General features: G+C 41.0%; 4 protein-coding genes across 11 annotated transcripts in view; 2 read left to right on the top strand and 2 right to left on the bottom strand.

Moving 5' to 3' along the window:
- The window catches only part of PRKCA (protein kinase C alpha), a 145,752-nt gene extending 62,664 nt beyond the window's left edge, over positions 1-83,088 (bottom strand). For all 4 annotated transcript variants that reach the window (XR_003529567.1, XM_027654672.1, XM_027654673.1 and 1 more), the window contains exons 1-3: positions 82,879-83,088; positions 79,521-79,552; positions 25,978-26,060 (exon numbers count right to left, since the gene is read on the bottom strand). Coding sequence is in view for 3 of the 4 variants with exons in the window: in XM_027654672.1 (XP_027510473.1) it covers positions 25,978-26,060; positions 79,521-79,552; positions 82,879-83,051 (288 nt within the window). In the remaining variant the exon portion in view is untranslated. The remainder of the gene's footprint in view (positions 1-25,977; positions 26,061-79,520; positions 79,553-82,878) is intronic.
- A 14,729-nt stretch (positions 83,089-97,817) lies between these two features.
- Positions 97,818-105,035, top strand: APOH (apolipoprotein H). 2 transcript variants are annotated; one of them, XM_027654429.1, is made up of 8 exons: positions 97,818-97,951; positions 99,006-99,182; positions 100,131-100,227; positions 101,564-101,640; positions 102,231-102,419; positions 102,979-103,158; positions 103,663-103,860; positions 104,653-105,035. In XM_027654429.1, exons 1-8 carry the CDS (start codon positions 97,888-97,890, stop codon positions 104,721-104,723), a joined length of 1,053 nt encoding a protein of 350 aa, XP_027510230.1. In that variant the 5' UTR covers positions 97,818-97,887; the 3' UTR covers positions 104,724-105,035. The 2 variants fall into 2 exon arrangements, with proteins under 2 accessions (XP_027510230.1, XP_027510231.1); XM_027654430.1 differs by lacking the exon at positions 99,006-99,182 and having other exon boundaries at positions 97,827-97,951.
- Positions 105,036-106,781: 1,746 nt separating this feature from the next.
- LOC113952317 (collagen alpha-1(I) chain-like) lies at positions 106,782-109,603 on the bottom strand. The gene is made up of 3 exons (XM_027654228.1): positions 109,554-109,603; positions 108,789-109,118; positions 106,782-107,338 (listed from the first exon to the last, which is right to left on the bottom strand). The coding sequence occupies exons 1-3, from the start codon at positions 109,601-109,603 to the stop codon at positions 107,197-107,199; spliced, it is 522 nt and encodes a 173-aa protein (XP_027510029.1). The 3' UTR covers positions 106,782-107,196.
- CEP112 (centrosomal protein 112) lies at positions 108,915-263,463 on the top strand. 4 transcript variants are annotated; one of them, XM_027654424.1, is made up of 27 exons: positions 108,915-109,026; positions 109,736-109,934; positions 110,890-111,080; positions 111,780-111,910; positions 117,424-117,514; positions 119,786-119,860; positions 125,649-125,696; positions 125,839-125,913; positions 137,284-137,370; positions 139,245-139,344; positions 140,489-140,607; positions 141,634-141,777; positions 144,014-144,168; positions 144,500-144,629; positions 145,127-145,219; positions 146,018-146,077; positions 149,036-149,115; positions 162,399-162,534; positions 165,762-165,869; positions 177,235-177,417; positions 203,855-204,085; positions 219,380-219,442; positions 223,087-223,236; positions 246,238-246,327; positions 259,619-259,720; positions 262,547-262,636; positions 263,022-263,463. In XM_027654424.1, exons 2-27 carry the CDS (start codon positions 109,835-109,837, stop codon positions 263,049-263,051), a joined length of 2,862 nt encoding a protein of 953 aa, XP_027510225.1. In that variant the 5' UTR covers positions 108,915-109,026; positions 109,736-109,834; the 3' UTR covers positions 263,052-263,463. The 4 variants fall into 4 exon arrangements, with proteins under 4 accessions (XP_027510225.1, XP_027510226.1, XP_027510229.1 ...); XM_027654425.1 differs by lacking the exon at positions 262,547-262,636 and adding an exon at positions 262,106-262,166; XM_027654428.1 differs by lacking the exon at positions 165,762-165,869.
- Positions 263,464-288,358: the final 24,895 nt, after the last annotated feature.

Raw genomic sequence — 288,358 nt, 5'->3', positions numbered from 1 at the left:
CATGACCAGGATGCAAAATCACACACGGACTCTTTCCAGGAATCCTACCTCCAGGCAGGATTTGGAGTGTCAGTTTTTGTTTGGAATGACTCAAAGGAATAATCTGGACAAAGAATTCATTCATTCATTCATTCAATCCACTGACATCTGCAGGATGGGAAACCCTAACACAGTGGTAGGTGTTCAAAGCACATGTGGCGTTTATTCAACTCCCCAACAGCAGTGTGAGGGAGTGGTGGGATAAGAAAATGAAGACTAAGGAAAAATACAGGTAATAAAACCTGTGTATATTAGTCTTTAAGGCTGTACAACAAGGATGCAAGGGAGGAGAGAAGAGATGGGCTCTAATCCATGCCGGATTTCAGAGATAAGGGAGGGAAGGAGCCCCGAGCCCCTGCACACACTGGTGTGCAAACACTGCTGTGCTCCTGGCAGACCTGCACCAGCACCTCTGGAAGCAGCTGCACTACAGCAAGGTCAAAATACAGCCCATTCCTGCCCGGGTTCAGGGGTAGGAATGACATTCAGAATTGAAGACTGACTCTGAAGTGCTGTAGAAGAAAAGCCTTTCATGATAACAAGTGACAACCCAGCTAAAAATAACAACAAAAATCTCTTTTCCTGTTGCTGTTACTACGACCACTTCTATTCCTTATTGCTCTGAAAAGAGTTAAGAGGGTTCACAAACAGAAAAAAATTGTATTTAATTAAAACTAACAAATTTCAATCAACTGTTTCTTCTCTACACTTGTATAGAAAGAGGACAACGGTTCAAAAATGATTCAAAGGCCAATTTTTCAGTCCCCTCCTGGAATTCACGGTAAATTATTATTTTTAATTAAAAGAAACAGGTGGTCATTGAATAAACTGCTTTTGATTGCTGCCTTTTGTTCCTGTTCTTCTTGTATAGAATAGAACTGATTGAGTTGGCAAAGGGAGAAAGAAGATCTGTATGACTGTACTCCCAGGGATTTGTAATTTCCTAATTACTAGAAAGACAGATAAATTCGGAAGGGACTTGGTGTTTACTGGTTGTTTTTTCTTCATTCTTTTTTAATGAAGAAACTGCAGGATAATTACGCAAAGTGCATAAACAAAAGATCCTGTTAGAAAATGATTCACGAGCAGGAGAAACGGAGAAAGATTTTGTTTCAGACACAACTTAACATCACATTACCATGTGGAAATAATTTCAGTAAAGACAAAGTCCAGGGATCTGGATTCAAAAAAAGGGCTAGAGAGACACAGCTGCATATGGCTTGCTTAAAAACCCTAATTTATTAGGTTTAGTATTTTGTCATTTGTTAATTAATTTGTTGAAGATGCACTTTTCAACACAGAGCATCCTTTACACCTTGAATGCCTATTAAAATACATTGTTTAAACAGATCAGCTGGAAAAAGCAATTTTAACAAATTCCTGCTGTATAGGAGAGTATTGATATTGAGAGGTACAATATGGTGAATTGTTCAGGATTCCAGTTACATTGTAGTTTCTGTGCTTCCCAAAGGAGCTGCAATGTGGGTTGGGTGCAGTGCATCATTAATGTAATAAAGGATTTAACACCAACAGGTAATGTTGTCTGTTGCCACTGTGTGACAGCATGTTGCAAGAGAATTATTTTACATTAATATAACAATAATTTCTCATCAGTTCCTAAATATTTAAATATATTTCTGTACAATACCTCCTCATCAGTTCTTAAATATTTCAAAATATTTCATTACTGGCCAACTTGCTCATGCTAGAGATGATATTACTTATTTTTCCCCCATTACCCTCAGCTGGAGCTCATAATATCCTTTCTTTCAGTCACTGAAAGGGAAAATGGAATGAGAAAGGCTGAAAAGCAACTTCACCTGAAATGCCCCATTTCCCTGTAAGAGCAGCGACCCCGAGGGCAGAGGTATCAGGTCAAGCAATCCAACATCTGCTGTCATTTGAGCACTGTTCATACAGGGAAGTGGTACATATTTATCCAAGAATAAGGAGGAAACGGGAATGGCTCCAGACACCCCTTCAGAAGCAATTACAGCCCAAAGTCGAGTTCACTGTTGGCACTTCAAGGCTTCAAAAAGCATCTTTGTGACCCCAAACTTGTGAGTGCTGACAGAAGCTAAAACCCAACGAACTCAAGCTCTTCTCTGTAAAGCCAAACCTGCCCTCAGTTAATTCTGTCTAAGGTGGTTTGAACAAAGGTCTCGACAACATATGAAGTGATAGATTTGAGCACAGAACCATGAGTTGATTTGCCAAAAAAATCCCCGAGCGAAGGAGCAGCGGCGCTACGAGCGCGGAGAAGGGAGGCAGTTTGCTGAGCTGCTGCTCTTCCTCTGAGCTAATTCAATATGCAAGGCCCTGAATAATAACTGGTTTACATTTCCCACACCTCCGTTTTCCCCTCTAAAATGGTGAGGAACCCACCAATTTATAAAGGCACACCTTACTTGTTCTCACTAAACCCTTCTGCACCTATTTAGGCAGCACCTTCTCTTCTTCCCACCTCCCACAGCAGCAGCTGCACGCTCCAGCACACTTCCCAGGAAAGACACTTCTATGTCTGGATGTATTGCTACCAAATAGGAACATGCAATATCCATATATACAGCAGCATATGGTTCAAAATCTGCAGCCAACCCCACTAACTGCTGTACAGATTTGTTTGTGGAAGCAGAGCCCTGAGGGAGGGTGTTCCCTGCACAGCAGAAAGGAAATCCAAGGAGAGGTTGGTCTGTCCCAAGGAATTACACAGAATCATGGAATATCCTATGACACACACCCCAGAGCTCTGCTTCTCTCCTTTACCTTTAGTTCAAGTTAAAAACTGGCACGTATATCCTTGTGTTTTTGGACACACTTCACTGGAATCCTGCACTGATACCTGTAAATCACACCCAAGCTAACAAACGCATTTAAAAATTTTCCCGTCCATTACAAAATGACTCATTTGTTTATTCTGGTATAATGGCAAAACTGTGCTGAACTGAGCAGAAAATCACCGATTTTTGAAAACTCTGAGGAATTTTTGCTTCAAAATCAGTCAGAATTTCACAGCTCAGCCGCTCCCTCGCACAAGAACCTGTGGGCTGTCCTGCTGCTCCCCATTTGACAAACTTTATTAGAGACAGACAAGAATTTGCAACACCCAAGCAAATTGCCTTTAAAGTTACTCACTGAATAATTCATTATTGCCTGATATTTTATACATTGGTTAAGCACCAAGAAAAAGGCAGGAAGGAGGGTAAAATATGCATAATTTAAACCGACTGTCTCATTTCTGTTCTTCTTCTCAGCTCTGTCATTTCAGAAGTACCAACATTAGTACCTATAAACCAGGCAGATATTTCACAAAACAGGCAGAAGTTTGCTCTCCAGAGACAAAAAAATCCCATGGAATGATTGCACATATGAATGATATAAATGACTGCAGGATTTCCTTCAAATATATTTATCTCCAAATCCACACCTCGGTGTGAAAAACGCTGCTCTCAATAAATCATAGCCAGGATCCCACCATGGAGGATACTCAGGCACAGAGTCCTTGAATGATCTTTTACATTGTATAACCACTGAAACACTACTTATTTCTGCATTGAACAGATGTTTTTTCCATATGTCTAAATAACCCTTCTTCAGAAAAGTAACTCAAGCACATCAGATTTTGCAGACCAAGGAATATAGGCATCAGACTTGTTAGTATTTATAGGACATTTGGTATCTTTTCTACAGCAAATTCAGTATCTTCTCTCTGGAAAAAGTTCCTATTCCTACTCCTCTGAGTAAAATATAAATAGGCAGCTAAGAGGGGATGTGCAAGATGCTCTGACATTAGGTTTTGTACTCGAGTCCTGACCTTACAATGGCAGAGATCCCAGACAAGCTGTCTAGTCCATAACATTTTTCCATGGCGTTGTAGCAGTTGCTATTTATTAGCTGGTTAAAAACTCAGAAAACAATACTGAAACTTGAAGAGAAAGTTAACAGCACCCAATAAACCCCTGAGAGAATGACAGGCTTTTAGCAGAGCCTCCTGATTTGCCAGCTTTTGGCAGCTCTGTTTGTGTTTTAAACCCCAAACCCGATGCTACTATCAGGGAGAAAAGTGTTTCGCTGTTCCCACAGCTGAGAGCACACTCAGATTAAAAATAAGAACTGACACAAATCTGCTGTCCCTTGGGCAGAATGTGACCCTTTTGAGGTTTTCTAATCAAAAATGTGAACGCAATAAGGACTGTTGTAATCACACCAGGGCTGGAAGCCCTGGAAGAAGGATTTCCTCACGGCTGCTGTTGCCGCGTTGCTCCGGAGGCTGAATGAGCCTCAGCTGCTTCACAGCATCAGGGAAGGTCCTCACAGCATTTAGCAATGAATAATAAAATCGATGAATATTTAATGTCTGGCAATTAACTGTGCACTGTTCAAAGGAGGAAAAAGGAAATACAGAAAGGCTTCACCGAACCATTTAGTGACAGTGCAACATCCTCCTCCAGCCTCGAGACCAACCCACAGACAGAAGTTCCAGTAATAAGCCTTTTTCCATCTCCTTCTTTAATGAGAGTGTTTTTCTCGAGGCTGTTGACGGCAGAGGAGCTTCCCAGATTCCACTGAAGGCTGTGGCTTTGGAAGGATGCCTGCACAGAAGCCCTTTGCTGGCAGAGTGCTTCCAACAAAGGGAAAGCAAGTTTAGACTCTGACTTTTTATTTGTCAGGAATCACTTGTGGGTGAGAACAAACCTCAGCACTGAACACCTACACCAGGGCACCATGAACCTCTATAAATACTTGGAATTGGGAACATGAACCAAGGCCAAACTTTCCAACAACTCTGATTGAAACAGTTCTTGAGTTTACAGGTCAAGGAAGACCCTTCAGGGCACATTCTTCTTCCTCCTCTCTGGCATGAGAGGTCCCAACCAGTGGAAATAAATGGTGTCCTAAATGCTGCTGTGCACGCCATCCATCCCTGATAAAGTTCATCCTCCTGAGCGCTACCAGTTCTATTTTACATGGAAAATAGTGCAACAGGCAAAAAAAAGAGTGAAAAAGAAATAAAAAGCTTTAAATTTAATAAAAAGAGTAAAAAATATGTAGCTTTTTTTTTTTTTTTTTTTTTTTTTTTTTTTTTTTTTACATTTTCTTAACAAAGGGGAAAAGTTGTGCCATTTTGGTTCTCTCCTGGTTTTTGAGTTTTTTTAATTTAAGATTCAGTCACCAAACACTCCCTGGGAGTCCCTGCAATGACAACTGTAATTACAACTGTAATTAATTTGCCAACACGAGGTAAGTCAGGCTGGGCACTTGTCTGCTCATTGCATCATGTACCTCTTAGTGTCAGTCTTTAGCTGGGAGCTCTGCAGGCTGATATTTCCATGGAGGAAAGAAAAAACTGGAAAGACCTTCTGTTGTATTCCTAAAAGGTATTACTGAGCAACATTCATCAGGATTACAGAGCAGCATTCTGGAAAATTGCTTGCATGTATAGCAGCAGAACAAGTGCATTTTTCCTCATCTGCAAGTGATGTAATTTTTTAAAAGAAGAAGAAGAAAAGAAACTGCTCTTCCTCTCTAATCCCAATATACAGATTAACAGAGGCTTTCTCCTAGCACTGCCTGCTAAGCCTTTGAAAGGCTGCATCCAAAACAATTATTAAAATTAATCCCAGGTAAAAATGGAGTTGCACAATATTAATCTTGCTGAAAAAAAAAATCTGACGTGATAAACATGTAGAAGACTGACACGAGGAGCAAAGGACAGAAAAAACCCCAATCTTTGCAAACCAGTTTTGCTAGAACTGGTCAGGTGATGGGGTCACATGAGCATTCCTGCTGTCACTCAGATGTCCATCTTTCCTTCTGCAGTGGCCACCTTGGCAACATTTTGGACATTGACAGCCTACCAGGAAGAAACTGGAATAAAGTCAAGATGTTTCTTCAGTTGAAGGTAAATCTAAATATAAAAACCCAGGAGAAAAATCCTTCCATAATTGACTACCCCGTGTGCACAACATGGAAAAACTGAAATGCAGGGCAAATATCTATGAATTGGCAGCCAGAAACTACATTGTGCCTTCAAGAGTCCTTAAGAAGATTCACTTCATCACAGAAAAGGTCTCCTCATCATTAAATGAAAAAAACTCAAGGAAACAATAACACATGCCCTCCAGATGAACTTTCACATTTCAAAGAAAACAAACGGTCCCAGAAAATACTTTTACAATGTACATAATCTGAGTTATTAGATGGCAACATAATGCAATTAGCATGACGTGGCTTAATGCTCACATAAATCCTTCTGTTACAGTTGATATTGAGAATTTCATACTGAGGAAAAAATACATTTCCCGCATTGTTCCTCACTGGGCCTTTGGCTTTTGATAAAAAAATACATTAACGGATGAATTTCAGGTTTGCACTGAAGGCTTTATCTGTTCAAAAAAAAAATAGCCATGTCCTGCATCAAGCAGGCAGAGTGTTTTTCTTCCTATTATCCCATGGATTGCATGCCTTGCACAACAGAGTTACCGTTATGGTGCAAAATGTCCTGTAGTCCCTCTGATCCAAGACTAACATTGAGTATCTCTTGATAAGAGAGGCATGTGGTAAATCATTCCTTCAGGAAGTAGAGAGGACAGAACATGCCAAGATGTAGGACTGAGCCTCCTGTGACTGCCACAATCCTGATCAGATCCAAGGCACGTCCATCAAATTCATGGAGTGGTTGTAACAACAGAAAAAATTTTAAAAAATTACAAAAATAAAATATCTTATTTTTCCCCCTTGCTACAGTGAACATCTTAACCTCTTTCCTATAGTCTGCACATTTCTGTTCAGTCAAGATCACACCTGAGTGCTAATGCCAGTCAGATTTTAGTTGGAACTCCCTACCTTGGCCTTTATGGGATTTATGACCAGCTCTAGTGCCTTGAAACAGTCATAAGGATGATGACAAAGCACTTGTCTGCTCCAGCAGACTCAGCCCTTGCAAGTGCTGCAGGAATTTGACCATTTTTGAAGCCAAAACTGGTCGCTGACTTTGCACCTCCCACCCTTCGGATTAATTCCAGACAAATAAATAATGTGGGACAGAACCTACAGAAGGGCAAAGCTCAGTTCAGCCCTCAGGCACAAATCAGTGTTTTACATACACAGATCCTGCCTCATGAATGACACTTGCTCTGCCTGCACTGCAGTGCTGGAGCTGCTCAGGATGAACTGTTTAACCATTTCCTGCAAATCAGCTGTTGGGAAAGGAAAGGCCACACTTTGGAGATCTGATTCAAAGGAGTTACCTGAGAATGTGTAACATGCCTTCGTTACAAGAAAATGATAGAAACACAAGTCTCAAAGGAGATCAGGTCCATGAAAGGAAAAGTTCCTTCTAATTTATCTGGTGCCAGGAACACCAACAACAACCCCCACGGTGCCTTTCATCGTTCCTGCTGTCACTGGGAGCAGCACCAACCCCCTGTGCCCTGGGGACGAGGCAAAAGGCTCTGATCCACTTTAACATGGGCTTATTCTGACAGGCAATCAAAGCAAAATCCAATTCAACTCCCAAGCCAGGAAGACTTTTCCTGCACTTTTTGCCCATTCCTTTATTGCTGTGCCTTAAGGCTCTCCCCCAGTGTTCACAGGATTGCAACAGGGTCCCATTTAGCATTAACCAACCTGCCCTGGGTTACTGGGAGCAAGGTGACAGAATTCCAAACCACAGGAAACCCCAGAGCTGACTGTGACTCACTGAACCTGGCACAGAAATCTGTAAAAATTTAAGAAACAATGAATTGAAACCTGGAAACAACATCAGTCCGAGTTCAAACAAAAATTTAGTTTCACAGTAAGTTAGAAAAGGTAAATTAAACTTGAAGTAATAATGATGTGCTAAATATTTAGAAAATAATATTATCTTTCCTAAACATGTTTTTAAAAGCAGTCAAAACAAATGTGTCTCTGGGAGCCACTGATACTTTTAGCCCCAAATTCACCCAATTGTTTTAAATTCATTCACTTGCCCACAGTTCCTGCCATTATCCGTGTGCCTGGCTCGTCAATCACAGGATCAGAGATTGGCACCTCTCTACTTACATTCATCACTTCTCTACATTTTCCTTCAGCACTTTGCATCATTAATTTATCAAGTCTCATTCCATTCAACACCCACGGCCCCTTTAAGTGTGACAGAGCATGGTCTTGTTCTCCTGTTTTCATTTCTTACATATTTCATGTCAGGCAAAACAAATAAGGCTACTCTGCAACAGGAATGCAACATTCAGGGGAAAGCTCCTATCAGACATTAATAAAAGTTCAAGTACCTGAAGTATAAATACAGCATTATTATTTATGGTTATTATTTATAATGTGGCAGCACCTGAAACCATTGCAGCATTTTCCTTATATGGGCACATTCTCATCCCTGTTTTATATGATCTGTTGGTAAAAATCTATTAAAGCATTTCGACATGTTTTATTACCACAGGAATTTCGTTTTTATCCAAAAGTTCTTTTGAAATAAGAGTAGATTTTGAGCCTGTCATGCAGCAAAATAATTTGTCCTACAGGAAGCAGCACAAGGGAGTTCAGCACAACCCAGTTAACTTATTAGTCAGTGCCAGACACAGTGGAAACCTTTCCCAGAGTCATCTGGGCAGTCTCAAAGGTCACAGCAAACCTGCTTTTTGACAGGCCACGTCACATTCCCAGGGCAGAACCTACACTGGCACACCCAGGGGTTTTTCTGGAAGATTTTGCAATTAATCACTGTTCTAGAAGCTCAAAAATAAATCAAAAAAGCTCAAAATAAAGCTCTCCCACCTTCTTTTTTTTAAAATCCATAACAAAACAATTTCATTTGGAAGGCACTGAACTATTGTCCAGAGATTTTTACATTGTGGAACTGTCCCCTATCAGTGAACCAGGACCTGTCTATGACTAAGAGAAAAAGAATTACAACAGGTTGGATTAAATATGACATTTATCTGTGCAACTACCACCACTGAGCCACTTATTTCACAGACTAAATACAGATATCACAAGTCAGATTTTCTCCTCTCTCCTTATTACTTTTTGTAGGACACTGCATTATATACAAGAAAAAAATATCTGAAATCTCATCCAACCAATCCCTGCCTAAAGAACAATTCCCAAGCACTCCATAAGTAAAATTCAAGCAGTTCTTATGATGGAGAAATATTAACTTAAAGTCCCAGAGCTGAGAATTGTTTTTTCATATTATATTTGACATGGTTACTCCATCTCCAGGCAGGGTTTCAGCTGGATCTCACTGTCTGTGCTCCTGATCTATGGATGGGGACAGAGGTGAATAAAGCACAGATTTAAAACTGCACATGGGACTTTAGCCAATCATTTTTCCTTTAACTACCAGCTGCTCTGTCAATATATATACTATTAAGGTATGACTTCTGCTCCAGATGCAATTCAACCTTCTTATTGACCTGAACATTTATATTTTTTCAATCTGGCAGTGAGCAGGAGGTTTCAACCCCAACACTCACTCAGCAGCACAGGTATGCTCTGGTGTCTTCTAAAATATGGAACTTTGTGGGACTTCTTTTAACAGGATCATATAGAATATATTTGAAGGCCTAAATTAGGAAGAGTTTAAAAAACAGGGGTTTTTTTTCTCCTCTCAAAAAATTATATATCTTTAATTTAACACAATTAAATAATAGTTTATTTTCAGCCTGCCTCAAGTCTGTACTAAGAAACTATATTAAACCCAACAGAATAACATTTTCATGTCTGTCTAATCAGAGACACTGTGAATCAGGCAAATACTTCTTTAAATCAAAGTTTTCTCTGTTAAATAAAGAAATGTTGAATGCACAGATTGAAATAATGCCCAAAATATGAATGCTGAATGCTTCTAAACTAAGATTACACATTTAAAAACCTCCTCTCCAGGGAATAATGTATACAATTATAACTGACTTTACATAAACTGCAGGTTAAAAAATGAACAATGGCAAAAGCTGAGGATGAAAAACACTACAGGGAAGTATTAATTAGTCTGGTGCTAATGAAAAAGAAACAGAAATCCTTACCCTAAAGCTTTCTATAAACCTTGATAAACCACATATTTGTGTTCAAATATTACCAGTTCACCCCCCATCCCCAGAGCATCATGAAATGGAGAGTTTAAAATAAGGAGTCAACCCAAGAAAATGGCAATTTGTTTTGGAAACTGCAGGATCAAATGGCAGCACTGATTGGAGAGGGAACTCCTCAGTTCAAAGAGGGGCAGATCTGCCTGGAGACACCAAACGTGATGTGATTGTTTGGGGGGAAAATATGACAGAGGAACAAAGAACAGAAGTAAGAGACAGGAAAATTAAGCAGAAAATCGGAGATGTCACAACAAGGGGCACAGAAGGAAGGTTATTAAGCTCTTTACATTGTGCTACAGGATATAGACAACACATCCAGGGAATGTGGGCTTGGATCAGGCTCCCAAAGACCAACATCACATGAGGCAATGACCACTCCCAGTGCCCACCAAGCCAATAGCAAATCCAACACATCCTCAGTCAGCAAACCAATGTTCCCTGGATCCATCACCCCAGGCAGGGGACATCTCCTCTGCTCCCATGGGAAACCCTCCATTCCCACCCCAGCAAAGCATGTCCTTTCCAAACCAAACCATTCCATGACCTGTCTGAGAACACCGGATCAGGCTGGAGCAGAGAACACGTTATAAAAACCACCAACAACCCCCTGATCCCTGAAAACTAAGCTCTAACCAGCAGAAGAAGGAACTTTTCTGTCAATAAACGGGTGCCACACGAATCTGGAATCAGTGTGCTGACAATGAGACCCTCCCTTTGTTGGGACTTTATGATTCCTGAAGCAGACATCTGCTCCCAGATCCCTGGGGTTTTCAATTATTTTTAAACTCTGAACAAAGAACACTTAGTACCACATACTTCCAGTTTCACAGCTGGGTTATTTTAAGGAGGCAAGAAACTCATTGGAATATAACTTTTTTTTTTTTTATTTTGAAATATTTTAGCTTGAAGCTATTAATCTGTCCTTTGAGAATTCAGGAGTTCTTAGAACACTCATTTCAAATATTCAATATCTTTCAGAGTTACAATCTTCTCACACGGTCTTAAAATAAATGCCCGAAAAATCTCACTTTAATAACCCAAATGGAGCCCTTGTAAAGGAAGGGATTGAGTTTCTTCTTGATTAGAAAACTTGCCCTCCCAATCTCCAAATGGAAAATGTTATGCACGTAACCATTTCCTGAAGATGAGAAGCAAAGACCTTTTATTTTCACGGTGCTCTGTGAGGGCAAAGAGAGCTACAGAGAGCTGTGCAAGTGGGGGAATAGGATGGATTTGAGGTCAGGAGACTGGGAATTGTCTCCAGGTCACTGTAGGTCAAAACAGGACTCATTTGAGTGCAAGCTCAGTAAAACCTGGGCTAATATTAAAAGGCTGCTTTTGCATTTCCTAATGTTTCATCACTGACTTGATGATTGTTTCTAAGTTCTTAATGAATTCAAACTCAATTTATGCACAGTGACATTAAGCTTTAGTAAATGTCCATCTTATATATTTATAATGGAATTAAGTTTTCCTCTTTATTACAGAATTTTGTAGCTAAGTCTCAAATTTTAAGTTGCTTAACAGATGCTCCCTCAGCCTTCACTGAATCACCCAAATAACCCAAACAAAAATTACTGATTTTCTTCTCTGTTGTTCCCTTCGCAAACAAAAAGAATTTTTCGTTTCTGCAGAATAATTCAATTTCTTCAAAAAGGTCATTAAAATAAGTTTTAAAGAAATTGTGGAATACTATTGTACAGTCTCAGCATCTCAGGATATAATCACGGAGGATATTCTGGATCCAGCAAGTTCATACAAGGTCAGGGCTGTGAATATCCCAAAGGAAAACCCAAAGGAAAGCAGGACAGTCACAAAGCCTCAACCATGCTCTTAAAGAGATGTTTGCTTCAGAATGACAGTTATTTAAGTCTGATGAACAGTCATTTACAACAAATCCATCTGAAGAATATAAAATTTCATGGTCTTTTCTACTTTTACCTCGCTCTCCTGCATGAACTATGAATATTATTATGAGAATCTCAGGAAATTCTTTCCTGTTGACAAGACCTGTAGCACGTTGCAGTTCTCACTCTTCCAAGGAGAGATGAAAAGGGACTCTGAAGGCCACTGAAAAATCTAAAAGATTTGCCAGACAAAATGATTTTATCATCTGAAGGAAAGGTGGTCAACTGCTCAAAACTTCTGCCAGCCAGTTAATGAAGATACTTTGGCAGCATCTTCTGCAGAGAGCACTTCCAGCAAGAAATGAAACACCATCTGCAGGCACAGAGAAGGGAAAAATGGTGGGTTTGTATTAAAAATGAGTTCCTGATCTGTCATTCAGGATGAGATGAGAATTGGGGCTCAGGAGGGTGAGGTTAAATGATTGTGTTAAAAACCTAATTAAAGAGAGCAAACAAACCCTGAAGTGGACTTCAGGAAAATATCCATGCCCAGTCAAGGGAAATCCTTTTAATCACAGCAGAAGAATCAAAAATCCTAGTTCAACTTACACAGAGAAGAAAAGAACTCTTACATCTCACTGTCAATGCCAGAGAAGGCAGGACATGACTTCCAAACCTGTCAGAAGTCCCCAGGCTTTACTGGTTTTATCTTCTTCTGTCTAATCAAGAAGAGATGCCCAGAAATGTCTCAAACAGGTCTAAAACTTAAGACACCACCTAAAGCCCAGATGTAATGGAACAATTCAGCCCTGTGAATTGTCATTAGGAAAGTTACCTGGGAAATACTTAAGTGCTTCCAGGTTTTTCACACCATTTTAAGCATTAAGGATGGAGCATTTGCAAGTCATGATACATCTGCAACACACCTGATGGCCAAGAAAAATATCCTGTCTGTAGGGAGAGCACCCTTGCTTATTGTTTGCAGGCAGGTGGTCCTTTCACACCTGATACAAGAGACCCCCCACCTGCCCAAAGAGCTCTGAGGACAAACTTCTGAGCATCAGAAAAACAGCAGCAGCAGAGAAGATGATGTCCATCATCTTTAAATTGGGTAAACCACGTCAAAGTGACACCCAGGGATGGGAGAAGGGTTGGGGTAGAAACTCTGGGGGAGCCCCATGGAAAGGGAGGAAGGGAAAGCACAGCTGTGGAAGAAGAACATTAACACTACTTAGGAAAAAAAAACACAAACCAGGAAAACCTCAAAGCAAAGACCTAAAAGAGTAAAAGCTGAGTATAAATTGCCCATTAAAGAATTGTGTCCACCACTGCTCGTACCACGGTTTGGTTGCTCCTTTCCACCTGAGGGACCTTCACGGGGGTTCTACCATTTTCTTCAGATTGAAATTTTATTTTAAATGGAAAGATGGACATTTTTATTTCATTTCCACAAATGCTGGCATTTTTTTCCCTAACTTTTTTCAAGCAGCCAGCAAGTGCTGTCTCAGGAGGTAACTAGCTAAATCTTGAAGGGACTGTACAGACTAATAACGTGCTTTGGAGAGTACTAAGGAGGTCAATCTGTCCAATTCAGTTTAATTGAACTAGACACAGATGATATATGATTTCGTTTAATTAGGCTGTAGATAAAGAACATCTCAACATAAGGCATGCCAGTCAAGGAGAAATCATTAAATAGAAGCACAGACTTGAAAATGCACAAAGCCAAAACCTTTGCTGCATAACTGAGAAATTGGGGCAATATCTCTTTCTACCAAATGATCAAAAGATCAGTCCCATCAGGAAGAATAAGGAAAAACTTCACAAGCTGGTATATGCATGATAAGTAAATTGGGAAAATTGAAAAATACATTCTGAGAAAAATTTATTTATTACAAAAGTAATGCTGGTTCTTTCATTACAGAGACATAATACAATAAGGCACAGTAATCTATCACAAACTATAGTTACAATTAAATAGATTATTCTACCCATCCATTAGGGAGATCTAATTAGGGAGTATCATTAGCAAGGACATAATTCATTTTTTTCCTTTGTTTTTCAACTACTAGCTATTCGTTTTCTCCCTTTATTGACAGACTTCACCTTTAAGTCATCATCTTTTAAGTCAGAACAGCATTAACAGACTTTTTAAAACTGACTATACTCAGATGATTTTGCACTAGGTTGAGAATATTGGAGAAATTAATTTCAAGCATTTTTTCCCTACTCTACTTTTTTATATTGTTATTCCAGTAAGTTTTTGGAACATAAATACTGGCCTTATTTACACCTCCATCTCTTAACCACAATGAATAAAATATATATAAAAGCTGCAAAGCTTATAAAAAAAAGATGGGGTGACTGTGTAACTCTGTATTTCAGGCAAAATAGATGGTGATTATGGGCACATTTCCTGCAGCAGATCCCAGCAGTCACCCACAGTTCTGCCACAGACATCACCTGCAGTAGAAATTTCTCCTTATCGTGGCTATTTGAGCTTCCTAAATCCCAAGGACTGCAGGAGCACACCCCAAACTGCAGCATCATCTCCTATTCCATTTCCTACTAAATGAACTATGAATTTTTTATCTGAATTTACAGGCACCATTCACCAGCCTTTCTGCAGCAGTTTGTGCCATCACCACCACAGCCAAAGCCATTTTCTGCCCGGATATTTGGAGGAGATGCCCTGAGCATTTCTGTACAATCCACATTTCCCTGAGTGCTCTGCACGGAATAGGTGCAGCACAGTGTATTTTGCATCTTTCTTGTTTTTATTGCAGTTGTAAATCTTACATACTCTTTATTCTTGTGTTAAAGAAACAGTTTAAATACCAAATTTGTAAATCAAGCACAGTTCATTAAGCACTGAAGACTCCCACTGACTTAGATGCAAATTTTGTACTAATGTTGGAAATGCCTGGAAACCCACTGTTTCCAAGACCTTTTCCTGAATTTCTCTTTGCTGTCCGGATTTCCAAGGCAGTACTTTGCATTCAGCCCATTTTACAAAAACCTTCCAGACTGTTCAGTTCAGAGCAGCTCACATTTATACTGAGCTTTCCCTTGACAAACAAGTGTTTTCTTAAAACTGGGATGCTCAGCCACATAAATTGCAGTCCTGAGGTTTTTTTCCACCCAGGTATTAGTGGACCTGTGATGCTTTTTAAACACGTATGTACCATAAATACATTTAGATATATGGTGAAGTTTATGCACAAATAGACATGCAACTGCATGAGAGAAAGCCTCTGTGCAGACAGCACATATCTTACATTTTAAACAGCACAGAACACCCTCCCACACTCCCACATGAGGTGTTTGTGATTTATTAACCTAATTTTCAAAAGCACCAAGTGCCTACTTGCAGCTCTTGTTGACTCTGCTGGGGAACACAAGCACTAAATGGAAAATGAACAATATCTGTGTGTTCATGTCTCTGGGTGTATGGATGAGGAATTCCATACCCCCTTTAGGGTAGGGCAAATTTTGCCAAAAGGCCTTAATTAAAAAAAATAAATCTCATCTTCATGGGTGACAGTGTCAGAAGACTAAAAAAAAATCGCTGCTCATGAGGAGGAACTTGATTTTTAGATGTGATCCTCTTGAACCCCACCTTCAGGAAATGTTTCATTTTTGAAATTCTCCATCGATTAAGATGCATTGGTCTTTTATTGCTGTGACTAATAACCCAAATTCTTGGAGTGTATCCCAACAGTATTGGCAAAACAGTCAGTAATGAACCTGAGTAAATGGACTCTGTGACAAGAGCAGAGAGACTGGAAAATAAAATGCAGTGCAATGACAGCAAAAGTGGGAAAAAAATTCAAATGGCACTGTTTTCCTCATTTATTTTAGAACTACTTGAAAATTAACTTTTATTAGAGTAGCCATTTCTGGACTATTATGTCACTAAAGTGACTTGATTTGGATATAGAACCTCCTTGAGAAGGTGCCTGGAGTAGTTCAGGTCTATGTTCAGTCTCCTCATTTGACCCCAGGGGTTTATTGTTGCCAAATACAAAGCACTAGGAAACACTTTGATTTGATTTGAGCTTGTAAGACCAGTAAACAGCTGTACCTTCTCGCAGAAGAGCAAAGGATTAGTCTGGAATGGGAGACCAGAACATTTTCTACCCCTCTATTCTCTATTTAAATGTGCTTCCAGCAACTTTCAAAAAGAAAAGCAAGGATGTGTGCTTCTATTTCTCTTAATTTTACCTCTGTGTGGCAGTTTCTAATCAAGGCATGTTAAATATAAACTCATTTGTGTTTGACCCAAGTCTTTCATATTATCCATGGCAAATCCCCTTTGTGCAGGAATATTGAACAAAGTCTGTTGATTGCAGAGTTCTTTTTATTTTCGTGAATGGTCCAATCACGCTCTTGGCACACAAAGAGACAAGTAGCAGATGTTAAACAAGACTCTGAGGGATTATACATTTCTCCTAAAAGTTACAGGACTGCTTTCATTTCTTCTGGTTTGGTTTTTTTTTTTTTTTCTTTTACTGTCCTTCTATATTTTATGCTTCTGCTTCTCCCAAAGCATTTTCCTTCCTCCTGCACCCTTTCAGAGCCAGAGCCATTTGGGAGCTCCTGGCAGATCAGCAGAGGATGCCAAGAGTCCACACCAGAGGATTTCAACTCCTATTGCAGCTGATAATAACAAACCAGAGCATTGCCTTCACTAAATTTCAAAATTCAGAACTAAATTTCACTCAGTAGAACAAGATTAACATGATGAGTCCTTCAGCACCAACAAGGTCCAACCTAAATAGCTACTGTAATAACCAGGTTTCAAAAAACTCAAAGTTTTGGACTTTTTCTTTCTAAAAAAAAGAAAGAAAAGTAGCCAGAGCTATGCAGACACTTCTTATAACTATTTTTACAGAGGCTTTTATCTCCTTTCGGGTCATTCTCTGCTGGTCTGATGCTCCTGTTGCCATAGGAACAGACCCGAAGGTGCTTTGTTACAGATTACAATGGTTCCCCCAACACAGACATTTCTTTCCTGCCTCAGTTCAGCAGGTACCCTTCTCATGGGGACAAAGGGGAAGCTGAATAAATCAATCTCTAACTCTTCTATCTGTTAAGTTCTCATTACCAGAATACATGATATGATTTTACTTTTACTTTAGAAGCTCAGTCAGTGATCACTGGTACTTTAAGGACTGAGTTTCATTAACTACCCAGGCCATGCTACAGTTAATTGATTTGCAAGGGAACAGCAAAACTCAAATTATGGAAGGAAACATGATTGTCATAGTGTTACTTCAACAGAAGCATCAGGATTTTGTTTTTCACCACTGGTTTAAAATCTCTTTGCACCAGGTTTCATTAGGCTGATATAAAAATCAATTATAAAACGAGAGAATATTTTGTGCCAAGGACAACACCTAATTCATGTTCCCTGAGACCACTGGTTACTTGAAGGCAAATCCTATCTTTTCCAAAGGCCGAAGAAAAATCTGTGAACTATTTGGATATCTTCAGACTTTAACCCCAATAATGGACAGTGAAAATAAACGAAGAGCAGAGCCAAGAATGAAACAAAACTCTTCCAGGACCAGACAAATGGAGCTCAAATGGCCAAGGATGGCAGCTGCTCCCTTCCCAGTCAGGATGTGGTTCCACCTCCACTTCTTGCTTTTCCTCTCTCTCTTTCATCACTCTGTTCCAGGGTCAAAAAAACCTGGATGAAAGAAACTTGCTCTCTCCTCTAAGTACAAGTTGTTCTTTTCTCCCCACCCCCTGAGGTGTTCCTTGGAGTTGTGGGATTTATATCAAAAACCTGAGGCTACACCAGTTTAACTCAGCAGTGATGGGAAAACTTGTCCTGGCACCTCAAGGACAGAGCCCCCAGGAATTCAGGGATAGGTGCATCTCTGGTGACACACCAGAATTATTTGTGGCATATGGAATTTACAGAGCTTTGCAAATTAGCCCACGCCTTTTATTCCAAATTAAGATCTCATCTAATTTTGGCCTCAGAACCGCCACCTCAACAAACAGACAGTGCTAAAAACAACCAGCATCCTGCAAGGTTCTCTCAGTGGTCGGTGACTGTTGGTATCTCTTCCAGCTAATAAGTTCAGTGTGCCATAATCACTTTTTAATTTTAAAAGCCACGTGATTGTGGGGGTGGAGCCTGATAGAAATGTCCATGGTACATTTTGCACGTGGTATCTCATGTAACAAAGCAGATTATTAGTAATTCTTAAGCATTCTCCCCCCTCCAAACCTCAATATCATGTCATCACATTTACACACAGATTATAAAGATTGACACAAGGGATTTTTGCCAAGGGTAAATATAAGCTGACAAGGAAATAATTGAATTCAACTTAAACTGCCCAACTCAATATACTCCTAACAACTGGAAAGTAAAGGCTGTTGGAACAATGTCAGCTTCAATTTGGGGAATCAGGAAGAGTTTTGGTGGTGAAATCAGCACCCAGAAGTTGCTGCAGCCATTGGAGTTACTGCCACTAAAACTGGATCCCTATGGAAAGATTTCTTTTTACTGCTGGGAATAACTTTGCTGAGAGTTCTCCTTTTATAGTACCACTGCCTAATTGTTCTGCAGTGCTAACTTATGAAAATCACAGATATTTTTAGGTTCATCATTTATATACATCTCCTAACTCTCAGCAGAACTCTGCTCAGTGATTAACTCTTACCAGGATCACCTATGTTTCAGTGTATATTGTAGAGCAAATGCCTAGAAAATAAAAATATAAAGTCTAACTTTTATGTTATTCTGCATTTGTGCTGTTCTGGATTGGGAAAATAAAAAATAGATTATTTATAAGAAAAAGATTTGAAAAGCTGTGAACTTTCAAAGCTCAGAAACTACAACAAAACACCAGTTAAAACTCCACACCTGGTGCCTCAGGTACCAAGCCCATGAACTGAAAAACTCAAGGGCTGAACAAGAGTCCCATGCTGTGTGTGGGCAGCCACCCACCACGGGTTTCCTACCTGTGGGTGTGCAAGGAGAGCATTCACTCAGCTCCTTTCAAGACTGCAGTGAAAATTTTTCCATGCACCTTCTGCAGATGGACAGAGAGCCATTTGGAGACTGCATTACAGGGCAAAGGGAAAGGGTGGGAATTACAAGTACTTATAAAAGTTCATGAACCTACTCCTCCATAATTTAATTCTGTTTTTACTGAGGTTCATTCACCGTAGCTAAAAGCCATTTCAGCTGCAATAAAAAGGAATCTGTGCTTTAATTTAGGAATAGGAGGTACAAATGTTCTCCCAGGAGATGATAAATGCAAACACATTCCAGTACAAGAGCTGCTTTCAAGTAACCCGTGAAGCTGCTTCCAGCTCCTTAAAAGAAGGCATTTGGGGGAGCAGTGCCATGAAGAGCCCTGTGCAGGCAGGGAAGAGCAGTCCAAGCATCCCTGGAGGAATGGGGGGATCAGGAAACAAGCTGGGCATGGGCACTGAGCATCCATGGCAGGTGAGGAGCTCATTCCCAAGCACTGGCAGTGCCTGGCAACCAGGCAGGAACAGAAGGTGGAGAGGGTGACATATGGTGACCACGAGCATGAAACCTTTATTTCTCTGTAAACTTGCTGCACTGACCGTGATCTCGTTGATTTTGGCAGCCTAGGACTAACTTTTGGGGAAAGGGGAGCAGTAATATAGTAAGGAATAGCATATTTTGACAAGGGTATGTTTGCATCATAGATGTTTTATAATAAGAATATTACCTACTGCCTCCATCTAATAATGCCTATTGCAAACACAGTCAATGTGATTAATAATTTTCATAATTAGAAAACTCAGACACACAAACACATTGAGTTGATATCTCAATTTGTAAATAGAGAGGGTTTTATATTTTTGTTGTTTGGGGTGTACAATGAAAACTCGAAAATTTATTGCATCAGAGCTGTTTAAGAATCACTTCCAAAAATTCATAGAAGCTTCTTTTCAAGAGAACATTTCTGTTAATCTGGCAAGCAGTGAACTGTATCTTGCCAGTCCTTCCTGCCTTTGTGTATCTTTTGTGATGAAGTGAGAAGGTTTTTATTTTCATTAAAAAGAAAAGATTTCTGGGAAAAGATTGCCTATTATTCAAAATTCAGATTAGCAATTAAAAAAACTCCTAAACCTTACTGGCATATGGTTGGAATTGATGATCCTTAAAGTATTTTCCAACCTAAACGATTCTGTAATATTTTACTAAATTATGTTTGTTGTTGCTCTGTCTCTCATGATGTCCAACATTGACAAGAGTTGCTTTTCATAATAAAAACAACCAAAGGGTTAAAAGCAAATCAGCAAGCCCTGCTGCTGCATTTCATTATCCTTGGGAAAAGACTGCAAAGCTTTCTGATTAAAATCCCTTTTTAACTAGTCCTACAGTAAGTCTTAATACTGTGCTTCCAGTTACTGCCTTTTCTTTCCATGAATTTGGTTTGGGGTTTGCTTTTTTTTTTTTTAAATTCTCTAGACCAATAAAGCAACTTTTTTTTTTCACTCTGAAACCAGCCTCCTACATGTAAACATAATCTGGGAGCAGGATTAAAGGCAAGTGGGGAAAAAAAATTAGGAAAAAAAAAAAAAAGAAAGATTTCAGCATTACCTGGAACTGAACAGAGAAAGAAATCTGGTCAAGGCAACTAAACCCTTCAGGTCAGTCTAATTATATTCATTTATTCCTGCTTAGCACAGAGGTGATCCTTCAAATCGTTTGTCTCCCAGCCATGGCTATAAATGAGAGTGTAATACTGCAGTAAATGTGAGTATCAGCACTGCTCCAAGCCTGAGGCCAAACCCAAGCCCACTGCTGTCACAATGTAGGTTATCATTTACAAATTAACATTTCCCACTGCTCCCCCAGCATCTGAAATTTGGAGGGTCAGTCTTTCTCCTCCCAACCCTAAAACTGCAGAAACCATCAAATGAAAAGCGAGGTGGAGCCTCCCAGGGCTCGTGTCACATCTCCCCCCAGCCCTCAGAGAGCACAGGCAATATCTGCAGCACTGCATGGAGAAACCCCAACACAAAAATCCTAATTTCTTCCTTTGGTAACTCATTGCAGCAGCTCCCCATCACATAGCTAGAAATCTTCACTGTCATGGAGTTAATTCTCCCTTGCCACAAGCTGCCTGTTCAAGACCTGGTTAGAGCTTAAGAGACAAGGAAAATATTCAAAGTCATGTTTTAAAGGCCTTTAACATTTTAGTTCTTTTCCAAATTCTGAATGAAGAGCTGCAGAATTCTGCATAAACCAGCCTGCTGAAAAATGGAATACTAATTTCTAACATATCCTTGCAGGAAAATCCTAATCTTTGTATGGTTGGGGCACTGCTGGCCAGCAGTGAGTTTATGACTCCCTAAAAGACCTGCTCCAGTTTCTCCTGCACCACAACCTTCACCACCAGTTCACATCATTTATTTTGTTCCCCTCTGAATTGTGATTTTTTTTTTAATTTATTCTAATACATTGTAGCTTAATACATGAAAAAACCCTGAAATATTGTACTCTAGAGCTGCATCATCTCAATATCCAACCCACTGATGAAAACACCCAACTGCTGCAGCATCCCACAGAACCTCACAGTTGTTCAAATTTAGACTGAACCTCCCAATGTGCTTAAGATAATAAAGCTCCCAAATAATTTCGGTATCAAGAGGCTTATAGACTTGAAAATCTTTTCCATATCTGTCACCTCTGACATCCATGAGGTCACTTACCCTGCAAATGGGATGAGAGGGCTTTGCTGGTTCATTTTGCGTCAGCACACATCTGGAGCTTCCCAATTCATTCCCTCCCAGGTCCTTAAAATACTAAGAACTCACTAAGCACAGTCAGAGTTCATATCCTTTGACTGAACACTCGCTTGCTCTCATTAAGAATATTTTCACTTTTTAATTTCTATGTATTTTGCTCATAAACCTTCTTTGGATTCTCTATTATTATAACCTGAAAGGTAAATAGTGCTGATCCAGAGGCCACGATCTCTTGAGTTCTTGGGCACACCAAGTCTTATAATCTTGTACTGAAAAGTATAATACAGTCAAACACTATTCTAAATTACTGGTGGTCTTCTGTTTTGTTTTTTAATTATATGTAGCATGGAATTAGAAACATTTTAATATATTACAAGCAATTCAAAGACACCTCCTGGTCACTGCATTCCATTAACAAATATTTAACTCTCCATTTTAAAACATCCTTTTTGAAAGAAACTTGCCTAGTTATTCCTTAACACTAAACATGTCTTAAAGCTTCTTACAGCACCAGTCGACTTTTGAGGCTGCTCTTACGTTTTTTTCACTAATTTACTCAAGTTCTAAAGTATTTCATTGATGGTCTAAAATAGTTTTATGGACACCAAGTGTCTTCCAAAAGCAAGGATCTGAACTGGTGGTGATCCTTCCTGTGACTTCGAAGGACACCAGCAGCAGGAGCTGTTAAATTGTCCTCAGCAGCATCACCACAAAAAAGGAGATGAATAATTTCTATTCCAACCCCAGAGAGCCATTAGATAGCAGGAAAACAACTTCCTGAGCTGCTGTTTTGCTGAGACACCGGAGCTCGCACCCTGCCAAGCATTAAGGAAATGTAACGTTTCTTGATTGTGTGAATTCCTATTTCACTGAAACAGGATATTGTTCCCCAGACACCATCATTTCAATGCTACTCGAGGATGACCACTTTATTCCAAGTATTATTTCCCTTTTGGCACAAACACGGACATTTCAACCTCACATTTCGGTGAGTCTGAAGAAAGCAAAAAGAAGTTCATTTTAAGCTTTCCTCTTTTATGCTCACCTATATTAAAGCATGCAATTTTCAGGTAATAAAAATAATTTATTCCCTCTTTCACAACAACAGAATGCTGTAGGAAGTAAAAATTTTACACAAGGGGACAGTATTTGTACACCACCATTTTTGGCATGATAGAGACCACAGGGCTTTTATACAGCTGAGGAGTCAGTGTATGAAATGTTTGGCATGTAAAAGGGCTGGGAAGGAAGACAAGGTCTGTGGATAGCGGAGTCTGAAATCCCTCCTGTTTCCTGAATGACTGCATTTAAATATTCAGAAATTCAAAAATCATTTTTGTTGCAACCCTTAAACATATTTAAAAAATTTGCTGGAACCGCCAGTGGAGCTTCCACTTCCTGCAGGAGATTGCTGCAGCCAAAAAATGTTACCAAGAGTTTTGAAACCAACTCCACGAGAGAAATCTCTCTGCACACAATTTATTTTTTTAAGCAGTTCAATTCTCTCTTTCAGAAGAGCATTATTTTAAAGATATACTTTGATCTCACCCTTCATCCACAGGAACACACTCAGCTTTCATGGAAATCAGAGGGGAGTTCCTAAAAATTACAGGGGTTTTGCCCTTTGGAGTCTGACAACTAATGAACCTCTGCCCATCCCTGAGGCACATCCCTCAAGAGAAATCCAGAGATGAATCCTTGCTCTCGTGTCCCAGATCACTCAGGCCTCAGCAGGGGTGGCTGGGAACACTCACCTGCAAGAAATGCCTCCCCTGAGGGCTGAAGGCAGTTTTGCTTCTGAGTGGGAAATGTTTTGTATATGGAAATATTTTGTATTCTAACCTGGACTGTCACCCACGGTGGGGCACCCCCCTCCCTGCCAGGCTGCAGGTTCTCCTTATTACAAGGGATGGAGTGCCAGGACAAGGGGAATGGTTTTGAACTGAAGGAGGGCAGGTTTAGATTGGATATTGAGAAGGAATTGGTCCCTGGGAGGGTGGGGAGGCCCTGGCACAGGTTGCCCAGAGAAGCTGTGGCTGCCCCATCCCTGGGAGTGTCCAAGGCCAGGCTGGACGGGGCTTGGAGCAACCTGGGCTAGTGGAAGGTGTTCCTGCCCATGGCAGGAGGGTGGAATTAGGTGATCTTTAAAGTCCCTCCCAACCCAAACCATTCTGTGATTCTATTATTATTAAATAAATTTAACTGACAATAAATTAACTGACAATTATTCCAATGATGTATTTGTAAGGATTGCCTCATTTATATAAAAAGTACAGAGCACAATAATGTAACAATATCTTAATACAAGATAAATATTATTATGTAATTATTACTCTGGAAAATTGATTTTATTAATGAAACTATTACTCTCACAATAAATGGAAAGGTTTCATCATGCAAAGCCAGTGGAGAATTTGAGTACACAAATTAATTGTGCACCTGCATGAAGTAATTTAGGAAAGGATGTTTTAATATTTAAAACTCTGCTAAATATTATGATAAGCTTTATAGCACACTACATTTCAGAACAAAGCTTGCAGTGATTGGGGTAGGAATAAGTTTCTGAATTTTAAAAGGGTTGACATTATAGTCAAACATTTCAGTAAATTAAAGTATAACATTCTCCAATCCTCTTTGTGTAATAGGACCCACTAATGTAGCACAATTTCAATAAAACATATTTATTTTCTGATTGCTTTTAATCTTCAAAGTGTTTTTCAGCTATTGCTTCTGTGTAAATATTGAAAATTATCATTTGGTAACCCAAATACCAAAATAAGGCATTAGACTGATTTATTTAATCACCAAGGCCAAAAACCAAATCACGAAATGCACCAGCAATATTAAAGACTATTAACAACCTGTCACAGAACAGATTCTATAACCATGAAGAGATTCACGATAAAATTAAATGGTCTCACACACAAACACAAATGTGTGTTCTCATTTCTGAACTGTGGGTGAAAACCCTGAAGAACTCATCTTGAAAAAATAAAAACCATCAGGAACTCTTTCAAGAGACAAATCATTCATTAGAGACACAGCAGAGCTACCCATGAGTGTCACCACTAAAACTGTTCATCAACAGCAACTTTAATTAACAACTTAAATCACAACTGAGCACTAAGTTAAAACTAGAACAGGAGAACCTGAGCAAGGTAACTACATTCCTAACTTAAGCACTTTTCTTATGCACCCAAATTTCATCATGTAAAATACTTTAAAATTCAACTTCTAAAAATTCTTCTCAGTCCTTTGACATGTCTCTGTATTTAAATTTAAAAATGAGAGAACTTTTTAAATATCTGAAATTTTCCAAAACCCCTTGTGGTTTCTGCCCATATATTGCTGGCTGCTCTCATGGCTGGAATATTGAAACAATTCATGAGAAGCTCATTAAAACCTAGCAAGACAAGTCTTCTGGTGCATCTCATCAGAGCAGATAATAGCCTACAATCTAGAGCATGAATATAAGAAACAAAACAGAGCCTTTCAGACAAAGAACACTTGGAATGCATTGTTCCCATAAGCAGATGTTAAATTACTTCACTGTAAAGTGGAATTTATAAAACCCAAAGAAATTGTTATTTTTCTGTGAACAAACAAGATGAGTTTATTATTTCAGCAGGTGACACCAAGGTCCTGCACACGTGTCTCCCCACGTAGGCTGAGGTGTTGAAAGGAAGAACTGGTTGTTGACCAAAAATGCAACATGTACAGAAAAGTACTGACAGAGCAGGATGCAATGGGTGTATCCAGACTGCCAGACTGGCTCAAACATGACAATAATTCTTAAAAAAAACTTAGATAAGCCAGCTGGCTCGAGATTAAACTATCATTTAATTGGAGCTGTAGATCCTTGTGTGCAGAGAGACAAGGACCAGAGACAGCTCAGAAGATACACCTTGAGATAAGATGGATACAAAGAAAGCTCAGAAAATGCCTCAGAGCCTTTCCTGGGAATTGTTAACATCAAATACACCCCAGAGAAAGCAAACAAAATCAAATGCTGACTTCATGCCTGGGTAAACACCTCAGGGTTGTCACGTTCCGAGGACACCGTTCCTGGTCACACGTTCATTCTTACTTTTCTTATCAAAAATAGATCTCCACAAATATTTGCCTCAGAACCGTAAAAAAACCACTCAATTACCTGCCATAAAGAACATATTGATGCTGTTTGTCATTTAGTCTCGTGGGTATAACAACATCAAACTGTGTAAAACAATGTATTAAATGCGTGTACTCACATCAGTGTCGGGCCCCTTGTCAGCCCCAGGACAAGAGAAGGTAACGAACTCATGGCACCTCTTATGAACCACAAAACAGCAAACTGGTAAAAAGAAAAAAGAAAGGGAAACCAACAGTTAGAATGGCACAGGTTTGGTAGTGTTGTTTTGGTTTTTTTTAATCTTTTCTAATAAATATAATTACTGAAGAAATAAAACTTCTAGTCAAGTATTTCACCTGTAAGTCAACGAAAGAAAGCAGAGCCTCGTGTTAAGTAAGATACAAGACACCAAGTAAACACTATAATTAAAGAGGAGATAAGCATGCACATTTAAAAAACAAAAGACTCTATACAATGATACATTTTTAATGTTTAAAGCAGCCCACGGGGTTTGAATATAGTGTGGGATGACAATTCTGTGAAGCCACATTTCCTGAATCTAAATCCCTGTCACAGGGACTGTCAATGTGCACTCAGCAAGAGCAGCAGGCAGAATCCAGGAATGTTAAGCTGGAATGAAACCCATCCTTGGGTGTGGGATTTCTTCACCTGAATGCCTTGGTGAAGGTCTCTATCCAATGTCTTTACTAGTTAATTATTTCTGTGAGGAACCAAAGCTCTGAGTGAAGCCTGTTGTAGAGAACAGAGTGTTCTTATATCACAGGATGGCAGGAGATAATGGGAAAAGAAAATGAGTTCCTGATTGCAACATGAATGCCATTTAATATTTATGAATGATCCCAAAGAACTTTTTCTTTCTGAGATAAGAAAAGCTTATTTTAATTTAACTATGCCATGGGACTGAGGCTATAGGTTGTCCCAGACAGGTACCTCCAAACCACATAAAAAGAACAATTTGCTTGAGTGTGCTTACTTTAAGAAGTCAGTATTTCAGCTTTTCACCCTCACCATGGGCTCTTTCTTAATGTTAAGTTTAGTTCAGGTATTTCAAAACTGGTCCACATTTCAACAAAACAGAACAATTGAGATTTGAGACTGAGAAACTCTGGTACTAAACACTGTGGCATCAAGCAGTGAGTCAGGAGAGCAGAATGAAATGATGCAGAAGTAATTCACAGTTTCTTTACAGATAATGCATTCCCTGTATACTTTGAATTTTGTATTTCCAACATCTAAAAATACATTATTTCAAAGGACACTTCTAAAGAATAAAATAGACTTGAATTAACTGACAATTGCAAACACGGAATTTCCTCGACTTGGGAGGAAAACGTAATAAATCATCTCAATTGTTCTGAAGAGCTCACTTCACCAGGCAACTTTAACAGTTCTCCTTCCCACTTAAAATGTCTATGACTTGATTTCACCTAATGAAGAGCTGAGAAAAATGGTTTCAAGTGCCCTGCCTGTCACTGCAGGGTCCAACCACAATTCCACCCTAATGCCAGGCCGGCCTCGTTCACATCCCCGAGTCGCCCGTCCAGCTTTAAAGAACTCTAATCACCCTTCTGTCTCTCTCCAGCTCTTTTCCATCAGTATCCCATGCAGCAATTGTTTCCAACTGTTCTATTTCTGACATGGCATATGTTTATTCTTTGGGCAAAGGCAGTGAAGTGGGCTTTGCTCCACTGATTCCAGATAAGCTCTGCCGACTTGACATGAGCCAGAGTTCTGGCTCAGTGTCTGCTGCCCACTCGGTCGTCTGGTTTGTTAATCAATCTAAATCCCAATGAATCCTACAATTATCATTTTGATGGTTTGTTTCTACCAACTGGAAGATCACTAAGTGGCAATTACCATTAATATTACTTGCAGCTGAAACATGTTTTACTTTCAAATGATGTTTTTGGTTCCAAACCTTCCACTCTCAAAGACAATAGAGTGATTTGTGTTTGCAGGAATAAATCACATGCAGGAAAAATAATCTTGGTATATCCTTCAGAAAACAAAGGAGTTAACTAATTACTTTTGTATGCAGTGATCATACAGTTGCAAAATATAATGTGATAATTTATGCAAAAGTTCTGAGAAATACTATGGGAACATCCAGAAAACTTGTAGAATAGAGCCTGTTGTTCAAATTAGGACCTTAAAGTGGCTACTCCAACTCTGCCTTTATTCAGCAACGTATGTTATGGAAACTCTGCATATTTGGGCAATTCTTTTGGGCAGGATTTATGAAACACCATAGTCACATCTTATCTCTGAGCTGGCAGCATCTCACTGCACGATAAGGAACTCATTCAACCAGAGACAACGTTGACCTTGTTTTAAATTCCATATAAGCATCAAGACAAATACGTAGGAAGAACAGTGCCACTGTTTTCCACAGCCTCATTCCGTGGCTCTGAACTTTAGCTGTTAACTTCCTTGGAAATGAAATGAAATTACAATTCAGCTGCCAAAATAAGTAAACCAGAGAGATTTGTCCTTTTGGACCTTGGGCTGCACCTCAAACCCAGTCACTTCCTAAGGCTTTGATTATCAATGTTCACTACCGAGCTCTTAAAACTGAACTTCTGCTCATCCTAATAATAGACTGATTAACGTGGGCACCCGAACACAGGCTGTACAAACTCTTTTCCCCTTATTTCCCATTTGTAATGGCTTATTTATCTCCAAAGAACTCAGTTCCTTAGTAAGTGATCCGAATGCATCAGCTCTCTCTCATCTTCTGAGAATACTCAAATGAGAACCAAATAGTTTGACATAAAAATAAACAATGGAATAGGCAACTCTCATGGACTCAAAAATCTAAAGGGGAAAGAACAAGGGTGAACTGAAATCCCTTGTTAGCAGCTGTCATTTCCATACATAAAATTTCACATCCAAATTTTCATGTTGAAATCCAGCCATTAGAGTATATTTGAGCAGCAGTTTTTCAAGTTTTCTTTATTTCACAAAGCAACACAGATCTGGAGGTTTCACGTAAAGATTTACTTAGTTCAGATAAGTGCAAACAAAATGTCATCTGCTTAAAATAACGTCATTTTTTTTTAGCAATAGAGATGAAAAATAACCTCTCACTAGTTACTTGTTTTGAAAAGATGTTAAAGAGCTTCACATCACTTTATTGCAGCTGTTAAGAAGTCACATTACGTTCACCATCTTCATGTAATGAAGGTTATATTGCACTGCTTTGCAGAGACTGCCAGGAAATGTGTTTCTTTACATTTTAACATGATCCCAGTCGAAGGGAGCTGGCACAGGCTGTGCAGAGCAGCTCAAGAGCAAAGTGGCATCTTGAGGCTGACAGCTAAAATTAAAAAGAAAATTATTGAGGTCTGTTCATGCTTTGACAGCATGATTTTAATCTGTGAATGTATATACATATATATATATATATATTATATGGATGTGAGCTTCAGTCCTTTGGGCTTGCTGGAGACAAACCCTCTCCCTGCAGCCCAGGGAGGGATGGAGAGAACAAAACAGGCCTTGTGTTGCAAAACCAGACAAACTGCTGGCTCTCTGCTGGCATGTGGCACCCACCAGGCTGCTCCCTGCCCTCCACTCTCCCAGTAGTGCTGCAGAGAGCACAAAATGCTAAATGGACAGCAGGAAAACAAGGAAGAATGTGGGAAGGAGCACTCAGTGCATTCTCAAAGCAAACAAGCAGAAGATGCACGACAGGACTTGTAGGATTGATGGTACATAATGGAGGGCAATTCATGCTATTCAACACTGTTCTGTCCAGGCACAATGCTGAGAAAAACAGGTTGTTATTAATAATATATATGTGTTGTCATCACTTAGAGTTACAAGGCTGCTGTAAATTTCCAGCTGTTTTCTAAATTATGTGATGTGCAAAGGTTATTGTGATATATTGTTGGGTTAGAGTCATCTGCCCAGAAATACTGTTTTGAGTTGCTTTCATGTATGACACGGAGGGATGAGACAGAAATGAGATATTACAATGATAAATAAGAGAAATAGAAGCAATCTCCTCTATTAGATGATCCATAAAGAAGAAAAGCCATTGCTGAGCCCCAGTTACCCACACATCATTTAGCCATGTCTCTGAAGAGTTCCATAACCACAAGCATTCCAAGGAAAAATATCAAGACAAAAGTCATATGCATTTGGGAATTATTAAAAATGGTCAACAGATTTTTTTTTTTTTTAAAAATCACTTGTATACTCCCCCTTTCGGAAGAAAAACAACAGGTTAGATGAGCCTTTCCACTAGACATGAATATCTCTACTACACCACAGTATTCATGTGATCAGTAAGACAAATTAAGGTGCAAACCCAAAGGGTGGAGAGAATATATATTTCTCAGAGTCAAACTGAACAGCCAGTTACCAACTACAGAGAAATAAGTGAGGGTTTTTCTCAAGTCATCTTTGACTCATTTTTGCAACCGTAGAATTATTAAGGTTGGAAAAGATCACCAAGAGAATCAAGTTCAACCTTTGAACAAACACCACCGTTCCCACCAAACCACATCGTGACGTGCTGGTGCTCAAGACTATTCTCCCAACTCAAATGATGAATTTATAAAGTATTAACCACTGTAAAAATTGTGTGGGCTCGATGACCTCAGAGGTCTTTTCCAACCTACTCGATTCTGTGACCTGTGAAGCTGTGGCTCAACTGTCACGCCATTCTTAGCTGCCCAACCACAACAGGTACATGGATTTTGCTACATAATTTGTTTCCAGGTTTCAAGTATTGATCCTTCCAAAGGAAGCAACCAGAGAGGCCTCATTGGCAGCAACAGGGAAACAACTGGCTGTACACTCAATATTTGTTGTTGGGCTTCTGCTTTTGGGTTTTAAAAAAGAATTGATTCAGGACCGGACTGAGGAGCTACCACAGAAGTGTAAGAAGGGCAAAATCCTCTCTGTGTTATTCTCAGAGGACTTTCAGGGCCTCCACGGGAGCTCAGAGCAGGGAGTAATTGTTGTATTGCTGTTTCACATGCTTTGCATTTTCAGAGAGGCCACAGAATTTCCCCCAGGGGCCCATATCACTGCCTGGCTGGTGTTTCCTGCACACCACCGAGCAATGAATGAATGTGTCACATGGCACGTGTTAGTTCATGCTAAGATTAAATATAGCAATCACAATGAACAGAAATAGGGTATTACCTCCTCAAAATAGACTAATCGATGAAATGCCAACTCCATTTGTTATTTAAACAAGCAGTATATTTAAATACATTTACTAGAAATAGATTAAACTCAGCAACAGGGAATATTTCCAGAACAAGAAGAGTAACAATATAAGATATAGGATGTAGCAATACTTGCCTTTCTCCTTTTCTGAACATATTATAACTTGTACAGATATAATGAAAACCCCTTTTCTCTTAAATATAAGCAAGGCTGTAGATTACAACCCAAACACAAGTCAGAAGCAGTGACTGTTACTGCAATCGGGAATCCAGGGGGAATTTTTAAATTCTTAAAACTTACATTACTGTAACTTTTTCAACATGCATAATTTATAACACATCAGCTTGTTTTTCTGCCAGTGTTTCACCCCCTGCAGCAGAAAGTGCTGTCTCAGGGGAGTAGCCAGGCTGACACTCACAACTGCTCCATGCAACCCTTCCACTTGGCATTTACAACACTTTCCTGACTAAACCAGCAAGTCTGTTCCAGGCTCGGGAGGAAACAACCTTAGGAAGGAAAACAACCCTCTCTCCCCATCACCTTAACCCGTTACTAAGCTTCCTAAAGCTCTTGTGTAACAGCAGGTCACACAGCACCTCCCCAGCACTAATCTGGGCACGTTGCTCACCTCAGGGATTGCCTTTATTTTCACTGCAGACTCTGCAAAACTCAAACTCCTTCCTCAAATCTCCCCTGGAATCAAGCTCTAGAGACTACAACAAATCAATATTGATAAATTAGGGCTGATTTCTACTTCTGAGCTCCAAGTCTACTCACCAATAATTGGCCTGCATAATCTCAAGTTCATACATCTGACCTTGACACAGATTTTTTTTTCCTATTTGGTTGAGTTCATTTAGAATAAAAAAGTCAAGTGCAGGACAGAAATGAGACCTTTGCTGTTTATTTTTTTTTTTTAAATATAAGATAAAGTAATAGTTAAGTGCAACACTATCTTATTTGTGGGAAAGGATTATACAGATCGTCTGGACAGTCTTAACTACTCAGGTCATTAACTCCTTTACACTAAGTAGAAAACAGATGGATGTGGTTGGTAAGCTGGCTTTGCAAGATCTACAACAGTGTGCAAATACAGCCTGTGCCTGGCAGGGAAGGAATATACATTTACATTTACCCAAACAACTCTGGCAGACCTGTGGGATAAAAGTATAAATATATACCTGCAGATATATGTAAAACATTTCAAAAAGAGTTTGGATTTAGTAAAATACCTCACATAATATATTCAGATCTGTCTGAATACTATATTCAGATATGTATTATACCAGATTTGTCATTTCTGCCTTCCATTACAGCAAAAAGAAGGTATATGATCCTGTTTATTCTGCTAAAACTGCAGCACAGAGTTTGCCAAATTGAGGAAGCATTCAAAAATATTAAAGTATTTAATGCAATATGAAGTATTCAACTCTGTTTCAATCTACTTGTTAATTATATACTTTTTAAAAGACAGAGATCACCATTTCTGCGTAAAGTCATTTTTATGATTTCACAAAACCATTAATTTGCCTCCTTTGAGGTGTCCCACTTTATAAATGAATAATAACCCAGAAGTCATCTCTCAAAAACTGTGCTGGAATGGCTATTTCGAGAGCTTGTACCAGCAAAAAAGGTGACCCACAATCATAGACTTTTTATATCACTTCTGCAGGTAGAATTCACTTTACTTTAAAAACCTGCTGCTGTTAACACGTTGTACTCCAGCCACAAAACCCCTCTGGGGGCTGCTCTAATCTGCTCTGGAGCTGTGTACAAGCACATCAGCAAGGAACAGCACAGCTCTAACAATTAAAGAACAATAGGAAAGCCCAGCACTGTTGTTTTTTTATTTTTTTTTTTGTGAACAGTTCTTCAGATTCTTTCAACTAATTCAGCAGTGACCCCAATTGCAGAAATGGGATGCCTTAAATAAAGCAGCTGCCTTCAGCTTGATGTATCACCCAGCACAAAATAAAGGGCTGGGAAAGAGAGCAGTAGGAAGCAGCACAGGCTGTTCATATTTTAAAGCTGGATGAAATGACAGGCTACGAAATGAAACCCATCTCCAGAATGCAGCTGCTGGACTGTATTTTGGTTTGTAATACAGCTGGAATTCTGGACCCCAACAGAAAGCAAAGAGCTCTGGGAAAATCCCAGTGAGACACAGTCTGCCACGGTCCCATCATGCAGCACGGAAAAATGATGAGGTCCTCAATGAGTGAATCTCCTTTACACCAAGATAAATTGCACTGGCTTTGCTCTTATGAGCCAAGTCACCACCACACACCAACTCCTTCCAGCTCAGCTCCATCCACTGAGCTCAGGACCAGCTCTGGGAGCTGCCGTGAGCAGAGCTGCCCCTCGCTGCCAACCAAGCTGAAAACTTTATTGTTGGGTCAGTTGATGCCCAACACACTGAAGACAAACGTCTGAAAGACTCGTGTGTTCCCCTAATCCTTCACCTCACATTAAATCACCCACACGGTCAATTTAACGCTACCTGTGCTGCTTCAAAGCAAAGGCTGAACCCACTCGTGGCTCCAAGCATGGAAAACTGATGGAATACAGAGAGCACCCACTAGTATAGCTCTGAGGTTTTACCATCTCTTTAGAAACAACACAGAATATTTTATTACTAATGTTACAGCTTGTTTTTCTCGGTGCTTTATTTCGCAGTTTAATGATACCAAGCTACTGGTGGCCCTAAACCAAAACATTTCCTTGGAGTATGATTTGTAAGGGACACAAATACAGCGAGTGAAATGCCAGCTCTGAGTGCCAAGAGCTGAACATTAAGTATTTTGGTATATTTTGAATTTAAGTCCAGGCTTTCAGTCGTGTTTGAGAAACCTTATAACACACTAAACAAAATTAATGAACCTTACTTGCCAGCAAACAAAATCCACACACTAATTCCATTATTGCCAAAAGAGGGTGTTTATTTTTCTTCAGGACGGGAAGGAGCGAGGCCAGGATGACACTGAACAAGCTGTTTGAAATATGAACAGAGCCATATCCTAAGTGCTAAACTAAAAGAAATAAACTTCCTTTAATACCTGTTTGGACACAATCCTGATTGGAGAATCATGTCAGGGGAGCTGAAAGGTTTCAAAGCTGAGATGATCACCAGGTTACTTCATCTGCACCTTCCCAGTGACCCACTGGGAGATGCAAAGGGTGTAAGGAGGGGATGGGGTTATGTCAGAAGGAAGTCTCAGACAACAGCAGCTCATGTTGTTCTATAGCAACGAGCCTCTCACCCCCTCTTCTCTCCAGGTTTTTGGATGACTCCAACCTCACCAAGAGCCAGCAGCCACTTGCCATTCCTGCCCTGAGGCCTCCAGACCTTCCATTCCAAGAAAACACAGCTTATTTTGGTTTGGTTTGTCAGTAATTATTCTCTGTCTGTCTCAACCTATCAAAAGGGTGGCTTGGATGGCAAAAAACATTTTAAAACAGGTTCAAAAGCTATGGCTGACATTTTTAAAGGATACAGAGGAAAAAGAGAAGGTTCAGCTCCTGTTGCACATGAGGGTTACTAATAAAATCAACTGGGAATTCCTTTGGACATTTCTCTCAAAGGATTCAGGCTGGGTTTCAGTCATACTATTAGATCACAGAAATTGAAGAGGTTTTGCTAATATAAGATTTTTTCCAGTTCCTGTTTCTCTTCATTATTTCCATGTTACCCAACAGATGCCCAATATTTGTTACAAGTCTTATCCAATTACATACATCTTATTAAAGGGTCATCTGCTAGAAACTTCAATATCACTTTCCTACTCTCATCAGTCACTGCAAATATAGTTTCATCCCAAAATATCTGCAAGTTCTCAGGAAGAAAAACAACATACACACAAAAATTAAACTCTACATTAGAACCAATTACAGTTAGAAATTTATTGCCAATGTAAGACAACACAGGAGACAAAATACACATAGAGAAAACAATTACAGAATGAAGAAAATTTACCCTCAGCCAACAGGTGGAAGATTCCTTTTCTACAGTTTGATGGGTACATTATTTACTCATAACAAGCAGATTAATTTCTTAGGTTTGGTAGTTATCAAAATTACATGGTTGACTGAAAGACAGAAGTTACAGTAATTCATTCCAAATAGGAAAAGTGGTATTTATAGGAAATACCTGTGGGCTCAGAGGCAGGCTGTACATACATAGCAAAATATGAAACCATGGAAACAAGTCATTTAATTATGAATGAATTATTTACATTTGTGGTAGAACATTTTTTTTAAAAACTCAAAACAAAGAAGTAGCTGAGAGGGGAGATTTGCAGCAAGAAAATCAGAAGGGCAGCTGTCAGTGAAATTTGTCACTGTGCAAAATCACAGAATCACACAACGGTTTGGGTGGGAAGGGACCCTAAAGATCGTCCATTCCCATCCCCTGCCATGGGCAGGGACACTTTCCACTAGCCCAGGTTGCTCCAAGCCCTGTCCAACCTGGCCTTGGACACTTCCAGGGATGGGGCAGCCACAGTTTCTCTGGGCAACCTGTACCAGGGCCTCAATTCCTTCCTAACATCCAATCTAAACCTGCCCCTCTGCCAGTTTGAAACCATTCCCCCTGGTCCTGGCACTACAAGTTCTTGCAAATATTCTCTCTATGGTTCCTGTAACTTCTAAAGGTACATTTTGAGTGTGAATTCAAAAAACCTGCACTAGCTGTACCCATCAGTTCACTGATCCAGCACCAGCCTTCCCTCCTGAGCTCTGCCAACTCAACTGTTTGCACTCTTGGGGAAGCACATCACGAGCATGCAGAGCTGGCATAGTGATGATTTCTTAAGTCATGCTTAAGTGACCACTTTAACTTGACATATGGCTCATTGCTGTCAAAACCAGAGGCCCTGCCTGCTTCTTTCTATGTCTTAACATTTCTGCTGTTAATTTTTTTTTTTTTTGGCCAGGTTGGGTTTTAGCTGGAGCAGTTCCCCAAGTTAGCTCAAGGCACAGCACGTGAAAGCTCACGTAGCACAAAAATACAACTGCAGGACCACCACAGAGGCCAAGATTTGTACTAAAGAAAGCATCCACGTGATAAAAACCTGCATCAGTGTTGAAACTCAGTCCTTTTTGCATGATTAGGTCAAAGAACTGGGAAGATTTCTTCACTTTGTCCAGGTGGCTGGCAAAGGTTGCAAAACATCTTTCAAGCACAGAAAACACTCCTAGAATTTGATCTTTATCTCAAAATGCTCCCCAAAATTTAGCCTATGTTTTAGTTCTTAGTTCTCAGAAACAATCATGGCTATTCTTGTTATTAATTCATACAAGCTTTACTATGAAAATCTATGAAAATCATATATAAGCATTTTCTGCTGCCTGCTCATGACATATTTGTGCAGTCCTTCCTGGCTCAGTGGAGCAGCAATATAAACAGCATTTCTTAGTTTATGGCAGACAGAATGAGTATTATTCTCATGATAGGGGAAGGTAAACACTATTTCCTATCCCATATATTTACTAAAAGCAATATATTAGTGCAGGTAAAAAATGAGGCGTGACTGTCAGTGATGTATTAGCTGACATTCATTGAGGAGATTGCTTACAATGGGCCAAGAATTTCCAAGCAGCACTAAGGGCCTGGAATTCAGTAAGCCATGATTCAAACCAAAATAACAAAAAAATAACAAAAAGAAGAGATTTCAACTCATTCCTACTCACTATGGAACAGGCATAAAGGGTCTGCAGTCCAAAAGTGAGGCAAATTAATTTCTGTCATTACTGTCTTTCCAGAGTATTTTTATTTCAGTTTTCACCACATGACATTGGCCTTTTACAAAACAGAGCATAAAGGAAAGTGAAAAAATTAAAGCAGTCTGTAATTGAGTATCAAATCTACAACTTGGTAAGGAAAATAAGAACGAAAATCTGAGCTTTAGGGTGACAGCTTTTGAAAGCACCGATTATTAACAGATAAAATAAGAAATTTCTCTATTTTTCATACAAATTAAAAAAATAATAACAACTTTATGAATATTTCTTTAAAATAAACCCACTGAAACCGCTTCCTTTTGAACTTTAAAGTTTTTCTGACCTAAATAATAACTATTTCCCCTCCTTAAATGTTGCCCTTCTTACTCACAGTGCAACAAAGCAATTCAACTTCTTTATATTATGCATTTAACATCAGTAGAAACTATAGCTTTACAAAGTCTCCACTTATGGATACCTGAGATGTCATATTATTTCAAAACTAAAGATTCCTTTGTTGTGCTGTTAAGCCCAAGAAATGATGGGAAAAGATGAAAACATGACAAAACCTCAGGGTTTATTGGAGAGAGGATCCAGAGAGCAAATCTCCTCACTTAAGCCATTTCCTCAGCTCCTGTCTGTGTTTACACATCTCCTCCTTCCCAAGTTGCATAATTCAGACATTCAGTGTCACCCATTGGATGCCCAGGTTTTAAAGGATCAACATTTCTCCTCAGGCCTCAGTTTAGCAACAAATATTATTCCACAGCTGGTTTGGAGCAAGATAAAAAAAAAAAAGCCACTTGTTCCCCTCCAAGATTCGAATTTAAGTCCTTATAATCAGTAGCCTGAATAATACCCTTTTGTACAATGCAGCTCATTCATTACACCTCACCCACACTTAAATGCTGTTTAATATTTCTGATTGTGAATATTCCATTATTTCAGCCAAAAATAGTTTTTATGTTCAACCGTTTTATGCCTCGTAATGCTGCACACTGCAGGGTGCTTGAATCCTTCTCAGGCTGAGTAAAGTAACACAGGAAAACTGTGTGAGAGCAAGTGGTTTACAGAAAGCTGCATGTTCTCTCTGTAAACAATGCAAAACTGTTAGAGATATGGATGGAAAATAACAAATTCCACTAGATTCCAACTGGCATGCAAACAGATGAACGCTACATGAATGATGCTGAAGTGGTATAATAAATGCAGAAGCAATTTCAGACACCACAGTTTGAACAAGTGCATCCCACGTGCAGAATAGTGTCACATACAAACAAACTACTACACAAGAAATCAAACTTCCATTAATACCGGGATGCACTGTGGATTTTCAGTGTGGCTGGAACTTTGCTTTAAAGCTGTCATGATTAATTTGCCAGTATGTTGGTCTTAAATCAGTGGAGAACGTTAAAATGGGACTAAATTGTCTCAGGCAAACGGTCAGGAGAGAGGGAGACTATGCAAGAGGCCACTAAATGCTCCAGTTGGACTCATCCCATAGAAAGTTTCTTTGGAAAATTAGCTTCTTCACTGGTATGTGTAAAAAACATCCCTTCAAATCGGAGGGCAAACCTGTAACACCTAAAGCCTACGGTTTAATTGCAGCAAGAATTCTCCTGTGACAGGGGCTGTCTGTGCTTGACGGGCAGAAAACAAGCTGAAAACAACCTCAACCTGTCAAAGTCTGCTCAAGAAAGGAACCTTAGGCTGGAGTTTCGTATCTGCTCACACAGGCACAAACCAGATCACTGCTGAAAGCAACATTTCTGGTACCTGCCCCATTCCCCAGGTGCTTATTCCTGCCCTGGACCAGATCCTGCTTTTTGCAGGCACTTTGGCCTGAGTGGGCACAAAGGCATTTAGTTATAAAAGCTTTCATTGCTGCTGCTTATACAGTGATGCAGCAAAAAAACCTTCCAGTTACTGCCCAAGAAAGGATTGGTTTGCAGGAAATCATCCAGGGAACTGCAGCTGCAGGGCAAGGACCAGATTCCTTCCAGCTTGGGTTGTGGAAGGGCACCACAGCCTTCCCCAAAGGCTCAGCATCTTCATGACAGAGATCAGACAGGAAAATCCCTGTCTCGGGTTTTGTCCCATTTCCCCAGCCATTCTTTATTTTAACTTTAGATACTTCTTTATTTTATCATTATATACCTCTAAAGCCAAAGACTGGGTTTTAAAATATTAATTGTTAAATTCCAGGCTGCCTGAGCCAGAGCAGAGGTGATTGGTGAGAATCTCCACAGCTGAAAACCCAGCAGAGTTTCATTTGTTCTCAAACTCACTGACTGGATAAAACTCATTATAAACAGATTTATGAAAGTGACTCAGAATTTGGAACAAATTGAAGATGAGTAACAAAAAAAAAATTGAACAGGAAAAATGTGCTCTATTATTTCTTAAATGTGCAGCACTGACAGTGTGCTCTGAGGCTGCTGAGGAGAGAGCCCAGCTCCTCTCTGCCACTGCCTTTGGATTTGCCTCCTTCCCTGCCCTGCCTTCCAGCACAACTGCACCATTTAAAAGGGATTTTTACATTTTCTCCTCGGACATACTCGTGCTAAGCAACAGCTGACACAAGTACTAATAATAGTAATAGCAGGTATTACTGTAATCAGGAATTCATGGTTCATTTCTCTGCTGCATAATGGAACCTCCTTCTTCTCACTGAACTTTCAAGTAAAAGAGAGTTTTTCGAACAATGCCCTTTCGATTGTTTTAAGCTTTTGTAGAAAAGCCACAAAAAATATAAACTTCTCTTTTAAACTACTGCTGTATGGTGTAAATTGATATTTCACACATTTTTTTGTTCCTGAGGGAAAACAAAAGATTGTATTTATGTCTTAAAAACACACAAAGGGCGTTTTTTTTTTTGTTTGGGTTTTACATCCATTCACAGAGACATTAACACAGAAAGGCTATTAACAAGTGCAAGGGGTATCACAAGTTCAATTGTGATAATTAGTCATATTTCAGCTTTAAATTACTCTCTCTTCTAAAGAAAAAAGATTATGGTTTTCCTTCTTGCTCTATTACCCAACTGGCATTTAAGTCAATCTGCTGAAAGTGTATCTGCTTCAATGGAAGCTCAAAATAAGCCATTAAAGGAATATGCAAATCTCTAAGCTTTTTTTTTTTTTAAAATACTTTAATCTAATAAGAACATATTACATTACTAAGAAATTCTGGCTGAATCTGTTATTCATCTCTCCTTTAGTTCTTCCATAATTCCACTTTTGCTGTCATGAATAAGACAAAAACATAAGCTATTTTACTGGCACGATGTTTGTAACAAATGTCAAGCTCTTGTACAGGTTGCAGGAAACGAAGCTTCACCCCAACTCACATTCCTAATGTTTAGTGCAGTAAGGAAAGGCTTCCCACAGAACACAGTCATGGAATGGTTTGGGTTGGAGGCACCTTAAAGCTCATCTCATCCCATCCCCTGCCATGGGCAGGGACACCTTCCACCAACCCAGGTTACTCCAACTGGCCTTGGACACTTCCAGGGATGGGGCAGCCACAGTTTCTCTGGGCAACCTGTGCCAGGGCCTCACCACCCTTTTAATAAAGAATTTCTTCCTCATGTCCCATCTAAATCCAAACATGGCCCACTCCCAACTGTTTGATTTCAGTGCAGATGGGAACCATCCCTGCAGGGACTTCAGAGTCACTCCCTACACTAAAATGCTGCATCAAACAGTTGCTATTCTCCAAACCCTATCAGGAAAGATGGATCACCTTTCAACTCTTCTGTTAAACACAGCTGCATCAGAAAACTCATTTAGTCATGCCGTTAACAGATGTGATAAATCCATGTTGGATATGAGGAATATGGAAGGATATCGATTGGATGAACAGTCTCCTGCAAGAAGCCATTGCCTGCTGGGTTCTGCTGCCTTCAACGAGACAGTGAATCACCAAACCTCACAGAGAGGGGAAAAAAAAGAGGAGGCTGATATGGATTAGTGACAAATAAGGTACTGTGAGTTCAGTAGAATGGTCACTAAAAGAAAAATCACACTTTTCAGGCAAAAAAACCCAGGGGGATCAAAATACTGGCGCTTTACATTGATAACACTTGCAAATTAGTAATTTGATGTAAAACAAATAGAAATAAAAAAATCAAATAGCATAAGTAAGAGCTTAACCTTGCAGCAGTTTATGTTCTGCATTAACTAGTTCATTTTTTTTGGAGTAAGATGCAACCAAAACCTGTCAAACTTCCATTATACTTGTAATGTTTTGACAGCAGCTGGCACACGCTGTTCTGATTTCCAGTGATGCAGATTTTAGCTTGTTTGCAGGAGCTTTTGTACAATACAAATTGGCCTGTCATGCTTTCTGTTGGCCTCTTCATTTCAGGAGCTTACATGTAAGGCTTTGTTGAAGGGTTTTAAAAATGGCCTATGGTAAAAGAAGACAAAAATGAAACCCCGTGCCATCTCTTTAATGTGGAAAATTATTCCTACTTCAGGGTACTTATTCAATTTGATACAAGAATTATTAAAGCCTCAGCATACTCAAAAGGTTTTCAAGCCTTCTCAGTGAATGACCCCTCTCAGGCATATTTGTGCATTGAAATTCTACTTCCAGTAAGGCCAGACACGTTTATCCTTCTGTTAGGGAGGAATTTACAATAAAGCTTGTTCTGCTTTAAGAGGAAAAAGCATTTCTGTTCACGTGATGCCTTCCTGTGCACAGTGCTTCCACTTGTGTGAATAAATCCGTGTTAATGCCCTCCCAGCTCCTCCAAACACCAAGTCAGCAAGCTCTCCTACCTGTCCAGCTAATGGACACTCTGTTAAATCAGAGAGACAGGTTTTCACTTTTGCTGAGCAACACTCGGCTTGGTTTCTCTCCTTGTTTACAGTTGGCTTTTCTCTGTAAATAAAATTGTTATCCTTCCTGAATGGTTCATCAAGTTAGAGCAGGAGGGGGGAGCTGCCTTGGGTTTCACAATCGTTACAGATTTATAAACGAACACCAGGGCGATTTCTCTCATCTTTAGACAATGACAGAGATGGGATTTGTTTGAGTTCATGGCTTTGTGAGCAGTGGAGGGAAGCAGGCACGACTTTTAAAGCCAGTGCTTCACCCACATCCTGATGTAAATTGCTTGCATCATGTGAAAAAGCCCCCTGTTAGATAAGATGGATAATATCTTTCAAAAGCAATTCTTTAGGATGAGATTGAACACATCAGAGCAGAGTCCATTGCTCTCCATAGGCTCCAAACAGATCCAAGACATCTCCAAGTTAAACATTTACAATGTTGGCATTCAAATGGGAAGGGATTCGTCTCATGCTATATGTTGGATAAGGTAAAACAAGGTTTAAATTAACAGGATAATCTGTGTATGCACTGCACCCCAAGCCAGCTGCTGCCTGGCTGAGGCTGCTGATCTGCCTCGTTTTCCCGAGCTCCCTGCAGTGGATCAGAATTCCCTGTGCTGGTGTGACCAACCAAGAACTAATGCACTGCCTTGTGCCTCCTGCTTTCCATTAGCAGGACATTTATGGAAGATTTCTTTCTTAGGGGTTTCAGGTTCAAACCTGTTTGCTCTTTATTGGGAGTGCTGCCCTCCTTCCCAGGCATTTGGTCCTGTGGGCTCCCAAGTCTCGCTCCGAGCACAGAGAGCACAGCAGGGCTCCTTCAGGGCCAAGCTTTGTGTGTGGAAGGAAGGCAAACCAAAGTCCCCTATAAATAGAGCACATTGACTTTCATCCTTCTCAGTTCATGCCTTCCCTTTTTGGACCAGTTTCTGGCCATATTATGCACACTGGAAGAATAGATGCAAATTCCCTGGTGGCTATTAGTGTGTCTAGACTCATTCATTGACCTAGATGATGTCTTAATTGCCTCTTTTCTATCTGATGGGGAAAATATACTCTAACTTTCCCTGGCTGCAAGCTTTATCATTAAGTTTTCTAACTGAAATCACTGGATTTAATGAAAAGCAGTGATACTCCATGTTCTCTGAGACTGAGTTATGTGCAACACTTATCACAGGCTTAAGAGGAGCCACAGGAAGCCTCTGCCCAGCTAAATGTTTCAGAACTTCAGATTTTAGGGCTCTTGGCTACCACACAATGCTACCTATGACTCTTATTACCCTTTTATACAATATACTACGAATAAAAGAAGCTCAATTTACACGTACCTCTTTATCAACATGCAATAATTCCAGATTATAGAAAAGTTTAACAATTTTCAGACGCGTTCAGCTTCACAAATCACCTGTAAATTTACAAATCCACACACCAGCACTGTCTCACCATGCTCTGCGCAGGAATGACAAGATGAAAATAAAACAAGAGCCAGAGGTTGTGGTGTAACTTCTGCTATTACTGTTTTTGAAGGGGGGGAATTAATGTATTTTCTCTTTGTATGGCTCACAAGAGACCCGAGCTGCTGTCCAGATTAGCAATGCAATTTTTGGATTAACTGGGAATCTGTGTTCGTGTGACAGGTCTTGATTTAGAGCAAGGAACCTGTCCCTCAAATGAAGCAACACATTGGGTAGATGCATCATTTCATGATTTTAAGATTAAAGGAGCCTAAGAGGCTTTTGGACTGCATGCTGCATCAAATTTACACTGCTGCATCAGCGAGCTCTAAAGGCCAAAAAAGTATTAGTAGATTTAGCAGATTTAAGCAAGGATGCATTTCACTGATTACTTCCTGCTAATGTAATTTTGTTTTAATCATTTAAACTATTAATACATAATTCCTACCATGACCATAATAGAGGTGAAGTGTACCCTGTCTATCGTGGCTCACTTACTGAATATTTTTTATCCCTGTGGAATTTTCAGTTTGAATAACAGGCTTTTAAACGAAAAGCAATCAGCAGTTCACGATGTCAGCCTCTGATTCCAATCCCTTCTCCCTGTAATGCCCTACAGAAACAGCAATTGAAAACTGCTTTTAAAATTCTCCCAGGTTTCCAGGCTATAAAACAAAACCCGAGGACTTTGCCACGGCAAAATGTGGGCAACACAGGGAAGAAGTGCCCTGTGCCCTCAGGATGGAGGAAGAGCTCACCTCAGCCTGAGGGGCAGAGATTCCCAGCAGGAATCATCCTCCCTCTTTGTGGGAGCAGCGTGACTTTGCTGCCAAAGTTTTCTTTGATCCAGTGATGGCATTTTTAGGACTTTAAGGGCCTGTTCCAGCACACATATATGCAGAAAATGCAACAAAATACATCCCAAGGCTGTATTGAAATAAAAACTTGAAATAAACTACGCTTTGTAAAATGAAATTTTTGTTCCTTTACTTAATTCACTTAATACTCTTTTCCATTCTTTCAACTACTATTTTTGTTCTGCTCAAAACATGACTGTCTTCAGGAACAACATGTTCATTCAAAGTATGAATGTTTCATTCACGGCCTCTGACAGCCTGAAAAAGAATTTTACTGCAGAATATATAGTTGTGTATTTTCCTTCACCCGAGTCCCATCATGAATAATACTCTTTCACACAAATTTAAGTAATTTCCTGGAAAAATATGACTACTACAATCCTCTGCCTCTTCATGTTTGTAATTTTTCCCTTACCATGTTCTCAAAAATGTGTTCATTTTTCCCTTACCACGTTCTCCAGAATGGATACATTCAGGCAGCAAATCCCTCCTTGGTGTGGCTGATCACAGCTCCTTTTATAGCAGGGTATATACAGAAGGATTAGACCACAGGAGGTTCTATATCTCTATTTTAGGGGGGGATTTGCTCATCTGCTGAACAGCATCTCCCTTCCTAAACTGAATCTTCAAACTTTCCAAGGCATCCTTCATTTAGTTCTAATAAAATTCTATCCTAAAGCATTTAAACAGAACAATTATAATGGGAAGCAGGTGAAGAAGTGCATTCCAAAATTATTTTTTTATAAATGAGGTTTTTTCCTGTAAAATATGATTATATGAATGACTAATGTTGTCCCCTTTTTAATGAATCCTCAATATCCACTACAGGTTGAAATGAACATTTTTTCATAAGCCTGGTACCATATTCTTCCCAGCAATAAACTTGTTCTAAATATCACTCTAAAGAAGCTCCATCAAAAATGTGATAAGTTTCACAGCTTACCATAATGTTTCTTAAGTTCAGTAAGAAAAGAAGGACCTACAAAGGGATCAAAATAACTCCAGGATTTTTAAATGTGTTCAGTATCAGGGAGAACAGGCTGAAAGAACTCGGAGATCTGTCTCACGCAGGGAACAGACACCCAGGACAGCTTTTACTGAGGGACATTTCAAGCCTTTTCTTACTTCTGGCCACTAAGTCCTTGCTTTCCAGAGGAAATCAATAAGGCACTTCTAAAATGTAAGTGAACTTTGTGAGGTGAGAGGATGAACCTTCCCTCATCTCTCCAAATTGTGATGCTTTTGGGGAAGAACCCCACACGGTTTAACACCAGTGCAGAGCGGGGGGGGGGGGGGTTGCATTTTAAAACAACAAAGCAGCACTTGAAGGGATGGATTTGAAGCCCTGGATGTTCTTGCTGTGCAGAGCAGACAGATCCCAGGGGAATGCCATTCCCATTATTAGTTCCCTGCAAAATGCCAAGTTGCTGTGACAGGTACAACCACGGAAGACAAATGAAAGCTTCTTGCAGTGGAAGCCCCTGATGTTAGAAATGCCTTGATGCAAACTGCAGGAGTTCAATACAGTTCTGACTCGTTTTCAGAGTTTCAAATTTATCTAAAAAGACAACAAATGCCCTTTTCTATTGTGCATATATAATACTTTAGAGAAGCAACATTCAAGTTTCTGAAATATGGACAGGACAGACAAATTTACTGTTTTTTTTAAAAATAGCTATTGACCAAACCATCCAAGTGATGATCATGTCTAAACTTTAAAATGAACTACTGGTGGAATGCAGCCATTTCCAAGACAGACCTCAAGTACCACAATAGTTCCTGCATTTTCTCTTTAACTTCTGACATTCTGTGCCCTTACTTTGCTGTTCATACAATTTTCTAAACTGATTTGTAATGCATTTTGTCTTTTGAATTACAGCACTTCACTCTTGTGCAGCAATAAAAAGACAATTTCTCTCTGACAGTTGCAGAAAAGCTTGTTGGAGTATGAAGATGTAGTTGTTAAAATTGGAATCAAACTAATGCATGTGTTTCCAAAACGTACAAGACAGTACAAATATTTAAATTTTCGCTGGAAACTTTTTTCCTAGCGAGGATTTAGGAAGTCTAAATATGTATTTTGGTATTAGATTTTCTTAATTCATCAAAAATGTGGACATATGGGGAGATTCAACACTGTAACATGTGCATGGCTCCCAAACTATGTTTAGTCCCATGGTAATTTCCAAATGGTTTTAAAAAAAAAAAAAATCTTAAAGTTTTTGGTCCTTATTGGAAAAGTATATTTAAGAATTCTGGTGTAATTCTGATGGCTTGTTGCTGAGTTGCAGCAGCAAACTTCAAGACTTGCAGTTTTTCAGTTTAGCTTTTCTGAGGAGCCTTGTTTTCTAACTGCATTTAGAGATTAATGTCTGAGTGAAAGGCCCTGGGAAGTTGCTTGGTGACTGCACTGAAAGAGTAAGAAAAGCCCTTCTTGAAGATGAACTGAAAAGGGAAGCAAACACTATTTGTTCACCTCACTGCTGCCTCAGCCTGAATAAAGGGACCTTCAAACTACCCCAGAAATGTTTATTCAACAAATAAATACCTCTTTCTTTCTTTTTTTGGCACAGCCTTTGAAAGACTGAACTAAACAGCAAAACACAGCACTGATGTGTTTGGAAAGTTACACCTATATAAGGTGACTTCTTAGAAAAAGAAATGCTTAAAATTCCTTTTTTGTTAAAAGCTATTTTGCTGTTACCGTTCTAAAGAGAACCCAAGTGTTCTATTTTTGACATGTTTTGACATTTGTCTTTAATATCCTTCCCCTGGCTACATTGGGTTATTGGGGAAATCAAGACAGACAACTGCAGAAAAGAGATCTGAACAACCAAACAGGGAGAAATACAAGTGAAAAAAGAAAATAGTAATAAAAACCAACCCCAAACTATTTGAAGAACATTAACAGTGCTGCTCATGGCCAGCGTAGTGTGGGTTGCTGACCCCAGCTTCAGTTCACAGCCAGGACATGGAAGGAGGACCAGAAAAACCAAGACAATTTCCAGAGGCACTGCTGGACCTGCAAACCCAACTCTTTGTTGTCCCTAACTTCAATTCCATCCATACAAGAAATACTTGGTATGTTTTTAGAAAGCTTTGGACAAAAAATTTCTGAAATAAACTTGACTGGCTCAGACTAAAAATTATTCTTAGCTTCAGATGGACCACAGACCCTTTTTTATTTCGTTCTTAAAATTTAATATTTTTCAGTGCTGATACATTAAAATCACCTTTTTATAGTTTTTAGTTAGAAGTCTTGATTTCAGAGATGAGTTCAAAGAAACAGACAATTCTTACCAATATGCACTAAAACTTGAAAATCCATCCTGAAGCACTAAGAAGGGGTTTCCCCACAAGAATATATTTCAAATGTTTGTGAGGTTTAACCTTTCTTCCTGAATTGCTTTTGTTGTCATGCCATCCTTTGTTTCCAAGGTAGCAGGAGCAAACAGGAATCAGTGCTGAGCCTGCCTTGTCTGTTTTGTGTGGACTCACATTATTCCTCTAACTCCAATCTGTTCTTTTGTGCAAAAACACCAGCACTGAGTTCATATAAAATTAGGATACAGGAGTGTTTTCAAATGGGAAGGGAATTTTTTTTGTCAGTCGTTCCTACATGATAGCTAAAATCAAATTCAATGAATTAGAGAACTGCAAGAGCTGCAGAACCAATGGCTCAACGTTTACAAAGAGTAATACTGTGAAAGTTCCATATGGGAAAACACATTCTTCAGTGTTCAAGTGGTGACAGCCCCAGAAATGCAGCTCAGTGCCTGAATCCCTCTGCATCCCCCAATATTCTGAGACATCTGAATTCTCCTTATTGGCAGAATATCTGCTGGTTCCTGCCAGCTTCGAACAACCAACCCACTATCTGCCCATATGACAAAGAAAACTGGGGCAAACATTCAAATCTGACAGCTTGGTGGAGAAGGGGAGAGGAAATCAATTAAAAGAGAGAGGCAAAAATCTTCTCCTCCTGCTCTTGGGTCACCCAGAAGAGCCAAACCACCCCACGCTGCTCGTGGTGGCACCAGCCCCATTCAGTCACCTGGTACCCAAAAGCAAGGCTGAGAGGTTACTGCAAATAACGCTCCTGCCCCTGCCCAGACAGAGCACTTTAAATAAAAACCAAAATGGTAACACAGCACTAATTTGTCTGCCAACAGTGCTCCATCCTTTGGAGGCTGGAACTTAAAAAATCTTCAGCAGAGATGCAGACAAAGAACTGGGTTGCAGGAACGCGGTAGCTGGGTTTTGGTCTGAGGTCATTTTAGAAGTTGAAATGTTCATCTGTCTTGCAAAAAGCCTTTAAAAACCGTGTATCAAGGTAAAGAACACAGAGATAGCATCAAGTATATATTTTTTTTTTGGTCTTTGCACAGACTGGAAACAATGCAAATCACCACTTCCATTTTGCTGATCAAGGCCGAGACCAAAAAGAAATGGCGCGATCGTGGCAAGGAGGAAGGGGAAAGGGAGGAGAACATCTGCTGATTTCTTCACACCAGATACAGGAAAAAACCTTCTCTAAATTCTGGTCTCCATAAAGAACTACTCCTGTGGTCCATGGCACTGTGTAGGAAGTGTTTTCAGTTCCACTTGTTTAACAAATACAATAGTATTTAATCCCAGCAGTCATATATGGCACAATATAATATGAGCAGCTTCTGGAAATAAAGTTCTTCAGAGTAAGTTTATGAGCAATTGAGTGTCTTCTCCATTCCCAGATCCAATTACAAAGCTGCCTGTCATTACTTTTACAATTCCTTTTCCCTATTTATCTAAGTGGATTTTCTCTCTTCCCTTTTACACACATCTCTAAGGAGACTTTATCTTCATTTTTCCCACAACACTCCCACTTTTGGGAAATTACTATCTTTCCTAAATTTCCACAGTGAACTGTCTCATATTCACTTTCCTTTCAAAGAGGAATTTCAAACAGTTTTGTAATCTCCTTTTTCTCCCTCCCTAATAATTTTCTGAGTATTTTTATTCATGGTTTTCTTGCAGTATTTTTTTTCCTGAACTTAACTGTGAAAACTACTTGACATTCCCCACAAAAATAAATCATTCTAATGATGTAATGCCTTAGAATTTCATCAGATGGAAATGTTATTAAAAATAACTAAATTTTCCACATATATTTAGTATTTATCTAATTTCAGTTTGGATGTGGTCATGAAAAAATGTACAGAGTGAAATGATACCCACAAACTCCCATTTAGTTTGTGTTGCCTCAAGAAACAGAATCAGTCAACACCAGATAAAACCAACCCAACAGGGAGCAGAATATTAATGTCTTTTCCCATTAATATGGACAATCACAACAGTACTCACTTTACTTAATACTAACTAGAAAACATTATGTAAGCCTGTTTAAAATATTCAGATGAAGCTTTGTTAAATTTTTATTTAGAGCTAGAACATATGATCAGCTTAGCATCACCAAACTATCTAATTAGCCATCTGCTTCTTGGAATTTTGGTAAATATGTATTATATCCATCTAACAAAAGAGTATTTTATCAGCCCATGAAGCCTCCTCTAATCCCATTAAAGTGCAGGACCAATGAAGCTTCCTCTGGTCACAGAGCTGATGGGGAATCAGACATCTCAAATAATTTGCAACAGCTCCTTGAAAGCCAGGATGGAATATTAAACATAAACAACTCATAGGCTTTTGCTCAATAAAGAATGTCCACAAGCCAGGGCCTAGAAAATTCATTAACCCTTCTCTCCACTCTGACACTTCATTTCTTTCAATTCTTCTCTCAAGACATGAAAGGCTTAAGCAAAACTTGTCTTTTCAGAAATAACTTGTTGAAAGCGTCAGAGAGCACCAAGAAGTTTATTTTCCCACTTGTCAGGGGTTTGTGGTTGTCTGAGTTACCCCTTTCTAAAGCTGTAGGACCAAGGCTGTGAACAGAACCAAAAATCTTCCCTGTGCTGGCACCACCTCTGCCAACCCTCAGGGCTGACCAGCAACTGAAACAAGTGCAGCTGTTGAACCAGTAAAAGGGAGTAATAAAGCATTCTTTTTAAATTCACTCAAATAATACAATATTCAGCATTTCCTTCACAGCCCCCTCCTTTCCTTTCTGGGATAGCAGGAATTTGAGGAGCAAAGGCTCTTCTCTCAAATCTGAAGTTCCTCCTCCCATTCTGCTGCTTTACTGATCCCTTAACCAGCAAAGGACCATCAGAGCCCAGCTAAACCAGCACAACAATCCTAATGCTATTAAAGCAGACAATCCAATTAAGCCATTTCCAAGTAGTGTTTGTCATTAAAGAGAGCTGGGAGTGAGCAGCAGGCACGGCCACAGCCCAAACCCAGGAATGGGACCTTTCTAGAAATAGTTGTGCCAAGGCTTTTAGCTGGATGTAATAAGAACCAAGAGGATACAGTTTCTGAATATTCTTATCTTTATCCTGGAGTACAGATATTTCTCAGTATTGAAGAACCTTTTTGGGGTTTACACAGTGCAGTTTGGTCACAACCAACACGCAGCAAAAACGTGCTGACAAACACACAGAGAACTTTGCCAAAATTCTACTGACGTGTCTGATGCCAAAGAATATTATCCTCTAATCCATCTCATTCCAATACTAACTTCAATTTTCAGCAGTCATTACTTCTGTAAGTTAGATCACTACAGAATCTACTCTCCTTCTTAAATATTTTTTTGTCTCTGTTTTGTATTTTCTAAAATGAAACCAAAAGGAGCTTCTAATCCGATGGTGGACTGAAAGGTCATCCTTGCAGAGAAAGAGAAACCACTGCACCATGTGATCTTAAAAAAAAATAAAATGATAAAGACAACTTTACATCTAGAGTTGCTTCTATGTAAAAATAAAGGGAAAGGGTGGAACCAGGAGGACACAACACAGGTGCAAAGTCATCTGCTGAGCTACAGAAGAACAACTTTTTCACTACCAATTAATCCTAAAAGTTAGTTGGAACATGCTAAAAGAAAAATCAATCAGGAGAAAGTTTAAGTGTTGGCAGATTGATCGCAGGATAACTAATCCAAACTGCTAGTTTAATTATTATGAAATTCAAATAAATATTAATATTAATAAATTAATAAAAAGGGGTAATTACATCCTTGTGAATATTAAACAAGCCAAAATTTCCTTACACAAACTCCTACTAGACACAAAATGGAATTCCTTCTGCCCAGTATAAGGAGGCAAACAGTTGCTGCTACAATAAATTTTAAAAATGGCTGTTCAATTTTGTGCTATCTTAAGTCAGCTTAATATTTCAGGGCAGTTTGGGCAACATCTATGCATTCCTTGCCAAACAAGATTAAAGATCTGACAAGGACCAGAGAGAGTAATTTCTTTCTCTTAAGGAAACACTCTGTGGTATTCTTATTTAAAAAAAAAAAAAAGAACTCTTAATCACAGATTTTTAATCATCAAGACAAAAGAAAACAAATTCTCTTATGTACCTCCTACCTGGAAAATGTGAACAACATTTTCATTACTTGTAATTTCTACTCATTTCTGCTTTGATGTGTTGCTTCAGGTTCGTGTTTAGGGGATGGAAAAAATGTGCATCCAATTTCATTAAAGAAATAATTTAGCAAATGCAGTTTGTATTGATTATTCAGGACATCAAAAATCCCCACTGACACTGGGCACTACGAAATCAGAGGTGAGTGGGAGCAATGAAACCCTTTAGAAAAAACACAGGAGAGAGGGGAGAAAAGTGAATTTATCGAAATCTTGATACACTTCCAAGAAACAACCACGGCCAAAAAAAAAAAAAATCCCATCTTCTGCTCTAATTGCACCTGCAAATTCTGCTGTTTCTTGGAGATGACTGGCTAAAGTTTTAACCATAAACCTGTATTTTAATGGATCCAAAGGCAGTGTCTCTACTTTGTATTTTGAGCCCACGTACTGAGCCGTGAGTCACCAAGTTGCGAGCAGGGAGCTCCTTTGTCTTCCCAACTCAGGCACTGAGAGGGAAATTGGGATGTTGAAAGCAAGGACTTCTGAAACACAGACTCAAACTCAGAGTGAACAGCAAAGAGATGATGTTTCCCTAACCCACTGTAACAGGCTGCAGAGAAAAGCAGTTTCCACAATACAGGTGTGGCTGCAAAAGCAGCTGGGGTGGGATTTTTAATCAAACAGCAACATCAAATCTGCAGCCTTGCTCAAAATCCCTGTTAGGATGTTTTCTCTTCAACTTCACAAAAAGTGATGATGTAAAAAGAGACACCACCAACGTGCTGCTTCAGGGATCTAGCACAGAAAGGTCATGGGTTAATTAAATCTTCTGCCTAAAATTTTCAGATAATGAAATTCTCAAGATAAACCAGAAATTTGACAGCTTCATGAAAGCTCTGTCATTTTTTTAGCGGTTTGCTTACATTATCTCCTAGAAAATTTTTTCTTTCACATGAAATAATATACTTCTAGTTAGACCCCACTGGTTCATTTTGATTAGAAAAAAGTGACCAAAGGACATCATGGTCTAAACAGCCTGGGAAAATTCAATCACTGGGTCAGCAATAAAAAACCCACAAATTCTGAATTTTCCTTGAGACTAATAATGCAACACAAGCAGGAGGGGCAGTGGGGTGAACATATGGAATATCTAAGCCAAAATTATGGTGTCATATTTAAGCTACAAGGAAAGTCACAGCTCACAGGACACACGAGACACAGGTAGAAGCCACAAGAGTTTACAAGCAAACAAATTACAACTGTCTTTCATCAAAATGGCCATTCTTGATTTCTGTAGTTAGAAAAATCACAGAGAGCTACAAAAAAAAATTTCCTCATTTAACATAACAAAGAAAGAATAAAGAAGTAAAAATATTGCTTTTATAAGAAAAAAATAATGAAAACACAAGGTAAAGCAAACAGAAAGGACATGAGGAGTGTAAAGGAACTTCAAAAATTGTTTATGTAGATGAAGGAACACAGTTAGGAGTAATAAATATTTCTCAACTGGTTTTTTTTTCCCAGGCACATCATCCAGGAAATAATATTGGTTGCTTGCTTGACTGTATATCCGGGTGTGGAGAGGCAATAAAGATCCCAATCGTGCACCCTGAACACATCCTCACACAAATGATTTCCTCAGCACTGGGCCCTGTGTTGTTACACCCACCCAAGGACACAAGCATTGAAATATGGGAATCTTTTCCACACAGAACAGAGGTCCTGCAGCATTTCCAGAACCAACCCCTTCCCTCAGCCCACGGCACCACCAGGCTGGTTTCAGTGAAGGACAAGCAGGAGGATTGGACTGGGGCACTGTCTGGCAGCCAAGTGAGTCACACAGAGGTGTGAACAAGATGCAACGGGGGAAATTCCAACTAAATACTAGGAAAAATATTTTCCCGACCAAGATGGTCAAACGCGGGAGCAGCGATGCTCTGCTGCCCAGGGATGCTGAGGAATCTGTCCCTGGGGTTACTCCAACTCCAACCAGACACAGCTTTGAGCAAACCAACAAAACTTCAAAGCTGACCCGAGCTGGGGGTTGGCCCTGCTTTGAGCAAGGTCCAGACCCAACGACTTCCAGAGGTCCCTTCCACCTCCATTACTCTGGTTTTCTGTTCCATATCACCATTTCATGGAAAAGTGAAAGGTGGGGGTGTGGGGGGGAAACAGTTTACTCTCAAAATACTCTTCTGCTTTAAAGCAGAGTGATGCAAAAGGTCACACTGTTAGATGGGGAAAGAAATGTCATGTTCTACTTTCATCACCGCCCACTGGAACTGCACCATTGGCTGATTTTCACAAAGAATACCAAGAGATAGATAAAAGCTTAATCTTGAGCTTCTGCTGACACTGTTGCCTGTACTACTTGCTTATCTGTTAATTAGAGATGATGGTAATAGCACAACAATACAGCTCAGTTGTAATCTTAGATCATTCACCCTCTCCCTTCCCAGTGTGTATCAGCACTGCCTGTGTTAGTGCATAAAATATCTAAAATGCCAGAAAAAATTAGTGACTGGATGCACTGAAGAGCTCAGAGTGCTGCAGCTGATTTTAGTGCAGTGTCACAGAAATGCTGTGGTGAATTATCTCTGCCAGCATCTGGACTAAGCCAGGAGCTGATAAACCTCTGAGCAGCAAGGTCAGAGCCAGCTCCCAGGGAGCTGCCTGGCTTTGGGCAGCAACACTTCTCAGCCAACACGGGAATGCTGCATTTTGTCCTCGTTACTGGCCCCAGTTTTAACTTCTTAATTTCTGTCCTCAGTGAGAATTTGGTAGCATGTTGCCCATAAGCCATGGGCTTAAACTGCTCTAAACCCATAAGCTGCTATAAAGAGTCACACACTCAGCACTTGCAAGAACTGCCAAAACTTTAAAGGGAAAATAACCTCAGAGCAAAATCCCTCTGTTTCAGTAAACCAAAAAGGTGATTTCTTTGTGAACACTGGCAAAAACAGAGCTATTAGAAGACCAAGGCAATGATGCTGTAACATCATCAACTGTGTGGCAATAGCCAGCAAAAGGATCATTCCTGTTCCACACAGATTTCTGTGCTTTACGACTTTCACACATAAAAAGGGTCATTACATATTATTTTTTGTATTACTGACATTCCAGCCAAGCATGGTATGGCCTGATGTAGTTTTCAAAGGCTGCAAGCAACATAATTGTCTTGTTTGCTTTTGTCCCTGTTCCCATTACCCTCGCCATAACATTTACATTTAAGAGACATTAGGAGATGAAAAATATACAGTTGTAATTTAAACATAAAAAAAAATCTACAAAAGCATTCATAAGGCAGTAAGACTGATGTACCCATAAGGGCACACACCATATTCTTGACAACAGAACTACATAAAAAACAAAGCAATTATTTTCTTTATAAAAAAAAAAAAAGGCTAAAACTGCCTGCAATTAAAACAGTACATGGGAGAGCATCCTCTTGTTTCCAGTTTTTCAGATTTGCTTTTCTTCAAAGCAAGGTCTTAATTATGCTAGAAAAATGTATCAGGGAAAATTAATCTACCAGAGTAGTGTAAATGCTACCATGATTGAGATTGTGATAACTCTGCTACCGAGGAACCTGAGCAAAATACACCTCAGGACATATTAAAATGACTGCAGCAATACCAAATTCACCTTCAAAGAAGCAAGCTCAGGTAGCAGCATATTTGTTTCTGCAGAGGAGGGGAACCTGGTTTAAGTTGTAAAACCCTCTGCAGAGGCTGCACAAAGACTTGGCTGCCAAGCCCTGTCTCACCAGGACTTTATTTGTGGCATTAAACCTTGGGCACTTGCACTGTTTGCAGTCACTGCAGCACACCCCCAAGGCTCAAGGAACTCAGCATGCAATCACTTCCATGTGTTCCTAATTCCCAGCCACCAGGGAATTCCATGTAAGAATGGGACTTTTTGTAAGCCTGCTGTTGGGCACACACCAAATCCATTTGCTGCATCCCAGGCACAGTGTCCTGAAGATTTAAGTTCAGCACCAGGAATTCAGCAGACCATGAAAAGCTGTGCAATGGGAATCTAACCAAAACCAGATGTTCTGCAAGTCAATGAGAAATGAGCTTATTTACAGAGAGAGAGGGTGGTGTCCCTTGAAAGATTTCTCTCAAAGGAAAAAAAAGTGGGATATAAGGGAAAACTGAGAATGAGTTGCATGATCCAATGCACCTTAATGGTAACTTGCCTTCCTGCAATGTCCTGCTGTCATTAAGATGCTCCCATTTGGAGCTTTTTGCTTGGATTCAAGTATTTTAGGTCCTTTCAGTTAAGATCTGTTCCAAGCAATGAAAAAAAACCAGTTACTTCAGATTAAATGCTTTCATTTTATCTCAATGGCTTGAAGAGCCAATGCTATACTTTTTAAATTAAACAAGTATATGGCAGTAATTAAAAAAAAACCCGCTGAGCCCGAAGATTTGGTTTGTGTTTCTCAGAAAAGCCAAACAGCACAAGAGGAATCTCCACCGAGGCTGATTTTAAAGAGGCAACACAAACTTAGACAACTGGAGCATTCCACTTCAATTAGGCAAAGAATAAATCACTGCAGAACACTAAAAACTTCTAAGAACTGTTTTTGGTCACTTCAACTTCCCGGACTAGTTGATGATTAGTAATTATTTCAAGCTCCAAACACAACTGTGATGATGCAACCACAGGCGTAGCTCGAACAAAGAAAAAGAATCCACTCCCTGACCTCTCCATCTCGGGTCACAGTGTTTATCTGCAGTACATTTTCCTATTTTCAACTCAGTCTACTAATTTTTTATCCCAGTTTGTTTTTTTCAGGCAGCCAAAGAAATAATGGAAAAAAAAAAGAAAAAAAGGAAAAGATCAATCAACATGTTTGTATTTTATTACACTGACTTTCAGGTTTGAAACACGAACGGTTCAAAAAGATATCAGTTCTTATTTTCTGTTTAACAGATAATGATTTCTCTCTGCATCACTAATGGGGCCTGAAATTAAAATGGATTTTTAGTTGAACTCCTGCTCATACACTTGTGTCATCATCGATATCAGGCTTGCTCTAGGAACAAGATTTATCTCAGCTATCCATTACATGGAGACAAGCTGCTTATAAAAAGCACCAGGCATATTCCCAGGAGTGCCACAAACAGAGCCAAACATCAGGGTTACATAAAGCTCGAGATTCTCTAGGACTTCACTCATTGGGTTTATAAACCTAAAAATAGGTCAACCTTGGAATCAAACTACTTCAGCTATTGAAAGCGAGGGCTTAGTGCTGTAATTAGGGTTAAACCCCTCTATAGGCTGAGTTTCTCCAAAATACTTGAAGTCCACGGTGAGCACTCGACCCCACTCGTACAAGGCAGAGCCTGAGCTGGGAATCTGTAGCTCTACTACAAATTGCTGCCAAATTCTGCATTAGAGCAGCCACTTTTAGTGCAGGGAGGTAAAATACAATCCCTTGCCCAAAGCAAAACCACACAAGGTGTGCAATTTATAAGCTGAGTCCAGGAAAAAAACTCTGTGTTCAAGTAGTTCATTTATTTCCTGAGAGCTCCCTTTCAGTGCTGGAGAAAATATAGGGAATTTTTTTTTTTTTTTCAAATATCACCTCATCTGAGAATTTAAATCAGCAGTTTTATTATTGCACCTCTAATGCATCCAGTGGATGGATGTCTGCACATCTCTAAATGCAGAGCTCTTAAAAAAAAAAAATATATCTATTCCTTGGAACAAGTCACAGTGGAAATAAGACTAGGGGGAAAAAAGCTCCAACAAACTGTTTAAATCCTATCTATGTTTTTTGCACAAATAAGAGTCTTCAAACAACCACTCTCCTCCCTCCCCCCCGTATCTATAATTTAGCAATGAGAGCACTCCTTTATACCTCAGGGATATGCTCATTTTAGGTCTATTTGGCACATGAAAATGAAAGGGCTGAAAAAAATCAGAAGAAAACATCAAAGCTGAATTAAGGAGCATGCTGTATTCTAATGAATATAAAATGACTTCAAATAGGGACTTTCAACACCTTCTGTACGTGTTTTTTACAAGCTTATGACACATTTATGCCCAAAATTGTCCTACAAATTAAGGAAGGTACTTATCTTGCTTAGAAGCCCTGAAAGCAATCAGTAAGGAGACAAATATATGCAGCTTTTACCTGCCTACAAGACTGTTAAATTCTTTTAATAACCAGTGCAAAAAAAAAAAAAAAATCTATACAGCAAGACAACAATGAAAGAAAAAGTAGAATTACATAAATAAGAAAGGTTTATCATGAAGTAGAACACACATAAAGAGAGTAAACATTCTGAAATCATGCAGATTGTCTGGTATTGTTCCTCATGGCCTGATTTTAAGAATTTAATCCAGGACATACCTCCTCCTTTCTCAAAGGGGTTGATCAGGTTAATGCAAGGATAGTTACCCAGCTGGTAAGAGTATATCCTTTGAAAGCATGTCATAAAATGGAACTGATTTCAGGGGTCAACTATTTCACCAATAGTGTCTAACATTCTCCATCAAACTAAGCAGTTTATCATGGGATTACAAGGAGATTACTGAAATGCATCATATAAAAAAAAAAAAAAAAACAAACCTCCAAAACAGATTTTGACACAGTGACAGCCTGTAAGGAGGTAAAATATACAAAATCTGGTCAAAACCTTAGAGCATTTTCACTCATGCTTGAGCCTTCATTTCATCATCTTTTTATATTTCCACTACTATAGAAACTTCTATACATTGTAATAGTAGGATTTTAATTTCAATTAATTTTTTTCTATCTCATGTTATCAGCACTTACAAGCTCAATATAAACTTATTAGCTGAATACAGCAAAATCCTGCTTAATTAGGAACAGAGGACTGAAAAGAACCTCCGAGGGTAATCGAATCCAGCTCCTTGCTCCTGCTGGCAACCACGACAATATTTTTTGGAAGGTCATACTGAAATCACTTGGTTTCTTGGTGTGCTAATCTCTTCAGAAAGCTATTCCTGGACAACTGTCTTCCAGATGATGAGCAAGTTTCACCCTAAACTTCTCAACAACAAGTATATGCTTATTTGTCCTCAAATTAACACACAATCCCTGTCACCACGTACAAGCACTTCTGAGATAAAAATGTCACTGGCAGCTCTGGAAGTGAAAAGGAAAAAAAAGAACACGATAGAAACAAAAAGCACTGACACAAAGTCAGTGCTGAAATAACAGGATTTTAATTGTACAACAGTTGTCTTCGGTTCTCAGTGGAAATGTAACTTCAGGATCTGTCAACCAGTTCCACCAGTTCGAGCTCAGCAATAACAAAAGCAGGAATGAGCAGGAGGAAAGAAAGCAGGGCCTCCATCAGAAAGGGGATTTATCACTCAGATTGTTGCTGCTGAGAAAGAGCAAAACTTTCACACCTCCTGTGTAAAATAGTCAGAGGCTCATAAGCTCCTCATGAACAAGTTTTTCCTCTTTGTTTCTTTTCAGGATGGCAGAGTGTGTGTGGGGAGGAAAAATCTAGAGCACCTCATCTAAGAGACCTGGGGTTTTGCAACACTGTCAAGGAGACACAGCTCAGAATATCCATAGTTACAGAACCTTTATCCTGCATATGCAGGGAGCACTAGAGATACTGGTTGGAAACCTCTCCATTTGTTTTATTTAGTTAATCAACATTTGCTGGCTGAAGTAACTCTTACTTTGACCATGTAAGTTCCTACATAAATTACCAAATAATGCAAAACAATGGACATAATGGAAACGATTGGAAACACCAGCACCATCCCCTCATTTGAATTCAGGCTTTTTTAACTACCAAAAATGCTGTCACATACTTGAGTGTCACATACTTCAGCTTCTCCAGTCTAAAACTCCCTGTATTAAACACTGGTACTGATTTCTACTCACATTTAACAGTGAAAACTACAAAGATAATAATTAAGTTTTCCCATTTAACACCGTCTCAAGTCTTCTTACATCATATATTTAAAGCTATTAATAGAGGCCCTAAAAATAAGCATCACACAGAACATCCAGGAGAGATACCTAATACTCAACAAAATGCAGGCAAGGGGATGAGCACTGTGGCTATTTTTAGAAGAATAAAATTTTATTTTATACAGGAGCTAAAAGACCAATTAATTTTGTGGGGAAAATGAAAAGGTTGAAAAGAAAGTACAGCAAACATGATAGAGCTGGTTGGCACGTGGGGCTGTACCTGCCCTCCCCTCCCTGGCACGTGCCAGTCAAGGAGGAGAGCACTGGTTTTGGCATCATTCGCTCCAATATTTTGCTACCTTTAAATTGTGGAAGAGAAATTCCAGTTAGAAATAAGTTTCCACATAGGTGTGTCTATATTATAATATTATATAACTGTAAATAATGTTTCAGTGTCTCACTGTCAAAAAAAACCCAAAAAACCAGTCGCTCATCACCAAAATCAAATGCGAAGGAACTCTTCACCTATAAACATTTTAAGGCTTTGATGTTGTTTGAAATTCAAACAAAGGATCAATAAATAAATGTATACACTTCAGAAGATAAGAATCTACAATATTTTGGGGGAAAATGTAGAAGTTCTTCTAAGGTGGTTCAAGTTTGATTACACCAGGACTTCAAATTAATCATACAATCATAGAATGGATTGGGTTGGAAGAGACCTTAAAGATCATCTAGTTCAAACCCCCTGCCATATTTCAGTCTTAAAGGCTACAATTACACAATAATTTCAATATAAGTAAGCTCTGAAAAAATTTAAAAAAAAAAGAGAGATGACAGCACTTAGTTTAACCAATTTAACTTCAAAGACAATGGGTGAGTTTGTACCCTTGATTTGAGCACAGAATAACAACTTCAACTGCAGAATATTCTAAATATTCCTAATAAACCTAAATATAGATTATTACTGAGTGTAAATGAGAATACTGTAGGAAGTTTCTGAAATGTTTTGAGGACAAAGTGAGCTTCAACAAGACATACTTTTTCATTTAACTACCTTGCACCTGAGCTTATGTGAATGACTAAGACAACAGAAAAATAATTCACAGCAGGAACAAACCCTTAGAACTCTTCCACAAACAGAGTGATAACCACAGAGAAATAAAACCCAATTTCCTTCATTCACACCACTGTGTAAGCACATTTCTTTCAGTTTCTTAAAAATTACTCTTTGAGATTGGTTTTTAGTAAGTAAAATCATTTTCCCCAAACATTCTGTATATGGTCAGGCCAAGCAAGGTTCAGTGTGTGTATAGCTGTTGTTACCACCACCATCAAGCTCGTGAAAAGAAATATTTATGTTCTTGAAGTAATCTATTTACAGAAAATTGACAAAAAGGAAAGAAAGGAAAACATTTACACGGGGGAAAAAAAACCAGGCAGGAGTATACAAACAATCGACCATAGAGCCCATAGTTCAGCCAAATATTTAATGATTTCCAACACCTCAGAGTGTTAACAGGAAAAAAAGTGTTTTAAATCATCTTTTTAATTCCTGTTACGATTTCAGAAGTGGAAATGTAATCCTGGCAAATAATCCTGTGAAGTCTCTAACGAGGAGGAAACAGGATGACACACACAGGTAATGCTCCTTCAAAACCACCTGCTCAGAAAAAACATTCCAATCCCAAGGAGAGCTTATCTGGTACCAAGATGAGGCTGGCAGTACCAATAGTCCTCAGTTAATTATTTCTAAAGAGCAATAATTAATTGCTGGGGGAGGTGGAGTGGATTGCTCCACGTCTTCCTATGCAAGATATTCCAAGTCTTGCCACAAACCATGAAGGATTCTTCCCTTGGCAGAAGTGGTCTACAGGGAAACATGAGAAATTCTCCTTAAAAGTTAAAAATGACATGGCCCTAAAGTGTCAGTTCCCAGATGTTTTAAGTACATATGAGAAACAAAATAGCTTGTAGGTATAATGCTCATTTTTCAGATTTTTACCCACTCTTAAAGGAATAAAAGCAAAGTGACTGAGGGCTGGGGGCGACAGTGCTCAAACCACCATAAATAAACAGGGCTAAAAAATTGATATTTTCTAATCCAGGCCTGACAGAGCCCAGGCATGTTCAGAAGCCCCTGGCAGAGCCATCCCCAGAGTGAGGTCCTGGGTAACCCCACAGCTCCTCAGACAGGTTCTACAGCTTGTGGTGCCACAGCCCCGCTGACACCGACACCTGCACGACCTGCTCAGGTCACCCCGGCTCTGTGCCAGCTGCAATTCCCACAGGGAATGTGGTGCTTGCACACGGGGGCCTCTCCCACCCTTGGCTCTCCCCTGCAAAACAGGAAATAATATCACAGCCTTCCATCGGCACGGCCTGGAGGGATCCATAAATCCAGGGGGTTGTTGGTGTCCCATCAATCTCCTGTTGCTGTGAAGTGTTTTGGATCCATCCTGCACATTCCACGAGGAAACTGCCCTTGCTGCTCCCAGGATCCCTGACAGGGATAAACATCCCACACAGCCCTGCCCGGGCACGTTAAACCATGTTCCAGCACACACATGAACTGTGTCAGAGTTTTCCCTACATAATATATCCATATCCTTATAATATACCCATAAATAAAAGGTTTTAATGTCATTACAACACAAGGAAGGGTTATTTTTAGTCCAGACCAGCTGACTGTTGCAGATCAGTGTGATTTGAGAGTAATAAACAAAAATGAATTTGACAGGAAAGTAAGGGAAAAAGCTGGAGGTCGTATAGAATTTTATTATAAATTTATTCCTAATTACAGCATTAAACGGCTGCACTTAACATTTAGAGAATTTAAAAATTGTTTCAGAATAAGCTTCTTGTTTATGCAGAAGTGACTAATGGTGGCAAGGCAAAATAATAGAAGGCAAAAGATCCTCTCCTCTACTAGCTGCATTTTTGATGGAAATCCTACCATACAAGGTTTTAATGAAATTAAGTGGCATAAACTACATTTCATTATTGCTAATAAGAAAATATGAATAACTGAGAAGAACCCACAAATCAGTCTTCCTGAAGACTCAACGAGAACCAGGGGAAAGGCTTCATTTCAGATAAAATCTGAATAGCAAAAAAGTGCTGAAACACAAAACTGCATTTTTTTCAAATTCATGCCAAACAACATCCTGTGGAAGTTTCAGTTTCTTGGAATGAATTCCCCTCTCCAAGTGTAACATCCAAAGTGTTCTGACAACACAGATGACACGGCTGTCGGCACACGCCGGGAACCACTCCTGTTCTACACTCCAGGAACCACTCCTGTCATCCTGGAGGATGCCCAGGCAGGTTCCCAGCTCTCCTGTTCCTGGCACTCACCCTCTGCCAAGGCTCCTCCTGTTCCCTCTTCCCTGCTTCCTGTTCCTCATTTCCTTCTCTGTGTTCCCAGCAATAACTCCCACAATGGTGGAAACTCGGGGCAGGTGAATTCCTGCCCGGCACAAATCCCTTCCCTGAGTGGGAGAGAAGAGAATGAGCCCACACAAGTTCCATGCCAAAAGTTGGAACTATCTGGGCCACAGGGGCAGGGAAGGGCAAGCCAAGGCAGTGCAGGCTGAACTCTCTGCCCTGCTCAAAGCAGCCTGGCAGGGAGGCATTTCCCATCTCCAAGATAAGTTATGTGCTCTCCCTCCAGCTCGAGAGCTGCTAAACTAGAAAGAATCTGGCTCCAACTGGGGTCAAAAGGTGTTCCTGGATGAAAGAAGCCATGTCAGGAAGTGCAAATACTTCCAAGAGTGTTCATAGCTCTGTTATACGCTGCATTTTTAATACATCTCCGTTTCATTCCACCAGCTTCAAATAAGGAAACATCCCAAAGATGGTGAGAGCATGCTGAATTTGTTGCTATCTGCAGAAATTAGTTCCCATAAATAGTTTTCCCAGGCTTTTTAAGATGCAGCTGTACCAAGTTTCCAGCAGAATCAAAATGGTCAAGACATCAATTTACTGCATCGTTGTCACTTCCACAGAGGTTGTGACAATATCCCACCACCACCCTGGGTTTTTCTCTGAAGATGCCTCGTCACACATTTTAATCTTATTATCTGGAAAGATGGAACACCATCTGCAACAAGCTTTTAAAACATTTCTTCTCCACGAACAGAACTCAGCGATGATAACAAGATTCTGTTAGCATGACTGGATAAAATTTTACTGTGTTAATCATGACCCAAAAACAGTACCATGGTTTAGAGGGCGGATTTGAAATTGCAGAAATATAGTATAAATCACACTCCAGCCTCAACATGTGTTTGCCACTTCAGCCCAACACACGCCCTGTCAGCTGCAAACAGGGATTTAACAAAGCCAGGGTAACAGACACCATCAGTACCCTTAATAATTTCCAAAAAATCTCAGACTTGCATGGATTTCCAAAGTTAAATCCCATAATGGACTAAAGCAGATGAAGCAGCGAACTGACCTCCCAACCTAAATACATAAAATCTTTTAACTGTGAAATCAGAACTTAAATTCACACCTGTCAAGTGAGTGATAAAATGACAACGCTGGAGCAGGGACAGGCTCAGGTCTGGCATGGGCAGGGTTATTGTGCTTTACACAGACTCAGTCGGTGCCAGCTGAAGGGATGATCTGAGGAACAGATTACTTGGGAGCAAGCAGCCATTGAGAAAGGCATCCAGTACACCTTTGTTCTCATTTAAACAACCCTTAAGTCAGGGAGCATCCTAGAGAAGGCAGAAGAAGTTTGGATGAGAATACACTTCCCCAGCAGAAAACCAAATGGAAAGAAACAAAACATAAATCATCCTTTAGGTGTAACAGGTCACAAAAATAATTGCACAGTGAAAGCCAATATTAACTGAATCTGCCTTTATGTAATGACCTCCTCTAAAATACTCTGCTTGAAAAACTACAACTTCCCACCAGCAAAAAAAACTTGCACCTTATTTTGCAGAACAAAGAGCAAAGGCAAACATGGGAGAAGCTCTGCTCAAGCAGCACTGCACAGACAGATTATTGTATCACTGCTTGGAATTGCAGGGTTCTGTTCTTATTCTGACTCATCCCTTTAATATTCACACTCCTTAGGACCAGGATCTCGTGAAGCATAAATATGTCTTTGCACAAGACTTTGTACCACAGTGACGAAAACCAAAACAAAACAGCTCCTGCCTCGCATATTTATCTCATTTCCTTGATCCTGTCACAATTTTGTAACCAAAGCACTGTTTTACAGGTGGAGACAACATTAGTCTAACATACAAATGAGACTCAGTGCAATTCAATTTTTAATGTTTTGGAGAGCCTTAAATCAATGACAGAAATGCAGAGTTTTACTGTCTAAAAACAACATTTAGAAAACCAGACACATTTTTCATTCAAATACCATAGGCATGTTATGATCTGCAAGTCCATGTGTGAAGAGACAGCCCAAAATATGCAGACACAGGTTAATTAGCAAAACCAGAACATCTGGACTGCTGATAAATTTCTGCCTCTTAAACATATCAGCAATCTATAAATAAAATGTTGTGTTATCAGAGATCCTGGTAGCTTCTCAAGAGACAGCCTGCAGATTTTTTTTAACCCTAAATTAGAACACCATCTTCATCAAGATGGCTCTTCTCATAAAATTAATCTGGGGACACAGAATTTTAATAACACATTGGTTTAGTGCATTTTTCTAGAGAAAGCCTGGAGCCTCCCATCAACTCAGGATCCATTTTGGAAACAGCAGTTTTGAATCTCAGCAAGCTTTGACATTTTCCATTGTTCAACAGAATTTTTGTGGAAACCGGTCTCACGAAATACCTTAAAAAAAGAAGATCTACAGAGAAAAGTTTCCACATCAACTCTACTTGAAAGCAATTCACATTTAAAATCATTTTAAAACTGACTAATTTTAGAACCATTATGCAGATACTACACCTGTTAAATAATAACCAATGTTCTACCTCTCCTAAAACCAAAGTCCAAAATATGCATGAGCAGAAAGAATTTTTTTTTTCTCCTAATTTCAGCCTGAAATTTTTGAAGGCTTCCACACCAAGAGTGCTGAAGGAAACTGATGTTTTATCCTGTGTTAATGAGTAATCCAGAACTCATTATCTTCCTTCAGGGCTCCCACTCCAAGCGCCACAGCAAGGCTTTGCCAAGTCCCGGTGCCAGAATTGCCACAATGCTGAGAAGGACAGGGAAGGGAGGCCTGTGGTGCTGGTGCAGTGTGAGATGTGAGGAGGGAACAGGCTGGAGCTCTGAGTCAGGGCCACACGACAGGCAGCAGCTCCAGAATTAGGACATGATGGTGTAAAACACAGCAGGACATCGGCTGCTAAGAGCGGAGACGGGGCCTTGAAAAGCATCCTCATGGCAACACGGATTGTGCCATTACAGCAAATGAATAAAATATCAAAGTTGAGCGCTAAGCAAATGTTAAAGGGTGGATTCGTAGCTGAATGCTTCCCTTTGGAATGCAGGGACTAGGACAGGATTCCTGCAAAAAGTAAGGGTGCAACGTACCAAGCGAAGTCGAGGCTGAATCAGGAATTACAAGCGACGAAAAAGTGCAAGTTTCAGCTGCTGTAAAGCCTCACACAAGTTGCTGCCCACCAACCTGCACAGGGGCAGATGCCAACTGATAGAAACCCCAGATTCCAGAATTCATTTATACAGCAGTCAGAGACACAAAACAGTTGGAGAGAAGCCACACGAACCCAACTCTGACTGGGTCTGCTCGGATTTCTGAAAAGAGCTCATTCACATGGGCCACGCTTCGTCCTCCAGCACAGCTGCTCCCAAAGCCACTCCCCGGCCCAGTCATGTTTTTCCCCCTCCTATTTCACAAAAGATTTAAACATATTTCCAACAGATGCGTTTTGTGCTGCAGTAATTTAGTGATATTTCCTGATGACTGGTTAACACAAAAGCTGGAGCTGGTTGATCCAAAGATTGCATCTGTTACCCTGATCTCGCCATCAGGTCAGAATGGATTTCTCACACTGCACAAGGAGTTACCACAGAAGAATAAATTGCTCTGCTTTTAAGCCTCAACCTGGGGATAAAAAAATTTGCTCATGCAACAAGAGCCTGAATTAAAGGTTCTATTTTTTCGAAATGCAGTGTAATAGGGGAAGGAAAAAATCCCCAAAATCGCAACCTGAAAACCAACCTAAGCACTTTCTTATCAATATAACAGATAACACAATGGAAAATACTTCTTGATCACTTTTTTCTCAAGCAAGATCATCCTCTTTCCCATCACCCATTTGATTTTGGTGATCCTATCAGTTCCATTAACTGTGTATAGCTAAACAACCCGAGTGGGAGATCTCATTCACCCTAAAACTCACTAGGAACTACAGACAGAACTCAGTTCAAGGAGCAAGCTTCTCCTACCACAACACACACACCCACCAGAGCCATGACCTGAGCTTTCTGTACACACAGCAGAAAAACTGCATATTAAGTGACAAGGACCTACAGGAGGAGAACTAGTTTGAAGTGTATAATTTTCTGCTCCATTGATAACCACATTCTAAAATAAGAGGGGAGGGGATGAAAATAAATCATCTCCGCATCATTAAGGCTGGCAGAACTCTGTTTGCTGAGAACGAGCAATGTAGGCTTTTCCTTCAGGGTCAGCACTGTGGATCTTGGTAAAATCACACCAATTCTTTCCCACATTTGTGGATTATACACACACAGGGGATGAAGACATTCTCTGAGTTACCTGAGAAGCAGGGGATACATCTTCTCACTAGTGCTTTTTAATTACTGTTACAAGAGATGTTTGCAACGAGAAATTCTTTTTTGCATAGTCCCCAAGTCAGCCACTTTCTCCTCATGAGCTATATGTTGTATCCAGTGAATGTTTCAGGTGGTGTTTCTAGTTCTGTCCTTACTTACAGCCAGAACAAGCGTAATTCAAATTACACCAACTATTTTTGCCACAGGATATTTTGATGTAAAGCTCCAGGAGACATTATCACACTATCACATTGAAATTTCAACATTGAGCTCAAGCAAATAATTTCCACTACAAAAAATACATCTGGAAAGTGAGAGGATAACACGTGCACATATCAGCACATCTCATGTCTCTCCAGGTTACTGAACCTGCTGTATCAAGGGCTGCTTGCTTTACTGAATATTAATGCAGAATTCTGTGTAATATGAGGCTTCAGTTATTCAGAGGATCTCTGCACTGCAAATAAAAATAAGCATTAAAGCCTCTACTATTAACTACAGATTAAGGTCAGATCCCAACAGTTGGTCCATGCAGAACAACTTAATAGATAAACTTTGACTGGCTGTGATACTGATCCATTCATACAAAGCTGCTTGCAAGACCCAGGCTTTAAAATCTTAAGAACATTTATTAGCTCAACATGAATGCAGCCCGTACAAAGAGTACTCCTGCCTGCAGAACCAGTACAAGCTGTCTTCTGGAACTTCTGGGAAGACATCAGTCATGCTCCCTGCTGGCCAGCCTAGTTTTCACTCTCTGCACTTAGAATTTGATGGTTCTAAAATTAACCCTACTGATTTTATCACTGATTTCCTTCTCATTTTGCCATGTTAAATGTCAAGTGATCCAATGTCTGACACTGCCCTTTTAATTGTTACAACAAAAGCTTTAAGACGACACACACACATCCTCTCACCCCTTCAAAGTGAGGCTCAATAAAACATAAGCAACAGTAAGAATTCAAAGGTCAATATTTGCATAAGATGAATAAAAGCCAAGAAAGAGAGAGATTTATTAAAAATTTAATTCTACAGTAAGTTCTACAATTAGTACTCTTTGTAATGTATTGATTTAAATTACAAAATAAGCTTCATGGATACTGTTTAGGACTTCATTAAAATTTACTGAGCATATTTATCAATGCTCTTTACAGAAAGCTTGTTACAAAACCCTGCATAAAGCCAATTAGACCTCCCAAATACATTAATGATCTATGAAGTCCTTCATTCCCTTCATCAGTCTTAAGCTACACATTTACTTAAACAATCAATACTTCAAAGTTACGCTGTGTCCACAAATTCAAGGCCTTGCATCAATGAATTTGTTCACTCCAGACCTTCTCCCACGACATTCCGTCGCTGTCCCTCCCACCAACCCAACCACCCACGTTTTATTGCTCTGCAATCAGGAGTCAAAAGCACTTGAGATGACAGGAGCAATAAAAAGCCTTGAGACTTTATAGGCCCATTATGGTGACGGGGTTGTTTGAAAACGGGGGCTGTAGTTGCTGCCTATGATTGTAAACATGCCCAACTCCACCACCACAGGGCCAGAGAAGCTCAAGGCACAGGTGAGAAAAAAAGGAATCTGAAGTCAAAGACCTACAGAAAGCAGGAAAGTGGTAATAAAGGTTTGTCCTCCCTCTTCCCAAAATACAAATTATCAAATATTTTACAGTGTTCTTATTACATTTGCTATTCTATTTATAAAGAAACCAGGAGCATATTGAGGAAAATTTCAAAGTCAGGTCTATCCACTCCATTGTATCTGTCCCAGGTACTAAAGCAGCCCCAGGCTTCCAAGGAAATCCTGTTTGAGGCACTTTCAGGAGAACTCCTATAACAGACCTTGCCTTCAGCACATTTGTTGTCAAGTATCCAAACCCACAGAAATTATGCAGAAGATCTGCTGCCACGAAATGATGATGCAGCACTGAATAAAATGCAAGCTTTATATAGTTGTAAAACAATGCGTTTATACTCTAAAAAAGAAAGTGACGTCTGGCCTTGTACCAGGTTTGAGAATATACAACATAATTCAGGTTTTGCAAAGGGTTCAAAGAAGCTCAAGCTTAATTAGATGATCAGAACTTTACACAAACTTGACAGCTAAGCTGTTCTTCTTTACATAGCATCGGGGAGCTGACAAGAGTTGGGTTTATGCAGAAATCTTAGAAATAAGCTTTGCTGCCTTGTACACATATGAAAACAAGGGCAGGCAGCAGTTGTACAGATTCCTCAGGCACACCTGGATTCCTAAAGCAGAGCAAAACACTCAGAATTGCTGCTCAGTGGAACAACTGGGGAGAGCCCAGGGAGCAGCAGAATGTAAATCTTGCGAGGCAGAGCCCGCTGTGCAGTTGGCATAACGACTGTAGGATCCATTAGGAAACAGCACAGCTTCTGAGGAGAATGGATATAAAACATACCCACCACTTGCACTTTAAAACCCTCCTCAGTGACTACACAGCTTTTCAGTGTTCCTTTTCACAGGCAAAGCAGGGATGTTGCACATTACAGACACTAATAGCACATTGCAGACACTACAGAATCTATGCTGTTTGTACCAACAGACAGGTCAGATTTAGCCAAGCAAATAACTGGAGTGCCCAGCACAGGAAGGACAGGGACCTGTTGGAGCAGTCCAAGATGACTGGAGGGATGAAGCATCTCTGCTATGAGGAAAGGCTGGGAGAATTGGGATTTTTCAGCCTGGAAGAGAGAAAGCTTCAGGGTGACCTAATTGTGGCCTTCCAGTACTGAAGGAGCCAAAAAGGAAGGTGGAGAGAGACTGTTTAAAAGAGCCTGGAGTGCCAGGATGAGGGGGAATGGCTTCACACTGAAACAGAGCAGGGTTGGATTAGATATTGGGAAGAAATTCTTCCCTGGGAGGGTGGGGAGGCCCTGGCAAAGGTTGCCCAGAGAAGCTGTGGTTGCCCCATCCCTGGAAGTGTCCAAGGCCAGGTTGGAGCAACCTGGGCTAGTGGGAGGTGTCCCTGCCCATGGCAGGGGGTGGGATGAGATGAGCTTTAAGGTCCCTTCCCACTCAGAGTCATTCTGTGAACAAAAAGAAATAAATTACCACAAAAAACCCCACACTTCTTCCCACTGATATACTGGGATAAGAGAGGAATTTTAGTAAGTTTTCATATTTAACAAAACACACAATATTCCCCAGGATCTTCAGGCAGCTGCAACAGCTGGGTGTGTTGGAGATACACTGTATTAGAGACACCACAAAAAATAGTTTAACTAAGCTGCACAACTAGACACTGAGCCTTCACTGTGTTTTAAAGGCTCACACTTGAGGATTCTGAGCAACATCAAAATTAAACTCAAAAAATTATGGTTTTCTCCCTTCTTTCTGTAATCTTACAACATTTGTCTCAGTGGCACATACACAGAGGAGAACTGAAAAATACCCACAGAGGAGTCTTACTTCTTGCTTTCTACTGCACCCACATCAGTTGTATTAACAGAGAAGTTCCATTTTATAAAAATACATCCAACAGATGCACTTTTTAAAAGCTGATGACAAGAAAGGAAGATGTAAAACTGACATACTTGGAATGCTCTCAAATTTAATTCATTTCAAGTAAAAGTTAGCAAACAAGGTAGGGAGCAGTCCAAAACCTGACTAATTTTACAGCACATCACAAATTCAATCAGTTAACCTGCCACGGTGGAAAAACATGAAAAAGACCTTTATATTCACCCTTATAATAAACTCTGTTGCTTAGTCTGTTTCTATTTGTTGTAACAGGTTTATTTTTCAACATTTTATATGAGACAAATGCGTTCAGGGAATTGTTAGGTTGGAATCTACTCCTTTTATACAAATTCTGGAACAGGAGAAAACGGAGCTGCCCAGAACCTGTCAGCACCTTGCAGGATGTCACCCTCAGCACTCAGAAACTTCTCTGTGGATCAAAGCCTGTGTGCCAGAAATGGGGAAAGTAGTTCAGGTGAGAGGGTGTAGAGAACAGGCAGCAGGTAACACCTCAGCCAGGGAATCAGGAGATGCCAAGGAGATGCAGGAGGGTGATGGAGGAGCAGGAAAAATGACACTGCAGAGACACTTCAGCAAAGACAATTAGGAAGGGGATGGTTTTGCACTTTCCTAAGGTTTGTTTTACCTTATCTGCAGGGAAAAGCAATAAAAATGGAGATCGTGATTCCTGACAGAAATGTCTTAAGGGAGGAAGAAACTTAAAATCAATCCAATAAAACACTAATGTACACAACAATTTCCCATAAGATAAGGCTTAATTCTGCCTTCTCTGCCAGAACAGAAAGATTCACCTTTTTTTTAAATATTAAAGGCCAATTTCTTGAGAGCAAGAACACTTTGAAGTGGATTCTGGCTGAGATCCTGGTGAGTAAAAACCAAAATAATAAACCCACACAGACTAGAAGTTGAAAAGAAGAAGATAAACTATTATTCCAATTCATTCTCATACATGAATAATGGTTTGTTTACTAAGGAGCTAAAATACCACACTTAGCACAAATTCCAGAGAAGTTAAAAATGTTCTTAATTTTAAAGGAAAATGAAGAGCCAAGATTCTGTGCTTTGGGAAGAGAGTTACATTGGGAAAAACCTTCACCACCCTTCAAAATGAGAATTTCTGTTTTCAGTCTGTACTTTATAATATGTACTTTTCCCACATTTAACAGTAAAATAAGGAAAGGCAGTAACTGATCCACTTTTTTGAGAAACTAATCTTTTTTTAACATATACTAAGTGGACGCCCTGATGCACAATGTCAGTGGTTTTGAAACCCATGCACAGAGAACCCAATTTTAAACATCTGATTCTTGTGGATTTTTAAGTTTGAAAATGGTTAATTAAATTGCCACCAACATTCAATGATGTCATCACTTTAAGGATCATTTGGAGCAATAAAAACATTGAATTTTCAGAAATATGATCTCCAGAAAGTTTTGCTCCAGAACAAATTGCAGCTTCCAAATGCAATTACAAGTTTCATTTACCTATATGCAAATGTTTGCAATGTATACAGTACTAATAGCTGTATAGAATATTGATAGCTTTATACAATCCTTTTAATTGAAGCTAAAGAACAACAGGGAGCAAGAGCTGCAACTGCAGTTAAAAAATTATGCTTTTTCCTGAATATGGGCTATTTTCTTATCAAAAATTAAAAAGAAAACAACTTGACAATTATTACAGAAGGTAATTAAAGCCTTGAATGTGCCATCCAAGGAATTTGTGTTGATAATTGTCCATTCACTGACACTTCTGACAGTGGAAAACCCTCTATGTGACTGTAAATGAAGGGCAAATGTTTTCAAAACCTTGACTGGTCATCTTACAAAGATAAGTATTAATTAGAGTTTTGCAGCATCATTTTAAAAACTAAAAAGTAGCAAATTAAGAGAGTAATAATATATTTTTTTATTTTTGTGTTTCCAGACAAACTTGATTTTTTTATCTCAAGAAGTGTGTTTCTGCATCAGTCTAAATAAATAATTAATTTGAAAAGGACATTTTGTAAATGACAGGAGACAAAAATAATAATTCCTGTAAACTTCTACATTTATCAGGACATATCCCAGATTTCTAATAAAGCTCATTTGATGAAAAGATTTTAATTAACACAGTAAGATGATCCCAAAATCTAAACGAAGTCACTAGAAGATAACCTGAAAAAAGACCTGTGTGCCTGCAGAACCTCAGAGCCCAAGTTATGTAATTGCAGAAAGGAACCTAAAAAAACCCCTTCATGTAAATCCAATTCTAATTAAGAAATCAGAGTAAGTGACAACGAGATCCACACGTGTTCTGCTGCCTGACTTCCAAGTGATGGTTATGAATCACATTTATGGAAGGCATTATTCACAAATAGCTGCAACTGAAAAATTAACAGCTGATAATCAGCTCCCAAGATCTCCCAAGCTCTGCAAGTCTTCACCAGGCACTGCTGGAAACAGTTAGAATTCCAATGTTCAGCATCTACAAAAATTTAAAAACATTTAAAGGGTAGTTCCTGTTATTAATTATCCACAAGAGAGTCCTTCACTCTTAGACTTTCATGCTTTCTACTGCAGATGTAAAAGCTCAGGAACTGAGCCTAAAATATTTATTAAATAACTTATTATTTCTACCTTTTACCCTAAAGAGAAACAACCCACCAAAGCAAACATAAAAGAAATAATTATCGATGCATCCCAACAGGGAAATCTGTTTTCCTCATCTTTCTGCTGCTTTCTTTCCAACATTTCATTAAATTCTGCTCATGGCATAAGTCACTTAAATCTACAAAAATCTTGTATAAAATTAACACCATATGTGGCTGCATATCAGCACTTGATGTGCAGTATTACACCGAGGCAGAGGGAAAAATAAAGAATATGCCAAACTTTCTCGTGCTCAGGACTCCAAGTAGTTTATCTGTCAGCTCGGGATGAGCTATCACTCCCACATGTTTAATTAGAAGCTGAAGAGCTCCACAGAATTACATCCAGGGCACTGGAACAGTCAGTCTCTTTTAACTGGAACACGCTGCTGGGATATCTGATTCCAGTAAACAACCCAAAAACTTCACATGTTACAAGTGTGGGAAGGGTGAAAGATGGTTTTGCTCTTGAAATGTAATATAAGAAAGTTTTTGCTGCAAGACAAGATTTAATTATGCTGCAGTTTTGATGAGCACAATATCACCAAGGAAGTTTTCTAGAAAAACAGAAGTACAATGGAATATTTCTTTATTTTACTGCCGTGTTCAGTGTTGGGTGAATTATCCAGTTAGTGAATTGTGTATTGAGCACTGAGAATTATAGAAGCTGGAAAAGACCTTCAGGGTCATAGAATGGCTTGGGTTGGAAAGGACCTTAAAGATCTCCTTGATCCAATCCCCTGCCATGGGCAGGGACACCTTCCATGAGATCAGGTTGCTCAGCACCTCATCCAGCCTGGCCTTGAACACTTCCAGGGTTAGGGACTCCACAGCCTCTCTGAAAAACTTGTTCCAGGGCCTCACCACCCTTTTAGTAAAGAACTTTTCCCTAATATTTAATCTAAACCTACCCTCCTTCAGCTCAAAGCTTGTCCTATCACTACACACCCTTGTGATCATTGAGTCCAACCCTTAAAGCTGCCAAGGCCACCACTAAAACGTGTCCCCAAGTGCCACATCTACACCTCCTGAAACCCCTCCAGGGATGGGGACTCATCCCTGTCTATTCAACATATGGAACCTTTGGGTGATTGTAGAACCAGAGAATCCTCACCAACACGTAGCTCTTCCCTCCTCTGACACAGATGTCCTGTGATCCATCCACAGATCCATCCACCACTGATGGATCTGCACTCATTAAATCTCAGGAGTTTCACCTGTCACTGCTGCTCTCAGTAAAAACTCAGAGCATGGGGGATTTTTCAAAGATCTCTCAGAGTTCAGCTGTGGAAATAGGAACAGAATCTCAACTTTCACTGGTATCAGCAACTAATAGGACCATATTTCCCTGTGCTCAGAGACAACACCTCCCCTTCCCAGCACAGGAGACAGAGGCTGAAAGCACAACCTCCACACCTACATTGCCAAGTAATGCTCCAACAGGAACAGATTTGCAGAGGGAAGCAGTGCTATAAACTGGGCACCCAATTTCAGGGGTTTTATGTGGGATGAGCTGCAGCTGATCCATGAACTAACCACTCCTCAGCACCTGGAAGTCATCAAATGTGCTGCTGTAACACAGCTCTGTCCAGCAGCACTCAAAGGAAACCCACTTTCCTTGCTCCAAGATCACCCAACAATGCATGGTGAGAGCAGGGATAACTGGGATAACAGATTTCCAAAGGGCTTTCCTGATCTGAACCAACACTGATGGATCTGCACTCATTAAACCTCAGGAGTTTCACCTGTCACTGCTGCTCTCAGTAAAAACTCAGAGCATGGGGGATTTTTCAAAGATCTCTCAGAGTTCAGCTGCGGAAATAGGAACAGAATCTCAACTTTCACTGGTATCAGCAATTAATAGGACCATGTTTCCTCATAAAATGGGTCAGATGTTGCAAAAATAAGGACAGCCAAAGGAGAAGAACAAACAAATAAAGGCTGACAAGACAAATACACAGCGAGCATCTTCTCTGTCTCTGTGTGCCAAATCATCTGCAGATCATCAAAAATTACTGCCCTTTGAGAAGTGGTCCAGAGACACACAGTCCACAGATCAGGCTGAGGGCAAAAGGCCAACAGAAAGGACACAGCTGGCGAGAGGAATTGTGGAAACTGTCTGTGTGCAGATACAATTTATGCTCCCAGGTGCTGGTTTTTATTTTGTTTGGGTTGTGGGCTTTTTTGGGAGGTGTGTGTGTATCTGTTTGGGTTTTGCTCTGGTGGTTCCACTTTTGAACAGATACCTCCAAGTTATACACAGGAAAATATACTTAAAGCAGCTGCCTTGTTCATGTATCTTTACAAAGTTCCCATTTGAGAAGATTTCATGCTGACTTTTAAGCTGCATAGTCACCATAAACAGTCCCAGACCTCCATGGAATTGATTTCTCCATCTCAGGCTTACAGAGACATTAGTTAATGTAAACTGTAGTATATGACTAATAAACATAAAGAGCACAAAGGAAAACACCCACATTGTTCAAACTGTGGTCTGTAATACCCCATCTTACCACAAAAATGATAATGACACAAGAGAAACAGTTCTGGAAGAGAGAGGGGAACTTGCTTTGTGCCTTGTCCACACTTTGGCAAAAACATTTCCAAGTAAGGAAGAGAGAAATCAGTTTTATAAGAAGCAACACAGCAGTGACAGATTTTTTTTCTTAATTTTTTTTTTGTTGTTGTCGTTAAAAAGGAAAATGAAGATTGTAAAATGGACAAGAAACTGTTGGTAGGGGAAACACAACTATCAGGATGGAAAACCAAGAACTAAGCCTCGATCCACACACAAAAAGGAATTAATTGTGCTGCTTCCACTATAAATGTGTTCTATCACTGCTGAGGATGTACTGCATGTCAACCAGGTCACAGGTGTTCTGAGTTTTCATTTGCTCAAATCTTCAGACCACAGATAGAGCACTGAAAATGAGTTTCTTGGCCACATCTCTACAGAGACTCTTAATATAACATTTTCAATGAAAATACATGTTTTTAAAAAGAGGTGACATCAGTGGGTTCTTTGGTCTTTTTGTTGCAGCAGAGAGGTCAAGAACAAGTGGATGAAAACAAACAATACAGAGGAAATGAATTCTGGCTTGATGTGACAATGTTACATTATCTGTACAGTAAAAACTCATAAAATCCCCCCATTTCCACTTTTATTGAAGGAATCCCTGTCATTGCCTGCCCAGCCCAGACCCAGCAGCATGTTGGGAAACACACCCAGCATGGACCAGGCTATTCCAAAACCCTAGCACAGGGATGAGGGCTAGAATTCAACATTCAGAGGAAAACTGTCTGGAAATAAATGGAGGGAAGACAGGACAAAACAGTGGAAAGAGCAAGAGTTGCACAGATTAGCGAAACATAATGATCTGCTTTAATTGATTTCTCTGATTTTTATTCATGTAAATTAGAAAACTAATGAGAAACTCTTCCTTAGCTCCTTATTATCCTTAAGCCAAATGTATTTCAAAGCTGAACTACAGCAGAATATTGCACTTTGGGGAACCATCTAAAAGAGGGAAAACTTGCTGTTAATAACAACAAATTTTAACCATTTAGGAGAGAATTAACAACAGGCCCTTAATCAGGAACACGAGTTGATCACATTTATGTTACTGTAACTAAAAATATTCTTGCCCTGAGGAATTTGCTGAGCCTTCAGTGCTAAACTTAAAACAACCTCTAAACATACATAAATACATGTTCTACAATATTCATTCTTCGTATCTTAGTGAGTCTCTATTTGTTGTGCTCTGTTCACGAGAAAAACATTTCTTACAAATCAAACAGAAAGAAAAGTATAGGTTACACTGAGTACAACAATCAGCATCAAAAGGATGATGAAGCCAAAATTTCACTTAATTTCTTGCTTAATTTAAAGTCTGTTTTCTTAGAGGAACTTTCATACTGTGGCAGATCGAAAAAGGTTTAAATTATTCTATTTTTCACATTCCTCTTGCAGTATTTCCAGGTGCACATCAGACCAAAGCTCCCAGAGTTACAGACAGCTTGCTGGCCTGCTTGAGAATGTAAGAAAATCAGAGCCCTAACTCCCTGAAATAATCCTGCCACCATGTTTGCACTGCCACAAAGACAATCAACAGCAACCAGCAAGAACAAACCAACAGAATGAGAACTCCTGTTTCAAAAGCACAATATTTTGGAATAGTTCAAGTTTCTATAAATCAACAATAAAACCACAGATATCAAACAGTAAAATGCTTCCTAATAACAGGAGGCAATAAAAATGTCACAAAGGTTGGAAAAGAGCTCCCAGCCCATCGAGTCCAACCTGTGCCCGATGCCCACCTTGTCCCCAGCCCAGAGCACTGAGTGCCACGTCCTGGCATTCCTTGGACACCTCCAGGGATGGGGACTCCACCACCTTCCCTGGGCAGCCCCTTCCAATGCCTAACCACCCTTTCAGTGAGGAAATTCCTCCTGAATCCTATCCCTAGGAGACAGTTAATCCAGCTGAGCTCTTTCAAATTGATTTTCAAATTCACACATGACCAAAGACAGACATTTCCCACTATTTCTCATCCCCAACTCCCTCTCCAAAACACTTCTTTCCAATAATGCAGCAGAGTTCTCCCTCCTGTCCATGAAATAACATCTCACAACTCCTGGCTGTAAACCTGAGCAGCCATTCTGAGAGTGTTTTTGCTGGTCTATACAGCAGCCACATTAAAATAAAACACGCACAGTAAGAAAATCAAACTACTTAGGATGGGGACTGTCTCTTGCTGAGCATTTGTCTGGTAATAATGCAATTGCACCCTGACCCTCTCTGCCACATTCAGGGCATTAAAACCATTGCAAAATTTAATTTATTGTCTTCTGCAAATTCGTAGGGATCCCATAAGAATAAGGAGGTGGAAAAGAGTTTCACCACCCAACCTGAGCCATGAGCCCTCAGCTGGGAGACAGGAGAGAGTCAGCACTGTGCAAACTGCAGGAGTTGAGCTACAGAACTGTACAATTTAAATGCAGCCCCAATTATTTTCTGTACACCAATGGAAACTCCTAATGAACCTCTAAATAATTCCTGAACTAGGAAACACTGAGCTATCCTGAATGGGACTGAGGAAATGCCATTCCACTGGGGACCGAGCACTACAGACCCATCTATGTGGATGTCATGGGTGGCAAAAAACTGGAGGATAGCTACAAAATTGAATATTAACATATGAGGCACAGAGCAAGCTGCATACAAGATCTGTGGCAAAATCCTGGATGTGTGCTTACCTCTGTCAGGCAGGTAAAGCTTTCATTATATGTGTGTGTCTGCAAGTCTCTACTTGCAGAAAGAAAACTATTCATTGCAACATCTTTAAAAGGCACCCGTCTTTCACATCCACTTTCTCAGAGGTTTAATCTCAAGAAGTATCAGCTAACATCAAGTTTCACAAAAATACCACAGACTCTATGATTTCACTAAGTAAAAGCAATATTCAGGATAGTCAAATGTGCTCTAAGGCAACAGCAAATACCCATTAAAAATGCCATGGGAGAGACAAGGGAAAGGCTGGATAATGAGTACACAGTGTGCAGGTGATATGACAGGGAAGGTGGGGAAGAGAGAGGGACAACAAAAAGCCTCATCCTAATTAAGTAAACATATGACAAAGAACAAAACCTGCAAGAGCTGGGTGTGGTTAGTTTATGATTAAATGCTAAATAACGATAAGAATTTGGCAAAAATACAGACTAGGTGAGAGCACAGCACATACACTGCAGCAGCTCTCCATTTCTCAAGGTTAGCAGATTTTATTAAATCAGTGATTTTACACAGGTGGATTTTTTTTTTTGTAATTGAGTATTATATAACACAAAAAATTGCTGCTTGTCCTAATATGTAGTTCAAGCCCAAGGTCCTCCCAAACATGCACTGTATGAAAATGAAAGCCAGGGACTCTGGGTTATGAAAAGAAGCCATATGACTAAAAAGTGATTCCATTTTCCCAAACGCCCACACAGACAAGAGCTTCTGATGTGAAAAATGGTCTCTGCAAAAGCTAAATTGCACAGACTATTCTCATGAAAAGTTAGAATCATGCAGATTACACTACATTTACCACGATGAGATTTAAAAAAAAAAAACCAAACCACCAACTTTTTATGTTACTACAGTATGAACAGTTACTTCACTGTTCAATGTGTATGACAGAAATATCAATAATTATTTAACTGAAAAATTGCCTTGTTTTAGAATTTACACAAAGATGCTTGCTTAGTTTTTCCCAGGCTTGTTTCCCTCTTGCTGCAGGCAATTTTTGGGTACCTTCAAAATGAGCTGCAACAACATGTGTGTGTGAGCAAAGCAGTTGTGGCTTACCTTGGCACTGGAATCCTTGTTTCCCAAATCCCCTGCATAAAGAAGAAAGAAAGAAAAAAAAAAACCATCTTAGTATGTTTAGTTATAATTTCTACCCAAATATCTATAAAAACATAAAAATGGCTTCATATTAAATTACTTCAGGTTTTGCTACGACAGCAACAGATTTTCAAATACACAACACAGACCAGCCCACCCATTTCAAAGCAGAGAACAATAGCTGTCACCAGCTATGTAATTTCAGCTTCTGGCAACAATTTTTTTATTATTATTATTTTACAAGCTATTTTGGATCTACAATTATCATCATCTGTGATTACTGCATAATATTTCAACTCGTTTCACACCACATGTACACTTAACAGCAAGGTAAAATTGTCCAAGTTCCAGCAAAGGCGTATAAAACAAACCACACTTGGTTTTTCATCCCAATTTTTGGATTACATACTGGTGTTGTGTGCCTCAGCCAGACTCCAGTCGTTTGCTGTATGGAAAGCAGGCAGGCTAAAGGTTTTGCTTGCTCCAATGGAAATGAGGAGACAGGCCCATGATTTTCATACTGATTATTTGTCCAGCTTCCTTGCTCCATTTCCGTAAAACCCCACAAATGTGTGTGTAACACTTCACCAATGCCCACTGTATCCAGAGGCCCAACATTTATCACACCTCTGGCAAATCACACTGCTGCTGCCTTTATTTATTTGTTGATCTTTAAGCATTCAACAACCTCTTTCCACAAAAATAACTGTTTTGAGTATCTTCCTTATAAACATTTCCCTGCCTTTCCCCCCCTCTTCTTTGCAGAATGTTTCTCAGCTGGAGCTGCTCACACTCAGAGACAAACAGACAAAAGCCAGGAGCTGTGTGCAATTAACAGCATGGGGTTTAATTATCAGCTTTGTGGAAATGGCTTTAAAAAAAAAAAATATATAGACACGATTTCTCCACTATTTATTTATTTATTTATTTAGTGAAGAGACAAAACATTTACAGCACCGTTACTTTAGGTGGAAGCTGAAATTACACAGCTCAGAGCGTTTCTCTGCACATTTCCATGCACAAGTCTTTAACTGCTGTTGCTACAAGCAAGCCTAAACCAAGAAAACCAGAAGAAATCTCAAATTATTTGTTTACTTGGCAGCACACGTGCCTGTACTGTCACTCTGATGCTGTTATCTCTCGTCTTCACAAAACTCAAAAAAAGCCTGTACTGGAAGCGTGGAAATGCAATTGCAGGAAAGCTGATGGCAGGACTAAGAACATGAAACAGACTTTTGATTTATTTATTTTTTTTTTTATCCTTTTAAACGGACTTATTTGTAAAGAACGTTCCTGCGTTATCTACTGCAGAAGCACAGGCACCCCTCAGTGTTTGAGCTGAATTCGTGCAGAGTTGCAGCCCACCCCAAATCCCGGAGCAGTTACTGTGTATTTTAAGTAAAAGGGCTTTCAAAAAGTATCAATAATGCAGAAACAAAGTAGAGAGGTGAAAATTGCTTCTGAGGATAAGGAGGCACTAAACTATTTTAGTAAGTATCTCATCGAAGGAAAAAAAGCCATTTGCATAGTTCATTCTTTATACCTTAAAACATATGTTAATTGACACAAGTCATCTTGGAAATAGGTGAAGCCGTTTCTGTGGTGTGAGATGGTTATTCAAGAGCGGCCCATCTTCAAATTAGGAAATGAAAGAAGTTTTCGAGCTGTCAGACGCTCTTCTAATGAATCTTAAGAGCTTCCTCAGACTCGCTAAGCAAGATAAGACGACAGCACAACCACCCTTGCCACCTGTCAGGCACAGGATACCCTTTCACTTCCAAATCCACCCTGCCATCCAAGACAGAACTCTGCTTTGTTTTATAATTGCGCTACTTAAGTGCACAGACACAGTTCGACAGTAACCCTGCAGCGGTTTTTCACACCTCCCAATTCACTCTTGTTTAAATTAACTTTGAAGCAGTCTCTGAAGGTCTCTCACTTTTATGATACCGAACTCCGCGATTTTTTTGCAAGTGGAAAAAAAAAAAAATTAAAAAGAAAAAGGCAAACTCAGAAAGTTGACTTGTTTCTTTTGCAGTCTGTCATCTCAGTTTTCCTGCCTTATTCTGCAATTATATTTCAATCAGTCCTGGAGCAATCAGTCTTCGCTTCAGCAGGCAAACAGGAAAACTGATGAAAGAAGGCTAAGGTCTGTGTCCAAGCGAATAGAAACATACGAGATATAGCATAAATACATATGTAAAGAGCAAGAAGCGCGCCGTGGACCAGCCGGGCGCGGACCCCTCTAGATCTTTTACAACTTCGGCCAAAACAAATCGCAGCTCTCGCTTGCAGCTCCCAGACCCGCAGCGCAAACTTCCTCAGCGGAGCAGGGCGGGAGCTCAGCCCCACCTGCGGCGCGGGAGGGGAATCCCGAGCACTTTCTGCACTTCCAACACACCCGGGGCTCCCTCCGCTCCTGCCGGGGCCGGGGAGCGCCGGGGCGGCCCGGCCTGAGCGGAGCTGCCGCCCTGCCCCGGTCGGAACCCAGAGGTGCGGGGTTTTTTTTCCCTACCAGCCAAGCAACGAGGGTGTTGGTAGGGAGTTTTCCTGCCCTCTCCAGCAGGAACCCTTCTCTCACAGAAACCACCCCTCCCTTTTTTTCGCCGCGGACCCGGAGCGGCGGTGTCACGGTGCCTTCCCGGCCTCCGCTGCGGGAGGGCACAGGGCAGGCACCGACCGGGAGTAAAGGCTGGGAGACCCGAGCTGTGCCACCCAACACCCCCCCAGTGTGACACAGCCGCTCCCCGTCCCACCGCGGCGGCTGTGCCGGGATGAGCCCCCACCTCGGGCAGGGGCTCCGCGGGGAGCCCAGCCCAGCCCAGTCGGGACAAGGGGTGAGGAGATACACATCTGGACCATTTGGGGAGCGATGGCCCCCGCGTGGGTTCTTCAGACCCCGCTGGTCTCCGCAACCCCCCCCCCCCCCACCGAGCGCCGTCAAGTTTGGGGGCTCCCCTCGCCCCGAGAGCGCCCAGACTCGGGTCGGGGCCCCCCGAGCGCCGCCGGCGGCAGAGACCCCGCCGGGAGGGGGATGTGACAGCGCCGGGGGCAGCGAGGGGACACGGAGGGGTCACCCCCAGCGGGGTCACCCCCAGAGGGGTCACCTGCGCGGCCCCGGGGGGAGCGGCGGTGCCCCGGAGAAGCGGCGAGTGGGAGGGAGAGGCAGGGAGGGAAGGAGGGAAGGAGGGCGGCTCGCCGGGAGCCGGGCACGGCGCGGGGGCTGCCCGCGGCGGGGAATCCCCTACAGCCGAACGGGCCCGGGCGGAGGGAGCGCTGGGAGGGGGAGGGACACCCGGGCGCCCGCGGGGTCTCTCACCAGATGAAGTCGGTGCAGTGGCTGCAGAAGGTGGGCTGCTTGAAGAACCGCGCGATGAATTTGTGCTCCTTCACCTCGTGCACGTTCTTCTGCCTCAGGGCGCCCTTGCGAGCGAAGCGCCGCGCCGCCTCCGGGTCCGCGCCGGGCTCGGAGCCCGGGAACACGTCGGCCATAGCGCCTCCTCCCCACCCCCCGCCGCCGCCGGGAGTCGCCGCCCCGACGTCCGCCCCGTCCGGCGGCCGCCGAGTCTCTGGCAACGGCGGCGCTGGGCGCTGCCTCCCGCTCCGCGCCTGACGTCGGAGCGGAGGAGGATCCCGAGCCCTCGCCGGCTGCTCCGCCCGCGGCTGAGCGAGCCCCCGGCCGGGGCGGGGCGGGAGCGGGGCCGCCCCCGCCGGGGAGCGCCGGGGGGGCAGCGGGAGAGGCGTCAGCACCTGCCGCCCCTCGTCAGCAGCCCCCGCCCCGCGCGGCGGAGCCGGCTCCTACTCACATGGAAGGGGCGTTCTCTCACACACCGGGTCCTCCTCACACACACCCCGGGTCCTCCTCGCTCACCCTGGGTCCTCCTCACACACACCCCGGGTCCTCCTCGCTCACCCTGGGTCCTCCTCACACACACACCGGGTGTTCTCTCACACACCGGGTCCTCCTCATTCACACTGGGTGCTCCTCACGCACACGCCGGGTGTTCTCTCACGCCGGGTCCTCCTCACTCACACTGGGTGTTCTCTCTCTCACACACCGGGTCCTACTCGCACACCCCGGGTGTTCCCACACTCACTGGCTTCCATTACACACACAAACACACACACACGCACGCACCGGCTCTCCCCGCATGCCCCGACTCCTCTCACACACACCAGATCCCTCCAAAACACACCGGTTTTCTCTCTCTCTCTCTCTCTCTCTCACATCCACCTACACAGGCTTCCCTCACACGCACACACACACAGAAGCTCCCTTCTCACACACACATGCACACACACTCACAGGTTCCCTTAACACACACACACACAAAGGTTCCTCTCACACCCCAGCACACAGACCAGCTCCTCTCACACTCCCTCAGCTCCCTCCATGCACACACAGAGGGCAGTCAGCCCCTTCTCTCTCCCTCACACACAGCAGCTGCCTCCCTTCACACACAAGGCAGATCACACACAGCATTTCTTCAGTATCAGCAATGGAAACCCACACCTTCCCTCCCTGCCAGGCCCTGGCACCCCGGGACAGTGACCCTCCATCACTGCCTCCCTTCACCTGTACTCAGCACAGCTGCTACACCGTGCCATGGGCACCACCATCAGCGTGACAGAGAGCGTGGATAACCTGTACTCAAAGGTGCTACACCATGCCATGGGCACCACCATCACCATGACAGAGAGCACAGATAACCTGCACCCAGCTGCTCCCTGCCGACTGTGCCACACGCGCTTCCTGCACCTACCCCGAGACTCGTTGTTCCTTCACCACAACAAAACAAAGATGCAGCCACACACTTTCCTCCACACTCCTTTCCCCTTCCTGCAACTCACAAACCCAAGAGCAGATGTGAATGCTCTCAGAGGCCACCCCAAGCAGCTGTGCACCACACAGGAGACACAGGATGCCTTACCCCACTGCACTGTGCCATATATCTTTATAGATCAATATAAACATCCTTCCATATTTCACATTTCAATAAAAATAAACTCAACAAAAAGTGTAGAAAACACACACCAAGCCTTTTTCACTAATCAGAGCATCCAATACACACACAACAGACTTTTACCATGGTTTTATGCAATGCACCAACAATAGCATTAAATAATTCTGTTAAATAATAGACCTGTTCATCTTCATTTACTCACATTACACACAAGATGTTCACAAGTCCCTGGACACAGAAACATCTGCCCATGCCATACATCCATTCTCTCATATTGCAATTCATACTTTATCTCCATACATTCAGAAAGACACGACATAAATCATGACTATGTTAACATGAAACCACAATATATATGTTAAACAAAGAAACTAAGTACTAATCATATTGTTTTTAATAAATGCTATTCCCGTGGCTACAAACTTTCACATATGAAAATGCACATAGATGCATATTAAAAGTTCTTCCCCATTGTATCTTACATACTTGTAAGTCTGTCTGTGTAAGCGTGTGTAATATATTTTATTTCACAAGAATGAAAGCCAGCTAATTAACTCAAATTAAGTCTTACTTGCTGATGGGGAAAGTGCCCACGGACATTTACCACAGAACAGAAAGAACTTGTTACATGCTATCTTATTCTTAATTTTAAAACCCCAGTTTCTGGGTGCAGCCTGGTAGAACTGGAATGCCTGGGGCCTTTCACTAAATAACTAACGAGAGGGATAGCCTGACTTTTTTCTAAACTTAGAGAATCACACCAGATGCCCTAGAAACTGTTTCCATATGCCCTTGCTTCATGGATTTTATTTTGCGAGCAGCTACTCCCAAATTTGATCTGAAATTCAATAAAACATAAAAGATTTTTAATTTGGTTTCCACCTATTCTGCACATGTTTCAAAACCCTTCTTCTTCTTCTTCAGGAATAGATTTTTCTTGCCTTAATCAACTTATGCCAAAGCATGAGTAGCACCAAGAAACATTCTGTACTCTCGTTAAGTGTTCTATCAAGAAATACGAAACGTGTTTATTTCTGTTCCTCTCGTGCTGTGTCACAAACAGAGCTACCAAAAACGGAGAGAGTGAACCGGACACGACTTGGATTACATCAGGTTCAGGGCAATCTGGGCATTTCACTGTTCCTTAAAGTCTCACAAAGCTGCTGAATCATTTTGGATTCCAGTTTCTTGCTGTGAGTGACTCTGGACCAGACTGATTCACTGAAACACTGGTGAGTGCCCCAGGCTCTTTGCTCATGTCAGGCCCCAGGGAAGAGCCAAATGACACCAGTCATGACACTACACGATCACATTAGGATCTCTCTGCAGAGAACTATTTCATCTCAAACCCAGCAATTATTTGTACGTTGTGATTATACACATCAGGCAAAGAAAAATCTATTCTGTGTGCAGAGCCATCCCCAGCCAGCCAGGTAAACCCTTACAACCCTTACTGCATAAAATGTACAACTCCTCTTACTGCTGTGTTTTGGATAAACACCACTTACAGTATATATATATATAAATATATATATATATATTTATATTTTCACCTTCAAATGGCAAGATTTGTCACCATGACCAGGATCCAGGATACCCTCAGAGCGATACCAGGAGGAGTTAGCATGTTCCAGCCACAGACACTGTTGGGATATGCTGTTGTAACACCATCATCCTCTTGCTGGGAGGCCTTTAATTGCCTGGACACTCATTTTTCCTCCTCTGCATTCAGGTCCTGTGGGTGATACAGGAACTCATCCTTCCTCTGGAAAGAACTGGAGGAAAGACATCTGCCCCCTCTTCCTGCGTGCACACATTCCCCCCAGCAGCCCATGACTTGCTCTTCTGCCGAGGGTAGTGTTTGCAATTTGGTTCTGATTCAGGCCATCTGGACGAGGAATCAGCATTTTTTTCTGCTTGTGTTCAGGCATATATGTGGTTACTAAATCAGAGCACCAGCTTCTCCAATCTCCTGGCAAGCAGCTTTAGAACTCCTGACTCCAAAGTGCCATTTATGGGGTTTTCTCATACTGAATTTCCTCCTGTGTGACTATTTGGATGATATCCTAGAGAGCTTGTCCCTGATGAAGGTGCCCATTGGATGGTTTGTGAGCTTTTCTTTAAAGAATTTGATTATTGCTGTAACAAGCATAACTTCTCAAGTCCTTTCTATATTTTCATCAATACCATCCCAGGTCTGTAAGTACAAGCATCTGGGTTCATTTTGAAGGAGGTTTCTCATGAAATGCTTTCACTTTTTACTCATCTGCCGGATCAGCATGATACTGCCTGCATCATTTTTTAATCAAAAGGCAATTAAAAAAGTGTCTCCTTCCTAAGGGAGAAGAGTCTGGATCATTCTGTTCCTATTTACAGGCTCTGCACTGCGTCAGATCCACTCAAAAACTGAGCCAAGGAGAACACCTTCATCAACTGCTTCGGCAATTGGGACTATTTTATTATTTCCTGCTTGTGAGGAATATCCAACAAACCGGAATCACTTCCTGCTGGAGGCCTATGAGAGAGTTCACAAACTAATTTCTCCTCGCACTTCAAAGCAAATCACAACTGCTTCCCTTTCTGGAGAGTTATGAGAACAAGTACCTATTTTCTAGAGCCCTTCTAGGAAGGATGACTTGATCATTGCAAAACTGCTGTCTAAAAAATGCTTTGCTTCACCCAGTCTCATCTTCCAAAGGAATTTCCACAGTCAGCTCATGAGGCATCTCTACAAGGAACTACTGGGGGATAATCCCTTGCCATAGTTAAGTCAAAACCTGTTATCCATTTCCACTAATTCATAGTATAACTTAAGAAGCCAGGTTTTCCTAACTTCCTTTTTCTATGGAATATAAATTTTGTTTTTCTCTTTGTCTGAAATCACCAGTTGAGTTTAGTGTTGAGGCTCCCATTCGTAAATTTGTCTTGTTTTGACCAATAACAACTAATTTTGAGATCATGCTCACTACTTACTGTGGTTTTTCCATATTCTACTACACATTCATCAACAAAACTGTTTATTGCTCTTGCCTGGACACTTTGGCAACAATACACCCTTTCCAAAAAACAGAAAAAGGTAAGAATGTGGTAACATAAATAGATATATTTCTGTGAGTATTTGTCTGTCTGTTATCCCAGTTGTGAGAAGGAAGTAGAAATATTTTGTCTCTTTCTATCGACACGGATTTCTGCATCTTTCTGTGTCTTTCTCTAGTTGCACAGCTCTACCTGCACCTTTGTAGTTTCAGTGATTCTCCTCTCAGCCCTTTTCCCCTCAAAGTTACTCAGAGTTCAGGTTGACAAGCACTGGGTCATTAGACAGGTTTTATTATCAAATTATTCCATCTGAGAACTTGTTTACATTTGCCATTACTAACGGGAAAGTCTGAATACATGGATTAAAACACAGGCAAAAAGAACACTAAGTACAAAAAAAAATCCTAAGAGAGATGAAATGTTACAAGGAAAGTATTTCTGAAAAAATCCTGGGGGAAAAAAAAATGGCCTAACATAATAATTAATCATTTCCCAGGGATGAAATTGCAGTTCATCAACATGTCCTAATCAGGAAAATCCTCCTTCCCTTTGTGACCTGTAAATGATGCCATTATTCCAACTTGAGTTTCCTTGAAAGTCGTGCAAAACCCATTCCTCATGCAGATAGCTTGGAGCTGCCTGCACATTATCCTCACAGCAGCTCTCCAAAGACTTGGAAATAAATGGCTGATGATATACAGAACATTGAGTGTAAAACAGTTTTTTTGTGTGTGTTCTCATCAGAATACTGAGTGACAGCCCAGTGCTTCTTTTCTCATCTCTCAGGAGTATGAGGAGCATGGTAAAATATCTCCTAGTTATAGAGCTGAATCAGAGCCTGATGCTGTTACACACCAAAAAGTGATGAGGGTCCTTTGGGATGTTTCCTGGGTTTTATTGCTTTCCAGATTGTACAAACAAAAATCTCTGCCTCAGCTGGAGTATTTGCTGTCATTGTTGTTTTGCAGATTTTGTCCTTCCCACCAGCAATCACTCAGGAAAATTTTGAATATCTCTTCCAAAAAGTAATTCACATTCTTTTGAGTGCACCAGAACAATTCTCTTGTGTAGGCAAATTTTCAGTCTTCAATTGTACACAGAAGAAAAGGCAGAAAGGGAGAGACTTTGAAATACAAACAAAGCGCTCAAACCGTGTGGAAAAAACAAACTGCTCTTGTACCAGCTAAACAAGAGAGCCTCTGTGATTTATTTAGAGAAACATGGCACCCAGGTCTGGAAGGAACAAAGGTGGGTTTTGCCAGGGACAGCTGACCCCTGGAATTCCTTGTCCAGAAGAACCAAACACAAGGGACCAGCGCTGGGGCAGGACACGAGCACGGGCTCGGGGCAGTGAGGTGGCCTGGGAGAGACAGACACTGGATGTCTCAGACCAAATACAGGCCACAGCTGGTTTAGAAAACTCCCTAAATGGAAACTACTCAGAATGTGAGAGATTCTTTGTAGGAAGCATCATCATGCTTGCTTTTCTCACTTCTCCTCACGCGTGCGCTTGTGGTTGCTCTCAGAGACAAATCACTCTGGGTGGGCTTGAAGGACCCTGCCTGAATCACTCCCACTACCTTTTCTATGGCCTTCCTTTTCTTCTTTAATGAAAGAGAAAAATATTTACTGTACCACTGCCAGCTGACAAGAAGTTGCCCTCAAAAACCTACTTTTTTCCAGTGTTTTGCATTCAAATGTGAGCTGTACCTATAGGGGTTAAGTCTGCAGGTCAAGGCCCTCTGTAGGTGATGCCTCTGAGAGTAGAATATGTCCATCAAATATAGGTTAGAAGAACAGGGCTCCTACACTCTCCTGAAACCTTTTCCTGATGCTCTCTTGTGCTTTTCTGCTACTAAACTGCTACAAAGAGTAAATGACTTTATACTGCTGGAAAACATCAGCTTCAGAATATCAGGATGTGAAGCATCAGAGAGCTGCTGACAGAGCAGGATGACACAGTTTCTTTATGGTGGTTATCACTGAATTATAGAATCAATTAGGTTGGAAAAGCCCTCTCAGCCCATCGAGCCCACCCTGTGCCCAATTTCCCCCTTGTCACCCAGCCCAGAGCACCGAGTGCCACGTCCAGTCATTCCTTGGACACCTCCAGGGATGGCGAAATTTCCCACTAATTTCAATGTGAACAGAAAGGTGTGGGATATTTTACTTACCATATTCCCACAAACCTTCAATTGAAAGGGATGATTATTTTGCCAGAGTAGGATTTTGCCTCGTGGAGATGAGGTGCAAATAATTATTCATATCATACTTCAAATCATTATTTCTGACAGCTGAAAATCGTTTATCACAGGCACGAGAAATAGTAACGTTCACGTTGCATTTTGTTTATTCTGGAGAATAAACGTGAGAGAAAAACAAAACATATCAGCTGGAATATCCAGGATATTCACTTCTTCTCCTGTGCCACCATTACACTGTGACATGCAGGGAAAGCAGAATGTCATTTCCAATGGTAAGATCTCCAATTATGCCAGGTCCGTCTGTGCTCTGCACAAGTGTTTACACTTCTGGAAACGCTAATAAATGAAATGACAAGAGTTTGGCTGGACAAACACAGCTTTAAAATGTTTGTTTAATTTAGGAGAACCGAAAAGCGACAACACTGACGCACAAAACGAGCTGACATTAATTTAAAAAAAAAAAAAACAACATTTCAAAACCCCACAGTGACAGTTAACTGAAAAATGAAGTGTGGAAAACCTCTGTGCCACAGAGATGGAACACGAGGAAGGATTGTGTTTGTCAGACTGAACACTCATTCAACTCCCCACTGGAATTTTCATTTAAAAAAAAAAAAAGGAAGAAACTGTCCTTTAACGACAGTGGAGACTATTTTTGGTCTTTTAATACAGTATTGTGGATTAAAGACTGAAAAGATTAGCAGACTAATATATATCATAACAAGGGAACATCTCCTTAGGTTGTGCTAAGTCAGTCTCATGCTGCCGTTCGGGTTCACAAGATATGGTGACCTCAATAGCCCAAAATTCCTGTTTGGATGTAAATGAAATAATTTATCATTTACAGCTTATTTACAGAGTTCAACATGAATGACATTTCAATTAGTTTTCTTCCAGAAAACGTAATTTTAAAAATCGAATATCTCCCCTACGACGCTGCTAAGAAAAAAGAAAAACAACCCAGGGCATTCCAAATGCAAGTGCCAGTGGATTTTCCTCCAGATGTGTCATGCCCGTGAGACAAGATCTGGGCAGCTTGATTTAAAAAGGTTTGGAGCAGTGGTTAAGCCAACTTGTACAGCGGACTAGTATTATTCAACTTGACTACAGGCTGATGCCCATGGAAAAAAAGTGACCTCTCATTACTGACCACATCATTACAGGACATCAGGGAGAAAAATCAGGTTTTTTTTCCCTAGAAATAATAATAATAATAATTTTTAAAAAAAAATCAACAAAATGTGCAGCAAACTTTGTGCTCCCTGTGCATTTTCGACTTGTATCATAAATATTTTGCACTCAGCAAAGTGCTCATGAGCTGTTCTCTCCAAAACATCTGGACATTTTCTCTTTTCAAACTTTAATTGATGAGAATGTCACTGATATCAGTCCTGGCAATGCTGGAAGAATTGCAGTTTTAGTTCATTCTCTTGCCAAAATGCTGGCAGCATCTTTCTGTCTTCCCAGGCAACGAAAAATCTCCCTGTGCAATGAATAAAGGAAAACCAAACTCTGATATTTATTTTTGTCATTTTTTACAGAAAATTACAAAATAAATGCAAAGCTCCAAGGAAAGCCTGGCTAGATGATGGTGATGATGCAGCTTACAACACTAGAATCAGAATTTTTGGAGACACAAACACACGTGGAGCTTTTCAAAGCAGCTGAGTGGCCTTCTGGAAAGCACAAGGCAGAGCTGCATCTTCCAAAGGAACCAGGAGGCCAAAAATTTCCTTTAATAAAGTGAGCACTTTTAAAAGCCTGGCCTTCATTTAGTTGTTCTAAATAGGATTTGAGCCCTTCAGAAAATCTGATTCCAGTTATTGATATCGGCCCTTTCAAAATCTGCTTCCTCTTGGGAAAGCTTCACCCTGGATTTATTGCTGCAGATGAGACGATGCCACAAAGGGAAATTAGTTTATTGATATCTTCCAACTCTCTAATGGTCCCCAACATAAAAGTATCATCCTTTGGGGTACAGCTTGAGTCTGTTAACAGGATCCAGACACAGAATAATGTGATGCCATCAGCGTCAGACGTGGCCTCATCCCCAGGGGTGGATGGGGAACCTTCAACAGCAGCAGGATATTTCTAGAAAAGATTTCTAGCTGAAGACAAACTAATCTTTCCTGTCACATTAGCTCTAAACTCATCCCCTTACATTTAAATATTCATTTAAGAATATTTTTAAGAATATTCATTTAAATGTAATATTCTATTTAATATTCTTAAAAATCAGCTTGTAACAGTGGTCTTCTCTCCAGATCCAGCATTTCATGAAATTTTCAGCTCTGAGACTTAAGTTTTTAGATTTTCAGACTCGTCGGTCAACAGTGAAGTGAGGAATCCCCTCTTTTGGAGTAATTTGCTGAGAATACAAGATTAAAAAATATATATATAAGAAAAAAAAAATCATAAGCAAACATTTGTGTTGATTAATAAAGATCCAGAGGGAAAAAGTCCTAATCTTGTTATTTTGCTATTTGTATATAAACTGATTCAAATCACATATTAAAACACTGATAGAATACCATTAAAAAGCCTCAAATGAAACCAATGACAAGAGTTGGGCTGGATTGGGAAGGTTTTGGGTTGGACCGTAAGTGAGATCAGTATCCACTTCTTGATTACACGGTGCAGGAGCTGAATCACAACGAAGGTAGATTTGTTCATCCAGAACACTCTGGATTTCTGCCCAGAGAGAACTTAACAGATGATATCCATGGGTTAATAGAGATCAGAGGATCTCTCTGGATTGGAGCTGTCGATTCCTTAGGTGATACAAATGGAAGTCTCTGCCGGAGCCAGAGCATCGATCCCGGACAGACACACTTTTCAATGAAGTCTTTAACGTGGATGAACGTGCCAAAGAGCTTCTCCATTGCTGATCCTCTTATCCATCACTTGGGGAGACCAAAGAATGGCAGTAAATAAATCTGGTGGTAGCTGGGCTTTCCCAGAGTGTTGTGGCAATGTGCCAATGGAGGCACAGATGATTTGAGAGCGTCCTCGTTTACCCGGAGAAATCCCTTACTGGGAGGGATGGAGTCATCTGAGGGTGAAGCCTGGCAAGGATTGCCCCTCTGGATCTTGGAGTGGTGAAATGCTAATGGCAGTTTGATGTACTGAAAGTGTAAAGTGCACTCCTGCAGCAGCGAGTTTTCCTTGGAGAACTTGCATCAAACCCTGACCAGGCCTGACCCCTCTCCAGCTTGTAAACAACATGAAAACCGGAGGCAGTGCACACACATACACAAAAAATAATAAAAAAACTAGGTCAGATGCTGCTGTCACAAAAATCTGTGGTGTTTGGCTTCATAGAAAGTGGAAAAAAAATGATGAAGAGAATCTTGAAAACTTTGTTTCGAGCTCGATGGGAGAAGAGAAGCAGTTTGGCTTGAGCGTGGAGAGCACCTTGACCTTGAGGTTTTTTCTCTGGCCTCTCCCTCACGACACCTGCCTGGTTTCTTCCTTGAATGTGTAACTACATCAGCCCTGAGGTAAAAGGCAAAAAGGTGGAACAAGGCAAAAAAAAGGGTGAGAAGGTCCGTGGCTCCACACTGTGCTTTTATGCTGACATCTCAAAAGTCATCCCTCGCAGATCTGTTCGCTGCAGATTCAAACTCTCACAGAGAACAATTTGCCCCCGAGGCTTCAGAATTCAACATTCCCGATGAAGAAATGCCACGCAGGATTTTTTTAGACAGCCTTTAGATAAATTTATCAGAGGAACAGACTGTTTCACAATATTTGGGTCACAGTAGAACTGTGAGAGAGATTCTCTGGGTTTTCTGTGCAGGAAATGAGAAGGCGGAGAGGAGGAAGTAGCTGTAAAATGCTCTCTGGTTTTGTACACTGTGAGTTTAATGTATGTGGAAACTGGAACACCCTCATGCCTCTGTGAGAGGATACAGACCTGCTGTCACCTGGAAAACTTGTTAGTGCCGGCCCTCTAACATCTCAGATTAACACAGAGTGGGGATTTTAATACTTCACAGTGAGTGCTTAAAGTGATTTAAGGACCAGGACTAAACTGATAATTATTTTGCTGACTTCAGAAGAAGAATTTGGAAACATCAGTGGTAACTAGGACTGCAGGTTACCCCTATAATATGCTACTGAGTTGAAATAGTATTTTTAAGAATTATATAGACACTGTTTACTTTTTATGTCCCTGAGACTTCTGTCTCAGGTCAGTGTCTGTTACTGTGTGTTCACTTCCAACATCACAGAATGGTTTGGGTTAGAAGGGACCTTAAAGATCACCTCATTCCACTCCCCTGCCTTGGACAAGGACACCTCCCACTAGACCAGGTAATACAAGAATACAAATAAATAATTTTACATATACACACACATATATACCTTCACTGAGAAGATAATACACTGCAAATGGGTCCTGACTTGTGGCCAACTGAACATTTTGCTAATAATTAATGTATACATCCAAATTCTCTACACATTAAATATTAAATGCAACTGATACAGAGAAAGTCAGGATTGCCTCAGCTTGGCAGCATGAAAGGCAGTGACTGGACTGTGAATTAGCACCTGCTCCTGTGCAGGACCCCAGAGAGCTGTGTGAGCCCTCTGACCTTCACCATGTACTCCAGAGGGAGGGATGGCTGCACACATGACAACCCAGTGACTGACAGGTGAACCAAAAGGAACAGTGGGAAGGAAGCTGGAGTCTGAATATCTGATCCTTGCAGGAAAAGGATGAGAATGCTGGTCCAACAGCAGCCCCAAGGCCAGCTTTCATGTCAGAAAGAGCCACAGCCAGCAGGGGCTGCACAGGGAGGGCTGAATTCAGGCCTCTCCTTTATATTCTACCTCAGTGTCCCCAGTCAACACACTCCTGTCGATTTGAGAAGATTCTGCATCTTTAACTGGTTGTGTTGTGCTTTTTCTGGTTGAAGGACAGGCATAAAAGCTTGAGAATAATGGGTGGTACAGACCCACCACTTGTCTGGCAGGACAGACCCCCAGAAAGTCCATGGCAGGACCAGAGGGACATATCCTAGAATATCAGGAAAACTGCAGCATCAAATAGAGAAACAGAAGAACAGGTTTTAGGAAGGACAGAAGGTCTGGTTCATTAGCTGGGGAGCTGTTACCTTGCACTGACTTTCAGTCTGTCTAGTTCTTGCACACTTTTTCCTCCAGGAGAGATAAATTCCTGTCTGAAAGCCTTTGCCTACCTCCTTATTATCTTGTGGCCTGATTATAATATCTTTCCCTATTGCCCTGACAGCCCCAGTTGACCCAGTGTCAACAAAGAATGCTGCTGCACTGACTGCTTTTCATCATCAGTTTTCTTTTAGCATTCCTCTACTTTTTTTCCTTCTTCTTTTCCCTTTTTACCTTCATTTTTAAGGCCTTTGCTGGTTTATCCTCTTCCTCTCTCTTATTCCTTACTGTACCCACTCTGCTCAGGCAGCAATGCCAGTCTCCATCATTTAATTGCTGCCTTTTCAAATACGATCTCTGCTTTGCTGCCCTTCATATTTTAGCACTGCTTTTGCAAAGGCACTTTGTTCACACCCTCCTGCACATTCTCCCTTTAGGCTGTGGTAGCACAAACCCAGGTAACAATTAGACTGCTGGGATATGGTATGGCTGATATCATCTCAGGGTGTTCCTGCACTGCTTTCTCTGCTTCCAACTACCATTTCTTTCCTTAGAATATAATAGGATCTGGGGTAGAGACCATCAGTCTGCTCTGCATTTATGTGGTCTCTAATAAGACAAAATTCTGCTCCATTATTTGGTTTTCAGGAGCTGTAATATTAAATAGTTCACATGCAGAAGGAGTGGGCTGGATTTGATGGAAAATCAGATGATATAAAATTGAATGCTATCACAAACACAGCAAGAACTAGACTGGTTTGCTCGTGCTGTGCCAAGGTGAATCCATACAATAACAGTCAGGTTTTCATAGAATCACAGAATCTTAGAACAGTTTGGGTGGGAAGGACCTTAAAGATCATCTTCTTCCAACCCCTATCCATGGGCAGGGACACCTTCCACTAGCCCAGGTTGCTCCAAGCCCTGTCCAACCTGGCCTTGGACACTCCCAGGGATGGGGCAGCCACAGCTTCTCTGGGCAACCTGTGCCAGGGCCTCCCCACCCTCACAGGGAAGGATTCTTTCCCAATATCCCATCTAACCCTGCCCTCTGGCAGCTTAAGGCCATTTCCCCTTGTCCTGTCCCTCCATCCCTTGTCCAACATCCCTCTCCAGCTCTCCTGGAGCCCCTTTAGGCACTGGAAGGGGCTCCAAGGTTTCCCTGGAGCCTTCTCTTCTCCAGGTGAACCCCCCCAGCTCTCCCAGCCTGGCTCCAGAGTAGCCCTTTGATCATCTCAGTGGCCTCCTCTGGACTTCTCCAGTTACTGGGAAAGACAAGATTATTTGTAACATACATTCCAATGTTTCTTAATGCAGAGAAAAACCCATTTCCACAAAGAATCCCAATATTGCAGCTACTGCTAAATATTTCGCAGTTTTAAGTTTCGATTTTAAGAGCAGTAAAGTTCTCACGCACAAAACGTATAGGGAAAATAACGTGCAGATAATTTAACCCCTTTTCCCTCTTTTTAGAGTACAGAAAACTTGGGAAGTTCCCTTCCATGGCAGAGCTCGTTGCGCCATCTGCTGCGGGCAGGGGGGAACCGCGTATGGACAACGCCGAAACGTCCCTAATTGTGCCCATTTCGTCCTTTTTAAACACTGGAAAGGATGCAATCTTTCCTAAGGAAGGATTAAACCAGAGGCAATAAAGTTCATTACAGCACTGCAGTGTGTCTTCGAGGGAAAAACTGCTCATGAAAGAAAAGAGGAAGAAGCAGGATGTGACAAATGGAAAAATAATCAGATGTAAATACAGAAAACGAAGTCAATTTTTTTCTGTTGATTTAGCACTGGTACTTTGCCCTTTGGCACTGTGTATTTGGTAAATATTCTGAGCAGGACGTTCACAGCCTTTTCTTTCTGAGGAGAATAGCATGTTCCCACTTGTTTAATGTTGTGGCTAAAATTTGTGTTTTAAATGCAAACAGAGAAATTTCATAAAACAAATATAAATAAACAAACTATCAAAGATCCCAGCAGTAAGAGCTTGACATAACCCAGCTTCTCCTAGAGCTTCAAATGTCCCTCACTCCCCCTCACAGGCTGTGAGTCAGCAGGGGAGGAGGATACTTAGATTAGAAACACCAAACTGTGGAACAATGATTACACAAACGTTATTTTGGTTGCACTTCAGATGCTCCTGCAGTTAAAATCTGCTAAATTAGGAGAACTGCAGTATCAGAACCTCAGCTGACACCTGTGGAGTTCTGACTCCACGACCCCAAACTGCAGCACCGAAGCAAGGTTTAATACCACCCAAAAATACGATTTAATTTTGACCCCCTTGTCACAAATCAGCACAGGCCAGAAGCATAATTTCAACCTTCCTGCACTGCTGGCATTGAGCACTGTCTCTGCTGCTTTTGGTTGTGTGGTAATTGGAAGATATTTATTGATGACAGGAATAGGATCAAACAGGCCCCCGAAGCCTCAAGTTTCAGGCCAGATAATCATCTGGTGTAAACTGGCACGAAGTTGGTACCTACCAATGTCAATGTCACTCCAACACCGATTATTTTGCCTTCAAAATATTTTGTTATAACTCTCGGGAGTCCTTGGTACATAGAAATATAGACACTCAGGTGATAATCACGAGCTTCTTAGCGACAGTTCTATTAATTAATCCAGTATCACATTCCAGATATCCTCATCCTTTAAAGATGGTGAGGAGACAATACTGTTTTTTTCAGCACCACCAATCCCAACGGGAGATGCTCCAAAGAAACACCCAGAGATGCTCCACAGAAGCACCCAGAGAGGAGCAGTTCTGAGCTGAGATCGCCGCTTGAATCCCTGCATTATGCACCAACGCACCATGTGAGGGTTGGTTCAGCCTTTATTACCAGCAACACAAGGAACCCTCTATCTTCTGTTTACTGGGATGGGAATAAACACAGGGAGTTAATATGTAACCATCCTTTTGTGGGTGCCTTGGGGTTTTAAGGGGAGAAACTCCGGCCCGAGGGTCACTCGGGACGTCGGGGACTGGCAGCGATGCACCCCCTGGCACTGCTCGTGGGCATCGTGGCCCTGAGCCACGGGGCTCTTGCAGCAAAAGGTAAGTGTCTTCCACTTCCTAAGGGCAGCCCCATCCTGTAAGTGGGAATGAGGGAAGCTGGAGAAAACAAGAGGATTTTAAAGCCTTTAGATAATTCCGGTCAAGTGTTTTGATCAGGGATTTTCTCTGAAAGCGGTTTCTGCTCTTTTCCCTTTCCTCCCTCTGTCTCTCCCCACAGTGGGGTGAGTTGCTATATACCAATGAATAAAATGAAGGAAAACAGAAGAAGTATTGACAGAAGTGTTGGGTTGTCTGCATTCCAGGGGGGGCACTGCATGTGCCTGGAATTAACCTGCTCCATCCCCCTGCCCAGCTCTCACTCACCTCACTCTCCCTTCCATCCAGCACAGCTTTTGCCTCACTTTTCTCCTCTTTCCCCCACATCAAGGGCTCTGGGGACTGTTTCATGCACCTTCTCCCTCTGTTTGCCATTCCTTTCTCCAGTACAAGCTCTGTGTCCCTGTCCTCTCCCCACAATCCCAGAAGGAGCCTCTCTCCCAGTCCTCTGCAGGCTGCAGCCCCTGTTCCTCCCTCTCTGCTCCCTCCTGTTCTCACCCTCTGGATTTGTTCACGCTGTCAACATGTTAAAGCTGGTTTGGAATCAGAGCTGTCTGATGGAACAAGAGGGTTTGCCCCAGTGAACAGAAAAACCAGAGAAACCAGAGAAAACCAAATTTAATTACAAGAAAAAAACCCCCCAATTTCCAGCTGACCCCACCAAACTAATTTAGATTACAAAGGAAATGCATTAGTTTGCTTGAAAGCCCCTCTTGCCCTCTCCTGTCCAAAGTAATTTGCCATAATTGACTCATTTTACAGACCACCTCCATAAACCTATTTTGAAGGAAAAGGCAGTTTTAGTTAAAAAAGTGACACCAAATCTAACTGCGGGCATTGGTAGAGCTGCTAAGGAGAAGAAGAAGAAGAACATATTTTTTCCTGACTAATAATTATGACAGCCATCAGCTGCCTCACCGAGGCACCCACAGGACAGGAAGATACTATAACTCCAATTTTCTACCCGGTTTCTTGTAAAGTCTCTCCTTTCCTCCAGTGTGTCCCAGGCCTCCAGAAGTGCTGTTTGCCACAATTAACGTGGACAAGCAGGTGTATGAAGTGGGTGAGGAGGTGGAATACACCTGCAGGCCTGGGTTCATGCCCAACAATGGCCAGAGGAAGTACACCTGCCTCCCGACCGGCAAGTGGGCCTTCAACACCCTGCTGTGCCTCCGTGAGTAACCCCCTGCCGTGGTTTGAGACCCCCAAAAATCCGACTCCCAAGGCCAAGCCCCCCTCCCACAACTCACCCCAGCGCGAGAGGGGTTTTCCAGACACAACACAAGACTCAATACGGGGGGAAGGGAATTATATTACAATTATTACACAAATAAATATTATAATACATTATATACACAATCCTAACTATCTCTCCTATGGTAAAGCGGTATTTGCATTGGATCAAATCTCTTTTCCCTCCAATAAAAGTGGGGAAGGGAAGAAGGAAAGATCCTTTCCACGTTCAGGGCAGCAGTGTCTCTCTTTTCAATGCAGCAGTCGTAGTTGGAGTTGTTGAAGTTGGATCTCTCTCCATTACACCCCCCAAATCCTGCTCCCACCCTGGTGCTGGGCACTGGTCTGAAAAGGGGATTTATAGGCCATGGGAGGGATCACATGTATTTAAGCAGATATACCTCCAGCTCCAGTTGTTCTTCCCTTACGTGCTGGGAGTGGGAGGGGAGAAGGGTGGGAATAGGGGAAGGATCTTCCCATCCATGTCCCGTGGCCACCCTGTAATCCTCTGCTCCTGGATGGGGATGGAGGTTGAACCTGGACATGGAGAACCTTCATCTGCCCCAGCCCAGCAGTTCTTGTGCTCTACCATCAGTAACCCCTGCATTTATTGTATCCCTCGCTGTCCAATTTTATCATTTCACTGCATTGAAGTTATATTCCTCAGACAATCAAATGCTAAAAGAATATTCAATCAAAAAAACTTCAAAATTACTATATTTTGATAGAAACAGAACATCCAGACTTATGAAATGCAGTATATGTGAGTAGAGAAATGTGAAAGACACCAGGATGAACCTTTATGATCAACTTGTTCCCATCATAATGAAATCATTATTTCATGCCTCATGAAATAACATTATCCTTTCTTTTTATCTTTAATTAACAGCAAAGAGATGTACCCCTCCTGGACCCTTGGAGAATGGAAAGATTGATTTTGTAGAACTCCAGTATCAGAGTACTATAAATTTTTCATGTGAACCAGGGTAAGCATTCCCTTCCTCATACTGTTAAATAAACAACCTAAATCACTGTATTACATTCTAGTATCACCCACTGCCATATTGCAAGGCAGAGAACTTGGAAAACTGCACATAAAAACTCATCTACACTTCAGAAATTATTTTAAAAAAGCCTATCTAGTGATCCTCTGTTCAGTCTTGGCTGTAACATCCTAGAGCTTTGCTACTCCAAAGCAAAGTCTTGGAAATATGGAAACTATCAAAACAGCAGAGATTTTATGCAAAGATTTATTCTGGAGTGCTTTCCCCTGCTTTTTAAATCCTCTTATTACATCATGAGATGAAATCCTACAGCAGAGAGTGGATAATCTCCAGCAAAGTTGTTGTGCTCTTCGGCTCTGGAGACTGGAAATTGTGTTTCTGTGCCTTTCCAAGCTCAATAAATGAAAACAAGAGGTTAATCCTCACTTGGTCCCTGCAGTAAAGGCACTTTTACTCAAGGCTACTCACTAACTTTAGAAATGAGGATGCATTCAAAGAAAAATAGTTATGGTTAATGCAGGGAAATATTTGAACAGAATTTCATTTTACTTGGGTAATTAATGACTAAACAGTTCTTACCTGGAAGGTGAGACATAGCCTGGAGTTCACTGAAGTGTCAACAGTCTCAACTATCTCCTTCTACAAAACAGGAACAAGATAAGGAATAAATAAATTCAGCTGTGACACCAAATGCAGCAAGGGGACTGGATTGGATGTTGCTAATTATAATTTACTGGTTTTCAGCTGTGTGATATTAAAATGAGAGGCACATGCTGAATATTTCTTTAAAACTCAGAGTAAAGGCTAATAATGTAAGTGCAGAGGAGGGGAGAGAAGCATTTAGTGTGCATATGGAAACTGAAGTGAGTGTCTGGCATTAAAATATAATAATGTAACTTTAGTTCTTAAGAGTGTTGAGTTCTTTGCAATATTTGATCCTAATTGCCATCATTAGCTAGGAAGTCCTCCCAAGAAACCATAACATTTACATTAGCAATCACAGATAAATGTTTGCTACTTACAAATACCCATAGTATTAATCAATTGTAGAAGTTAATACATAAAACAGAACACACAGTTGAAGAAAAGCAAAACATCTTCTTGTATCCAGCCTTCTGCCTGGATCTTTGCAATACTTGAATATTAACAATTTTTCATATTTGAATCCAAAATTCAGGAAGAGCTGGACTAGTGAAGGATTTCAGAGCTGGACTCTTTAAGTCTGTTTATGAGAAATGTTAATTTTTCTTGCAGAGAACAACTTGATTTTTGTCCCTGTTCCTTAAGCTCTCTGATAACCAGGTCTTTTTGTTTCCAGCTACAACCTCGTTGGGTCAAGAACAAGCCAGTGCATGTCAGATGGAAAGTGGACTGGAGTTTTTCCACAGTGTCAACGTACGTGTTTCAATACTAAAGAACTACTCTACTCTTACTCTCATTCCAGAAAGATTCTTTTCCATTGTTCAGAGTAACATTTAGTCTTATTCACAGCTCTTCCACAGTGCAGTGCAAAAAAAAATGGTTAGGAAAAATCCAGCAGAACCCTGGATGTTTGGTTTTAGGTCTGTGGGTTTTAGAGAAATACAGTTTAAAGGTCTGTACAAAAGGCCAGGATCAGGGATGCTATTTACAGCTGGAGGTAAGATGTTTATCCACTCCAATTCCTCCTCCCTGCGTATAAAAAGAGGATATTGTCATGCCTTTGCACTGTTATACAGAGTTTTGCTCTAACTCGTCCTGCATAAAGACTTTACTGAAAGAGCAATAATATTGTCTGAGAAATACAGCAAAAATCATGAATTCCATGCTCTAGGACTCCTGAGACCTTTAATCTGAACTATTTGTTTCGTCAGCTCTGATTCCACGAAGGGCAGCGTGGGTTCATTTAGTTACAAACACGTTGCTCCTCTGATTCCAGGAATAATTTGATCTCCGATTTTCTCTAATCTCTCCCTTTAATTTCCATGAACGCCGTGCTTTTCCAGCGGTGACTTGTCCACCTCCCCCCATCCCGGAATTTGGAGTCCTTTCTTACCGTCGCTCAAAACCTGGAAACCTTTCTCATTTCCTGGACACGATCACCTTCGAATGTGTCCCCCCTATGGCACTTTTTGGGAATGAGACAGCCACCTGCACGGCCAACGGGACCTGGAGCAGCATTCCAGAGTGCAAGGGTAAGGAACACCTGAAAAATATGCCCTAGAATTGTATATTCTATGCAGAACTACATGAACAACCTTAATATTTTATGTTTATTAACAACCGTTATTGCAAACATGCAGCACAATTATTCTGCAATTCAGGCCCATGGATGTGAGGGGGTTGCTCACAGGACGTGGCATTGCCAAAATATTTGCTGCAGGTATAAAGGTTATATAAACAAACCCTGCTAAATGGAGTGCCCAGTGGGGAACCCGAGCCTGGCCTCCAGCATGCAGCCAACATTTTATTCTAAGCTTGGATTCATCAAAGAAACAATCAACCTCACCCTTAGTCCTAAGAACTTGCAGTGAAACTATGCCATGTTTAAGCAGTTTTTTGCTATAACCACAGATTGATGTGTATTTAAAACAAGCAACGTTTGTTTATTTGCAGTGGTTTTCTAAGCTGTGTTTTCCTGTGCAAGGGGCTGAAATGAACCACTGTGGGAGTTTTATGTATTTTTCAGGTATATAATGTGTTTTTTTAGACCTGTGACATGGATAAAGCTTTGGTTTTGGTTTTGTCCCACAGTTGTCACCTGCCCCACTCCAATAGGGATAGAAAATGGATTCATAGAGTTTGCTGTCCGCAGGACGTACCACTACAACGAGAGTGTCAGCTTTGGCTGCCAGCCCACCTATGTGATGGAGGGATCCAAGCATTCCCGGTGTGAAAAGACTGGAAACTGGTCCACAAAACCAATTTGTAGAGGTATGCACACACCTCCTGTTAGAAACCACAGAAAACTGAATTTTCCTGTCAGACTCTGCCTGTTCCTCACTGCTCTGTGCAGGAGCTGCCTTCCAAAGGAAACCACAATCATAATTGCAAGGCCCTGATAATCTAAGACCACTCCCAACACTGAACATTGTATGAATGTAGGTACGAATGGTATGATTATATGTATGATTGATGTATCTGAATTGAATTCAATAATCAGCTACATAACTTTTTTTTGTCTGACTATTTCCTCTCCTCTTCCCATTTAATATCATTAGAAATTTTACTGAGGCTGGATTTCCACTGGAAACTTTTGACCCTTTGCTTCGGGGTCTGCATTTCTTCAGCATTGTAATACCAGCAGAAGTTCTCTAGATATATGTGAGACACATTGTTTTTCATTCCAAAATGGCTCTTGTACAGGAATCTGATGGGATCTACTCCTCCCCTTTTCAAATCCTTACATCTTCCTTATAACTGTTTTTTTTTTTACAGCACCATGTAAGATACCAGTTAAGAAAGCTGTGGTGTTATACAATGGGGAGAAGAAGAGAGTTCAGAATGACCTCAAGGAGGGCATTCTGCACGGGGAAACTGTGTCCTTCTTCTGCAAGAACAAGGAAAAATCCTGTGCCTACACCGTGGATGTGGCGTGTGTGGATGGCAACTTCACCCTCCCTGCCTGTTTCAAAGGTAGGACCGAGGCTGAGCCCAAACCAGCTTCTGGTGTGGAATTACGAGTGCTTTAGTGTGGAGGGCACTGTCACAGTTCATCCTCAAGTCCTCTTTGAGTGGATAATTCCTCTGCCTTGGACTGGAGTTTTGGGTGTTTTGGAGAAGGAAATGATGCACAGCAAGAGTTTGTTTTGTTTTGGATACATCAAAGCCCTGCTTTAATTCCTGTCCTGTTCTAGAAAGTGCTATTTAAAGGTGGTCTAGCCCAAAGAAAAGCATTCTGGGATTTCAGGAATACTTGGATCAGCACCTTCTCTAGGGGTAAAGAGCCTGAGCACTGCTGCAGCCTCGAGAACCTGATTTTTCCCTCCTATTCTGCTGAATTATTCCCACCTTATGCTGATCAGAAACACACTTTGGACCAAGAGTGATAAAAAGCAGCTGATAAAGCTGTGGTGAGGAATTGATGCTGGAGGAACTGCTTCACAGGCACCCAGGCTTTTAGAAGAAATAAACAGCCAACACCAATGTTTGTTAGAACAGGGGATGTTTTGCATTTGTTTTCTCAACATTCCTTGCACAGAATTTGCCTTGTAAGTTTTATTTTCATTTGAAAGTGAAGGGAAAGCACAGACTACACCCCATGAAAACATCTTCCCTCACATTCAGCTTGGCTTCTGATGTATGTAGCTCAGCTTTCACTGAAACATAAATGAAATCAGTGTATTTCTTCAAGATGTTTTACTACCATGCAAAGAGTTGTTTTCAGACGTGCTTCAAGAATTTAACCCAAGTTCTTGTTTCCAACAGAACGTGGCTTTTTTTCAACTCTCGTGAAGAAGGACCCATCAGACATGAAACCATGTGAAGATGAAGCATGAATGAGAGAAATAATACAGTACTAAATTTCTGCCTTCCTGAGACAGAGCCTTTCACATACGAGAGGAAAAGTGCAAACTTCCAGGTGAACTCCAGACTCTGGGAATGCAGTCTCAGCCTTTTCCCTCCCACAATCCCCACCAGCCTCTTCCACAAGTTATGACACATTATTTCAGCCATTAACCTCCATTCTCTCTTCTCTGCCTTCTTCCAAATCCCTGCAATGCTGCTTCTCTTTGATATTTCCAAAATTTATGCAACTGTAAATGACTTCCTCCATAGCAGTCGCTTTACAATAAAGTGATTTTCAGCCACTAGTGTGTTCCTATTTAATATTACCTTATCATCAATTAAATCCTTTAGCTCTGGACTGATTTACACTGAAAGGCCTTAATCATTGGTAATTACCTGGGTTCTGATTCCATTAACACTCCCCTGTGACAGGGAGTGGACCTTTCTGAATAGGCAGAGGGTCATCAGCTTGGGATTTTCCAGAATTTATGTAAGTAGAAAGACTGAGATTTCCAAATTACTTTAGAAGCCAAATATCCAACCACAACTTAAATGTCAATAACATCACATAAAGCATTTTTTTTTAATATTTCAAAAGAAACTCAAAAGTTACTAAGACCATTTCGTTTTTTGAGATTCTAACTTCACCTGAAAATGTTGTTTTAAACAACTGTTAATTTTTACCACTGTTTCAATATTACACAATGTAACTGCTTCATCTTTTATTTTTTTATTTTTTAAGAGAACTGCACACCATTGAGCAACAGCACTGATCTCTGGTCATTAAGTAGCTTTGAAGTAAATTGTACTTTTAATTTGATTTATGATACAGGCAGCTCACTGGTGTGATCCAATCTGACAAGTTTTGTACTTATGTGTGTACTTCCATTCAGAAAAAAGTAATTATGATTTCAACATACTAGAAAGTGATAGATAAATACTTGTTGTGCGCATATAATGAATTGTCATGAGTCATATACATGGTTCCCTCTACAGTATAAAAGCCTTTTCTCTGATTAAAAGCATAAGTAAGTTACACAGCATGCAAGCTACTGCAGAACTTTTAAAAGGACCATTTAACATTAAGATCAAACTACTTTTAAGATGCTACAGCTGCCATTAAACAACTCTGAACATACTCTAATTACCTTTTTTCTTTTTTTTTTTTTGAAGGCTGCATATGAATATTTTAATAGTATGACTGATATAATTTGTCCTTATGCTTCCTACTTTTAAGGAGAGATGGAGGCAGCTATTATTAAGTATTTAATACTTTGTACTCATCAGCAATTTAATTCTCTAATGTAGAGACAGATGAATTCATGCTGGCAACTGGAGTGGGTATAGCCTTGGTACAATGTGAGCTGTGTTTTGGTTCCCAACATGTTAAAGTGGGATCCTTGAATGACAAGGCCAAGATATCCATAATTTCTTCTAACACATCCATGAACCAGCTGGCAGGACCCAATGAGTTTGGAAGTGTTGTGTGGGTCCCTCTCTGGGATCGGGATGTCCGGGACGGTCGCTGAGATACCAAACACAGTTTAATATTAACTCGTGTTTCACGGCAAACCCCGTGAGGTTGGTGTAACATTCACTGCCACCAAAATGCTGTTTGGCCCCGAAATGACTCGTGTTTTGCACAAAAACAGTCGCCTCAGGAAAACTGAGATTTTTTCTGAGCAAATTTTCCCACTTCTACTTTCCCATGCAGCAGGATAATGACTGAGCTCGTCAGCTGGCCCTGCTTCCTCGCTGGGTATGCAGTGCTGGAACACTTGAAAGCATCACCCTTAGGAGCCAATGTTCACATGCTGAATTTATTATCTATTCTCCTGAAGCAAGAAGGGGGAGAAAAAAAAAAATAAATCTGTGACCTGTTAACTCTTTGAAGTAGTAAGGTGTTTGTGAATCACAACTTTTCAGACATGAAAGATTGGCTCAGAAGGTCTGAAAAATAATGTCTTGCAACTCAAAGTGTTCCAGAGGCTGGCAGGAGGCAGTGAAATCTGCCTTTTTCTTCCACACCCCCCCCTTTTTATTTTTTTTGAGGTGTTTGAAAGAATGCCTTAAGCTGTGTTCATGTTACTTGTGGCAACCTGCTGAGACAGTTACAGAGATAAGAGGACATGGTAAAATGAGGTGAAAAAAAAAAATAATGCTGAATGTGTTTTACTTAAATGGTCATATTTTTACAATTCAAATTGGGAGTATTCTGTATCCTGGCTGGGATATCTCTGTGTTCTGTAACAGTGATTTCCTCTGGAAGGTCAGCGCACACCAGTGCTCCTCATGTCCAGGCTGAAGCTTTGGCTGGAGACAAGACCTCAGTAATTTCTTCAATCTTTTATTTTTCTTTCATGTTTTTGGACAGAAGTTATGTAGTTATCAAATCACTGCAGGTAGGCTTCAACCTCTCTGGCCACCCTGCTCTGCATTGGTAAGCAGACCCAGAAACTGGAGCTATTCCTTCAGGAAATTTCTCTTGGAGCAGCGATTCCAATTCCATTGGTTCTGCTCAGCCTCATGTTCTTTTTCACCATATTCCGGCAAATTCAGTTTTTCAAAGTACTTTGTGACGAGCATGACAGGGACATACTCAAATCTGAAGGCAACATGCAGAAAAAAATCAATGAATAACAACATACAAAAAGGGTGGCTTAGAAATTCCACCCCTTTTTGATGGTGAAAACCAGATTTGCAAAGCTGGACAGAAATGCAAACCTCTCCCTGGATTATCTGAGTAATATGCTGATGTGCTGCCCCTGGAGAGAGTCACATTCTTCAGCCCATTCAGCCTTTCATATTCTAGCAACTAATAAAACTCTCCTCTGTCTCCTATGATTTGGACAAATTGGTTTTATACTGACTACGAAATTCCCCTGACAAATCTGGTTATCTGAAGTGATGATTCAAGAGGTGAGAAGTCTGGCAAGTTCAGCCACCTGGTAGTGTCACTGTGCTGCAAGAATCTACTGTGGTTTTAAACCAGATGAAAAGCAGTCCCATCTTCCACGTTATATTAAATGACAAATATTTTAAATTCGGAACTTAAAGGTAATAAATCATCTTTGTAACATGCTCATGAGATTCGACCACAGATGAAATATTCCATCAGTGATTTCTGCAGTGCTTCCATGCAAATGTGGGTTTAAGGCAACCTGAGCAGGCACCGGTGTAGCTGTCAGAGCCATCACCCAACGAGCCCCATCGTGGAGTCACTTCTGCTGAAGATTAGCTGAGAAATCAAAGAAAACAGCCAATTTTCAACCCTACACTTAAGGATTTCTTGTTTGATGTGTGTGTGCATGCGAATCAAGCTTAGGAGAGCTGAAGAGTTTGTTTGTTCAAGATAAAAGCGCTTTAGGCCCTACACAGGCAGTAAGGCCTGTGACAGATTGTTGGGGAAAGAGAAATAAATGAATCAGCCAGAGGTTTTATTTGGGATTGCACATACACACAATCATTGACTGAAGAAGAGATTGAAGAGCTCAAAGGACTGGGAGATTTCTCTGATTCTTTGGGATTCTTCCTTCCTTCTTTTGGATCTTTCTTTTTGTTTTTTTTCTGGCACGGCTACAAAAGAAGTGCAACCCGTGGGTTTTGGGGTAGAGATGTTGCAGAATCACAGAACATCCTGAGCTGGAAGGGACCCCCCCAAGGATCGCAGAAGTCCATCTCCTGGCCCCGCACAGCACCATCCCCAAGAGGTGGATCCTCAGGTGATCCTCACACCTGAGAGGATCATCCAAACCCTCCTGGAGCTCTGGCAGCCTCGGTGCTGTGACCACCGCCCCACAGCGGAGCCTGTTCAGCGCCCGACCACCCTCTGGGGGAAGCACCTTTCCCTGAGATCCAACCTGACCCTTCTCTGACACAGCTCCAGCCGTTCCCTTTGCTCCTGTCCAGACCAGCGCCCGATCGCGTAACGAGCTCAGGCAGCGACCGCGTCCCTGCCGTGCCTCCCCCGCGGCTCCCACGCACTGTAATTAAGCCCAAGCGGTTTTTCCCCGTGAAGGTTTCTGGGCACCAGCAACTCCCTCCAGCCCCTCCACTCCCTCCGGGCCGTGCTCGGGTGTGGCTCCGGGCCGGGCTGTCCGGGCCGTGTCGCCGGTAACCCGCGGAAACGGAAACGCGCGGGGCCCGCGGGGCCGCCGGGAGCGGGGCCGGTTTGAACGTTCGGCCGCCGGCTCAGCCCGGCCGCGCCTGCCCCGAGCGGGGCCGGGACCCGCCGGCTCAGCCCGGCTGTGCCTCCCCCGTTCGGGGGTCCCGGCCCGGCTCTGCCCTCCCGAGGTAAAGGGGCAGCGGCCGGGGAGGTGCCCGAGGGCGGTCCGGGGCAGGGAGGGAAGGAGGGGATGGGGATGATTGGGATGATGGGGACGGGTCTGTGCGGAGGGGAGGGACCGTCAGCGGCTCCGGCGGGCACAGGGACGTGCGGGTTGCAGGTGGAATGCACAAAAACGGTCCCCAGTTCCAGCTGGGAAATGACCCTCGGTTGGTCAGACCTGGTGCTGATAACACCGAGTTCGTGGGGTCAATCCCCATCTATTCACTTAAGAGTGATTCACTTAAGACGCGATGATCCTTTTGGGTCCCTTCCAGCTCCGTGGTTCTGTGACAGTTTGGGGATGGGCGCTTGTCTTTGCAGCGCTGCTTCCTCAAAAACCAGCCCTGACAACGTTTTTGGTTCTGCCGCTTTTAACCATACCTCTGCTTGCTTCTGCTTTCCAGTTTTCCTGCTGGTTTCGCCTTCTTTTTCCCCTCTACCTTAAAAAAACCCCACTCTAATCCTAAGGAGTGCCAGGTTAGGAACGCGGTACCGCACAAACGCCTCGAGGTGCTCTGTACAAATTGTGTGTAATGAATACATTTAGCGTGTGGTTGGAAGTTCAATTTCAAACCTAAACAAACACGTTCTCCTATCTGCTGTTTGCAAACAATCCCTCTTAAGTTTCGTGTTTATTTGTACGCAATAACACATCTAGTTTTGTTTCCCGTGTAGTTTCCAAGCATGTCTTTGCGGGGCCCCGAGGTGAAGACAGGCTGATGTAAAGTGAATTTTTGACCTTTTCTCCTCCAATGTGGTGAATGTTCTTCCAAAATGAGCAGCGAAGACGAAATCTCTGAGAAACTGGATACAGAATTGAATCGCTATATTGTGGCTATGAAGCCTTATGTTCTAAAGCTGCAGGATAGTTCTGGTAAATATGGTAAAATGTGCATTTAAAGGCTAATAACAGAATTCTAGATGACTGATAATTATAATTTTGTATCTATGTACTTTTTTCACTTAGTTTAACCAGAAACTTATTGTCTGCTATGGCATGGTTTTGACACAGGGTTTTTCCTGCTTCTAAAGTTGCAGTTTTTTAGGTACCTGCTGTACTTGTTTGAGTTTATCTGTTTTATCTTTACGATGTGAATATGCTTTTTGCATAACCACATTAGCATTTTTTTGTAAAAATGTAATACAGTAGCAATGAAAAGCTTCTTAAAGGCATTGTTTTTGAGATGGCCCTTACAAATTACAAATATTTTCTAGTTATAAAGGTGTTAAAATTTGGTTAGGAATGTGTGATAGTAGGAACATCAATTAAGAAATGATGTTTTATAAATCTATTTTTTTTTTACAACCAACTGGTTATTATTAAAGGCACAGACCCTACAAAGTAAGACCTTTCTGTGCGAACATTTAACCAAATGAATAATTTCATCATCTGGTAGCAAAACTTGTGTAAATACAGATTTTATTTTTTTTAATTAATGAATATTTATTATATATTTAAAGTATTAATGCTCATGCAGGCTGTAAGTTGTAGTTAATGGCTGCTCTTGCAGTGATTGCAGAATTCCTGGTGATTTATGTCTTCTGTCCCTATTAGGGATTGATTCCCAAACGTGCCATTTCTGGAAGTGATGTAAACATGAATTTATAGAAAATGTTTCTGAAATATGTAAACTTCAACTATTGTTAAAGACTTATAAATAATCTGTTTAACTGTTTTTGTTTGGTTTGGTCATTTGGGTTTGTTTGTTTTGCTTTAAACTTTTGGGTAGAAGGGAAACACCCGTGAAACCAGTGACCAGTGATGGTTTCTTCAGTGTGTTTGATTTGCTCTGAAAATGTAGAATGAGGATGTATATCTGTGTTTTCAGAACGAAGAATATGTGCACTGTGGATTAAAAAACTCTGCAGACCCTCAGGAGCAGGGGTAGGATTAGAGGGAAGGAAGAATCGGAACTTGTATGCAAAACTTTTGCTCCACATGCTGAAACAAGGAGTCCTGGAGGGACCTTTTGCACAAAAACCAGAACAAGGATTGCTGAAAAGTTTGCCTTCCTACATGGTGAGTGTGAGACAAACAAAGATATACCCTCAAGATACATTTGCCTCTTTGATTTGGCACGAATGTGAAAAATGATGTTGGGAAAATCTTTTAATGGGCAAAACCTCTTATGAAACCTCTATCTTGTTCAAAATTCAGATTAGAAGGCTTATAAAAATCAGTGTTCTGAAGAAACAATTTCTGATTCTTTGAAAATATGTAATAAAAAGCCATTGAGGCTTTCTTTTTTGTTTTAATCAACAGTTTTGTGAAAGGAAAAATGTACTAGAAGGTGGTGACTTTAGTAATTAGAGGTGATTATAGGAGGCTGTGTATCTGTGAAAGATAAGATGATTGTTCACACAGATGTTGTTAAGCTTATTGTTTTCTGGAGGCATGAATATAGTGTGTCAATGCTTGGCATCAGCTTCAATGGGGTAACAGTCCTGATTTATGCTAAAATTACCCATACTGAAGGAAGTAAAGTACTGGAAAACATTTACACTGTTGCCTGTTGTATGAATTTCCAGGGGTTGGGAGTGTGGCATCTGCCACTGCCTTCACTGGAAAAAGGATGTTTTTACTGCAGATATTCCTGCAAAGAAATTACACTATTTATAGAAATTATTGTATAGAAATTTATTATATAGAAATTTAACTATGTGAAGAATGTATTGGTGCAAATATATTTTGTTGGTTTTGCTTTTATTCTCATTACAGACAACTTATGTTGAAGAACTAAGTACAGCAGGAGCTGTGAGCAATAGCTCAGGCTGTTTGCCTGAGTGGGTACTGGGAGAACTAGAAAACACTGAAGCTAAAGAGGAATCCTCTGTATCAACAGCACAGGGGTAGGATTTCTGTATTTGCTTTGTTCAGTATTTGATATTTAATAGATTTCTGATTTGATAACTTCTGGATGCTTCAGTTTGTGTGAGTTTGTGATGGACTCATCATCAGTGTTTGTACTTGATAAACAGAAACTCTGGTAATTGCTTCAATGTAATGAAAACTTCTAGACTTTTCCATTCTTACTTTTCTCCATTGGGTCTTCTCTGGCTTTCATCCTCCATGTCCCTCCAAGGTCTATCCTCTTTCCCTTCCTCCTCTTCTCCTCCTCCTTTCAGTTACAGACACTTAACTTGGAAGATCTAAGTTAACACTTGTAGTCTAGGGCCATAATGCTGAAAGGAGCTGTTTTATCAAATAGTTATTAATGGCTATATTTCCTATAGAGATTAGAAGTCTAAACAAGCACACAGATGGTGGATTTAAAGGTTGTTCTATGATTGTTGCTCCCAGTTGTTTTTCTTTTTTTTTAGAGGAAGCAGAATAATGGCTTCCTGTAGATAAGCAAAGTTTGCTGTTCTGTGAGAAAGGAGGAAAAGTTTCATGTGTACAGAGAGATTTGATTTATCTTTTTGTGAGTGTGTTGGTTCACCCTGAACACCTATTTGTCTTGTGTTTCATCAGGGCTTCTTTATGAACTAGCAAGATTTCTTTATATTTCCCTTAAGCATAATAAATCTTGGATTCCAGAAGGTCAGGCTGGCCCAGCTGTACTTGTTAAAATTTAGGAGGCTAAAAATCAAAGCTGCTGCCTGGGGGATACTCTGCCATGTTTCTGAGTGGGGAGGATTGTTTGCAGTGGCTCCATCCTCGTCTGAACAACAACTCTCTGAGTTTGATTTAAAATGTTTTGGTCCATATCAGGGTGCCTACTACAAACACATGAGCTTTGCTGGTGACCAGCACCACCTGTGCTTAAATCCTGCATGTTTGTCATTAGGATAATTGAAAAAATTCAGCCTTGCTCATTTGCAGCTCTGCAGCTGAACCCTGAACATCTGTAGCTGCACCTTGTTCTGGCAATCCATTGGCTCTGGGCAGGTTTGCAGGAGCTCATGAGATTCAGCTGCATCCTTACTTCCAATCAGTTGGGAATAGAGCTACTCCCAGAGCAGGGAAAGGGCTGAAATGGGTCAGGTTATTAAGGCTTGTTCTCCTGTTGGCTTGGAAAAATGTCCCTCCAGTATTGAAGGAGTGCCCAGCTGGTCAGTTGGACACCACTGGAAATCTTCAGCTCTGTTCTGCCCTATTTTTTGGGAATCTTAGGTAAATTTTAGTTCAGTCTACTGTTCTTAAGTATTTACTTTCTGGATTTTCTTTGCAGCACAACTTGATGCTGATTATCAAGATCTATGTTCCTTTTTGTTTTTTGTTGGTTTTTTTTTTTTTGATGTGACTGCGTTTCAGTCATGGATGGAGTGACCTCTTGTTTGCTGGTTTGGAAGTTTAGTTAATGTTTAACCTTTCTGAAATCCTTGGTGAAGGAAGCACTCAGACATAGGCTGTGACTGTTATTCAAGGCTCAGTAGGTGCTGTGCAGGTGGAAGTGAGTGTTTGCTTCTATATGGAGCTTCTGATTTGATTTCATCACGTTACAAATACGTGTGCAGGTTTTATTTCACAAGTTTAGTGCTTTTTTAGTGTGTTCACTCTACATTTTTCATAAGTGGCCATCATTAGCTGTTTTATTGTAGGCACACTGATGTGTTTGCTGTATGTGATGTTTATATGTATATGATGTTTATATCATATTTTTTTCATCATGTTTTTAATTTTTCAGCTGTGATTTGGAGAGATGACAGTTAGACACTCTTGCAAGTTAAATCATGTTGATATTGAGTATCATGAAGCTTTTCCTCTTCTTTCCTTCTTCCTCCTTTTGCATCCAGGAACTATGTGTAATTCTAACAATCACTTAAAAAGCTGCTCTTGGGTCTGATGTATCCCCTTTTCCTGAGGACTGAGGGCTCTTCTGGTTGCTCTGATAGGAGCCTGTGGTTTTGATAAGAGCCTTGTGGTTTAAGAAACAGAGAATGGAAAATTGCCAGCTGAGTTATAATATTCCTGCCTTGGGCTTGGTGATTCAGAGGGTTTTTGGGAAGAGGTGTCCAGATACCCTCAATTAGAAAAAAACTGATTTGACCTTATGAAAACAAGGATTGTATCATGCTTTAGAAATGGTTTTTGAGACCTTGGCTGAATTTGTGTTGACACTGTGCCATGTCAGGATACCTGGCCTGGATGTGGTCAGATTGTCTTGGTCCCTGGGTGTAGCATCATCATGATAAAGGATCACTTTGGGTATTAGAAGCAGTAAAACAATATCAGCACAACTCTGCCCTGTTAGGCCCAATTTAGCATATTCATATCTCTCCAAGGCCGTATTTGTGGCACAAAAATACACCTAATTACTCCTAATTCCTTACCTACTGTCAGCTGGGGTGTTATTTGCATATTCTTCCCTCTGTATCCGACTGGTGCTGGTCCCCATTTGAAGAAAGCTGAGGTACAGTTCCACTACTCCCACCCCTGTATTCTTTGCCATATTTTTTCTCTCTTCCCACTTGGTTCATAGTAGAATATTGGGAATCTGACCCCTTTTCCCTCTCAGTATCTGAACCTAAGATTCAGCTTGGTCTGGCAAAGTTCCTGAAGTTTTGGGTGAGGTAGTGGAGCTTTATTTCATCTACTTTTTAACTTTTATCCTGTGGAAATGAAGCAACACCTGATTTGGTGATCAATATGTGATTCCCAAGGCTCTGGTGAGTTCTCTGGAGATGTGGATTGCATATTATTCTGTGTCAGGAGAAGCAAGTAAATGTGATGGAATAATGTTTCCTTCTGGTTTAAGGAACTCTGGAAGTGAAACTTTGCTGTGCTAATGGGTGCTCAAACCAAGAGCGGGGCTGTGTCTGAGGAAATCTGAATTTGTGTTGGCAAATTTTGATGGTTCTGTAGATTACATAAATTAGTCTTCAGAGCAACGAGAAATGAGTTTTCTTGTGAGTTATGCAAGAAAAATATTGAAGGTAAATGTTTCAGCTGTTGTGTTTTGTAGAAATAGCTTATTTAATACTTATTTACATGTGATTGTGTTAAGACATTACCTATATCCAACATATAGATCCCTGGTTTTTTGTATTTACAGTTTTGAACGAGCTATCAGTGCAGGTAAAGATGGAATATATGAAATATTTCTGGGATGTGCAGTTTGTAGGGAGAGCCAGCAGATGGTGATCGAGTTCCATTGTATTTGTCCCTCTCCTCCGAATGTGCATTGGGAAAACTGGATCCATGGGCATGGAATATGTGTGGCTGGATGAAAATTTTGCATTCCAGGCATGACTCAGTTCTTACAACATTTTCTCAGGGCAAAATAGATAATGTCAGCGAGACATGTTTGAGTAACTACTTGCTGTTATTTATCTCAAGATTCTCCCCTTTCAAAGGCCCAAACAGAGAAGTTCTTTTCATAGTGATTCTTATCTTGCCATACAAATAATTCTGTGTTTGGCAGTTTTGACTTTTCTATATGAAGTTGTTTTTCTGCCTAAACGAAAAGGAGGTAAACAAACCTTACTTGCAAGCTGGGGGGTGGATGAATAAGCCCAAGGCAGCTGGTGCTGGAAAGGTACAGCTTATTTTGAAACATGAGAGGGTTGGTTTGAGGAATGTTGAACAGAAACCTGGTGTTTCTGACCCCACAGGAAAATTCTACTGTATGTTTAGAGATTGTGCCTGAAAAACACTGTTAGAGGTTAGTGTGGAGCTGTGCTGGACCAGGAGGAACCAGTGAGTTTCCCTCACTTTGTTCCTAGTAGGTTATTATTTACTAACCTCTTTTATTAGCAGCAAATTGCTTCCTTCTCCCATGCTCAGTGTTTTGGCTGAAGCAGGAGGTCAAGACTGACCATTCCTCACTCACCTGCCCTGGGAGGAAAAAGAAACAATCCTGTGATTATTTTTTTGGAACCTGCCTTGTGTTGGCAGAAGGCTGGAAAAGGGAGTGAATGGGCAGAATATGCTTGAGAGGAGCAAAATTGTGGTCCACCTGTAACAACTTCAAATTCTGTTTATAGAATCAAGTAAAGCAACTTCCTCTTCAGTCCCTCTTCCAAACAGCAAATACAGAACTAAAATCTATCTAAACCTTTTTTCCCTCCTTTTGTCAAATTGAGAGTATTACAGGTGACTTGGCTTGGTTTGGGTATTTGTTGACATTCCTTAATCTCTGAATGATAAGGGCATGAATTCTGTTTTCTCTCATTTTTAACAATTGGAACATTATTGAATTGTTTAACCTGAGCGTTGCTCAGAAAACAAATCTGATAAAAGTGCAGATTTACCGACAGGCAAAGATTTATCTCCCTTTAATGAAAGGTAATTTTGTGTCAAATGAAATCTCGGGAAGAAATGCGAGAGGCTTTGTGTTATTAAATTTCTTTTGATCCCTTTTACCTCTAAGACTCTGCTTATCTAAACTATTTAGTGCTTTGTAATGGGTTGTTATGCATCCATACATGTTGTTTATATGGGATTTATTGGTGCTGGGAGGGAAGGTTTGCTCCCAGTTGTTGTATTTCTCTGTTCCCTGCTGTTTTGATGAAAGCTGGGCCCCCGTGCTTTGTGAAAACTTTGTGTTTGTCTTCCTAGAAGTGACTCGTTTATATTGTACATCCAACTGTTGTTGTTCTGTTCATAAACACTTAATTCATCTCAGAGTCTCTTTGGCATAACAACCATCTCATTTGCTGCCAGATGGAAAGGAAGGAAGGTGTTTTAATGGTCTGATTTGACTTTAATGTGATATAACCAGTCATGGGAAGGTGAAGGGACTAACAGGAGTTTTTAATTACCTTAATACCTGTGGATTTGACAGTGAAGTTTATGCTGAAGGGTGTTTTGCTGCTGTTTTGGATCTTTTACTGTATCAACCTATCTAATAAATGCCTATATTTTTTATTTTGTTTTCTTTCAGGCTCTTCTTTTCTTTCACTGTTCTGTGGTTGATAAATATCTGTTGACCAGGTGCATCAGGGACAGTTCTCTTCACCTGCTATTCTTAATTTCCTTCTGTTCAAGTATTTTATTTATGACGAAAGCTTTTCCAGAAAATCCCTGTCTAGTACTCCACTATTTCAAAAGCATTCTCCTAGATCAACCTTCCTGGTTAACTTGGATTTATTCTAAAATCCATCATGTGATGTTGGGTCATGTAGTAAAAGAAAAGCAATGGATGCTTTTTAATGTACTGTCCTGTATACAATATTTCTGGGGTTTCTGTTGGCATGGGGTTTTTTTCTGGTGGTGTTTTTTTAATGGAATACTTATGCCTTTTGTTTGCCTTTGACAAGAAATTTTCTCTTTTTCTCTTTTTTTTGATTTATACATCTCGATAATTATTTTCTTGTGTATATTTTAAAAGATTCTGCTGTATGATTAACATCCTTTGTGTGCCACAAATTGCTGAAAATTATTTTTTTTTCTCTCTGCTTACTGTTGTTGTTAATAACAGGGAAACATCCAGTGAGAAGCCATCAGATATATCCAATTCCGAGGTTTATCTTCACAGGACAGGGGAAAATGACCTGGGCATGTCACCATCTGTAAGATCCTTCTCCTTTTTTTCATAGAACTTGCTCTATTTTTCCATGAGTTGGTTTTTATATATCCCTGTAAAGCTGTTATTTCTGGTTGTGTGGGTCATGATCCCCGTGTAAAGGTGCAGACAGCGACTAAAGCTCCCCAAAATCTGTCCTCTGCAGTGCAGGGGGGAGGGAATTCCTTGTGGGATGCTCCCAGTTCATCCCAATTCCTGCCCCTTGTTTAGTGTGTTGGGTGCTTTGTTTTCCCTGGGCTTGGCAAAGTGCCTGCACTGACATCATCTTGTATTATTTTGCAATAATAGATTAAAGAAAGCTGCAGAGATGCCTCTGGCTCTGGTTAGTGATGGTTGACCTCTGCAAGAGTGAATTTTGGACAGTTTTGTTTCATCAGACTTTCCACAAGGAGCATTTGTGGCTGATGAAAGGACATTGAACAGACTTCATGGAAAACCTGTTCAGCCCAAAATATTTAGTGATATTGTGTGTATAATTGCAAGCATTTACACTGAAAATGGCTCCTGACAAATATCCCTTACCAAGAAATGTGCTGTTTCCCTGCATAAATGTGGCTTTTACCACATCTACAACAACTCCCATCCCTTCATGGAACACTGAATTTGCTATATGAACCTGTTGAGGTCTGCCCATAATTCTTTTTTGATGCTATCAGGGGGACAGTTCACAAAGATTGCAGCTGGGAGTGGGCTGTTGCCACCTGAGAAATTCATACAGACTGTTCTTCCCTTCCTTGCTGGGCACAGCCAAGAATTTATGAGGACATGAAGTGCAAGTGAGATAAATTGGGAGTGTTCTGAGGAAATTTGTGTTCTGTTGAGCATCTGGAATAGAGGATTAGCAAGGGGATGGTTTGTCAGGACAGGTTGCAGGTGGTCAGTGGGCAAAAATAGTGTCTCTGCCCTAGGCTCTGGTTGGTGTGAATGTATTTATGTGTGTGTTGATTGTATATATACAAGTATAACTTAAAACCAGAAATGCAATGATTAAAAATAAAACCACATGCTAGATTTACTAAATTTCTTCTTATTGCTTTTGTGTTTATTTTACTTAGAGAAATATTCCTTATGGAACAGTTATTGTTAAGAACATTATTTTTTTTCGCTTGAGACCTGGATTTGGGGCTTAAAGTTGTTTTGTGAGGGGTTTTTTTTGTTGTTTTGGCTTGTTGTCTTTTTGTTGCTGGCTCTGCCACAGCTTCCAGGGCAATGTTAGACAGATCACAGCATTCCACTGTTCTTCAGCTTCATATATTGGATTCTTCTGTGACTACAGCTTTAAAAGGACCTTTAAGTGAAATAATCCTCTCTTGCTTTGCCAGACAGTTTGATAATGTTTGACTGGCTGGGACAAACAATATCTTGTTCTGTTGTCAGGAAACACAGATGTTCTGGCAGAAGTCAGGCCCAGGTAGAGGAACAGGGAGTCTTTTAAGAGACATTAAGAGCTGCCTCAATCAAGTGTGGATGAAATGCAGCCCAAGCTCCACTCACTGAATGATTATGACAAATGAGGAGATTTAAAGGAGAGGTGCTGGCAGGTCCATCCACAAGGCTCTCGTTAACAAAACTTAGTGAGACAGAGAAATTCACACTCCAGTGTTGTTTTTTCTAAATATCTCAGTTAAGCAAAATGTTCTGTACCAGCTTCCCCATGGAATGCAGTCCATAGTTATTGTTATCCTGCAGGAAGAACTTTCTTCTGAAAGACAATTCCTTGTTACTTCCTGGAGCAACAATAACCCCAGTCCTGGTGGGATGCTGGAAATCCTTTATGCAGAGAGAACCCTCAGCCTTGAGCTGGGCAGCAGCTCTGCTTTGATAACTATCCAGTGATAGTTATCCACTGCTGTGCTTTCCTTTAATTTTTAATTTTTTATTTTTTTTCCTTTGGAGGCTGATCAGGTGATCTCTGAATTCTGGATTAGCCCCACAAAGGGGACTGTGGAGAGATGAATCGTTTTTAGAATATGGAGTATTTTGAAATGGAGTATTTTGATTTTTGTTTAGTAAATTCGCCCTGTTTAAAGGAGACCAGAATAAGTAAAGAAGAACATTATAAAGTGAAGACTCTGGCTAATTTATCCTCAGAATTCCTTTCTTCTGGTAACTGAGCTATTTAGATTAAAGCTGTCAGAGGTATTGTACCACTCCTAGGAAATGGGGTGTAGGAATGGCCAAGCCAACGAGGAGCTTTATTTTAAATTATGTATCCACCAGCTCTTCTGATATTTTGTTTGACTTTTTTCTGTTCCAGGATGATCATCACAAGAAAACTGTTTCTTTGGATGACAATAACCTCGAAGCTCGTCTCAACAGTTGGAATCTTGGGGTAAAACAAACTGGGTGCATTCCTTATTTATTAACTCGAAATGGAAACTCCTTATTAATGTCATCTGCATCTCTGAGCTTAGGCTGCAAAACTGGTGTGGGAGTCAGTCTTTTAGAAATGGGTTGGTAAAGTTTGGAATGGGTATTAATGAAAACACGTCATCCTGAGAGGAAAACATTAAAAATGCCTCACTTTTAAGTTGTAGTAAACTTACTATATTTAATAAGGTTACTGATGAATCAGGCAAGTGGTCAAAACCAAGTATCTTACTCTGGTAGAAATTCAGACTGTTTCTTGATGACTTGTCTTTTATAGTGTAATACAAGAACTATTTCTAGCACTTCCAGACTTAGATCAGTGTATTTTTTGGGAGTTGTAGCTTTGTAAAGCAGGGAAAGTGGATCCTCACAAACATTTTCAGGAGCAGCAGCTCCAACTTGCCAAAGCTCCATACAGGTGTCTGAAACCAAGGTGCAAGCAGTCACTTGCAGATTTTGGATATTTGGGCTGCATAAATACCTGGATTATATGAGCAGATAACTGTAATACCTAGAGCTTTTAAAGCTGCTTTAAGGGGGAAAACTTGCTCATGGCCATTTTACAAATTGTTCCAACTGATGCTGACAAAGAATCTCTTTCTATCCAACGTTTTCCTATCAGTGTTGATCTGCCTGCTTGCTTATCTCTGTAATTTTATTTGTGTTTTATTTCTTTCTCTAATTGAAATTCCAGTTTGCAATCATGTTGTGTTGATAATGGATGGTTATTAAAGTGTGATGATCCTCTGCTGATACAGGAGCTCTCTTGGATAACAAATTGGCTACTGTGACACATAAATCAGGTTTTCAAGTCTCCTCTCCAGGGATGGTAATTAAACAAGTCACTCCTGAGAGACTTTGATTGCCTGATAAGAGTTGTTGGGAGTTACCTGACAAAGAGGATTTGAGGTTGTAAAAGAGAGGTCTGTGAGGGGTTGCTGCTCAACAGTGTTTCCCTGCTGTGGATCACGGCCTCCAGTGGCTTCTGAAAGGGTCAGGAAGTTTTAAGTAGAGTGTCACACTTAAAGAAGAATATGTCATTGCTAAAAATGAAATAAAAATCTCACTAAACGACTGCAGCTCCTTGGAATCTGGAAGGTTGGAGTGTCAGATGTGGCTGCTGTTATTTGTGAGCATTTACAATGTCATGGGAGCATCCAGCTCCCCTTTAATTGCCAGGCCCATCTGCAAACTGTTCAGGAAACTTAATTTACAAGTGATCTCACCTCAGATACAGAAGACCCTTGACCCAAAAGAAACAGTTCAGTAGTGGGGGAAGGTAGGAAAGGAAATACAGGATGGCAGGGATTGGAACAAGATGAGCTTTAAGATCTGTTCCAACCCAGACCATTCTGTGATTCAATGGTCTTATTTTATTAACAGCTGTCAATAGACTTCTACATATTTTTGTAAATCTGGTACAGTCATAGCTAAAGGGAAGGTGACCATCTCCTGTTTGTCTCAAAAAATAATTAAATATTGTGAAATATAGGTGTATATATATATGAGTCAGGAAAAAAAGCTTTTTGGATAATGGAATTAAACTACCTTTTTTCCTTTCCTTTTTTTTTTTTTCCCTTGTGTAGTTGAGCTTTTCAGATTGCAGAGGAACATAATTTTTGGATAAAAATTTTGTTTTGTAAAGGAACAACAATGAATTAAATCCCTGCAAATTCTTACCTGCCCTGCCTCTCTCTCTGCCTCTCTCTCTCTTTTTCCCTATTTCATGGTGCTTCTGATGCAGTTGGATTTGTCACTGAATTGTAACCAATTTTCAGGTGTGACAAAGCAAGGCTTTCAAACATCCCAGGAAATTCAGCACATCACTTTAGGTGGAAAGCACACAAAGAGACTGTACCCTGGGGAAACAGCAAAGGGTTTTTTAATCAGGGAGAACATGAGTTTTCATCACTGGAATTCAGCCAGCACAAGAATTTAACTCTTTAGCTTTTAGCAGAAGTGATGTGGGATGTGCAGCACAAAGAACCTGCACATCAGGTCTTGCCCAGAAGGATTTACCATGGGAAATGTTATTGCCTAAGAAGGGTTTAGGAGGACTTGAACCAAAGAAATTCTGCAGTCAGTGGCTTGCATTGTGTTCTCCTCCCTTGGAGAAATGATTTCACACAGGGTTAAAGCAGATGGAAGCGTTGGGAATTCTTGGGTGGCTGCAGCAGCAGAGGAGGCTGTGCCTGCTCCCTGCACTTGGCTCACATCTGCCCTTGTCTTTCCAGTCTAGTTAAGCTCAACCATTTCTGTACAAACCATTTGATTATCTTTTGTTTGGTTTCTCAGTCTGTCTGCTTACTATAAACATACCTACTGTATATGTTGTGGCGTTGGAGGGCAGCAACACTGGAAAAACTTTCCCACAGTGAACTCCAAGTGGTGGTGTGACTTCAAAAAATAAATTCGACTTCCATGCTGACAAACAATCTTCATGTGCTTTAATGTCCTTCCACTAAGACTGCAGAAGCAGCATTAAAGCGAACTTCCCTACAAATTATGATGTTAGATAAGAATGTCCTTACTCAAATTTCCTGAAGCTACTCAGCAGTTATTTCTGTAGGGAACATGCTGGCTGGGTTTGTTAGATTAAAGTAAGAATTTAGGGCAAGGTTCAGTTTAGTTGTTTACCATTTCAAAGTCTTAAGTGTTCTTAACTCTTTCATGTGTGTTTTTGCCATCCTTGTTTTGAAAACAATCACGTTTTGTCTTTGAAGAAGCTGAAGGGGGAATGAGCAGCAAGGCTGCTGATCCAAACGTGGGGGTTTTGTTCCCTGAATCTTTAATATACACAATATACCTTCTGCCTCTGGGACCGAGCTGAAATAAGCTCCAGTTGTGCTTTATTGAACATAACTAGACCTTGATAATCATCTTCCAGAGAATGAAATGGGATTTTGGAGGGGTGGGATGGAACCATGACATTAATGTTGTCATTATTGTGGTATTTACTGAGCATTTGCTGTAAATTTCTGGGCTGTGATTAGTGCACAAATATAAAGCCTGTGTGCTGTTTTCAGCCTGAGAGATGAAATATAGTTGAGGTCCTGAGGATGAATCTTGTAGAAGTACTTAGAGCTCAAAAATGTGCTTTTCCTGCACTACCCTTGCTTTTGGGGGAAACCATTTTATATCAGTTTACTTTTATCAGTGCTTCACTCGTTGCTTGCACAGGTGCCTTTATTGTATACTTCAAAAATGTTTGGGTTTGACCACTTTAAGTGTTGTTACATAAATAGAAATGGAAAATACTACTTTTTTTTTTTCAACTTAGGAAAATAGGAATATTTTCACATGGAGTAGATTCTTTCTGTTAAATGATGGGGATCTGGTCACCCAACACCTTCAGAGCTCTGGTTTAGGAGGACTCAAGTAGGAGAAGGTGACCAAGCCAGTCCTCACCCATGGAAACGTGGTTTCTTGTCTGACTGCCCAGTGGAAGAGGGGAACCCAAAACGTTTTCTACAAAGAAATTCAAAATGCCATTTTTATTAAGAAGTGGTATTTACAAATTAGATTTCAGTTCTACTTCAAATGAAGATGTCTTTCATGATGACGTTTATTTGATTCATACTCTTAAAAAAGGCATGTGATTTACTGTTCTTCTCGTGGCAGTCCTTTAGTTTCATACATATGTATTTTGGCTTGGCTTTGACCTTTTGCTTATTATTTTAAAATTTGCATGTTTCTCATAAATACAGGCTTTTTTTTTTTTTTTTTTTTTTTTTGGGCATTCTTTATTGTGATATTCCCTCTTTAATGTGGTCTAATTTTGAGAACAAGAAGTTTTGCAGAAGACCAGCATGAAAAGAATGAACGTTGAGGCATTAAATGTTTACAGATCAGTTTAAGTGGATATAATCCACAACAAGTAACAAAGTGGGAACATTTAACTTCAAAGCACATATGGCTGCTGTTACAAAATCAAAAAATGCAAGACTGGGGCTGTACAAAGTATTAGAGACACATTTTCCTTCCTTTTCACAAGCAAGTAGGATCTACCTTAGCTTTTTAGATGGGTTTTGAAGGCTGTAAACAGCTTAATGTCATGGTCAGATAAAGGATTTGGATTAATTGTGAATATTTATGATGATTTTTAGCTTTTAAAAAGCAAAAGTAAAGAGTGATGGTACTGTGTGACAGAGAGGGCTTTTAGGAAATAATGAAACCTTTGAAATGTGGCTCTACAGCCTTCTCAGAATTCCTCCAGGTACTGGGGAAGGCTTCCACTGTTCCCTGCTGCTCAGCTTTCTGAGATGCCAAATTGGGGTGTGCTTGAACTTTTGGAGCACCTTCAGCCCTGGGTACCTGCCAGTACCTGGGCTGGGTGGGGAAGTGGCCAAAAGGAGCTGGAAGGAAGAGTGTAATACTCCTAAAACGTAGATAGAAAATACTCTTGCAAGGTACAAACGTGTAGGACACCAAAGTTTTTAGTTTAGAATTTTTGTATTTTTATTTCCATCCCTTTTCATTGTTTTTTCCCCTCCACTGTGGTTAATGCTCCCTGTTGATCTCATTCCTCTGTTCCTCTCCTCACCAATCTCTTCTGTGTCCAAACTTCTTAATTTTTGGGGGCAGTAGGTGCAGGCAGGATTCCTTCATTCCCTGATGGATTCTGTAGGGAAGAAAGTTTAATGTGACTGTAGTAAACTCATTGACAATAAAGACAAATAGATTATCTGTCGAATTACTGGTTTTCTTATATTTTGAGCTATAGGGTTAAAATAAAAGATAATAATTCATTGAAATGGAATTTATGTTAAACATGGATATCTACAACTACTGGGTGAAATATGACAACTCTTACCCATCATATAGAAATCCTACATAACCTTTTAGGACAGGAAATGAATAGCACTGCATCAAATTGAAATTTCAGAGGGATTAAGCCTCTTTTTCACTGATAAATTCAGCACACAAGTTTATTTAATAGCACTGGAGAAAGTGCAAGCATTTGATATATTTGCCATGCCTCGTAGATCAAACATTTAGTGTTTTGGGGGTTTTTTAATGTGTATTGCAATCCCATTCATATTCCAGATCCCACTGCTGCATTTTCCAAGATTATACCCTTGAAAGGTTTATTTGGGCATCTCTGTGATGTGATGTTTGAGCCTCATCTCTGACAGAATGAGGAAGACAGAACTGTGTGATAGAGGAAGTGGGTTGGGAACAATGTTTTGTGTTCAGTTCTTAAAAATAGTGATTAAGAGCTGCTTTAATTATACAGTCATGTTAATGAATTATTTCCTTATGTTTTGTCACTATGACTCACATGTGTGGCAGTTGTTTCGATGCACCCAAGTGTAATTTTTCAAAAACACTAGATTTTAATCAGTATAATCTGTAAACTTATTGTGGCTTTACACTGATTTCAAGGAAAATGTATCAATCAAGTTGGAAATCTTTTGCATAAGCCACGTCTGCAGCTGCCAAAACCTTTTAAAATATGCATTGGAATTGGAATTTTTACAACCACAAAGGTTTGGGGGGGAAAAAAAGTGTGATTTTTTTTAAATTTTTTTTTTTGGTCTGTTTAAATTATAAAACTTGCTGAGTAGGTCATAGCCACCCAAGTGATCTCTTAGGAAGCTTTCCTATTTCTGTAACACTTAAGGCAGGTTGGGATCTGTTCTGTGCTGCTTTTGAGTGATACAGTTGCTGTGTAAGTATAGTTGTGATGCCTCACTGTTTGTAAGACATTGTTGCCACAATGACTTTTTCTCTGACTCATTTTTTTTCAGGTGGAAAACCCAAGATATTTGCGACAAAAACCGATTCCAAGGTCTTTGGTAGGTGCTTAAATTCCTTTTCAGTGTCATAAATCAAACAAACATTCTCCATGTTTTTAATTTCTGGTCAGGGCTGATTTTTACTTGGGAGTTGCTGTTTTTTATCTTATTAAGTTGTTTTAAACTCTTTCTCATTCAATAGGTGACACCTAAAATTGCCCCAGGAAAAAGGCCTTCTCTCGACCACCAGGCACTGCTTCGAGCAAAGGAGAAAGAGGTGAGATTTCAAGGAATCTTTGGGGAGTTTCCTTTGGAAATTGGGCATTAAAAAAGCAGCAAAAATCTCATGGAAGAGAACTTTTGCTGAAGTGTCAGGGCTTTTCATTAACTACTTAATGTAATTCCCAATTAGGGGCTAAAAAAGACTTTTTGAACACACAGGCGGGTCCTTTGAATGAATAGAAAAGTTTGAATTTTAGGAATTTTCCAAACTACCTTTCAGCAGAAGCAGTGAAACCCCTTGATTTAGTGAGATTTTTATTTAGTTTCTATATACCTTTAAAAATCTGCAGACCTTGACCTTATTTCTGTTACGACCTACGTGATTTCTATATTTGCCTCATTGAGCTCCAGTCCTCTTTTATGCATATGGGGTTTTATTTTTACTTCTTTGAAACGTTGTGAATTGGGGAGGTTTCTGTCAAAGCTTGTCTAAGTCTCTCACACTATGTTATTTTGTTATAAATGTATATAAAAGTCAAATTTTGTGCTCATTTTCACCTTTTTCATGGATTAAGGAAGTCGATTGCCCATGATACTTTGTCACAAACTACTCAATTTATTTAAAACATCTTTTCTTTTTTTTGAGGGACAGTGAATTAATGAGCAGGAAAGGAAACTCAACGTGCATTAGGAAAACAATTAATAAAATCCCAAACCCAACCAACCAGTCAGAAACTCAACCCAAATTCAACACTTATGAATTGGGACTGTCCTGAAGTTGCTTTCAAGCCACTTCAGAAGGTGCCTTTAGCAGAGATACAGGGGAGGGTAAATTTGATTTGCTTCCATTGTTAATAAAATAATGGATGTGAAATGATTTCTGTTGCTACCTGGCAGCCTTGTTCGATGCTCAAACAAACAGTTGCACAATCCTTTCACTTTCTCTGCTCTAATATTGCCTGTTCATTTTGCACTGACAATGTTCAAAGCACCAGTGCCTCAGGATGAGGCCAGGTTTCACAAGATGTGAAAACAGCCCAGAAAATAAATAAATTGAAAGCACAATGCTGTCATTTAAACAATATTTTCAAATTAAATAAACAGGAATGCATGCCAAGGAGCTACATAAAATACCCAGTTAATACTTTGCTGGTTCAGTGGAAAAATCCTCTAAACCACACAGTAAAAATCCAGGATTTTTTGCTAATGGTGCTGGTTTGAACTGGAAAGGTTACAGACAGTGTTTCACAATCACCATGTGTGTGCTATTAACTAGAAAACTTAAATGTGTTTTCATCTTATTTTGTTTGTGAAGCTCAATTAAGAATAAAGCCTTTTCATTTATAGGAGGGAGATGCATTAACAGGAAAATAGAGCTGTGCAAAAGAGTTTGGGGAAACCTTTAACTGTTCTCAACCTCTTTGTAGTGCAACAGGAGAACGTAAAATAGGATAACTGGGGTTTTTTTTTTTTTTGCTTTTAACCTTCAGACCTTTGTTCATAAACCATTCCTGCACCTGTTTAGACTCTGTAATGCTGAACACATGGCCCTGTGCAGGGATAACCACATCCCAGCCCTGGGAAAACTGCAACAGCGTCAGGCTTTTAGTCATCTCTTCCCCAAATCCTTCTGACATGGATTAAACCATTTGGGAAATGGTCATTAGTGAAAAATCAGGGGTTCAAATGAGGAGGATGCAACACAAAGGGGACAGATCCGTGTTCAGGACAGCAAAGCACCACAGATGGGGGTGGCTTGTCTTGGTATAAAGGAAAAAATGTCCCTTTGAACTTCAGCTCTGGCCATCCTGAGTGTCACAGAGAGATCCTCAGGGAAGAGGAGGGGAAAGGAAAAGGGTTGATTTGGGATTTTTCAGAAAAGCAGATCCAGTACCACTGCTAAGATACAGAGTTCTGGTGGGCTGAGAAAATAAAATGAACTATGTTATTAAAATACACTGTTTTTCTGATCTTTCCCAAATCACTAGTTTATCTGATGTATCCTTTAAAGAAGTTTTGGTGTTCCTTTAAGGAAGTTCTCTTTCTTAATTTTTATCCATCTTAATTTTTCTTAGCACTTTTTTTTCCTCAATTTCTTTCTGGTTTGCTTTTTGTAAGCAGAGACATTTATTTATCTTATCTCAACAAACGAAACCTAAACATATCTGAGGAATATTGGAAAGAATTTTCACTTTTCATTAGTTTAAACTACAGGTTATAATGAATACCTGGGGTAAATTTGTCCTGAGCTGCATACCACCTCTTAATTAATTTAATTTTTGATAAGCTGGCAAGCTCAATGCTTTGTGCAATAACTCTCTTATGAAGCTTCACCTCTCTGGGTTGACTGGGAACACTGGAGTGTTCCCAATGCTTTTGTTGACTTATCACTGTGCTCCTGTCACTTCTCTGTTTTGATTTTTGGGAATCCATTGATGATGTCTTTAGATGGGTTCTTTTCCAGCCTCTTGTGTGCTAAATTAGTCCAGTCTAAAGGATTTGTGCAACTGGAAAGAGGAGGAATTTTGGGTGAGTTTTCAGGAGAATACAGGGTACCTGCAGGATGACTCCCACGAGTTTTCATGGAGTGAGGAATGAAGGAGAGGGAAAACATGCCCAGGAAAAAGGGGAGATGATCTGTGTGTAAGATAACAGTGCAGAGAATCCCTCCCCCCCCAAAAAAAATTCATCTTCATGGATTAAGAACCAGAAGTAAGATGAAAACTTTTTTTGGGGCTGTATGTATTCAAGAAATCTGATCTTTAAGATGCAACCTTTTCAAAAAGGCTGTTTAGAACCTTTATCTTTGTAATCTCTGGTTTGTTTTTCTCCTTTTATTTTGGGAATGAGCTGTGTGACACCAATTTTATTTATAAAGATCATCAAGATCATCATGGTTTTACAGCACCAAAAGCACTGGGATGGAGTGATCTATTTATGTTAAGATAAAATCTGCACTGATGGTGTTATAGGTTACTCCTGATCTGGCTGAAAGTGCTCTAAATTTAAGGTGTTGAAAGCAATGGATTTACTGGACTTCTCACTTATCTGGCAAGAGATTATAAATTGAAAGGGAGAAAATTGCATAAGGGCTGGGATATAGATTTATATCCAAGAGGGAATGTAGAGGAAAGAATTCAGGGAGGAAAGAAAGTTGTAGGACTTGGGAGGGAGAGTGAATAACACTTGCTGGTGTTATCATGGAAGGAGGTGGAGTTTGAGGAGTAGAAAAGGAACACTTGGAGATAACAGTCCCTGCAGCTGGAAGGAGATGGTGATCAGTGAACATTGTCCTGTTGGTTTTGATTTCCTCCTCTTAATTGCTCAGTTCCATAACAAAGTATTTCAATACATGAAATTCCTGCCAAATTAAAAGCAATTAGTAAAACCAGTATGGAGAGAGTATCCTAAAAGGAGGACTCTTGGAATTAAACCACTGTAAAATTAACATTATTGTGGTTTTAGCTATGTGGTGGGTTTGATATGTTTCCTCATTGAAAACAAATATTTTTGTTCATATCTTCCAGAAATGATAACGAAAGATATCAGTATTGTTGTCTTGGATATTACATTGAATTAAAAGTGTTTGTGTGCTCATTTCTGCGTGTCTCTAGAGCTTCAATTTTGGTAGATGGATGGAGATATATATATATATATATATATATGTATATATATATCCAGGAGAGCTGGATAGAACTAAAGGAACCTCCTTAGGCATGGGATGGGGCTGGTGATCTTGTTGGTGCTTTTTAAGCTCAGAAATATTTAGTAATAACAGGAGGAGAGTAGTGTTGATGAACTTTCTGAAAGCATTTGAGTTGTAAAACCATCTGTAGGTGAGCCCAAAACCTGAATTTTGCCATAAGTGGAGCTTTGTGTGTTGGATTTTTTTTTTTTTAATTATCCCTCTGTTCTACCACTTCTCTTCCTTTCTTCTTCCCCATTTTTTTGTCCTCCTGTTCACCTGGAGCTGTCCAAGTCACTCTTCAGCTCATAAATGTCACACTGATTTCCAAGGGGTAAAAACTGTTAAGGTTTTTAATTCTGGTGAATATTCTTGTTAAAATGTAAGAATGTGTGTTGAATTCTGTTCACACAAGTGTGGCCCATAGGAAGGGGCAAGGAAAGGCAGATAATAAACAACTATTGCTTTCATCTTGGTTTTTCTCTTTTCCATAACTTTTTTTTCTTATGACAACTTGGTTCTGAAAATACTGTTTTACTTCCCCTTCAAAATACTCCAAGCAGTGCTTATTGTGGTGTTGAACATTCTCGGGTTCAACTGAATTTCCTCCTTTTATCCCCAACCCTGGTGTCTGTTTGGAGTGCAATGCCTGATTTATGTGAGGAATCCACTTTTAAACTGATTCTCACCACCGAGTAATCGTTGAGCAGGAATCTGTTAGTTCATGTTTAAAATCACAGCAATCCTGACTCCTGTTAACATCATTCCTGGCTGATTAATGTCCTGTTCCCCAAAAAAAAAACCCCATGTGCAAGTTGTCCGCTGTCTTCCATGTGAGGAAGTCACATCCTGTCTTGCTTTGATAACTCTTCAGAATGTAATGTTATAAAACCCAAACCTTATTTTATTGCCAGACTGGTGTGAGACATCCAGTGTATGTCAGGATGAGACATGTTTTCATAAACTGCCTGGTGATTTATAATTCCTGATACCAACCAGGCTGGTTATGAAGATATATATATGTACATGCACAGTTATTTATTTTTTTTTTTTTTCTTGCAATAGTTTGTGAACTATGTCTTTAATTATTGCACATATGGGCTGGAGACATTGAGAAAGATCAAAGGGGTAGGTTAGCAATTCAAACTAGTGTTTTAACCAGTAGAATGTCCAGATGGTTGCCAAGCAGCTGGGAATTAATCTTTTGCTGCATGATTAATCTCTACCTCAAAGTGTCTCTCCCTTTAAAAAAAAAAAAAAAAAGGAAGAAAGTTCGATTATTTTTTTTTTTTTTTTCCCCACGTGTATAGATCCTGATTTTTAAGGGAGAAAAGACTTTGACTGCAAAAAGTGCTGTACACTGTTATTGCTTAATGTTGGACTGGTGAAAGGAAGGTGGGAGTGCAGGTTTAGTGGCTGATTTAAAAAGTTCAGCAGCTGCTGAAACACAACATTAAAAAAAATAATAAAAAAAAAGGAGTGACACTGGGGAGAAAAAGTCAGTGTTGTTGACTCAGTGTGTTCAGGCTCATTCAGTGGACTCAACATTACACAGAATTATAAGTTTTCAAGTAATATCTACTTTTATATTCAGATTTTACTAAATGCCTTTGAAATCTGTCTGATTTTTTGCATGTTCACGAGGTTCCACCAGGCTCAGGCTTCAGTGCTGGCAACTGCAGATTGTTTGCTGTGTTTCTGAGCTGCCTTTCCTGAAATTGCATCTCATAATTTACTCCTCTGTAGAAGTTTTCACAACTTCTAACCGTATATTGAACTTTTTTTGGTACTTACTGGTGGCAGTGGCTGCTCCTAGTGGCAGATGTGCTTGTTCTGTGTGCAAGTGGGACACTTGCCACTCCAATAAAGCTGTTAAATAATATGATGTGTTGTGGTGCTAATATGCATATTATGCATGTTATGTTTATTAGCTGTGTAAAACATCCTTTGGGATAAAAATACCATTGCCAGATATTACAGTTGTTGGGATACAGAGCATTTCTCCTTATTCTCACTGCCCTCAACTTGGAAATCTGTGCAAAATACATTGTTCTCTCTTGAAAGATCCTAATGACATTTACATATGAATGAGAACAATTGTCCTTTCAATTATTTTTCTGTATCCAGTGAATGTGTATTAATTTCAGTGTCAGTTAAAAAGTCAGGTTTTTCTTGATGGGGAAAGCTGGTAGGATTTGATTTTGGACAAAGCCCTTCATTCTTAGTGTTTATTGAAATGGGATAATAGTATCATGTCAATTTTTTTACTGAAGTGAATATTGAGTTGCTCTTTCAAAGAATACTCTGTAAAAAATATTGCAGCTGGAAGTAGCAGCCGTAGTGTTTTTAAAGAGTAAAGATACAAAGAAGGTTAGATCTGTGGAGGGAATTATAAATGTTTGTTAGGTCAAATAATATAGTCCAGATCATAAACATGGACTTTTGTGGAGGGACCTTTAGGATCTGGGCAAAATGCCATGTTTATAAAGGGGCTTTTTGCATTCTAATTTCTGGCTGTTCCACTTGTTTGATGCCTCTTTTCTTTCAGTCCATCTCTGGTTTATCCTGAGCTCTTGAAACAGAGACTTTACAAGTCATTTATTTCACCTTGGGCATTGCACTGGATAAAAATATTGATGATATTCAGTGCAGAATTTTGGTTAGTGATTCTGTTGGTTAATGATGTGCTGTTTCAAAATGTAGTCATAAATTTATTTATTTTTTTTAAATTGGAAGTGAACAGTATTTTTTCCACATCCTATAAACTCCACAAGCTTTTCAGCAGTTCCATTTGAAAACAGATTAGTTCCAATATGATTAAAATCTACATTTACTGTAGAAATTTCTATTCAAGTAAATTGCTGTGAAGTATTTTTCCTTTTTTTTTTTTTCCACACCAGTGATTTTCTTTTAAAGATTTAGGAGGTTATTCTGGCTCTTAAATAGCTGTAAAATGTGGAAAGTATTAATATACCTCCAAGCTAATCATAAAAATTTTTGAGGCTACAATATGATACAGAAATAACACAATGAGAAGAGACAGCTTGTTAATGATGATGTGAGATACACTGTTCTGAATTACTTTAGTCTGAAGTCAGCATGTCTTTATAATAAATCTTGACTGTTTTGCAAGTACAGTCTCTCCTGCCTTGGCCTTCCTGAATGGTTTAAAACACTGTATAAATTATCAATGTTTATTGTTTTAACCCTGCATTTGAAAATTGAGTAAATGGGGTTCAGTTGAAAGTTGGAGTTGTTTGTTGATATTTTTGTTAAGAAACCTTTTTCTTCTATGAAAATATCAAAGCTTTGTGCTGTGCACTGATTTCTTTCAGCAGCTGCACAGCAGCAAGACAAATAAGTTTTGTCGTGCACTGTAAGATACACAAGTCATTGTTCTACATTGTTAGTTCTTACTTTGAAGTTCTCAGTTATTGTTTACATCCTTCTCCCCCTTCCTTGCTTCCTCCCTCCCTCCCCCATATATTCATAGGCTTGGAAAAAAAAAAATCAAAAAAATCTGGCAAGCAACAAGTCCTGTTTTGTCAAATAGCCAAAAAAAAAGAGAAATCTCTGATGGATGTTAAAGCTCCAAGATGCCACCTCTGGCCTGAGGGTGAGCCCTGTAATGAAGACAAGTGAGCAGTGGGCAGGAGTTCAAAGCTATCTCTGATTAACATTGTTAACCTGCTCATTGAGTTCCTCCTAAATCAGCTATTTAAATATTTCGACAAATTTCCGTAAATGGGGACAAGATGAATGTTTGTGTTCTGTCATGAAAAACGGAGAGATCACCTTCCCTCCCTCCCTCCTCTCCCCCCAAAAAAAAAGATTTATGGCAGCTGCAGGTTAGACTCTATCAGTTGAAGTTTGACAGCTGTTAATTAAATTTTCCTGGCACCCAACCTTTGCTATGAAAACACAGGGCAGCGATGGGGTGAAAAACCATTTTCAGGTGACTGTTGACTGCTTTGGGTGGTGTTTTGTGTTTTTCAAACGAGCAAGAAAGTGTGATGAGGCACATAAAAGCAGTTCTGCTGCTACCACCCTCCCTGGCTTTAAATAACAGGGACAGCACAGATGTTTGACATCAGTATTGTTTACATGGCCTTAGGGTTTAATTGCCTCATACTCTTTGTGAGGAGGATAAACAATGACAGAAATCCAAAGGAATGATGTTCAGGCAACAGCAATGGCTGCGTTTCATACATAGCTGCAAACTTCCCAACTATAGCTAAATATCTATGTTGGTTTTTTTTCCCTCTTGTCTGAATGGTAACGTGCCAGAAATTTCATATTTTTCTGCTGCCTCTTAACTGGTGACTTTTATAAAAACTGATGAACTACATCTAACGACGGAACGGCTTTTCTGAGTTGTTTTTCTCTATTTTCTCTAAAACTTACGAAGGTCTTTCCTGCTGCTGGAGGTTATTTTGTTTCTTAAGATGAATTTAATCAACAGAGGAAAGCTGAAGTGCAGAGGGCACCGTGTGGAAGAGCAGCACACGGAGGCACCAAGTGCAGGAAATCGGGACGCGCGGAGCAGATGAAGTTTGACATTTGGGAGCTGCAAACAGGCTCAGCCTCAGCTTGGTGTGGTTATAATTTTGAAAAGATATACTCCTCCATTGAAATCAGTATTTAATAACGTGCTTCAGCTTCTCAGTGGAAGGGGAGATGTTTCGCTGCCAGTTGTGAGGAGCCCGTTTGCTTCGCCCCGGCCCTCGTGAGCTCAATGGTTAAAATGTGTTTACATGACTTAATTCTTTTTTATCTTACATATGTGGTGAGATTGGAAATGTGCTTCACAGAAAGGGTGGGTCAAAAAGCACATTTGTAAATGAAACCAGTACTCCAAGCTTATCTATAGGGCACTGGTGGTGTCCTCAGGCCTTCTGGCTTTTCCAGCAGGTTTCCACAGAAGAAGATAAGTGTAGGATTTTTAAACCAATTTTTACAGCAAATACTCAAATTAGCACTTCCAGAGGTTGTGATGAACATACATGTGTGTCTTGGAATTATGGAGCTGTATAAAATTTAAATGTTGTGGGAGATTCTTAATTTTATTTTATTTTTTACCAGTTCTTCGTTACAAATACATCTTTCCTCTTAACGCTGGCTGAAAACTGCAAGTGCAAATCAACTACTGAATTTCAAACAGCTTAATATGGGGCTCCTCCCATTTCTTTATATAGTAGGTCTTGAAGGGACAAAATTAGGAAAGTTGTGGATGAAGCAGATGGGGCAGGAAGGTGTCTGCGGTGCTGAAACTGGAGAATTTCATTAAATTTATAGAAGTTGAGGACCTTGAGTGCTTTTGAAGGTATCACTTTTTCAGCTCTCAGCTGATGAGAAGTTGAGATTTTTCAAGCAATTTTATTTTTAATGTTCAGAGGAAAATGAATCTTATTTTGTTATCACAGGGTTTGCATCGTTAAGGACTGACTTCTGTGCCTTGAACACGTTTTTCATGTTTGTTGTTTGATTGCAATTAGCTCTTGCTTTTTGGAAAGTAGTCCCAAAATCTGTGAAAATGGAAGAGCTGGCTGTTCTAGGGGAAGTGGTGTAATAAATTAATGAGCTAAAACTGATGAGAACTGGTGCAAGGTGGTGCTAAGTGGAAGATTAATGACAAATGGGAACCGGCTTCGAGTACAGGGAGTTCTGTTGTCAGCCTGCAGGAGAACAACAGCCTGTGGCTGAGAACAGTCACCAGCACTTGGAAATACATGTGTGTCCGTGTTTAATCCAAATGGAATTTTAGATTTTGATTTATTTTCGTGTTATTTCAACCTACGGAATAATAAAACCAAGGCCAGCTCTCAGCTGATACAAAACCACCGAGGATTAATTTTCATCCATGCCAAGACATTCTCACTTTATTAATGAGTTTTAAGTGTAAAGTGTTTGTGTGGATTTAGTAGCTGTGGGAGGGCAGTAGCTGTGCATCAGTAATTCATAAGCTTTTAATGTAATTCAAGTAGATTGGAGTCTCTTTCATGTTTAGTTTCTAGTATTTGTGTTTTTACAAGGCCTTCATATTTATTTATGGGATGTTCACAAGCTGTCTATCTGGAAGTGGATTACTGTGCTTTTTTTTATTAAATCAACACTTATTCATCACCTGGTACGAAGATTTTCTTCCATAATGTCACTTTGTTGGAGTGATATATGCATATATTTCTTTTCATATATACATATGCGTAGATTTCATGAATAGAACATGCATTTTTATCATGATGCTTATTTTGGGGTGATAAAAGAACTGGTTGACAACTGAGAATATGATTTATTTTCTTTGGATTAATTGTCAATCTAACTTTTTTTCCCCCCATTAATTTGCATAAAGCTGTGTACAAATAGTTGGGAGACAGGTCTCTTTATCTGTGGTGTAATAAGCAGGTTTAGAGTCAAGAAATGGAAAGAAATTGCTGGTCTTCCTTCTCCTCTTTTCAGTTCTTGAGGGGTCTTCTGTGTTTACAGAGCAGCATTTTGCATTTTTGAGTTGACTTGGATTTTTGTAGCTCACGTTTTCTATCGGTGACAGTAGTGATGTTTTCAATTTACAATAAATCTATAACACAAACAAACTATATAGAAGAAATTAATAATTTGCACTGTGTTTAGTGTCTGTCTGTGTAAGATAAAGATTCATGCTGGAATGGCAACTTTTGCTTAGTCAAAGGAATGGAAATAATGTTGGTTCCTGTGGAGTTGTCAGTTGGGAGCATTACAAGGCAGGTTCTTGGCTGAGCTAAATAAAAAGGTGAGAGCTGAAAACAGCTGGATGGTGATGGAAGTCCAGTGTCCAGCTCTGGGGTGGGGGAGCCTCAGCTCCTTGGGCTCTTAAGACATCCAAAAGGACACAAAGTTGGCCAAAAACCACTTTGTTGTCTGCTGGTGGGTGTTGGTACCTCACTCCAGGGGTTTTGGTCCCCCCTTTCTAATGAGGGGCATTGGGGTCTGTCTGGAGAAACTTCTGTGTCCCCTCTGCTTTCTGAACAGCACAAATTATTACTGTAGAAGTGGAACAGCCTGAATCTGAACTCAAGGTGTCACTTTTGGTTTTTAGAAAACATGAGAAATGCCAAATTCCTGTCATACCTGTCCTTGTGAAAACATGCAAGAGACTTAAAAATACTTTAGAGCTGGAAACTTAGACTCTGAGTAAGAATTGTCAATGTATTATTGTGTTGGGTTCAAGCACTACTTTAAACAAACACAACAGGAAATGTATTTTAGCAATCAAGTCCTTACTCCCATTATAAGTCACCTTTGAAAGGAAACGTGTTTATAATGTGAACTCTATGAATAATGGAAAATAAACAAAAACAAACATGCATCTGGGCTGAAGGACGTTCTTTGTATAAATGTAACACCTGCCTGAAGGAAAGCAAGTTTACCAAACCTGATATATTAACAAATATTAAAAGTTTTATTCCTAAGTGTTTATTTAAATTAAGGACGAAAGCTTATTTTAGGCAGTAGCAGTTGTGTTTATTGCCAACTAAAACATCTTACAAATCAATTTTCTAAATAAATATTTTAGGTTGACATCTTTCACAGCACTTTTATCAAATGGATATGAAAATATTGAGAAAGTGAATATAGACTGTTTTCAGCAATTATTTGTTGGTGACTTCCCCTTGCCTTGTTAAAGACATAAATTAAAAGTTATGAAAAGGTCATTAGTGTAGTTCATTCTTTATTTAAATTGCCTATCCTGTTTTGCTTTTAAAGCTGGAAATGAAAGTGAAAATAGCAGAAGGTAAATTTCATGAAGAAAAAGTGAAATTACAGCAGAAGCACGATGCTGATGTTCAAAAGGTAAAAAGTGTTTGTATTTTCTTCCAAAACCAATGTGTTCATAATAGAGAATATGATTATCATCAATAACTAGCAGTTGTTCTTTAACTTCTCAACAATTGCAGTGAATGTTCATTAAAAGCCAGATTGTAGGTAAGTTTGCATAAACTGATAGGAATGTGCAGTGTTCTGTGGTAACATAAACTTAGGAAAGGGAAAACATTGGAAGAAAACAAAGGAAAATACAGGAGACCATTTGTTTGTTTGAACAAGAGAACCTATTTTACCAGGCCAGCAACTTCTGTGGGTTTGTTTGTGATGAAATCACAAACTCGTGATTTTTCTTTCAGAGAGAGAGCACCTGTGTTATAGAAAAATGTGAATAAAGACTTTTTATGGACAAAATGCGAAATAGTAGGAAAATCCACAAGTGTATCAGATATGTTCCTGCTCATACAGTAATAGTTTTTGTTCTCCTGTCTCCATTTTGACAGGGTTTTAGAGCAAAGCCTGGTCATTGAACAGCTCTTTATTTATGTTTTTGTGTTGTTAAACCTGATGTGGCTCTTAATTCTTCAGCACTGACGTGACACCAGATCTGCTTCTTTGGGTTCCATTGGGTTTGTCTTTGTTGTGTTGCACAGCACCACTGTTGGGAAGGTCACGAAAAGGCTGTCACAGACCACGTGGTTGCTTTCAATGCCATGTTTTAAACATGGGGTAAAATTCTGGAAGGTCCCGAGTGCCTCTGGAGTCGCTCTGATCCCGGGGATGTGGCGGGAATTAAACGCTCGGCTTCGGGATCCCGGTGGCTGATCCCGCTGTAAGCTCTGCATTACTCACTGCCTCTGTTTTGTTTCTTAAGGCTGAGTCACAGCCTTGGAGGAAGTTGGTTGACACAACACTGTGACACATCAAAGCCTCCCGAAAGGATGTTAATATTTGGTCAGGTGCATTTTTGGCTCATCTGCTCTCAGAGCCTGCGAGCAGAACCCGGCGAGCGAAGCCAGCAGTAGAAAGGAAACAGCTTTGTGAGAATAAGAAATAGTTGAAATGCTTTCTCATCCCTTGAGTTGTCAACCCTTTCTAACTGATGTTAGAATTCCGTCTTTTGAAGTCGTTTAATCACGTTGGATATTTTAGAAAAGGTTAAACGGCGGCGTATTAATCTTTAAAGACGCAAAACGTTTATTGCAGATGGAGTAATATTGTTTTAAGATGAAAGCTTCTGTTGGATAAGAGATTTGGGGCACCGTTATAAAATTTCTGGGACTTTAATCTTTATCTTAAACGCAAAGTTTAAATTAAAATACTATCTCAAAGTGTGCAAATATTCAAGCTGGTTTTTTCCAAAATCGGCACGTGCAGAAATGGGGGTGCAGTTACCTTCATATACTTCCTCTATTCCAACCCTTTGTTCTTTGGAATCCATGCAAGGAATTGCAATTGGTGAAGCACGGAAGAGTGTAGTCAAGTTTACCAATTTATTTCCATATTTCTTCAACCTGCTGAGAATTTTAGGTGCTTTTAAATAGTATGAGGCAACTTAAATATGAAAAGGGAAACCCACCTTTTCTGTTGCAGTAGTAGCACCATGAAACTTCCACACTCAACCAAGAGCAACACAGATTTGAAAGGAAACAAAAATACCCATCTTAAAACATGAAACTTCCTTTTAATCTACTTCTGCCTACGTTTATCTACAACAGTCCTTTGTTTATGACTTGACAGACTGAGCTGTGAAAAATGGCTTAGATTTAATCACAGTCCTGTAGGACCTGAGCACTTCTTGAAGGCAGTGCCTTTGCCAGAGATCAGGGTGTATTGTTCTGTGCACTGGTTGTAGTTTTGATTTTTCTGAACTTCTGTTAAAATAGTTTGAATTGTCCCTGCAGATTTTGGATAGAAAGAACGATGAAATAGAGGTGTTGAAGTCCACCTACAAAAAGAAACAAAAAGAATCTGAGGAGGTGATCAGAAGACTGGAGAAAAAAGGTGATTTTTCTCTTCCTGGTTGTTTTCTCTGTGGTGGGGTTGCACTGCATTCTCTTGTGGCTGTGGGTTTGTGTTCCTCCTTCAGACATCACTTTCTTCTTCATTTGCAGGTCTTCACTTTGATTTTTCCTTTAGATTTTGAGAGACTTGTCCAGTTGCCTTTGCTGTTTCCAACCCACGTATTCCAGGAGGCCTGTGATCTTTTATATTTAACACAGGTTTCTTTGGTGCTGAAGTATTTTGACCACTCGCTTCAAACTTTTTGGAACCTCTGGCCCAAAGTTAATTTCTTTATGCATTCAGTACATTTTAATCAAACCACAATGGGTTATTTTTAAAACTGTTGCGGCAAGAGATTTCAAACATGAGTAGTCTTGAATATGTCATAAGTACAAAACTTGGCCTGAGTGTGGCTTGTCAGCAGTTTTTCAGTGTTAGTTTCTTTTAGAATTCCTTGGAGTCCTTTTACACTATGGACTAAACCACAGTGTAAAATAATACAGAAGTTTGGTAATCTATGTACAAAAAGGGAGAGAGTTCCATGTATATTGTTTCCTCCTCCTTGGGAAAGTAATTTGTCCAACAAGGAATCTGGTGCCTCTCTCAGTGGGTTGGTGGTTGCTCTTGGCTGGAACAGGTTGTGTTTGAGTTGCCTCCACTTTTACCAGAAAATGAAAATCCTCAGTCACTTCTGAAAAATGAATATGTACCTGCTTTGTTTTCCACTAAATTTGTTAGACTGTGAATTCTCAATGCAATCACTTGGGGAACTTAATTTCCTTGTATATCTTTAGCATTCAGCCTTCACCTCTTCTTCTAGGGATGCTCATGAAATCAGGTTAAAAATGCCTATTTTCTTTAGGTTATAAGGAATTTTGCTGATGTACATTTACTCCTTCAGGAAGGAAAACTCACCCTGAAATATTCTGTAAACAAAGCAGAAAACAGAGAACACCTTGTAATACTGCAGTGACACAGAATCAAAGTGCTAAATTTTGAAGCAGCCCATGCATTAAGTATTTTAGAGCCAAAAAACATCACAAAGTCGGGTCAATTGGAAAGCTGATGCAAACTGATTGTTGCCAGCACTGAACAATCCCAAAGGTGTCTCTTGAATGGTTGTTTATTTTCCCATTTTTAACAGTTCAGACCCTTGTTCGTGAGTCACAAGTTGTCAGAGAAGCCAAAGAGCAGCAGATTGTGGAGCTGAAGAAGATGTGTGAGCAAAGCAATGATTCCCTGAACAATGAGTGGGAGAAAAGGGTAATGAACAATACTTGCTTTCTTGACAGATTCCTACAGTGTTTGTCTGATATAATACACTTTGTCACTCAACAAAATAAATATAAGGAATATGTTACTTTGAGGGATGTTTTTTTAATGCTGATTTTGATTTTTTTTTTTTTCCTCTGGAGTAATTAAGCCTCTTTTTGCTGATGCCTGCACACCCACACCCACCCAGCTGGTCACCCTGTGCCTGGGGTTCATCTGGCCTCCTGGCAAGTCTCTGGATGTATTAGGGAAGTGTTTATTTCTGGTTGACCTGACATGGAATTTTAATCTGGGTAAACCTGCTGCTACCTGCTGCCACGGTGATTCCTTTGAACTCTTGTTTTTGCAATGGGTCACGAATTCTTCAGTGTATTTTTATTTATTGTTAAACTCAAGACAGCAGCAAAGCAGGGGGAAAAGCATGTTTATTGTGAGAGAGCATCACCTTTGTCCAGATTATTGTCAGGATTTGTCTTGCTCCCACCACTTGGGAGAGGGAGGGTCACAAAAAGGGCAGACCCACCTCCCTTTATAGATGAAGAATGCTGCGTAATTTAATTTTTTTGCAACCCTGCATCTGGAAATGATGTTGGGTTTAATTCTTGCCTTCTAAGAGAGAAATCATAAATCTTGTCCTTTGTACTGAAGTCCTCGAGGCTTCAGTGTTAAATGGGCTTTTCTCATAGAGTCCAGAATGGTTTGGTTTGGAAGGGACCTTAAAGATCATCTCATTCCAATAGAATATATGAGCATGGCAAAAGTATGTCTTTTAGCATTCTGTGTGGATTAAGTTATGCCCTCTCTACACACTTCTAAATGACTTGCTTATATTTCTTACAACTTTGTAGAGTCACAGCAGACCTATTTAGTGAGCAAATTATCTAGTCTTGTTAGAAAGGACAGAAATGTGACCACCCGGGCTTTTCAGTCGTTATGTTTGTATTCTACAATAATCTAATACTTATAAATGCTAGTTTTAGATGCCATTCATTATTTTCTACTGCTTTTCTGATGCAGCTTCATGATGCTGTGGCTGAGATGGAGAAGGAGAAGTTCAACATCCGGAAGAAGCACACGGAGGACATGCAGGAGCTGCTGGAGGAAACCAACGCCCGGCTCCACAAAATGGAGGAGGAGTATTTGCAACAGACCCAGTCAACTGTGAGTGTTGTTGTGAATATCTCACAGTAGCAAGTGTCTTTTCCAGCATTCAGACTTCATGGGTTTGTGTTCAAGTGGACTGGAAGTGCTCAAGGCCAGGTTGGAGCAACGGGGGATAGTGGAAGGTGTCCCTGCCCATGGAATCAGATGATCTTTAAGATCCCTTTAAGGTCCCTTCCAACCCCAAACCATTCCATGATTCTGTGATTTGTGTATGTACTTATTTTTGATGGTGCAATGCAGTTATTCTGTCCTTTGAGAGGACAGCCAATCCAACCAAGGATTTTGCCCCCAGATAAAATTAGTCAAAGCACAGCCCTTCAATCAGTATTACAGAGAAATATATTTGTGATGAAGGACTGGCTGTAACATTTCTCACTGGTTTTGATTCAAGTTAGCAGAACTTTGGTTTCTGTAGGTTTGTGCACTATAGAAAAAGATTTATAGAGTAGATCTGTTTTCACAGATACTTGTGACTCTTTACTTACCCACCTTCTCTTTGAATGAGCAAATGCTTGTTAAAGATCACATAAAAAGAGTTTTGAAATAATTATTGATTATTCTAATGTATTGCATTTCTTTTCTAGAATAATTATAAACATGGAATAAGGTATAACGTGGATTTTGTGCCTGTTATATAAATGGTGCAAAAAGCTAAAAATTGGCAAGTAACCTCAAAAAAGCATCCTGTACTTTTTATCAGGATGAGGCATGAAGAAAATTGAATGAGTGAAAAGACAATGTCAAACAAAATTTATGCCTTTATTAATGAATGTTGAATTTAAAAATTAACATTCAGATCATGTCATAGGTAACAGTAAATACAGAGAAAAATGGACACAGTCTGTCAGCAAGATTGAATTTAAGAACCATCAAAACTAGACAGATCTTGCTGAGCAGCTTCTGATTTAATAATTAAACAAGGTAGAGTTCAAGGCAGGGCTTAAGATGAAAGACTAGACTGTCACTGGAAATTAGTTTTCTTTTTTTCTCTCTCTCCTTCTTTCTGTCTCCTGATTTTATTTTTTTTTTTTTTGGTTGGTTGGTATTTCAGAGTTTTTCCTTGTTCAGAGTTTCATGTTGTCAGGAATGCCAGTGCTGTTAGAGAGAGGAATGGGCTGAACAATTGAACTAATGCCACAGAGCTCATAAGGAGGGGTTTGTGCACAAAGATGAACTTCCTCGAGGGCCACAGGGCCAGGGAGGAGTTATGATATTTGTTAACATGTCAGTACTTTTTTTTTTCCTTTAAAAAAAAACCCAAACAAACAGAAAACCCCCAAACAAGGAAAAACAAACAAAAAACCCCAAACAACAAAGAAACCCCAAACCAAAGACCCCTTTGCCACTCAGAAAAAAAAACCCCAAACATTCCTGTGCAGTTGGCTTTGCATTGATGGAGAACTTTGCTCTGCTGTGGTCATAGAATATTTTAAGCTCAGGTGACACAACTCAGGTGACCATCCAGGTGACCCTGTGTGAGGTTCTGGCTTTGCTCCAGGCTCGTATCCCAGTCAGGGCAGTGCCTGCAGGTGGCTGATGTTTGGGTTTTTATTTTACTTTAACAGTGGGTGAAAATTCTGTTCCATTTCCCCCATCTTCAGGCCTTTGTTAGTATAAAAATAACTGTGATCTACACATCCTGGAAGGACAGCTGGGTCTTATTTTTTGACTTCAGCCTCCTGAGGAGTCCTCTCATTTCCGTGCATGTTACCATAAATTTAGGGAAGAATAGGAAGTGGCAGAGTAGTCTCATGCTACCTGCCTGTTCTTATTCTGCTCTTTTTGAAATTTGTTTACATTAGGAGATGAAGTTCTAGGAAAAAGATGCAGCTTTTAATAGATATGATTTTTTGAGAGGAAATCACTGTAATTAGATTAATGGGAGGTCTAAAAATCCTTTATGTGTGTTATCATCCTTTACAGTTTTCCATAGAAATACCTGTCTTCTCTCCCATTTTAAGAGATTTGCAATTTAAAAATCAGTTGCATTGACTGCTTTGCTTAAGGGAAAAGCCATGCTACTTTGAGGGGGGTTAGACATCCATATTTTGAAGGTTTATTTATGTTTTGTGTAGAACACAGAATTTACTGTGGTGATTGATGACAGCTTTGCTATTGTAACCCTTGTGCCTATATCACTGAAGAACCTTGTTGCTCCAGGCTACTGAATAACAACAGGACTATTCCCTCATTTATTTTGGGTTTCCTCAACATGACGTATTTATTCTTTTAGAACGAGACTGTCCAAAAACTGGGGGCTCGTGTCCAGCAGTTGACTGTTGAGGCTGAAAATAGTCATTTGCTGCAGCAAAAATTATCTCAGGAGAAGATTGAAGCAGAGCAGCGTTACCAGGACTTGTGCTCTGAACTTCAGGAACTCAAAGCAAGGTAATTAAACAACACTTGCCCGTTTACCATTTAAGAATATGGAATTTCCAAGAGCAAACATTTATTCAGTTTGCTCCAAGAGCACTGTGAATGTTATTTGACATTAAAAAGCTTTCATGAAAATGTATTAATTGATGTCCAACTCCTTTTGGACTGACCCAACCAACCATCCTGAGGAGGGTGTTGTCTTTCCATTGTTTATAAGCAGCTCGTTGTGTGACAGGAGCAGTGGCACAGTCAGACATGCAGGATCTGTAGAATTGATATTGAGCAGGTAAAAATGCCAAAATATGAAAGCAATTTCCGTATTCTGTTTGCTTGCTCCTTGTAGGTACAACTTGCTACAGAAAGACAAGGACCACATTATGCAGGAGTACAAGGAGAACATCCAGCGACTACAAAGTAAATTTGATGTTGATAGAGATTTTATAAAGCAGGAACATGCTCTCTCTGCAGCTAAGGTATGATAGGCAGGAAAATGTGGTTTGTTTAAGTGGTCTCCTTAATGTAAATATAATGTTTATGTATAAATAGGAGTAACTGTTCAGTTCTCTGAGTTACTCGTGTGTGAGTTTAAATAGAATTGGAATTGAATTTCTCATTCCCAAATTTGACTGAAAAATCACCTGAAGTTGACTGATAATTCTGGTGTATGTGTCCCCATACAGGTGGTATTTCCACAGCTCATTCAGATAAGATACAATTAATACCCTGACCTTGTTTGGTCTGTTAAAATTCTGGATACCAAAGGATTTCAACACACATTTCTAAGTTCACCAGAGGGCCCAAAGTGACGTATCCAGAGCTGTAAACTCAGACAGGTTTTTTTCCCCAAGTTGTTAATTTTTTCCCAATTTTGGGCAGCTTTGAGAAATAAATTTAAAGATGCAAAAGATGAATCTGAAGAGCTAGTGAGGAGTGCAACCCAAAAACCCCTTTTTCTGTTAAATCCCTGCAGACATCTGATGTGATTGAGGAATTACAGAGGAGTGTGACTCAGTTAAAGCAACAATTGCAGGAATCAGAACACCAAAGGCAGCAACAGCTGAAGGTGAGCCCTGACTTTCCTAAAGGATGACCAACCCTTTCTCCTTTTTCTTTTTGGTGATTTAAATGTTTCAACAGCCATACTGGAATGCACTTATATTTCAACATGCCTGCTTGTCTGTGTTTTATTAGTAGAAATATATAAAGTGTCACTTTTTACTTGATTGATTTAAAAGTGGGACTGAAAGAGGTGAGGGCAGAATTTTCACGGAAATCTTTTGACTGTTTCTTGTAATTCACATGTTAAATAAAACAGTTGAAATGTGTGTTGGTGGGTTACAGAGAAACATGACAAAGAATGATGAATGTCTTTTTTTTTTTTATCATAAACTGTAAACACTTTAAAAGTAAGTTTCAAAATTGTTTTTAATTTTGTCACTCTTGAACAGTTCAGTTCAATATTCTGCCTTCCTGTAGGCATTTAAATTAATCCTCCTATCTGAGGATAATGAGTTCCACATCTGTATCATGTATCAGTCCTGTTGGAGTTTTGGCATCTACTTCTCTTCCAATGTCTTTCATTTCACAGTTGATATAGTACAGAATGGCATTTTAATAGCTCAGGAAAACAAGTTGCTGTTTCTCTTTAGAAAACATGAATCATGACTTTTGAGATAGTTTTGTTATTTGCTGTTGGTTGAATTTTTTTTGGTATGTCAGAGAATTTTTTAAGGATGATATCAAGTGGATTTTTAATTTTTATGGGCTGTTCTATATAACAGCAAATGTGTGTGTTTGACTGCTTTGAAATGGAAGAAAAATGTGGTTGGATTATTTAGAATACACATTTCTTCCCCTGCAGGATCAAGAATACAAGGTTCAGCAGGACAAACTTCACTGGGAGCGTGTGTATGAGAAACAGGTAATGTCTGCAAGGAAAATGAACCATCCCGTGCACATTTCCAGTTTTCTTCTGTACAGAAGTTAAAGTTTAAATTCTGAAATCCTCAAAGTAGTAAATTTTGGAATCCAGGCATTTCACAAGGTTTGGAAAAATAATGGGACAAATTCAAGGAAGATTTTAAGGACAGCTATTTGAGTACAGAGATATCACCTCTAATTCTAGGAACCTGCTGCCCAGTGATTTGGGCTGGGAAGCCATTCCCAAAGAATTGCCCCTGGAAGCCTGTCCTGTTAGTTTACACTGCTTCTGGTGGCAGCTGATGCCAACTGCTGTTAGAGAAAAGATAATGAACTGAATGAAACCTGGCCTCTTGTCAGTGTTCATGTGTTCTTCCATACTTCTTTTCCCCCAATGTATCTCTGTTCCATCCTTCTCCATGTGTTCTCTATATATTGTCAACGTGCATTGTTTTTACATCAGAAACTTAAAGCAAAAAATGTAATTTTCATCAGAAACACTTCATCTTAAAGCACTTTGCAAATGCTGTCTGCTCTTTCTGGCTTTAAACATCAATAGGTTTCAAATTAAACTTCAATTTTAGTGACATTATGTGTGCAACTCGTGTTCAGTCAGAGGGTGCTTAGATGCCTGTTTAATTGAAAGGATGTGTTACTCAAACATGTCACTTCCAAATGTGGCAAATTTATAACACGAAATAATGGATTGTGATCCGAGCTACTTGTCACTTGGTAATAGCATTTGTGACATGAATTGCAGTGGGGTTTTGGTTTGAGTTAGTCCCTTCTGCTGACTTGAAGTCAAACCCTTTTTGTTCTGAGATCTGCTTTGGTTTAAACCTTGCCTACCTTTTTAGTCAAGTCATGTGTTTTTATGAATGTTGAACTCAAGAAAAATCTGGGATTGGAGTAACATTGCAGGTCAAAATAAATATATATTGGCATAATTTGGGTATCTCGTGGTTATTGAGGTAAAGTGGGCAGTGATTTGCTGCAATACATCACTTTGGTTTATAGCCATACATCACTTCCTCTGCAGATAAGTACAGATTAAATATGTCTGGTCATGTTTCCAGGTGCCAAGGAGGGTATGAAGCTGAGACAAGGCAGGTTTAGGTTGGATCTCAGGGAAAGGTTCTTCCCCCAGAGGGTGGTTGGCACTACCCAGGCTCCCCAGGGCAGTGGGCACGGCACCAAGGCTGCCAGAGCTCCAGGAGGGTTTGGACAACGCTCTGAGGTACAGGGTGGGATTGTTGGGGTGTCTGTGCAGGGCCAGGGGTTGGACTGGATGATCCTTTTGACTCCTTCCAGCTCAGGATATTCCATGATTTGAAGTCCAAATGCATTGAATGCCTCACATCTACCTGTTAAACTACTGTGTTACCCTTCTGCAGCAGAGCCTGTCCTGTGATGAGTCTTGAATGAGGTTTGAGGATCATTTGGGGGAAAACTCCTCAGCGTGGGCTGAGGGCATGTCAGCAGTGCCCCCACACCAGTGAGCCCAGGCAGTGAAGCTGCAATTCTGTAAATGAGGAAGCAGAACCTTTATTTTTATAAATAACTTTACAGGCACTCTGCCTGTTCATAAATTCTGATGTAATTGTCTTCTCAAAATCAAATCTTTGAGGAAGGAGGAGAAGAAAAATACACGTGAATTATCTATGGACATAAATCCATAAAACAGGATAGATTGGCCCATAAAATACTAAAATAAGCTTGCCTTCAAGTGAAGGAATCATGGAGTCTCTGGTGCAATCTGTTCACTTGAAAACCTACCCATTATCTAATAATCTTTATGAGTCTACAGTGGCTGTTGCTGTGAGGATACTTAAACATCAAACAAATAATAGGTAGTAACCCTAAATGTCACTGTTTGATTAAAGGTGCTTATCTGCTGTATCAGGAACCAGTTAGACTAAATGGCTTTACAAGCCAAGGAAACACCTGCTTTTTATAAATAATCCACTGCTTGTTTTCCAAACATTCAGTTCAGCATAGGAACAGGGACAGATTATTCCTGAGAACCATTCCTGAACCAGCTGTTAAATATGTAGAATTTACCAGGTTTGGCAATACCTTCTTTACTCTGATAGACAGCCCACGGGTTTGGAGGCTCTTGGAACCCAACTAAGTGCCAAGACCAGCCTGGAGTGAACACCCACAAGGAATTGCTCACAGCAGGGAATCTCTAAATTTGGTTTTTCATTGGACTATACATTTATTAGAACACGTTTTTCTTTATGGTAGTGACTTAATAGCATGCAATGTTACAAATGACTGCGAGTGAATAAAGGATTTCATGGGCTTCCCATCTGATGGAGAAAAATCTTGTTCCTTGAGCAATCCTAAAGCAATGCAAACTCTTGTACTTCATCTACCTTTGACAGAAAATATTAGGAAAACTGATGGTTTGGGCCCCTCTTAGGAGGTTACCAAATTCAAAGATTCTTCTGTTTTTGAGTAATAATATTATTATCATCATTATAATTATTATTGCTACTTGTTTTATTACTGTTATTCCTCAGGATGTTTATGTAGGATATTTACATTTGTTACTTTAATTGTTGTAAGAATTGATAAGAAGTGATTGGCTTTGGGTGTTCACAGGTTGGTAAGTTGTTCTCTCACCCTAGAGAACAAATACATGGCACTATTTTAGGCACTGTACTTACCTAAAGAAAATGTAATTCCCTTTTCTTCTGTAATTACTGATATTTCTTTATTGTAGAGAATAATATTCACTTTGAGAATCAAAATAGCTCTATTGACTCATATTTCATCTCTCTTTTAATCTCTACTTTTGCTTTTTACATAATTTTAGAAACCTATAGATGGTTCTCTGCATCAGTGTGAAAGAAATGTGCGAATAGTTTTTAGAATTAAAAATAACATTTATTTCTTTTGAATTGTGGTATTGTTTTAGCTAAAACATGGCTGTTTTTTTTCCTTGAAATGGCAGATTAATGTCATTCAGAACGATCTGGATAAAGAAAGAGGGGATGCTCAGAAGAAAATCCGCAAACTGGAAGAGACTTTGAAGTAAGTGAACATGGAATAATTGTTGAACCATCCCTGAGGTTTTTAGTCAAATTTATGTCACAAATTTAGGCTTTGTCTCATCTAATGACCTTCCTATAGTTTGGCTGAGTTTTCTTGCCATTGTAAAGCTGCATTTTTGGGGTTCTCAGTCGACCAGAAAAGTGGAAAAAAAGTAAAGCAAGAACCAAATCACCCCAATTTGTTGACTTTCGAGTGGTGGGAATTGAGGTTCCTGATGTCAGCTGGTCTTGGCCTCTTAAATAAATGGATCTGGGTTCGATTCAAATTGGATTCATTGAAAGTAAATAATCCAAATTAAAGACTTGTTACTTGGGAGTATTTTAGAGAAAGGGTTAAATTTGAAAGTTGTATTTATTTAAATGATATTTTACCTTGATGTAGTATATGATTGTGATTTTATATTTTACTTAATAAAGTATTAAGTAAAGTATTAAGTATTTTACTTAGTAAGTTACAACTCTAATGTGGATTTTTCCTCATTGGTACCACACTTTTTTGTGTGAATACTTGTTTTTCACATGGATCTAAGGCTTGGAGAAGTGTCTGCAGCAAACAGAAGACACCTTTTATTAAGTAACTCGGTACTTTTGCCAACCTTGTACATTAACAAACTAATCAGGACACCCCAAGTTTGATGTTTTATGAGCAGGGGAGTGGTTTACACACAGCAGATACACAGAGGACAAGATCGACTCTTGTTGTGCTGCTTCCATTTTTGATTATGTAAACTATTATTTCCATGTGTTTATCCAGTTTAAATTCAAAGTTATGGAAATAATTTCCAGGGAAAACAGATTATTCTGAAACAAACCAGGAGTTACTTGCTAGAACTATTCAGTTAAATATTACAATACACCTTATCTGGGCTGAGAGAGGCAAGTGAAGATACTTTTATTCAGTAAAAGTCACAGAGCTGAAGTCTGTATTTCTTTATTTCTGTAATCTCTGAGGTATTTGGCATAAATAGAGACTATCTTAAATCACTACAGACATTAATAAAAATTCCAGCTTTTAATCTTTAAATTCTTTACACTGACTATTATTTATAATTTTGGGGAGATTGAATTGTTATCAACTGCACTTAATCTTTTAGTATTTTACCATCTGATTTGTTGATAACGAAGTTGCATTAATTTTCTTCCACATCTTTCAAATAAAGTGTCAGTTTGCACTTACTTATGTTAATAAAATCAGTCTGACTTTCCAGTCCAGGGGCTGCTCAGGATGGATTCCCCATGTGGGTGCTCTCAGTGCAGAGTAAACACTCCCCAGGCAGTAACTGTGAAGTGGGTGAGAGTGCTGGGGGGGTTTGAACTTTAATTTCAGATATTCCCTGGCTGTAGTTAAGCTTAGGTTTAGCTCTGAGTTGAGAGCAAGGATTTGAAGAGTGAAGTTTTAGGGCCCACAAGTTCAGACTGTGTTGGCAGAGACCGGTGCCAACCTTGTGCTTCGTGTGAGTGGGTCCTTGGGCCAAAACTGGGCATGGATCAGCTCCTGGGATCAAAGAGGCCTGGAGACTGTTCAGCAGGTTAAAAATGAGCCCTGGAGACTGTTCAGCAAGTTAAAATTGATTTGTTATTTCCCCTACAATAAGTGATTAATACTATTCCTGGTTTTCAGTGTGTCTTCTACTGCGAGCTACTCCCACTCCTATTGTAGAATAGTTGTCCCAGGTTCCCTTCCATGTCCTTTGACACTCTGCTTGTCTCTCATGCTTTCTTTTTTTCATTTAATTTTTTTGATTCAGGCTGTTAAAAGTAAGGTAGAGATTTCTTAAATATAACCATATATAACTCTCCCAATTTAAATGGAAAATGTTTTCGTTTTGGAGGTAGCTTACTCTTTAATAAAAATCTCTACTCTTGCTCTTTTGGTTTTTATAGCAGGGATTTGGGGTTAATTTTGAGATTAGTAATGGAATTAGTAATTCTAATATGTAATTATTTTGTAGTGGAATAGAAATAAAAATTAACTTCCACATGTGTTTTTGCCTAAATGGAAACATAAGTTTGGCAGATTGATCAGGGTGGATTTGTGCTCCTAAAGATTAAAAATCTTGTCTTTACAGAAATATGGTCCCCTAGTTTAAGGCCAACATATATTCCACTGGATGGTTCTTTTAGATTTCAGCTCTGGTGCCAAACCTCTGGGTCTGGTCTCTGTGCTTTCCTGACCAGGGGTGTGTTGGAACACGTGGCTGTTGGGAACAAACTCACGTGCCCAGGATGGAGGAACTGCTGATCCTTCAGGGATGGCTTTCTGGAAGCCAAACCATTAATTTAGCACCAATGTTTCTGGACAATACTAAGATTTTTTTCATGTGTTTGCTTATATAGGATATGTATGTAAGTAATAGATAAGGAGCAGTGATATTTATTGTGGCAGAAATGGATGGTTTCCTTATGGCTCTTTTTTATCCACTGCTGCAAAAATTAGTCCTTTGAACAATCTCTTGCTATTAATGAGTTCACAGGACCTAATATCTTATGTAAAAATGCTTTATTTTGCTGAATTTCTTTGACTACTGTCAGAATGAAATTGGGTAACTACAAGCTAAGGCAGACACAATAAATCTTGGGAAAACAACCTTGTCTTGCATGAGATGGGTGAAAATATAGTTCAGCATCTTCAATAGGAACGGTGCCTTGTGGAATTGCACCTCAGAACCCAGTAGGTGCATCAGTGATTTCTCATAAACTACTTTGATGTGCATGCACTTTGATTCTGAAATGGCCACAGGATTATACCTGGAGGAGCTGGTGAGCTGCAGGCACAAGGAAAGGGAAGTTGCAGACATTTTAGTGGGATTTTTATTATTATCATCATCATTATTTTTGTGACAGCAAACAGTGCTGTTGCAGTTTCAAACGTACCCACACCGATGCGGAATGAAAGCGATTTGAGGCATTGTGTGGAATAGTAAAATCCACATTTCTAAAAGTGCCTTTCACTTCAAGAAAAAGCTGTGTTGCCGCAGTTTCAATACAGAAGTGAGTTTACATAGTTTATGGAAGGCTTTTTTTTTTTTTTTTTCCTCTTCTGAAGTTTATGGTGGAAATATCTGTCAAACCCAAACCTTTTGCAAAGGAATTGCTCGAACGCTCACGGCTGTTGGTGGTGACTTGTAGATATAAAATTCCTATTTACTTCTGCAGTGCATGTCATAGGCATTGCCTAATAGCAAAAGTCACTCCAAGAATTACTCCAAGGGTTTTTCTAGGATGTCCTTTAAATGGCATTTCTACAAGAACAAAGTTTTCTTAAAAAACTTCTCTGTAATTACTTGGGGGGAAAGGTTGTTTCTCTAATCCCTGTGGTTTGGTTGCATAAAATGTGTCACCAGAGTGGGTTGCAAATAGGCTCAATCTCTGCTGTTCTTATCTCTTATATTAAGCAGAGGAGTAGGAAATAAAGAGGTATATAATTTGTCACAGTACAAACTGAGTGGAGTAAAACAGAAAATAAGAAAAAAATCTGTACCCATTTGTGGCTGAAGAAATTTTATTGCTGACTTTATACAGTATTGTTACCCAGAACAGCTCCTAACATCGTCTTGCTCTGTGGAATTGGATGCTTATTTATTAAGTATGTTTATTTTGCCTCTGCTAATATTTTAATATCAGAGTCTTTCATATTTGTAGTTTACTGGGCTGTAGGGAAATATTTCCCTTTTTACTGAAGATTTACAACCACGATGCCAGCTCAGCTGTCACTGAGCCACCTCCCTTCTGGAGTCAGGATGGTTTGGGTTGGAAGGGACCTTAAAGATCATCTTGTTTCACCCCCTGCCATGGGCAGGGACACCTTTCACCATCCCAGGTTGCTCCAAGCCCCATCCATCCTGGCCTTGGACACTTCCAGGGATAGGGAATAATAAGTTTACAACTACATAGACTTTGTCAATCTTGAGTCAGAGAGATTTTGGACTAAACACTGAGGACTTTGAGGCTGTGATCATCTGGGACCTGCATAGAAGTGCAGAAGTAACTTGTGCTTGTTTCTCACAATGATGGTTTTGATAATTCTCATTTACTGGAGATAATTATGGGATCTGATTTAATGCTTTTTGCTTTGCATGTCTCATACACCAATGAGTATTTCCTAATGCTTCTAAAATACAGCTTTCCCGAGTTCTCCTTCTTTTCTTCTGTAGTGTGATTCAAGGAAACAATTTTTAAAAAGTCCCATTAGGAGAAATGAAGTGCAACTCCACCTGTACAGGCGCAGACATTGTAGCTGAACACTGCAGAGTCAGGGAATGGGTGCACAACATCTCCAGTCTGATGATTCACAACCTTCTCCCTCTCATTTTTTGCCCTTTTTTTTTTTTAAGCCTGTCTGTGGAGCCAAATCTCAGCTCTTTGCAAGTGGGGATGACACAGAGCAAATGCTGAGCAGCTGCTTTATTCCAAGTCACTTAATAAAATTGTTTGTTTACATAAGGAACTACCAACACCTCTTTTTTTTTTTCTTTTTTTTTTTTTCTATGGCTTCTCTACCCCTCGTCTGAACTCGTATAAAATTCTTCTGGGGAAGAAAGAAGGAACTAAACTTTCCAGAAACCAGCAAAACTTCTATCCAGTAGCAGATTTTCACAGTAGTTTCTAAAACTCACACGTGCAGTTTTCACGTATTTTGGTATTTGTTTTAGGTGGCAGTTCTAAAGGTTTCAAGCCTTTCCATGGTGTGAAAGTGGTGCCTGTTCAGTAAAATGCAAAAATGAGAATTATTTACCTTTCTTTTCACATATATCCTTGTGTACGTGCACATGCTGTCTCTGGGTATCCTTGATGTGAGAGCCAAGAAGAAGAAGTTGATTTTCTCTTTGGAGATGGTGCCATGGAGTTTCCTCACTGTAGACTGAAAAATACTCATTTCACTGCTTTTCCTTATTCCAGTGTGTAGCTGGGACAGTGTTTGTGCTTCCTCATCCTGGATTGCTATTTCTGGGGACTTTTTCAAGTATGGTTCAGTGATACTAATTTATATTTTAAATTGCAGTTTTTGTGCATAGTGCAGTTATTACTGCTACAAGGCTTTGCTTCATAGGAAATATCCCATAAAAACGTGTTTGAGCTTTTATTTTACTAAATCAAGTTGGAAAAAAACCATTATTTTGGGAAGGAAATACTTTTTTTATTGGTATTAATTATTCTTCCTGAAACCTTAGGCATTTCTTTATTCAAGTGGCTTCTACTTGTGTCATCTCCTGGTGTGGTTTGCCAGGCATTTGGTTATTCTGGATCATTCCTTACCTGACATTTTCACAAGATCCATGGACCTGGAGCTTTTCTCAGTTTTAAGCTTGGTATTGATCCCTGTAAAGCCTTGGGAGAGTGGCTTTGATACCACACTTGCTAAAAGCAGAAGTTGAGAGAAGGCTTGTGTTTGTTTGATCTGAAAGGCTCTTTTTGCTTTAGTCAGAGTACATAAAAATACATCCAGTTTTAGCACCAGAAGTCATATGTAAGGGTCTTCTAGTCTTTATGATTACTAATATCCTGCAAAATTCCCATGGTGTTTGTGTAATTTTTCCTTTCTCTGTAACATCACAGAAGGGACAATGTAAAGGAAGTGAGGGTACAGAAATTCGAGAGAAATAAATGTTGAACGTTCTGCTGCTGAGCTAATAAAGAGAGAAACAGATGAAGGGAAGGAAAAATAAACATGTAAAGATGGAAGGCAGAAGGAGGTAGAATAAATAGCAGTGAAAACAATTTCATTTTGTTTGCAGTTTGCAGTCGTGCAATTGTTAGATCCCAACATTTTTAAAAGAAGCTGTAGTTGGACTTCTCAAAATTATGTATAGAAATTATGTTTTGGAAAAAAATATGTGATTTAGAGTGAATATTGATAATTTGATTGTACCAAACCCTTTGAGAACTTTAAACAGCTACTTCTTCAAAAACTCTTGTATGGGCTCCTTGTAGTGGTGTGTCACAAATGCCACTGAACACAGAAAAACCCAACAGCCTGGGAATCATCAGTGCAATGATAAATAAATGAAGGCACTGATAGCTTTAACCACAAGCTAATTTTTTATTTCTTTTTGCCTTTCTTGCTCCTCTTAAGTTGAATCCGGATTCTGAATAATTGCTGCTTGTTGTTAATATTTTTAGGATAATTGCCTAAGAGTAGCTGTTTTCCTGTAGTTAATTCCTTTTTTTCCTTGAAAATGAAGTATTCGTGTGTGGAGGGGAATTCTTGAAGGAATGGAAAAGCTATTACTATTTAAAGCCGGAAATAATTAAAGAAATATGAGCAGGCATTGTCTTTAATTCCAAGTGTTGCAATAAAGCGTATTGTTAAGAGTTTATACTCATGTTCATTGTGTTCACCATTATCTTTTATTAAAATGTTGAGTGTTGTCTTGTTACAAGAGTTCCAACATGATGACAAAAAGCCAAGTCTGTGATTTAAAACCAGCAGTAATGTGATGTGGCTGAAGGAGTTCTGATATAGTTCCGCTCTTTAAAATAGGGCTGTGTGTATTTTTTTTGGTAGAGTGGGGTTTTTTTTTTTCCCCCTCCTCCTCTAAGAATCGGTGGAAAAGCAGCCAGCTGTTCTCCACTTGGGGATCTGAGAGCATCTGAAACCTTTTAGAGCAAAAGCCAGTCAAAGTTTCCAGCATATTGTAAACATTCCTGGAGCCCCGGCGAACGCGGCGCCGTCACCCTCGCTCCGGGGGCCACGACGTGAGCCCCGAGCAGAGGACACAAAAATGTGGGAGCTTTGTTTAATTGCCTCACTTAAAAGCAAAAATAAAGTGTTCTATTAACTATTTACAGCCTTTCAGTTTCTTTACCCCCTCCCTCCACCCCCTGTTTCTCTGGAGACCTGCTGGCGATAATGAAATATGTATTGGGAGGAAAGCTCCAGTTGTACCGAGAAAAAGAATGTAGCAGTTGATTTTTTTAGTCCTTGTCTCTGGGACTGTCATGTCCTTCAAGATGGTTATAGAGATATCATATGACATCTCTCTAGTGATAACAGCTATGGAAATGTAGAACTGTAGGAAATGGAAGGTGTTGCCTCGTGAGGTGAAGAGCGTTGGTGTATCATGCTATGGCACTTAAATACTTGCTGTAATTGTTATTCTAATAATTAATGGAATTAAGGGTTATTGCTATTGCATTCACTAAATGGATATACAAATAATTGACACAAATGTCAGAATTGTCCCCTTATTATTCCAAAAGGCTTCCCTTTGACATCTGTGTATTTTATATATAATCAGTGCATTATATTTTGGGCTCTATGTAGCCTTGAAATACTGATGGAATGAGAAAAGCCTTCAGTTGCCTAAAGAAAGTCTTACAGAGGATTGAACTCAATTAGTGATTGTTAAAAGGCATGAAATGTTTCAGGCTGTTATCTTTTTTGGGTCACTTAAAAACTACAAAATAGTACAAGGAAAAAACTTTGATCCTCGTTGTTGCTTGATGGTTACGATGACTCCACTTCAGTTACACTTGATAATCTTAATTTTGCTTTCACTTTTTGTGTACTTTGTACAACTTTCTTTCAGCTTCGTCAACAACACAACCAACCTTCACTGAGGAGTTGAAGTTAATCATTCAAACAGTACTTTTAATGAAACGAAAATTGTGCAAATCCATGTCCACTACACCAACCTGAGAAAGGGATGAGCTGAGTGGATACTCATCATCCCTCAGAATTAAATTTCTGTATTATCCATTACAACATGGATATTATTATTCTGAATCGTGAACTATAATAGTACAATGATTTTAGCCATAAAAATATTTACCTTAAATAAGTAGAATAACAGCATGAGTTCTGCATCCTTGTACCTCCTTAACAGGCTTAATCCTGGTGGTTCATCCTCATTGTCTTGGCTTTGCCAACCGCTCTTGGCTCTGTCACTCCTCACACATTTTGGGCTGTGCTTTGTTAGTGTTAAGTGATTCTTCTTGCCTGGCTCTTCTCCTCTGCCTGGTGATTTCTCAAACAGTTTGTCCTTCAGATGGTTTATTTTATTCTCCCCCCAGCTCTCTGTGCCACAGCGCTACTCTCTGATCCCTATCTATCCTTCTCTGCACCTCTTCTCTGGGTATCTCATGAATCTCTTCAGTGTCTGTGTTGCTGTCTTGCTGGTCCACCTTTTAATTACAGTCTTGTCTTTTCTGAGCCATTATCTCCACCTGTCTCTCTGATTCCCCCCTCTGTGTTCTCCTGGTTGAGGTTTAGCTGCCGTCTCAGCATGGAAAAGCCATGACTATTAATCTCTGTCCTAATCCTCCTCCCTCGATAGCTGAGCCCCTGTGGTCTTTCATATATGTGGTGCATCTAAATCTTGGAGACAGTTTCTGCAACGTTGAGTGAAATTATAACGTTTTCCTTTCCAGCCACATTTACAACACTGGCCCAGCCTTTTAAGCCACATCTCATTCATCATTTCCTAGTTGCTGCTTTTATTCTGTTTGCACAGCACCTAGCACAACAGTACCATGTCATTATTATAATGAGAAATAGTTATAATAATTATTAGTGTGTTTAACCAATGTCTGGTTAATTTGTGAGCCATTAATTTTGAATGCAATGCATTATTCTTCCTATTTCTGTGTGATACTACACACGTGGAGTATTATTTACTCTGAATTCATTAATGGCTTTAAGTGGTGGTTTAGTTGTTAATGTTATCTCATGATTTATTTAAAACATAAGTATATCGTTTAAAATAATAATTGTATTGTAAATATTCATTGTTATAGCTTACTTGAAGGAATGCAGACCAGCTTTTTGATGTTAACATCTCGAATTATGCAAACTGTAAACAATTTATAAGTGTATTTGTACTTTTTCTCATAAAGACAAGCTCATCTTATTCTTAAATTTGGGGAGCGAACGACGAAATCGTTCTTGGCTTTATATTTTTGGCTTTATTTCTCTGAAATGCTGAAACAAGTTAGAATGCTTTCTAACAACTTCGAAATATTAAAGTGCCCAGGGACAGGGTAGGGATGATGTTTTGAAGGCAATAAATATTTCAGCTTCACATTTCAGTCTTTCTTCTTCGCTGCTTTGATCTGGCTTTGGTTTAGTTATCATTCCGCTTGAATGACTTCACGCCGTCTTTCTTCCTCTCCACACCAGAAAAGAAGTGTTCTGCACATATTCCATATGTCTGGGTGCTGCTGTGGTAGGAGAGGCCTCGTTGTTCCTCGTTGTTTCCTGGAATATCTGCCTGTGGAGTTGGATACTCCAGCCACGACTGGGTGGGTGCGTTTAGGCCCAAAGCTGGCATTTCACCATCACTATTTGTCAAAAATGGCAGAGCAGGGAAAGCAAAGTTGTTTTTTGTGTATTTCAGAGGTTTGACATTTCTACTGAAGCATTTTTTGTGTAATGATAAACTAACCCAGAAACCCCTTCTTTTACAAATACTTGGGACTGTAGGCCTTAATATGTTATTTATGGAGTTGAAATAGTCAGTGTTGTAGGAATTAAATCAGAGGGGCTACTGTGTGGAGTGGTTTTTAGTGGTCATGGCACCAAAATGTGGTGTCATGGATCTGGCATTTGAGTATAAATTGAGTTAACTGCTGCAATTGTGTAGAGTCCTGATGGTACTGAGGCATCTCCATGTGAGGGGCAATCTGGAGCAGGACTGTGGGTCAGCTTATATTTCCCTATACAAAGTCAAATATCTGTGTCTGTGTACTGAATGGATCCTTGTGTCTGTAGCTTATACACAGAAGATAATAAGAGGAAACTCCTGAAATTTGCTTTTGCATGGAAAGTTTGGGTGTGTCCATTCTGTTCACATGTGTGCTTACACTCCATGTCTAAAGGGTTTTAATTTAATTTATTGAAGAGGCTGAGACCCCGACAGTTACCTTTCCTGCTCTTGGGTGCTGTTGGTGCTTTGGTACAAGGAATGGTGGGAACCCTGTGAGTAACATATTGGTTCATCCAACATTTGCTGCAACATCCCAAGTTTAATTAACCTCTCCTGTAAATCCCTGGATTGCCCCATGTTTCATTTAACGTGACTTGCAATGCTGTAACATCTCAGTGTGTTTAATTGTTACCTCTCAGAAAACGTTTTGGGAAGCAAAGCAAATATTTATGATTAAGCATGAAGAAAAAATATGTAAGATGTTTGTATTTCCCATTTATCAGTACATTTCAGAGAGCTGCTTTCTCAAATTGTAACTCTGGACTTCAGAGTCAACTTTCCCTGAGATGGTTTGTGCTGTGTAAGATTCCTGGTTCCATTGCTGTATCCTTTGTACACTGAAACAAAAGGAATGTGCTGCTTTTAAAATTGGGGCCAAGGAGTAAATTCACCCTGTTTTTACATTCAAGCTGGCTCAGCTTTAGGGGATTTAAGTGATGTAATTGTATTGTATTGGGCCCCACAACTAGTCCAACTGAAAAAAAAAATAATCTTCAAAGTGAATATTTTAGTGCTTCATGCAAGGCACATTGCTTGGTGTCTTGGGGAAAAAAAAGTGAAGCTTTTCTTATATTTGTGAACCAAGGGCCATTGTTGTACAGGTTTTCTAAGCTTCTGTACAAATCTGAACTGCACAAAAAGTAGAGAGCTTTGACTCCCACATCCCTTAAAAATGAAGTTTTATTCCTGGTTATAATGAGATGTTGCATTTATTCATGGGATTAAGTCCTTAAAAGAAAGGAAGGTGCATAAAACCAGATTCCTAGAAGTTTACATCATAATATTTCAAAATAAAAATAATCTTCCTGAGGAAGAAGATGCATAAATTTGGAGCCTCACTAAGAGCATGAGGACTGACATCTTGTCCTTTTGTGTTTAGATTTGTTCTGTTTCCATCTGACTCAACCAAAACTGTCTTGTGACACTTGTCAGTGTGGACATGTTTGAATAAGCTTTGATTTCTGGTTTTGTTTCCAGTGGGGAGTGGAATTATTAGATGTATTTTGCACGGAGAGAGATTTGTTTGTGCTGAGTTAAGGATCTTAGGGAGAAGGAGTGGAGGTTTTCCCCTCTCCATGGTCCCTCCAAGGTAACACACGTGGACAGAGCTCTGCTGGTGAGCCTGACCACATCCTCCCTTTCAGGATGCTGGGCTATTATGAGGATCTCAGAAGATAATTTAACCTCTTACAAATTCTTCTTTCTGAGGTAGATTTTGTTGTGGAAGAGGGGAGCGAGGTACTCACCGTAATTCAGTGTCAAACAGTTGTGAACTTAAAAATATCTGTAATCAACAATTCCCTGGCACGTGGGTTTTGGGGGATAACTGAGCCAAACACCTTTGCAGTTGGAGCTGATGGATACCTCTGGAAGCATCACTGGTTGTGCCCATTCCGAGAAATGGTGGAGGAGTTTTGTCCTTGCATTTGTGATCTTTTGGATCCTCTGCGGTAGAAATTTAAATCCTAAATGATCTTTTTGCCACTTGAATTTAGATGGGGGGGAAAAAAACGTTGATTTGTTGCTTTTTGGTGTGTAATTTTTATTGTCTCATGAATGAGTGGAGAATATGGTACTTTAGATTAATAGACAGATTATGCTTCATCCTCAGAGGACTCTAGGAAATGGAATTGATGAAAATAAAGCATATCTGTGTGGATGTGATGGATACTCTCTAGCAAATTTGAAGAAATTTGCACAGGTCTTCTATGAACACAAACCCAAAACCCCTAAACAATTATCACCAGAAATGTGATACAGGATGTTGTTGTGTTTTCCTCATTTCTGCTGGGTAAGAAAGGTATTTTCCTTTTCCTGTAAGGAAAAGAGCAGTCTCCCTACGTCTCAATTATTCCATCAGCTGTAAGGTACCAAAAGAATTTATTTTTCTTTAAAATATGCATCATGAAAAAAACTATAAAAGTAAACAGTAATACACTGACTCAGGGCTTGTGGCATTTCTTTGATCTCTTTGCTAATGGAATTACCCTGCTCTCCTCCACTGCAAACAGCCCCTTTGTGAAGATGTAGGATTATGTTCTTTGTCCCATTGTCAAAGTCTGGTCTGAAAACCACAGAAGAGGATGTGAATACTGTAACTTTGGGCTTGGCAGCTTCCTGACCTTTCTGAAAGGCTCACTCAGTGCTGCAATAGCTCCTCCAGTGCTGGCAAAGTGACAGACTGGGTGAATTAGCTGGGCTTTTCCGTCTCTTATGTGTCAGAGTCTTTGTTTTATATGGAAATAATTTCTGTCAAAATGGGAAATTTATCCTGAGGTACTTCCTCTCTGCCTGTAAAATGAAAATGTCAGCCACAGGTCTGTTTGAATGTGTCTTCTGTTACAAGCCATGGGTGGAGCCAGCTTTGTCCAGCGATGCCACCATCACGTTTCCCGGTGTCTTAACACAAAGTCAGGCAACTCCTCTGACCTGTGGCAATAGAAACGTGTCACAGAAAGTTACAAACACTGCCTGGTTGCTTTCTGTTTGTGGAATCACATCAAAATTTCTTAAATATTTACCGGTTACCAGAGTTTTTGTCTGTGTTGTGACACTATGATGTCCATCTCTGGTTTTTATTATAAAATATGATAGATTCGTTACTATTGATAAAGCATCGTGTCTGAAGAAACCCAGCCTGATTTCTATAGATGTCTCGAGTTTAATATGCCAAAGAGTAGAGGCTGTTCATATAAAATATCTTTGCATAGAGATTTAACATCTGCAAAGGCTGAATAGGTATTACAGCATTATGGGTTTCTAATAGATTAAGAAGGTACCACATGTCACGCATTACCCTGCTTTGCATTTTGAGATGTGACAAGCAGGGAATAATCCTGCACTTTGTCTGAGCAAAGATGGCACTGGGATAATTTTTTTTTTTTTTTTTTAATGGGAGTAGGTGATCATGTTAAAAGGAATTTGTTTAAATATTGGGGAGGTGTTAAATATAATTTAATTAAATCTCGTTTGTTATTAATTATATATTATTATTAAATTTTGTTCGTGGAATCTCGTTTAATGGTGGGATTAAAAAAAGGGGGTTCTCCAGCAGGTAGTGAAGCATTGAAGTCAACACAGACTTTGAAGGTGGAGGTATTGTGAGCTCTGAAGGCCCTGTTTGGGCGTGCGAAATTCAACCGGAGAAAGCGAAAATAACTCGGGCCTTCCATTCCCTTCTTCAAAGCCCTGCCAAGGGAAGTTGGGCAGAAGCTGGGACAGGAAATTGAAATCTGAATACTTATTTTCAACTGATCGGGTTAAAGGCCTCTCTTTTACACCAGCACACTCGTTCTTTTATTTGATACTTGAACTCTGAAAATTTTCTGTGACTTTCTAGGGAGAAGGAGGAGCAGCTGAGGCGGGTGACGGAGGTACAGAGGCTGCAGGCCCAGCAGGCAGGCGCTGCCCTGGAGGAGTTTAAGCGGCAGGTGGAGCTGAACTCAGAGAAAGACTCTGCAGAAATGAAACAGCGGGTGAGGAGGTCACAATGCCAGCCTTTCTGAAACTCTGGCGCAGTGGGATAGCAGATTCTGATCTTATAATGCCAGAAACATGCTCCACTTGAGAGTGCTACATCAAAATCTTTCACAATGTAGTGTCTTTGCCAGCAAGTCAGAAAGGGATGGTGGCAGTTGTTTCATCTTTCTAACAAAGCCCGAGTTGTCATTGTTATAAAGATATCTGCAGTTATGATACTGATTAGGGATTTTTCAGGAGTGAGAGTATAAAGTGTTAGTTTATACACCCTATGGAACAACGTTTGTCATTTTCCACTTAAACGTGTGTCTCTTCCTACTCTTTTCCGAACGACTCTGTCTTCCATTAATGAGCTCCTGTAATCAGTTTGAGCCCAAGCAGGGGCAGGGCCATTGTGGCTGCTGGCAGTCATGTGCACAGGATGGAAAAATCCATTTTTCTGTCCCTAAAAGACGGGCTTTAATTTAAGTAACAAGATTTTAGTGGCTCCGATTTCTTACAGAGCAAACAGTAGTTAAACCATCCCCCCTGGGACTTTACAAATGCAGCCCAGGGAGTGAAATCAGGAACAAGCAACAGGTGATCAAAAAGAAGGAGAGGAAAGGGATATTTCCTTAACTCCCTCATGTGGTTGAGATCTCCAAGCGTAGCTCCAGCTTGTAATTCTGCCTGACCATATCCTCAGTGTTCCAAACTCACCTACTGTAACCCAGCCTTGCTGCTGACAGGAGGGTACTGCAGGCTGGCACTGGAATGGATTGCTCAGGATGCTGACTTAGAATTGAGGAAATTCTCTTTTTGTTGTTGTCGTGAAATTATTTTTATGAAAGTCTTCATTACTGGTATTTTGAAGACCCATGCAGACAGCACATAATAGAAAAAAGCAAGAACAAACTTATAAAAACAACAGACATTCAGCAAACTGGACCCACGAGGGCAATACAACAAATCCTACTATTTTAATCTGACATTCTCTGTACTACACAACTCTCCTGCAATTTTTTCAGGATGACTTAAAGTAATACCCTATTTCTGCTCCAAAAGAGAGTCTTATTCTAGAAAGACTGATAATAGTTTCATTCGTTTAAAAAACCTCCAGCAAACAAAACCAATCCAAACCTAAAGAAAGTGCAAAAGAATTCAGAAAACTTAAGTCACTTGTAATTTTAAAATGACAGTAGATTTATTTTAGAATTTTGCCAAGGTCTGGGAAATTTTGAAAGCAAATTTTGCTGTGCTCCATGAATCAACCATAGGTTTACTCTGTCCCTACTTGCCTGCTAAAATCTAGAAATAGTAAATGATTTTGTACAGTTGAGTAATACTGTTCTGCAGGAGCCAAGGTCCAAGGAAATACATCAAAGGAACTCTGCTGTGGCTCTCTTCAGAGCTTTGGCCTTTGCTATGATTCTGCATCCACATACTCTTTAGATAAATCACCTGATACATTGGAACATACTGGAAAATTCTCTGTTTTGTGGTTAGGTGGGATGTATCACTTATAAAACAACAGCTGCAGTAGCTATAGCAACATTGTGCTTTTAACTACATTAGAAATGGTGGGCTTCTAAAGCCATTTTTGGGGTGTGGTAAAGTTAATTACGGAGATGAGTAGGATGGGGTCTGGCATTTTCAGTTCTTGTAGTCAATATTGGATTCATTAGTCTGGCTGTGTGATATTTTTTTGCCATCTGCTTCCTATTTTGTCAAGCTTGTGATTATTAAGAGTCACCTGATGCTCACTGATGGGGGAGTGATGGTTTTTAACTGCAGGATCTGCTTTTTTTTTTCCCCAATAATAACCAACAAAAAGAGGAACAATACATAGACTGTGTCATGGTACTTTAGATCTGGGGCTTCCTGGGTTTGGCAAATAATGATCAGGAGCCTTCACTGCACTCGTAGGAAATATATGAATGTGAGCTAACGAGTAAACCACAAAAACCAGTAGATTTAAAGAATCTTTGCATATGTTTTTATTATTTCACGTTTTAGAATGTTTTCATTCTGTTAGAAAAAAAAAATCCTTTAATACAGTAACAAGATCTGTTCTTTTTCTGGGTTTTATTGACCTGAGTAAAGTACGGCCGTGGATGTGCAATCTGAGTAAGTTTGGAGCGGGAGGAAATTATTCATAAAATGTTCATTGAAGTCCCTTTTCTTAATGGCAGATAGCTCTTGAACCTCACTGTACTGCTTCCTTTCTATTCTATTTTACTACTTTCCAGTTGGCCAACTGCTCCTAGTCCTGCACCTTCCTCTCTTGCAGAACTACTTTCCAATAAAATGCTTTTCCCACTCCGAGTGCTGCCTTTTCTCCTCTTTCCTGGCTTGGGAGTGATGTCCAGGCCAGTTGGCACAGACATCTGTTGAAGGCTGAGCACTCCCTTAGGCCAAGCAGGATTTTGGCTTGTGGTTCAGGAATTCATGTGTTTCTTCTTTTTGTGTAGCAGATGGGCTTGTGGCAGCACTGCCCCTCCAGACCCCTGCACCCTTTGCTCTTTTTTAGGGAGATGATTTATTCACTGCTTCTGTTGGGATCTAGATCTAAAAGTAATTGATGAGTATGCACTGCAGAATAGTAATATATATATATATATATATATTCCCCTGGAAACATGCCTGATGTGCAGCTAGCAGTTGTGCTTTTGATACAAAAGCCTTTGTTAATTGAGTTGTGAAATTGCTTCCTTGATGCTGTGTGCTGGAATCTGTGGGACTCATTATTCAGAGCCGATGACTATCTTCAGAGAACTTCACTGGCAGCCAAATAATTCTCTTTTAAGTTATTTTCTGATTTAATGTAAACTTACTTTAAATGTGCAGTTTATGCACTGACTCACACATGATTTCCCTTGAATTTCCACAGGCAGTGTATCTTTGAGTGAAATATATTTGAGTCTTAAATGTGTCTAGAAAAAATATTCACTTAATTTTGATGGGATGTTCACCACTGTTGAGTGAAAAACTGAGTCAATACTTTGTAATCAGGGAGTGGCATGACATAAGTGATCACTCTGTCCTTGGGTAACTAATAATCCTGTAGTGACTGAATATTCATTTTGACCACAAATGATGTTGTTACCATTCCCAACAAGTGATATTCTCCTCTTTGATGATTTACAATCAACTGTAGAAACATCAGAACATTTCAAGCTCTGCCTTTTTTTTTTTAAAAAAAAAAAAAAAAGACATTAAATATTCCCTTTCTTTTACCATGTAGATGGCAGAGGTTGAAGCTGATCTAAGCAGATCAAAATTGCTCCGGGAAAAACAATCCCAAGAATTCTCCTGGCAGTTGGAGGAGGTCAAGAAAAGCTATGAACAACAGGTCAGTGGCTTCACTCCTTCAGGTGGAGGGGAGGAGGGACAGCCCTTCCTGCAGCTGTAGGTCAGTTCCTGGGGCAGGCTTAGCCCTGTTCTCACTGTGTGTTTCTGTCCTTCCTATAAAGACACAATTTATAGATATGCAGAGTTGATTTGTCGGGGGATGGAGGAGGAAGAGCCTCCACAGAAAATATTTTTGTTTCCTCTTCACGATCCTTTGTGCCTCCGACTCTTTCAAATTGTTTCCCAGGCTTACAGGTGGCAACACCTATTTTCATAATCACCAGATTAAGTTATTTAACTCATTATCTGTTTTTCTTCTTGTCGAGAAACAGCGGTTTGTTCTTTTTATCATTTTGAGCGTGGGGTGTGTTCCTACAACTGCTTGTTTTGGCCCACTGATGGTGATTTTTCTCCGTTGTAAAGTGATTTCAGGGTTGGGGAATATTCAGGAAACATTTGGGTGGAGACAAGAAAGTTGAGTTCAGTAGTGTCATGGAGTGTAAAGGGAAAAAACAGAAGTAGAAGTAGACAAATTGTTGCATGATAGAGGTTTGAGAGCTGCAGAGCTGGGACAGCCCATCCCAGCTGGTGTAAGGTGCTGCTTGGTCATGGAAGTAAAGTGGCCTCTGTTGGTAATACCTGTTAAAGGATTAAAAGGGTTTTTTTGAGTTCTTCCTAGGAATAATGTGATTAATCCATAAAAGTTCTCTCTTAGCAATGTGGATGTAAGTTTGCATTTCCACCAGGGGATGTGGTTTCATTTCTTTTCATCCTCTGTGCTGTAAGGGGATGGAACCACTGCAGTTGGCTTTGGCACGAGACCTGCTCTGGCCCACCTGGGAGGGGCTTTTTCAAGGAATTAAGGAACAAGATGGCTTTGGTGGGTGTTGGAGAGACCTTTGCCTGTGCTCAGGAGGAACAACAAGTGTGTTTTGTGTAGAAGGGAGTTTGTTGGTTCAGATCAAAGTATTTTCCCTGTCCTCACTCAGAATTATCGGTGTCACCACTTGGGTTGCCAGGATTTTGTTCTCAGTCTTAGGAACATGATTGATAGAGGTAAATACTAATCTGCAGTGCATCAGGAGTTAGGACATTCCTGTTCCTACCTACAAATGGTAATTTTTTCTTTGTTATCCATGGTAAGATCTACCAAGCTATAGATAAAATTTTCTACCCAGTACTCAACTGGCTTTGGTCACTAAAGGCAAATGATAGTGTCTTCTATTGTCATGGTTTGGTTTTATGTGTTTTCTTATACCCTCACTCCTATTATATTTACACCTTCTGGAGACTGGATCAAAAAACCAAAACCCAAGAAATTAATGTGAGAGTTCAAATGGTTTTGGTGACTCTTTTTACATTGCTATTCTGCAACAATGTTGATATTGTGGTCAACATCAGTGAAAGTTTTTTCCACTGAGAGGACAAGTTTACTGCTTCCCTTTTATTTTATTTAGGATAGCTGCTTTTACTGTAAGAAAGAACAGCTAGGCTTTATGAAACATCACTGGAACCCAAAGGAAAGAGTTTCAGCACTAAACAGCTAAACAATGAGAGCCTCAGAAGAATTTTCAGCGGAATCCTGTTTATGCCCTTTCTAAAAATTTGTTTCTCTTTGTACTTCATTTGGAATGTTCTTTGAAAACTTGTGAGCATGAAAAATATGTGACCCTTCCTGCAGATTGCAGTGGGTTATCACTGGAAATGATGTTCCTTTTGTATGGTCCTTTCTGCAACACAAAGCCCCTTCAGCCCCACCACAGAGCAGGATGAGCTCAGTCCTTCCACACTTAAAATTTCCTTTCAGTAGTTCCAACTTCTGTTTCTCTGTATTACCCTCTATTTATGCTTCAGAGCTCCTAAACCATTTTTAAAGCAGACTTTTCCTTACCTTGTTTTACTGCATATTTCTTTGGTTGTTACTTGGGGCTGATTGAAACTGTTTAAATAGAGCAGTAAATTAGAACTGGGGATACATTTCGACAGGGCTCTTGCAGACTTCCACTTGGAAATGACACCCAGCCAAAATCCTGGATATTTTAGCTACCTGAAAAATTTAGTAATTGCTTTGAGATGTCCTGCCTCAAGTGTTTGAATCTAATTGTCAGATGGAATTTACACACAAGGGGAAGGAAAATTGACCCTCAGCTCTGTTTTGCGTTGCTTGGCACAGTGAGTGGCAGGGGTAGTGCTCAAGGCACACTGGACAATTCACCTGCCCATAAATTTAATCAAATTGGTAATGGAGAACCAAATTAACTGATGTGTTATCCTGTTCTCCAATCTGAAAAACATTTTGGAAATGTAGGGACTTGGGAGCTGTGGTTTCACCTCTGCTTTTTTGGAATAGTTGTCCGGGCTTCACAAGACTCTCCTGGAATATTGATTTCCAAGAGATTACTGCTGTGAACATGTTGGTTGTGGGGCTGAAAGATTGCTTTGCCTGAAGCTTAGCCACAGTGATGTGTTATATATTGATATTTATCTGATATTTTTAACAACAAATAACCTGATATATATCGATATTTATGTATATTTTTCTTTTACTTGAAAAAGAATTAGGACAAAACCATATAACCCCATGAAAATTAATATTTTGTTAACTTTTCAAATGCACTGAAATCCATTAATAAAGTGAAGAAGAACTTTTGGATCTTACAGTATGTCTCTCCTGGTTCCAGCTTCATCTGATTCAGTGCCACTTGCTTTTGAAGTATCCACTGAGAACACTCTTAGAGAGAAACTGGTGGCTTTTTTTTTTTTTCTTTAAATATACTTTAGCTCAACTTTGTTCTACTTGCAGCTGTTAGATTTGAAAGTATATTTTGAAGAAAAAAATAACTCCAGCAGCACCACAGTTCCTATCTGCTGGGAGCAGCTGCTTTCGGCACTTCAAAGCCAGTGGACACCACAGTGAAGGCCTCAGCCTTTCCTGCCTTTGAAATGGTTGCAGGATCTATAGTTGGGCTTTATGGCACTGTCAGCACAGGAAAAAAAAAAAGGTTGTTTGGGTTTTTTTGCACCCCCTCCCTTTATTCTTTTTTTTCAAATTTTTTTTTCCTACTTTCTAACGACATCCCCGGTTTAGCTCCCAATACCTGGGAAGTGTTTCTGCTGAGTTCACTTTCATATTTGAAAGAGCATGTGCCCAAGTAATGCATTTTAGTCAAATCTGACAGGAAAGTTAAGGAATTTGCTGTTTTTTCCCATATCCATGTCATTGGAGCACTTTCTGAGAGCACATCTCTCGTGACGAGTGGTGATACCCCAGCAAAGCACCTGTGGAGGGACAGGGCTTCATGCAGGGATTTCCAAGCAGGCTCAAGCACATACTCACCTTTGTTTCAGGCAGGTTTTCATAAATTGTTGTGAATGGAACACTTTCAGTGAACTTAATGTGATCTTAGTGTTTAAAAGACATTAACTTGTCGTTTAAAGCAATAATAGTCACTATGATGACTGTTACACCCATATTTTGCTATGAGTAGTTGCTGAAGTGCTACAACTGAGTGAATGTGAAACAAATGAGATGCAAAATTAGTAAGAGAGCCAAAGTCTAGGAAATTTTGTTTTCCTAACAGAGAGAGATCACACTATGAAACAGCTGATGAGGTACTGTGGTAGCAGGTTGGTGTTACCTGATGAGTTATGGCCATACCTTCTGAAATTAGATGCCAACCTAAATATATAAAATAAACCTGTTGGTTTGGTTCATCTTAACTGTGTTTATTCCATTTAAATAATTATTCATGCTTCCATAGGAAAGTGGGAAGCCCTTATGTGATAGCTGAAGAATCTCCCTGTATCTCAGGAAATCCTTTCTTGCAACATTTATTGTTGGGTTCTTCTGTAAAACTTGTGGGAAAAAATAGAGTTGCCATCTTGTCCTCTTTAGCCAAATAAGAAAGAAAGAGGACACCTTCAGAAATATTTTACTGGGCATTTAACAGAATCCCTTTGAAATCATGCTAAAGATGAGTAAATAGTCTATGCTTTTAAGTTGGGAGCACAACAAAGGTGTGGTTGAGCTTAAATATGCCTTTAGATTAAAGAAAGAGAGGTAAAGAAGTGCAAAATCAGCTGGTTAAAAGTGAAAAAGCGTGTCTACAATCTCACCTGCCAGCAGCAAGGACAAGTGTCTGAGGTGGTGTTGGGAAGTCGTTCTTTTAGCAGTGTGCTGCAGCAGAGGAAATTATTGAGAGGAAGAATGTGCTTTAGATCTTTCTGTTTGTCTATTATAACTTTGTGTGAGGTTAATTTAAAGAAAAGAGTAGCTTCTCTCAGGTAGAACATTAATTTTGTAATTACAACCATTGTTTTTGTACACAAGTGTATGTCTTTAAAAGCCAACACCTTATTCAATGCCACTTAATATCAAGGTTCCAAGCACAGTCTCATCCTCAGTTGCTTAAAATAGTTCTAAAGTGTTATTTAGTTTAACATGTAATAGTTGGGCATCTTTCCTGCTAATTTTTAGCTGTTTAACTTTGTGCCAAGAGATTTCACCAGTGTTTGGATGATCAAGGCTGTGATGATTTTGTTTTGCTTTTGCTTAAAACTGCAGCAATAATTCCGTGAAATGCTGGAGGTGTGGGGTATTTTTGACCTGGGTGTGTTTCTATCTGGAAGTGTAGGGTATTTTTGACCTGGGTATGTTTTTATATTTTTCCCTTAAAGATCTACCCAAGTGTATTTAGGTAATAAACACTGTTTGATTCAGGCGTTCAAGAGTTCATCATCAAAACATTCTGAAGAGTCTTGCAGACAATTTCCGTGTTCTCTCTGGGAAGTTGAGCCAGATGAATTTGTGTATGACAGAGTGGTGTAAAGGCTGTGACCTCATGAGAGAGAGGGGGAAATGCAGCATAGGTCAGGAGTAGAGTAAAAAATAAAGATTAAGCATTGGCTCCAAGAAACTGCTGTGACTCGGGGATGGGACTTGGAAAGGAAACTCCTCAGGGAAGATAAGTCCTTTTCTGGTTTTTTCTAGCTTCTCTTTTACCAATCTGTCACCCACTCAAGTGAAGGAGATACTTACAAAAGACCTACTTGAAATCTGCTATTCCTCACACACAGCAATGTTCCAAGTGTTTCTTAGCTGTACTTTAACCTGTTCAGTTTTATTCTGAGATCCACAATCCATTTTTAATATGCTGGTTTAGTTATGAGGACAGTCTTTGTGAAAAGCTTTGTTCCTCTTCTCTTTGTCTGTAGTCTAAGATAATTGAAATACAGTCTGTTCTTGCAAGGAGGCCAAATGAGCACGGTAGTAGAAGGTCTAAATTTTTCATGTCATCAGCAACAAGCTGCATAAATTTCATTTAATAAATTAATCTAGGATGCATAAACGTTTGCTTTGAACCATCCTAACACACAGATGAATGCCTTTTGTGCAGGATATCTGAGGAATAGTTTCTTCAATCAACATCAACTTTTCACTTTATAGCTAAAACTCACAAATGGGAAAAGGAGATGAATTTAACCTCCGAGTGAAGAGTGGGTGGAAATCTTCTCATGGTACCATTGCTGTTTACAGAATTGTTAACTAGACAGATGGGTATTGGCACTGTCTCCTTCAGGCATCTAACTTTGTGATTCAGAGTTAAAAGCCTGAGCTCCCTGTATAGTCAACAGAATCAACTTTGAGGGGAGGAGGGAGAGGGGAGACAGTTCCAGGAACACAAACGGGCGCCTGCAGTAAATAGCGAGCGAGGCGGCGAACGGCTGCGATGTCGGTTCTCAGTGTTCAAAGAAGGTCCTTGGATAAACTCTGAATCCCCAAACAAAGACTATGTACAGTAAATTCTGTAGCAGAGCCTGCTACAAAGAGGCCCTTGCAGTGACTCAAGGTCTGTTAGTTTGTGAGGAGTGTTTCTGGTTTCAGTGGCGCGAGGGGGCTGGGGAAGGGACGGGGCCTCCTCGTGTTCATCGTGGTGCCAAGTGGGATTTAATCACGGGGATGCAACTTCATTTCCAATACATTGTGGGTTTACAGGGAGACTGGAGAGGGTTTTTTTGCAAGGGCACGTAATGACAGGACAAGGAGGAATGGCTTCAAGCTGAAGGGAGAGTAGATATAGATTAAATATTAAGAGGAAATTTTTACTGTAAGAATGGTGGGGCCCTGGCACAGCTGAAGGGAGAGTAGATATAGATAAAATATTAAGAGGAAATTTTTACTGTAAGAATGGTGGGGCCCTGGCACAGGTTGCCCAGAGAAACTGTGGCTGCCCCATCCCTGGAAGTGTCCAAGGCCAGGTTGGACAGGGCTTGGAGCAGCCTGGTCTAGTAGAAGGTGTCCCTACCCATGGCAGGGGGATGGAACTAGATGAGCTTTAAAGGTCCCTCCCAACCCAAACCCATTCTATGATTCCATGATTTTTTAAAAAAAATTAACTTGTGCCAGGAAGATTGGGCAGATAGGATTGAGGTGGTGTTTGTGTTGCCCATACTTTAAAAATACTAGAATTCTGAGAGGCCTTTGTAAGTAAAAATGTACCATCAGGTATATCATTTTACATACATAGTCAGACTACTCAAGTGTATTGTTGTAGGATAAATCAAATTGCAGCTTAGCCAAAGACCAGCTTGTTTCTTTTAGAGAATTTCTTGCAATTCTTAGTTTGCAGCTGAAATAGAATTATTAGTGGTTGATGAAAAGGTGTAAGTAAAACAGGAAACAGAGGCATGCCAGTTAAATTATTGCAGCCTGCAATGAAATAGAAAGTCAAATGCATTTGCTCTGCATGTACCTTACCCCACGTGCACTTGCTGCTTCAGTGGTAATGTGTGGTTCTGCACACATTATTTTTCACTGTCCCATGTGCCCTTGGCTCGTTATAACCCTTCTATCTTGGGAGTGCTTTGTGTTCCAAATGACAGAAAAATCTAAAAAAAAAGGGTGTACATTTAAAATCCATTTACCTGTTCCAGAGGAGTTCTGGTAAAAGAGTTGTGGTTTTCTCCCTTGCCTTGCAGTGAAGATTCTTCTTTTCTACCCAAAGTTATGCTAAACCAGAGCCCAGCATGATTAATACTCGCTCCTCCAACCTGCTAGGTCAGATTACTTTTAGAAGGAGTATTTGTGGAGATGGATAATCCCCATATCCTCACAAAACATGCACGTTTATTTATAGGCTGAGGAGCCAAAAAACGCCTGATTTTACTGGAGCTGTTATTTGGGGACAGATCATGGCTGGTTTTGAGCAGGGTAAATGATGGAGACACCTGATGTACAAACACTTTTAACTGCTTTTAAGATAGAAATACTGCAAATAGATGTGCTGTGGGCCTCCTGCAGAGTGAGTTTAGCTCAGTTCTTTGCCGTGACATGTGTAATACATTGGTGGCTTCTCCAGCCCTCAGAAGTTCAGTCTTGCCAAAACAGTGCTTATAAAATCATCCTGCCATGCAAAACTCTATTTTATGTAGGTGTTACTTAAAATATTTCTGGAATTGCGGACATAAATTTACATGAATTTTCATACTTTGGTGTCAAATATTTATTGTAGCAGTTACATTTTTCAAAGGGGCAGTGAGCTAACTAATTTCCTCTCCCTCCTTTGGGGACTCTAAAAAGAATTTCAAAGGCGTACTTGTTCTTGAGAACAAGTTGAAATTGTTCTAAAATTGAAAAACCTAAACTCAGTGTGTGATGTAAAAGCAAAAACTGGATAGTGGAAGGTCTTTTCTATATTAGGGACTTTAAAAAGGTATTCGCTGACGTTGATTATATTAAAAGAATTTGGCTTCTGAAAATATCTCCTGCAATCAGCAGGCTGTTTGTTGTTGACCTTTGTTCTTCAGATGTGCTGAAAGCAGCAGGATTTCACTTGGGGTCTTTAGATTGTCTCTTGTTTTAGGAGGTTGTCCTAAAGCACCTCCCCATTGAGTGCAGTTCATCAGCTGGGGTTGTCAGTGCCCTGGGCATGAACCACGTTGCCAAATTTGTTTGGCATCTTGTGTGTGTGTAAGGGAATAACAAGAGACTGTGACAGTTTCTGGATTAATAATTTTTAGCTTTTGTTAAGGATTTTTTCTTTTTAAAATTCTTTTCTCTGCAAGAGTAAGGAAATAGTGTTACATTTCAGTTAAAAGCTGAATTTAAAAGAAATAGTGTAATTAAAAGCTGAGTTTAAAATAAATAGTGTAATTCTGGTGGCAGCTTAGTAAATCAGCTGCTGGTTGTTGCCTTGAACATGATTCTATCATGCTGGTGTGGAAAGAATTAAAACATGAAGAATTCACATAGGATGAGATCATAATTTCAAATACTTGTTACTAACAGTGTTCCCTGGTAAGAAAAGCTGTGTCAGGTCAGACAGTCCTGCTTGGTTTTGTGTCCAGGCCATGGCTGGAGAAAGGAACAGAGGTACAGAGAAGGGAAATAAGAGATTTTCATCTTTGAGAGGACAAGATGAGGAAACATCCCAGGCACAATGGCTGCGATGTGATTATGGTAATGGGGCACACACGATTATTTAATGAATGTTTCTTTTCAGCCTCGCCCCTAATTCCCATTGTGAATCTCGTGTTGCTTGTCTGCCTGAAGTGTGTAGGACCTGCAACCTGTCTGTCTTCTGGACACTCAGACCCTGGGTTTGAGCAGACGTTTTAGTGTGATCTGATGAAGTGCTCGGCATCAAGGGGTGCATGCAGAAAGATCTCAACACGCTACAGCTTTTAAAGGAGGTGGTTTTGTTATATCATTCATAAAGGCGTTCTCACCTCAAAGAGAAGGCAAAATCTGTCTGCTTTATGAAGAATTAATACAGTTTTCATGCAGCTTCCTGTGATGAAGTAGTCCTGTTGTGGCTGAAAAGCAGCGTGGATTTTCTTTTTCCTTTTGTTGGTATACACTAAATTTTTCCCCTTTAAAAAACCAACGCAATAGCAACACAAGAATGAGAGAGGGAGGAGTGGAAGAGAAGCTGTGGTGCTTGGCAGCAGTTCTGAGGAGAACAGGAGCTTCAGGGAGTGCTCACCAGTGCAGTCGAATGGCTCAGTTACTTCATGTTATTTGTACAGGAAAGCAGGTTTTTGTTGGTTCTGAATGTGAAGTCCTTCATTAGGGAAGATGGGTTTGGAGGTCTTTGAGGGATGAAAATGTTGAGGTCTCCATCCTTTCTCTCCTCTCCTGTCTCTCCAACTCTACTCCCTGCCAGAAACTTTTAAAAAAATCAAGCAAAACCACCGTGGGGAATAGTTTGCTTGAAGTGGGGAGGTGGATTTTTTATTTCAACCAACTTGCCTTTTGTAAAACACCTCCCCTCACCGTGCCATCCTTTCTCTTCCCACATAGCCCCTGGGGGGACACCTCTCTTGCATACAGAAGGACCTGTCCCTTGTGCTCATTCCACCTCTTAAATTCAGAAATATTGTGTCTATAATATAAATACTGTAAATGAAGGGATTGCTTAATAAAGCTATTTACTTTGGTCAGCATGGTAGACATGTGTAACTGCTTAGAGAAGCAGGGTCTGTCTCCTGCCCTCTCTGGGTCACATTCCCTGACTTCTGTTAAAAAAGTGAAAACCTCAATAATTGAAGTTCCCCCCAGCAAACTTCCTTATCCCAAACCAACTGAAAACCCAGTAATTAAGAAAAGAAAATGTATGAAGAAAAAGACCTCTTCTGTTGACATGATTGCTTTTTAATTGAGTCTGTTCTATGAAAAAACACTGAATGTTTTTCCCCTAAATCAGGCAAAGGCTTTACACTTATTTTAGGGAGCGGCAGTTCTTTCTCTTGGGCACACCAAGGGCACCACCAACATCCGAAAGAAACCAGTTTTTTAGAGAAACTTTGGACAAAAACCTGGAGTAAAGAACTTGGTGTGAAGATCCCAGGCCCAGTATGGACAATGTGTGTCCTCCTGGGGGGTTAAACCCCACGGGGGCTTCAGACATCTCTTAATGAGCTCTTCAGTGTTATTAAATAATGTAGATATGTAAAACCGTGAAATATTGCATCTGTTCTCCTCGCTCCGTTTTCGGAAGGACGCTCCCGGCTGCGGCGCGGATGACACATATTCCTTTTAGACTTACGATACGCTGATCTGTAGTTTGAAAAGATGCCTTTTTTTATTTTAATTTATTTGAACTTAGCATAGAATTTTGACCACGAAAGCCAGGAGAAGAGCTCATATCACTCCAGAATTGACTGCTACAGCTTTAAGATAAGGTGCCGGGCGCTCTCGGCGCACACACAGCGGCTCCTCCCGATCGCTCCTTTTTTTCCCCTTTCTCATGCTGAAAAAATACCATATTCACCATACCAGATTTTTTTTTTTATTTCTTTTTTTTTTTTTTTTCCTCTTACATCCCCCCCCCTCCTCCTTCCTTCTCCGAAATCCACCAAAACTGAAGAAAAATCCAAGTGACTGTTCTTAGCAGCTGTGTGGCCCGGAGTTCAGTGGGGAAGCGGCTTCCTGCCGTCCCTATTCATCACCTGCTTCAAAGGCGGGCTGGCCGCTCCAGTGTGCAGGCCAGGTAGGGTGCCATTGTGCGCAGGCGGGAGGATTAGTATCAAAGCTGCGGCAACCAGGCCCTTGGTCTCGGGCTGCCATTCAGGCAAGCGGGGAGAGGCAAAGAGTGGCCAAGGTCACAGCATCCAGTGTGGTGCGGACTGGGAACGGATCCTGAGAATAGAGGGCTTCTTATGAAATCATGGTGCAAGCTTGCGGCACAGCAGGTGCCCTTCTGGAACACATACATCTGTTTATGTTGGGATAGCGTAGCTGACAACGGGATAATAGAGCTTTGTTGTTTTGGGGTTTTTTTTTTATAATTTTCTTGCCTTTTTTTTTTTTCCTTGGTTTACAAAAAAAAAAAAGCCAACTCCATGCGCGCCAGCGTTGAGGAATATCGCAGGAAGAGCGTTCGCTTTGGAAATCATAAAGAAATCTTGCAAAGCTTTAATTGCTGGGGTGGGGGGTTGTGTGTGTATATACTTAAGCGAAGGGGCGAGCAGGCTGCCTATTAACCATTTAGGATCCTCAACCCTGCTGAGGAGCAGCAGCGGGATACGGGGGCACCCGACACACAATGCGACAATGCCTTTTTTTTTTTTCTTTTTTTTTTTTCTTTTTTTTATTATATTATTTATTTATTTTTTTTTGTCCGCTCCGACATTTGTACCAATAAATTGGTTAAGGATGCGCTGGATTTGCTCGGTTGTCTCCATTGTTGGGATTGTCTGGAGGAATTCTGTCACGCTAACGGTGGCTTTTTAAAAGGTGAGGTAATAGTGACGTAAAAATAAAATTGCCAACTTGATGAAATTAGGGGGGAAATTAAGCTGTAGATGAGTTGTCATGACGACAAGGATGTTCTATTGATGAACTGTACTCCTCCCTGTCCAATCAGATAGTGGAGCTGAAGCTGGAGCATGAACAGGAGAAGACGCACCTATTCCAGCAGCACAACGCAGTGCACGACTGCCTGGTCCGAGACCATCAACGGGAGATCGAGAAACTGGAGAAGCAGCTTCGCGCTGCCATGGCAGAGCACGAGAGCCAAAGTCAAGAAAGCAGGAAGCGAGACGGGCAGGTAACGATCGATAGCGATTGAAAGGCGGGCGCTTATTAGAAATTGCTGATAACGAGTGTTTCCTGTTTGCCAGCATTGTTGGAGGTGCACGCCGGGGGAGCGGTTGCGAAACTGGCACAGAAACGTGATTTCGTTTTTCTTTTTTTATCTTTTTTTTTTCTTTTTTTTTCTTTTTTTTTTTTTCCGCTTTCCCCCCTCCCTTTCCAGTGCTGAATAGGGCTTTAACTGCAAAAACCACAGGTAGCCAGATTAAAAATCCCATGGTGCGCTATAACTCGGCCTATTTATAATCTTGTCTCATTTTCTTTCATGATGGATTTGTTTAAGGAAAAAAAAAAGGTATCTGTTCCTTCCCCCCCTGCCCTCACACTCACCCCTCCTTTTCTCCTTCCTGGACAAATCCGTATGAATCGTATCTGCCTCGTTCGTGTGATTTTTTTTGTTTTAAATCTCTGCAGGTAACTCACAATTGGCTTTATTTCCTTTTGTTCGTGTCTTTTTGTTTCAGGTTTTGTATTCTAGGTTTGCATTGTGTGTTTGGCTCCGTGTGTCGGATGTTTGATAAGATGATGTGGGGTTGGGGTCGCTTACCATCACGTTTATTTTCCTACACGCACGCACCCCTCCCATCCTCCATCTCTGTGGTCACTGTTGGAAGCCATTTGGCAGAATAACCCCCAGCTGGGGTAGCATTTGACTCTTCAAACTTCTGGATGAAATGCACACTGTCAGCATGGAAAATGATCTTTATGAGTTTTCACTTCAAAAACCATCTTATTGCCTTTTTTTCCGTCTATTTTGTAAGGCTGGCATGGTATATTTTCCTAAGAGCCTTTATTAAAAAGGCCTGCAATGGCGATATTTAAAAAAATGGAGGCGATTTTTGCAGTTGAAAGAGTTTTTAGAAAGGAATCTTTACTAATCAGCGTTAGGATTGCTTATCACGCCTGGATTATTTTATACCAAAACTGGACATTTTTGATAAAGCATCTTTAACGCCACATGTTTTCCGCACACCACCACCTTCCCTAGGAGGTGTTAGACTCACACATTGAGGCATTTTCACTCTACTTTCCCGTAGGCTGGTAGGCTGTGGCTTTTACTGGCAACTAGGATGTAGCTAAGTGACATTGAATTGAAGTTGAATACTTACTTTTTAAATCAGTTGGGTTCTTTTTTACTTTGGATGGCTCAGACTATCGAAATCTGGCTTAAGGAAGTCTATTAACAAGCAAACGGCTTGTTGGGGGAGGACGAGGGATATCTTGCAGAGCCAGGACTTATTTCTCCATTTCCACCATTATGGTTTTCCAACGAAAATGGGATATACTTTTCTGGGAACGCTTGGGAAGAGGTTATTCAGGTGGCTTCTGAAGAAATTAAACCTTGCCTTTTGCTCTCCGCTGTATTGTGGGAGCGAACAAAGACTTAAGTCATTCAAGGGGTTGATTTTTATTCTTTGCAGTTTTTATTTTGGCCCAAACTGGATTCATCTCACCTATGGAGCTGTTTGCTTTTCAGAGTTGTATCCTCTTTTCACCTGCGTTCCTGCTGTTGCGGTTGCCTACAAAGGCAGAGCTGGAGCTCCCAGGTTTAAAAAAAAGCCCCAGTTTTAGAATGATACAGAATTATTCTGTCTACCCGCCAGTATTGATCACAGTTATTTATTACTCTGTACAATGCTGAATACAAGGGAAAGGGACTCTTTTAAGCAAATTCAGAGAACTGGGAGGTGTCTGTGAGTACATCTCTTGTCTTGTTCTGTTGTGGGTCGTTTCTGGCAAAGATTGGAACCCAAAGTTTGGTTGTGCTGTCTGTTTGCAGTGGGATCGATGATCCCACTACAGGTGCTCTGTGGAAAGCTGGGAATTAGCGCAGCTCTTGGGAGAGTCTGAACAGTCTGAAAAGCACAGTTTGGCCTTTTTGTAGGGCTTTTCTTTGTAGTTTGAATATCCCTGTACAGTCATTTGAACATTGCTGCCATGAGAATGGCATGTAAATCAGGGAGGAAAGTGCAGTTACTTTGACTAGAAGAGCTGTTGTTTGTTTAAATTCTAGTGAGACTCTCTCAGCTTTCAAGGACGCGGAATTTTCCATTTTGGAAATTAAATTGTTCTTCGTTCCTTCGCCTGGTCTTTGTGTTAGAACTCACCTCTGTCTTTGCTGTGAGCTCAAAAGACAAATGCTGGTGTGGAATTATGGCACATATTTTTAATATTTCTTTTTTAATCTTTACCCGTGTTTACAAAAATGTGTGTTTTGGACATCAGATGTGACTAATGGCCAATGTCCTTTTAGGAGACGTCGGGCAGACTCTTCACAAAGATAACCCAGTGATTTAACGGTTATTTGACAACGTTGCATTTTAAAAACCTGTTAAATTTGAACCACATTTGACAGCAGCAATTTCCAGGAGTGCTTTGTATCCCGGCGGAGGTGAGATGAAATGGGAGAGGAGGCCATTTTGCTTCGCCAAATGAAAAGTGGATTTGCTGGGTGATTCGAAAAATTTAAATAATAATTAGTGTTAATCACACACAGTAGCTTGGTTTGAAGGACCTATCTGCTCAGGGTTGGGTGAGTGATGTGAAAGCACCGCTATTAAAGGTATTCACTGGTTGTCTTTCTTAAATCCTTTTCCATATGAAAGAGCAGTGAATGTGTATTTCTTAATATGTATGTTTAAAATATGTATTTTTCACTATGTTCCTAAAGACAGCTATGGCTGAATCCTGCAGATCAGTTTATTCTACAGTTACAGGAAAGATTAATTTAATTTTTTTATTGCATATCCAAGGTCTTTACTTTCACGTAGGTCTTTGGCTTCTGTGAAAGACAGTGTACAAAATGGTTAGATTTTGTTCAAATATGAATACATTTATTAATGCTTTAGTCACAACTAGAGTATAAAAATTGAGATTTTGGTGCTTTGCCAGGTTTTAATTAAATATAAAATAATGTTACTGCTTCTTTGAAATATAAGTTTAATATATTTTCAGGAAAAGAACTTGATTTAAGTGGATTGATTTTTCGTGTTGCTGATGAATATTTGGGTGACAGTTGCATTCCACTTTAGCTTTTGGATTTCTCCATTTCTAGGAGGCTTGCTTTGATTTTTTTTTTTTTTTACCTGAGGTTGTGATACTTGGGGAGGAGTAAATTGACTTGTAGGTCAATAAAAGTCAAAGCAGTACAAAGGCTTTTATACCATGCTGTGTTTTGTAGGCTTTTGAATCCTATACATTTTCTAGGAAATGCCATAATGTTGTTATTCTTTTAACAGTAGCTAATCATACAGAAATTTTTTTAAAAGAGTAGTTTTGAATCAGTACTTCTATTTAATTTCTTTATTTTTTAATACTTCCTGGCTTTTCTTTAGGACCGTTCTTAAGCTACGCTTTGCTTGGTCATTTCTTTCCCACCTCCCTAAATAATAATTTTACTTGTACATTAGTACACAAAACAGGGAACTCCTTGGATGGCAGAGGTCTTCTTTTGTTTCTATAAAAGCAGTCTTGCTACTGAATTGGTGGCTTTCTGAAGCAAAACTCCTCATTACAGAGAAGAATCCATCCAGTTTGCTACTGTGAAATAAGATAGCAGGGTTAGGAAATTTTAATAACCGAAGCAGAGGGGCTGTGGTGCCGGTTGTGCCCTTGTATTTCCCCTTTATCCTTTGAATGTCATTCTCTCCCCATCTGACACGTGCCCTCAACCAGCTCAAAGATTCCCACGTTCCAGCTGCTCTACAGAGTTGGATCATTTTCGTGCTTGTTCTTCCAACCGTTGACCTCTGGGCAAGAAGAAGAAAAAGAAGAAGAAATAAAATGTACCCCTGTAACTTCAAATGCGGCGCTTGGCACTAAAGGAGAGGAAAAAAAGTTTCCACAAGGAAGCTGAATTCTTTTCCCAGGTTCTGTTGTGAGATAATTGGCAAGCCCAGTGTGTTCATCCAGTCGTAATTGGGTCAAGAGGAGCTTGAATGCTCGGGCGCGTTTTGCCCGCGTGTGTCACTGGTGGGCCGGTGTTTAATTGCGGCAGACAACGTTTGTGCTCTCAGAAATGAGGCTGCTGTAAGAGGAGATCACTACTTTTTTAGGTGTTTCTTAGGGCTCTTGATAAACCATTATTGGTTGGGAAAGGAAAACCTTCAGCGGTTCTGAAGCCGGGTGAACACGCACGTTGAGAATGGAGGTGGTAAGAAGAGTTAATAAGGAATTATCCTGTGCCTGCAGTATCTGCTTCCTTTTTCCTCTTGATTTTTGCACTTCCCACAATCCCCTTGGCCTTTACCATCCTGGTTCACTTTCCCTTCTCAGAAATCAGCAGCTCCTTCCCTGGTGCCCCAAGTATAGCACATCTCATCACTTCTTTCCTGGCTTCTCCTCTTTGAAAAATTGCTTCTTTGCACTTGGAATCAACCATCTCTCTGCAACTGCTGCTTTGCACTTGGTTTTGTCTGAATTAATTCTGAGCTGCTTGAGCCTGTTAACAGTAAAATAAAAAAGTAGTAAGGATCACTATGTTCATTCCAGCGATGATAGTTATTTTCATTTCAGCAGGTTCGTGGTAGATGTTTATGGTTCTGTGTAGATAATTAATGTATCAGCAAAGTGGGGGGAACAGAAGGGGTTTATCTTGACTCCATATATGTGGTCAGTGTGAACAGTGGCTGTGCTGATCCGTGTGGCTGCTGCAGAGCTCTGCCAACTATTTACAAGTGAAAAAATCAATAGATATTATGTACTTGTTTAATAGTAACTGAATACCCAACACATGCACAGTTTCAATCTGAGTGTAAATATAGCTTTAACAGTGATTTTTCAGTACTATATTAATATGAAGGATTTGGGGAGCATTTGTTTCACAATAGGAGGCTTTCTTCACCTTTGAGAGAACTTACTGTTCTTTATCTGTTACCTACAGATAAATCACTGATCAAGTCTTCTGCTTCATGTAATTGTAGTAATATCTCCAAACATCAGTTCCCACATGGTCATTCTCTCAGTATCAGTGGGAACAATTTACTTGATGGTGTCTGGAGGGTACAAAGAGACGTAGCCTGGGAAACATTCAGATGCTGACAGTGCTACTGAAGTCACTTCTGTTTACAATTTTGAGTAAATAAATTATATTACTCTCTTTTTTTTTCCTTTTGCTTCCTTTTCTTTTCTTAATGGAAGATGTCTTTGGCATGAGAAGAAATACATTGCTTGCTATTCAGGCTTTCTCTGCAGCCAATCTAAATCATGGAGTTGCAATCTAAATATTTGTTTGTTGTATTTTACTTGGAGAGTCTGACAGTCAGACTCCTGTAGACAGACAGCCGGTCCCTTTTAGCTTTCCCTAAACAAAAGCTTTTGGCTGTGTTGCAGCATGTTTAATTTCCCACCAGTCAGCCCAGGATAATGAACATGACTGTTGATGTAAAGTATTTAAAGTACCAAATATTTGTTGCAGAGCTTGTGTGGTTTTCCTTGGTTGTTGTTCACGGTCTGCTGAGTCAGGGTTGCAGTGGATCCCATTGATGGGGAATATCTCCTGAAATCAGGGATCTGATGATGGGTCCTACAGAGACATTCAAACTGTGCTTTCAGTGAGAGTGTTGCTGTGAAGTTGAGAGTTCAGTGAAATGGTCAAATGCAACAGTTTCTTGTGGAAATACTCAAATACTGGTGATCAACACGGCTGGACTTGAGTAAATCCACTGTGGGGAGAATTTGGGCTGCAGCACAGTCATAATCTTTGAGATGAGAGGGAAAAAGGAGCCTTTGCTCTGAACTGAAGCCCACAGTGCAGGCTCAGGGCTCCCTCCAGTAAGGTGAGAGTCTGAATCTCCCCTCCCCTGCTCAGGTGAACCCACCTTGGGTCACATCCTCAACTCTCTTCCCCACTGCCCTGGTTAAGATGGTTTTGGGACCTGTTGAACACACAACAAACATCTGCCACTTCCTCACTTAGAGCAACCATCAAAGTGTCCTCATGCCATGGTGGGTGATCATCTCTGATCTCTTCTCTTTTTCCCCTTGACTCTCCCTTTTTTCATTAGGACTGAAATTAGTGAGGAATTCAGTGCAGGAGCTGTGACTTCACTCTCTCCTTTTATACTTCAGTCTGTCCTGCACTTGAAATATTTAAAGACATTTTTGGAAGCTGTACATAATAGTGCATAAATTATCACTTGCTGATTAAAAATGTTAAGTTAACTTAGGAGACAACAGACATTTTGTGCTGTCTACAGGGTATGTAAAAGAGAAAGCAGTTGCCATAGAAACTAGCTCATCACACAATATGAACTCTGAATCTGAGATGGAGTTCTTTTCAGCAAGATGGACTTTGTTTCTATAATATGAAATTAAATATATCTGGTAGTTATTATTACATTGTAATCAGTGGTTTCATGGGGTTTTTTGTTTAATTTTAAATATTGGCAGCTGAAAAGGTGGAGTATGTGATTTCCCTTGTCTAGGGGCAGGATGTAAATCATATGGTAGTAATTTTATTTTGTAACAACACTCCTTGCTTAGGAAAAAGTGATTATTTCCTGCATAGATGTTGATAAATAGGGAATAATTTCTCTGAATAAAAATGAGATCAGTTTTGCTCATCAGTGAGGTAAAGGATCTTTATGCCAGGTTTTAACACATCCACAAGGTGTGGCTTTGCATGCAGGGTTTGTGTGATGGCTGCAGTGAATGATTAGGACTAATAGACAATAAGCTATACATGGTGGGAAATTATTTTTAAAGTTATATAAAGGAATAATGAAGTCATAAATCATCAAGTACATCAGTAGATGCAAAACAGATGTTAATAACTGTAGCGTTTGAGGTGGTGTAACATCATTTCTAAGCAGAGAGGCAAAAATACTGTGTAAGTCTGCAGAAATCATGCATTTACAGCATCATCTCTTGATTTTGAAATAGAAGGAGCATGTGCTTTCTGTGTGAAGATCAGTGTATGGCAAAGCCACACTCTGAATTTGCTTATTGGTATTACTTCCAAATGTGTCTAAATCTTCTCTTTTGATTGTAATTTCTGTGATATTAAATGGTTCCAAATATTACAACTAAACTTATTCAGTAAATATCTGCTGTCCAGAGAAGGGAATGCTTGCTCACAACATTATTAATGGGTTTAGTTCTTTTAAAAATGGCTTTTTAGTTCTGTCTTGTAATTTGCTTGAGACAGTTGTCGAATAGAACCAAGTTGACTTCTCTTAGTCCGTAGAACAAGCGCAGCAATTTGGGAAACAGCAGTGCTGTCTGCTTCAAACATCCCCCTGGATGGCTGAAGGGACATCCTCTAATGGGAGACCAGCATTCATCCTGAAGGTTTTTCACAGCATCACAGAATAGTCTGGGCTGGAAGGACCTCTGGAGGTCATCGTGCCCAACCTCCTGCTCAAAGCAGGTCTCACTTCAAAGCTACATCATGTTGCTCAGGGCCAAGTCCAGCTGAGTTTTGAAAAATCTGCAGTGGTGGTGATTTCACAACCAGGTTGAGCCATATATTCCAGTGCTTTACTAATCCAGTGTGAGATTCCTTTTCCTTTCTATCCAGTTGGAATATCTGTTGTTACAGTTTGGATCTGTAGCTTCTTGTCCTTCCTGCAAGACGACTCTGTCTCCTCTACAATTCCTTAAGCTCAGTTGAAGGCAGCAGGTTGATTTCTCTTTACTCTTCTGTCCTCCAGGCTGAATAAATCTGGTTTGCTGAACTTCCTGCAGGTCCTAGTGGCCCACTCCTCCTTCTTGAAGAGTTTGGGGTCCCTGTGGAGGGCAGCCCTGCTCTCCACCTGACCACTTTCCCCCCAGAGCTGCCATCCACAGCATGGCACAGGGTCATTGTGTCCTGTCATCCAGGGCTTTGGTGCAGATGCTGTAAAGTCTGTGTCAAAAACCTTGCTAAAACCAAGATAAATGACATTTACAGTTCTCCCCTTTCACTGCAGAAGTCACTCATTTTATTTAAGCCTGATTTGCCCTTGGTACATCCAGGTTGACTGATCCCAGTGACTCTTTCATTCCTCCTGGGTCTGTAAATTAATTTCATGGAGTTTTGCTCCATCATTTTTCCAGGGATGGAGGTTAGGATGTCCTGTCTGGGATTACCTACTAAGGTGCTATGTATTGCAAATTAAGTAGTTAAATTTCTTAGAGTGTGCTTTTTCTCTCATCCATTTTCTAAAGACAGATTATCCAAAATCAATTTAGTCTCTCTTCCTTAGGTCAGCAGATGTTAATTCCATTCACTCACTGCCACCGTAAATCAAGTTTTGAACAGTAGCCTGGCTGTTAAATGATTTATCTGATAGCAGAGATTCTATGATCTGTTCAGTTCCTCAATTCAAAGGTATTTTAAATACCAAATGAAAGAATGAAACACTGGGCGAGAAATGGTGACAATCTGTAGTTTGGAATGTTAACACCACTTGTTTTGGCAGCATTACTGCTCATAAAACAATAAGATCCATATGGATGCTAATTTTCCCAATTTTGAGTAATAAATACAACCTCTTTATGGTTTAGGTAATGATATTACTCAATACCACTGCAGGGTCCAGTAGACAGTTTCATGATGAGGTAATAAATAGCAATTTTGGAGAGCTGATTTATTTGTATTTTTCTTTTATGTGGTTTCTGATGGGGGAAGAAGAAATCCCAGAGCCAGTGCAAAGCCTTGCCCTCTCCTGTAGCTGACATACTTTGGCTGAAGATATGTCAGCTGAGAAATATGAGCCCATCCATACAGCTCTGCACGCTCCCACATTAAAGTATTATAAAGAAACCTTCAAGTGGAAAACCAGTAACAAATTGCAGCTGAGATGCTCGTGGCAGATTGCACTGCCATGGGTGCCCTGCACTGCTCTGCCTGTTCCTCCTGCTTTAGTCAGGAAGAAAAATGGGAGACTTCTCTGCTTTTCCTGTATTTCATGAGGGGGAAAAACCCTGAAAGCCCCGTGGTGGGTTGTGTGCAGGTCTGAAGATGATGGTGCTGGCACAGGCTGAGTGTTTCACTGTTGAACATCTCTGCAGCTGTTTCCCCACTGGCCCAACCCCTGCGTCTGTAGCAACTCCTCAAAGTCTCCTTTTCTGCCTCACAAGTATGGAATTTGCTATCCCATCAGCTGGAGGGAGATGCTCTACACTCTTTCACCCCTGCTACAACACCAGTGCCATTCCCACTGTGTGTTCCCAGTGCCCTCTGGGAAGCAGTGTCAGACCCACTCCCTCCGAGCTGCTCCAGCTGCTTTGCTACCAAAGCACTGACTCTTAGCACATCACACCTCACCCAGTGTGGGCTGGGGTTTGTCTCCTGCCAGCTCGGAGTGCTGAGTAACAAATAGGTGCCAGCAAAGGGCTCCTGGCCGGGCTCCGTGGGATGTGCAAGCCAAAAAAAATGGGACAACTTGGCACAGTGCCAGGAATCGCGTTGGACCTGGGCTATGGAGTCTGTGGGTCACTGGTGCTGTGCTCTGGTCAGCCCTGCTGCCACCACCTCCTCCAGGGATTCAGGTCAGAAGAGCCTATTACCCATCTCCTTCTTGAAACTGGGACCCTAAATTGGGTCCTTGGACAGGACCAGCCACCCTGGCACAGCCCATGTGGAGCCCATTGCTCCACCCTTCCCATCCTGATTCATTAAACCTTGTCTTTTCTGCTGCCATTTTGTGTTTCTCTTTTCCCTCACACCCAGATAAGAGCAGGGATTTCAGGTTCTGCATATGGGGAAATTCCATGTGGAGAAAACATCATGTGTCCTCAGCTGTGGGCTTTGGACATGGGCAAGCCTCGGACATTCAGCCTCTCAGAAAAGGACATACCTTCTCTGCAATTGCCTTTTTCTTCTTGGAAACCTTTTTTTTAAGAAAAAAATTAGAAATAAACCCCATTATTTTAAAGTACAGTGATTATTTTCAACATCAAGTCAGACAGCAGAGCTATTCCTTGGCCCACTCACCTTTGAAGAAATGATTGTCACCTTACCTGAACAAATCCTGTTTCTCCCTTTGAACGAGTGGCACAAGCTCTGACAGTGATTTAAGGTCTTTAGTGTTGATTTTATGCAAAAAAATATTTCTCACAGTATGACTTTAAAGTAGACTTTTTTCCCCCAATTACTCTACATGTTGGCAGCAAATTAGCTTTGAGGGAGTATTGTGCACATCATAGTTCTCTGTTGATGTATTGTGGAGTCATTTTTGGATCTTTCAGCTCAGTCAGACCAATGACTGACATTGTTCATGTCTTCCCTTTCTGGGGATTTGAAAGACTTTCTTTTGACAGGGAAGGTGATGTGGAAAAAGAGAAGCCAAAGTACAAGAAATGATTGGCAAAGTGATGATATCATTGGATGTTCAAAGACTTTGCAAATTGAAGCTTATTAAGCTGACATTTTGTCTTCTATTCAGCACTAATTGGAATCATGCCTGGGTGCATGATGTGGAAGGTACTTAATACCTGAGTGTTTATCATGACAAAGTGACAGAAATCGATGTCAAGGATGCTGTAGATTTCTGTTTAATAGAGAAAACAATATATTTCAAACTGCAATTACATGTCTCACAGTAATTTGTATTCGTATGTCCGAAGGTCCTCCTGAAATACTGCAAATGAGAAAACTTTCCTTTTGACCCCTAAAATATATTGGCCTGATCATGAGTGTTGCATTCTCAGGTTTTACAGTTGTTCTTCAGAGTTCATAAAATCAGCACTGATGTAGTTTAAGAAAAAAAAAGAAAAAGAGAAGAAAAGAAAAGACTAAACCCCCTGACACAGTGTTTTCACTTGAAACAGATCTGAAAATCCCACGAAGAGTGAACTCAGTCTTCCACACGGGTGATACAATTCTTCTAAAGTTGTCTCTGACAGCTTGAATTCTTTTGTAGTCTGTGCTTTCTGCTGTATTGGCATCTGTAAAATGAATTTAGAAAAGAGAAACAGCGAAGCAAGTGATTTTGGAAAGGCAGCTGCTGCAAACACAGAGTACACTGGAAGACTTGAAGAGAGCTGCATGTTCTTCTGCTGTAGTTGGCATCCTTAGGGATTTCTGAGTTCAAGGGCACAAGTGTCCTGTCTGGGATAGCAACATGACCAGTGTGTTACTCTACATCTTCATCTTGGGCCTTATGAAGTTGAAGTCAGATCTTAAATTAAACCTCTAGTTTAATATAAAATCAATATTTATTCAGCAGTTGCTGAAAACAATAAGCTGTTAGATGAAATTGTTACCTGAATTGCTGTTTCTAATGAAACACAGATTGATAATTGCAGAGTAATATTTTTTTAAAAACCCAAACAAAACAAAAACAAACAAAAAGCCCACAAACAAACAAACAAAAGGAACAAAAACCCCACCCCAAACACAAATCAATGGAGTGTGGATGCTCACAGGAATTACTGGTCATTATGTGACTGATCCAGCTGCCTGGGTGTTCCTGTGAACTCCAGCAATCCTGCAGCTAATGAGATGTTGACAACCAGTAGTTTAAGGGCTGATGGCAATGATTTGTATTGCTGGAATCCTCGGGGGGGGGGTCTCTGTCATATGTAAGGACAGACAGTTCCTGCCCCAGTGAGCTCATATCACAAACTTGTGCTTGTAGGATGTTGGAAGTGGGGGCAGCCAGGGGGAGGTTGGGGACCTGTGATAAACAGTGGGGGTTATCAGCTGGCATTGTTGGAGCAGGAAAGCAGAGGGCACAGCACGTGAGCTGCCTCCCTCAAGTGGCTCCAATGGGCATCAAAAAAAATGCCCTTCCATGGTTTGTGTGTAGCATCAAGAGACATCTGAAGTGTTCTGGCCCCTTGCCATGTCTGCAGTTGCTGCTGTTATCAAAGGTTCTTATGTGACTGGAGGAAAAGGAAAAACGTTTGACTTAGGTGGGAGATGAGCACGTGAAGAACATTTTTGTCTGTTCAAAGTTTGGGAACCCCTCTAATGATTTCTGTGCTTATAGAAATGCTACTTGTCCACTCTCCTCAAGCTGTGTTTGATAACAATTGACTGTAACCCTTCTAAAAAGCTGTGCATTGTACAGATTTCCTTGTGGGAAAGCAAATGTAAAGAATAATTTCTGGTTGCACCTTTTATCTGTTGGATGCTGTTGTTGGGGAGTGGAGGGGGAGGGAATGGCACAGGACCCAGGCTGTCAATGTACCAGAGGTAACATTAGAGAGAAAATACTAATTTTTCCTGCTAAAATCAGTTGGGGATAAGTGAGAGAGTGTGTGTGTTTGTATGTATATGTATGGGAGTGTGTGTGTATGGATTATTGCCCTCTAATGGATAGAGTCTGAATGGCTCAGCTTTGCCTGCTTATATGGAGTTTTGTAGCAAAACATTGTTTTCAGGATGTCTGATATTTCCCATTTGGGAAGAATCTTGTAATGTTTCTTCAGAATTCTGACACATCTTTTGTGAGTATTTTGAAATTCTCTAGAAAGTCCCACAGCTTAGAGAAGCGCCTTTTCTTTGTTCTCTGAAGGTTTATTTCAGCTGAACTATAAATGCTTAAAATTCAACATTTTATTTTGCTCTTTTTACCACAGTGCCAAAATAACTGAATATGAGGAGAAAGTGCCACATCTCTGTAGAGTGGAGACATCAATGGCCCTTATTCCAACTGGAATGTGCCCCTGTCTCAGCACTCCTGCTGAGACCCCCAGGCAACCAGGACCTACCAAACTGCTGAGATGGGGATGGAAGAGGGAATGAGCTCTTCATCTCCCATCTCTGGTCCATGGATGTGTTCCTGGTGGCTTCTCCACCCCAACCCTGCTCAGCAGCTTCCTGGCTGCTCCCACTAGGAAAAGTGGCAAAAGTTTGTAATGTCACATTAGTGTAGACTGAGGTTTCAGATCTTCGTGAGATTCATGATAAAGTCAAGTAGTCCAGTGATGTGTGGTAGGTTAGGCTTTGTTTTGCCTTTTAAATAAAATTATCTTGGATGGTAACATTGGAATAACTCAAAGAGGAAGGCTGCAGGTCAGTTGGGAATGGGATTTACAATTATTTGTACTGAAAATAGTCCACTTCTTCATGTTCTTTTCAGTGAAATCATAACATAGTCATATTTTTTCCTAGCGGGGCTCTGTTTTCATTCAATAAATACATGTGGGAGAATTCCATTTCAGAATTACGTTTCTTCTCTCTGCAGCCACAGTCTTTTCAAAATTTCCAGTGCTTGCCTTTGCAGTTGGAGAACTGCACAGTGTTTTGGACACGCGGCAGAACATCTGTGGCTCACAGCTCCCCTCATCTCCCCCCGTGGATCCAGTGAGTGTCCAACTCCAGTGTCCAAGGAGTTCCCTTCCTCCCCTCCAGGAGGTTCTGATGGGGGTGGTAGGCAGCAGGTTTGAGAGAGGTTCTTTGGTGCATGTGGATTGCAACAAGGCAAATATTCACACTTAGGATATCATGTAAATGTTCAGGGGAAACCAGAAGCTCATCTCACAAAGCTCTGCCGCGGAACATCCAACCCCTGTGCACGTTTATAGCTGAGCCCATCACATTTCTATTTCTGATCCAAAATTACAAGCTGAATCTGGGTAGGAAGAGCAGAATGAGCAGTGCATTAATCAAATTCCCTTGTAATGACTGTGTTTTCATGTGAGTGAGTGCTCTAAGGTGTGATAGAAGGCAGGGCACCCAGCGCTGGCTTTCCTGTCCCGCCCCAGGACTGGGTTGTCCCTGGGCTCTCCCTTCTCAGCTTGGCAGGCACGTGGCCACAAAAGCTGAGCAGGGATGTGAGCAAAAGAAATGGTCCTGTGAGCAAAAGAAATTGTCCCTGGGTTTTTCAGGCTACTACATTTTTCCATTCATGGGGAAAATAGAAAAAATTTGCATATGTTAACAGAGAGATGAAGGATGTTGGAGGAGCATCTTCTCAGCCCAAGATGGGGACTTTATCTGCATTTATAAATATTGCAGTGTTTCTTCTGAACATGATGTTTCCTGGCAATCTGCCTTTTTTTTTTTTTCCTTGGAAAAGTTATTTTCTGCTTACAATACATTGGCACAGCCATTGTTTGTATTGTTCAGGATCAACAGTGGGATTTTTCTTAATGTTATTTTGATTTGATGACTTTGTTCATCAGTGAATTATGAAAGCTCTGATTGTTTAGGGCACAAGAAGGGCATAATGCATTACTGGGTCACATGCTCCCTTAATGCATGCACATTGTGATGCCAGTAGTAATAGCTCCATTAAAGAACAAAAGGTAGCAACACATAGTAGCTCTGGATCTGGCCAATCCCCTCAAATTACCATAAATATTTGAGCAATCTGAATAGTTTTGGACTCTGTAGTAAAGCTTTCCTGTTTTTATCTGGCACTGAAGGAATGTGGAATAAAGTATTCATTTAACAAAGTATAAAAATATGTGTGCTATGCAGTTATAATCATGTGTCATTAATCAGAAAATACTGCAGAAACTCTGACAAATTAAAAACACAAGGATGTGTCTGCAAGGGCTTTTTCAGTCATTAAAAAGCTGCTTCACCTCTCAGGCAAACTATTTAATGGCAACTCCTTGCTCAGTGTACTGACATCTTCAAAGGCTCTGACATCTGTCGGCCTTTGAACTACCATTAAAAAATATTATCCCATTTCCATTCTTTTATGCCCATTTTTTTAATTATAGTCCTTCTTTCAAGTTGGGAACATGGTTGGTTTAAATGATGCTGTCCTTTCGTTTTCAGCCACCCAGCTGCGGTTTGAATAAATTGATGTGGAATCAAAGGCGGGACTTTAAAGGGAAAAGGTTTGATGGACTTGGACTCCGAACCAGATGAGGTTTTATGATGAAAAGGGTTTAATCCCAGCACAGGCATCGTTTCTATCAGTCGAGCAGTACAAAGCGATTCATATATATAGGTTCACCAGAAATGATCTTTTTTTTTTTTTCTCTTTTTTTTTTTTTTTTTTAAACAGCACAGATCTCTTCAGGACTTGCAAATGTGGCATTAGCTAATATTCAGAGAGCTGATTTCCTTTCATCCACCAGAAGCTTATGATTATAGTACAGTTCTCGAATTGGAAATGAGAGCTGCAACACAGATTTAAAGCTCTGCTGTCTGATTTGTATTCAATATACATGTCACTGCGGGACAAGCCAGTCTAGGCCGAGCTGGTTCAATAGAGGCAAAAACAGTTTCAGCATCTGAAATTCTGGGGAGGGGAGAAGGTGCCAATTAATTCTTACCTGCTCTACCTGAGTATTGTGTGGGGTACTTAGTAGATTGCTATCATTTCTAAGGTTGTGCAAACAAACCCTTCCTCTGGCATCTTTTGCATCAGAGGCTTCAAGGAAATACTCAGCATTAATCAGTAATGGCTCCTAATGTAGCCGTTTATATGGAAGGCAATGTTTGTTTTCCTGTGCCTGCGTTTCAAGGAGGTTTAGCAGAGAGAGCCTTGCTATTCCTTTATAGCCATAGCCTCCATTAATGTGGTAATTGGGTATGGGGAAACCCAAAATCTCCTGTCTCACAAACCCATCAGAAGCCATTTGTCGAAACTACCACCTCAAGGTATTAAAAAAATAATCTTTCTCCTAGTTCCCTGATCTTTGTGTTAGTAGAAATGTGGTACATAGTCATCATTTCTTGCTTTCTCATAATAAGACTGTGTCCTTCAAAACAGTGATGCTTTCCAGAGAGTAAAGCAGCAGATTTCAAAAGCCTGCAAATTATGTCCTCTTAAAAGACTGTGCTTCACTGTAGTACAAAAAGGAGACAGCTCCATTTGGTGCTCTGCTTCCAGTCAACAGTTTCTCCTTCAAACCCTTCCCACAGCTGTTGTTCCCTGCCAGAGTATTCAGTTTATAAGTTACACAGTGTTCCTGTCTCTTAATGCAATTTTGATGTTGTGTTTTGGGTTTTGGACTTTTTTTTTTGAGAGGAGGGAGTAGTAAATATAAACATGGACCTGTATAAATGGATGTATTTAATGGCTTATTTTACTTTACTGGTATTTCATAGAATCTGAATGTTTAGTATGTATTTAGATTTTGCATTTAAACTGCATATAAATATTTATTCGAAGTACAGTAGATTCAAAACAGTTGCATAAATAAATCTGAAGAAATTCCTGCCTCAGGATGCAGTGGCCTATTTGTCATTCAGAAAACGAAGTGGCATCAGCTGAATTCAAGGACAAACAGAGAAGGATGAAAAGGACAGAGATCAATGTAAAGGTGCCAGAGGAAGATGCTGAGCCAAAAAACCTCTCCATTTCAAGAAAAGAGATGTTATGCACACAGTTCTCACAGATTTTGGACAGATCACCCTGTGATTGATCTCATCTCTCTGAACTGGTAGCTGTGGAGCAGGAGGCTTCCAAAAGGTCTCTCAAGTCAGAAGAGCCACTGTTGAGGTGACGGGAATAGTGCAACCAGCACTTGAGGATGAAGGTGCAGAGAGGGAGGCTTGAAACAGCGTCAGCTCTGTGTGTGTAACATTTGGTACCATCATCTGATGCCCTTGACTCCAGCCTAACCTCTAGGCTAGACTAAAGACCTCCTTCTCTAGGATTTCCATCCTCTGATGTAGGTGACACATTTATCTGTTTGACAGCAGGATTGACACTGAAGATAGTCAACTGGAACATCCTCCTTGCAAGGAGGAGTTGGTTTGAAAAGGAGAAAACCAGAATTGGATACCTGTGTGTAATTCTGCATCTTATCTGTGTAAGCAGCTACTGTATAGACAGGAATTTACAGGAATTTACCACAACTCATTGATTAACAGAAATCCTGCAGCCATTGAAACGAGGGATCTGTTGAAAGTTAGAAGCTGATTATTTCTTTAAAGTCTACAGCCTCTGTAAGTGCCATGATTTTCATTTCTGAAGCTGCTGAATTTCAGGATTTCTACCCACAAATATTGCCATTCATGAGACAGAGAACGAGGACTTCATGTCTGGTTAAAGACTGTCACCTTTAGTACAGCAGGGTGACATCAGTAATGAGAAAGGTTCCTGGTGTGTCACCTTCTTTAGCAGACCAGAAAAGGACTCACAGGCTGGTGCATTGAAGTCATTAGTTGTTGGTCCAGAGAATAACAGCATTGGCTTCTTTAGTTGGCTTCTTGTGATTATGCTGGAGTTTTATAAAATTTAGCTTTTCCACTTCATTAACAGTCAGGGCAGGGCTTGGACAGAGGCACCAACTTGGAGTCTCCTCAAGTGCCTGTTGAGGGGATGGTCGTGGCAGATGGACTGAATGGGAGTTGCTGCCCAAAGTTGGCTTTTCTACAGGTAGGAGCTTCAGGAGTTGGGAGATATTTTGTGCATGAACAGCTTATTAATAAGGCTTTGTGTCTGCATCTTGTCTGTCTCTTGTTTCTCCTGTCAGGTTTTGCATCCGAGGCCGTTTCCGTTACAATCTCCATAAAACCCTTATGGGCTGTGTGGGGTAAAACTTCTGGAATATTCAAAATATGTTTGTTTCAAACATTAATTTAAACAACTGCATCCAAAAGAAAAGTGTGCGACGCTTTTCTGGGTGGTTTTTTTTTTTGGGCATAGGGTTGTTTTGGCTTTTTTTTACTTACAATTGACAGAGCAAAGACATTTCTCACAGACAATGCAACCTCTTCCTCTTCTGGGGACAAATTGGGAATTATAATACATTTAATTTTGCTGCCTCATAGAGATGAATGTCTGTAGTAATCCTTAAATCTGTAATGCATCGTGTCTGCATTTAAATCAGAATTATGTGTTGTTCAGGAAATGTTAATGCTTTTAAACTTAATGTGTGGAAAATTTAAATGCAAATGTTGTTAAAAGCTTTGTCTTAGGAGATGCTGGGCACAGAAATACTCTCAGATTGCCATGTGGTTCTTTCCAGGCCACCACAGAGATCTTGAGCCTCCAATGGAATTTCTGTATTCCATTGCAGGAAAGTCCTATCCTTCCTGGAATATCAGGAGCTTTTCCTCACTTTCAGAACAAGCTTTACTTCAATGTTATTTCAGAACTGAAAGGAATATTTTCCTTTCACATCCTGAGATACAAATATTAAAGCTTTAGAGTAATTCATAAGGAAAACAGGGAAGACTAAACACATTTGGTATAATTTTCATCAATCATCATTGAGGGATAGATTGTTATGGTTTGTATAATGCAGAAAACCTGGTATTACATGTAGATTTTCATTTATTATTTTAGCCACTCTGTATTTTATCTGTGTGTTGCTCTCATGAGTTATTTTAGGGGATCACTGCATTAAACAGATATTTATGGCCAATTCATTTTTTTTATCTCCATCATATTTAAGTTCCATTAATGCAGTTTTGTAGATTGTTATGTGCCCGTGTGAGTGTCTCCATTAAAATTCTTAGTAGAAAGACAGAAGGAAATGAGTCCTTTCCTGGAAGGTCTCTCAGCAGTCTTATTCAAATCTTTCTGTTTGTACAAAGAAGAACACAAATGTAAACATTTCTTTCATCAGATAAAAGGAGAGGAGAAAGAAGGCTGGGTGTTTTAATTTTTGACTCACTAATCTATTTCAAAGCAAATACAGTAAATCAGGTAATGAGAAACTATTCTGGATCTGTCTGCCAGGCAAGAGGGCCAAGTCTGTTACAGGTCTTAGAACTGTTAAATGGAAAATGTATTTACATTTATCTCAATTTCAACGTGGTAAGTAATCCTTTCACTCCCCAGTGCACTGCATTGTTTTTATTGCACTTGTAAGCTCAAGGTTCTTCTGTTTGACTAAAACTCATTTTATTAGGAAGGCAGTGACAATAACCAACCTATATGAAGTTCTGCTTTCTAGCTGCTGTTAACTAAATTGGAATCAAATGTACTTATGTAAATTAAGAAATCAAAATAAGCTCTGTTAATTTTAAGCTCTTTGTGGAGCTGTTCAAATGGATGTCTGATTTCCTTTCTTTCTTCCCCCCCTTCTTTTTTTTTTTTTAAAGCCCAGTTTGTAGCTTAAGTACCATTTATATTAACTGGTATTTAGGCAGCTAACTGGCTTCTGTGAAAGTCCAGATCTGTTTCAGAGCACTCCTTTGGGAGGAAAAAAAAATCATCAAAAATTGTATTTTGCTTAATGTCATGTCACAGCAGATCTCAAAAATGTGCTGCTCCTTTCTCAGGTGTAGAAACAAGAGTGGGGCCAATATCTTCAGTGTGGCTTTTCCTACTGGCATTTTGATAGCTGGGCCTTGCTTGTTCCTTTTCAGCCTTCAGAAATACATGGCAGAGTTAGCAAACAGTTTGGGGGTTAGGTTACCTGTGGAAATGTGTGTTTATTTGTAGGAATTACATGGGAAGACTAATTTTTCATTAATTTTATTGAAAATGGAACAAAGCAGAAGATAACTATTGTTCTTCATGAGTCAACACTTTCACTGTGTTTCAGAAAAATGCTTAAGCTGTAGAATAAGAGTAGACAAGAGCAAATACATCACTAATAAGTAAATTCTAGTCTTAAAGGGTGCTGGCCTGTTCTTGAGACCATGTTAAGTGCAGGATTTGGGGTGAGAGGGGTGTTGACCATGGTTTGGACATGAAGAGGAGAGTGATGTTTAGCTCTGTACAGGTAGGGTGGTGTTAAACCTGCCCTCCCAGCCCTGACTGACACCCTGGTATGTACAAAATAATCAGGGTTAGTTGTAATATACTTCATAAATGTTAGAGGCATTTTTCAGAGCATACACAGTGCTGGAACAGTCCACGTAAAGAATCTGACCAAGGAGGTTTGACCTTTAAAAGCAGCTTAATGCTGGTAAAATTAATAGAATAAATATGTAAGTTGGCAGCTCAACACCTCACTTTACAAGCCCCAGTGGATGTTTTCAAGAGGGATGTCAGGGGTACATTTGCAAAGGTGAGAAAAGCTGAGTTTGTGTGGAGATGGAGTCAATAGGCCTTTGCATAAGCCCTGGAATATGGGGATTGGGATCTGACACTGCTGAACAGTAAATATTTTACCCTTAGCTGCCACCTGCACTGCTGTTACTGAAGCTTTTTTGACACTGGATATTCTGTTTGAGTCTAGAGAACTGCCACTCCTCATGTGCTGGGCAGGTTAGTGAGTGCAGCTTTGGTTTTTGTAAGTTCTCCAAAACCTAAACTTGATCTTATCCAGCCTGAGTTATAAACTGTGAACATTTCATTTATGAATGTATTAATAACTTCACCCCATCACTGCAATGTAGTCATATATATATATATATATATAGGATGAAGATGGCTCCTACTTAAGAGTTGTGCAATAGCACCAACATTCTGAACAGAACCTTTTTCCCCTCAGGAACAGGAACACTTCAATATGCACAAAATACTGTATAAATATATACTAAAGTGCATCTTTGTGTATTGAAGCTGATATTTTAGTGTTCCCAAGAAGTCCTAGACCACTGACCAGGACTGCCTGTAGGGATGAGGGTGATGGGTTCCCTGATTTCCTCTGGAAGAGCTTGCACAGCCCCATGCTCTTTGGAATGATCTTAGGAACTCTTAGGAGCTGAGCCCAACCTGTTGGTCACTGAACTGTTGCTCATTTTCACTTCATTTCACACCATTTCATTTATCTGCCCACATTTATGGGCCTGTGTGTGCTTACCCAAAAGGCACTTAAACTTGACAGTGTAATAGATTGTGCTGTGAAAGCTAAATAGCTGTTTATTACTTATCCCTGTTAATTTGTGCTCTGCCACATCATTACCCCTGTGATAATGTGTGTGACATTCACAGCAGTTTGCTTTGCAAATCAGATCTTATCTTTTAAAGGGTTCATAATATTGACAAATTGCTGATTTTACCAGTCACAAGGAAAATTGGATAATAAATTCTTAACATACTTTAATTGAAATTGCCGTGGTACAGAAAATATTTTCAATATAGTTGTTTAAAATGGGCGTAATTTAGGTCATTACAAAGTTTTATTTACAAGATGACTTTCAAAACTTAAATGACTACATTTCATTTACTCTTGAACTTAAAATACAACTATTTTAAAGTATTGGTTTGGTGAGTTGGACTCAATAGGATGCTTTGTGGACAAAAAGATAAACATCCATTAGCACTGTGCCTAGTCCTTGGTTGCTGAACTCCTTTATCTCTTAAGGATAAAAATCATAGGGATAGTTCCCCAAAACCAGAATGAGATCCCTTGTGAGAAGGAGTCTTGTGACTTGCTGAAGCTGCAGCAGAAAAACTCATTAATACAAACCAGTTTTGTTTTAAACACAAATCAACACTGCACACATTTGAAGTTCTTACGCTTTTTCCTAAGCTCAGAGCTGCAAGTATTTGTTTATTTTTCAGAATTCTTTTATGTGAAGTGCATTGGTTATTTTTCTGATGGTAGAGAAACTTGTATGATCTGTTTCCCAGCGTTTTATACAGCTTTGTTTGCTCATAAGAAAGCTGAAGTAGTTTGAGATTCCCACTTTGAGCAGATAATCCCTCTAAGGAATTTTACAGCAGATATGTCACCAGTTGCTGTGTGACTGGGAGGGGACACTTCATCCCCCTCCTCTGGGACATTGCACTGATCCTGGGTAAAAAGGGAGGCATTGTCACCACTGAATCACTGGGTGTTTCTGCTTTCTTCCTTATTTTTCCTTTTAATTCTTCATCATCAAAGTGAGATTTGTTTTTACTACAGACTTCCTTTCCCTGCACTGGACTGATCTCCTTTCCAAAATAATCCAGTGCCCAGTAAGGGATGTTATGGATACCTCATCCATCGCTGTCACACCAGTGGAATGAGGCACAAAGAGACAAATCTCCCTTTCAGAAGGTCCAGCTGATGGTTCCCAGCACATGCTGCTCATTTTAATGGTCTTCCACATGAGGAAATGCTCAGAAGGTCCTGGCACTCAGAGGCAGAAGCTGCATGTTGGTGGGTCAAATAGGGCTGTTACAGGCTAATATTTTAGGTTATTATCCTAGAAAGGATCTTTGTGATACTGTAACCTCAGAGTTAAGGCCACAGCACTGCTCAGAGGTTCTGGGGGGGGTTTGTTGTGGGGTTTTTTAAATGTTCCACGCAACATTAAACGCAGCAAACTGAGCCCAGTGCAGTCATCTCTGACTGAAGCCAAGTTAACCCAGGGCAGAAAACTTCTGAGACTCAGTTTGAAGAGTTGTCATGAGCCACCAGAGACATGCAGAGGTGTTTAAGCAGCTGAGTGCAGTTTGAGCAGCCTGAGTGAAGAGCAATGAGGGTTATTGCAGCTTCCTCTGCTGGGAGATGTTACTCACTTACTGTAAATCCGCTGAGGCAACACCTCAATGACTGTAGATCTGAGCCTTGGGGAATAGGTCAGGAGTGGATTTGATCTGAACTCTCCACTGCCTTGTTCTTGTGACTCTGAAATGCCCTTGACAGTGTTTGAAGCCGTGTGGGGATGGGGTGGATGTGGTTTGGTGTGTCATGCACTGGGAGGGAGGCGGTGAGGTCCGTGTGTTCCGTGGCCCTGAGTGTGAAGATGTGCTCATGCTCCAGCCTCTTCCTCAGAATCTGATCCAAGGAAATGCTTTGTGGGGGGCTCCTCAAAAATAAAGGGAAAATGTATTATTCTTGGTTTTAATGAGCCTGGGTCCGTTTCTCCTCTCTGTTGCACGTAGCTGTCGCAGTTTCAGACATCACCAGCAGATTTTCATTAGAATTTTTTGCCAACTTCATGTTTTCTTATGCAATTTACTTTTTAAAATTAAGAGCACATGTATTCCTTCCAAATAACACGTGGTACGTTTATTGGCATTTTAAATAGGCCAAAGTGAGTGACCAACCTTCTTCTTTTTCTTTCAAGTCTGTTTTTTTCCCTGCAGGCAAATTGCTGTGGGCTCATGACCCACCCTTTTTATGACACTTATTTCAGCACAGATATTCTTAGTTAGAATTCTAAGTTATTGCTTTGAAACAGAAATAGAAATCACCACCTTGGCCAGCAGTTTCTTCAGCCATGGGACATACAAGTGTGCCACATAAACTCATATGAAACCTCTACCCTGTCACACAGTTCGTGTATTCGTCTTTCTGTTCCATTTGGGGTACTGTGTAAGCCAGTGTTGCCTTTCTGTTTGTTGTCCTCTATGTGGATTAATAGTCATTTTACAAAATGCTTCCTTGTTTGAGGCATGTTCCTGTGGCGTGGCTGTCCTGGGACTTGCTGCAGACTTCTGCATCCTTTCCAAAATAGATACCAAGCTCTTTTATTTCATGTACTTGTACCCACACAACTGAAATAAAGACTCCAACACATTGATCCATAAAAGAAAGCAAACAGCAACAACCTTTTGGACCTATTGCATGCTGTGACTCTTTATTTCTTGTGTTTAATCCAGTTTAGTACAATAATAATTTGCTCAGATGGAGTGTTTAAGATGTGTATTTCTCACAGCAGCTCTTGTACCCAAGTTATTGTTTGGACCATGCAAACCATTTTTGATTCCCAAACAGAGCAACCAGGGAAAAATTTAAGAAACCAATACTGAGAAAGAGGATTCAGTTTTCCAAAGAAAGCAAGCAAACCTTATGCCTTTGGATCTCAAGCATGAGAAGTGAGATTTTGTAACTGCAGCTCTTATTTTCTCACAGAATCGTTAAAAAAAGACAGTCACTCATAAGTTTTATATTTCGTGGATTTTTCACAACTGAGAATTAAGTCATCTTGGGGTTTTTTCTTTCCTAATTTGCCTACATTTAAGTCTAATAATAGTTTATTAAACCTGGCATGTGGAATAGCAGAGTCTTAGTGCTGGAAAGTTTGGGATTCATTTCCCCCAGCACTTGAAGATCTCGTGTCACACAAGGTTGTCTCAGGCAGTGAGTTGTTCGGGTGTAATCTGCTTCTGCCACTGACTTTGTTTATGAGAAAACCTAATCTGGCTGTGAGAACTGGACTTATTTGAAAGTAATTGACAGGAACTGTGGCTGTGATCCCCAATATAAGCTTTTTCCAGTCACTTTGGGGAGATTAGATGTCTCTTAACATCATCTTACTGGCAGTGAAGTTGCTCCAAAGGGACTCCTTTAATCATATTAGTTTCGCTGCCATCACCCCGTCTCCAGAGCCTTTCTTCTCTCCTAATAGAACCAAATCTGCTTTTGCCATCTATTAGGTCCAACATTAATGCTCCTTTGCATATTAATTACTCTTACTTTACCTATAACACTCAGCCCACAATCAGCTGGCTCCCCATTTGGGATCTGAAGGCTGGGAGCTGTTACTTTCTCCTTCTGGCAGTAGAAAACACTGCATTGGGCCATTTCATTTTCTACTTTTTTATAAGAATCACGGAATAAAGAATGAAGTAAAGCAGAAAAGACGTAACAATTGAGTCAAGAATTAAGTAGGGGTTTTTAAGTAAGTTTTTAAGCCTTTATTTTGGCTTGTAGTATCATTTATGAATGAATTTTCCCTATATTATAAAAAGTTAGCCCTGGTTTCTTATCCTGAATATGTTAACAAACTTTTTGGGGAACTTCTGAGTGATGTAATATCTTAGTTTCACTTATGTGTGTGTGGGAGGATGTAGTTAAAGGAAGCTTTTTATTTTAAAAAAGAAAGAAGGGGGTGAAAAAAAACCCAGAAGGAAAGTGGTAATGGTGGGGTAATGAGCTCTCAAAAGGAGCTCTCACAGATTAAAATATAACTGTGATTATTCCAGGCAGGACTTGCCCTGGGACAGCTGTTGAAAAACCAAAATGCTGTGTATGTCAGTTTGGAACTCAGACCATATCATCCAACAGAAATTGTAGTTATTATCTTCATTGAGTTAGTGTTTCTCTGGCTAAGGGAAAGCCAGACAGGCTGTCATGTTTTTGTGATCTCGAGATGAAATAATTTTCCGAAAGAATTATGAAAGCACATTGTGGATTATAATTATAGACTAAAATGTACTTTACGTTTTTAGCCTGTATACGGATTTAATAAGAAATTAAACACGTGTAGAGGAAAAGCTCAGGAGAGGAAGGAAAGGATCTAGTGCAGATTACACTATATGAAACATATGTTTGAGATAATGCTGATAGAGCTGAAATATGTGGCCTGTGTTAGAGTTCTGTATACAAATGACGTGCTCATTCCTTCTCTACCATACACACACAATTTTACCTTTGACACAGTGGGGAGCAGTGCCAATGAGTAATTAAGAAAGCATGGAAGCCAAATAAGTTTCGGGGGGGGTTAATATTATTTCATACATGTTACAGCTGTGATAGCTGAAGGACAAACTGAAGGTTTGAAGGGAGATGTCTTTGTTACACCAGATAGTTCAAATAGCTGGGAAAACGGGCAAACTTTCAAGCCTTGATTTTTTTTTTGATTTTTTTTTTCCCTCTCTTAGATCACAGTATTTATAACAATCTGTCTTGGGAGATTAATGTTCAAGGCAATAGATCTGATAGTCATTCATGTCCCAACTTTGGTCAGAAATGGATGTTTCTTTTTCAAAGTTTTGTAGTAATGTGGTTCTCAGAGACTGCAAATAAATGGTTTAGCTGAGTACAGACGGTGTATTAAAAGTGTCTAAAGAAGAAAAATAGCAGTTGGAAAGACAAACCCAGAGCTCTAGAATCAGTATTCTGGCATTCCAGGGCAATGGGAACTTTAAATATACACTAGTTTTCATCAGATTTTTTTTTTGTGAAGTCTTTAATAAGCTTGAGCTGAGTCACCTGCATTTGTTTGGTAGAACATCAGTTTCTCATCTCAGTATTATCTCATCCTCTGTGATGGAATTCCAGGGAACTGCAAAGTTACTTGTGAAGCAGGAGGAAAGAAGGGGAGATAACTGTGTGAGGTTTTAGTGAAAATGCTAATTTTCAGAATTATGTTTATGAATGAAAACATGCATGTGCTTGCAGCATCATACATTCCACTTTTCTGTAGGGACAATGCTTTATGTCTCAGATGTGATACTCCTGTGCTTTGGTTGAGAACCTGGGGAAGAAACTGAGTTTAAAAAGTCACTAGTAAGAGTTATATGCGAGTGTACATCTGAAGTAATAAATGTGTACCTACTACTGTAAAATAACAGAGTGTGTTCTGTCTAATGAGGAGTAGCACAGTTTTATCTCTTATCATTTTGATTCTTCAACCCTTTGTGTTCCTACATCAGTCTGGGAGCTGTTGATAAATGATTGATGATACCTCATTAGAAGGGGGCAGGTGATTTCTTAAGGATAACAGAAGAAGACATGAATAGAAGTTACAGTGATTATATGCCACAAACTAAATTTCTTCACCTGTGGGGGCACCACCTCCAAAAATGTCAACCTTGCCAATGCTTTGGGCAGGGGGGAGCTGTTTGCATCTGCAGACACGAAGAGAAAGGGAAGAGAGGCCAGGAGAAGGGCTGGAGCATCCTTTGAGTGCTGCTAACACCCTTTCTAAGAAAATCAAGTGGTTTTTATTCTGTGGGTTTGGGTTTTCTCACTTTGTTCGTTCTTTCTCACAGGTTATCTGTAACCTGGAGAACCAAATCCTCAGGCTGAGGGAAGAGCTCATTCAAGCAAACTCTCTGAGGAACCAGCAGCTGCTGGACCTGAGCCGTCAGAGGGACGAGGAGAAGCTGAAGGCAGCTCGAGAAAAGGAGGCCACAGTGAACAAGATGAAGATGGAGACGGAAAAAATGATCTTAGACCTGAAGAAGAGACACGCGGCTGAGACAGAGAAGGTCTTGGACAAGGTAAGAGAAGTCACACGGGGCAGATTTGTGGGGTGTGGAGAGAGGGGAACAGTCACTCCAAAAGTCACCTAAGCAAAGCTTCCCTGGGGGGAAATGTTTAGGGGTCACTTGAGTTGGAAAATCAGGTGTCTGCTGTAGATCTGGCCTCTGTGGTTCTGTGATGAAAACCTTTGCCCTGAGCCGTGGCTGTGACCTGAGCCCTGGGAGAGGGACTGGGAGCTCCTCCAGCCCCGGGCAGCACCCAGGGGGCATCAGTGGAAGGTGCCCTGAGATGCTTGGGAGCCAGCAGGGCTTTAAAACCACAGGTGATTTCGCAGGTAAGGCCAGCCAAGGACCCAGCTAATCACTGCTTCTTTGCTGGAATAAGGAGTAGAAAGGGTGGTTCAACCTGACCAAGCTTTTTGTCCCTTAAAAAGAAGGTAAGTTCCTAAGGAGGCAAAAACTCAGGCTAAAACTGCAAGGAGATTGGATCTAGTTGTTAATGATGTCTGGTCTGATATTACCTGTGTGCATCAAGTGAGCAAGGACTCTGGGAAAGACTTGAAAATGGGAATTTATGTTTCAGATCCCACAAGGTTTCCCTCCCCATTCTGTTCCGTGGAGGTCACTGCCCACATCTGTGCTCGCTGAGCATCCCCTTGGACCCATGTCTTGAATTCAGGGATTTCTCCTCCTTAGGGAGCTAAAACATGGGAGTTTTATTTCAGAAGCTAAACCAAAAAAAAACCCCTACTTAATATTTATGTAGACACTGTGTATGTGTAAGCAGATAGTTGTTGAAGTATCTTTTATACCCATTAATGCACTAAATCACACATTTTCTTGCAAAGGGATGTGCAGTGGCACAAATTAACAATCTGCAGAGACTCTTTGAGCAGCCTTTGTGCGAGTGACATTTCATTTACCTGCGTCAGGTTCTTGGTCTGTAATTTTAAAGAGCATTGGGGGGATTATGTTGGAAATCAGCCAGGCTGAAGCCATTAAAATGGCTGTGATCAACAATTCAGGATCTTTTCTGAATGTAAGGAAAGCTCTGCTTGGCATAATTATTTAAAGCCAAGGTCACAGAAAGTATTTAAACCTTTGAAATTCATCATTAAAGGATTAATTTTAACTCAGGAAGACATTGTCATTTTTGCTTAAAAATGGAATTTGAATCTCAATTCTTTTCTTTCTTTGATCTTTTTTTTTTACATGTGTAGTATAGCAAAAGAAAAGTTAACTTCTTTACATCCTCAAATTAAAGTTACAAATAATCCTTCATGGGGCAATATCTTTAATAGTCTTGAATTGTCATTTCTGTCAGAAATACTGTTTTTTTTAATTTGTTGGATTTTTTCTATTTTTCAAAAAATTTGCTAATTTTCAGCTATATTAACTGCTATTGAATTTATTTTTTTTTTAATTTAACCTACATCCCTATTTTTTGCCTCTAATCTGAAGAGCACATGTTAAGTAAAAGATAGGAGGGGAAAAGAAAAAAGTATCTCTGTTGAAAAGTCTTTCACAGACATGTGAAAATACCTGGCATTATCTTCAGATCTCCCTTTCCCATTCTGCTTCTTTTCTGTCTTCCAAATGTAGGGCTGTGGAAATTGGCCACAAGGTCTAAAAGTCAAAGCAGCTTAAAGGGCAACCTCCATTTAAAGCTCAAAAGTAACAGTTTCAGCTAACTTAGTTCAAATCTTGATCCTATTACAGTCCACAGAACTTTGATGGAGGAGATTTTATCCAAGAGGGGTGAAAAAAAAAAAGCAGCATCTTAATAACAGCATGAGCCTTGAAACTTGTTTTCTAAAATCTTTTTATTTTTATACCAGATCTTGAAATTTAGGGCAATATGGGAGAAAAATTTGTTCTCTAAATCTACTTTTTTTTCCTGCCAATTCTGTGAAGATTGCTTAAAAATCCAATGGGAAACTGAATTTCAGTGTTTAGGCGTGGAACATCTGACTGTCCAGATTTTCTGAAGGTCAGTCCATTCTCAAGTGAGGGATCTCATTCCTCTGATCTCCTCTGTGAGTAATGTTGACTTCTGTGTGGATTGCTTTGTGTCACTGTGGACATGAGGAAATACAAAAGAAATGGCTCATACTTAAGTGAAAAGAAAAATAAAAGTTAAAGCAGGTAGAAGGAGATGCAGGATTCCTATGGGATTTCCCTCCCTATAGTCCTGCTGCTGTGAGGGTGGGAAGGAGGAGAGTGAGAGGCAGAAACAGGGGAACAGTTTTCATTACAACACACTGAACATTGAAATATTGGTTGGTAATTCCAGGCAGCTTTTCAATATTTAGGGACACATAATTTATTGAGGTCTTTAATTTTCTCTTGCTTAAAAATCTTGACTTTAAAGCTACTACATTTTTTATTGTAATATTAGTTCCTGAGTAATCCCTAAACACTTCAGGCTTCATCAGGATTGATGTCCTTTGGAGATTCCAAGGGCAGCATTCGGATTGTCAACATGCATTTTTTTTTTTCTGCTTTGTTTCTGTAAATAATGAGTGTAAAGTTTTATGATCATTTTTCTGCAAAGTCTTGAGCCACATTGGGAAGAAATTCTTCCCTGGGAGGGTGGGGAGGCCTGGGCAGAGATTGCCCGGAGAAGCTGTGGCTGCCCCTGGATCCCTGGAAGTGTCCAAGGCCAGGTTGGACAGGGCTTGGAGCCACCTGGGCTAGTGGAAGGTGTCCCTGCCCATGGCAGGGGGTGGCACTGGATGAGCTTTAAGGTCCCTTGCAGCCCAAACCATTCTGGGATTCAGTGCTGTTTGGGAATACACAGAGCTGCAGTTGGGCTCCTGATTCCAGCAGGGACAGGTGTGTTCCAGGTTGCAGCAGGAACACTCCCCAGCCAGGTGGAACGGGCTGTCCAGGATTGTGAGCATTCCCAGGTTTGCCAGGAAGGACTAAAAGCAGGGACAAACCGTGTCTAAGCGTGTGCAGATGTGAGCCTTGGCAGTGCTGCTGTTTGCAACGTCCATCTGTGGTATTTTCTTGGCAGAGGAAAGGAGCATTCAGAAAGCACGACCCAGGCAGAGCAGTGGCCATGCTAACAATGCTCAAAGGGAGCAACCTTGGAACACTGAAAATATCCTGTAAAAAAGCTCCCTTTGAGCAGCACACACGAGTAAATTGGAGTGGGAGAAGATGATGGTGGGGTTTTTTTTCTCATCTCTAAATAATTTTCGACATTTAGCTTTTTTATTGACTTCTTTTCTATATTTGAATAGGTATTTTGACTCATTCTGTTAAAGGTTTATGCAGGTTCCAGGAACATCTAATTCCCTTTCAGTGCTGCTTTTCTTGTGGAGAAGTAATTTACGTTTTTGTGTCTTGACTGTGCTGAACACACATGATATTTGATTACAGGATGAAGCTGTAGTCAAAAAAAAAAAAAAAAAGAAAAAGAGTTAAACACTTTAATTTTGGGACTGAAATTCTTCTGATGTGAGTACAGTTGTGAAATGGTCCCTCTGGAGAGATGGGACTTCAGGATGACATCAAACCTGGCCAGAGAGCCATGCACGTCATGCCTGTAGACTTTAATGATGTAACAGATAGTTGTGCTCTGAGATTCCTGTTAGCTTAAATAAAATTTGACATTCACAGTATTATCTAGTCTGTACCTGTTACAGTCACTCCACCTAGAACTGCTGAGAAGTCCACGTAAAATTAAGATCCCTGGAGACTTCAGAGTTAAGGTCACTGTGTAAGTGACCGCTTCCTAATTAGGAATAACTCTTTTATGTAATGGTTATGTTGTAATATAATATTTTTGTAAATGTTTTCAAAACTCTTCAGACAGTGTCCTATAGTTGGATGCTTAGTTTTTGAGCTACTTCTTGCATACAGAATCACAAATAAGGTACTGATAACGTGCCCTAGGGAACATTTCAGTCCTTCCTTCAGCATCAAGCTTTGTGCTGGGGATGAATTACCTGCCCAGCACAGCCCTTGGACACGGTCCAGTTGGATGTAGTCCTTGGGAATGTTTTCCTGCTGCATGTGTAGGAATATCTGTAATTCACAATGTCTGTTCTGGCACTTGGTGTCAGTACTGGTGCAGGTGATGTAACACTGTTCAGCACTGGCAAAGAATAGAAGATGAAGGGAAAGAAAATGAATCTTCAGGGGTGAAAGGTGCTCCAAAAGATACTTGATTAAAAGGCTTGAGTTCCCCCTGAACCATTACTTCTACTCACAAAGTACCAGCTTTGTGTGCTTCCCATTTGTGAGTCCTGTCTCTCCAGCTCTTGTTCTTTGTTAGCTCTGCATTTCATTAACCACCAAAAATGGTTCCATCTTTGTCCCTCAGACCTTCTGAGAATGGGACCATCTCAGCAGCAGCTCTGTAGGTTCCTGCTTAGGCCTCTCAGTGTGATGGAGTCTTTGACCTTTCACTCCATGAATTCCAACACTCCCAGCCCCTCTAGAGATAACCCTCTTTGTGGGAGCATCCAGAAGAACTGCTTCCACACTCTTTGCAGCAATTCCCTGGTTGTTCACGTGGGGGCAAATAGCTCAGCCATAAAATGTGGATGTGTTTTCTTCCCAAGTGTAATGATATCATTAAATTGTGTCTAATTATGATGTAGATGTTTGTCTCCTTGCTGAATGAGTTCAGGATCTCTACCAGTTGTCTATGTGCCATTTTTTCAAAATGTTTGTTTGAATCTATTACATCAATTATTTAGCCTAGGCCTTAGCTATGAATAATTTAAAGAGCCTCCAATTCTTACCAAGAAGAGTTGGATGTTTCCCAACTCTCTTAACATTTTTCATTATGATCCAAGAACTATTGTCTATGATATTATCTCTGTTCCAGAGTGGGAATACTTTTATTGTTTTTGCTTTGTAGAGCCTGTGTACATTAACTTACATTTGGTTCTTGAACGTTTCTGACACAGTGTTAGTGATTCACCAACTAATATTAATAAAAAGGAGCTTAGCACTTTGGCTTTATTGGAGAAAACCTGGCAAGAGCCTAGAAGATCAAGAAAAAAGGAATTTCAGAAAGAGAAAAGGTTTTGTGTGTGTGTTAGCACAAGAAGAGCAGATTATTTAATCTGTCTTTATAGTACCTTTGCAGCAAATCCTGCAAAAATATTTTGCTTTTAGATGAAAGAAGAAGAGCAGTTTTGTCTCCAGTGTGTCCCCTTTTGCACTGCTCCTTCTGATTCCTCCAAAAAAAAGGAAAGAAAGATGATAGTGGACCAGGAACGTGGTCACAGCAATGGCATCATCCCTCAGGGAGTCATTTGGAAGAGTTTTCAATCTGTGGAGCCAAATGTGAAGAAAAGGATGGTAGAATCATCTCAGGGATGTTTCACTCAAATAAGACTAAACAGAATTTATGGCACTCTCCTACTGGAGATATTTCAAAGCAAGAACTGCAGTGATTCACAGAGTTACTCTGCTTCTACCTCCTTGAAAAAAATTAACATAAAAAATCAGAAAAAAATGAACCAGAAAACCACAGGGCAGATTTCTGCTCACCAGCTGTATTTATAAATCTGGTTCCACAGTTAGGAACCAAGAGAAGTTGGTGTAACTGTGGGGAAAAAAGGTCCACCCAAGAGCAATAGGCTCACTTTTTAATATCTTCATTAGTGTTTGAAGGGAGATCAAGCACCATTATTTGCATTCACAAATCACAGCAGAGAGTTAAAAATTGAAATGACTGATGCAATGCTGTTAAGAAATGAGAACCAGACAAGAGTTAAATGATAAACTATGACAAAATATGGAATTAGAAAGATAGCTTTCAGCAGGGCAAGGACTGATATAATTAAAATTAGAGGTCTATCATATGGCCCATCTTTCAGTGCACTTTATTGATGTCTTGTCATATGAATTAGAGTTGGGTAGTTGTTTGAGAAGTTCGGTTGGTTTTTTAGGGTTTTGTTTTTTTTTTTTAACCAACTGGTGTTAATCTAAAGGATCTGTTGAAGAAGCATTCACAGGTGGGGGGTTTTTGTCTCCTCTGTCTCCTTTTTCTTCATTAAGTCTATGTCCAAACACCACCCTAGTTCTGCAGTACCAGGGCATACTCTTCTTTTTATCAATTCCATGATATCCAGGTTGGAGCCTTTGGAGTACATTTGTAAGATCAAGACTCACAAAACCATGGAGATGGTGGATAAGGTGAATGCTGAGGTTTTTCCAGTGGCAGAATGACTGTTCTGATTATTTTTTCAATATTTTCCTGGGCCTTTCTTCACTCTCCAACTCACCGACTTTATCTCGCAATATACAATTGCTTGTTATTTTAACTTTGTTAAATATTTTTAAAAACCTGATTGAATCATTACCTCATTCTCTCCCTTTTTCTCAATACCCTGTGTCCTGGAGAAGACTGATTGCTCATAGATACAGTTTTCTCTGATTTACCAATTTTACTTATCCTTACATGCCAGGGTATGTTATAATATTAGGAAAAACGTTGGCTGTTTTCCAGTTCAGTACTGACTCCAATGTGAGATTACTGGGCTTTTGGTTTTTTTAACAGCTCAGCCAATTAATTTTGAGATTATTTCAGAGTTATTGAGTGAACACTGTCAGGTCTGAGTTCCTGGTCAGGGCTGACAGGGCAGATCCTACAACCAATGCCCAGTTACTGGATCCTGCTCCCTGCAGCCATCACTGCTGGTTTCACTGGGGATCCTTCATGGTTTGGGTTGTGCAAACAGCAGTAACTGGTGTTTGTTACTTGGAATTAAAAGCAGGAATTTCTCCTGCATCCCATGCCATGAACTCCACTTCTTACTCTGGTTGGGAGTTTCTGGGGTGAAGCATCCCCGACACAAGACCTTCTCAGGTCCCCCAAACCCAACAGTCAGTGCAGGCCAGCCCAAAAGCTGCCCCATGGAATGTGTCCATCACATCCATGTTTGGGTGAGCACAGTAAAAAATTCAAATTTAGAAAAAAATGCCCAGTGGTCAAGACCAAACTAATATAAAACACCTTCATTCCATATTTAAATTCTGGCACAATTTGAAGACATTGTTTACACACATTTGCTGTTTCTTCCTTGTAATAGAGAAAAGCTGCAGGTGTTTTTGTTTTTTTTCTTCTTTTTGGAGGAGAAGGAGTGTTTGGGAAATAGGGAAGTGGTAAAACAATGCTATTAGTCCTTCAGAGTTTTTCATGTGAAGAAAGAAAAGTGTTCCAAAATGACTTGCTTAGAGCTGCAGAACATGTCACAGAGTAAAACCCACCTTCATTAAACGGGTGAGAAAGAATTCTAATTGTTTTGAAGTTCTTATGATCAGTCTGCATATGCTTCATTGTAACGTGATACTAAAGTGCCTCAATTATGGTTTGTATATTTTGGTGCCAGAAGGGTTTTTTTCTTATGCTAAATTATTAAGTTCTGTCAGCTGCTGGGCTGTCATATAGAGATACAGTAAATCACATTATATTTTGTCATGGATTACACAGAGCAATAAATTTGGGAACAGAGATCAAAGTAGTTTCACAATCACATCTGAGTGTAGGAGGGGTGTTTAACTTGTAGAAAATCTGATTTAGGTGAAACTGTTGCAGTTCTTGTGTGAATTCGAAATGAATTTGAGTGTTTGCTTGAAAATGAATAAGGTACAAATCCCCAAAAGAGTCCTCCTGTATTTAGTTCAGAGGAGTTAATTCTGACCTACAGCTGCAGGATGGAGAAGGGATAAATAATTAAACACTGGGAATGTTCAGAGTCTCGCAATGCCTTATTTATGTTTTTAATTGCTTGATGATTGAGCAATATATTCCATTCTCCTTTTAATTGGGCCTTTGCTGGACTTGCACAGTTACTCATCGTTGCATTAATAGGTTCTGGCTCTGGGAAGTTGTCGCTCTTTTGGGGAAGTTTTGTTGTATTTAAAACTACAAAAAGTAATCCAATATAATCTTGCTAAGGAACACTGATGGCTTCAGATCATAGATTTGTTCAGGGATTTGGTTGTATTTTCAGTGTTTGTCTTTCCAACTGTAGAAGCTTAACTTTTTTTGGGCTCTCATCTACTGATGTAATTTCATAATACCGAGTTAGCTTAGTGATACTGAGTTAATTTAGTGGTAGAGTCTTCTTGTTTCCAGTTTTTCTTCTATTTAACACAAAAGATTCTATCTCCAAATGATACATAGGACATTTTTCTTGCCATTCATTATGTTCAATGCTTGTTACTTCCATGAAATTCAACTTAAAACAGCAATGCAGCATCTAAAAAAAATGAAAACCTCATTGCTATCCCTTCTTAATTCTTTCAGGAACCTTCTAGTCTCTCCTTGACTAAAATCAAGGCATGTAAACTTAGCTGATACATAATGATAAAGTGCCTGGGTCTTGGAAATCTCTAGTTTCTGAAAGAATCATGTATTGTAAAGCTTCTATTGAATAGCCCTTAAGTGAGTCAAGTCATGGATCAGTGTCACATGTCAGAACTGCTGCCTTCTGTTTGTGGAGGAAGTTTTAGCTTTGACTTGCATCTTCAAAGATGTTTAGCAACCTGTCCCTTGGTGATTTTACTGGGTGTCAGCTGTTTGGGTACCAAAAACATCTGGGCCTGACTGACTCTGTAAACTTCTTTATATTAGAGTGGGAGAGAGCCAGAGCACATGAGTGAGAGAGGGGCCTGTGCAGCAGTGCCTGGTGTTCCTGAGGGATAAAGGCAGCTTGTAAAAGCCCAGATAATTCCTGCTGGGTGCATGTTTTCTTTGTTAAAGCTCTGAAAAAGAACGTGCCACCACTTTCGATATAATGTCTTAAACCCACTTTAAATGAAAGTCTTCGTTTAGTTGGACAGAACAGAAGAAAACGAGGAAATTTAAAAATCATAATGCAGGAATGTATTTGTGCTGTACCAGATTTAGGTGTGTAGATGAGGGAAAACTGGGCTTCAGGACCCTAAAGTGGAGAGTGTTGCATTCTCCACATCTTCACCAGGTTTACTCAGTTCATATTATTTGAGTGTTGAGCCAAAGAAGGGATCGTACCGTGATGTAAAAGCCGCCTGCCCCCAAACTGACCCAAAAGTTGATGTGAATAAAAGTCAACGAGACCCAAACTGTCCACTGTGATGGATGGCAGATGAGAAGCAGTCCCCTATATTATGATCATCTGAATCTGTTCATCTGCAGGAATCTCTGTCATCATAAAACACAACACTGATTTCGCCGATAGTCATTTCCCAGGTGATTGATGAGAGGGAATCAAAGGAAAATCAACCTCCTGTGCCTGTGCTGTCCATGATTCCCAGCCCAGTCCTTATCACACAGAGCAATCTTTTGGCAAAATGTCACAGAGCAGCTTCAGATTAGGCCATAATTCACTGTCAGTCCTTTAAATGCCTGATCCATGCATCTGTATCATCTTATATAAAGGATAGTTCAGGCATTAAACAATTTCATGTGGCAAACCTAATCTATTAATCTGATTTTTAAAACTTTCTCTCGTATACAAGACTTGTCTTTTAGGCCAAATCATGCAGTTTGTTTTCAATAAGGTACCTGGATCACTGCAGTAGTGACTGGAAATCAGCATTAGTGATGCTGGGAAATATTTAGATGCTCAGTAAATCCATTCAGGTGAAGGTAGTAATTGCATCCTAGAGTAAGGATGGTGTAAGTGCAGCTGGAGCCTCACAGAAGAATTTTTGGGAGAGTTAAATATCTGTATTTAATTTCTCTCCGTAATTTCGGAATTAATAGAAATACACTGTTGGTTTAAATGAAAAGTCTGGAATTCAGAGTTTTCCTAAGGCACAGTTTGCAGAAGTTTCTCAGAGGGCCCCCATTAAGCACAGAATTGCAGTGTACTGCAGAAAGGCAATTCTCTGGACAGGTAGTGTCAAATTCATTTCTAGTCATTCTTGCTTTTTTCCCCACAACTAAAAGTACTTTGCACATGAATGAGAAGTTGGGGGTTTTTTTCTCTTTAAGATGTATGTTTAAAGGAGAAAAAAAAAGATTTATAGACCTCCAAAAGTGAAATGTAAAATAGAATATTAATAGGATTGGGGGATTTCTATCATTCAGTTTCAAAACCCTTGAAGTCATTTGGTACTTGACTAATTATTCTGTTAACATCATTTTGGATATTCAACTACTTTTAATGGTCTTTTGGGTGGTTCAAGTTCCATATTTGAACTGGTGTGCTGTTTGCAGTGTTGAACAGAGATTCAGCTTTCATTTGGTATCTGATTAATGGGAAGAGCAGTAGGAAGAACAAGAGTGTTGGTGTAGGAAGTCACCCACTGTCAGTATTAGAGGCACAGAAAGAAAATACGTGTTTCAGGCTTTGAGGTCGAAATGGAATTTTTATGTACAATCAGATGAACTTAAAAGGTGATCTGCTCATCTCTGAAGTTTAAACAGATACTCCACAGAGAGTTTTAACATACTTAATAAGAGAAATTGCCACTGGTAGCCATTTTGAAGGTCATTTTCTTTTGACATCCATCAAATTATACAATCTTGAATTTTGGTACAAAGCATAATGCTGTCAAACTTAAATAGAAATATTCCAGAATGTGGAGTGGTGTGTTGTTTTTTGAGGTAAATGGGCCCCATTTACATTAGTTCTTTGATGTTAAATTCCTTGCTGCACATCAGAGAACAGTTGCTTCTTCCCTGGAGCAAGTTTTCTTTCTTCTTTTCCCCCCACCCTTTGATTTTTTCCTCCTTTTTTTCTTTTCCCTTTTTTTTTGTTTTTCTTTTTTTTTTTTAACTTTGCTTACACTTTTATCTAACTAATTATGGAGGATCAGCTTATGTATGGCCACATTAATCTAGTTGCAGACATTTTGAAAAATGATTCTTTCATAGCTGGTACCCTAAACAGAGAAGTTCTTAAATTTGCTTTGCTATTAGTAAATATGATTGTGTATATATATATATATACACGTATGTATGTGTATATATAGTGAGAGTTATGAAGATAGAGAATCATGGAATCATTTAGGTTGGAAAAGACCTTTAAGGTCATTGAGTCCAACCATAAACCCAACACTGCCACTAAACCATGTCATAGAATCCCAGAATGGTTTGTGTTGGAAGGGACCTTAAAGCTCATCCAGTTCCACCCCCTGCCATGGGCAGGGACATCTGCCACGAGCCCAGGTTGCTCCAAGCCCCAACCAACTTGAACTAGAACTAAAAGTCCCCTCAAATACACCTTATACCTTAAAAATATCTTATAAATACTTTGTAATTAGAGTGGAACAAGTTGTGCTTTTGTGGTGTGCTCCCGTCATAGATCCTCTGCTCTTTTGTTCTTAATGATTCTGCTCAGTTTCATGAAAGGAGAAAATGAAAAAGGGGCTGTGTTAGAGTAGCACCCACTAATTCAGACACCACATCTGTAGTGCTAATACCATTTTTAATTTTTATGTGAAATGTTTTGTTGAAGTCGATGCAGTTTTGCTCAGCAACCACAATATGATGCTTTAAGGCTTGTTAAAGAATTACAGTTGGTTTTTAAAACCAATTAACTGTAACGAGGACATAATCTTTTTAATGCAAAAGTCCTCACTCTGTAATACAAAATAACTGCATGTTAAATTGTCATAATCAGATAATTTTGGCTAAAATACGTATTAACTGTGTGAAACTAAACAGAAGTTAATTTTTGAATCAGTGGCATTCCTCTATGGCTTATCCAATTTAAACCTTTTTTTCATTACAAAAATGGATATTACAATTGATGCCTCTGACAAGTTTTTTGCCAAGTGGGAATTTCAGCAGCCACCTTCTGCACACAGAAAACCGGTTCCAGACCATTAACTGAATTTGCAGCGCTGCCCATTGCTATAAAAAGAGCTCGGCTTTAATGAAGGCTGGCTGACCCTCCAAAATGTTCACCTTGCACTTGGGTTCTTATTCATTATGTTTCTGAAATAGCAATAACCTGAAAGGGAGGGAATGCCCTTAAAATAACGCAGGAGCAACTCGTGAGCTGAGCAGCCAGTTGGAAAAGCAGGAGCCCGGGAAACTGCTCTGTGTGTGTGTGTGCACCAGGCCAGGGTGAACCTTCTCACTTGTCAACATAAATGGGATATAAATCCTCCCCAAAGCTCACTGTACACAGCTATGTGTGTCTTTACTTTGCTGGAAGTCGTTCCTTTAAAAAAAAAAAAAAAGAGTAAACAGGTTTTTGGGGTGTAGCAGAGCTGCACGTGCCACAGGGAAGGAGGTTTGTGCCTCCCGTGGCTGCACAGCAACAACCTGTGTAAAGAGGGATTAAATTGGTTTTGTCACAGGTTTTTAAAAAGGAGAAGCTTCATATTTCTGCAGTAAAAGACAAAGTGGAAAAGAGGGCTCCCAGGCATCCCCAGGAGTCAGATCTCTTCAGCTGAGCAGTGCTGGAACCTGTGGGCTGTAACTCTGCCTTCTGCAGAGCTGTGCTGGTGCTGCTTGTGTGGGTTGTGATGATGCAAGACCTGTCGGGTGTTACAGGTGTCAGGGAAAAGCTGGAGTCAGCAGGAAACACAGAATGGTTTGGGTTGGAAGAACCTTAAAGGTCGTCTCATCCCACCCCCTGCCATGGGCAGGGACACCTTCCACTAGCCCAGTTTGCTCCAAGCCCTGTCCAACCTGGCCTTGGACACTTCCAGGGATCCAGGGGCAGCCACAGCTTCTCTGGGCAACCTGTGCCAGGGCCTCCCCACCCTCCCAGGGAAGGATTTCTTCCTAGTATCCCATCTAACCCTCCTTCAGCTCAAGGCCATTCCCTTCTTGTCCTATTGCTACATGCCCTTGACAAGTCCCTCTCCAGCCTGTAAACCTCCTTTAGGTGCTGGGAGTGTCCGTAGGTTTTAGTGCCACAGAGCTGCCATAGCCAATTTTAGACAGCTGGAGCCAATCCTTGTGCAATCTCCAATGGAAGCTTTGGGAACTCAGTACCTCTGGAACTTAGACCCCTCAAATAGGGATATTTGGGGCTGCAAGTGAATGCAAGAATCTGCGGTTTGTTGATGGCTGGGAGACAACTTATAAAATATTTTGCTAATTAGAATTTGTCAAAGCCATTGTAAAGTAAAATGTTGCAACTCCCTTTAAGTAAACTGATGGGATATACTGTCTTTGCCTTCAGTTAGGAATAAAGCACCGAAATTCAGCGTTTCTTTCCTTTGGATCACCTCTGTCGTGTCTCTCTGAGGTCGGCCTGGTTCTACTCAGTGTGAACAAACAAATTCTAGTTTGTTTATGGAAGTTATGAGTGGGTTTTTTATTATTTATTGGGATTTCTTCTCTGGGTTCAGGAGGTTATAAAGCTGCTTCTATGAAAGATGAGGACTTTTACCCCAGGCAAGTTGAGCGAGAGCAGCTGTAACGTGATCTGTGCAGTGCCTTGCTGAGGAGTGTCTCTCCCTTTCTGGGAGTAACAGTAATTTATACTATTACTGTAATTTATTTTTTGCTTTTTTCCCCCTAAAGATAAACTGACAGTTTCAGTCACTTTATGTTATGCAGTGGTGGTAAAACATAATCTGAAACTGGACTGCAATACAGTAGAAGAGTGTTAACATTGGTCAGCTGAGTACAAAGAGAAATGGAGCAGGACAGAGCTCTCTGGGTTAACTGCTGTGTCACCACTCATTTTATTTATGCACTCCCATGATTTGCCCTCATTGTGTTTGTGGCACACTTTGAATGACAAGTGTAGAAAAAGTGAAATTTAATTTGTCTGGTGCTCCGGAATTCTTCTATATGCTGTTTTAAACTAATAAGTGCTGCCATTATCTCTATTTCTAATGAAAAACAACTGAAATGTGTTCTCAAAAATGGGGGTAAGTTATCAAATTATGGTGGTAAATTACCAAATTTGTTAATTGATAAATGAAGTTTGATAACTGAGTAGAGTCTCAGTAATTTGAATAGATTCCTTAGTACCAACAAACAGATGAACTAGGGAGATCTGTATGTTTCATAATCTTGGAATTTGAAGGGATTCAAGATCTTCAGTTGCACATCATGTGAAGTTGAGGATTCCTTTGAACTGGCTGTAATATACTTACATTAAGCTGCACCTTACAGAGCTGCCCGGATTGCAGGGGATCATTCCAGCCCTACCACACTCTGCAGCCTTAAGCTCCGAAATTTATAGCCCGGTGAAATCAATAAGAACTTGTTTGCTTGACTGAAATCCCTGGGGGTTGCAGAAATGGAGTTTTCGATCTTAAAACTGGATCCAGGCAGGGTTCAGAGGCTTTGGGGTCCCCCGAAGTCACGGGGCAGCGGCGGGAGCCGTGGTTGGGTGCTGGATGCTGTGCCGGAAAACTAAGGACGACAGATCAAAGGTTTGAGCAGGAGGTCAGATAGGTTTTGAAAACTTAATCAGCTTAAATTTGCTTCAGAACTCAGCTGCGTAATGTTCTGTCCCCCCTAAGAAAATATTTGTCTTAGACACCTGTCCTGGAGTTTTAGAGCCAAGAAGACGAGAGCGCTCAGCAGTTCACCTGAGGACAGCGTGGTGGGGCTGGGCTGGTTGCTGCAGGAAAAATAAATACAAGTCAGAATTCTGTCCCGAAATGAAATAGAATTTATTTTTGTATTTATGTCATTATTATCAAATTATCTCTGCAATTAAATTATTCAGGGGGGGGGAGACGTTAAGAGCTATTTTTCCTGCAGTTATTGAAATATTTGCTTGTTGGATTGTGATATGACAAAGCAACCTTGTTCTCTGTTTGTTTTATTCTCTGAGTTGTGAAAAAAGTGCTGGGAGAAGGAAAGAACTGTATGTCCAAGAGCTGATTCAACTGCATCCTGGGTCGATTTTCAGTGTAATCCCCACCTTTCCATGAGAATGGACATGCAATGAGACAAAAGGCAGTTGCAGACACAGCCCTGATATGTGAAGCTGTGTCCTCCATTGGCAGCCTGTGCCTGCGACTTTCTCCTCATTTTTCCCCTCCATTCAGAAGCAAATTCACCCTGATAAACTAATTTGTGTGTGTTGCCTCCTTCCCCAGCCACACACACACACACACTCTCTCTCTCTCTCTCACACTCACTCATTCTCTCCTTTTTTTTTTTTTTAATCTGCAAAGTCTTTATGTTTTTCTAATAATTGGCAGCAGAGGTACGATTTCTCCCCTCTTTTAAGTGATGAATAGTTGGCCCGAGATCAAAGCCAAGCCCTTGTGGTTTTTTGGCTGCCACAAAAGGGCGTTGGGGCTGGCGCGGGGCCGGCGCTCAGCGATAGGCATGTGGGTGAGGTGCCAAGCTGAGGGGTCGGTGGCAAAGTGTCTGTACACGTTCCTCCTCTGAGCTAAGCTGGTTGTCTCCTGTGTGTGTTCCAGGCCAGCAGCAGACTGAAGCAGACTGAGAAGGAGTACAGTCAGAGACTGGCTAAATCCTCGCAGGTAGGTGGTGAGAAGACAGGAGCCTGCAGCGAATCTGTTGAGTTTGGAGGCTTGGTGGGAAGTGGAATTAATTCTGCTCTTGAGTGTGGGTCTTGACGACCAGAATCACAGGATATGGCGAGTTGGAAGCGACTCACAAGGATCATCCAGTCCAACTCCTGGCCCTGCCCAGGACCATCCCCAAGAGCCACACCCTGTGCCTGAGAGGATCATCCAAACCCTCCTGAAGCTCTGGCAGCCTTGGCGCTGTGCCCACTGCCCTGGGGAGCCTGTTCAGTGCCCAGCCACCCTCTGGGGGAAGAACCTTTCTCTTATGTCTAGCCCTAAACCAAGAGAAGCCTTAACTGTATCCCAGTTTCCATCCAGCGTCTTTCTTGCAGATTTTAACCTTTCAAAAACCACAAAGTTTAAAGCTGACTAGCAAAAACAGGTGGGGTCTTTCCAAGTTCTAAATTTCATCTTTTTGATCTACTTTTTCATCTCCTGGGGACCCAAGAGGACTGAGTCCTCCTTCAGTCAGTGGGAAGGGAAGGTGAGGTGCTCCATCAACCAGCACATCTCACAGAACCAGGAGCAGCTGCACAATCAGGACTCACATTTCATATTAAAGGTGGTGTCATGTGGGCAGTCAATGGTGGGACAACAGCCCCAACCGTGTCATCTTCATCTTTATCATTGCTCCTCACCAGTTCTGCGCTTCTGCCCAAAAAAACACACCTTGAGGAATGTCAGTGTCCTAAAAGCAAACTGGTTTTGACTCGAATTTTTGTTCTTCGGAGTAGTATTTGAACACGGAAGATGAAAATGTGTGTTGAATTTACTTACATACTTAAAAATGGTAAGACGGGATGATTTTTAAAGATTTCACTTTTTAGTTTGACTGACAGGTAGCACTGAAGTGTGAAAAATGATGGAGATGCAACCAGAAGTTAAGCTTTTAATAATAACAAAATTGCCACGAGGGTTTGTGTGGAGGTGTCATTCTCCTCATTCCTCCCAGCCACAGCTGAACGTCTGCCTGGGTTTGAAAACTCTGTTTTCAGCCAGTAGTCTAATAATATTCTTTTAAAGTCAATAAAAACACTACAAAGAAGGGTTTAGCAGCCTCTAAACTAGACAGAAGTGACCAGTGAGACAATAACAAGAAACTGCAAACTTTACTGTTTTACCAACACTTTTAAAATGTTTTAGAACTCATTTTCAACTCCTTTGAGTCTCATTTGCTGAGACACTTGTCCAGAATTCTTTTGGTGACATTTATTGGACTGTTACTTTTTCACACTGCATTTTTTGACACTGCATTTATCAGACTCATTGCTAAATATGTCTTATATTACATTTCTAAAACCTAATATGTATTTTCTACACATTTATTTGCATACAGAGAGGTTGTGGGGTCTCCATCCTTGGAGATACTTAAACCTGACTTGGCATGATACTGAGCAACCAGATCTGGGTGATCCTGATTTGAGCTGGTCCATTCCACCCACACCAATTCCATAATTTTGTGGTAAATCAGAGAGAATGCTCTCTCTCCTAAATGCCTTTTAGTGATTTTTGAGAGCCTTATTTATAAAGAAAGAAACAACAACAACAACAACAAAAAAACTTCTATTTTTTTATCTTTCCATCTGAACCTGAATAGCAGGAAATGGATAATGTCACTACAAAAATGGCTCTTGGTCCATTCCTTAAAGAATGAATGGAATAATTTAAGCATTTATGAATTTTTAAACAAGAGATGAGGGAAATTGCTTTAATTGTTGCAGTGGGAAGACCAAGGTGGTGCAGTGCGAGGTAAGAACTCTTTAACCTAAATGTCAGAATAAATTCTGTCAGACTGAAATTTATTGGCCTGTAGAATAGTCTCAAAATGGAAAAATTTTGGGGACATGTTTTTTATTAAGGAGGGCATTGCTGTAACCAATACCCTTTACTGGGGAGAGCTGGACCCGTGACCAGATCCTTGGCACTTTCTGGGGCAGACACAACACATACATCATCTGTCAGGGCTATTTGGCACCATAAAGCAGTTTCACCCTGATGTCTGAATTTCTTTAGTTTTTTGGATTTAAGTCAAATCCCTAAAGTTACTTGAACATAGTTGGTTTTGGTTTGTTTTTTTTTTTTTTTGTAACTCACTATTAATAATGGGTCAATCACAACGTTTCTTGTGGTCGTGTTGCTGACAACATCTGTCTAATCTTACTCTCTGTGGCCTCTTGGAACATTCACTTTTAACACCCACACAGAGAAGAGATTTCAAGAAATTTCCTCTGAAGTTTATACAAAGTAAATAGATTTTATTTTTTTTTATTTTTTTTTTTTGCTCTGAAAAGCACTGCACAAAGCAGATCTTTCTGCATCAATTCATGCTGAAATTTCCTTGCCCTTATTTCAGAGCTCCTGTGCTAGCCCAAGATCTTAACCCAGGAAAAGCTTTAAATCTCAACATTTGTGTTATATTGAAGGGTTTGTTATTTTGTTTTCTTTTGCAAAAGTGACAAAGTGGGACAACACAAAGTACTATAGGTTTTCATGTTTTGGGTGTATTTTTTTTTTTTTTTAATCAGTGTTTGCTTTTGGGAGAGAAATATCTCATAATCTGTGTTATTCCCTGCGATTTCTCTGGTAGTAAAACAGAGAAACAAATTTACAACAGGTTTTAATCAGTCCTTTTCCCCTTTCCCAGTGATTCCTGTACCTTCATTTGTAGCACATTTCTTATTACATTAGCCCCGGCCTGTTAGTAGTGTTTTAGAACTATTTTTTTCCTAGATAATCATATAATTAGTATAGTTAAATGTTTCTCTGCCATTGAGGAGGCCTGGCAAATACAGAGTCTAAGCACTCTGGTAGTCCCTCCCTGAACTTCCTCTGTGCTAAAGTACTTTTAGAATTAGACTGCATTATGCTGCTAGAGCAGCTTAACCTTAAGCTTGAATATATACATTAAAGTCAGTGACTCTCCTGCATGTTTAAGTGCTTTGCTGGGTGCTGACATGTCGGTATAAAATTCTGTAAATATGCCTAAAGGATCAGGTTTAGTTATGACTTTCTCCAGTGATGAAAAAGGTGGAACAAGTACAGTTCAACAAATCATGAGTGAATCACATAAAAGGTCTCATTTAAGGGTCCTGGATGTGGAATCAGGTCCCCACTGTATTGCTAAGAAGAATCTGCTCCTTTCAGCAGCTCAGAAATTTCACTGTCACGTTTAAATTTCAGCCCAGTATGTAAATGTGGGCGTTTTTCTTCTCAGCAACATCAAACTGTAAAACATCCTTCTGGAAAACGTCGCTGCCCAAACTCTCCCTCCTGGTCTCGGGGCAGGGGCAGGCTGGGAACAGGCTCGGTTTTTGAACATCACAGATGTGCTTTGTTCTCATGAGTAAATATTTTGGAATGTCATAGTGGAAAACCCTTCCAAATATTTTGTGTTCAGCGATTTTTGTCGTTTCCAACCTCGCTATATTCCTCTTCTCTGCGTGGAATTTTGTGCCTGCTAGGCCGCAATATGGTAATTCCAAATATTTAGCTGGCACAGCAGAGTTTGCCAGTGCCATGTTTGTACCAAGCATAAAAAACATGCAAAATACATGCCTTTCACTGAAGGGAGATTTAACCTGCTGTTTTCTTTTTAGGTCATAGCTGAACTTAAGACAACCATTTCCTCCCTGACAGAGGAGAACAGCCGGCAGCAGCTTGTGGCGGAGCAGCGGCTCCAGGAAGTTATCCAGAAGTTGGAAGATGAGAAGCAGCAGCTGATGACAGATAATGACAGAGCAATCAAGGTAATCTGGGGATTTTAATCCCTGATTCTGCTGGCTGGGGGAGTGTAATTAAAAGTTCTGCAGCGGGCAGATGAGTGCAGGTATCACTCCTGCTCAGCCCGGGCACCGGAGCCGGACTTTGATGTAGCTGATGACTCAGACTTCCTTTCCTCCAGCTGATCCTGGGCATAAAACACATGGACTGGGCAAATCTAATCCAGCCACTTCAGTCAAATACTTGAATCTTTCCTGTTCTCTTTCTTTTAATATTGACTCTGATATTTTAGTGCATTTTCATCACCTTTAAACGGTGCTTTGAGGACTTCAAGAAATAAAGGTGAGGCAGCAGCGTGGCATGGCCTGTAGCTTGGTTTTCACATCCTCAGCTTTCAAATTTAGGGCTGCAATGAAAGACAGGATGTTCTTCTCTTCCATTGAAAACTATATGCAAAGTCTGTGCTAAATGTGAATGGAATGAAGTATTTGTATTTTTGTTTGTTAGATTTCTACATATTCTGCTTCAGAATGGCACTCTCGGGCCTTTTTCAACTCTTTTAAGAGACTGCTGGGTCTGAAGAGCCAGTGTCTGTTCTTGGTGCTTTGACACCTTGATTCAAACTGGCTGCAGAGAATCCCAGGAACAGTTACTAAACATTTTTCTTTTCACAATAGTAAAGAGCAATGGAAGGGTTTGGAAACAAGCAACCTGCTCAGGTTGGCAACAAAAACACATCATGAAAAGTTGTAGAGAAGAAGAAAATTATCTTTTTATTTCAGAAAGCCATTACTTGCCCCAAAGAATTACATTATTAAATCTAGAAACTCATGAAAAAAATGAACTCCTACAGTTAAACTTTTTGTGCTAAAAAGATGCAGTGGAAGTTTTCACACCTTGAAACTGTCTGATGTTGGATTATGGTGCAGTTAGGGTTGTCCTCTATATTTGAATGACTTGCATTAGGTTGTCATTACTATCTTTAGTAGTAATTCTTACTTTCTTGCACCAATTATTTAATGATTATTATTTTTTTCTCAGTGAAAATCTCTGCCTTTATTTGTGTGTTTGTTGAGGAACAAAATTTTCTTTCTGATCATTGTTTAGTCTCTCCTGTCAAAGGTATAACCATAAAAACGTTGGCTGTAATCTGTTCTCCAAATTGAATCACCAGAGGTAGGTTTTTTAATCACTGAGCTCTGCCAATAGAACACAGTTAAATCACATTATTTTGGGGTACAGGGGAATTTTTACCACTTAGGAAAATGTTCTATTTGTAGTTCTCCACTTTTCCAGTGGCCACCTAAATCTACAGAAACCCTGTGAGAGTGGAATCATCTACCACAGAGTCAGTAATATGCTGTAATTCAAGTTATCATGGTACCTTCTTGAGTTATACATTTGAAAAATGTTTACCAGCTTTTTGTCTTCTGGTGCAAATTCTATTGTTGAATTTGTGGATTCACTTAAACTAAGTTAAGTTCAATGGAAATAATTCAGCTGTTGGTAACACCAGTGTTTGAACACTAATGATTACAGGTCCTATGAAATCCTTCTCCATGTAAATCAGCTATTATAAACTCATTTTTGATGTTATTACCTCACAATGTAATGAAATCCATAAAAACCACAGGGCAGTTCTGCACAGGGTTTCTGAGCAGTGTCCCAGAGTTTTTAGGGCTGGTGCTGGGAGTATGTTTTGTAAGATTTTGTCAACTTGTGGAAGAAATTGGAGGAGCTGTTTTGTTTGGAGTTCTTGAACTTGGTTTAGTATCATTAATACTGTACTTTAAAAAAAAATCATCTTCCTTTGAAACCACTGATTTAATGGAAATTTACTGAAATCCAGATACCCAAACAAAAAAATTCTTAGGAAGGTAAACTGTGTATTTTTAAGAACCACACATATTTCTAGACAAGCATATGCAGAAATACTTTGCTTTTTATTAGCCTGAGGCAAAAAAAAAAAAAAATTGGTGAAAGTGGAATCCTGGATGTCCTGGAGTTGGGGAATAACATCTAACTCAGGGTAAACTGAAGACCTTGAGGGATGATTAAAGAAACATTCTAAAAACAAAGCCATTCTTAATATAATGTAAACCTTTGAGAAGACTTGATGTCGTATAAGCTATTGAAAATACTATCATTAAAAAACAGGCATTTGCTAAATATAACATTGATTTAAACTAACATTGAGGAACAGTTTGCAATTTCCTCTATTGGTATTGGGTGGCTTCCTGTAAGACCTTCCAATTATTATTTCCTTTCAAAGGGAGAAATACATTTTTACAGCAACCAACTGGCTCTCAGAGAAGTTTTGGATTTAGGCAGTAAAGTGATATCCAGATGTGGATGCCATAATACATGATTTTGATGTTCATTCAAATTCCTGACTCTCTTTGCTAGTTAAAGGTTTCTGAGTTGTTATTATTGCACAATTGTATCCATCTCCTTCATCTTGTTTTTTTAAGCAGTGTCTTAAATCCTAGTCAGAAAGAGTAAACGAAACTTTTAAGAACATTTTGCTTCTTTTGACAACGTAAGAGCCCAATCTGACGACACTTTTTGGCTTCAGGCGGCCTCAGTTTGGGTCAGTTTGAGACCAACAGTTAAAGGCCTTGGCACTCTGTGTTAGGCCACGGTTAGTCTGGCCTAAGGGCAAGTCAAACTTGTCATCACTCCTAAAATCAGGATAAAATTTTGGCTCATCACGTTCCTTTCTCACGGTTTTTAAGGTGCCCACTTTGCCGTGGAGTTGCAAAATCTCGTGGCAGAGCTCCAAGTACCAGTGGTCTGTCTGATCCCAAAAACTCAGCTCATCCTTCAGTGCCACGGAAAATATCTTTGCTTTGAACTTGCCAGGAGTTGCATCCTTTGGAGCAGAGCCCAAGGATGCTGCAGTGGGGCTGGGAAGGGACAAATCCAGCCCAGGTCCCTGTGCTGTGCCTCACCTGGGGTGTGCACACCCCTCGGGCATCAGGAACCATTGGTCTGGACCATGGGATTAGTTGGGAGCAGAGCTGTATTAATGCCCTGCAGATGTTTGGAAAAGCTGCTTCAATTGCCACGTCTGTTATCCCATTTGTGGTGCTCCAGGCTGGGATTGCAGGAGGATCCCTCCAGTTGGGTTGGGTGCTGAACTCCTGGCAGTGTCTGCAGGAGGTTCGCTGGTCACTGCATGGGGGGGAAAACTTGTGAAGGCTGAATTTAAATTAGTTTTTTAGCATCCCAGTAGTGATCTACCCACAACAACCTGGAGCTTGATAGGCTCCAATAAGCAGGGAATTCACCCAACTTCTCTGCTGCTTTTTGTTACTGGTTGGACTGGGCACCAGCATGAAGTTTATGGCATCGTAGAGATACCTTGAGGTTATTTATGAAATCTCAGCCTTAGTTGTTTGGGGGTTTTATATGAAATCCTTTTGGATTCTGGGATTGAAAGCTCAAAACAGTTCCTGGGATTGGAACTGCAAAACACGTTCAGAGCATTTTAATGTTGAAGTTCATGGCCAAGTGGGGACTCCACATCAAAAAGTAGATTCTGGAAAGAAATGGATGATGGAGAACATACAGTGACAAACCCACAATAGAAAAGGGGGAAAATGATGCTTTTTTTGCCAGATGAACCACATTTGTTGTTTGGTTCCTATTACAGATTCTAGGATTCTGTTATATTCCAGAATTGACACCAAAATTTGAATAGGAAAACATGGTTGGAAGATGACATATTTCAACACTGTGTTTGTCCGCCAGCTTATGATCTGATTAATTCTGCTAATAAATAAGACTTAAAAGATTTCTAGGAAAGAATGTCCTGTAATATTGTTCCCCTTCATGTGAAAAATTTTGCAGCAGTTGTTTTGCTTTGTTATGTTGAGAGGGGGAAAAAAAAAGTCAGTGTATTTTATAGCCATAGCAGAACAAAGGAGAAAACTTCTGGTTTTAAGTTGTCTGGGCCTCCGTGGGCATTGAGTGTTCTTAACATCCTCATATATTTCTATTCTAATGAGGCTGTTGTATCCTGGAGGAAAAGGATAATTTCCTCTCTGCAAAGTACCGAGGGTTTTATCAACATAGAGAATTTCCTCCATGCAAGTGTAAAAAATACTCACTCTGCTATAGTTGGACTCAAGTCAGTCCTTGTTTTAAAGCATTCAGAACACTTCTTAAGGGCACCTGATATCTTTGTTTCCAGAAAGTAGCTGTCAAAATATACTGAAGGTATTTACAAATGTCTCTGTCAGAAAAACTGTGTTTTTAAAAATTCAGAGAACAAGCTAAGTTTGCATGTTTTTATATTTTACTATCTACCATGTTTATTTGCAAATTCCACTTGTGACTACAAATAATATTTTGTATTAAAAGAAAAGGCCCATCAGAGCTATGGGAACATTAACTGAGTTGACTGCAACTCTGCAGAGGAATTCAGTCTTCCAAAAAACACCTTCTGGAATACCAGCATTGCACTCTGCAAGAGTCAGTGTTGGGATTAGTAAGAATTAAATAATTCTCATTTATTACTTTCAAAGTCCCAAGCAAAAATTAATCTCAGTGGTTTAGATGCCCTTATTAGTGATTATTAAGGGGGGAGATGCATCAGAGAGCACACAACAAACACTGCCCTGATCTAGACAAGAAGCATTTTTGGTCTTGTCTTACAAGTGAGACAGTGGAGGGTAAAACCTTGACTTTGTCCAAGGTTTGTGGCAAAGATGGAAGGAAATTAAGACTGTAAAGCCTGGTGGCTCAGAAGGCTGTGACCTCGTGGAACTGATAGCACAGAGGACATTAATTAGGGGGGGAAAATAACCCTAAAAGCTTAGTGCAAACTATAAATGAAAATGTAAAACTGAGGGTAAAGTGAAGAGAGAGGTTATTTCCAGGACATTTTGTCAAGGGAGTCTTAACTTGTTTTATTCCCCAGGATACATTGAGAATTAACTACAACAACCTTGAACACTGCTGAATAGCTGCAGAGTAAACCTTTGTCAACAAACCCCACATTATTGACAAGCTTTTTGAAAATATTCCACTGCATTTTTTTTTTTATTTTAGCTTTGATGGAGGTCTTATTTTCTTTTTAGCTAGCAGTGCCTGTAAAAAAAGGAGGTCAGCATCTCACTGCTGGCACTGACTCATGTCTTGTAAGACATCTGGTCAGAACATGCATCACTGCTGGTGATGGTTGGATGGCCACAGACGTGCCAAGTTCTGTCAGTCACCGAAGGGCCTCGGAGATGTGTGTGTCACAAAGCTCTCCAGAGGGGCCTCAAATCCTTCTAATTGCTTTTGTGGCTAAACATTACCATGATAAACCACTTGGCATGGTGAAATAAAGAGTTGTAAGGGACCATCTTGATGTTAAATACATGGAGTCCTTTTTCCTGGGTCTTTATTTCTTTGTGGCTGACTTTGGTCTATAATAATACAAATAACTCTGCAGTGTCTTTTATTAGCAGGGAATTACAAGGCACCAACACTTGCAGCTTAGCATTGTAAAGCAGGCATTAAAATTTACCAGGCAAATAACATTATCTTGTTCATAATTTCCTATGTTCTGTTTGATCAGCAGAGGAAGTCAGGTCTTCCAAAAGAACAGGTAAATTAAATCTGCAGGTCTTTTATGGCTTTACCTTCTCTTTTACATGGGGTCCAAGCTCTGAGACACCTGTTTTTCACAGCCTTTGTTGATGTGAGTAGTAATTTCACCCAGATTCTCTCTGTTACAGAAATGAGAGTTTAGCCCTGAGCTTTTCAACACTTGCTTGTGTCCTGTCTCTTGATTCCATCACATGGTTGTCTTTAAAAGCCTGTATTGACACATCCATTATAAATGGTAATTAGAATAGGCTGACTTTGTGTTAACAGTAGATGGTTACTGATCACAACTGAAATTCTGGTTTTAAAAACTCTGCTCTTCTTTTCAAAAATCACATCTCTTTTCCTGTTGCTGCAGAAATTATTCCATTGTCTGAAGCATAGTACCTTCTCTTCAAAATTACAGGGTTTCAGATGTTTGGCCAGCCAGGCAATGCGAGTGGCTGAGCATCTGTAAGTACTTTATAATATCTTTGACATGCTTTGTGAGACAAAGAATTGAGTCATCTTTTTTTTCCTGCAGCAAGCTTTGCACTCTGGCATTTTTCTTGACTTTTCATGTCTCAACACATTGAAGAACTTACCATGGCCAACAGCAAAATCAGACTTACAAGTTTTATGAAAGGCTAGAGCTAGTGCCTGACTATTCCTCTGAACTGCAGTCCAGATTTATCCAACAGGTTTAAAACTTGGTATTTTTGCTTTTTCCTACATTGCTATTGTTGTCCTCAATGTTTTATTTTCCCTCCAGAAGGCTCTTTGCTGCATGAAGTCCTTTTTATTCCTTTTTAACCCCAGAAGGGACGCCACCTGTCTCCAAATTATGCATTCTATAAGTACATAATAAAACAAAGTCACATATAGATAAACTATCAGATTTTTTTAATGATGTGGACTACACTAATTTTTCAGTGGAAAAAGTGGCAAAAAAATTCAAAACCAGCCATAAAATTCAGTGCTTTTAACTGACAAGATAGGAGTAATAACACTGAGAGAGGTCCTGGGTGATTAGAAAGGTGCAAAGAAAACACTCTTAGTGGTAAGTGTTAAGTAATACTGACATAAGCCCACACAGCTTGTAAAGAAGAGCAGACAACATTTATAACTATGGTATAAGAAAGTGGAAATTAGCTGTTTTAAGGCTGCTCTGATGCTTAGAGTTTGCTGCTGCATTTCAGGAACGTTTCACTCTCCAAAGAGCACAGAGCTTTTTATGTGGAGGAGAAAGTGGTGCTTAAAAAGGCAGAGCTGGGGAGATACCCAGAAGTTAGGAGGCAGAGTGCCTGGGAGGAAGAGCCTGTGCTCCAAAGTCTGGCACTTTACTGGAGAGAAAAGAAAAAAAAAGATAAAGATAAAACCAAGTGTCTAATGTCATCCAAAGACAGGGCATCTGTAAAACAGTCTGCACAGGGCTGTGTAGGCTTTCCAAGGGCTGTTCTTTGTTCCAGTTCCAGTGAGTTCCTGGAACGCAGCCTCCTTCCCTGCTCCTGGAACAGCCTTGACTGCAGGGCTCCTGCAGCCGTGGAGGTGGAAACACAATATGTGTGAACCGTGGATTCAACCAACAAAAGGTTTGCCGGGGAAAACGGCGCCTTCAAAGCGAACCTTCCGCGGGCCGCAAACATTTATAGCTCTGCACTGAAGGGTTTTTAAAGCCTGGCACGGCAACACCGGTTTGGCAAACAGAGATTTTTGGGGGATGTGGGCCTGCTCTATTATCAACATCTACTTCCCTTAGATATCTTCCTTACTCATCCCAGGAGTGGGCTGGAATATCCCCCAGATTGCCCCAGGTGATCCCGCTGTGCCTACACGACTTCCAGGATTTGTGTCAACCTTTTTTTTTTGTTTTGCAAAACTGAGTGTTCTGCTGTAGGTTTGCTTTTTGGGTTTGTGTGCTGGTCGTGGTGCAGGGATATCAGCAGGAGAGAGTCACTGAGGATTTCAGCTTTATGCATTAAAGCGCTCTTGCCAAAATGAGTGTTGACTTTAGAAATCTTCAGATTCCATTTAGAACTTTCTGCTGGCTCTCCAGCCTCGTGTGTAACTGAAACTCAAGAAGATCAAATATCAGAGTGTTTTTTTGAGAAATGACTGGCTAACACTTTTGAATGGCAGATCGCAGGGAAATAGAAATATCTTTGTTAAACTTACCATTTTCATAATAGTTGGCCTTTTCTTGAGCGTAACAAGAGAAACCTGGTGAATGTGATACCTGTGCATGGTAACTATTTACCAATATTTAAAGGCAGGGTAGCAGATGTATCAAGTGGTCTGTAGCACTCTTAAAGTTTTTGAAAGGCATTGCCTTAATTTTCTGTAACAGCAGTGTTTTTTTCCCGTGCAAAATGAAAATACCTATTGTTTTCTTAGCATTAAAAGATTAGTTACAAAGAGCTACTAAAGGAAAGCAGCCAAAGCTGCCATATTTCTGCCACTTTCTTGCGTCAGTGGAGTTGAGAATAAAAGAACTTTCCAAGTTACAGTACTGTACTTGAAAGGGAAAAAAGTATGCTGGGACTTTTATCTGTGTATTCAGTAGATCAGATGGCAAAGTCACCCCGGGAGCTGAGCAGGGGAGCAGCTTCTGCTTTTCTTAGTAAGCCTGGAGTGTGAAGCAGCCCCAAGTACGACATCAAAAGGTACAAATACGCGTTGAGTGTAAAGTTTGGGCTTTTCAAAACATCTCCCTAATTAGCACAACTCGGGTATTTGCAGTTCCAGCTCTGACTTTCTCACATTTGTGTTCTCAGCAGAAGTGGCTTTCTCATCTCACGAATTTGTGTAAGAGGTTAAACCTACAAATGCTGTCACCAAACCTGACCTCGATACAAACCTATCCCATTTCCTTCCAGCATCAATCTCCCCATTGTACCCAGCTGGAAAATGGGAGATGTAGCTCTCAGCCAATTTCTTTTTTCTAGGAGAACGAGATTGTTTTAATTGAATGTTATTATCAGCCAGTTCTTGTGGTTTGACATGGATTCAAAGTGAAGCCGTTCATCCGCTTAAGGAACGCGTAGGCACTAATAGAATAACCTCAGTGAGTTTTTGGATGCCTCCATCCTTAGGGAAATTGGTTTGACTTGCCCCTCAGTGGAAATTTTGTGTACTATTGGCAGCCAAAATAGCACAAGAGTCCAGAAACAGAAGAAAGTCTATTCTGTGCGTGGTACTCTGCTCCCTTTCCCGTTGCAACCTGTACAGTGAATATTTTCTGTTAGTGCACCTTGTTCCCTTGCAGCCCAAGGAACCTGTCTCTGTGTTCATACAGTACATGTCTATATAAAAAGGTGGAAAAATAGATTAGTTTTATAAAAAATATGCTTTATTCTTTGAGCCTTTTGCACGTGGATGTTGCATTCAATGTGCATTTAATGTGCATACTCCATCTTGCACTGGAGTTTGGGGTGCCTTTCCTGGGAGTAGTTTATTTTTGCTGATTTATGCACCATCTTGTGTTGATTCTCTGATGAACGGGATTTGATACAGTAAATATTTCTTGAAAACATGCATGAAGAAGACTGAGGACTTGAGGCTGAAGCTTTTAAAGAAAACTGTGAACCTCGTGGCTGAAGCTTTTTCTTAAGCATTTCTGTGCAGGCATCAGTAGTTTTGTATCTTTGGCCTCTCCAAATAGTTTGACTGTTTTATGGAGCAAAGAGAGTTCACCTGTTTTCCTCTTCAGGGGTCTGTCTATGAAATTTATTCTCAGGAAACTGAAATAAGTGTCACCTACAGGATAAAATTTAGGACTTTAAATGAACCTCTTGGCAACATCCCCTCCAAAACTGCCAGATAACAGAGGACTGGAAGAGCAGTAAAGCTGGGATGAGTCAAGCACGTCAAAAACCTTACTCCTCCAGCACAACCACTTTTTAACTTCTTCTTTTACTAAAACTGTCTCTGCTTATTTTTAGTTCAAGCTTTCACAGCCCTGAAGTCAATAACTTCAATGAAATCAATATGATTTAATAATACAACACGAAGAGTTATCTGCAGTGGTGTTGGAACTGCCTTCACCAGCCTGGACAACCACCTGGAAGACCCAAAATTTGTGTTGCTGGTGTTGAATATGTCTCCTGCATTTGGCACCTCAAGAGAAATATATCCTCAGTGAAAACCCTGGATTGCCAATTATGAAGAATTCATTAAGATTTGCTGAAGTTCAAAGCAAAAAGACCAGTTCCTCACAGGTCAGGGCAGCTCTTCTAATGGTTCCTGCTTTGCCTCCAGCAGCAGCTCATCTCCAGAACCTGTTTATTTTTCTGCCAGGGCTGTTGGCAGGTGAACAGAGTCACATCAGATCACCTCACTTGTATTTTGTGCTGGAAACCTATGCCCTGAATATGCCATTTTCCTGGCCCAGCGTGGCATGAGATCATGGATTTCAAACCAGTCCATGTTGGCCTTAGAAGACAAAACATGCAGTGCCCCGTTCACTTCCCTTTTGAGATCTGCCAGGAAGTCCCAGCTCAGTTTTGCCCTGGGGTTTGCTCTTACAATTCACACCATCCCAGAGGAACAACGCTTGGTGTGGGGAGGAAGGAGAGCATCACTCATCCTGTCCTGAAAATGCTCTGAAATCAGGGCATTTCTGAAACAAAAAGGGGTGAGTGCAAGTTCTTCTAGAACCAGATCGGGGAAAAACAAAACAGCCCCTTTTCCAGGAAAATAATTAGTTAGGACACGTCAGCACCTAAACTTCATGCAGATATCCTATGGTTTGGGAAAACACAGCATTTGTGCACTTACCCAGTGGGCAGCAGTGCTAGTCCAGAATTCATAGACCCACAGAATCATTAAGGTTGGAAAATACTTCCAAGATCATTGAGTCCAACCATCCAGGCTCCTGAGAGTCCCTGTCTCAGGGGCACAACTTTCATTTCAGTAGAAGGTTGTTCTCTCTCTTAGAATTGTTGAAGAGACCTTCAATCCTGAAGTGCTGTAACATTTTCCTTTCTATTTTCTGCATGAGTGCCCAGGGACTTCCAGGAGTTCCCACCTGTGGTGCCGTGGTCCAGCTTGGCCTTTTCATTCCTGTTGCCCTTCTTGCCCTGTGCCCACCCTTCCACAACCAGGATCTAACCTGGAGGAGACCCAGGGAGAGGATGTGCCCACTCAGGGAAGGAGGAAGCCCACAGGAGTGTCCAACCTGCTGCTCCAGGTGCTCTCTCCCTGCTCTGCTCCCTTCCAAGTTTGTTGTGTAAGAAAGGGTGAAAGTACAAACAGGAAAACTAAACATGAAAAGTGAGTTTGTTTGCTTACTGAGAAACCTGGGAGTGGCAGAATGGAACTGTATAAATCAAAATTCAGGCTACCAAATGTTAGATACCTGCAGAAACACCTGCACCACTGGGCCAAGCCAGAACTCTGCAGGCAGCTGGAAGGAGAAATCAAAGTTGTGCATTGACCCTCTCTGGTCTCAGAAAAAAAGCTGTGTATGCTGTATATTTAAATTCCTCTTGTTTTTGTTTCTAATGGTAATATAATTCATTTTCTTTCCAGTCTTGCACTTGTAATTCAGCAAGCTAAAGCAGCAATTACTGAAGGCTGTTAACAGTTTGAATCGTATCAGTGGATTTTAATTGTCTCTCTGGGAGCACCTTTGACCACAGCTGTGCTCTGAGCTCCAAGGAGCAACTCATACCTGATGGACTGTTTTCTTCCTCTTACCAGAGTAACACATCACTTCTGCTTAATGTTTGTGTCAATCTGAAAACCACTGCACGGAAATGTGCATTTGCAGATCAAGTCTGGTGTTGTTGTGCACTCACTTGCCAGCATTTGTGTCTCTAACTGAGCCTTCTGGTGGGTGTGAGGAGGCTGATGTCCCTTCTCCATCCATCTTGCTGTTTGCAAAACCTGTCTCAGCAGAGGACCAATACCAGAATTCTTAGGGGGTTTTTTTTCACTCTGTGCCATATAATGTTTTTCCTGCAGATTATGTCTCAGTTGTGATAAGGGAAAGTTTTTGAGATGCATGAAGTAGCTGACAAGCTCTGCCCCTGGCACTCTGTAGGTCAGATGAGCAGCACTAGTTTGTAGCTGCACAAATGAGAAACTGGTGGCACTTGAGAACCTGGTCTGTTTTCTGTTATTTTTTTAATGCTTTTGCATTTTAAAAATGTCATCCATGTAAGATATATGGAGCTGTTTACATATATTTAAAAAGAAAGGGAAAGTGAAAAGACCCTGCCTGTCTTTTAGATGTGGAAACAGGTTTCTGAAACAGAAAGGCACCAACTGGGTTATTTTTCTTCTTCAGAGCATTTTGGATGATGGCTGAAGTGGATACCAAGGTTTGACATTCATCATTCAAAACCTCAGAATCCTGTAGAAGATAAACTACAAGGATTGTTTTGACTCAAGGAGAATAGAAATGGCCACAGTGGGTCAAAGTGGAGTCTGTCTGTCTGTCCTCTGATAAAAGAAGCCCAGGGGGAAGTAGAAGAACAGGCTGAAGATTTAGGGACATTTCCTCATTATACTCACCCATTCTCCAGAAGATACAGTTTGAGGGAGTTGTTCCTTTTTTTTTAATAGTCTTCCAGGGCTTTTTGGGCCGTGGATCTTTGTGTTGCTTTCCGAGTCCTTGTGCCCTCAGCGCTCATGATGGTCTAAGGCAAAACATTCCCACTGTACAGTTTCTGGGAATCTCTCCCAGGAATCCTCAGTCTGATCCTACCAGGGCTGGCTTGGAGGGGCTCAGACCTGCTGGAAGTTTGTCCAACATACATTGGATCTCAGAGGTGCAACAAGTAAGGCTTGAATGTTTAAACAGGTTTGTTGTTTTTTTTTTTAAGGAAAGTGTAGACAATAATTTAAACTAGACAAATTCTGATTTTTTTATTGATGATTCCAGTTCAGCAATAAATGTTACATTAGACCTAAGGAAACAGGGTGGTGAGTACTCCCAGAAACAAGTTTTGCAGGAATCAGAGTAAAATATATTGAATAAAAAGCTAACAGAAACATTTGAATAGGCCATGGAGCCTGACATTGTTCCTTGCTATGTGAGTATATGCCTGTCTATCTAAAATATTCTGTACTAGTTTTCTAGAGCTGTAAAATGGAAGGGAAAAACTTCTGAAGAAGCTGAAATAGATCTTACCCATGTCTAATTTTGAAAAAAAAAAAAAAAAAAGAACTTAAAGGATTTTAGAAGTGTTTAGAACCATTGGCATTATGACAGCAAGAATCTCCGTCATAACATCATATGATTAACAAGATCAGAAACATTCTGGGATGTTCTGATCAGTTATGTTAATGCCTCTTTTAAAAAAAGTATAAAGCTAATGCTCTATAAAATAGATACTTGAAAAAAACAGTTTTGGTTTTCCTCAGGCAAGTGAGATTAGAGTTTCGTAATCTGTTTGACCAGCTGCAGAGGACGTTCTGTTTCATTTTTTTTTTTCTTTTTAAGTAAATGAGCTTCATCTCAACACGATTAAAAAATTAAAAAAAAGAGAATCGAGCTTCAAAAATGCTCGGTTTTCACACATACTTTAAAATAGGAGCAACTGCATTGTCATGTCTTGTTGCAAATGTAATTGGGTTGGAGGTCATTAAAGACTTTGAATTAAAGAATTTCCAAGTTTCCAACTGTGCGTCCTCCCCTGTCAAGAATCATCCCATTTTTGGCTTCCAGACATAATTTTAGCAGATATTACTTTGCTGCCTCTCACATCTTACGTGTGTTGAGTCAAGCTCGCTCTTGTTCAGTTCAAAAAGCAGTGGTTTGCCTTGAGAGTTAATGTTGTTGATTAAGGTTACTTTGAAAGGTAGAAAGACATTATTAGATTTCTTTTTGTGTGCCTGCATGCAAGAGGACATGTGTTATTTTATGTAAAGGGAGGATTCCAGCAATATTGAGCACTTCATTGCACAAAATAAATAGTTTTTCTTTCGTTCTTACTGGGAATCAGATTAGCCTATTGATTAGAAATACCTCAGCCTTTCATATTTCTTTTTTAGAAGAGCATAACAAAATAAGAGGCTTTGTGAAACCTGTGAGAAGTGTTTATATTTCCAGGTTTTCATGCCTCTGTGAGGAGGAATGCATTTTAAGGAGACATTTGTAGAGCACTAGGGGTCTGCTGGAACCTCTGGGCTGGCTCCAGGTGTAAAGTATCCGAACACCCACTTAAAGTGGCAGTTTGGTGATAAACTTGGTTGGGAATGAAGCCCTGGGCAGGGACAAGATTGCCTTGTTGAGCGAGCGATTGATAAATCTGCTTTATCATGACTCCTCTAAACCCTTGCAGGAAATTCTGCTCGAACCCCTGATGTTTGTTTTCACGGAACTGTTGTTAGGAATATACAGCAAGCAACAGAACCCGATGTGTCACTGGTTAATTTGTGTTCACAATGGCAGTTTTTCACTGGCACGGTGCTGATGTGACGTTTCAGACGTCGTTGCGGCAGAGCATCAAAAATTCAAGAAGTCGTCTCAAACATGTTGAAGGCGACATCAGGTCTTCACAGGAAACCAGCTCAGAGAATGGCAGGCCCCTTGCTGCTCCCTTTGATTGCAAAGTGTTTAATAAAAAGCAAATTAGGAAATGAAAATTGTCTCGGGGATCAATCGGGCGCAGCAGTTCCGCCCGCTCGGCGTTATCTGTCAGACGTTAACCTGATTGGGAATGTTGTATTTGCTATAATAGCCTCAAAATCGGACTGAAAGGTTTGACTTTAAAAATACCTGATGTATTTTGCGTGTGCTCCGAGGCTGATAACAAACTCTGCAGTTCAAGTTTTAATAACTCAGGGCAGGAGGGGGGGGGGGGAGCTGAGGAACTTCAAAAGCTTCGCGATAAACGTTTTTGACAAAGCGTCAGCCGAACATTAGGCAGAATCTTGGTAAATCCTCTCATAAGTGGTTTAAAACGGAGTTTTGAACTTCTCCTTCACAAGTGTATGCTTAGAGATGTCATGGTATCTTTGGGTTTAGAAGATTCACTTTTATCTGGTGCATGTACTCCGTTGGTGTTTCTGCCAACACCTCAGAGAGGGCAAAGGGGGGAACAGTGGAGCAGTTTTCTCCTTTTGACAGCCTCTGCCCCTGCTCTGGACCATGACACTCATGGAGGGTGGAAAAAGGGAAAGCAGCGCTGGAGCAAAGCACTGAATGCTCCAGGTAAATATCAGAGTAAACCTTCTGAGCTGACAGGCTTTCTGACTGTCTTCGTCGTGACAACCCCGAAGCGTCCTGGTCATAGAGAGAGCAATGGTTGGACATGGCAACTGCTTGTTGGGTTTTGTGGCTCCTTGAGAAAAGCAGATGAAAGCCAGTTTATTACAGCTCTTTGAACCTTGCCTCCCTCCCCTCTCCTATCACCTGAGCCACTAGAACAAAGCAAAAACTTTGCTTTCCTTGCCTCCCCCTGAAAAAAAACCCAAAACCTAACTTTGCAATTTATTCTGTTGTTGTCTTTGAACTGTTATCTCTGCAGGACCTGCTCTGCCTTATGGCTTCCTTTGCCTTTCAAAAGAATTGAGTTTAAAATGCCCTGCAGTAAAGCCCTGGCTCAGCAAAATGCTTAGGCCCCTGCCTAATTTTAAGCCTATGAATGGCACTGCTGGTGCTATCGAAGAGTTTTAGGGAAGTATCTTAGAATCATAGAATCCTAGATTGGTTTGGGTTGGAAGAGACCTTAAAGATCATCTCCTTCCTCCCTCTGCCATGAGCAGGGACACCTTCTGCTATTCCAGGTTGCTCCAAGCCCCGTCCAACCTGGTTTGGACACTCCCAGGGATGGGGCAGCCACAGCTTCTCTGGGCAACCTGTGCCAGGGCCTCCCCACCCTCACAGGGAAGGGCTTCTTTCTAATATGGTTCAAGACTTTGCAGAAAAATGATCATAAAAACTTCAGTCAACTCAATTAGATATTTACAGAAAATGCTGGAAATGCATCTGTATCTTATGGGAGCAAAGCAGGGAAAAAATAGTCATGCTAACAATCCTAACAGTGCTCAGGGAATCTCCAAAACACACAGATCCTGATGAAGTCTGATGTGAAAGTGTTATGGGACTGCTCAGGAGCTTATGCTGATGATCCAAAGTGTATCGTCTACTGCCTATAAATTGTGAAAAATGGAAATAACTTGTGTTAGAGCCACACTGGAAAATGTTTGTATAGATGTTTCTCTTACGTTTAATACGTTTTTTTCACTACTAAAAGAGAGACGTGGTTTTGTTCCTGGAGTCAAATTATTCCTTTCCTTCCTGAACCCTTTTCTTTCTTCCCACAGTCCCTGAAGGGAAGGATTTGTTGTGCTTCCCAAGGGCATCTCCTACTGGCAAATCCCTGAAGCAATAGAGTGGTACAAAGCCCCCACCTTGGGTGGTTTTGCAGCGTCTCCATTCCCATTTAGAAGTGTCAGCAAAGTGAGCAGACTTCCATTACATTATTCCAAGTGGGAGTTGATGAATCCTATACCTTTGGAAGTTATGCCTTTTATCTGATCCCTGACCAAGGAAAGCTTTTTTTCCATAGTGGCAGGAGAAAATGGGCAACCACCTCTTGTAGGGACAGATTTATCAAGGTATTGCCATTTGCATTTTCATTCTGTGTTGTAATTTCACGTTTGCTGTCCGTGAAATGGTGTTTAGTGGTTAAAATTAAAATATGAGGCCTGGAGATTCCCAGATTTGCTGTTCTGTCATTGCATAGCAGGACACTCTGCAGATTGGACCTGTCAGGTCTTCTCCTTTCCCCCACCCAGTGTTGGCAACTTCACCCAGGTCATGAAGTTGGACTGATGGCAACAGGCTGGGAGGTCAGTGAAAAGCAAAGTAAAATAGGAAGGAGAGATGTCAAATATTGCTTAAGGTGTTTTAATTTCTGTTCCTGAGGAGCAATAAAGCATAAATGCTCTCTACAGTCATAACAGTAATTGTAATGTACCTATAGGACAGAAGAATAATTTGTGTTATTAAACAGCCTAACTATTTTCAGTATAAAATAATAGATTTTCTGTTCTGGTGCAGTGATGCTGGCCCCTGCATGTAGGTTGTGGAAAACTTTGTTTGCAAAAACAAAGCTATTGTTTTAACAGAAACCACAGAAATTTGGCCTTTCATATTGAATCAGTAGCATAATGAGTAGTGGAGCAATAGTTCAACATCAAAGGAGACTTCTTGGATATATAGTGTGTTGCAACAACAGCAAAAAAGTTCCCACCAGAAAGGAATTTTGCCATATGTGAACAGCAGACATATGTATTAGGTTAAAACCAGAAGATTTCCTTTGCTTTACACCAAAAACAAGAGAGACCTTGAGTGCAGAGGTTTGCTGCTGGAGAGCAGTGTCAGTGGGCAAACGTTCCAGGAAAACCCAAAAAGCGTTGAGGATGCACCAAAAATTTGGCTCAAGCATCAGCATTTCACTTTTTAAAATGCCCTTGCTTTGCTCTGACTCGTGGCATTGCATCAGTGCTCTTTGTGGATATACTTGCCCAATTTATTTATGGCTGTTGTAAACCCAGAAAAATGTATTTACGTAAAATATTGTAGCAAAAGTAATGATTACTTTGAAAATTCTGTGATAAATTCTGGTGGGATTCTTGGCCTGCTTCCTTTGGATAGAGTTGTGTCTGGTTCTGAACTGTGAGACCACCTAGTGTAAAGGAGAAGTTTTTGCCCAGACAGCCCATAATTCCAGCTTCAAGGAGAGATAAAGGTGCTGAAGATTGAAGATTTTAATGACAACATTTAAAGCATCTCCATATGTATTTCTGGAACTAAATTTGCTTTAATTTTTATTAACATTCACATGGCTTTTTTTTTTTTTCTCCAAAGTTCCAGAGGTTTTCTTCTCATGAGCGGGGAGAGAAGACACATCAATGGATGTAATTTGAATTTAGAAGGCACTTAAAGAGAGGCCTGTATTCAGAATTATTCTTGGCACATGTTTTGAGGATGTAAAGTGGAAGCCTTCTTCTGTGGGCATTAGTAAGGAGATAATTAAGACTACAGTAGGTAATTATGGTAGCTTTTATTACTGCATCTTTCATTAACTAATTATATTAATTTGGTAACATTTGAAAAATTCTTTGAAGATGAAAAGTGCTAACTCTTACTACCTTTAGTTGCAGCTTTACTCTGCACTGGTCATAAATATTAAGGGCTTTTCTTGATAGAGATGCACATCCATGTGTGTGGAGTTGCTGGTATATATATATATATAATTATATATTGATATCAGAAAAAGACTCTGCCATTATCTGGCATGATCTGATCAGGTTGAGCAGCAACTTTCCTGCTGGCACTCTCTGTTTCAAAGTGAAAATACATTGGTATTTAATGTTTTTTAGAAAATTTTCCTTCCTTTGTAATTATCACTTATTTATTTAACCCTCAGACCAGAGAGGTAAACGATTGTGATCCCAGACTTGCCATTGGTGTGATGGAATCAGGAATCAAGTCCTGTCTACTCTCAGGAGCACACCAAAAGTAGGAAATTATTTCAGGTTGAAGAAGCAAAACATCATTATTTGTAAATACAGTATCTTCACAGTAATAATCAGTAGCAAGAAACTAAAAATATTAATTATTTCTATTTATGTAATTCTTCAGAACTGAATTTTGTTTCGGGGAATCCAACCCTTTTAAAAAAATATCTTGTGGTTAAAGGATAGTCAAATCAGTTTTCATATATTAGAGACTAAATCCTTCCTACATTCCCAGTTCATACTTGTTCCTGTGGTTCTTAGGACTCTTTCTCTTCCCAGCTTTTAGCTGATTTAGATTAAGCCCTGCAACAAACACCAGAAGTTAATTCCTGCCTCGATTAGAGATTTTGTCGTGCTGCCATCGTACCTTTTTGTCTCTCTAGGGCTCCTTGTCAAAAGTATATGCTTTACAAGTTGGATTTTTTTTTTATAAAACACCCTTTTTCACAGCCTCAGTCTCCCCCAGGTGTCCTTCTGAATTCTTCTGGTCCTCTGCATCATCCCACCACCTCTGGGAACCCCACTCCCAACTCCACGTGCACCAGCTCCACGTGTCTCCAAAGGGCTCCAGCCTCCCATGAGCAGAGTTAGGGTCGAAATAAACTTCATTAAACCTTTTGCTGGTGATAATCAACCCAGAATGGAATAATAGGAAGGGAAAAGTGCCTACCCAGAGATGCAGTTTGGGACGTTCCTTTCTCCTTCCACATCAGCTGGTCCCCAACGTCTCCTGCACCACAGTGACTGTGATGGACTCGTCCACAAACTCCACTTCAGGTCCCAAAATCTGCCTGCAATATTCCAGTGGTCTGTTCTCCAAGCCATGACTCTTCTCTTCCATCCTTCTCGTGCCTCTCAATGCTGTGTGCGACCAAAACAATATGATTTTATTTTAGGATCCTTTCCATTTTTAGGAATAAATCAAATGAATGTGCCCTTTCTACAGCTGTAATTCACCCACATTGTTGCAGTGGAGCTTATTATCTCATTTACATTTTTAAGGGCTCTTCAAAGTGTAGGATATCTGGGCTGGAAAGCAAAACATTTCATTTCTTTGTTCTCTGGCCAACACAAAGCACTTCCAAGGTCAGGTATGGTGTAGCCATTCAACAGCAAACATGTTTACATGGCATTTGAAAGCCCGTTTAACTGAAAAGAAAATACTGTGTAACAGTGATGCAAGTCAACTTAGCACAGCTGAGGGACAGGGATTCATTCTGTACCTGGAAAAATTTAACTAAATAAGTTTTGGTTTCCATTCAGGGAAAAAAAAAAAAGCCTCTGATGCTTAAAAATTGGCCTGGACTTTTATTTTTTAATCCCTTTTTCTTCATCTCAGCAGTTATTAATCATAAGTTCTGTTAGTCTTTGGGCAAAAAGTGACACTTTGAAGCTGTAGAATAAAAATACGCATTTCTAAACAGGACAAAACATTGGTTAGTTTTACAAAAGAGATGTTCTGGGATGTACCTGTAAGTTCTTTTCCGTTTTTAAGAGTTTTCTACGTGGCAAAAGCTTCCCTGTCTGATTCAGAAGATGAGTTGGGGGTGCTGGGAGCTTCAGGAATAACCATCAGCTTTCAGGCTCTGCCCACTGCATGTGAAGCTTTTTGACCATAGAGAGAACTTTCAATGGGATCTCTAAAAAGGTGCATTATCCGTGACATCCATCATAATTCCTCCTAGGAAATTAATGGGCAACAAGCTTGCTTAGTTCTAATTACTCTTTTCAGAGCTTAATCATACGCAGGAATCTACAGCAACCCTGAGATTTTGATGTTACTTTTTCTTTTTGGCACAGCTTTGGTCAAATGCTGATCTTTTGGTTTTACTTTTCCTGTCATTGTGCTGATAGAAAAGCTGGAATAGCCAAATGAACATTAATTACTCATGGAATGTGTGCAATGCAGCAATAGGCCAAAAAGTGTCTAGTTAGAAGTATTTGTAATTGATCTGAGGAGTTAGTTGGGGGTTTTTTTTGCCATTTCAGTACAAAACCTGCCAACAGGCAGTTATGGTGTGATTGGAAAAGTCTGTGAGCTCACAGTATATTCTGGTCTGGACAACTGGTGAATGGATGACTGTAAGACTTGATAGTTTGCTACACTTACATGCCATAGTAAAAATACCTTATTTCTAAATTTAAGACATTTTCTGCCCTCGTAATGAAATAAAACACGTGTGCTCTGTGCTGGCAAACACCGTCTCGGGTAGGTGAGCCTAACAAAGGCTGTGTTATCTGAATTTCCCAAATGAAATCACTTGCAGATGCATTGCAAACCCTCAAGATTTATAAAGGAACTGCTCATTTTATCCTCTGAAGAACATGTTTGTTGTAAAGAAGAAAAGTAAAAAGGGAGAGGTGAAGGGAGGGAAAGAGCAGGGCACCAGTTCTCTTTGCCACCATGTGGTTGCTGTCTTTGAGCAGGAACAATCTGAGATCCTGTTTTGTGCTCAGGACTTGCAGATCTGTGTGATATAAATCTGTTCTTGGGCACAGATCTTGCAGATCTGTGTGCTGGGTGTGATATAAATCTGTTCTCAGGCACAGATATGTTTGTAGGTAAACACATACATTTGGACATACACATCCCATCTCTTGACTGACTTCAAAGTCCTGTGACAGAGTCAAACTTGCTCTTGAACCAAGGGAAGGATGACTGATGGGAGGCAAGGTTTTCTCCCTCCTTATTTTTCACTGTTAAAAGCTGATCCTGAAATAGCAGGAGAAGATGGGTCATACTTTGTAGTTTATCCAAAACATGCTGCAGGAATGTTCCTGAGAGTCATCCTGGACTGGTTATGTCTGGACACTGTGGGCTTATGGCAGCACTTTTGTCAAATTAATTGGGTTTTTGGTGATATTTCTGATACATGGAATGACCCCTCTCCTTATTGCATTTCTACATTGACATGCTCATTTTAGTTTTTAAATCTGAGTGTGCTTGTTTGTGTTTTACCTCACGAGATCAGATGCACAAAAAGAAAACAAAAAGCCTGCGATTCCCACATAATTCCCACATATATTTCGTTATGTTAATGCAAATTCCTGGTACTGCAAGACTTGTTGAGTATTGAACAGGGGTTGTACATTCAAAGCCTGGATTTCAACACTGCTCAGAAGCTGCGATAGCGTAAAAGTCCCTGGGCAGATTTGAAGTTCGTGCTTGGGTCTGGTTACAATTTTTGGCATCAGAACATGTAATAGTCTTACAGCTATAAGACTTTAAAGTTGATGTCTGGCATCACTTCAAAACAGCGTGCAAGATCTATCATAACTCGTCCTCTTATCTCAATAGCAATTCTATCCTGTAAATTATTGGAGAGGACAGTATTTCGGTGCTGTGGAAAAGAGCAAGGCTTTTTTTTTCTGTTAAATCTTTGCCCCACGAGTACTTTTAATGATCCTGAGTTATTCAGGGGTGTTCTACTTGGAGGAAGCAAACATCAACTATGTGGTGTGTTCTGCAAAGTGCCCTGAGTCCGTGGGCTCGTTGGTGTGTCCTCTCAAGGGAGAGGCAGGGGCACTAGGGGAGGGTCAGGTTGGATATTAGGAAAGATTTCTTCACTGGAAGAGTGGTCAAGCGTTGGAAGGGGCTGCCCAGGGAAGTGGTGGAGTCCCCAACCCTGGATGTGTTCAAAAAACGAGCAGATGTGGCATTTTGGGATATGGCTTAGTGGGCATGGTGGGATTGGTCAAAGGTTGGGCTTGATGATTTTGGAGGTTTTTTCCAGCCTTAACAATTTTGTGATTCTGTGATTCAAGGGTGCAGCTCAGCTTTTTAAAAAGCAGCACTGGAGGCTCCCTCTGTGGCATTTACAGCATATCTCCAGCACAAGCCCCTTCCCAGGTCCAACCCTGCCTCTCCCAGCTGATGGGTATCAATGCCCCCATTTCCTGCCATACAAAAGATAACTCAAAATACTCCCTTTCTGAGGCTGCAGCCGCCTCTGTGTTGGTGTCAATCCCCCCTCCACATTGTGCACTTTGCCTCGAGTCAGCACTTGCAGTTAACAATGCCTTTATTCAAGCTGACAACATCACTAAGCTTTCAGTAAATGTGTAAGTAAATGTTAAGCGTGTATTCAAACATCCAACAATGAGTAGGAAACTTTCAAAAAAAAAAAAAAATCTTTGAAACTTTGTATTGTTTGTTTGGTGTGTATCTGTTAGAAATAACATAGACTATCAGTTCCTTGGGGCACGCTGTTCCTTTGTTAAGCATATAACAAAAAGATCAAGGCCCCGAGTGACTGCTGTAATAAAAATAAATATATAAGAAGAACAATAATGACAAAATAAATTTGTCCATGCATTTTATGGGCTTGGTTTAGAAGTGATTACTTCTGAACTAAATAAAGATTGGATAGTTGTGGTAAAGTGACATGATCATAATGTTCCTTTTATTCACTGCCATTTATACTCATTTGTAGATCAGATGCTAGACTTGACTGCGGGGCGGGAGGGGAGCCCCTCGTCTCGGCCAGCATCCCATTTCAGTAATATGGAATACATTTTCTCTGCAAATTCCAGGCATTGTTTTCCAGAGAGAGGATTATTCTTCTGGCTTAAAGGCAAAATTATTGGTACACTGCAAAGCTGTCCCTAGGTTGAACAAGACGACAGCAAAACTCTGAGACATTCGCAAATGCCGTGGTTGCAATTGCAGTACTTCCATTTATCTCCCAATCATTGAGGGTATTTATTGCATTTTTAGTATGAATACTTGCAGATTATAATAAAGTGGAACTCTTAAGACATAACTGCTGTTCACTCAATGGTCCTACCTGTGCAGATCGACTCAGTGAGTGGCCAGAGTGACTCTGTCACCTCCCAGCACCGAGTCCCGCTGGGAGCTCACCCTCACCGTGCACCACTTTATTGATCAGCTGGTGGAATGACGTGACCCGTGAGTTTTTCCTGCCATCCCGTGTTTCTCAGGGTGTGTTTTGCATCCCTTGGTGTCGTTGCAGGCCTTGCAGGACGAGCTGGAGAGTTACCGCAGTCAGGTGTACGCGGCCGAGAGGAACCTGCAGCGCCACGAGCTGAAGGCCCAGGAGCAGGTACTGGGTGCTGCCCCCTCCCCATCCTCTTCCCTTGGGCAAGGAGGTTTTGTGGTTAAAAATAATACCTTCCTTCAAAGCAAAAAAAAAAAAAAAGGCACATATTTCCCTGCAGATTTTTCAGCCAGCTTTCTTTTCTGTTTTGTTGGTAATAAAAGAGAATTAAACTGTCTGAACCCTTCAGGCAAATGCTTATCTCCTGCTCTCTGTTACAAGTTGGTATTTCGGCTTTTCTGGCTGCTAAGTGATGCATTTATTTTGTACTGACTATTTTCAACTGGCTGTACTGTTTTAATAGAGGTTTCTGAGACTATTCAAACCTGTTGTTTAATGGTTTGTATGAAGAGAATTATAATTGGATGGGTATCTGAGCTAAAAATAATCTTTATTCCTGATCTTCTGTATTCATTGTCCTAATATGTTGTCTGTAAACAATTTCATATGATTGATAGTGCTGAAATTTTTCTGGACACTTTCAGTGGAATCAGAGATTTAGTGTGCTTTGAGCAAAATAGTGTATGTTGTTTACAGACTAGTTTTGGAACAGAAGGTCAATGATCTGCATTCAAACCAGATTAAATTGAAATAGTCAGGCAAGTATACAGGTGATGAATGTCTGAATCAGACAGGACTTCATAGATTTCTAATACAAATCAGGTTTTTCAGCATTTGAGAACTTTATTTGGTGCTGAGTAAACAGTATCAATAGCTTATATCCTGTATAAAGCATTTCTAACTCCATACCTGCAGGAATAATAAGTTGGGGTGTTTGTAGAAGATTAATGGTCATTAATTTCAATTATTTTTTCCATGGTTGTTGCTGTCCTACTTGCACATGGGAATCCTCTTTCACATTCACATATTTCTGGAGTGTCAGTAATTAACTGTTCCATTCTCTTTCCCCTCTGCCTCCCAAATCCAGATGTTGGGCCAGGTTCATCTTTAGCTGATGAGGAATTTGGTGTAGTGAGTGAGTTGGCCTACAAGCCTTGCATTTTGGCTTCAGAGTCTCCTGGAAAAGGAGGAGGACAATTAGCTCTTTAAGACATGCTTGTCCTTCCCAGAGAAGAGCACTGGCTGCACATGAGAGACATCCTCTTCCAAATCTCTCCATTTTTTATGTTTTTCTTTGATGTTTTCTGACCCATTTTGAGAGAGGATCCAGAAGAAGAAACAAAAAAAATGACTTGTGAAATACAGAGGTAGAAGGCCTGACATGCAGATCCACAGGGTGGTCCCCCCTTTCTGCCTTCAGGGTTTTCTCTTCCTCAGCATCTGCTCCAAACCAACCTACAGAACTATCCTGTCCACACTAAATTAATGAAGGACCAGCTCAGCCAGTAACATGTTGTTCCCCAGTATAATAGAACAGAAATGTTATTTAAATTACAGTTTACTGTCCATCTCTGAGCTTTTCCTGCAAGGTTGTGTTGTCAGAGTTTGGTAACACTCATGTCCGAGTTGGTCAGTGATCTTGGCTCTGCCATTCATCCATGGAATTCAGAGCTGGAGCCACTGAGGATGGTTTTGTTTAGGTGGCTTTGGTCTGTTTTGTAGACAAACATTTTGAAAGTTGTTAGTGTGTCTTCTCCGTGACTGGTTAATTCATTAGTTCTTCTTATCTCTCCAGAGGAAAAATGCAAAAACGAGGGCTCTGACACGTTTCCAGTGATTATGTTTGGCCAGGGCACCTGTAAACATGTTCATCAAGTGTTAACAGTAGTTAACGACTCATCAGCCGATCAGGGAGTTGAAATATTCAAGGCAGTAACTTGTTTTCTGCTTTTACCAAATGCTGCCTGAATCAGAACTGCATAAAACACGGAGATTTGTGCTGGCACTGTTACAAAAGCCACTTTCCCGAGCTTTTACATGTCTATAAATAAGGAGGAGAGAGGGTTAAACAGCTTCTGTTTTTCATTAAAAGGAAAAATCTTGTGTTTTGATTCTATAACAACAACAAACAAATGAATGAGACATGAAAAAACATCTTGTTGTGCTTTTAATTAAAAATAAAAAGCTGTTTCTCGTTATGGCTTGTTGGGTGGTATCTTGGTGCTCCATGTTGGCTGTTTTTTCAGTGCAATGTCCTTATAACTCTTCAATCTCTGAGAGTGACTGACAGAGCTGCAGAGCTTTAACTCTTTGTTACAGTGACCCTCTGGTGATCACACAGACTTAACCTTTCGTTATTATAATTATCCAGAGAGACAGAGACAAACTGTCCCATAAATAAAGGGGGGGAAATGCGTTGGACTCTGTCTGTGCAGAGCCGAGTGTGGTGCTGCAGTTGGAGAGCAGCAGTTGTTTTTATGGAGCTTTTCCACTCCCATACTTCATGTTCTTGGCTGAACTTGTGGTTTCTCCTCTTTACTTTTCCTGTCCCCTTTTCAGTGTGAGTAGGTGCAATCACGTTGTATCTGTGTTGTCTCACCAGTGGTTCTCTGGACGATGAGTTCCAATCACGTTTGTCAAAAGTGCTGGGGATTTCTCTCACTTTGAGTAGCCTAAATAATTTTATCTTTTCCATAAAGGTTGTCCTGTCTCTGTCCTGGTGTTCCAGGACAATGATCCATGTGTTCAGTAATGCTGCACTTAGGGTTGCAGTCTCAGAGCTGTATCATCTTTCCCCATGTCAAACTGTGGGATGTTTCCTTCAAAATTTAGATGTTCACCTTTTTGAGACATATAATTGTATTCGTGGAAAGTGGCAAACTGGCAGCAAATGAAGTGTAACTCACTTTTTTTTTTTTTTTTTAATTTATAGTCCCAAGACAGTTAAAACAGTCTGGGAAGGTTTCTAGGAAATTTGGGGGTGTCCAAACCATTTTCTTTAAAAGCAGCATGGAAGTTTCTTATATCTCAAGCCTACATAGCTCTGGATATCAGCTTTCTGTCAAGTGATCCCATTTAGGTTGTGTTCCTTATCATGTCCTCTTGGGGTGAGTGTATCCCTTGGTTGTCCCTGATACATGTCTGGATCTAATTCCGACAGAAATATCTTTCATCCTACTAAAAATGTTTCTCTTAAGTCCAATGGCTTTGTGCATTTGTCAGTCACAGTTAAAAAAATCTCAGTTGTTCATACAGGAGACTTTACATACTGTGAGTGTGTAATTAAAAATGACACACATCACTGAGAGCTTAAGCATGTCCTTAATGAATTCAGGAATTTAGGCATGTGCAACAAATTTTGCTGAATTGGGGCCTGTGTAAAAATTCATGGTGGTGATCTTTTTGCTTTACTCCCTAGATTTCTTTAACATACCTAGTTTAACTTCAAATTCCCTTTTCTGGAAGGGTAATCATCCCAACTCAGTTTACTGAAAAGCTGCAAGAATTTCTCTTTTGAGAAATACAAGCAAGAATTTTCTCAGAAAAAAAAGGCTATTCTTTCATTCCTTGTTCTAGTGTTTTAGCTATGGGGTGAATTGAGTATGATGTAAATTTGGGGATAATAGAGGGGGAAAAGTTCTTTGTGTTTGCAAAAAACTGAAGTAGCAACATTATAGATACTCAAGCCATACTCATTCAAGCAGTCAACTCATAAATAGTCTTAAAGAAGAGAGATTCTCTGAGACAGAAAATCAATTATGTTCATTAATATTGCTGAGGAAATGAAGGAAAATAGCAATGGGGGTTTCCAGCCCTTTAATTTCTTTTTCCTCAAATAGATTATAAAAAAGGGAGAAAGGAGTTATCTGAATGAGGATGTTGTAGAAGTATTTGGCATAAAATGGAACAGCTTAGTTTAAGTGGATTTCACTCATGTTCAAATGAAAACAGGAGTGATAATTGTAAAAGAGCCATGATTCAAAAGCATTCAGCCAGTGTTCATTTCTAATGTTTATTATCCTGACTTGCTTGATTTTTCATGACTGCTGGATATTTACCACACTCAGCCCAACTTACTGTTTCCATGCCAACTAAATATATTTGTTCTCAGATGAATGCTGTGATGCATCCTTCTGAAATTTTAGTTGCTGTGTAGCACAGAGAACTTCTAAGGTTTGCCACACCTTCTCCTTGCTGGGAATAGAGCTGCTTGCCAGAGGATTTGTGGAGCTGTGAGCAAGGAATCAGTGAGACACAGATGAGCAACATACACTGATGTCCATGGTGTGAGTCCCAAGTAGTTCTTAATTCAATGGCTGGAACACTTGAGTACTATTATCCCTTTAGTTTAGGGCTTTTGGTCCATATTTCTTTTCAGAAACATTACCTAGTGGAAGGTGTCCCTGCCTGTGGCAGCAGGATTGGAATGAGATGATCTTTAAGGTCACTTCCAACCCAAAACATCCTGTAATTCTACGATTTTTAAAGGTATCAAAATGTTTTAAATGCCGTCGAGTGACAATCTGGGGCTCCTGCCTTGAATTTCCAGACTTCCTCAGTCACCCAAAATCAGACAAATAAGCTCTGTATTTAAAAGTCCAGGTTGGCTTTGTGTCCAGCTGCAGGTGAGGAGGATGGAGGCAGCCTTTGTTTCACCAGGCTGAGGAGCACTTTGGAAACTCGAGAACCAAGAAGTCATGGACTGGAGGTGGTGAGGAAATCCTGCTGTTTGCTCTGCTTGCTTTGACCCACGTCACTGAAACGCTTCCAGATTTTCTCCCCCAGAGACCCATTCCTGCTCCCACAGAAGTGGGAAGGAAGCTCAGTGTGGATGTGAGTGATGGTAACCACAGCAGGGATTCACGGGGAGCAGCCTCTGGGGCCGTGGGGAAGAGAGGGAGAACCTGAAAGAAATTTCCACCGTGACTTTCAAGAGCAGCAACACCGAATGTTGTCACCTTGAAATGGTTTCCCTGCAGTTTCTGTGTGTGATCAACACCTATCAGAGAGGGTGGGTTTGAAGAGTGTTGGTTTTCCTGCAGTTCTGGGAGGCTGAGGAGGGACCTTCTGTCATCTCCTCCATCCATTGCTCTGCTGACACACCCAGCACTGGGGTCAGGAGGGACCCGTGTGTTTCACCTGTTTTCCCTCCATAAAACATTTCATATGCTGTGAAAGATGTAGGAGCCAACAGGCAGAGGGATGTAGCTCCCCACAGGCTGGCACCTGAAAACTGGATGGTTCCACATCTGCACAATAGAAGATTTCTTTTCTAACTACTTATAATGGATAAATTTCAAATTTAAAATATTTCTACTCAAAAGAAGATGTTGGAGAGCCACAGAGGAACAGTGAAGAATGGGATGTGAGTGTGAACATGTTGCTCAGGCTGTTTGGTGCACACAGACCACAGCATCGAGTTCTGAGGGTGTTCTTAGTCCATTTTCAGCCTTCCCAACAGAGGCTGATGGGGAAGGATCAGGCTGATCCTGGTTATATCTCTGTAAGAGACCTTTCATGGATATAGGTGCCTCTATAGGTGTATGGCAACGTTGACTTCATAGAATGGTTTGGGTTGGAAGGGACCTTAAAGAACAACCAGTTCCAGCCCCTTGCCATGGGCAGGGACACCTTCCACTAGACCAGATTTCTCCAAGCATATGCTACTTGGCCTTGAACACTTCCAGGGATAGGACATGGATTTAGGTACAATAAAATGACCACAGACATTATTTGGAGCCCAATTCTACCACTTTTTACATTGGTTTGTGCTCACCATATACACAAGTCCATTAATATATTCATTAATCACTTTGATGCAAAGGTGGCCCCCAGTTTTTTAATTAAGACTGGAATTGTTAGAATAAATCATAATTTTGCATTTGGCACATTTTATATTTTGTCTAGCATTTTCTTTAATGGCTGCCTATGAAAGGAAAGAGAATTAAAATGAATATGGGAAATGTTTCTGTACAGCAAGAAGTTTCAGATTAGCAGAAGGAGATAGAAGCTGAGATTCGAGCAGAGAAAAACAGCTTTGCAGGTGGGATTTGAAAGGAGCTGGAAATCAATGGAGTTGAAAGTTCCCAGGAGCTCCATATGGCAGGAACTGTGGGAGAGAAGGCTCTCACCAACTGTGCAACTGTCAAAGGGAAAAGCGTTGATGATGATGATGTACGTGTGGAAGTCAGTGATCAAATGTTAGCTTTGGTAATCAGGCACAACTGGAAAATACACAAATATACACCTACTTTACAGAAGAGAATGAATTATTGGAATGAGGTGGCCAGCTGGAGAAAGGCAGCAAACAGAAAGTACAGAACGACGAGTTAAAAGGAAAAAGAGAATTGTTACCAAAAGAGAATAGAAACATATGCCAGTGTGGAGGAATTAGAGAGCATTTTAAAATGTCAGTTTTCTTGCTCTGCGTCTTAAATAATAGTGAATGAGAAAAAGATCTTTCTTTTAAGAGAGCAGCACCTCATTTGAGAGTGTCTGTGGTTTGCTTGCATATTATCAATTAAGGGGATTTTGTTCTTTCAGAAGCACTTAAAGTAGGACTACAAGGGACAGAGAGGCTGATACTTAAAGCAGGGAATCCGAAAAAAAAGGAGAAGTGGGAATGGATGGAGGAGCCAGCAGATGACAGAGGAGCAGAGCAGAGACACCTCATCTCCAGAGCGGTGCCTGTTCAATTAGTGAACTGTCCCACTCTCTTTTTCTAAGTGATGAGGGGCTTGGATGGAGCAGAAAAAGACTGGAAAAGACCAACTTTATGCTGATCTTTACCTTCATTTAAATTCTGAAGCAGTATTTTGTTGTCAGTTTGATCACCCCCAAGTGCCATCCCTCAGAAGTCCGTCCGGGCAGCGCAGCCGTGTTGTCTCCTGCCCTGCCCAAAGCTGGGCAGGCTCTTCCCAACCCTTTGCAAACCTGGCAGCTGGTTTTCCTGTTGAGACGCTGATTGGATTTTTGGTTCTTGGACATGGTGATCGTAAAAGGAGCTTCTGATGATTATCTGCAAAGATTTGCTTGTTCACACAGTCAGTGTGAAGATCTTGAGCCTGATCCTGCTGCTGCTGAGCTTTGGGAGCTCTTGCTGGCGTTGGTGAGCACTCAGCACCTCCTGTACCAGACACTGGAACCTTCCCACCCTGGATGGGAGGGATTCTGTGGAAGGTAACACATGCTGGAATGTAAAACTGAAATGCATGAATGTGTTCCAGCGCTGGTGTCAGAGTTGCTTTATTTCAGACTGAACTACCCTGATAGTGCGTTAGGAATCGGCTGAGCCAGAAATCAACCCCATGTGTTGGACAGGATGATCCCTGTGGGTCCCTTCCAGCTCGGAATATTCTGTGATTCTGTGTTTTCAGCTTTGGCCCAGCAGCACTGGGGAGAAGCTGGGCTGGTTTGGGTTTGGTTACTCCCACTCAGGGGGCGTCAGTGGTGTGTGTCCCCCCCCCCCCGTCACCATCACCCCATGGAGGGGACAACCCTCCTGCTGCAACACCAACCTCTCGGGCCTATAAATGAAGAGCATTGACAAGAGCTGAGGGAAATAATGCTCAGGGAACAAAGATGGCATCGGCAATGAATCATCTGGAAGGAGAAGAAAATAAGTCCGGGATCCTCCAAATCCCAGCTGGAACAATAGCAGAGCCCTGGAGAGGGGGAGGTTGAGAGAACAGCGTGAATTTTCTAGCCACAACATTCCTGGTTGTTCCATGGTGTTGACAGTGAAAGCTTTTATTCCTCTCCAACTCGCCTAATCCCAAGAATCCTGTTCTTGCCATATGCAGCCCACTGGTGGGGTTTTTTTTCAAAAAGCTTTGCCTGCCTTCCCTTCCTTTGCAGCTATGAATTATATGGACTCAGATTGCTTAACTACAAACAGAGGATTTTCCAGGTGGGAGATCTTGGTTAAGAAAAGAAAGATATCGAAATACAAGCCACTGAAGTAATGAGGCCACTTGGATGCAGGTTGGGGGGAAAAAAAAAAAGGACTTGGAGCTCAGAGCTCTGCAGGGCTGGAGGTCCCCTGGGTTAGTAAAACAACAAGGCAAAAATGTTTTGGACTCTCAGATGCTTTACTAGCTCAAGACAGACAAACAAAGAGGATGTCTATGCCACCAATTTATGTTTTATTGAAACTGTCAGGACAGGGGAGGTGCTCCAGCAGTATTTCCTCAGTGGAGAACAACATGGTGTTCACTTGACAAAATGACTTTGCTCAGCTGATTTCGCTCGGTTACTGTTTTCAGCTGAGCCAAATTCATGGGATTTATGGCGTTCATTACTTTGCTTAAGAACTTGAGAACATTTGTATCAAATTGCATTCTATTCCTCTAAATCTGGAGGAGCCATATTTCAGCGTCCGTTGCACAGCAAGAGCCGAAGTTCCCACTGCCTGAAAGGAGAGAGGATGTGGCCTGAAAAGCAGCAGATATTCGTGCTGGAAATATTTTCTGAAAAGACAAATGTTCAGGCCTTGATCTTCACTGAAACAATTGATACATCATTGGATCCCTCGTTAGGAAGAATTGTTTTCAGCAGATTTCGAGCTCCGGTTAAATTTTCTCTTAGAGCAGAAGCTGGAGAGCTCTGAAATTTAAGGAGATTGCCAATTTTGGTTGGTTTGGTTCCTGGGTTATAGACGCTGCCCAGAGTGTCCCAGGCTGGCTGAGAGAGGAAGGGGCACATCTGGACCCACAGAGGTTTTGCAGGAGTGGAGCTGTGCTCACTTAGACTTCAGGAGTGCTGAGAAGCAAAGGAGGAGTCCCTGCAATTAGGGAGGATACAAACGAGCAGTGATTAATCATTCTTTGCATTTTCGGGTTTTTTATTTGTTTGTTTTGGTGCTGTTCTTGATTAGGGTGGGTTTTTTTAAATTGGGATGGCATTGGCAGTGATTTGTCCTTCACGTGCCCTTTTCAAAGTGCTTTCAGAAAATTCCTTCAGCAGTGTTCACAGCACCTGAATGAAGCTGATCTGTGCAACATCATTATTATCATTACCTTCATTTAGAAGGAGGGGACTTTATTCTGAGATTAAATGATTTGCCTAAGGCTGAAGGAGTTATTTTTACCTTTTTGGTACCCTAACCTGTTTTCAGATTTATTACAGCAGATCTTTCATGTCTTCATTCATGTGTGTTGCAGAACAGATGCATAACCTTTTTAAGGAGTTTTCTCTTTTAAACAGCATTATAACATGCAATTGTTTAAATAATGCAGGAAGGGACTTGAGAGAGACAGGAAATTACTTTTCTCATCTTACTCACCCTGAAATGTGGAGAAAATTTGATAACAATTAAATGATCCTAATTATGCCTTTTGGTCACTATCCTAGTATTTCCTGGCACATGTGGAATTATTATCCTTCATAAATATTACAAACAGGCAGAAATCAAGATAACTGAAAAACCCACAACACCCTAGTTAATTGAACTGCCTTTTGATTCTTATCTGACATAAACACAATGTGTTCATGCCCTTCAAGACAAGATTTATTTTTTTAAAGGAACTCGAACAACTCTTCTGTGGTGCCTTCATTTGCTTTGGCACTGTTTGCTTCAAAGTTTCTTTTGCAGTTTCCTTATGCTCCTCTGGTTCAGATAAAGTCATTTACAGCTGGGAAATCTGGAGAAGATTCCATTATTTAGGGCTTTTGAATTTTTTTATTTTTTTATTTAGATGAGACAGATATTTTGCAGCAGGGCCAATGTGTTCTGGGTGAACTCAGCATCACAGACCTCTTGGATGTAAGGAGGGAAGATCTGGCTGTTGGGAACCTCAGCAGGATCTGGTGGAGAGCATGGAAGAGACCTGGAATATCCTCTGCTTTGCAGGCTGTTTTCAGCACATGGGCTAAAATGCATCTGGTCATCTTGAAGATGCTGTGTTTCTCCTAGTTGTGCTTGAGTTGTTTCTTTCCAAAAGGAAGGGGAGTGGCTGGAACCCAGCGAGGTGTCAGTGGGGTTTGTTCCTCCTCGGTGCTCCCACCTGCTTCCAACCCAGCCCCACAAACATCCCCCTGAGGCTTTTAGAGATGATGAGTGGCTGCAAAACTAAACTGTGCCACCTGAAGAGTTCCTGAAGTGGTAAAATTGAAACTCATCTTGCACTGGTGCCCGAGGAAGTGGCTGCCACCATCCCTGGAGGGATTTAAGATGTTTGTAGATGTGGTGCTGAGGGACAGGGTTTAGTGTGGCCTTGGCAGTGTTGGGTTAGTGGTTGGACTAAAGGCTTTTTCCAGCCTAAAGAATTCTGTGATTCTCTTGATAAGCATTGGGCCAGGCCTGACTGCTTGGTTTGGAAAGCTCAGGTTTGGATGCTTCTCTTCTGGGCATCAAACCCAACTTTTATGTCTTTGAGAATGGTCAATGCCCAACTTCATGAACTGGGAGTCTGTGAAATTTCAACTGCCCTGCTTTTGTCATCACTTTGTATAATTGTGTGAATATTTGTCTCTTCTTTTTTTCCTAATTTATCGTGTGACTGAGCACACATGAGCTACGTGTGGCAGCTTCAGCTTTCCCTTGTCCCTGCTGACACCAAAGATGATTGATGGCAAAACTCTAAAACCTCATATGTTAGCCACCAACCTGAATAAACAAAGGCCAGTGTGGCAGCTTAATATTAAAAGCTATAAAACCTTCCTGGGGGTTCATGGATTAAATCAACTCACCAAAATGAATTTTCAAAAAAAAAAAAAAAAAAGCTTTCTCAGGACTGAAGAAAAACGAGCACAACAGTGAATGAAATAGAGCCATCCCCATCCAGCAGACTAAAGCCCTCCTGAGGGCTGAAGAATTGCAATTTTAAACATCCCTCAAGAGTGCAAGAGGAGACACAGTATTTGTGGATCCTAGGGAGGCAGCTTGAGGCTATAAAAGAACAAAAAAGCCCTTTAAGGCACAAAAAACCCCACATATCCCTGCAGACGTAGCTTTCTTTGGCCAAAAATAAGTGCTAAAAAATAAAAACCTTCCATCATTAAAATGAGCATCCATCAGCCCACTTGGGGTTATAAGAAGTGATTTAGACTTTTGCCATGCACTGTTTTAATCTCTTGGGTCAATAAACCTTGATAGTGACTTCAGCCAAAAATACCAGCAGGTTGTTCACCAGAACATGGTAGGAAACAGCTGGGAACTTATTTTCATCATATTGTGATGCAATTACTAGTGAGCACAGCTGAAAGTGCCATATTTTGTCTTCTCCAACAAATTGGAGTTGTATCCAAAAGGGCAGGTTTCACTGCAAAAAAAAAATATGTGTCTTCTCTCTATAACAGAGTAAGGAATGAGCCCAAGCCGTGCTGCAGCTACCAGGGCTTGTTTCTCATTTTCTTTCTCCACTTTCAGCTGACCCCATAATATATCTCTATTTTTTAAAGCATAGCACATATTTCTTCCTGGCTTTCCAAGAAACACCTCTGTCAAAAGGGAACGATCCCTTGCTGCTTTACAGAGTTAATAGCAAACATTACCAGCATTGTGAAAGCACTTATTTAAAGGACAATTACAGGCTAAACTATTAAAAGCAGTGACCTGGTTTCAAGAAAACTGTTGCACAATTAGAACATTCTTATTTCCCTCACACAGCTGTATTAAAATTTTTGTTGCATCTCCATATTGGCCAGGTGATCATGTAGGTCCTCGTACTCATGAAATAGATCTTTATTGTTCCAAATTTAGGAAATAAAAGCATTTTGCTGCTCTGGCCGCCTGTTTCTGGTCTCGTCTCACCAAGAATAAATGGAACATGTTGAATCAACTGAAATATATGTTTCTGCTCTATCAAGGTCCCCACCCAAACGAGCTGTTGGCTCAGAAAATATTTATCCTGGCAAAGCACCTAGGCATTACTTTGGAAGCCTTGATAGAAATAGTAGCATAAATTTATTGGCGTAGCTTTCAAAAACATAAATTTCGATCGCTGGCTTATAGACAGGCAGAGTTCAAACAAGGTTCCCTGTCTCACCTCTTTTTTTTTTTTTTCCTTTAGATTTGCATAGTGGCATCACTTCCTCGCAGTTCCCGAGGAAAGCCTCTAATTGCCCATTTGCATAAAGATTTGGCGATTTCTCTGCCGGTGTCGGGGGGATGACTCAGGGCGGAGAGAATTTTCCTAACGTTTCGTCGGGATTGTTTTATCCCTTTTGTATTGATAATTGTTAACGCAGATTTTGGCAGGAGCTGCTTTTCCCGTGAGAGGGTGGCTGGGGGTGAACTCCGAGCCGGGTTCTCACGTGTTGGGAGCGTCTGTTGCTCCTTCCAGCCTGGAGTTCCTTGGAACTCCTTCCTTCTCCAGGTTTGAAGGCTGAGGTTTTTTGGTTTGTGGTTGCAATGGTAAGATTTCAGCGATTTGGGAACTAAAAATTAGCCCCAAATGGTGTTGGAGTGTAAACTATTGGGAAAAAAAAAAAAAGGATTCAATTCGAAAGTTTAAAGGTATTTTATGAGTTAATCTGATATTGAGTCCCTTTGATCCTTTATTTACATATTCAGCTGCTAATCCAGAAAAACACCTAAGTCCTTGCTTAATTTGAATTAAGCAGTTAATCCTATTGGAAGTTAAGTACAGATGTGAGGCCCTGATTCAGCCAAAGACTAACAAGGAGTGTGAGCTTGTCCTGGGTGAGGGACTGACCTGAACCAGACTCTCTGGACTTATCCTGGCTCAAGACTCAGCAAAATCCAACCCCACTGGAGGGACACGAAGCACAACCCTTCCAGCTGATCTCTCTTCACATGACACTGTTTCCTCAGCATCTGTGGAATAAGGTTATGGACTAAAATGTCCTCCTCGTTTTGGGGTGAACATCTGGCCTTGCAACAAGTCCAAGATGCTCAAACCTGTTTGCTGAAAGTCCTGTAGCCTCCATGAAGCTGAGGAAGACACAAAGTGCAGTGAAAAATAGTTGTATGATGAATTTAAAAAAAAAAAAAAAAGTCAAAACAAATCCTTAAAGGCACCTGGAAGTTGAGAAATTTTGTAAAAAAAGTTCCTAGGAAACAAGAATTCACCTTGCCTAAGGGAGCAAGGGACAAATGTCTCTCCAGTGACCTGGTTTAGATACCAAAGACAAAAAGAAAACTTCTATCAATTTGCAAAGTGTATGTCTCTATAAATGCTTAATTAAAATGGATTTAAGAATGATTATTGCTTCTTCAGGCCACGTCCCAAGTAATGCCTTCCTGGTTTTTTTTCATTATATTTTTCCTCTCCATATATTTTTATTCTTGTGTTTTCTTTTTCCTTTCTTTGTCTCTTTTACCTCTTCTGCTCCTTAGGGGTCTTTGCTGTTCTTTCTTCTCTCCTTCCTCTCCCTTGATAGCCCAATTCTGTGTTTACTTGGACTCCAATTTGGGCAAAAGAAGCAAAAAAAGTTACTTTCCAGCATCTAAGAGTAGCCATTTATATATAAATTTATTTTTGCTCTCTTACAGTTGATCAATGTACGAGAAGAATATGAAAAAATCCTTAAAGGGCTGATGCCAGCAGCCTCAAAAAAGGAACTTGAAGACACCATTTTATCTTTAAAATCTCAGGTAAATTCCTATTATTGTCCTTCAGCTTTTTGGACTGGATTAAAACCATCTGTTCTAGACAGGACATTATGACCATCTAAAATTTGGCCAAAAATACTGAATGAGTCTCAAAACCAAAATATGGCAGCACTCACATGGTTCTCACTCAGTCATTTTTCACAAGGCTTTTCTCCTCCAGTTTCCTCACCTTGAGAGCTACCAGATTGTATCTTATCCCAGTTTTTTCCAGGAAAAATTGTGATGTTCAATAGTTTGGATTTATATCTCAGCCTTTCAAATACAGCACACAGTTAACTTTTATCCTCCTTACCCTGTTTCTCCTGCAGGAATCACTTAACTGTTGCCTATAAAGGGTGCAGAAGAGGATTAGAAATAATTTTATTTTCTTTGCAGCCCATATAATAATACAAATGATATTTCTTATAAGATATTAGTCCAAATGTTCATTGTGGTATTTCTGCATTTTCCTCTCCAAAGAGGCCTTAATAGACATCTGTAATGTTTTGCCTTTAATATTGCAAACCACAAGCTCTTCTAGAGTAATGCAGAATCAATGTGATTTATATGCAATAGACCATTAAATTGGCTAATAGGAATATCCAAATGTCACTGGAAATAGGGAACAGCTGATTAATTGGGTGTGTTTCTTGCACGTGGTTCCCACAGAAGTTATTTGGTGCTTTTCTGCTCAGTGCATTGGGAGCTGGAAGAAAACAAAATGTCATCATTGCCTGACCTCACATGAGGAAGGATAAAGAGCAATGAAGAAGGGTGGTCATAGCTGGGGGATAATGGGAATCCAAGGAAAACACTGTCAGTGCTCACATATGGCTGGTGCAGGACTGTGCATTTCAATGTGTTGAGAAGGACCAGGAGTTGGGATCTTTCCTGGTTGAAGGGAAGAACTGAGGGACAGAGCAGGGCTGACTCAGAGCTGCCAGGAGCTGTGGGAAGAGCAGGAGCCCTGAGGACACACTGGACAGGTTTGGGCTCAGCGCCAGCACACTCCTTATACCAATTTTCAGGACCATTCAAGAAATTATTGATCTATAAACTCTCCATTTCCCTTTCCTATGCAATGTCTCCCTGTGGAGATTTTTGGTAATTTAAAGTGTTTGGGGTTCCCCTCCCCCTTTTTTTTTTTCCTCTTTGCAATGCATAAGGGTTATTCCTTAGCATTTTTTACTCTGCATGAGACACTTGCCCTGACAAAGGCCACCTTCAGTGGAAGTAGGAAATTTTCATAGTGGAAACTCACGTTTCCCTGTGCAGGTGGTGACACAACTTCAACACTTTGGTTGTAAACACTCTTGCTTCCACCTCAAGGGATCCCTGCTGGAAGTGATGCTCTCTCTCATTTAAATAAGTTGTGGGAAATAAAGAGTTAAGGGTCTAATGGGCCAAATCTATTTCCAGTTGATAGTAAAAAGCTATTTTTAAAGACTCTTTAAAAGGGACTATTAGCAGTGCCTGGTAGGAAGCATTACTCTGAGCTAACACAAGAACACCACACCTTTCAATGAGTTAAAAAAAGGTAGAATCCGATATCCACCTGCAGGGCTTCTGTGAGAGCAGCAACAGCGTTTCAAAGGAGGTGAAAGTAACTCCACACACATTAAAAACCTGGGTGCTCTCCCAGAAATTCCTGGCTGCTGGCTGTGTTTCCAGCAGCACGTTGTCGTTGCAGACCACTCGGGGAGCTGGGCCCTCTCTGCAGCACAGGTGTCCTGCTCTTTGAAAATTGCTGGAATTCCTGTTTGAAAAAAAACATCAAGACAAGAAGGGCAGTGGAATCTCTGCACCTGTCAGGATTATTTATTGTTGGAGGAGGATGAAGAGGATGGGCTGGGTAAAGAGCACCGAGCGAGGGATAAAAATAAACAGGGGGGGGAAAAAAGAAAATACTCGAGGCTTGGGTGAAGTTTTCTGCAAATGTTGCTAAATATAAAGGAAGCTGCCTGGTTGTCTGCTCCTGGGGAGATGTCCAGCAGTGGATGCAGTGCATTAATAAATATTCATTTTCCCACACTTGGAGAACAGGTGAGTACCTTCATCACAAGAGTAGAAGGGCAGGAATCAGAGAACAGGAATCACATGGGGGCTGAGAGGAGAACTGGAGCTCCCAAGCCCTTGCATAACCCATATGGTACCACCAGCTGGGTTTAACAACTGGTTTGACTCTGTTCCTGAAGGAGTAGAGAGTGGGCAGCTGGAGCAGCACCGGGGAAGCCCTGAGAACAGTCTTCTATCAAGTATTAGTTCTCCTGTGCAGCTACTGCATTTTATTTAGGCAGGAGAGACCAGAAAAAACACGTTTTATGAAAGGAGAGCAAATATATTATCTGGAGTTTTGTGTCATATTTTCATGTGGGATGTGTTTTACAGGTAAGTTTTCTACAGAAAAGAATCCTCCAGGAAGACCCGAACGCCTGACACGCCAAAAAAAGTACGGGATTATCTTTGATCCATTCGTAGCATTTCACACCTGTGGATCCCACTTCTTGAAGTTTTACGGCTTAATTAAAACTCTGCAACGTGGTTGCCATTTGAAAAGATCCTTATTTTCAGTAAACAAGCATCTGAGAGCATTTTTTCCCAGTGCTTAGTCAGGACTATTAGAGCAAGATTAGAGAACTTGCAGGTGCATTGCAAGTCTGGGCTTTGCCTCCACGTTCAGGATGAGGCAGTGGCTCGGAGCACAGCTGCAGCTCTGTGGTGATGCCACCTCCTTTTAAGATAGAAAACAATGATGCAATGCATAATATTACAGATCACATCTTCAAAGGGCCGGATCTCCACGAGCCCGAGTTGTTTTTTTTTTTCCAGACATTTACACCCTCCAATATAAATTATGGCAAGTGCTGCAGCCATAAAAAGCCTGGCTGTGCCTTTAGAGTGAGTGATTCACATGGAGAGGTGAGTGCAAGGAAACTTCCTAGGAAAGCCACTCCATCTTTTATTATATTTATAGGCTTTGATGGTATTTCATATCTCACGTGAGGGTTTTCTTGTAAAAATACTGTGAAAGTCTGTAAGCTATTTAAACAACTGTGAAAATGTTAGAAGCATGAAAGTTGTCTGAAAATATTAATCCTAAACTATTTGTTAACAGGAATTAGCTAGCTGGAAGCTGAAAATGTCATAGATTCTTGGTAGTAAGTCCAGCATAGGTAACTTTGTTAGATAAATATAAAGCTCCAGGCCCGCTGCCCACTGGACCCAACCCTGCTTTCAGCCTGTTGTGTTTTTAGAGTAAAAATAATAATAAGATATAACTAACAAGAATCTCTTTCCTTTTCAGGTGTCTGCTGAAACGGTGGAATCTCTTTGATTGCCAAATGGACTGCTTTGAATAGGTTTGAAGATTTGGCTCTTGTAAATTAAAATGCAAAGATTACTGGCTCTTTTGTTAGCACAGAAATTTTCATGAAGTTCATGAAAACATACTCATTGCTTGTGCCAGCATGGTTTTTGTTGTATCTTCCTTCCATTATTTTTCTATCATTATTTTATTACAGACTTATGCTTTTGATATAATTTGACTCCATGCTGAGCTCACTTACTGAGCAAGTAGACTTTGCTCTACTAATATTTTTGTTATTACTTCCCAATACCATTCTTTTCACTCCAAAACATGAAGAAAATCCCATTTTCTATTATTACTGTCCAAGATATTTTAACATATTTTGACATTGTTCTGTGTCCATGTGTTTACATAAGATTAAAATATTATTATTTTGTTATATTTTGTTTTGACATTATTGTCCTGTTCGGGCATCTCACTCACTCACCTCAGGAGCCACGGGAGTTTTGTATGGCTTTGTTAACTGGGAATATATGCTGTGTTTCAAGGGATAATCTTGGCACAAGGAGGAAAACACCACGATGACAAGGCAGGCCCTGCTGCCAGTTCTGTCTGTTTTTGGGGTTGTGTGCACTGGGCACAGGAAAGTCCTTCCTCAGTGATAACATGGGCATTGTTGGAAAAGAGTTGGCCTTGACTCTGTGTGGGCACGTGCCAGCTCTCCATGATGATCCCGGGAAATCTGAGTAGATTCCAGAGAGTTTGCTGGGATGGGGTTTGATGAGATATGGAAAGCTGAAGGACCCTGACAGTCCTAGTAGCTGGCTCTGCCTCCCAGCCATGGAACAGCATCCTTATCTCCTGGCCATCCCTGAGCCAGAGTGTGCATTAGTCCATGTGGAATGTGTAAATTCAGATATGCCCAGCACAAGAACAGGTTTTTGTTTCCTGGGCACCATCCTGCCGCCAGCATTTGGATCCAGGCACAGTGTTGGCCTGAGTGCTTGAGGTGGGGCCAGAAATTCCTGTCTCTGGCAGCAGTGGTGAGACCCTCTGTCTCCTCCCTCACCCCGGTGTCACCAGCACTCCCAATCCATGGTCCAGGCAGGATTCAGAGGGTCCTGCTCCCTGCAGTGCCCAGGCTGGAGGTGGCTGTCCCACCAAGGCCCAGCTCATCAGCTGAGCTCTTATCTCCTCCTGGCACTGAAATCAGTGAGGACAGGTTTTGGCAGGCTGGCTCCATCCACCCCACCTCCTGGCAGTGCCAGGGTGCTCTGTGCCAAACCCAGGCTCCAGCTTCTGGGTGCTTTGCTGGTTGTCAGCCCGGCCCAGGCCTGGGCAGGTTTTCCAGCTCCCTTGAATCAACAAACGATTCTTCTAATTACAGATAAGGGGTTGTCAGGGCTCCTCTGATAAGGGAGGAGGTGCTGTGGCAGGTGCCACAAATCCTTGCCTGGGGAAATGGGGAGATCCAGGGGGAGGAATTTGTTGGGATGCATTTAGTTAATTGTGGGCAGTAAAAGGTTTTCATCCCAAAAGGTGCAGGGCAGTGGTTACTGGGGTCTGCAGGAGGAGCACCAAAAACTCCTGGGGCAGCAGGTTGAGGGCACTGGGATGTACCCACTGGGTATGGCCCTGTGTCCAAATGGGGACAGTGGGGACAGTGACAACTCCTCTCATGCGTGAGGAAAACAAGGCATCTTTGGTTCTGCTTCTCTGCTTGTGTTCTTCCATGATATTCAGGTGGTTCCAGTGCTTTCTAAGGCAGTAAGGAGTTTACATCCGTAAACACGTGGACCTTCTTCTAGCTGGTTGAATTCAGGCCTGGATTTCCTTCTTTTTGATGGAATTGAGTTGCTGATGTCGTTGGTGATCATAAAGCAGTTTGGGGAAAGTAGACATTGGTCAATCAGGGAGTTTTAAAACTCTGAGAAACTCTGTCCAACATCAAATACAGCTTGAGGACCACTCTGAAGGTGCTTATGAACCTTGTAAGAACTTAAATATAAAGTTGGCTGGAGTTCTCTTGTAATGGTTGTTAACATTGCTCTGATCATTTTGGTAACAGGAGTTAAAGGCCAGACTGAAGGATTAGAAAGGTTTCCATACCTGTTCCTTGCTCTCTGCATCTCTTTTTCCCCACTCAGTAAGGAATTGCCACCTGTCAGGAGTTGGTTTCATTGTCCCTAAAACAGAGTCTGGCACAACCAGCTTGAGTGTGGTTGCAACGTCTTTTGTCCTTTTTATTTATTTATTTATTTCACCAGTTATGCTCTGTGAGAGAAGATTGTTTCGTTCTCTATAAAGGAAAAGGCATCATAACATTTTCCACCAGCACCAAGGGAGGTGACCCTTATCAAGGTGACACTTTATTTTGGTGCCACTCACAGTTCTTGTGTTACACGTAACAAAAATGCTCCTTTTTGGTGCAGCTGGAAGGAAAGGGATACAACTCCCTCCTTCTCCCAGCCCTCTGCTTGCAGCTACAACAGAGCTTTAATTGTGCTGGAGACAGCAGATACTCCTGGTGCTTGCCCAAATCTCCCCTGACTGGGGTGGTTTCAAACTCAGAAATGATTTTGCTGCACAGAAAGCAATTTCGTTGTGACTAGAAGGAAATATTTGTAATCACTAGAACATACTCCAGCCCTTTATTGCATTTTCTGACAAACATGCACAGCTTTGATTCTGATGCCGAGTGGTTTTGAGAGAGGGTGTGTGTGGGATCTGGTTTCTTTTTTTTTTTTTTTAAATTATCTTAGTGTACTGCAAGTCCTCCCCAAATCACAAAATGGACTGGAGGCACCACACAACTGAATTATACTTGGTCCCTTTCGGAGGGTACAAAGGAAAAGTAAGATGTCAGATATTGTATGAGAAAGTTTCAGAACACAAGGTCATTTTAATTCAGGCTTTTTTTTCCGAGGAACTGTCTTTTCCAAGCTTTGATAGTTTGTTCAAAAAGGTCATTTCTTTTAAGCCTTTGTCATTAAAGAAGACTTGTTCTTTAAAGTGCACTATCAAAGTGTGCAGAAATTGCAAGTTACTGAAACTAAAATGCACGATTTTAAGGCTGCCTACTAAAGCCCTCTTAAAATTAGATGTGCTCTGGTACTGGTGGCTTCTTTGATAAAGCCAGGGGGAGATAGGCAGTTGGTCAATTCAAACTGAAAAAAAAAAAAAAAAAGATAATTAAATAAAACTTTTCCTCCCTAAATTAGAAAAAAAAAAATTGTGAAAAAGCACTGAAAGAACTGAATGAGGATCTGATCCCACAAAAGTCTTGTGTCAGAGGAAGAGGGAGTGTGCTGGGTTTGGGAGCAGTTTGCAGCACTTTTACACAGCGATTGTGCAGCTCTGTTATGTTATCTGGCATTTGTCATAATGTAAATAAGGCAAACCCCTGGATAAAATACCATTTATTTACCATTTGCTGCCACGAGTTGGTCTCTCCTGACAGAGAATCAGGGAACAGCAAAGAGTGAAGACTTTGTGTCATGCCCTTACTCTGCTGTCCCTCATCCCAATCTGCTCATCCCTTTATCCCCTGGACCTGACCATTGGCTACAGGCCATAAGGGCTCTGCTTCCTTCCAGGCATCCTTGGGAGAAGAGATATTTTCTTTCCTGATGGTTCTTCTAATGCTGTTGCTAGTAACAGGAAACTTTAATTTTCCTTTCAACCCAGATATGTTCAATATTCAGGGCAGTATTTTCAGCAGAGCCTTGGGAAGATGGACACCGAGCTTCACATGAGGAAGATTTCAAGTTATGACCTCCTTTGAGCATCTCTCTGAAACAATTTTATCTGCAGACCCAGGTCCCAACAGCCTGTTTGTTTTAAATGCTCCATAAACTTATAGACTAGTGGACACAGAGATGTGCTTTATATATGTGTGCACATGCTTCAGACTCAGTACTTGGGACTGGAAACAGGGAAATGTGTGTTTGTAGAATGAGCAAAGGAAAGGGATACCTTTATCTCAGCTGGACAATGAAATTATAACACAATACTTCCAACTTCATAACATCTATTCACGAGGTTTATACTTTAGGAATCTTGTTCTTCTCCCGTTGAAACCTGATACTGAAATCGTCTCAAAAGAAGGTCGTGGATCCTAATTCTGCCATTCTCCTATTCAAGCCAGACTAAGATGTGGTGGGTCAGTCCTGGGATCACAGGTGAACACTCTTTCCCCAGAGCAAGTGTTTTTAGAAAGGGACTCCTCAGCACTGACACTTCCTCTTTAAAGTCAGAGCCCATCTAAATCTCTCACCTGAATTTTATACAGTCAGTTTTCATGCAGTCAGACTCTAATTCTGCATCTAAGGGGTGGTGGAAAAACAGCCCTAAGAAAGCGAATGGCTCCATGTGGACTTCATGAAGAGTCAGAGCCTGGATGTTTGCAAGGCTGTGTTTAATTGTGCTCAGGAATGATGTTACATCTTCTGAGACTTATCGACACTTGCTTGTCATCTTCTTGTTTGTTCATCCTTGTTGGGTGAGGTCACTGGCTGACTAATTTCAGTATAGATTTGAATCTATAATGAAAACTCTGAATGAAGACTCTGCTGCTCCACTCAGGAGATCCTGGAAGCATCCCCACAATCTGAGGTTTGCTCCCAGCACAGGTGGTGGCCCTGTGATGCTTCAGTGCCTTTGTTCAGGCCTTTGATGTGGTTCTTCCTGCAGCTCTGTGGGTGTCATAAACCACAGGGCTGCTTTGCTGCAGTTGGAAGTATAAATACTGGGCACAGTAAAAATGGAACCAGGCACCTGCAACAGGGTCCAGCTCCCACCCCACACCCTGGCCAGGGAGCTTCCAGATCATGGACAAAAAGCTACAGGACAAGCCAGACAATTCCCACTGAACCTTCTGCCCTAATTCAGTAAAGCCCATGTGCAAACACTTAACCTTAAGCCTGCATTTAAGTCCAGGCCCATCCCCATCCTCAGGTGTTCTGATAAATAGGCACCTTCTGGGGGGTTGAGCCCCACAGCCAGGATGCATGGTTGGCTCCTGCCTTTAGTACAGACTGTATCTGAGCTGGTTTGTGCTCCCAAATATCTCCCTCAGAGCTTCCTTCTTCCCTGAACAGCAATATTGCACATAGAGAATCATTTAGGTTGGAAAAGACCTTTAAGATCATTAAATCCAAATGCATCTCTACCTTTCCTGCCCAGAAACTCCTTCAGCACCCCTCAAGCTGCCTGTACAGCCCTCAGTGTCAGCAGCTCCAGCTTTGCTGTTGGGGCTTAGAAAGGCCTGTGCAAACATCTTGTCTGCAAGGGATGACCCGAGGTCTCACCCCACGGTAAATCACCAGGGTAGAATCAGCTTTCTGTGTGGAGTGGGTTTGTTTTTTGGTATTATATCGTGGTATGTTGGTGGAATCAAATTATTTAACCTTTCTGATGGGTCTAGGAAGGGCTGTGGACTGTTTTCTTTCACGTATTTCTAGCGGAGGGGGTCGATCCTTCCTCTCCATGCGATGCCAAACCACGTTTTAGGATTGATGCAAGAGCTCTGCTTGCATTGTGACAGGCTGCACTAGGTTGGCCTGTGATGCTGAGCCTGGTGCAGGATCCAGCCCGCGGGTGACTTGGCGTGGTGCCACCTCAACAGATGGGCATCAGCCTCCAGAGCCGCGCCGGGGGCTGGAGCGCCCCGGGAGCCCCTCGGGGAAGGGCCCTCCCCAGGTCACGGCACTTTCATCTTTGCAGAGCAAGAGCAGGGCTTTGCTTGGGTTGAGCCTTTGCAGTATGAACAGGTTTTCTGGGAAAGGATGGCTGCTGTTGGAGTAAAACTGCAGGAGGATGGGGTAGGAAGGGCTTGGTGGAGGAGGGACCGATGGTCCTTCGCCTCCAGGTGCTGTTGTGCCAGAAGATGCTTGGTTTGGGCCACGTGGTTGTTGTGAGGTGCGTGAGAACTGCCAAGCTTAAGCTGAAATAATATTTTTAAGTTCATGCAACTCCTACAAGCTTTCTCATTGATGTGAGCAGATCTCTCTGGACCTTTATTTCTCTTTTTTTTCACGTACCAGCCGTTTCCAGGTAAATGTACACATACCTATACGAGTGCTAAGCTGTGAAATAGCTGTGTGGATGCTTAGAAACTTGTATTTAGAGATCTAAAGACCAAAAGGGGCTTGCAAATGGCCTAGGGACACCATTCCTAGAACTTCCCTGAATTAATTTTCTGCTTCAAATCCAGTGGGTTTGGCTAAAAGAGAACATCTCTATTAGAAAAAGAACTACTACCTAAATATTATCAAAATTGTCTTCTACATTCTTACTGACTGTGATCAGATCAGAAATTCCTGCCCTGAATTTGGTACTATTAATTACCTTCTCTTTTAAATTTGTGATTATTGTTTTTTTTATTCTTCCTTCTGCTGCTTTCCCTCCCTCTTTGCACACTTTACATACCTGCAATGCTGTTCCATCAGTATAAAAACATAATTATACATTATACACAGGCTTGGCCCAGCTAAAAGCATTTCCGGGGGGTTGCAATTATCGGTCCCAATTTTTTTTTTTTTTTTTTTTTTTTTTTTTTGAGAAAACTTTCTTTTTAAGTTTATTTTTCTTCTGATCTGGTGGAAACCAATTCTGTGCGACCGTGTCGTGCAGGGGCAGCTCGGAGCTGCACAAGAGGTGAGTATTGGGGGAACAACAGGGAAAATACAGCGAAGGAAACTCCTCCCTCACTGCCTGTGGCACGATGGCTACTGCAGGGAGGGCTGTGGTTAAAGCCTGGCTGGAATCACCCTCCCTGGAGTCCTGGGAGTCCCCGGAGGCTCCTGCAGATGTTGTACCCCGAGGTCGCAGCCTTTGCCCTTGCGTGCCGCCGGCTTTGGAGCTGGGAGCCTTCCAGGGCGTGTTATTTACTGGGCAGGAGGGTGGAAGCCTTTCCTCCCCCCTCCCCGTCGTGCATTTGAAGCTGTGTTTTCAAAACAGCTCTGGGTTTTGATGCTTGCCTTGATTTGAATGCCCCAAGGGCTCTTCGATTGAGGCTCTTCACAACCTGGTGTTCTCCAAGAACCCCAAACACCCTCGGTAATTAACGATGTGCAATTATGGATGGGTTTATTTGTATCCTGAACTGTCATCTGGGCTGCGTTTATGGTGTTGGAAGATGAGAGAGCAGATTGGGCTCGGGGGTGGGTCTGGATCCTCCTCTGGGGATGGGACTTAGAGGGGGGCTCAGCCCACAGCTGAGCTTCAGGAGGGGATGGATCAGGGGGAAAAGATGGGAACCCTGGCCAAATTCACACTTTACACTTGGAATCACCTTTGTTTTTAGCCTTTTCTTGCCCATGGAGAGGTGAAGACCTGGTTGGTCCCTCCTTAAGCGCTCGGGGCTGTTACTTTCCCTCCCAGGCAGGGCTTACAGTGAGCAGCTCCAGGGAAAGCTGCGACAAAGGCGAGCATTCCAGAGGGGGACAGGAGGGCTGATGTGTTTCCAGGGATGCTGCCTGCTCACTGCTGCTGAGAGCAGATGAAAGTGGAGCTGGCAGCCGCTCCACACGATGCAAATCGCAGCGGCCCGCGAGGTGTGCCGTGTTCCACCGCGGTTACGCCAGACAACGCTGCCAAACCATGTTTTCCTCCGTATGTGGCTTGACAGAACATTGTGTTTAACCTCAGAGTAGATGGGATAAAACACGGTTCTCTGTCAGAACTACAAACTTGTGCTTCTGTCAGCACCTAAGTTCTGTCTTCCTCTCCTAACTGGGAGCGTTTCTGTCGTGTGGACAGGTGGGATGTTTTTGAGGGGATGCAGGAACCTAAAATCTTGGTGCTTTTAATCTGAATTAAGTTCTCAAGTCAAGTGATAGCTTTGAATTTATGCATCTAAACCACTTAACCCCTTGGTAAAATGCCTTCAGTCCCAAAAGGAAAGCCCTGGCAGTGGTTTGCTCACCAGCCTGGCCCACATCTGCTCGTACCCAGATGTCGCCCCAGCTAAAAGCAGACTCGGTTCACTACCAAGTGTTACATACGTGTTCAGAACATCTTGTAGGGCCCTGCATGGGGGTTAATGTGTAACAGGGCTCTCAGCTCAGCATCTCTGAAAGCTGTCCAAGGCAAGCCCATCCCCAGCATGTGGCTTTCCCATATGGAGAAGGAGAACAGGGACCTATCTCCATCCTGAGCGGTCCATGTATGGAAAAGCTTGAGTGCTGATGGTCTCTAGCACAGCTCCCCAATATAATGGGGTAATAATTAACAACAGCATCTGAGTCTCACAGCTCTTCACGCCCTGTTTCCCCCAGACTTGATGCTGGGTCCTCATGATGGATGATCTCCTTGGGGTGGATTTGTGCCATGGAAGATTTGTTGCTTGTGCTTTGACACATCTGTTTGAGAAATCAGATTGGTGTTTCTGCTGGGTGCCAGGAGTCAGCAGCCGTGGAGGGGGCTGCTGCAGAGCCCACTGCATGGGCCAAGGCTTGGGTGATGCTTTGCTGGCATCTCTTTATTGTTGGTTTAAAGTCTGACCCTGCTCCATGGTGTGGGAGAGCGCCTGTGATGGATATTGTGATCTCCCTGCTCACAGCCTGATGGATGGGACCCGTTTGTACATGGAGCCAAGTGTGATGCCTTCTTCTGGGGGTGGTTTGATTCCAGGGCTCTTCTAGGACAGCTCAGAGCAACCCCCAAGCGTCATAACGAGCCCCCTAATGAGCTTTGTTTGGGGGCTGCAAGCACAGCTGCCGTGGGGACAGCTGGGAGACGCACGGAGCTCCTGGGCCCTCCATATGGATGCTCTTGACCTCTGAGGCCTCCGAAACTCCATGTGGCTGCTGAGGACACTGGAAAGGGTCAACCCTCTCTCCACACCCCCAACAAAAGGAGGGTTTGGCAGACACAGCCAGGGCTGAGCAGTGAAGGGGTCTTAGAGGGAGACAGGGGGGAAGCGCAGGCTTTCCAGGGACGGGGATTTGCAGCGCAGCAAAACTCACTTGTGAACGCGGGTTGAGAAAGCAGCTCCCACATGTGCAGCCCTCGCTGGGTGCCCGGTAACTGGGTCAGATGGGGTTGGGATCCAGCCACTGCCACCCCAGCAAAAGGCTGCTGCAGCTCGGCCGGGCGGCGCGGGGTGACTTTGAACCCCCTCCCCGTCCCGGCAGCTTTGTTATCGGGGCCATTGTGGGGCCGGCGGAGCCAATCCCCGCCAGCCCCGATTCAAAGTCCAGGTGCCAACCAACTTGAACTCTCCAGCATCCCCGCCGTGAAGCAATTATTCCCTCAGACACATTCATTGTTCTCATTACACCATAAATTGTGAATGAATTAAACATGCACTTACCACTATGCACCACAGCTGTCAAGGAAAATAACACACCAATATCGAGCGGGGCTGGATCCCGCTCCCGCTCCTCTCCCAGGAAGGTTTGCTGCTCACAGGGAAGGAGGAGCAGCCAACCTCACTGGAACTGGTATTTTCTTTATGGTGAGGCCAAATCTCTGTTCCCACTTACAGCAGCTCAGGGCAGGACTGCCTCTCTTGGATTTGATGTTTTAATTGAGGTTTTTTCCCCTTTCGGCCACGTTGGTATCGCTGTTACGCAGAGGGAAGGCTGGCCCCTGAGCTTCCTGAGATCCCAGTTGTCTGTGTCTTATGTGGAAACAAAATTCTGCCATGGGTGTAAGAGGACAAATCCAGCCTTGCTTTGTGCTGGTGGGATAAAGCCACTGGAGCCCCTGTGCCAGCAGCAGGACGGTGCCTGGCCCAGAGCCCCCAGCCCAGGCACAGGAGCACTGGGCTGACTGCCTGGAGCATCCCGGTCCATACTGGGAATTTCACTGTACGTGACTGATAGCTTGGGAAGCTGTAAAGGAAAGGTGATTCAGAGGGAAGCTGTAAAAAGGTAATTCAGCTGCCTGACTTCACTTTAGGGTGCTGTATACACCAATATAGACACTTTCCCAAGAAGCAGCGAGTGCGTTTATTTATTTTCTAATCTCTGCACCACGTCCACGGAGTTTATAGAGCCACAGCAATCTCCTGGCGTGTCCAGATAAATTCCCTGATTGTTCCTGCTCCAAAGAGAGGACCTGGAGCTGGCTGCTACCTCGGGGTACAATGTTGGGATTCACCAGACGGGATTACAGAGGGGGCTTTTCTTCTGAGTGCAGGAGCTGGAAGTTTGTCTGCATTTCTCTCCTTGCTCCGCATCTCCAAGGAGGTTTTCACTTTCTAAAAAGGATGTTACCCACTGAGCTATTCATAGCAGCTAAATGAGAAAAGGGGTTAATAAAATACATGCTAGAAAAAAGAAAATAAGATTAGGAGGACTGATGTTTTGGCTGTGAGGCCTTCTGTGGGCTGCAGAGAGAGGGGGGAAAAAAGGAACAAGATTATTATTTCTTTTCTCTGGCTCAAAGAACTTCATGGCCAGAATGGCACCACTAATCCAATTTTCTTTCTAACAAGTATTTTATCAACACCTCTTTCTTTTTTTCTCCCCTCTATTCTCCTTCCCTCAGTGTCTACACTGACATATGACTAGTTGTATGAAAATTAAAAGTTTCAACTACAGGCTTTCCCTGCCCACAGGAGCATTAGTGGGGCTCACAGGAGCTGGGGACCCCTGAGACCGTGCACATCTACCCCTGCTCACGTGTGCCAGTGCACACACAGTCACTGCACTTTTTGGGCACCTGGTTTTCTGTCTCCCAGCACAGAAAAGTCTCTTTTCCAGCCAGTTTGGCAGAGGATCAGATAGCAGCTCCACTGAAAGCAAACAGCCGCCGTTCCGAGGGAGTAAATATTTCGCAACGTGTTACTTCAGTCTTATTTATTATGAACATATTTTCCCTTTTATCCGGGGATTTGCCAACTCTTCGGAGTCACAAAACCTCACCACAGCCTGGGGAAGGGTGGCTGTGCCTCTGCTCCTCCTCTGCCCGTGGCACTGTGTCTTGGGGGGCTTTGGGGCAATACATTGGAGGAATGGGTAAAATATGAGGAGGGAAGTTGTTCTCTTGTTATCTGCCTTCTCTTCTAAACCTGGCAGAGACAGAAAAAGGGAAGCTCTGGTGTAGGGGATGGTGCTGAGGAGAGGTAGGTGGGGAAAGCATCAAGAGAAGCCCCCCAGAGAGGACCCTTTATCTTGGGCAGAGGAGAAAATTAATTAAAGCCTTCAAAGAAGTTGATTCATCTTCCATTAGCCCGTGACTCCTGTCTGGCTGTGGGAAACTGCTGCTGCACTGACCTCCCTCCATGGAGGTGTGATGGGGCTCTGGGGTGGTGAGGGGTCCTGTGGCTCCAGGCGCTGCTCCTCTGAGTAGGTGGGCTTTTGGTGGTGCCATGTTTTCCTTCTCTGAAGGATAAAGGAAGCAGGTCCCCTCCCTGCAGGGTTTGCCAGGGTCTGGGGGAGGATCTGAGATGGGGCTTGTCCACCTGCAAGCACAGCAGCAGCTCTCAGGGCTGCAGGGGCCGTGATGTGCAGCCTGTGCCTGGGTCACTCCCACTCCCTGGAAGGAGAGAATCCCCCTGTGTGTATGGAGGGCTGGGCACAGGGAGCAGATAGCACAGCAGTGTGTGCTTGGCCACTCCTGCTGCTTCCAGGGGGATCAGGGCACTTTACAGCCAAGCAACCTCCTCTACCATGTTTGACTCCTTTCCTCCTTTCCCAGCTGGGAAAAAAAATAAGTAATAATCATAGTGCAAGAGAGGATGTCACTGCAGCCAGCCCTTCCCATGGGATGAGCCCCTGTTCTCCGTGGCTGGGGTTTCCAGCAGCTAAGGAGGCTCCCCAGGAGCTGTGCCCTGACCGTCTCTGGGCCATCCAGCAGCAGCATTTCACAGAAACAATTAGAACTGGGAAGTTTTTATTCCTTTGTTGCCTCCTTGCATTACCTCCTTCTTGCCTGAGAATCCAGGTGCTGATAACTGGCCAAAGATCAGAGCAGCTGGAGCAGGAGCGCGGGGCTCAGCCCTGGCCTCGCTGCCACAATTCAGGATTTCTGTTTAGCCAGGAATTAGCTGGGACAGGAGCCCCTCCTGTTCCTCTGGGGTCGTGCACAGAGGGCTCTGAGGTGGAGGAACAGATGACCCGCCGTGGCTGGGGCTGCAAGGAAACCATCTCGAGCTGTTCCCATTTGTTCCTAATCCTTCTTGGCTCTTCTCTTCACTGGAAAATTAGACCGTGTTGGAACACGACTTTGCTTCAGCATATTAATTAGTGGGATGTTTGAGATAGGTCAGCAGTTAGGTGCAGGCAGGCACGGTCATGCTCAATGTCAGGTGATGGGAGTTAATCCTGCAGTTCCAAGGAGATTCACTCAGGACCAGCTGGCATAATTACAACCGACTGAAACTTTTTAGTCTAGTTTGGATTTTGATGGGAAATCAAATTTTCTACAAACAGAAAATACTTTTCCCCCCACCCCCCTCCATGGCAAAGCTGAAACTCAAGGGCCAAAACCCAGACTGTGTGAGTTCTGTGGTGCAGCAGTGGTTGTAGTGGACGTGGTTGTGTGGGATGCCTGACACTGCCATGGCCCAGCCACTGTGTGCTCCTCCACTCCCTCACACCCTCCTTGTCCCAGCACAATGCCAGCCTTCCATGGGAGATGCTGTCTGGGTCTATGAAATGCAGAGAGCATAGAAACTACACCTCCCATGTTGTACTGTGTTTAAAAACAGAAGGTTTTTACTTGCAATGTGGGGTTTATCAGGATTTTTTTTTTTTATTTGAATCAGCCCAGTTTTCTTTGGAAAACCCTTCCTATCAGTGCTTTTTTCAACTGATTTGATGCACAAAACCAGCAGGACCCCACTGAACCAGCAAACAACCCCCAGCCTGGGCTGTGGCAGCACGAGCATCCCGTGCAGCCTGTCATTAGCATTTCTCAATCAGCGCTTTCTCGTTAGTGGCTGGGGCCAGTGGGAGCTTTGAATGAAGGTGGAGCCAAGCCAGAAAAAGATCCTCTCCTGAAAAATTATAATGAAAGCAATAATGGCTGGGTCCTTGAGCAATGCCTGCCTATGACAATCGTTGTCTGGAGGCTACCTTAATTACGAAACAGTGTTCTCAGCCTCAGGCTTCATGGCCTCAGTGCCTTTACTCTCTCTTGAGCAATATTTTATTGCTATTGTCCTCAACCTACTTTGTATTAAGTTCAGAGTATCTGAAAGTTATATGAAATATATGTTTGTGTTCTATTCTATTTGCATGAATTTCTTGTATTGTGGGGTTTGTTTGGTTTTTTATCAGTATCTGCAAGCCTAAAGCTGGGATTATCTAAAGGATTATAGGAGAATTAGGCACCCAAAGCCAATTGATTTTTCACTGTGAATTAGCCAAGTGCATTTGGAGGGCTGGAGACTTTGGTCTGTGCTCGTGGTTTCGGGTCCACCTTGTATCATCTCTGTAGAGGCCTCAGCACAACTCTGGTGGCCTTCAAAAGGTGCTGAAGCAGGAGCAGCCAGTAAGAAACTGCAGGTACGAGGAGGGAGCCGTGGCCCTGAGACATTAAACCGCCTTTGAAAAACCTCCTTCTGGCTCCCTGAGGCTCTTTTGAAAACGCCACTCCGAGTTACCATCAATTTTGATAATTAAGCACTGATTTAATTTTAGAGTAACAATAATTGTCAACATTTTCCAGCCCAAGCACCTTAAATTAGACACGCAGCTCCAGCCGCTAGCGCGGGATCAAAGCTCGGCGGGGCGATTTTTTGGGAGATGCTGAGCACACGCGGGGGAAGGTCGTGCTCAGGACTTCACAAACCCGGGCCATGTGCACTTGGTCCCCTGCCAGGCTTGAGCTGCACGCTCAAGGTGCGTTTCAACACCTTCCTTTGGGCACCTCGGATTAAAAAAAAAATTAAAAGGGGGAAAAAATGAAAAAAAAAAAAAAAGAAATTGGCCGGGAGTTGTCGGACGGATTTTCCCTGATGGTGAAAGCGGAGGTTGGCTGTGGTTCTGTGGGCAGAGGGTTGGGTCACACACTGGAGTCTGTGTGGAGTGTGACGGGGATGTCACCGGTGTCCTCACTGGCGGCACGTGGGCAGAAGCAGGACACAGCCAGGTGGGTCCTCTGAGCCCCCATTCCCTGGGCCTGCCATCCTCCAGGAAGGGGGTCCCGCGTCCCGCCGTGGCTTTGTGATGGGTGTTGGAAGCTGGGAGGGGTGGCCAAGGACCTTCTCGGCGATACAACAGGGTGCAGGTGGGCAGAGATGCTGCTTCTCCCAGGGAAGGGTAGGAAGGATTCCATCTGGGGGATCCTACAGTGATTCCTCCGTTCCACGAATCCTGCTGGGCATCTCCTGGTGCCAACCCCTTGCTTTGGGGCGGGGGGTCATTGCTGGGGACCGGGCAGGGTCCCTGGTGCACCCGCCCCACATCCCGTCCCTACTGGGGCAGGCAGGGCTCCGTGCCCTGGCAGACATCAAAGCCGTGATTAAGCCAATTCTTTAATCGTATCTCCACGCCTTTGATGAGGCTTCACCTCGCCGTGCTCCCCACGCCCAGCCCCACCCCGACTTGGTGCTTTTGCTTCACTTTTAGCAGTGATTTGGAAATTGCCGGGGCTCCTTTTTCTTTCTTTCATTCACCCCTTTTCCCCCCCCCCTCATTTTCCCCCCCTTTTTTTTTCCCCTCCCTCTTTTTGTCCCAAGGCTCCTCTCAGAGCTGGGTGTCCCCCAGCCCCTCGAACCCCCAGCCAGCCGTTAAGGGCACATTCACACCTCTTTTCCTTGCCTTGTCTCCCCTTTATTCTTATGAAGCTCTCATTGATTATTGCCCTTAAATTCCTCAGTCCGGTCATAGATAAAAGGATAACCACTTCAAAGCAAAGTGTTAAGAGTTTAACCTCGAGCTAAAAGAGTGGACAACAAGGTAATTGAGGGTAATAACTGATCACAGACCTACTTTCAAAGGCACATGCAAGCCTCACTTTCAGATGGCTTTAATTTTATTAACATTTGTAGCAGCTCTAGATGCTTTTGAATCATTACAAACTTCAAAGCTTGAGGTAACACTCCAAATGGAGAACCTGACACCAGGTTTTTTGTTCAGACCCACATCATATTGATAGTCTCTGTTGCAAGCATGTAACATCTCTTCTCAAACTATAAAAACCTAGACGAAGAAAATATTGCCAATAGAGAAGATCAAAGCCTGAACCTCCCTTTGAATGATCCCAAAGAAGTCAAAACAGAAAACAACATGGAAAAAAAATTGCATCTATGTTACTCCAACTGCCTTTATCCATATTTAAACTTTTCTACCAAGGCAGATGAGGATGGATAATTCTCCCTGACTTTTATCAAACTATTTGGTTAATCCTCTGTTTCTCTTTGGACGTTTGGAGCTGGTCCTTTTGCTCTCTGTGGCATTTAAACCCAAGAATTTGGAAACAGCACATAGAGGGAACAGCCCTGACTCGGCTGGGAGGGGAGCCAGGCGAGGTAAAGCTAAAAAATACATTTATAAACTGAAAACACGGAGACTAAAATTAAAATTATAAAAACACCCACTCTCCTCCCATCTCCAACCCCTGATAGTTGTAGGAAAAAGGGTCATCTGTGGATACTGAGCTGTTTTACAGCCCAACGGGGGTCAGTGTCCCCCGTGCCAGGGGATGTGCCCGTGGTCACCCCGGGCTGGGTTTGCTGCTGCAGCTCCTTGTGCAGCTCCTTGTGCTTTATCCCAGTGCAGCCATTCCAGGGGCCACACGGTGAATCAGCCCAGGATTTGATCCAGGGTATAAATAGCCATTTTCTTTGTCTATTTTTTGTGTGGGGAAGGGTTTTTTTTAACTGGGTGAATTCCCTGAGCTAATGCACGAAGCATTCACAATGAAGGGGGTGGCCCAAGGAAACAGGCTGGCCCTGCTGCCAAAAATCACATCCCTGCTCCTCTCTGCAGAGGGGCTGCTGCTACTTGAGCTGGTGGCCAGGCTCACTGAAATTTCAGGTGGTCAGGGAGAACCTCCCCAGCTGCTTCGGCCTCTGTAAAGTCATCAAGGGAAGAAAAATTGCTTGGATTTCTTTTCTGACTGGTTTATAGTGGTGTACAGCAGGTTTTATAGTGGTGTAATCCTTTCCTCCTGATTTGCATCAGTGCAACAGCAGCATAAGGCAGGTTATTATTTTGGTGCACCCCAGGACAAAGGGCTGGGTTTGACTCCAGGATATTTAACAGCATCTCAGCTGTGACAGCGACTGGTCCGGTAGTCATGGAATCATGGAATGGTCTGGATTGGAAGGGACCTGAAAGACCATCTCATTCCAACCCCCTGCCATGGGCAGGGATGCCTTCCACTAGACCAGGTTGCTCAGAGCTCCATCCAACCTGGCCCTGAACACTTCCAGGGGTGTGGTGGTCCTCCTGTGACAGCCCATCCTTGCTCACAGCTCCCACTGCTCCAGTTTGGGAGTGCAGAGCCATCCCATTTGGAGCACTGTGGCTTTGTTCAGACTCTTGATGGCTGACCCTGGGTATCTGGCCCACAGGTTTTTGTCATTTCACTTGCAGCCACACGTGACAGGTCAACATTCCCAGTGCTGGCTGGTGTCAGGTGTATCACAGGAGAGTCTCATTATCCATGTTCACTTCAATAGCAGATGTCAACATGTATGAGCCTGTGGAAACCACATATTTTTAAATGTATTAAATAACTCTGTTTTGAGCTTAAATAACTCTGTTTTGAGCCTGCACTGATATTACATTTTTATGAACTGAAATCAGTTTAATATAAGCTGCCCTCTCTGTTCTCAGGTTAGGCACAGGCCTGTGTAATGAAAGGACAATGGTGTATTGCCTAAATCTATGGAATTTCTCTGATTTTATTGTCTCAAGTTATGGCTAGGAGAAGAATCAACTATTCCAGCGTTTCTGTTGTGCTTTCAATGAGTCCATTATCAGTTGCACATATGGGGTGGATAAATGGGATCCAGCACTAAAACACGTGTTACAGCTGCCCAAGGCAAGCCCTCACTTGCAGACCTGGAGCTGCACAAAATGTGCTCAGAAATCACTGCCCTTGTGGCCAGTTTGTTTCTGCCTTTGCCCTCTGGAGCTGCCACCCTGCAGACCAGCATCCCACCTGCTCAGGGAGCAGGAGGGGCCCTGCTTTCCTGGGAGCTGACCATCACCTCAGTGGGCTTTAGTGGGAGAGACATCTCATGGCAGTGCTCTTGTTTGATTTAGTCAGCCAGGCATGGGATGGGGATTGCCAAAACTCTTATTTCCGTGATGCCACTTCCAAGCAAACCCCTTCACCTGTGATTAAGATGATGGGAGTTCTCTCCTTCCACCTTGCAAGGGGCTTGTATGGAAGTTTTTATTTACATTGATGGGACTTAGGTGCACAGAGGTAAATAGACCATAAATATATCACTAACAAAGTGCTCAAAACCAGCTTTCTGTAGATGGGAACTACTGCAGCAGTGTAGTTGTCCTGTAACTGTGTCACCCATGGGAGGATTTCAGCTTTTACTGCTTTCTAGGAGTTTTTAGAGCTTCCCCCAGGTGGAAATGTTCCCATCACAAACCAAAATCATCTCAGGAAGCAGCAGCTGGGATTTGGGAGGTGACAGCAACCTCCTGCTCCCCTCAGTGCTTCCTGCCACGGTCACCATCCCCTGTCAGGGTCTTCCTCATCACTAATGAGCTGATCTGCATGTTTGATTAGAAGATCTTAGAGGGGAACATGGGACATGTGCTCTGAGGATAACAAAAGACTCAAGTTAGGTTTGTATTCAAATATTTTAAAAAAGTGTCCTAATTTCAGGCCTGTTGGGAAGAGAGGGAGAAGCCCAAAACATGATTTCAGTGACTGGGGATGCAGAGGTGGGGATGGGGTCTAACAGCACCTCAGTTTCTCCCCATTTTTGGTAATGTGAGGTTCTCAGTCCCCCCAGTTTCTTATGGGGAGAAAGGATACTGGGTAAGCAATTTCCAGGCTTCTATGAAAGGATTAGAAAGCATAGCCAGCAAAAGAAACAAATATTAAAGTAATATTTTGATGGTCTCTCCCACAGCATGCTGATTTCTACTGAAAAGAAAATATCATTAATGAAATGTATTTCCAAGCAGCCATTTTTGGGTCTGGGCTGGTCAGAGACTGACCAAGTTTGCCTTACTTTTAAGGAAAAGAGGAAACAAAGCTGCCAATATTTATTGTTTAACCTTTCTTGAAAGGGTTACGGTGGAGGTTCCCACAGCGGAAGAAAACACCTTTTCATACAATCAATAGGGCTTTGGCAGAGGAAGATATGACCTACTAAAAAAAATGTAGGTAAATTAGGAGAAGGGGGAGCAGTGCAATCTGATACTAGATGGAATGGCACCAAAAGGTTGGTGCTGGTTTGAAGGCAGGTGCTCAGGAGAGGTGACCTGCAGGGCTTTTCCCTCAGTTCAAGGTGAGGAGGTAGAGCTCAGCTCTCAGCCTGTCCCCACCAGCCTGCCAGCAGTGCCCTTTGTGAAGGAGAAATCCAGCCAAAGGGCTTTTGTTGTCCTTTGGGGGACTTTAATAATCTCCCCCCCCCATGATGGGAAATCCCATTCCAGTTGCGTGTCCTTTTTTTTTTTTTTAGAACTAGCTGTCCTCTGTTTCCTCTTTTAACCAAAAAGTTCTGCCTTCTGGTTCCTCTCTGGGAATACTCTTCCCAGTGTCTGAAACACAGAGGACTTGGTTGTGCAACTCTTTGTGTACAGAAAACTCCAGGGACTTTGGGGCCAGGTCTGCACCAAAGTCTGGTGATGTGGGGATGAGGCTTTCTCCATGCAAAGTCTCCTCTCTCTCCAGTCTGCATTTCACACCTGGAAATACAGGCATCCTTAAAAAAATTCATGCTGCTTTTGTGGCCTCAGGACTGGTCCAGCTTGTGAGAGGCATCACCCAGCTCCTGACAGCACCAGGGGGGCTGGAGTATCCCACCCTTCACTGTCCTTAATCCTGAGAATTGACTCGACAGGCAGAAACAAACCAAACCAGGTATAATTTTAGGGTACTCAGTTTTGACAGCATGCCTAAAAATAACCATGCTTAAAGGGTTTGGGGTTTTTTTATTTCTCTGGAAGTGAAAAGTTTTATTGGACTTTATGAACTTATGAAAGTTTTCCACTAGTCAGGAAAGCCTGTTCCTTCCTAACCGTTGTCTCTCCTCCTGCTTTTTCCATTACCATCCTGCTTAAAGGGCTGTGTGGATCAGGATATTTGGGTCCAGGAAGTATTTTTGGGATGCCCAGTAGCAGGAAGGGGTCGGAGTGTGCTGTGCCAGCCCAGCAAGCCCCACACGGCACAGGAAGGGTTAAATTTCATGCTGCAGCTGCAAAGCCCAATTTCTTTATTTCCTGTTAATGACATTATTGCCTGCATAAAACCATTGAAACATGTTTCTTTCATTTGTTTAATTTCAGATTCTGAGCACACTAGCTGGAAACTATGTTTAATAGTTAAACTCAAAACATTTGGATTTCCTTCCCTCGCTGAGTTTTGCAGGGAGTACACTTCATACTTAGTTGAGTTTTCAAGGAGCCATTTTTACACAGCCATAGAAGCCAGAAAACAAAACAGATTCTATTGCAGAATCAAATCACATCAGTCCAGGCTGGTAACACATCATATATTTCACTTCCTCTGCAGTTGTGCCAAGATGCCACCAGCCTTGACTCCTTCCCAAACTGGCCATGTTCTTCTCCAGGAGCATCCAGCCTGTGCAGAACCAGAGCCAGTACATCCCATGTGCTCTGGGCGTGCAGGAGAAGGACTTCCCTGAGCATGCATGGAAAAAATGTTCCTGTTTCCATGAAAAAAGAGAATGGAATCTACTTCAGGCCTCGCTAGCACTGATGCTCCCATCACCTCCCCATGTTCCTCCTGCTGGATGTCACAGGCCAGGTTCTTGCTGCCAGTGAAGTGGGAGCACAGAGTAGGCAGGATGAGGATGGAAGTGAACCTCCTCAAATTTGAAAGGAAGTCCTTCAATCTGAACCCATTTGGCAGATAAAGCTCCAGATAAAGCTGCCAGAGACATGGTGTCTGTTGATGATTTTAGCAAATGGCCACAAACTCTGGAAGTAGGGAGGGAGTTGTCTGGCTCAGGGTGATGGACACCAACAAGTAGTTGTGTAGAGCTGGCTGCTTGAGTGGTGGAACATCTAGAAGTCACTTCATAAGCACTCATGGGATTAGTGCATGGAGAAACTGGGCTTCCAACCACTTTAGATTCAGGTTCTCCCTGGCACCTGTGATGTTAATGGTAATGAAGCCCAGAATCACTATTGCTGAGCAGAAGCAGCGAGTAGAGATGGAACAAGGAGGAATGTGGCCCTGAACTGGACTTTAAGGAGTTATCACTGACGTGACAAGAGCACCACACTCGGTGCCTCTGCCATGGCATCACGGCTGCATCCCCAGCAGCCACAGCAGTGCTCAGTTTTCCATCAAAAAATCCATATTTGACTAAAAAAATTCGGTAGGATTTGAATTTTACCTCCAAGGGCTGCGAAAAAGGGACACCTTCCACTAGAGCAGGTTGCTCCAAGCCCCACCCCACCTGAACATTTCCAGGAATGGGGACTCTTGCAGACCTGGTCTCCCTGTTACTCAGACAGGAAGGTAGCAGAGAAAGTGATGTCTTGTTTGTTCACAGTGAGGAAGGGGTTGTGGAAAAAATAAGTCATGGGAAGTTAGTCATAAATATCCTCATTTACCTCTGTTGCCCCCACCCTCTCTTCAATCACTATTCCGGGCAGGTGAAGGAAGGAGTTCAGAAATGTTAATAGATAGCAAAGTGCTCGTGTGTGTTTTATCAGCTCTCCTGGAACGGTTAATGCTGATACGGTGCCCCTTTTAAGTCTAAAAAATTCTGGCCAAGCGTGTGCAGATAGCAGGGAGTGCACTGAACAAAACATCAAGGCGAAGAGTCTGTAGGGGGGAATGGAAATGTTAAAAGGATTATAGGAGAGAAAATGTATCAGACTTATCTGGCGATACTCGGTAACAAAAGTATGTCGGTTTATGAAATGAACTTCAAATCCCATAAAACTAATTGTGTGTTTTCTTGTCTTATTTGTGAGTATCTCTTGCAGTGCTTTTTTTCCCTCACTTGGAAAAGCATGTCTGTGTGTGGATAATACCCTGTGCCTGCAGTATACTGAGAGATTACACAGCCCGTCGGGTTTATACCTCTTAAACTAATGATGTTAAACTAGTTTATTTAAAAAAAAAAAAAAAAAAGAGAGGGAGAATAACTTCAAAGGTTCACATGTGGGTTGCAAACCTCTCATGTCTTCTGTATACAGGGCCTTCCTCTTATTTTGATCAAGACTGTTCCCAGCACTTCTGTTGAAATACTCGCAAGCCTTTGATCTCGTTATCAACATGACCACCAGTGCGGTGACAGAGGGGTGACGTCAGGCTGACTAACGCTGCTCTGGGGTTTAGATCCTACCCTCTGTGGGTCCTCCCTGGGCTCTGTGCGGGATCACAGAGGAGTTTTCCTGTTGGGAAGATCATTTAGACCCCAAAACCCCAGCCCACTGTGGCTGGCTGTTGCGTTTTGCCAAGGTGGGAAGAGTTGGCGGCGCTGTTTGCCCTCCTCCCGCTTGGCCGGGGAAGGGGAGGCAAAGGGGTGGAGTGGGGAGCAGGGAGGGGATTTGGGGGGGATTTGACCCCCAGTGGGGGTTGGTGAGAGGTGTGCTTGGACAGGAGGGAGCTCAGCATGCTTGTTTTATCTTTCCTCCATATTTTCCATCAATGTTCCTTGTGATCTGGGAGTGTCCAAGGCCGGGTTGGACGGGGTTTGCAGCAACCTGGTTCTAGTGGAAGGTGTCCCTGCCCATGGCAGGGGGGTGGAACTAGATGAGCTTTAAGGTCCCTTCCCACCCAAACTCTTCTATTATTTTATGATCTTCGCGTGGTTTTAGCAGAGGAAGCTCTTTTGAGGTACATTGGCACAACCAGTGTCAGGAATAGCAGCAGCATGTTCTGGCCTGGTGGCAGGGGCTGCTCGGGGTGTGGGAGGCATCTCTTGGCTTTCTTGGGGTTCTCCATAAGGAAGGTGCTTCCCTGGTCCTCAGTGTCCCCCTGTGCACTGTGAAGGACACTGACTTTGAGCTCTGGTTTAGGACTGGTGGCTCATGAAAAGGCATTGCTATGATTTGGGGAGGTTGTTTGGTTTGATTGAGCTCCTGGTCTGGTGTCACCTCCACAAAGCCATTTATAGGGACGAACAGAACAGCCCTCAGAGCCTTCACATTCCTGGTGTCTGACCTGGTGTTCTGCAGGAAGACAACAGCCTGGAGAGATATCTCTTTTGGAGCAAGACACCAGCAAAATATCTGCCCTGTGGGCAGAGAAGGAGGAGATGGAGCCAGGTTAGCTGGGTGCAGTCAGGATGAGACAGAGCCCAGGGAGTGAGGACTGGCACTCAGTGCTCTCAGAGCACTCCAGGCCTTAATGGCCCCCACTGCTTTTTTCTTTCCTACTTTCTTTTCTTTTTTTACTACCTGATCTAAAAAAGCTCTCAGGAAAAAAAAAAAATTAATTTTTCTTTATTGTGCGGCTTCACTGTGAACTGATTCTTTTCATCTAAAATTATTCCTTTTTGGTGGCACAATCTGACTTCAAGCTTCTTTGCTGCCTGTGAACATGACACACAGCAGCAGCTAAAGAGGAGGGGACAGGCTGTGTCTGGTCTTTGCAGGGCACCAGGAGGGCTCAGCATGGCTGAGGACGCTGCTTTGGGCAGATTTTTGCAGTCGTTTTCTCCCCTATTTATGGAATTTTTATCTCAGCTGTGGAAGGGCTAACAAATAAATTATAAATAGTTAATTTTCCTTCTGTTCAGCCTGGGAATTCAGATTCAAGTTTAGACTGGAAAATCAGAAGGAAATTCAAAGATACTCCGCTTTCTTGATGACTGCAGCTGCTACCTGAACACAGAGATTCCCTGTAGATCTGCGAACAAGGACTTCCAGAAACTGATAAAGATGAAGAAAACTCTGGAAGACCTTCTTGTACCTGCCACTGCCTGCCTAGTTCATCAGATTACTTTCAAATCCCAGGCACTACGTGACTCTTCCCTGTTGGCAGGAGGAGAAAATAGACTCCCTGACTGGACATGCGGAACATGAACGGGGCCACCGCCGCTTTGGGGAGGACAGGCTGCTCCACGGGCACTTCCCCACAAAGCCACGGCCTCAGGGGTTCTCCCTCCTCTTGTTTTGTTCCCAAAGTGTCTCTTTTTTGGTGGTTGGCCTAGAGAGGATGGTGGGTCAGGCGGGTCTTTGGGTGGGCCTCTCTTCTGCACGTGCAATCCCCAATAATTTGGTAAATTAAGCCGCTGGCTGAGTCACTGGGTCGCTGTCCCAAGGCACTGGAGCAGGGCAGGGTTATTGCACAACGGGATTTGGAGAAAACCAGTTGGTTAAATGACATTTTTATGAAACAGAATGAATGAGACTTAATGAGATTTTCTTCCAAAGGGAACAAGGCTGAGGTTTTCAGCTTCCATTATAATGCCCTAATTTTCTGAGCTGTAGCAGTAAATGGGACCCAGAGAGGTTTTTATCCAACATTGCTTCAAAGCTAATTGTAAGGAGTAAGAGGTGGTCAAGTCACCTTCTGGTGGTTGGAGGTCCTGGGCTGGAGGTGACACTGCTGTCACCATCCCAAGGAACCCAGGAGACACAGGCTGTTCATCCTCCCAGGAAGGGACCATTTCATATGTCTCATCTGGCATAGTGGCACTTCCATATTTGGCATCATCAGCAGGGTCTGGAGGAGGAGGAACAGGAGCTTTGGAGTGTGGGGAGAAACTGTTTAGTAATGGTGCAAACCACTTGCTTTTCCAACAGCCCATACAGAGAAGGGTGGGAAAGGAGAGGCACAGGTCTATGGCTGGGATCCTGGTTTCTGTCCTCACATTTAGGATCAGGTTAAGCCCCTGGCACCAGCACTGAGGATTCCCTGGTGTGCCCACTGCAGTTCCATGTGCCTCATCCCTCCCTTGGGATTCCAGTTTGCTGGGGGGATGTGGAGGGTGCAGGGCAGGAGGGAGAGGGGGGAGGCTGATGGGACCAGCTGTGGTGGTGGGAGCAGGTCCCCTTGGCTCTGATTCCTGGGGCTGTGGGTGTTTTGCTGGCTGGAGTGGGCAGCTCTGGAGTCTGTGCTGGAAGTGTGAAGACAGGGCAGTGTGGGCATGGGGAGAAGGGCTGGTCCAGCCATGGGCTGCACTTTGCTGTTGTATGTCCCAGGAGGTGCCATCACCCGTGTTCAGGCACACCAAAAATGGCAGGTGCCATTTCTTTTGCCAGAGGCATTGCCACCTGTCCTGCTTGGAGTGACAGGACAAGGGGGAATGGCTTCTCACTGACTGATGGCAGAGTTAGTGGGATATTGGGAAGAAACTGTTGACTGTGCGGGTGGTGAGGCCCTGGCACAGGTTGCCCAGAGAGGCTGTGGCTCCCCCATCCCTGGAATTGTCCAAGGCCAGGTTTGGCAGGGCTTGGAGCAGCCTGGTCTAGTGGAAGGTGTCTCTGCCTACGGACAAGAGTTGGACTAAATGATCTTTAAGGTTCGTTCCAACCCAAACCATCCTGTGATTATAATAATGATAAAAATCAAGCCGGGTTGATTCCACTATCTCTGCTGGCCAGACCAAGGTGGGCTCAGACCAGCCAGGCAGCTCCTGGGGGGGAACCACCAAACCCTGGGGTCCAGCCTTGGAGCAGGCTGGGGAGGAAGAGGAGGAGGAGGGCAGGAGGCTCCTTGGATCTGGAGGGCAGGTTTGGGGGCCAACCCCTAATTAAAACCTTTTGTCTGAAGTTCCAAACCCTCCATTCCGTGCCTGGTTAATATTTAACAGCTGGGGCGGGAGATGGGAACACAACTGCGGGCCGGGGTTTGGCTTGGTGTGCCAGTTCTATTGCAATCAGGGATTGTTTAATTAGCCTGCAGAGCGAAAACAGGCCTGAGGATTATTTATATATATATATAAATAATAATAATAATATGGGGACCCGCCCCTTTTTATTTTTGTTGTGTTTTTTTTTTTTTTTTCCCCGAGATTAAAACTTTTCACAAAGTTTTTAATGGCGGGGAGTAGCCCCCGCCCTGCAGCGCGGGGGTGGGGTGGGGAAGGGGACGGGGACGGGGGAGGTACAGAGGGGCGCGGGGGATGCGCGGGAGATGCGCGGGAGATGCGCGGGGCGGCGCAGAAAAATGGGCTCCTGCGCCTTTAAGGCGGCGGAGCGGCGGCTGCGATCGCATCCCTTTGATAAGGTCCTGGCAACTCCGTAGCCGCCGCGGGATGCCGAGGGGAAGGGCGCAAAAAAAAAAAAAAATAAAACAAATCCTAAAAA

This window comes from Corapipo altera, unplaced genomic scaffold, assembly GCF_003945725.1.
Source record: "Corapipo altera isolate COAL_440 unplaced genomic scaffold, ASM394572v1 343, whole genome shotgun sequence".
Taxonomy (NCBI): Eukaryota; Metazoa; Chordata; class Aves; order Passeriformes; family Pipridae; genus Corapipo; species Corapipo altera.
The sequence above is the reverse complement of the archived record's forward strand: the minus strand, read 5'-3'. Positions and strand labels throughout refer to the sequence as shown.

Bases quoted from the DNA above. Each gene is read 5' to 3' on its own strand.
- CEP112 (XM_027654424.1), top strand. From the start codon at position 109,835: ATGAGCAGCGAAGACGAAATCTCTGAGAAACTGGATACAGAATTGAAT. The intron at 117,515-119,785 runs GTAAGATCCTTC...TTTCTGTTCCAG, and splicing joins ACCTGGGCATGTCACCATCT to GATGATCATCACAAGAAAAC. The intron at 141,778-144,013 runs GTGAGTGTTGTT...TTATTCTTTTAG, and splicing joins TGCAACAGACCCAGTCAACT to AACGAGACTGTCCAAAAACT.
- LOC113952317 (XM_027654228.1), bottom strand. From the start codon at position 109,603: ATGTATTCATTACACACAATTTGTACAGAGCACCTCGAGGCGTTTGTG. The intron at 109,119-109,553 runs GTACCGCGTTCC...CCCTCCGCACAG, and splicing joins CACCTCGAGGCGTTTGTGCG to ACCCGTCCCCATCATCCCAA. The intron at 107,339-108,788 runs GTGGAGGGGCTG...TGTTGCCTTCAG, and splicing joins CCGAGCACGGCCCGGAGGGA to ATTTGAGTATGTCCCTGTCA.
- APOH (XM_027654429.1), top strand. From the start codon at position 97,888: ATGCACCCCCTGGCACTGCTCGTGGGCATCGTGGCCCTGAGCCACGGG. The intron at 102,420-102,978 runs GTAAGGAACACC...TTTGTCCCACAG, and splicing joins CAGCATTCCAGAGTGCAAGG to TTGTCACCTGCCCCACTCCA. The intron at 103,861-104,652 runs GTAGGACCGAGG...TGTTTCCAACAG, and splicing joins CCTCCCTGCCTGTTTCAAAG to AACGTGGCTTTTTTTCAACT.